Source organism: Amphiura filiformis, chromosome 2 (assembly GCF_039555335.1).
Source record: "Amphiura filiformis chromosome 2, Afil_fr2py, whole genome shotgun sequence".
NCBI classification, from domain to species: domain Eukaryota; kingdom Metazoa; phylum Echinodermata; class Ophiuroidea; order Amphilepidida; family Amphiuridae; genus Amphiura; species Amphiura filiformis.
The window spans coordinates 45,060,239-45,287,874 of NC_092629.1; the positions used below are offsets into that span (position 1 = coordinate 45,060,239).

The 227,636-nt window shown below is 37.3% G+C and overlaps 4 protein-coding genes and 1 long non-coding RNA gene across 9 annotated transcripts; 3 read left to right on the forward strand and 2 right to left on the reverse strand.

Annotated features, from left to right (window-relative positions):
- Nucleotides 1–13,029: 13,029 nt before the first annotated feature.
- On the forward strand, nt 13,030–63,097 carry LOC140136065 (beta/gamma-crystallin-like). Its single transcript, XM_072157773.1, has 6 exons — nt 13,030–13,113; nt 23,921–23,984; nt 30,176–30,219; nt 31,831–31,955; nt 58,226–58,373; nt 62,695–63,097. The coding sequence occupies exons 1-5, from the start codon at nt 13,045–13,047 to the stop codon at nt 58,350–58,352; spliced, it is 429 nt and encodes a 142-aa protein (XP_072013874.1). The 5' UTR covers nt 13,030–13,044; the 3' UTR covers nt 58,353–58,373; nt 62,695–63,097.
- Nucleotides 52,519–52,845, forward strand: LOC140136058 (uncharacterized). Its single transcript, XR_011856608.1, has 2 exons — nt 52,519–52,565; nt 52,599–52,845. It is a non-coding gene; the product is annotated as an uncharacterized lncRNA (long non-coding RNA).
- A 22,724-nt stretch (nt 63,098–85,821) lies between the features above and the next one.
- Nucleotides 85,822–93,234, reverse strand: LOC140146275 (actin, cytoplasmic-like). Its single transcript, XM_072168063.1, has 4 exons — nt 93,077–93,234; nt 89,916–90,308; nt 87,869–88,115; nt 85,822–87,309 (listed from the first exon to the last, which is right to left on the reverse strand). Exons 2-4 carry the CDS (start codon nt 90,279–90,281, stop codon nt 86,792–86,794), a joined length of 1,131 nt encoding a protein of 376 aa, XP_072024164.1. The 5' UTR covers nt 90,282–90,308; nt 93,077–93,234; the 3' UTR covers nt 85,822–86,791.
- A 12,883-nt stretch (nt 93,235–106,117) lies between these two features.
- On the forward strand, nt 106,118–133,618 carry LOC140146276 (zinc finger protein 341-like). Its single transcript, XM_072168064.1, is given in 12 exon segments — nt 106,118–106,173; nt 111,657–111,707; nt 113,053–113,133; nt 114,641–114,876; nt 117,786–117,995; nt 118,588–118,891; nt 120,179–120,378; nt 123,389–123,721; nt 124,062–124,261; nt 125,623–126,207; nt 126,209–126,437; nt 126,440–133,618. Coding segments are annotated over 12 exon segments (2,814 nt in total). The 5' UTR covers nt 106,118–106,139; the 3' UTR covers nt 126,791–133,618.
- Nucleotides 133,619–142,959: 9,341 nt separating this feature from the next.
- On the reverse strand, nt 142,960–218,387 carry LOC140146281 (uncharacterized). 5 transcript variants are annotated; one of them, XM_072168068.1, is made up of 3 exons: nt 218,249–218,387; nt 158,046–159,217; nt 142,960–150,701 (listed from the first exon to the last, which is right to left on the reverse strand). In XM_072168068.1, the coding sequence occupies exons 1-3, from the start codon at nt 218,286–218,288 to the stop codon at nt 145,551–145,553; spliced, it is 6,363 nt and encodes a 2,120-aa protein (XP_072024169.1). In that variant the 5' UTR covers nt 218,289–218,387; the 3' UTR covers nt 142,960–145,550. The 5 variants fall into 5 exon arrangements, with proteins under 5 accessions (XP_072024169.1, XP_072024170.1, XP_072024172.1 ...); XM_072168069.1 differs by lacking the exon at nt 218,249–218,387 and adding an exon at nt 186,975–187,905; XM_072168071.1 differs by lacking the exon at nt 218,249–218,387 and adding an exon at nt 181,755–181,871.
- Nucleotides 218,388–227,636: the final 9,249 nt, after the last annotated feature.

The following is a 227,636-nucleotide window of genomic DNA, read 5'->3' on the forward strand; positions in this document are numbered from 1 at the left end:
CAGTACTTAAAGAGCTAAGGAACGTTCATAAATACTTGGGGCTGGAAAATTTTGATTTCGGTATGTCAAAACTTTTTGACCCCCCTACATATGTTAAACTTTTAGAACCACTTTTTTTTTTTTTTTTTTTTTGTATACACCAAAATATTTTGTACCCCACACCAAAATCACTAAAAACACCCGTTTTATGCCTACTTATGAATTCCAAGGGGTCATAGGTCAAAAACCATAGGTCGCAGAAAAATGTTATGGTTGACGTTTTTGATCCAAACATCCATCTTAGTGAACTGATACTCTTTGCTAGATGTATATGTCAATTTTCAAAAGATTTCCCATATAAAAATTTGTTCTTTTGGTCAAAACTGAAAAAAATCACCAAAAAATGCCATTTTTACCCATAAATTTAATGTATTGAATTAAGCGATGGTCTTTTTTTTCTTTTTTTTTTTTCCTTATTCCAGGGTCCTAAAATAATGGAGACAATTTGAACATCATTAAATGAAGAGTTTGGTTCCAAAAGGCATTAAGTCCAAAGACTGTTTTGTGGGATTTGTTATTTGAAAATATTGAGTAGCAGTAACCTTGCCACTCTAATAACATTGGCGTAGTAGAATATACAGTTATAAAAATTTTGGCAAATAATTGCAAATCCCTTTAACTTCCCACGTGCGAAGAAGAAAAAAGGCATCAAGTACAATGGCAGCCATTTTAAAACCTTGGATTTGACAATTTTAGGGGACAAATCTATTGTTGAAAGAGAATAAGCCAGATGTGCAAACATATCCATTCCAATCGTTAAATGTCATTTAAACATGTAAAAATATTCCAGCAAAATGTTACACAAGGCAGCTATTGAACTAATGCTTTTGGAAACAAACTCTTGAAATACCGTAAAACCCCGTCTACAAGCATATATAGTGTTTTTTATGAAAGCTAAATTAATTCGCAGTAAGCGTAAATATGCCAATACAATAGATTGGTCTTAAAATAATACTTGTTTGTATATGCTTGGATCCGCAATTTATTTGCTCAAATTCCAGAATGGCGCCTGGATTAATGTAGTGTTCATCAGAAGCACCCTATATGCTTGTAGACGGGGTTTTACGGTATTGTGTTAGTAAAGAAAGTGAATAGGCCTACTTCACTTTAATAGGAATTGGACTAAACTACAAATCAAGTAAATGACTACACAGTCAGCCACCTGGACAACCGATTCTTTAGAAATGCTTAGTCGCGCTAAAAGTCGATCGATACATGTTAAAATCAGCACAAATTCAGACATACACCTTTTTGCTATGAAATTAATTTTCTCGGTCAAATATAAAGCAATATTTTTTTTTCTTCAGTAATGTCAGTTAAAAACTTTGTGCTTGGATATACATTTTTTTTTAAATCCTGGTGTTAAAATTAAGCATCAAATTGTGTCTTTTAGTGTGATATTTTTGATTTTTATAGGCCTTGAATTCGCCCGTGAGCTTTTTACGGAATTCATGTTTTAGCGTCTCAAACTAATATAGTTTGCTAAAGAAAGATATTTCCCACCCCTGTAAGGCACATCGTATGGGTCTATATGTTATAGTTTTGTCAGAATTTCCGTTTTTGTTTTACCCTTTTTCCCTTCATGCTCCGAAAATGTCTAACTCAGTACTTTTATCTCTAGAGCAACCAGCAGAAATAGTCGATATTTCCTTTGTTGTTTATCCAGGTCAATTTTCCATTGAAAGCAAATTGCCCGACCAGCGATTTGGTAGCCCAAATCCCCAATTGAGTGTTCTGGTTAAACATGATCAGTAGGAGCGCTATAGGCCTGGGAATTTCTTTGCTATATTGAAGCTCTAGCAACACTGTAGCCATGCCGGTATTCCTATTAAACCCAGGGATATCGATCCACAATGCTAGTATTAGCCTTAGATTTCACGCGTTGATTTTGAAAAATGGTCAGCCGGCAGTAAAAATGGTGAAATGAAAACGCAAATTCTGACAAAACTATGATATATCGCTCACGGTGATGTGCGTTAGAAAGTTGGGAAAAATCCTTCATTAGCGAACTATCTTACTTTGAAAAGCTAAAAGGTTGATCAAAAAAAAGGCTCGCGGGCAGAGTTTAAGCCTATCAAAATCGAAAATCTTACACTAAATGACTAAATTTCACGCCTAAGTTTAACACTAGAATTTGAAAAAAAAATACAGTATCAAGCACTACAATTTTTCCTGACATTTACTGAAAAAAATGAAAAAGATTGCTTTTCATTTGGCCGAGAAAATTAATTTTACATCGAAAAGGTGTAACTAAAAATTTAGCTCATTTCAACACCAAATTCGATCGTTTGTGTTGACTCATTAAATGACTGAGTGAGCCTTGCATAACAAAAGAATCGGTTGTCCAGGATGCTAACTGTACATTTTATGGCGATGTCGACATTTTAAAGAAAATTAACACAAATTGGCGCTGACTGAAAAAAAAGCTCTTCCCATATCCTGTCGGAAAACCATGTCCATGTAAAAAAAATTGTAACTCCCTTCGTCTGTTGGCGGGTAACTTCTTGAATTCCTAGTTTATTCGAAGCATGCAAAAAAGCGTCGTCATCCATTTTTATATTATTGTAAAACAAATAATAATAACTGAGGCCTAATGATAAAATGAAATGATGGCCACCCACCCCCCAAAAAAATCCTGTATAATGTGCGCAACCTACAAAGTGAAGAACTTGAAAAAGAACATTTCAGCCCGAATCACGGGTCAAATAATCGCCAAGTATCTTTTTAACCATTGATTTATATGGGACAGGAATAGAGGTTATCCATGTTCTATAAGCTGCATGTCCTATCAACGACTGCTATACCTTGTTTAGGACATTCTAAAGAAGTACCTGCATGTGCAACCATGACTGTTTCAAATTAGCCCGCCAAAGTCATGCAGGTAACTCCGAGGTCGTGCATTGAATTAGTTTGAATGAGGAATACTACGGGAACCAGTGCCTTTTGTTAGAAGTCACACATGAGTGAAGTGGATAACCTCTATTATCAAAAGTCCCGGTGAAAATCTTCAATAGTTGCCCAATTGCCTACCACCTCGCGGGTTTAGTAACCCTGTGAAGAAGTAAAATCAGATCAATGCTCATTCACGTGGATGATGAACATCGCGATTGAAGAGGACATAGATAAATTGAATGAATGAATGAATGGACATGATTATCGATATTGTTACGCAATAGTGGTGTTAGATCCAAAGCTGGAAGCTAGTAGTTGGCAGTTGGAAGGCAAGTCTAATCTGATTGGCTAAATATCGTCAGTAGCTGTCAGTAGGCGTGGTTAGTCAGTTTGACACAGGGATATAAAGGGATAGGCATCGTAGCTATTACGTAACACACCGAATGATGTAGTTTAACTCTAGACAATAGGCGCCATATTGCAGGAGGGTTAGAGTTCATAGAGGAAACGTTAAAGGTTAGTAGATTAGGTCACCCAGGCACATCACTAATGTGTTTCACGAGTTGTAATACCGACAGGTAAAAACATTGATTTTGTAAAATTCTCCCGATTTTTTAAAATTACTAAATAAGGTTAGTACTTCAAACCATTCTTTGATGAATCTATGCAATATGACGGTATTTTTGAAACATCTAAGAATCAATCTTAAACATCTTCATGATATTCATTTTTTTGCGCATGGTCAAAGCATGCTCTTGCGCTATCCACAGACTATCCGGTGGAAACTTCAAAGCAACGATCATGCGTTAATATTTACAAAATGGCGAATGATGTAGTTTAAGTCGAACAATAGCGTGACCGGCGTGACGTAGTTTTTGGCATTGTTCCTATATGCACTTTCACCCTCCTGTTTGACATTTCCCTTGACTTTCCAAGGGAGGATATGTCGGATCTATAAGGACCAACGCCTGACGGCGTTGATTATAGTACTAAATATTGCGTTGGTCCTGTATGGACTACACATCTATGACAATGACGAAAGGTACAAAATCAGCCATAGGCCTTTAGATAGCAGAAGACACAAAAGTGGTGTTTTATGACCTTTGACCGTGTGGTCTTTCAATTCACGCCGAGTGTCCTTGACAGGTTTGACTATGCTTCAGTGGTCATGAAAGAATTCAAAAGATAACCTCTGCCCCAATAATCCCAAGCAATTGTCTGAAACTGCTCCTCGGATCATAAGAACTCAGTCCTCAAATGATAGTCATAATAATGTCCAAAATATAAAAATTACTGACTATCATTGAAGACTGAGTTCCGCAGTTTAGTATCCAAAATCTGAATTTTGATGATTTTTACGATCGTCGGGATGAAAAAAATCAAAAAATCACTGAATGGGCCTTTAGTTCCCTCCTCTCCTTACCCTGGCAATATAAATCAAAGAAAAATAAAGAAAAAAATAAAGAAAACAAGAAAATAAAATTAACCAAATTAAGGGATCTGTTTTGAGCGTTTCGATAGTATTTTTTGTGGGACATGAGAGCACATCAGACATATCGAACTGCATTCTGAATACGAAGAATGTCTTTCTGATATCAAATAAATTTCATTGTTTGAAATTCACGATATAATACAAATTTTATGACAAATTATTAAAATTTGATATTTTTCACATTTTTGATAAATAACAGTCCTCGAAGTAAATATCATAAATCTAATGTTATATTCTTAAACAGTCCCTGGCATACAGATACCATACATGTATAGGACTATGTATAGTAAATTTGTCTGCTTTATCTGTTTTGTGCTGTTTAAGCAAATAGTTAAACATAATTTCCATAAAATGTAAGCTTTTACTGTCCGATATGTCCCCTTTTAATTTTGAGCAGAACAAGTGAGGTAAAGCAAAGAAAATTGAAATTTACTACTACTAGCGCCAATGAATGTTATACGATTGTAAAACGGTACGATCCTCTGGGTGTGTGGGGTGTGCGTGGAGTGACTGGAATCACACTGACGGCGGAGGAGAATACTAGCTGGTCAAACAGTTTAATTCTATCAGAGAAGATGAGAATCTATCAAGCATCACACAGCATATAATACCTAAACAATCATCGTCATTTGATCTATTTACTCACAGAATATATTGTATACTCAAAATATAATTTTAAAATAGTAAACCTGTTAACTTATATATTTGTGTACTAAAATATAAGGACACGTGATGTCGAAGACAAAATGGCCGCTAATCCGCCTATTGTGAGACCTAGGATACATATTTCGAAAGAGGGCAGCAGACTAGGATGCCTATCCCTTTGTCTATTATTCCTGACATCATCCGAAGAGCAGTTTCAGACAATTGCTTGGGATTGTTGGGGCAGAGGTTATCTTTTGAATTCTTTCATGACCACCGAAGCAGAGTTAAACCTGTCAAGGACACTCGGCGTGAATTGAACTGACCATGTCACTCGCCACAAAAGAATGTCAAAGGTCATAAAACATCAACTTGGTGTCTTCTGCTAGTGGTTCAGCCCTAAGCCGTGTAGGCCTATTTAAGACAAAAATAATGCATTTACGTGAATCTGTAATTTATATACTGACAGTATATAAATTAGCTACATGTATTATAATGGGGCTTCAACTTCGTCAATACTGCCGTTTTCTTGGGTTTTGTGCCAATTTTGTTCATTAAAATTTTTTATAAAAGTAACAATTTGATTTTTTTTTCACTTTCGCTGGGATCACTGAATGGGGCTTTGCAACGCGATATATTCAAAACTTGTATTCACCTACTGTTATAGCATTAATCCGATTATTACACAACCTCGCCAGCGTATTCAAGACATCCAATGCAAATAATCACCTAGATTATGACGTATCATACCGTAAATATGGCGGAGTACTCAAATTCATTCAACAAAAGCATGATTACAAGCTATTGCAATCTACCGCGACAGCTCGTCTCACACACATAACAAATGCACAAATACGATCAAATAGGTTGACGACAACGTTTGATTGAATGCACTGCATTGTGCCATGATTACGGTGAAGGATGAAATCGTGTTTAACTACCGTATTTGCTTAAGAACGGCACAATACAGATAAAGCAGACAGATTGACTACATGTGGTACATGTATATACATATAGGGAATGTGTGTGAGTCGAGTATTACCTAATTATAATAGGGGCGTGTCCAAAAATGAATTCACGCCCCTTTCAAATGTCGAGCCAAAGTGCAGGCCCTATGGGGAAGGGAAGGGAAGAGGAGAGGAGAGGAGAGGAGAGGAGGGGAGGAGAGGAGGGGAAGGGAAGAGGAGAGGAGAGGAGAGGAGAGGAGGGAAGGGAAGGGAAGGGAAGGGAAGGGAAGAGGAGAGGAGAGGAGAGAGAGGAGGGAAGGGAAGGGAAGAGGAGAGGAGAGGAGGGAAGGGAAGGGAAGAGAAGTGAGGAGAGGGGAGTGAAGAGAAGAGAAAGGGGAAAGAGAGGGAAAAGAAAAGAAAAGAATAGAATAGAATAGAATAGAATAGAATAGAATAGAATAGAATAAAATAGAAAAGAAAAGAAAATTTGCACTTTTCGGGCTAAAATGGGCAAATATGAGGTTAATTTGGTCAGAAACCCATTATCAGGCGTCAACATTGGGGGATGATTGTATGGACCATCCCCCTGGCAAAATATTGGGGGACAAATCCCCATCCCCCGGGATCTACGCCTATGGTAAAAAATACCAATTAGTGCTTCGTCATTACCATGAGAAATCAACAAATGTCTTTTATCTAGTGTCCAGGGTCCGTATCAGACCAAACAATATAATCATATTTTGATCAACATATCGATCTTTTCGTGATAAAGTTCAGATGTCAGATGAGGGTCAGCCAATTTTCACCATTATGATTGATATGACTGAGGTCAGTCAACCACATATATCAAATAAATCACCTGATTTCTCCTTTAATATTTCAAATTTTTATCCAAAAATGACTTATTTAAACAAAATACAGGGTGTCTCAAAAATGAAACATTAAAATAAATGAAGAAGAAATTGATAATAATAATAATAATAATAATAATAATAATAATAATAATAATAATAATAATAATAATAATAATAATAATAATAATAATAATAATATTTCCAAACTGCTCTTCAATTTCTGTTCAAATCTGATATTGACAGTATACTCAGCTTCATACTACCATTTTTTTCATTTAGTGAGCTGCTCTTCATGAGCTATGGTCAATTTAAGAAAATGCTCAAAATTGAAAGTGGACCAGGAATCAGGCCCGGGAATCATTATTTCTAAATTCCCATGTCTTCACTCAGAACGCTTCTGATCACCCTCTATTGTTGTGCATAGTCGTGCTGGAAATCAATCGATACATGTTGAAATCACTAACATAATAATTCTGAGATACACCTTTTAGTACAGGATGCTATGGGTTTGGGATTTTCTTTTGCTATATTGGTTGAATCAATGTTAATGACATCTTTAAACCTGAAAAAAGAATCTACGCCACTGTTTTTTACATTGGAGAGAAGCCAACCAAAAGATAATACAATTGGATGTGTTTCAACGTTTGTTGGTGATAGAGTACAATAAGTTTTTAACAATCATTCAGTGTTTACATATGTTAAAGGCACATCTTTAATCTATCGTTAAATAGAGTCATTTGATAACAGTGCTATGGTAAAAATCATTGCAATATACTTAAAGTTGCACCATACTGGTTAATTACGCACGCTAATACCATTTTACAAGTTCTACCCATTGTAAAGATGCAAAAAAGATTTTAGATAAATAGCGCCATCATTGTTCAACTTCTCTTAAAAGTGACTCAGTTTTACATGCCATCAAACAACCGTGAGCGGAAGGGGAATCATTGTCTCAATAAAGCCTTTTTCATCCTGATAATGGGTAAAATTTGTGTAAAATACCAAATTTTGCGCGCTATCGTCCCAATACACCCCAGACTTGTTCTTCTAAAAACAACAAATTAATTTAAAGTTGCTATATATTAATTGTAAACTTTCTCCAGGTAAGGGGCGGCAAAAATATATCCACTCAAGAATTAAGTTCATCCGGTTTCTCTTTATTGGAATATTTTTCATAACATTTATACCACAAAAACAATGTTGTATAAAAAAGATTATAATGTGTATGAAACTTGTTATTGGTAATTTCTTTTACTTTCGCCAAAGAGTAAATGCCAATTGAATATCAAGCTAAACATTTCTCTCAATGTAAAAATGTCATGTTCTCAGGGCCGGTTTTACCATTGGGCCAGATGGGACCGGGCTCATGTTCCTTTTGTTTGTTTGTTTGTTTGTTTGTTTGTTTGTTTTATTTCTTCTTTAACCTGGGACACCCAATCAGTTGAAAAACACAATTATTCATCTGTTCTTACTTGAGGACCAAGGATCAATACAACATTTACATAACATAATTATTAAGGTTTAAAAATACTACATACATTCAAATTTAGATAAATACAATGCTTACAAAATAAATCAAATTACAGTGTAACTTAACAACATGTTTAAAATACTATTAATACTACATACATAGGCTAAAACATATAGAATAAAGGATCAAATATGGGGGACCCAATAAGCATTAAAACTATTTAAAAGATAAAACACAACAAAAATCAACCTATGAACCAGCATAGCTTTAAAACATTAATATTATTCTAAAGGATTGATTGTACCAAGTACAAACTAAATACTTTTATATAATATAAATAATTGAATATGGAAACTGATTGCACAAAATAGTAATAAGGCAAATAAAATAATTTCGCAAAATAAATGAATGAAGTCAAAACACGAAACAAATTAAAGACTGCAATTTAAGAATCATAAAATTGAGAGTTGTATAATGTCCACTCCGATCCGCCTTAAAGGGAAGCTGCACTGAAAAAAGTGATTTTCTAAAGTGTTTGACCTGTGCACTTGTAAATTGGTGGGAATGTGTACGTTGATCAATCTTTGGTATATTTTTTTCTGAAATGTGGTGTTTTTTTGTTGACATATTTAGTCTTATTAAAAAGTTTACAAAAGGAAGTTTTCACAAAAAAAAAAAGTTGTACGGTTACGCATTAAAATTGGTAAACTTGCTCGTTTTGGGGGAAAATTACGAAAACTGATCGTTTCCATGGTTACCAGATGTTTATAAAAATTCCCTTTTTAGATACAGGTATGTCCAACATACCTGCCAAACATAAGCTCAAACAGATACACCATTACCCAGAAAAGTGACGCGCAAGGTGGAAAATGACGCGAAACGACATCTGGCAGAAAATGACTTTTTAAGTCTAGAAACACTTAATACGTTAATTAGGCAGCAATTGTGCATATCAGTCATTATAAAATTATGTTTCTGTCAACAATAACATTTATATTAATTATATGCACTCTTTATATGCAATAAACATATTCCATTATTTAGAAATTAATTTTTATCCGAATTTCTTTAAATATCGGCCCTTGAAAACATTACAATACCTAAGAAATACATTACGCGTATTAGTATAGGACAAAATTCAATTCGCGTCACTTTGTTCCCTTCGATTTACTTGCAACTTCTGAACCAAATGTCCGATTTGATTCAAATAAAAAGCAAATGAAAGCCCAAACTCTATAGATTTTTAATTTAACAAAAAAAAACCTTAAATGACAAAAATACACTTCTTTCACAAAAATACCACTGCAGCTTCCCCTTAATAGATCAACAAAAGTGTGAATGGCCTGCTAAGTGAGCAGGGTTCTGGACATGCATATGAAGACCTGAGCGCAAGAAGACCGTAAGTCCACTTGGCCCCTCAACATGTATACACTACAGTTACGTATAGTTTCTTAGGGTTTCATAATGTTTAATACATGTTCCAGGGTGAAAACATCATGAAAGGTTGTGAAAGATTTGTTTTGGCCCCTGAACATGTGTAAAACATTACCAAACTATACGAAACTATACGCAACTTGAGTGTATACTTGTTGAGGGGCCAAGTGGTCTTACGGTCTTCTTGCGCTCAGGTCTTCATATGACAAGTGGCGTGGTGGACTATCGTCTATAACATGCAGCTGCCCATTCCCACACTTCCTTATCATTTATTATGATTAGGCCTATACAGTGCAACTTACATTGGCATTGACCTTTATTAAAAATGCGAAATTCTTTTTCGTGAATCATATTATTAACGAAATGCATTTTATTGAAATCAAAACTCGATCGGCGGTTGACCGCCTGTTCCGTCCGGTTTCTATTGTTCTAAACAATGGAAACTGGACGAAGCTGGGTGGAACCGGCGGTCAACCACCTGTCGAGTTTAAATTCCATCCCTTATAAGAATCAAACGGAAAGACTTTTGTCAAACCCTACTATTTCGTCGGAGAAATTTTGCATACTCGTTGAACAGGTAGGCATTATCAGCTATCAAAAGGATATGTAATGCAGTGCCAATCACAGTAAAGGTTTGATAACATTCTTTTAAAATCCCACAAGTGATATAAGGACAAAACTGAACATGTAGGTACTAGATTGTTTGGAATCTTATGGGTTAAAAAATCCCTATGTATAGGTCGGTTCATAGTGAATATTCGAAGGCGAATATTCGGGTTCGAATACTTTTTGTGACGTCAAAATATATACGGCAACGAATAAAATATGAGTTGGATCGGATTAAATATCGCTCAACTGATAGCGAGATACTATTGATTTATATGAAAGGCTCGAGGTCACCTGAATATCGTTCGACGAACAATGATTTCAAAAATCCCCAATGATTTTGACATGCTCTCAAGACTGCAAACCCGATTCTGTCATTTTTTTAATTCGCGGACCTATTTTCTCAATCATTATAAAAATGCGACTTTTTTTTTTGTAAAAATACGACGAATTTATGTATAGGCTTTCCACTTTTATTTAAGCTATAATTCGCCACTCTTTCTGATTAATAAGTCTAAAGACCAGCCCAAAATACCTCAAATAGTTTCTGTATTTTACCGGACCTCATTATGGTTACACAAATGGCGCATTGATTTAGTGGTGTGCCCCCTTATTAGTGCGGTACAAGCGTACCCATTTTTATATGATATGAAAGTAAGGGACTATTAAGACGTCCAGGAAAAGGAAAATGCCTGGCAGACAATAGCATTCCAATGCTGTAGTGATGGTATAAAGTAATGTTTTATGCAAAATTATGATATTTAGGCTTACAAACATAACCTAAATGTACAAGTGAATGTTTCCATATTAACGTAGCTCTATTTAAATCGACTGATGCAGGAAAAAAGTCTAACTCCAAATTCAGATGTATGCCTCCACCCCTTTCTCTTCCCTCTTTTTTCTTCCCTCGTTTTCTCTCTTTCCCCCTTTCCCCCTTCCCAATTTTTTACTCTCCTTCCAGGTTTTTTGTGTCCGGGGCAGCTTGCACCCCCGGCCCCCACTGGTTACGCCACTGCTCCTATTTAGACCCATTTATACAGACATTAAATCATGACAATATAGTTAAATGGAGTTTACCTATTATGATTTTATTAACTTCGTTAAAGAAATTCTCTAAATTTTGCTTACCTTGGTCAACGGGCAATACTTGTTAACAGTCGGGCAACGCTGTGAATTGTAGAAATATATCTTTCTCCGGTTCATAGTTTTATATTCGAAGCCGCATATATTTTGACGCCCAAAACGGATTCGAAGCCGAATATTCGCCTTCGAATATACTTTGAACCGGCCTTAATAGTATGTTCTGATGAGTGGTGCATGCTGCCCATATAATAATCAATCAAAATATTCTGCTTGAAATTAGCTTTAAAATGATGTATATCATGTCTATAGTACTTGACATTTAAGTAGTGAAAATCAATAAAACAGTCAATAAATCCTTTGTTTCCTATTGTTTATTGTTAAGTTCAATGGAGCATATCTCAATAGTGGCACTGGAGACACCCGGGCTCAGTTGTGGTGGTCCATGCTTTAATTGACATGTTCGGCACTTCTCGCATTAGCCGACTTTGCGGATATGTATTTAATAATGCTGTTTCAGTTATTTTTCATTGTATATTTTTGCTTAATTGTATTTTGTATCTGAAGTGGCACAATTTGTATTTTAGCCACCTTATGTATTTGTGCTAGTTGCAAGGTTCAAAGTCCAGAATTGATTGAATGATTGATTGATTGGTGGATATCTTTCAACCTTTAGGCGGTATTGATGTGCTGCTGTGCAAGCTGTATCAGTTTTCATTGATAATGGATGAGTCTGACACATCAAAAATCAACATAAGACTAATTGTATAATAAGTCATAAACTATGCATTCTGAACATTTCAAATGTATCCAAAATTGCATTTGGGAGGCAGGCTTTTCAATAAACAGCAAATTTGATGGGTACCAATCATTTTGACACCTTCTATCAATGAGATAGCATCCAAGAGTACCGTATTAAACTATACTTTTTTCAGAACCCTTACAAAAGGAATACATTAGTATGGTTTTTTTGACCAACTCTGAAATATCATCCCCTGCATAAGTGGCCATTCTGGATTTATGTAAATTATGCACTGTTCCACTGCTTGGATTTTCGGGGACATTTGATGTGTTTTTGTGTGAGCTTTTGGGAGATGGACCCATGTGAAAGGGATTTTGTTGCAATAAGTGGTGTGTAATTTCATAATTTGACTGGTCTAAACCTCATCCGTGGACAGAGTGAAAAATTGGTACGCTTCTTTAAAAGGGCATATCTTCAAGAGTTGTGAGCCGATTGAAATAACTGTTTCGGTTTATCAAAGCTAACGATTAAAACCACCTTTCCATCAAGTATATTTTAGTAAACTTTTGGTATGATATTCTTGGGACATCTCTGAAATGCATAACATTGAAAAAATAATTTGTTTGGATTGACTGGACTAATAGCCATCAGTGATATCGTCACCCGCCACCCGGGCTCGTCACGTGTGGTTCAAATTTGAGTTGGTAATAATTTGTATGGTACAATTATCTTTGGATGATCTTAATATCACGTGTCTCTCAAAGCTATATAACAGAGAACCATGGTGATGATCGTTACATTTTCATCGTCTTCGCAATCGTACCTGACAACCAGCAGATATCTTTATGAAGATGGCGTGGGTAACTCTAATTCTTGGATTGGTGATGGTTAGTGGATTTGCAAAAGCAGCCGAGGTGAGTGTCATTATTTTTGTATTATATTTTGCTGGTTATTATAGGTTTTCCTGGCCAATTTCAAAACTTGTGCGTTCGATTCAATAAAAGTGGCATTCGTTTTCGCGCAAGATTGAATGATCGCAACGAATCCCGATTTCCTTTTCGCATTATGAGCAATCGATTTCATTTTAGTTCAATCAAATTAATGTATGATCAGAACAATACATTATTGTGAATTCAATTTCGTTCTTGAATGTTTCAATTTCACCATTAGATGTCGAATTTAAAGACATAGGCAATCAATTTCGCCAAAGATGCATGAGGGACTGCGAAACGTTGTTAATCCGATTTTCAATTCCATGCATTGACAGTCTAATTAATTAGCGAAAAGGAATTCAATTCGAAATTATGCGCATTTTCAAGTATACTGACATATGCCTATAGGTCTACGTTGCAGCAGAAAAAAGTGAGTAGTCCTATGTAACACAGAATAAACACACAAATATTTTAATGGGTAATGCTTGTAATGAGAAGTATACTTTAGGTATAGTGTTCATTTATAAACACATTAATACTTGCAAATACGAATACGAAATATTTTTAAAGCATCGCTAAAACAGGTTCGGGTGTTAACAATATCAACACTTTAACATGTTACATGTAATCTTCACGTTCATTTATAAACACATAATGCTTGCAAATACGAATACGAATGTAACATGTCAATATTGTTTTATTAAACTATGTTAAAACATCGCTTAACACGTTCAGGTGTTAACAATAATTAACACTTTAACATGTTAATCTTCACGTTTCCAGCATGTTTCCAGGATTTTATTTGTTTATAATTGAACATTCACTTTCACTGCATAAATTATTAACATGTTCAAATGTTTTTGCATACACCAAAAAAATTACCGTACAGCTCAACTTACCGTACTTTGCCTAACCAGACAGTCCATGCCAAAATTGTTACTACACCTTTACATTTCATCGAATCTCTTTTTGATGTCTGTCATTTTGAACATCACACTTGAAAGATGTATGCTATGTAGAAACTTTATTTTGCAATTTCATAATTTGCATATTATTAGCATATTTGCAAGAAAAAACATGAAAATCAATAAATACCTATATTTTTCACAATTTCAATATTTTATTAGAAATTAAGCATGTAGGCCGTTTGTTATGACTTGATGAATGAGGCTGTTAAAACAGATTTTGATATTTTTGCTTATTTTTCCTTTTTTGCCCCAAAATGTGTAAAAATCAACATTTTTGGATGACCTATATTTTCTTTGAATATTTATCAAATTTCTTAATTTAGGTATAATACAGTGCAGAAAAAGATGTCAAAAAAATCTGTTAAAACAGATTTCCAATAAATTGTTCCATTTTCCATTTTGGGTTAAATACTCAATTTTCATGCGCGGGATATTTGAAACATAAAATGAAAACATGTCTATTGCACTTTTTCCTCGAGATGTACTATAATATCAAGGTTACGGATATATTATAATCCCTTCTTATCTTCACTGATCCATCAGATACCTATTGTTATGAATGATCAATGAAAAGGCTCAGAACTGGGCTACTAATGGTCCGTCAAGTATCTATAGTTATTTTCATGACTGTCCCTCATTTCAAATCATTAGTTTTGGTTTCTCTTTTGTTCAGAAACCAAAAATCAAGGGATTAAAAAAGTGGAGATGAACTGTTCTGCAATCATAACACTATTGTGCTGGGAGGACACAAGAGGGTATATATAATCAAAAGTATAATGGCCTATAACCATACATATATAATACCCTATTGTGCTAACATTTTCATTATCGATATCTATCAACGCGGGCGACAGTTGATGCTCTCTGCCGTAGGTGGCACACTTTCATGACACCTTATAATTATACCCGAGTTCTATATATATACGAGGCCTACATGTAGAAATCATGTGCATATATTAAGGGGGTGGGGGCCCGGTGGGGTGTTTTGTTTATTTGTCTGAAATATAAACGATGCATGATGATGTAGATGATTTGATTATGAATTAGATTATTCCCCGGAAAGCACAACCCATACCTCTTACCTATGTTCCCTCCGCCACCTATATATAACCTCCTCCCTCCCCCTCCCCACACTCGATATCGACTCTTCCCTATTATTCCACTCCACTCTTAAGCTCCCCTCTCCCCCTCCTTCCCTTCCCACTTCCAATGCTCTCTCCCCTCTGTTTCTCTTTCTCCCTTACCCTTACCCCCCCCCCTCCACACATACACACACCCTCTTTCCCTGACGATCTCTCTCTCTCTCTCTCTCTCTCTATCTCCCTCTCTCTCTCTCTCTCTCTCTTCTCCAATAAATAAATTGAATAAAAGTCAGTTTAAACCAGCTTTCTATGATATTGATCTTCCGTCATGCGACATGCACATAAATAGAGTTGTGTATAAGGCTAGCTTCAGACTCCGTATTGTACGTACAATATTGTATGTACAATACTTTTCGTGACGTCAAAAAGTATTACACGTGCAATAAATATACGTGCCACGACGAGTTGAATCAGATTAAATAACGCGCTATAACCCTGACGGTTCATTGTTTGCTAAATCCAAGCGAGGTCACCAGAAAATCTATGCAAGAGAAATTTCTACTGCTGCTGATGAAAAATCCTAGAGTGCGTTTGGAGGTTTTTTCTGCACTTTACCAGTAGCCCTAATAAATTCATAAAACAATGAAAATCAAATAAAGATTTAGGGCAAATGTTTTTACTCACTGCTCATCTGATCCACTTTCCCAGGAAACTAAATACCGATACTCCTTAGTTTTTCCCTGACTTTCCAGACATAATTATGAGTAAACATCAAATTTAATGTTTACAAAACAATCAAATATATATACATTCTTTTGCATTTTGTACATAAATATTGATATCAATAATGTAGGCCTACAAACATTAAAAAAGGGGGCCTAAGAGTATGTCTATTTTTAATCATATACTAATTCCGCCATGCCCAAACATATCTTATTATGAAATCGTGTAATGGAACCCAAATTCCAATCAAAAATAAAAACAAATTTGTTATCAAATACACTAGGCCTATACATTGTATTAAAGGAATTTAATAGATGGTTCATTGGAATAAATAAATAGATTAACACGGGTAATGGACAAGAAATATTTGGCAATACCGGATTTACCAGAGAGCCAGTGGATAAAGAAATTAATTAAAATTAAAACAAATTAAATGAGAAAATGAAAGCAAGGACATTTGGCGAAGTATTGTTTTTAGAATTCGAAGGAGTCCTAAATGTTATCCTGGCCCCAGGACACTGATTAATGTAAAATCGACCCATAGTTATTTTATCTACTTTTGCCAGCATTCAACCTGTTCAATGTGATTTATGCCTATTTTTAATAAAATTCCGAAATCTGACGTATCAACGTTGTATCGTGCACAAATTATTATTCGAGACTATTTCATTTGACACGGTTGTATGGATTTCAGAAGATCGGTCCTATAATAGATATCGATTAGAGAATTACAGCAAGAGGCTTTGAGGATGCCGTAATCCTCTTGACCATCAACCAATCAGAGAGACATATTTCAGAAATATATTCATAGGGTTGAAACTCTTTCAACTCTGAAATATATATTGTATGTTAATATACGATTTCAGTCAAGTATTGGTGCAAATATACGATTTCGGTCAACTATTTGGCTATCCTTTGCCCAAAATTATGAAATGTTTATTAGTAACAACAACTCTTAGGAGGGTTTTCGAGTAATTTTAGCGAATTAATGAGGTTAAATAAAAGAAAACCCACTTACAATTTTGGACGCTTAACTGTGGTGTTCTAGGGGAATTAAAATATCACAATTAACATGTTTAATTCAAAATCGTTGTCCTACAAGCACATGTTCAGATTGTGTGAACATTACAAATACAAACAATAAGGTTGAAAAATAAATAAAAAAATATTTAAAAATGATTTTAAAAGATCGTCTATTTTGTAACTTTATGACACTGAATAGGCCAAATATCTTCCTCTGACGAAAAAAAATGTTTTCCATGCTGATTTGTTTTTGTAACAAGTACCGTATGTCATTTCAAAAAGAAAGAAAAAAGGCGGATATTACTTTTTAAAAACTCAACGCATTACTATTAATACGCCTATAATTAATGAATGAAAAAGTATAGAAGGCGTTGCATCCGGTTCTGATGAGGGGGGAGGGGCACAAGCCGTTTTCGGCAGTTTTCCTATGGGATTTTCTAATATTTCAGATCAATGGGGGGGGGGGGGCTTCCGTACCCCTAACGCTACGGTTACTGCATTAACACGTTTAGGCCTATCATAACATGCCTCAACGATATCAATATGTGAAAAGGTGTTGCAAATTCATAACACAGCGTGTTATAATCTAACGAATGCTATGCCAAAACTTTAAAAATTAACAAAAATATCAGTATCAATAAAATCAGAACCAGAATAAATACAAAGGCCTACAAATAATACTTTTAAACTTTCTAAATCAATATAGGAATCTCTAAATCAATTAATCAATCAGTTATCAATCAATCAATAAATAAATCAATCAACTGACGAGTGTGGATGGGTCAAGCCATCCATACGAAACAAATTTGTAATTGCTATGTGCTAATTTCACTAGTATAATAATAATATAAATAAATAAATAAATAAATAAATAAATAAATAAATAAATAAATAAATAAATAAATAAATAAATAAATAAATAAATCTATAAATAAATAAATAAGATCTGAATGTGCCATTTATATTATTATTACAATTTTAATATTATTAATATTAGTATTAATACGACGTATTATTAACTTTAAAAAGGTGCCTATTGATTATATAATAATTCAAGTACAGTTGAATCATGGTAGGTATTATGATACCTACCATGGTTGAATACAAGAAGACATTAAAAGATGTTCATCATTCCGTGCACTCACTAATTTTAGAACTCTTAGAAATTTGGCAACTCCGTATCAATTGAGCAACCTATGATTGTAGCAAAATATATATTTCCCCGGTACATACTATTTATTGCACGTGTAATACTATTTGACGTCACGAAAAGTATTGTACATACAATATTGTACGTACAATACGGAGTCTGAAGCGCGCTTAATAGTGTCTATATCACTAAAATGTATAATCTGTCAAGTGTCTATTGTAATGTATGTGGAAATATTTCGATGGTCTATATATTTTCACAGTGAAATCAGCTTAGGCTATTTCGTAGTCTCAAGTCAATGCTTTCAAACTAAATCAATGCTTTCAAATGTAGACTGCTTTGTTCGACTTCTCTGCTCGTGAATATTGCACTGCGAAATTTAAACATTTCTTTTGTATACTTAGATCAGGTAACTTCAAACCCTGTAATTTTATTCGTCACACCACTTATAAGAAACTGAAACCAAAACCGAAACTACCTGTCACAAATGTTTAGTTTTAAACAAAAGGTAGAAACAATGAGTTCGATATCTTGTGATTCAAGTGGTTAGGCAGGACAATAGGAAACCACGTGACCAAAACCAAAACCAAAACTAAAACTAAATATTTGAATTGAGGCTGTGTCAACTCAAAAATCATGCAAGGTCGAATGTAGGAAAAGTATGATCAGTTGAGCTGTAATAAAATATTATACTATAGGCCTATAATTATAGTATCCAGATTTTCACACAATGAAATGGACACGAAATGGGTCTATTAATTAATTAAACAGGTTGTGATGTGAAGGATATGTTTATAAGTTGACTGCAAAACTATGCTTAGCTATTTAATTTCTGGATGTTGTTTTGACTGTGTTCGTTCAGTTTTTATTCTTATACGGTACATATACAATTAAAAATACGAAGATTTAAAAAGACCTATCGTAAGAAGAAGCAGATATATTTTTACATGATTAACTACACTGAGCTTGATTGAACTATGGAACATACATCACTTTATGGTTTCTGAAATAAAGCGGGGAAATTTGCTTTTAATGTATAATTAGTTATAATTCATTTCATTTTTACTAGTATTCCCTATGCATTAGGTAATTTTTAACACTACTTAAAACTATGTTTTCCCTTCACATTTAATATAACAACGTGCTTGTTTGAACAATATCGACGATACATGTATCTAATGCTTAATATTTGAACCATTGAAAAATATTTAAGAACTTCTGGATTTGATTCTGCACTTCGCGAATTCGATTGAACATTTTTCCATTTTGAATTCGCATATATAAATTTGTATTTCCAAATGGGCTCTGAATTCAAGGCTACGTGAATTTGACTGCACAATTTGCGAAATTTGCTGCGCAGTGTGCGAAATTGGGTGCATTATTTAGAATTTTGAATGCGTATTGAATTTAATAGATTGCACATTCGATAAATTGAAATCGAGAATGTAGCAATTTCGCGCGAAAAGGAATGACACTTACTGAACGACCAAAGTTTGAAATTGGACGGGAAAACCTATTTTATTATTATTATTATTATTATTATTATTATTATTATTATTATTATTATTATTATTATTATTATTATTACTATTATTATTATTATTATTATTATTATTATTATTATTTTATTTTTATTTTTTATTATAGGTTTTCCTGGTCAATTTCGCAACTTGTGCGTTCGATTTAATAAAAGTGTCATTCGTTTTCGCGCAAGATTGAATGATCGCAACGAATCCCGATTTCTTTTTCGTATTATGAGCAATCGATTTCATTTTAGTTCAATCAAATTAATGTATGATCAGAACAATTCATTATTGTGAATTCAATTTCGTTCTCGAATGTTTCAATTTCACCATTAGACGTCTAATTTAAAGAAATAGGCAATCAATTTCGCCAAAGATGCACGGGGACTGCGAAACGTTGTTAATCCTATTTTCAATTTCATGCATTGACAATCTAATTAGCGAAAAGAAATTCAATTTGAAATTATGCGCATTTTACTGACATAGGCCTATAGGCCCTACGTCTACGTTGCAGCAGAAAAAAGTGAGTAGCCCTATGTAACACAGAATAAACACACAAATGTTTTAATGGGTAATGTTTGTAATGAAGTATACTTTTTGTACAGTCTGACATTGTTTTGAACTCAATTTCGTTCTTGAATGTTTCAATTTCAACATTAGACGTCTAATTTAAAGAAATAGTTAATCAATTTATATAGCAATCTATCCAGCGAAAAGGAATTCAATTTGAAATTGTGGGCATTTTTAAAAATACTGACATAGTCATTACGTCTACGTTGCAGCAAGCAAAAAAGATTAGTCCTATGTAACACATAATAAACACGCACATGTTTTATTGGGTAATGCTTGTAATGAGAAGTATACTTTAGGTATAGTGTTCATTTATAAACACATTAATGCTTGCAAATACGAATACGAACGTAACATGTTAATATTGTTTTAAACACACGAACGTATTAAAATATGTTTAAAACATCACTTTACACATTCCGATGTTAACATATTAAATTAACATGTTAATCTTAACGTTTCCAGGTTTTCATGTGTTTATAATTGAACCCTCACTGTTTGCCTTCACTGCATAAGTTAATAACATGTTCAAATGTATTTGCAGACACCGAATAAAAATTAATAAAATGTTATACTATAATCCAGATTTTCACACAATGAATTGAACACGAAATGGGTCTATATTGATTAATTAAACAAGTTGTGATGTGAAGGATATGTTTACAAGTCGACTGCAAAATATGTGCTTAGCTATTTAATTTTTGGATGCTGTTTTGATTATGTTCATTCAGTTTTTATTATAGAATCAAAAGCGTTAACTTAAGAAAGAGTTTCATATATATTTATATGCTTAACTACACTGAGCTTGATTGAACTATGGGACATACATCACTCTAAGGTTTCTGAACTAAACCGGGAAAAATGCTTTTAAATATATAGTTAATTATAATTCATTTCATTTTTACTAGGCCTATGCATTAGGCAATTTTTAACATGATACTTCAACTATGTTTTCCCTTCACATTTAATATAGCAAAGTGCTTGTTTGAACAATGTTGACGATACATGTATCTAATGCTTACACGATAAATAGCATTTTCATATTTGAACCATTGTAAAATATTTAAGAACTTCAGGAATTGATTCTGCACTTCGCGAATTCGATTGAACATTTTTCGATTTTGTTTTTGCATAATTGAATTTGTATTTCCAAATAGGCTCTGAATTCAAGGCTACGTGAATTTGGCTGCACAATTTGCGAAATTTGCTGCACAATGTGCGAAATTAGATGCACTATTTAGAATTATGAATGCGTATTAAATGAAATAGATTGCACATTCGCTAAATTGAAATTGAGAATGTAAGCGTTCATTCAATTTTGCGCGAAAAGAATGACACTTATACTAAACTGAACGACCAAAGTTCGAAATTGGACGGGAAAACCTATAATTATTATTATCATTATTATTGTTATCATTATTATTATTATTATTAATATTATTATTATATAATAATAATAATAATAATAATAATAATAATAATAATAATAATAATAATAATAATAATAATAATACATTGTAAGTGTTTTTCAGCTGTAATGAATGCCAGTTGCTGACGAAGTTTAAGAAATATCACCTCAAACCCCAATAAATTTGATAATAACAGAACCATGTTGCATAAAGTCTGAAATTGTGTCCTCCACAAAGCTCAAATTCAGCCTCCCTAAATCCGCCATTTTAGGCAAATTCGCTACATTATGAGCACCATAATGTAAACATTTGGAAAGCACATTTTCCATCAAACAATTAATTTACACCATCCCCCAACACACCCCAATTAATATTTAGCCCGTGCGGTCTATGCATACTCCGTCCAAACAAGTCTGGGAATTTTGCGAATATATTCCATATTAAATGTCAAGTCTGTAATAATAATAATAATATTATTATTATTATTATTATTATTATTATTATTATTATTATTATTATTATTATTATTATTATTATTATTATCATTATTATTATTATAGGTTTTCCTGGTCAATTTCGCAACTTGTGCGTTTGATTTAATAAAAGTGTCATTCGTTTTCGCGCAATATTGAATGATCGCAACGAATCCCGATTTCTTTTTCGTATTATGAGCAATCGATTTCATTTTAGTTCAATCAAATTAATGTATGATCAGAACAATTCATTATTGTGAATTCAATTTCGTTCTCGAATGTTTCAATTTCACCATTAGACGTCTAATTTAAAGAAATAGGCAATCAATTGCGCCAAAGATGCACGGGGGACTGCGAAACGTTGTTAATCCTATTTTCAATTTCATGCATTGACAATCTAATTAGCGAAAAGAAATTCAATTTGAAATTATGCGCATTTTACTGACATAGGCCTATAGGCCCTACGTCTACGTTGCAGCAGAAAAAAAGTGAGTAGCCCTATGTAACACAGAATAAACACACAAATGTTTTAATGGGTAATGTTTGTAATGAAGTATACTTTTTGTACAGTCTGACATTGTTCATTTACAAACACATTAATTCTTGCAAATACGAATGTAACATGTTTTAAACATACGAACGCATTAAAATATGTTTAAAACATCGCTTAACACGTTCGGGTGTTAGCAATATTAACACTTTAACATGTCAGTTAATCCAGTGGCGTAGCGTCATAGGGGCACCGGGGGGTGGCACGTGCCCCCAATCGATCTGAAATTTTTTTAAATCCCACAGGAAAATGGCCAAAAAACGGCTTGTGCCCCCCAATCAGACCCGGTGCCCCCAATCATGGTCGGTGCCCCCCCCACCCCCAAATAAAAATTAATACAATGTTATACTATAGGCCTATATAAAGTACAGATTTTCACACAATGAAATGGACACGAAATGGGTCTAATTAAACAGGTTGTGATGTGAAGGACATGTTTATAAGTCGACTGCAAAATATGCTTAGCTATTTAATTTCTGGATGTTGTTTTGACTGTGTTCATTCAGTTTTAGTCTTATACGATACATATTATACAATTAAAAATACGAATATTTAAAAAAGACCTATCGTAAGAAGAGGTAGCATTAACGTAAAGGAAGAGTTTCATTATATTTTTATAATTATGATTAACTACACTGAGCTTGATTGAACTATGGGACATACATCACTTTATGGTTTCAGAACTAAACCGTGAAAAAAGCTTTTGAATATTATAATTAGTTATAATTCATTTTCTTTTTTACTAGGCCTATGCATACGGCAATTTTAAACATTACTTTAAAATATGTTTTCCCTTCACAATTAATATAGCAACGTGCTTGTTTGAACAATGTTGACGATACATGTAGGCCTATCTAATGTTCAATATAAACACGATAAATAGCATTTTTATATTTGAACCATTGTAAAATATTTAAGAACTTCTGGATTCGATTCTGCACTTTGCGAATTCGATTGAATATTTTTCCATTTTGTTTCCGCATATATGAATTTGTATTTCCAAATAGGCTCTGAATTCAAGGCCACGTGAATTTGGCTGCACAATTTGCGAAATTTGCTGCACAATGTGCGAAATTGGGTGCAGTATTTAGAACTTTGAATGCGTATTAATGAAATAGATTGCACATTTGTTAAATTGAAATCGAGAATGTAAGCGTTCAATCAATTTCGCGCGAAAAGGAATGAAACTTATACTAAACTGAACGCCCAAAGTTTGAAATTGGACGGGAAAACCTATATTATTATTATTATTATTATTATTATTATTATTATTATTATTATTGCTCTCATATCAGAAGATATTTTATTATTTGTTCAGATTCCATTCCAAGGTGAATCCAAAGCCGACATTCTAGCGAACCTCGATGGCCACCCTAACGAAGGTATGTTGAGCGCAAGATGAATTTACTCATGGCATTATGCATTTAGGGACCGCTCATTATTAATGCGGGAGGCGGGGCTGAGAAAATGTTGAGCTTTATGGGTGAAAAATACCTAACCCCCCTATTGCCATGAATCAATTTCACGTAACCCCCCTATTGAATCAAACAAAATCACATACCCCCCCAATAGATCCACTTTTGGTAAGAAAATTGATAGGTGTGTGCTTGCAGGCGGCGTGGTCATGTGGTGAGGAGTGAGTGGTTTGTGTGTGTGTAGCATGTGGCAGTGGCGTAGATTTCTTTTTTGACATGGGGGGGATGGGGTAGGGAAAAAAATTTCTTGAAGTATAATAAATCCAACACATTTTGGCCGTTGACAATGTCTATAGTACAAATGTGCGCGAAGCGCGCAAATTTTTTGCCCTATTTAATGGTGCAAAATGGGAACAATTTTTTGCGAATAAGTCATTAGACAATTATGTAGGGGAAAGTGGGGTAATGCCGGATTGTGGGGAATCCCGGACACATCGATTGCAGCTAAACGGAGAAGGGTGGCACTATTATACTACCTTAGGGTATTAGCTACCTCAAGGTGTACCTCACGTGAACTACTACCAGCGCGGTGGGTCTCGTCTTTCTTTGTGAAAATTACGAAAAAACAGAAATTGTAATTTTTGACTTTTTATCTGAAAAGTGCTTTATATCCTAAGACGTTGGCGATCATGTCATATCACAATTCTCTGTTATAAGCCATCTCCAGAAGCTCTGTCGCTTTATGTTCAGCTCCCCTTTCTTTTAGCCAGTCTCTCAGATTTGATAACCACATCACTCTCTTCCTGCCTCTGCTCCTTGTTCCTTCTATTCTTCCTGTCAATACTAGGTTCTCGAAACCATCCTTTCTGAAGATATGACCAAAGAATTTGAGCTGCTTAACTCTGATTTCACGTAACAGCTTCCTGTTCACATTTGCTCTACTTAGGACATCGTCATTAGACACTTTATCAGTCCACGGGATCTTCATCATTCTTCTAAGGAACCACGTCTCGCAGCTCTCAATCTTCTTTTAATGTCTGTTGTTATTGACCATGCTTCACTTCCATACATTAATACAGGGACGACATAGCAGTTGAGTACCCGAATTCTGGTCTCTATACTGAGGGCACTGTTTTTTAGGATCTTGTCTAATTTTGAGAACGCAGACTTAGCCAGTGCAATCCTTCTCTTAACCTCCTTAATACATCTGGCATCTTCTGTGATTAGACTGCCAAGGTAGTTGAAGCTTCCCACTCTGGTTAAGAGTTCGCACATTCCAGGTTCCAACTCTGATGATCTTACTGTTTCGCAAGATGACCTTACTATTTCGAACAGTAGCTAGCTGACGGTCTGGGCCCACCTGCTCTCCATGGGACACCCTACCGGGCGAGGAGCCGTCCACATTAGGTACCACAGCCCCCCTTCACGCCGTTAGTCTCTAACATCAAATTGTGACCTTCCATGATTATTCTTGGGAAACAATAAGTGAAACAATATCGAACTTAACCCACTTTTAATGCCTACATTTGCTGTTTTGTCCCCCCCTTCATAGTGTCTAGTCTGTATTTTACTTGTTTCCCCACATCAAGTTGGTGTACCTTGCTCGTTTTCTTTCCTGTTGTTCATATTCAAGGTATCCTCTTGTATTGATCCTTGATGTCTTTTGTGTCATCGTCCGTTGGATTCACCATTACCCACTTTTTCTAATAATTCCCCCTAAAAACACATTTTTTCATTACGTCAACAGATAACGCAATTCAATGTTAATACAGGGTGTCCCTAAAAACAGAACCCTCATTGTGCCCTGTTTTTCTCCGTTTTGTTTTTGGAAAGTTGATCAAATGTATTTTGGTATGTACAGAAACCTTAAATCGTTAGGTAAAATTATTGAGATTCTGGTAACAGATCCAAGAAAATGGAAAATGGAGATATATTTCAGTTCCAATCAGGAACATGTTCACTCTGCAATGATTGTAAAAAGTGTTTCAAGATGTCAGCAGACCCAAGTGGCTGTGATGACGTCGCGACTTTTGTTGGCTGCCGTTGTGAGATGATCTGGTCATAGATTCTGTCCAATTTGTATGCCCCCTCGTCCTTGTTCATAGTGTTTTGCCCCTGCTCCTGATCCAACTGGCTTCTTTATATCGAGCGAGTACTACATTTTCTTGGATCTGTTACCAGAATCTCAATAATTTTGACTTTGAACGATCCTGATGAATCTCACGGCCGCCCATACTCATCAATAATCTTAAATCGTTAGCTTTAATAAACCAAAAGAATAATTTCAATCGGCTCGCAATTTTTGAAGATATGCCATCTTTAAGCAATGTACCCGTTTTTCACTCTGTCTACGGATGATAGTTCCTGCACTACGTTTCAAACGATATTGATTTTCAGTAAAGTTTTGGTAGCAGCCTCGATTGTATCCAATTGTTTCTATATAATCTACACCAGCAAGACTCTCCGGAATGTGATTACATATACAGACATCACATACTGCAGTTACTATCCGTTTTCCTATACACAATACACAGTGCTCTTTCCCATTGACGCGTGACCTCTACAAATAGCCCTACGTTAAAAGTATGGGGATATGACTAGTTAACGTCGCTGTGTGAAAAATAACCGGCCAATATTAAAAGTACTCTTCTAAAGTTCTAGAAAATATAGTTTTTAACATGTCCTAAATTTTAGCTAATTTAGATGTTTGGAAATATTCGTACTTTGGTGTTTTAGTTAATGTTATAGGTAATAGTACATTGCCTAGTTAACGTCGCTGTGTGAAAATAACCGGCCAATATTAAAAGTACTCTTCTAAAATTCTGGACAATATAGTTTTGTAACATGTCCTAAATTTTTAGCTAATTTAGATGTTTGGAAATATTCGTACTTTGGTGTATTAGGAAGGATGTGTAAACGACAGATAACACCAAAAATATGAAGAAATTATTTCCAAACCGTGTTAAGTCAACAATCATTATGTTGCTCATTTTCAAGAATTCTGGTTTACAAAAAGCAGGCAATTGTCTCATTTCGTGAACAAAGCTACACATACCATTGTTTCCTTTCGTTTCCTTTATAATCGGTTACCCAACTGAAGCTATAATACCAGCTTTATTGCGATATCGCACATGAAAACAGACACTTGTGCATAACCAGAGAAGATCCGATTTAATCAGTTGAGCTGTTTCAATGAGTGTTATCTTGGTTTAATAGCTTTTAATGGGGTTAATTCCTGCAAAGGTCGAGATGAATTCTACTGTAGACATGACTGCATCATGATCCATGCGATAGGGTGAATCATGAGGTTCAATGTGTCTTTTGTCGCAAATGTCATGTAGCTGAGCCAGCTTGTCAGTGGCGGAGCCCCTTACTCTACTGAGCGGCGTATAATCTAGATGCTCAATACCACTCACATGTAAAATACAATTTACATGTGGACGTTTCTGCAGTGAGTCTGACTCGGTACCTTTATCACCCTTGCGTTTTGGCATGATTATCCACCACTTCACCATAACTATGCTACGATTTTTAGTACACTAACACCAGTTCTAACTAATAATAAGTTAAGTCATGCACCTAGAAGAGAAAGTAGTAAATAAATCAATAACATCAAAATATCCGTCTCAATGTACCAAAAAGAGCTCCTATTATATACAGACGAGTATGCCTTGAAGATACTATTTTGGTAACATTTTGCATTTTAATGTATCCAACATGTTTAAATCATGAAAATAACCCTTTTAATTGATTGCTCATGTCCACATTATCCCAAAAAATGGGGTCATTTGTCTTCCTATGATGTCTAGTTCAAAAGTTATGTCAATTTCATTGAATTTTGTCGGAATCCAAGATGGCCACCAAATGAACCCCATGGGACAATATTTAATTTTGGGAACATCAAAATTCATTCACTAGACACCTTCAGGATTACAAAAATTTAAGTTAGAAAAAAAAGCACTCGGTGCATGGGAACCCCCTCTGGTGACTATACTAAACCGTATTACTGCTGCATTCGCAAGTATACGACGCACAAGGAGGGTACGCAATGCAATTGTTGCAATGAGGACCAGGGCTGAAACCTGTATTCGTCATGGTATTCCCAGGTAGAGGGCAAAGCAGCGCAGTAAACTCACTTCAGAAGAACAAAGGATATACCAAATAGCCATTTTCAGGCTACCTTTTATCCGAAAAAGAGAAAATGACATGTTGTAAATAAAAAGAAACCAAGAAACAACAAAGTAAAGAAAGTAAGAAACATAATAAAACAAAAAGGCATAAAAAAATAAGAAAAAATAAGTTTAATTGTAAGTGTAGCAAGAGAAGTCAGACCCACGTCTATTTTTGCCGACAAGTTAATGACACTTAATACATTCATAGCTCATAGGCCCGCCGGTAAAACCCATTACCTAAATAAAGTTTTGTTATTTTATAAAGTTATTATTGATGAAATATGCTTGATATTCATGCATACGTGTGCTCCTTTTCAATCTTTGAAGTTGCCAAACCTCCTCTGTGGACAGAGTGTAAAACAGGTACATTTCTTTAAAAGAGCATATCTTCAAAAGTTGTGAGCCGATGGAAATATTTCTTTCTGTTTATTAAAGCTAACGAATAAAGGTTTCTTTACATATCAAATATACTTGACTAACTTTTAACTTTTTAGAAATAGGAGAAATAGAGGCGCAATGCGGGTTCTGGTTTTCTTTGGGGGGGCATCCTGTAGCAAGGCGAATTTGGTAAATCTGTTGAAAACGACCTATCCAAGCACAATTTTTGACCAAAATGTAGGTTTTAAAGTCAAAACCTCAAGTGATCCTTACAATATTTTTCATATTTTATGTCATTTAAATGAAAGGGCACACTTATATTGTCCATATACTAGCATCATTTCAATGAGCAATGACCAACTCTCTTGAAATCACAAATCTTGTGCGAAAATGTACTACTTTCGCCTGTTTGGTCACGCGGTTGTATTAAAAGCTATTAAAATTCAATGAACAATGACATTGCTTAAGAGCGCTTACAAATGCATATGACTGAATCCAGGTGATGATTCAAGTGTGTGGGGGGGTGCTAGGTCTAGACAATGGGCGCCATATTGCAGGAGGGTTAGAGTTCATAGAGGAAACGTTGAAGGTTTTAGATTAGGTCACCCAAGCACTCTCACTAATATAATTCCCTAGTTGTAATACCGGTAGGTAAAAACATTGATTTGTTCCCGATTCCCAATTACTAATATAGTACTTTACAAATTATTCCAGGGTTCGCAGCTTTTTTGCCGCAGGTGGAAAAAACCGCGGTTTTAACCACTTGGCAAAAACAGTTTTTCCCGGCAAAAATGGCAAAAACTAAAAAAGTGATGAATAGTTCCCTTTTTTCATCTCAAAACAAAATAACAAAATATTAAGTTACAAAAATACTTTCCTGAGTGTAACAAGACCAGATTTGGTAATTATAAGTAACAAATTAAGAAATTAAAGGCACGGGTTTTCATTGCTCATTAATTTTGTGCACTGACGGATTTAACTGCAATGTGGCATATCAAATTCAAAACGTTTTCATTTTAAGGACTTGACGAGACAAAAAATATGTTGAATGATTGATCAAAAGTTGTGTGTTATTGTTTATGAGCTTTCTGTGTTACTTTTTAATATTTGACCGACAACGTATGAGTTTTTGCCAGTTTTTGCCAGTTTATACCAGGCAAAAACAGGTTTTTGACCGTTTTTGCCGCTTTCCCGGCAAAAACAAATTTTTGCCGGCAAAAACCGAACCCTGAACTATTCTTTGGTAAATCTATCCAATGTGACGGTGATTTTTGAAATCACATTTAAACATCTTCCTGATCCAGCTAGAACGATATTTGTCAATCATTCATTGTCAAAGGTGTTCTTAGGCTATCCGGTCGAACAGTGGCGTGACATGAGGTCCCGACATTGCCCTGATGAACTTTCACTCTCCTGTTGAAAGAGGCGTGCTTCAGTGTATGATGGGCGATCTTAAAGGAGTTGCATTTTATTCACTGTATGATACATTGTTCTTAAACCTATTAAGAGGGTGTTCGGCAAGGTTGGCGTACCAAAGTTATCTATTTTTATGGCAAATAATTGCAAATACGGATTTCATGAAAATATATTGTGCAATAACTATTACAGATCTTATCAGGGAGTTGCTGACGAACCCCGCTGCAACACCAGAGGTAAGAGCAATATGAAAACAACAATAATGGGCTATTCCATTTAAAATCCACACTTACCTTGTGGAATATTTTAGAAATATCTTCCACAGGGGGAGTATGAATTGCAAATGGAATGGACACATTAGCAACAATTTGAAACACATCCTCCCCCAGTGGAAGATTCAGGTTGAATATTTCTCAGAGGATATATGAAATTCAAATGGAGCTGCCTAATGTGTCCATTCCATTTGAAATTCATACTCCACTTGTGAAAAATATTTCCAAAATTATCCACAGGGGTAGTGTGGATTTAAAATGGAATAGCCCAATGTATGCATTGTCCTGTTCTTCGTTACAGTGTTTTTTGTTCAGGAGGATTTAATCTTTTAGAGTAAGTGGTGGTGTAAGTCAATCAGTCTTTATTTGTTGGGTGGTTTTCATTGACGGAATTTGCCATAATCAAGACACCATCCATTGATTTCTTTTTTGTCTGAAATTGGGTCAACCTTGATATTTTACGGAAATTTGAGTACATATCACTACTGACTTTGCATAATCATAAGATCATAATTATGCAAATTATCCACCTCGATACACCTGACACAATTTCGTCCAAGAGCTTCCAAGCAAGCAGTGAATTATCTCTACACAGTCTTTGGTTATAATACATGGTTGAATGCATAGCATCATAAGAGCTGTGTGTGCTTCTAGCTGGAAAATAGTCATCTGTGATTGGTTGTTGTTAAAACCTCAAGTGTTACCTTCATCCAATCAGAATTTTTTATATCGAACGAAAGTTAACACTTCCTCCTAAAAACACCTTTTTTCATTAGGTCAACAGATAACGTAATTCAATGTTTATAGCAAGGTGAATGTGGTAAATCTGTTGAAAACGACCTATACACGCACGATTTTGGACCAAAATTTAGGTTTTAAAAGACAAAACCTCAAGTGATCCTTACAATATTTTTCAGATTTTATGTCATTAAATTATGTTGTCCATATACTAGCTTCATTTCAATGAGCAGTAACATTCTCTTTAAATTGTAAATTTTGGGCGAAAAGTTACTAGTTTCGCCTGTTTTGTTATACGGGTGTAATTTCAATGAACAATGACTTTGCTTAAGGGGTACTACACCCTGTGGTAAATTTGTGACAATTTTGCCTTTTCTCAAAAAAATAATAACAAACTGGCAACAAAAGTTATGTATATTATTGGGGCAAGGAATCCAATTACTACACTGGAATGTCTATGCGTGTCTTAACAATCACACCAGCGTTGCGTGCCTTCACGTATACGCGACAGAGCTTTGCGTGTCTTCGCGTTTACGCGAAAGACCATAAAAATACGCGGTACGTGCGTAGCAGTTTCGCCTGTCGCATTTCATGGAACAATCGGCCCTCCTTATCGGGTGATCAGGGGGTTGACAGTGATTGTTTGTCTGGGAAGACACGGCACGATCGAACGATCGGTCCTCGTGAATATGCGAGAATTCACAGCATACCATGCACGGGGACTTTGACTGTTGATACATGGTCTGTAGTAGTCTGTGGTTAAGACATCCGAATGTCATGAAAACGTTCATTTTCGATATTAAAATGTGTGTCTTTATACTCCTCTGATACTTGTAGATTGCTTTGTTTGAGCATGATGGATATCAAGGTGGATCTATAAGATTGACTCAATCAGATATGAATATACACCAAAGAAGTTTTGGCGATAAAACCTCATCCGTTATTGTGACCGGATCATCAGTGTAAGTGATATTGGACTGTTTCATTTAGGGATTCAATCATGTGTCACCGTTGTTCATCACTGAATTACAACGATGCGTCCGCGTCGTCTGCGAGTGAAGTACACCACGAAGCCGCGCCGGACGCCAGTTGTTAATAGAGACATTGCGATTTCCAAACGTAGCATCGAACGTACGTGGAATCTATTCAAAATCCCGTCACAGGAGAGTGGTTTTGAATAGATTCCACGTACGTTCGATGCTACGTTTGGAAATCGCAATGTTTCTAATCGGTGATGAATAACGGTGACACATGATTGAATCTTTAGCATGACACCGTAGAGTGAGGATAAGCATCCTAGGTTACATAACCAAACCGGAAGATGTATCCTAGGTTTGGACAATAGGAGGATTAGCGGCCATTTTGTCTTCTACATGATTTTATTCACGTGTCCTTATACTTTAGTACACAAATATATAAGTTAACAAGTTTACAATTTTAAAATTATATTATTAGTATACAATATATTCTGTAGTAAATCGATGAAATGACGGTGATTGTTCAGGTATTATATGCTTGATAGAATTAAACTGTCTGACCAGCTAGTATTCTCCTCCACCGTCCGTGTGATTTCAGTCACTCCACGTACCGTGTTGCGAAGGTGGAGGAGACTAAAGCTGTATTAACGTACACGCATGCGTTAAAAATGATGTAGCCCAGGTCGAACAATAGCGTGACGTAGTTCCCGGCATTGTTCCTATGCACTTTCACCCTCCTGGGTGAGCTCTCGCCTCGCGTGTTAACCAATGCATGCATCTCAATGGGGCCAAGGCGGAACACGAACAAAAAGCCTACCGGGCCAGCAGCGGCTCCGGCAGGCTCTTCAAATTCCCGTTCTAATGCGAGTTCTAGTGAGTCGGACGATGACAGTAACTTTGAACTTTTCGTGAGGAAAACACTTAAAGAAATTATAAAGGGACAAGCCAAATTGGAGGAGAACCTTGAAAAATCTATTAAGTAACTTCAACAGTGAGCGCATTTCTGTTTTGGAAATATCTTCTGATACGCAAACAAAACAGCTGAAAGAACTTGAAGATGAAGTCGAGAATCTGAAAGGCAACTATATAAGAAGACAGGCTAAGGATATTAACAAAAATGAGCGCTTCGCACGGAGAAACAACTTCCGAATTATTGGTGTCCCCAAAACACATGATGAAAAATGCGTGGTATTTGAACTACTTGTCGAGTGGAATTCTTTATTCATGGTTTTACAGTGAACGGTCAAGACATGAACCAGGGCTACGACACTCAGCTCATTTGCATGGCAAAATTACCCGTCTCCTCCGCAGCCAATTTGGTTTCGCTCCATCGAAATCAAGCTGGCCACGGAGGAGACTACCCTCCTTTGTGTTTGTTCATTTGTGTATGGAGAGCCATTATTGGAGTCTATAATGACTTAGGCTACGCTCTCAGCTAGAGTCCGACGCTGCATTGTACTAGAAATACCTTTTCTGTGAAATCGCTATAGAGCCAACCGGGAACACGTATTCGTTTTGAAAATATAGCATTAAAATTAGTATCACCCTTGTGGCCCCCGTGCAGTGGAAAACCTTAATTCTTTCATTAAAAAGAAATGAAAATTAAAAACAACACGGATCTACCTGTGCACCTATAAAATGGGCACAGCAATTTATCTCAAATATGAGTGAATTTTAAGAAATATACGGGTTATGATGAACATTGACCTGACGCCATGATAGCAGGATCTATTAGTCGTTTTATATACAATGTATATACCGTATTGTCACAATACCATTATTTGTCAGAATGTATAATGAGTAATATTTAGCAACGTAAACGTGCAGTTCATATGCACAAACGAATACTGATCTTTATGATATTCAGGTTTTTGTACATCACATATAACATGTCACATAGGAGGTCATACGTGTTGACCTTCATCTATTGTATTTGTTCATCTGTGTATGGAGAGGATTAGCGCCATTAAAACTCCATCAGTATGATAATCGATTATCGATAATCAATTATCGATTATCGATAATCAATTATCGATCATCAATCATTAGTTTATCAATATCCAATGTTTAAAATTGTATAGACCTACGCAACCGACAAAACGGGATATCTGCATTAATTTGAAAATATGATTTTCTCCAAAGTGCTAGAAAAGCACACTCTTTGACCATTTCTATGCACATCGTATCTCTTGCAACCTGAAGGAACGAAATTTGTTTCCGTTTTGGATTTCAACAGCTTAAAATTGACATTTTTCGTAAAATGCACATCAAATATTTTGTTCTGAATTGGAAAATCTCTCTTGGTATAAAATGAAAAATATTTCTGATTTTGGTTGTCAATTTCAAACTTTTTTATATCAATCATCATATCCGTGGGCACGTGGTACTCTATTTTGAAAGCCATCCGAGTCGCCATTTTGACAAACGGATAAAAAACAAAAATAGTTTTAACATTGTCATCTATGGAAGAAAAATCACAAAACTGCCTTTTTCTCAAGAAAAAAAATTGGGACTCGAAGATAAATTTTCTTCAAACTCGTTTTTTAAAATCTTTATATATACTTAATAACTTCCCCAAAGTAAAATACCGTAATTAAAATAGGGTACAACTAGTGAACAGTAAAGGTTATACAAAGTTTGTTCGGGTAAATAATGCTTCACCTTGTTCAAAACGCCAATGTTTCGAGAAGACACATTACAAATATTAACAATCTGTTTCTTCCAAGAAAGATTTTCATCAATAGTTAGACCCAGGAATTTGGCTTCTTTAACACGAGCCAGTTTACAACCATCTAAAGATATTACAATATTATTGTCATTGATTTCCTTGGTTTTGGACACAGTACCTAAAAACATGAGATTTGTCTTTTTTGCAAACACAACAAATTTGGCTGATTCCATTTAGGTGCAAGTTGTGACATGTGTAAACATTACAAATATGCCAAAAAATCAGGTTTGAAAAAAATTAACCAAATTCGATAAGATCGTACATTTTGACTTTAAAGGCAGGTCCTCGTCCTAAGAGCATGTGAAAATTACTGCGGGTCCGCCGATATGCAGGGCCCGTCACATTTTGCCACCGAAGTCAATATTGAGACGGACATCAAAATTTGTTGCGTTTTGGGCGGTAGCGTCTATAACTCCTCATTTTTTTTTTTTTTTTGCTCTTCACTTTTTCATACGATCCTAAAAAATTGTGGCAACCTTTTCGGGCTGTTGAGGAAGGGTCGGCAAAATGGGATTTTCTTCAGCCCCCCGGGGAAGGGGCGGTCACGGTACGCCACTGTGTTGCGCAAGCGCGACACGATGGCCATATTTTTCAATGTTCTTTTATTTTTCTAAAAATTGCTCCCCCCCGGTAGCGCCCATCCATACAGAGGTTGACACAGATTGCTCAACACACGACTTCTACTTATACCACGGTCATTTCACACGCGTATTGAATAGAAATTGTTATGCGTACTTTTTAAATATTTTTAGAGCACGTTTTTTCAATATTTTGACAAGTTGACGTCAAATTTTCTATTCTATATTGTTTGACAATAATGTATGTTGCCATGATAGTTTATCCAAAGTTGTAGTGTGTGTCAGTCCTGATGTGAAGAAGACTACGGTGATTCGCTAAAAAATAAGCGTCCTTAACAACCAGTCAACTTTAAGACAAATAGGTGAAAAATAACACTTTCACGACGTTTTTTCATATTTTTTTTTTTTTCACATGATCCGTGCATATATATCGCCTAGCTATAAATGAAAAAATATTTTTTTAGACCAATCAAACCAATATATGGGTGTAGTATGCCCTTAAGATTATGTACCCTGAGATATCCTTGGTAGCCCAACCCACATGTGGGTTAATAAGTCATGCGTGTTTTGTAGGTGTGTGGTTGACACGAACAATTGGGTCATTCACCTAAGGGATCTAAAATGAGCGTTTATTGCGTTTCGACAGTATTTTTTGTGGGACATGAGAGCACTTCGGACCTATCGAATTGCATTCTGAATACGAAGCATGTCTTTCTGATATCAAATAATTTTCATTTTTTGAAAATCACAATATAATACAAATTTTATGACAAATTATAAAAATTTGATATTTTTCAAATTTTTGATATATAACAGTCCTCGAAGTAAATTATATAAATCTAATGAAATATTCTTAAAGTGTATGTAGCAGGGAGGAAAAGCCGACGGTCAATTGAAAATTTTGACCTTTCATATTGAAGATATGGATTTTTTCCCCAAAAGACCTAATTTTTTTGGTGTTTTGGGGAAAAAATCCATATCTTCAATACGAAAGGTCAAAATTTTCAATTGATCGTCGGCTTTTCATCCCACCTACATACACTTTAAGTATAAATCATCAGATTTATAAAGTTTACTTCAAGTACTGTTAAATATCAAAATATCAATTTTTAATGATTTGCCATAAAATGTGTGCAAAAATCAAAATTATTTGATATCAGAATGACATTCTTCGTATTCAGAATGCAATTCGATATGTCTGATGTGCCCTGATGTCCCAAAATAAATACTGTCCAAACGTTCATACCCCAGCCCTTAAGTGTACATCATTTTATAATGAGATATTAGTCGTGTTCACACAGTCGGACTTAAATCACTTATTACCGGTCTTAAATTACGTCGGTAATAGTATCGGATATAAGTGGCAGTGTGAATTAGCGTCGGATATAACTATATCCGACGTAATGTGCTTTAAATCCGACAATTTGTTCACACAGTCGGACTTAAATTACGTCGGTAATAGTATCGGATATAAATGGCAGTGTGAATGAGCGTCGGATATTAAAAAAAATTACTATATCCGACGTAATGTGCTTTAAATCCGAAAATGTAAGGCTGAAGATGACCAGGGTTAAGAGCTGTTAAGACCGATCGAAACGTTACGTCCGGTAATAGTAATTACGTGTGGACATGCAGCACTATTGGGCTGTCGGATATAACTGTGAGTATATCACTCGCGTAAAATTTTAAGCAGAGTCATAGGCGTAGATCCGGGGATGGGGGGTTAAATCCCCCAATATTTTGCCAGGGGGGATAGTCCATACAATCACCCCCCCCATGTTGACGCCTGATAATGGGTTTCTGACCAAATTAACCTCATATTTGCCCATTTTTTGCTCCCAAAGTGCACATTTTCGCGCGCTTCGCGCGCATTTTATTCTACTTTTATACCGCAATTTCGTCAGTTTTAAAGGACCGTTCACAAACACTTGTAAGGGGGGGCCTGATGCAAAAAAATTTCGGTCAACCCCATAGAAAAGCATATAAACTCCATTTCTCATGGAAAATTGTGGTCATTTTTTTCAGGGCCCCCTTAGGAGGGTGAAAAAATTTACAAGTGTTTGTGAACGGTCCCTTAGCTTCAAAATAACCAAATTTTTCGCACGCTTCGCGCACAATTGAACCAAAATCTTATTTTGTCGCCAAAAGGTGCTGATTGACTATACTTGAAATCTTTTTCCAACTCCATCCCCCCCCCCCCCAATGTCACTGAGCAGAGTAATTTAGGCCTACTGCGTGATGTCATCATGGCTGCAGCTGCAAATATTAATATAAATAAACGCAATAGAGAGGTCAATTGGAATGACATGGGAACATTGGCTATCCTAAAAATTTGGAGAGACACGGAAATTATTTCTGGGATAAAAAGCTTTGGGAGGAGATAGCCACGCTATTACATGACAAGGGGGGATTCCCCATACGGTCGGGGGAGCAGATACATGCTAAGATAAAGGCACTGAAAATTCTCAATCGCACCCTACATGATCGGGTAAAAAGTCCAGGCGCAGGAGCAATTGACCATCCTTATTGGGGTGACCTACACGAGTTTCTAGGGGGGTAGCAAATGTATACCATCCAGAGTGCTCAGTGGGGGGGGGCAGTATGGCCCTGGAAGTAGATGGAGATGACATTTATTAAGCCATAAGCATGATAACAGAAAGGCATGTAATTGGATTTTAGAAGAAGAGTAGGGGGTCCCAAATATACGGAAAGAAAAATAGGGGGTGTCATAAAATATTTTTGATGACCAAAATGTAGGGAGTCACGACACAACATGACTACAGATAGTGTGTTTATTTTATTCCAAAAGACTGATGCCTGTTGGGGGGGTCATAAAATCTTTGCTGACGAAATAGGGGAGGTCGCAATTTTATTGAAGCCGACTTTTTGTAAATTTGGGACCCCCAAGAAAAAAATAGCATGATGATGGGAGTCATTGTTATTTTTTTTATTTTTGTCATTTTTTCAAAAATGTCCACCATGTAGGGCCTACATGTATAAAATGCGATATAGAGCTAAGTCTACTGTCAAATGGGACTACTTTGTCAAACTAATAACAATAACAATAATAATGATAATAATAATAGAACCTACCTAAATACGAAATTGGTCTGAATTTTGGAACTTTTGAATTTGCATTTTTCTTACATGACATACCTACCGCATTGCCTGTAATTTTTTCTAAAGAGGGGCGTTTATTGAAAGTGAAAAAATTTAAAACCGGGTTAAATTTTCTGATGATGCTCATGTAGAAAGGAGGGATTTATGACCGGTAATAGGCTTATCGGACATAACACGTCGGACATACGCTGGCGAAGTTACGCAATTTATCGGATTAATTACCATAGCAATAGGTGAAAACAATTTTGAACATAGATTGAATACAATACTGGTCTTTTCAAAGATACTTATCTTACAGGTGCAAGTAATCATCATGATTCACCTATTGCTATGGTAGTTAATCCGATTATTACGTAACTTCGACAGCGTATAGCGCTATTGCCATAAGCCTAGATAAAATATTACCGGTAATAAGTGCATGTGTGAACACAGCTATTCATGGTTTAAGCCAACGCTATGCAGGGTCTATTGTTCTATTGTTTCCGATTAGAGCGCTGACATATTAGAAAATGTTGCCAATCAATATTCATGAGAGTGTACATTCAACGTCCAGTTTGCGAAATTGGGTGAGTTGTGTTTGGTAGGTGTGAAATACATCTGACTGGGCGTTTTAATTACGTAACAAATAAAGGCATTGACATCATCAAATGGCTGCCCAGTGCTGTTATGTGTTTAGTTATTATATAGGCCTAATAATTATTATTAAATGTATTCGTCATCATTCCTTTCCTTTCCCTTCTCTGTACTTATTCTTTCCTAGGCCTACACTTTATCACTCCCTCGCTCTCATTGTCCCCTCTCACCCTCCCTCTCTCATTCCCATCATTTTCCTTATATTTCTATTTATCTGCTTATCTTTATTATATATTTTTATTTCTCCCTTCCTCCAGCCCTCTCTCATTCTCCATATCCCCTCCTCCCCTCCCAAGACTTCTCACAGAGGTAAATCTGCCCCTCCCCAACCCCCTCCCCTCTTTGGGTACGCCACTATTTCTATACCAATATCTTTCTTAAAATAAAATTAAATGGAAATTTCTTAAAAACAACCTTTATAGGCCTATGTATACGTATAGTGATTACCATTATAATGTAATATAAGCTGTGTTCACACATGCACTTACTACCGGTAATATTTGTGACGTGTCATGTCAAAAGGAGACACTTTTGGGCAGGGTCGTAAATGGAGAAATAACCAAAAATCTGACCTGGGGTGATTTTTTCACAATTTGGGTTTGTTGCGAATTTGTGATGTTATTAATGTTAAAAATATTGTCTGATAGTTTCAGACCGGAATATAACTGGCATCTTGTATTTTTTGAGACATTATTCCAGGTAATTCCTACTCTCAACATTGTCAATAATATTTTTAAAGACCGATATCTCAATTTCCAATTTTATAATACCATAACTTACGAACCCAATATCTTCGCTAATGAATGTCCGATTTCATTGGGGAAAACGGCGTTGTGGAGCTAAATATCTCTATATTTAAGATATGTAAAAACCTCAAAATTGATCACCTGCCCAAAAGTGTCTCCTTTTGACATGACACGTCACATTTTATCTAGGCTTATGTCCGATCGAATTAAATATTTCCGCTAATCCCTTAGCGCGTCCACATTTGTCGGCAATTCAGTATCGAAGTTACGTAATGTTACTATGTCAACGGGATCACGCGCTAGAGTAATGAACCACGATCGAAATGATCACCACACGTATATGGCACTCGAAGGCATACCAAAGTAGCGTGATCCGGTAACCAAGAGAATTACGTAACCACTTCGATGCTGAATAGCGCTATACGCTGTCGAAGTTACGTAATAATCGGATTAACTACCATAGCAATATGTGAATCATGATGATTGCTTGCACCTGTAAGATAAGTATCTTTGAAAAGACCAGTATTGTATTCAATCTATATGTTCAAAATTGTTTTCACCTATTGCTATGGTAATTAATCCGATAAATTGCGTAACTTCGTCAGCGTATGTCCGATGTGTTATGTCCGATAAGCCTATTACCGGTCATAACTCTCTCCTTTCTACATGAGCATCATCATCAGAAAATTGAACCAGATTTTAAATTTTTTCACTGAAAATTCACTTTCAATAAACGCCCCTCTTTAGAAATAATTACAGACAATGCGGTAGGTATGTCATGTAAGAAAAATGCAAATTCAAAAGTTCCCAAATTCAGACCAATTTTGTATTTATGTAGGTTCTATTATTATTATTATTATTACTATTATTATCATTATTATTATTATTATTATTATTATTATTATTATTATTATTATTATTGTTGTTGTTGTTGTTGTTGTTGTTGTTGTTGTTGTTGTTGTTGTTGTTGTTATTATTATTATTATTTTAGTTTTTTCTTTCCGTATACTGGTATATTTGGGACCCCCTAATCATCTTATAAAATCCAATTACATGCCTTTCTGTTACCATGCTTATGGCTTAATAAATGTCATCTCCATCTACTTCCAGGGCCATACTGCCCCCCCCCACTGAGCCCTCTGGAGGGTTTACATTTGCTACCCCCCCCCTAGAAACTCGTGTAGGTCATCCCAATAAGGATGGTCAATTGCTCCTGCGCCTGAACTTTTTACCCGATCATGGAGGGTGCGATGGAGAGTTTTCAGTGCCTTTATCTTAATAGCATGTATCTGCTCCCCCGACCGTATGGGGAATCACCCCTTGTCATGTAATAGCGTGGTTATCTCCTCCCAAAGCTTTTTTTTTATCCCAGAAATATTTTTCGTGTCTCTCCAAATTTTGAGGATAGCCAATGTTCCTTGTCATTACAATTTCCCTCTATTGCGTTTATTTATATTAATATTTGCAGCTGCAGCCATGATGACATCACGCAGTAAATTACTCTGCTCAGTGACATTGGGGGGGAGGGGGTAGTTGGGAAAAAATTTCTAGTCAATCCAGCACCTTTCGGCGACAAAATAAGTTTTTGGTTCAATTGTGCGCGAAGCGCGCGAAAAGTTTTGCTATTTTGAAGCTAAACTGATGAAATAATGGTGCAAAAGTAGAATAAATGCGCGCGAAGCGAGCGAAAATTTGAACTTTGGGGGCAAAAAATGGGCAAATATGAGGTTAATTTCGTCAGAAACCCATTACCAGGCGTTAACATGGGGGGGGGGGGTGATTGTATGGACCATCCCCCCTGACAAAATATTGGGGTGGATTTTTATCCCCCCCCCCCGGGATCTACGCCTATGACTCTGCTTAAAATTTTGCGCGAGTGATATACTCACAGTTATATCCGACAGCCCAATAGTGCTGCATGTCCACACGTAATTACTATTACCGGACGTAACGTTTCGATCGGTCTTAACAGCTCTTAACCCTGGTCATCTTCAGCCTTAAATTTTCGGATTTAAAGTACATTACGTCGGATATAGTAATTTTTTTTATATCCGACGCTCATTCACACTGCCACTTATATCCGATACTATTACCGACGTAATTTAAGTCCGACTGTGTGAACAAATTGTCGGATTTAGAGCACTTTACGTCGGATATAGTTATATCCGACGCTAATTCACACTGCCACTTATATCCGATACTATTACCGACGTAATTTAAGACCGGTAATAAGTGATTTAAGTCCGACTGTGTGAACACGACTATAGATATATGGACTGGACATGGCAGCCTTCATAAGCTGTGTTCACACATGCACTTATTACCGGTAATATTTTATCTAGGCTTATGTCCGATCGAATTAAATATTTCCGCATACAAATTCAAAAGTTCCAAAATTCAGACCAATTTTGTATTTATGTAGGTTCTATTATTATTATTATTATTATTATTATTATTATTATTATTATTGTTATTGTTATTGTTATTATTATTATTATTTTAGTTTGACAAAGTAGTCCCATTTTACAGTAGACTATATCGCATTTTATACATGTAGGCCCTACATGGTGGACATCTTTGAAAAAAATGACAAAAATAAAAAAATAACAATGACTCCCATCATCATGCTATTTTTTTCTTGGGGGTCCCAAATTTACAAAAAGTCGGCTTCAATAAAATTGCGACCGCTCCTATTTCGTCAGCAAAGATTTTATGACCCTGCCCCCACCGTTTGCACCCTCCCCAAACAGACATCAGTCTTTTCGAATAAAATAAACACACTATCTGTAGTTATGTTGTGTTGTGACTCCCTACATTTTGGTCATCAAAAATATTTTATGACACCCCTATTTTTCTTTCCGTATATTTGGGACCCCTAATCATCTTATAAAATCCAATTACATGCCTTTCTGTTTATGCTTATGGCTTAATAAATGTCATCTCCATCTAATTCCAGGGCCATACTGCCCCCCCCACTGAGCCCTCTGGAGGGTTTACATTTGCTACCCCCCTAGAAACTCGTGTAGGTCATCCCAATAAGGATGGTCAATTGCTCCTGCGCCTGAACTTTTTACCCGATCATGGAGGGTGCGATGGAGAGTTTTCAGTGCCTTTATCTTAATAGCATGTATCTGCTCCCCCGACCGTATGGGGAATCACCCCTTGTCATGTAATAGCGTGGTTATCTCCTCCCAAAGCTTTTTTTTTATCCCAGAAATATTTTTCGTGTCTCTCCAAATTTTGAGGATAGCCAATGTTCCCTTGTCATTACAATTTCCCCTCTATTGCGTTTATTTATATTAATATTTGCAGCTGCAGCCATGATGACATCACGCAGTAAATTACTCTGCTCAGTGACATTGGGGGGGAGGGGGTAGTTGGGAAAAAATTTCTAGTCAATCCAGCACCTTTCGGCGACAAAATAAGTTTTTGGTTCAATTGTGCGCGAAGCGCGCGAAAAGTTTTGCTATTTTGAAGCTAAACTGATGAAATAATGGTGCAAAAGTAGAATAAATGCGCGCGAAGCGAGCGAAAATTTGAACTTTGGGGGCAAAAAATGGGCAAATATGAGGTTAATTTCGTCAGAAACCCATTACCAGGCGTTAACATGGGGGGTGATTGTATGGACCATCCCCTGGCAAAATATTGGGATTTATCCCCCCATCCCCGGGATCTACGCCTATGACTCTGCTTAAAATTTTGCGCGAGTGATATACTCACAGTTATATCCGACAGCCCAATAGTGCTGCATGTCCACACGTAATTACTATTACCGGACGTAACGTTTCGATCGGTCTTAACAGCTCTTAACCCTGGTCATCTTCAGCCTTAAATTTTCGGATTTAAAGTACATTACGTCGGATATAGTAATTTTTTTTATATCCGACGCTCATTCACACTGCCACTTATATCCGATACTATTACCGACGTAATTTAAGTCCGACTGTGTGAACAAATTGTCGGATTTAGAGCACTTTACGTCGGATATAGTTATATCCGACGCTAATTCACACTGCCACTTATATCCGATACTATTACCGACGTAATTTAAGACCGGTAATAAGTGATTTAAGTCCGACTGTGTGAACACGACTATAGATATATGGACTGGACATGGCAGCCTTCATAAGCTGTGTTCACACATGCACTTATTACCGGTAATATTTTATCTAGGCTTATGTCCGATCGAATTAAATATTTCCGCATACAAATTCAAAAGTTCCAAAATTCAGACCAATTTTGTATTTATGTAGGTTCTATTATTATTATTATTATTATTATTATTATTATTATTATTATTATTATTATTGTTATTGTTATTATTATTATTATTTTAGTTTGACAAAGTAGTCCCATTTTACAGTAGACTTTATATCGCATTTTATACATGTAGGCCCTACATGGTGGACATCTTGAAAAAATGACAAAAATAAAAAATAACAATGACTCCCATCATCATGCTATTTTTTTCTTGGGGGGTCCCAAATTTACAAAAAGTCGGCTTCAATAAAATTGCGACCTCCCCTATTTCGTCAGCAAAGATTTTATGACCCTGCCCCCACCGTTTGCACCCCTCCCCAAACAGACATCAGTCTTTTCGAATAAAATAAACACACTATCTGTAGTTATGTTGTGTTGTGACTCCCTACATTTTGGTCATCAAAAATATTTTATGACACCCCTATTTTTCTTTCCGTATATTTGGGACCCCTAATCATCTTATAAAATCCAATTACATGCCTTTCTGTTTATGCTTATGGCTTAATAAATGTCATCTCCATCTAATTCCAGGGCCATACTGCCCCCCCCCCCACTGAGCCCTCTGGAGGGTTTACATTTGCTACCCCCCCCCCCCTAGAAACTCGTGTAGGTCATCCCAATAAGGATGGTCAATTGCTCCTGCGGCTGAACTTTTTACCCGATGCACTTTTGGGGCAAAAAATGGGCAAATATGAGGTTAATTTGGTCAGAAACCCATTATCAGGCTTCAATATTGGGAGGGGTGATTGTATGGACCATCCCCTGGCAAAATATTGGGGATTTATCCCCCCATCCCCCGGGATCTACGCCTATGACTCTGCTTAAAATTTTGCGCGAGTGATATACTCACAGTTATATCCGACAGCCCAATAGTGCTGCATGTCCACACGTAATTACTATTACCGGACGTTACGTTTCGATCGGTCTTAACAGCTCTTAACCCTGGTCATCTTCAGCCTTAAATTTTCGGATTAAAAGCACATTACGTCGGATATAGTAATTTTTTTTATATCCGACACTCATTCACATTGCCACTTATATCCGATACTATTACCGACGTAATTTAAGTCCGACTGTGTGAACAAATTGTCGGATTTAAAGCACATTACGTCGGATATAGTTATATCCGACGCTAATTCACACTGCCACTTATATCCGATACTATTACCGACGTAATTTAAAGGGGTACTTCGTGATCCACAGCCTCATCCCCCCACTTTTCTCAAAAAAAGTTGAGATTTTTATATCACTGGAAACCTCTGGCTAAATAATGTTTATGTACAAAATATTTCTTGCAGATTAATTTGTTTAGCAAAGATATCGTGAAATTTGTATTTCGTTCTGGTGCACCAGAACGAAATTACAACGTATTGTCTATGGAGCAGTGTAATACACATAATCATGCATAACTCGCAAACGCAATATCGGAATCAACTGAAATTTTGGGAATATGCTTTTTTCGTGGATATGTACTGAAAAATGTCATAAAAAGAGGATGCTAGGATCACGAAATACTCCTTTAAGACCGGTAATAAGTGATTTAAGTCCGACTGTGTGAACACGACTATACATTCTAATATGTAATCGATCAGAAGAGCATTCAATTTATTTAAATGAAACGCCTAACGTCAGGTGGGTGGTAAAGATGATTGCATCGACAGCTAAAGCCTCCTTATAGAATTCAGACCCACACAAGCACACATTTGGGATACGTGAGTACAATGGTACCACTTTACACATGATTTAAACAATGATGATTTACATTTTACTGCCAATCCTGTTCGTCTTTTGGGTGTAGTTTTTAGTTCTGATCTGAGCAATATTTTTGAATTAAATTTCGTTCCAAAACTTTAAAAACTCAAGGAAATCTTGCGAATTTGGTCGATGAGAGATTTAAGTCCAATTGGTATAATTACAATTGTTAAATCCTTGGGTCTTTCTCAATTAATTTTTCTTTTTCTGTTTTACCTAAACCACCTGATAATTTTTTGAAGGAGGTTGACTCGATAATATTTAAATTTATTTGGTCAGGAAAACCAGATAAGCTCAGCAGAAAGTCCATCATTGGTGACTATGAGAAAGGGGGCCTCAAGATGGTTCACATTCCCTCAGTTATTAATGGGCTTAAAGTGGCTTGGGTTAAACGTCTCTTGGATGTAAACAACAATGGTAAATGGAAATGTTTTTATATGTTTTATATGAAACAGATTGGTGGTAATCTTTTTTTGGAATGTAACACTAATCCTGAGGAGAAATGTATTAAGCTTATTAAGAATGTGTTTATTGGTGAAATTCTCAACGCTTGGTGTACAATTACTTATGATTCTTCTTCAAGTCATTTTAGACATCAAATATTATGGAATAAATTCATCTATTGTTATCGCCCAAAACACTGTTTACAAAAAAGTCTGGCATGAGAAAGGTATTAAATTTATTTCTGATATTTTAAATGAAGATGATAGTGTTCTTCCCCTTGATATCTTGAAGACCAAGTATTTTCTGATATTTTAAATGAAGATGATAGTTTTCTTCCCCTTGATATCTTGAAGACCAAGTATAATTTACAATGTAACTTTTTGGAATATTTTGCTCTAATCTATGCCATTCCAAATGTATGGATCAGAAGTGTCGAGAGGGGGGAAGACTTGGGAACTGTTCAGAATGATCATGATGATATGCTTGCTCTTATCTGTTCCTCTAAGAAGGTCTGCAAATTGGTTCACAAAATTTGCGTTGACAAGTTGTTTAAATCGCCCAAAGCCGAGGCCAAATGGGCTGTCTTTTTTGATGATATAAATTTAAATTGGAACGATATTTACAGGATTCCCTTGTCTTCCTCCCTATCAACCAAACTTAGGTATTTTCAATTCAAAATTCTGCATAGAATTATAGGTATAAATAAAAAATCTATTTAAATATGGTTATGTTGATTCAAATCTTTGTACTTTTTGTAATCAGGAGCTAGAAAATATCCCACATTTATTTTGGCAATGTGGTACTTCTGCTCACTTTTGGAAGAAGGTTCAAGATAATATCTTTAAAAAAGAGTTACTCTTACCATGAAGGATGTTCTGATGGGCATATTAGATGTTGATTATTGTCATTATAATTCAGGGGAAAAAGTTTATTTATAATGCAAGATGTAATAAAAAATAAGCTGGACATACAAGGTTTTAAAGGTATGCTTAATAATGTCGCCGAGACTGAAAAACACATTGCAAACAATAAAGGTAAAATGTATGAATGGAATAAAAGATGGAACTCTATAAATATGTAATAACAGTTCATTTCATCAATGTAATATTATTGTAATTATTTTGTATAATTGTGGCTTATATAACTATGTATAACTGAGATCATGTTTGATAAATAAATACACAGGGCACCTTGTGTGCTCTGTGGAAAGATTTTAAAAAATGATTGAATCCCTTTCGACAACGAAAACAAGCTGAAGATCGTCTAATTTACAGGAATATTTCACGAGGAATGTCCAGCATGATGCACTTATGGTCCACGGCAAACCCGATTCGACCTTTGTGGCATTGAACCCAGTTAACAGAAAATTAATCCAGTAAATCGATTCAGTAAAAATAATAAGCTCATGCATTCGATCACTAACGGCAACCAGCTTCAATCGATTACCCCAGCTGCAGCGTGTGTAAACTCTTAATTTGCATAGAGGCTGTGCGTGAAATATTATTATTGATTGGCTCCAAACAAAGGATTTGAACCGGTGTCGTGTACACACATCACTTATTACCGGTAATATTTTATCTAGGCTTATATCCGATCGAATTTAATATTTCCGCTAATCCCTTAGCGCGTCCACATTTGTCGGCAATAGCGCTATACGCTGTCGAAGTTACGTAATAATCGGATTAACTACCATAGCAATAGGTAATCATGATGATTACTTGCACCTGTAAGATTAGTATCTTTGAAAAGACCAGTATTGAATTCAATCTATATGTTCAAAATTGTTTTCACCTATTGCTATGGTAATTAATCCGATAAATTGCGTAACTTCGCCAGCGTATGTCCGACGTGTTATGTCCGATAAGCCTATTACCGGTCATAAATCCCTTTCTACATGAGCATCATCAGAAAATTTAACCCGATTTTAAATTTTTTCACTGAAAATTCACTTTCAATAAACGCCCCTCTTTAGAAAAAATTACAGACAATACGGTAGGTATGTCATGTAAGAAAAATGCAAATTCAAAAGTTCCAAAATTCAGACCAATTTTGTATTTATGTAGTTTCTATTATTATTATTATGATTATTATTATTATTATTGTTATTGTTATTATTATTATTATTATTATTTTAGTTTGACAAAGTAGTCCCATTTTACAGTAGACTTAGCGCTATATCGCATTTTATACATGTAGGCCCTACATAGTAGACATCTTTGAAAAAATGACAAAAATAAAAAAATAACAATGACTCCCATCATCATGCTATTTTTTTTCTTGGGGGTCCCAAAATTACAAAAGTCGGCTTCAACAAAATTGCGACCTCCCCTATTTCGTCAGCAAAGATTTTATGACCCCCACCGTTTGCACCCCCCCAAACAGGCATCAGTCATTTGGAATAAAATAAACACACTATCTGTAGTCATGTTGTGTTGTGACTCCCTACATTTTGGTCATCAAAAATATTTTATAACACCCCCTATTTTTCTTTCCGTATATTTGGGACCCCTAATCATCTTATAAAATCCAATTACATGCCTTTCTGTTATCATGCTTATGGCTTCTCCATCTACTTCAAGGGCCATACTGCCCCCCCACTGAGCCCTCTGGAGGGTTTACATTTGCTACCTCCCGCCCCCCCCCTAGAAATTCGTGTAGGTCATCCCAATAAGGATGGTCAATTGCTCCTGCGCCTGAACTTTTTACCCGATTATGGAGGGTGCGATGGAGAGTTTTCAGTGCCTTTATCTTAGCATGTATCTGCTCCCCGACCGTATGGGGAATCCCCTTGTCATGTAATAGCGTGGCTATCTCCTCCCAAAGCTTTTTTTAATCCCAGAAATACTTTCCGTGTCTCTCCAAATTTTGAGGATAGCCATTGTTCCCTTGTCATTCCAATTGACCCCTCTATTGCGTTTATTTATATTAATATTTGCAGCTGCAGCCATGATGACATCACGCAGTAAATTACTCTGCTCAGTGGCGTAGATTTCTTTTTGACATGGGGGGGGGGTGGAGTTGGAAAAAAATTTCAAGTATAGTCAATCCAGCACCTTTTGGCGACAGAATAAGTTTTTGGTTCAATTGTGCGCGAAGCGTGCGAAAAATTTGGCTATTTTGAAGCTAAACTGATGGAATAATGGTGTAAAAGTAGAATAAATCATTTTGGGGCAAAAAATGGGCAAATGTGAGGTTAATTTGGTCAGAAACCCATTATCAGGCGTCAACATTGAGGTGGGGGTGATTGTAGGGACCATCCCCCTGGCAAAATATTGGGGGAATTTATCCCCTCCCCATCCCCCCGGGATCTACGCCTATGAGTCTGCTTAAAATTTTGCGCGAGTGATATACTCACAGTTATATCCGACAGCCCAATAGTGCTGCATGTCCACACGTAATTACTACTACCGGACGTAACGTTTCGATCGGTCTTAACAGCTCTTAACCCTGGTCATCTTCAGGCCAAAATTCTCGGATTTAAAGCACATTACGTCGGATATAGTAATTTTTTTTATATCCGACGCTCATTCACACTGCCACTTATATCCGATACTATTACCGACGTAATTTAAGTCCGACTGTGTGAACAAATTGTCGGATTTAAAGCACATTACGTCGGATATAGTTATATCCGACGCTAATTCACACTGCCACTTATATCCGATACTATTACCGACGTAATTTAAGACCGGTAATAAGTTATTTAAGTCCGACTGTGTGAACACGACTAAATACAGATTAAAGCAGCCGGGTCGCTGGAATTAGTTGAACATGAACCATTCGTTATAATGGCTGTTGGTCGGACCTCATCTCTCCACATCGATTGAAAAATTGTGATCTATAATCCCCGACATTGCTCTTATGAACTGGCCTATGATGGCCAACTTAAAAGTTTGATATGTTTGTCAAAATGTCAGATCCTCATACAATCTTGTGCCGTAAGCGTTGTTAGCTCTGACTTTGCAATATCATGGTAGTACGCGCTCCTCAAAGGTTTACAGCACAAAATATTATAGGGTCTATTATGGAACCAGTGGTCACACTTTTCATTACCTTGGACAGCTATATGGGAATAATTGCAGTGATTATGATTTTACTTTTATTCCTTTTTGAGTACCTTTAGAATACCCTACCACATCGACGGCGCCGCGAAGCTGCACTTTTTTTTGTAAAACTACACCGACGTCGGCGCGAATTACTTATTAATGGGATAGATTTAAATTAAGTTAGAGATATATGAGTCAGGTTTTTAATAAAGTATGTCGGCGTTTGACTTAATGAAGTTTGCATTCATCAAGGTAATAAGTGTTAGTACGATTAAATTATTGTGGTTAGTAGTAATGTCATTTGAATTTAATTTAAGCATAATGAAATAACTATATTGCATTATATAATAGCTTAGAAGTATTAATTATGCGTAATAGATTTTAATGTACTCAAGTAATAATGATGACCGCATCAAAAGATGATGTTAATATTAAAGCATGATTTTATAATTAGTGTGACGTATAAGAGGCCGATTGTAATTGGTTATGAATGATTATATAATTCTAATTATTATGATGGATTAGAGGGCGATGGTAGTTAATTAATAATTATGACATAATAATAATGAGTGTGAGGTATAAGAGGGTTGTTGTAAGTAATTAACAATGATTGTTAATAGTGATTAAAGTTATATTGATAAGAGGAATGTTAATTGTTAATGAGTGGTTTAATTAAGAATGAGTAGCATTTATTTCATGGAGTAAATACGTTAAGTATCATATATTGAATAATGATGTGATGGTGAATGAAGGTAACGTTGTTGCTGTGCTACAGCGACGCCGCAAAGGTATCGCTGTTGCCGTGCTACAGCGACGGCGCGAAGCTAGACCTTTTATGAGGGGCCTACACCGACGGCGGTAAGGTAGACCTATTTCCGTTTACACCGACGGTGCAAAGGTGCACCTTATGTAGGCCTAATTGTTAAAGTTGTCATATTAGCAAATGAGTGTGGTGGAGGAAGGTATCGTTGTTGCCGTGCTACAGCGACGGCGCAAAGCTAGACCTTTTTACGGGACTACACCGACGGCGCGAAGGTATCGCTGTTGTCGTGCTACAGCGACGGCGCAAAGCTATACCTTTTCAATGGGCTACACCGACGGCGCGAAGGTGTCGTTGTTGCCGTGCTACAGCGACGGCGCAAAGCTAGACTTTTCGAGGCGCGAAGGTATACCTATTTCCGTATGCTAACACCGACGGCACTGAGGTATACCTTATTTGGTCATGTCACCAAATGAATGTAGGGGAGGTAGGTATCGCTGTTGCCGTGCTACAGCGACAGCGCGAAGCTATATCTTTTTACTGGGCTACACCAACGGCGCTAAGGTGTCGTTGTTGCCATGCTACAGCGACGGCGCGAAGCTATACCTTTTTACTGGGCTACACCGACGGCGGGAAGGTATCGCTGTTGCCGTGCTACAGCGACGGCGCGAAGCTATATCTTTTTACTGGGCTACACCGACGGCGCGAAGGTGTCGTTGTTGCCGTGCTACAGCGACGGCGCGAAGCTAGACATTTTTGAGGGGCTAAACCGACGGCGCGAAAGTATACCTATTTCCGTATGGTAACACTGACGGCACTGAGGTATACCTTATTTGGTCATGTCACCAAATTAATGTAGGGGAGGAAGGTGTCGCCGTTGCCGTGCTACAGCGACGGCGCGAAGCTATTGCATAATTATAATGTCTCACTTTAATACTGAACAATTCTGATTTTGGAATCTACCAGTTTATTGATAGCGAACCACGAAATCCCCTTGGGAAGCTAACAAACAGAGGGAGTGCGGTGACTGAAAAGATCAGATACAGATGTGAAAATCTATCAGTTGCACACAAATCAATATAAATCAGAGTTTTATGCTTAAATGTAATAGCCAGAGTATGCAAAATGGGCAAGTGGACTACGGAGAAGTCTACTAATACCCAAGTGTAGTACTTCAATACATCTTAATGTCCAGGCAGATTAATGAGGTTTCACAGGAGATGGAATAGATAATAATTGGTCACTGCTTTAACTTGGGGATTTGTGGTATAAACAAGATAGATTTGTGTTTAGATATAGTAATTCACACCAGAGTATAGATCTATCTATAGGTTATGCACAAACAAGTAATGGTAATAGTTTTCATCTGTCCAAGCCAGCCCTAGCTCGAGATACTCTAGCTAAATACAGGTTTACATTTGCTATCTTACATTATCTTGCTGTATTTCAGCAGGTGGATGTCAGTTCATAATTTGAGCAATGTCGGGGATTATAGATCACAATTTTTCAATCGATGGGGAGAGATGAGGTCCCGCCAGGTCCGACCGAGTCTCCTACATAGGTTACGCTCCCTGTGGAGGGGCGGAACCAAACTGGCTGATGTGGAGACTAAGCCAGTTTGCGTCGGTCTGATACTCGTCTATCCTCGTCTTTGACCATGCGCAGATCTGGCTGGTCATAAAGATATTTAATATCCCGAATTTATAATATGCCTACCAGTTCCACCGTATAACCGATTTGCTAGAGAATATTTGTTACCATGTTTAATAAATTCGTATTAATCGTATAATAAAATGTGGCCAAATGTATATTTGTGTACATAGTGTGTGGATCCACTCTTCTACGGACTTGGCTACTAAGCATGTCGGGAAGGATATGGCGGTATGCTGACCTGGGTCAATATGTTCTGGGCAGATGAGGTCCCACCAATTGCCTACGACCTTGTGTGCGATCATGTGTGACAGGCAATTCCCGATAATAAGGGTCGGTTCATAGTGAATATTCGAAGGCGAATATTCGGCTTCGAATACTTTTTGTGACGTCAAAATATATACGGCAACGAATAAAATATGAGTTGAATCGGATTAAATATCGCGCAACTGATAGCGAGATACTATTGATTTATATGAAAGGCTCGAGGTCACCTGAATATCGTTCGACGAACGATGATTTCAAAATCCCCAATGAAAATTAAGGGATCTGGAATGAGCGTTTTGAGCGTTTCGACAGTATTTTGTGGGACATGAGAGCACATCAGACATATCGAATTACATTATGAATACGAAGAATGTCTTTCTGATATCAAATAATTTTCATTTTTTGAAATTCGCGATATAATACAAATATTATGACAAATTATTAAAATTTGATATTTTTCACATATTGATATATAACAGTCCTCGAAGTAAATATTATAAATCTAATGATATTTTCTTAAAGTGGATGTAGTTGAGGAAAAGCCGACGATCAATTGAAAATTTTGTTTTTCATATTGAAGATATGGATTTTTTCATCCATATCTTCAATACAAAAGGTCAAAATTTTCAATTGATTGTCGGCTTTTCATCCCACCTACATACAGGGCCGTTCCTAGGGATTTTGCTGCCCTAGGCAATGCCTCTCCTGCCGCCCCACCAAAGCATACCAAAAAAAGTATTAAGGGGGTTACCCCCTTGAAAACTCCTCAGTTTTGACCTATTTGTATACTGCCCACGACCGTTTTCCTCAGTGGCGTAGATTTCTTTTTGACATTGGAGGGATGGAGTTGCCACGGAAAAATAAATCTTGAATTATAATGCGCGCGAAGGGCGCGAAAAAATATTCCCATTTTTAAGCTAAACTGTTGAAATGTGGTGCAAAAATGAAATAGATTCGCGCGAAGCGTGGAAAAACTTGCACTTTTGGGACTGAAATGGCCAAATAAGAGGTGAATTTGTCAGAAACCCACATACAAGCGTCAACATTGAGGGAGGGGGATGATTGTATGGACCATCCCCTGGCAAAATATTGGGGATTTACCCCCGGATCTACGCCTATCAGCCAATGAAAAAGTATTCACCGGAAATATATTTGTGGGAGTTGAAACTATGCAGAACTTAACCAAAACCACGAGCGTTGGTACCCTATCATTGCGTGTTCTTTTAAAATAAATTCTTGTTTATTTCTATAATTTGTGAATCAGGCATTAAAACACACCTTAGGCCCTAGCAATGTAGGCCTACACAAGTTCGGAACGAGACTTTTTATCTTTTGACGCGTATTTCGGTCGAATGCCAAAATTGATTGCTCAATGAATCATGAAATGAGAGCAATAATACTTTGATGATACCGATCTCAAGTGGATATCAGCCAATGAAAAAAGAATTCACCGGAAATATATTTGTGGGAGTTGAATTTTGTTGAACTCGACAGATATGGTGGGTCACCGTGAGTGGTCTCATGTATAATACTTGTGAGGGCTGTCACTTCAATCATCTTATGATATTTATTTATTTATTTATTTATTTATTTATTTATTTATTTATTTATTTATTTATTTATTTATTTACTTATTTATTTATTTATTTATTTATTTATTTATTTATTTATTTATTTATTTATTTATTTATTTATTTATTTATTTATTTATTTATTTATTTATTTATTGACTTATTTATTTATTTTTATTTATCTATTAACTCATTCATTTCTTGATTTACTTTGCAGTTGAAACATACAAGAAGGTATGGGTCAACCTCCGCGCCGGTTACAGGCAGGTCGTAAATGCCCCGAAAAGCAAATCTTTTTGACTCCTATTCAGGTCAGGGGCGTAACCAGACCTGACCTTCGGGGGAGCAAGATTGAAAAATTTCCCAATTTCTGATCAAAAGTTTTAGTATTTATGTTCGAGAGAAAGCTCGCTTGCCGCGAAGCGTTAAACGGGTGGAGTCGGTGGGGTCCAGGGGCAAAGCCCAGGCGGGGGTCAAGGGGGCTGAGCGTCATGAAGCTCCTGGTTTTTGGAATATTATAAAATATCAGTGTTTCAGAGTACAAATTTCACAATGAAAGTAGTAGGCCTATAGATCTTCTTCTCTCTTTCTTTCCCTTTTCTCTTCTCCCTTGAGTCCCTTCCCTTTTCTCTTCTCCCATCCCCTTTTCTTCCCTCTTTTTTCTTTTCTTTTTTCCCCTTTCTCTTCCCTCTTTCTTTCCCTTTTTTCTCTTCTCCCTTCCCCTTTTTTCTCTTCTTTCCCCTTTCTCTTCCCTCTTTTTCTTCCCTCTTTTTTCTCTTTACCCCTTCCCAATTTTTTACTCTTCTTCCAGGTTTTTGTGTCCGGGTGCAGCTTGCACCCCGCCCCCCACTGGTTACGCCACTGCTCCTATTAAGACCCATTTATACAGACATTAAATCATGACAACAGTTCAATGGAGTTTACCTATTATGATTTTATTAACTTCGTTAAAGAAATTCTCTAAATTTGGCTTACATTGGTCAACGGGCAATACTTGTTAACAGTCGGGCAACGCTGTGAATTGTAAAAATATATCTTTCTCCGGTTCATAGTTTTATATTCGAAGCCGCATATATTTTGACGCCCAAAACGTATTCGAAGCCGAATATTCGCCTTCGAATATTCACTTTGAACCGGCCTTTAGAGGTTCCCTGTTTTTTTTTGGAGAACAATACTGTTACGTAAGACGAAGAAGAAACCCGCCCCGGAGCCCACCCTACTCATTATTTCATTGTAGGGGAGAGCGGGGAGTGTTCGCCCTAGGGGCAGGTTCGCCCACCCCTTGTTTCTCAGCACTACGGCTATAGAGGAATTTGGTGATGGCAAAATTAGGTGACATAGGTCATTATAAACTTCTCATATTATCCACGCGACATATAGGGACGTGTTCATCGAACTGCAGCCAAAACAAAAAAATTACACCAAAACGTAATTTTTTCTTGCATTAATAATGTTGTATTATCATTGATACATAAATACAGATGGTTTTAATGGAAATCTGTATTTGGAACATATGGGATTTGTTAAAGATTTAATGCAGTTATAAACTCCTTATTCGATTTGTATTTTGCATACCCTAAAGAAAATAAAAAATGTGCACAAGGGGCACGTTCGCCCTTTTGAGGATGGGGCATGTTCGCCCTATATCTTCACCGGGCGGACTTACCCCAAAATATTGATAATTATACCATTAAACAAGGTAAAACTACTGAAAAGCATGTTTTTTAAAGTTATGTGGTATCAGTATTACTCATACCACCGTTTATGTCCTAATCCATAATCTCCCCGAAGTTGTAAACATGATACGTTTAAGCTCACTTTGGACCCCTACATTTTACCCTAACCCGACCACTGCAACAAATTTAGTGACTCCCCAGAAGAGAATGAATGCCCTGTATACTCTTGCTAAATGTTTGCATGGAATATGTTATTGTTACGCAATGTTTAAACCTTTTTTGTGATTAGGGTGAACTTACCCCACCATATGGGCGAACCTGCCCATATATGGGGCAAGTTCGCCAGTTTGCAAAACATTTTTGTTTGCTCTATCCTGTTGCTATTGTAAGGCCTATAGTTCTGGGATTGTGGTCGTATATAGCTAAGACATAGGGCTTTCACATGGGCTAATCAGGTCATCCCTAACCATAAAATTGACATCGCTAGGCTGGTCAGAAAAAAATAGGGCGAACACTCCCCGCTCTCCCCTACTTATTGCAATTTGCCTCCACACATTACGTAATCAACACAAAACTTTTGTGAGGACTAGTGAGTGGATAAGAAATTGACAGCGGAGGATACGCACGACACGCCGATTTTTAGTTGTCAATCATGAATTACCGCAGCGATTTATTAATTTTCTGCATGACATTCCGCAAGCACCATGACACATTTTGCCGTATTTTTCCAAAGATCATGAAGTAAGCTGAATGCGATCTACATCACATTTCGCCATAATGCATTCTAGAAACGCTTGCTGTTAGAATAAGAAAAATTTTAATGCTAAATTATTGCACATTCTAGGGAAGCGTGGTTACCGTTTTGAAATAACCGAGTGAGAGGGTTTTCAAGAAAATATTTTTCCTGTCAAAACTGAAGCATCCTCTGTATAAAAGAAAATATGAATATTAACTGCACATCATATATAACGATTCGTGATACCCAATTGTGGCACATTTGATGTCGTTTATGAGGCAGAGAATTTTATTTCAATTTTATATACGCCAAAATATATTTTTAATTGAGCAAAAATAAGGATAGAAAAAACGTTGAAAATTCTATGTATAAATAACATTAGACCCGGCAAAAGATTACTGTTTCGTTTTTATGGTAATCTAATCTTTTATTTCCTGAAAAACATTTGGGGTCTAAAATGGATTTTTTTATGTAATTGATAAACACATCGAACGTGTATACAAGAAAAATGGTAGGCTCCTCTATAGTATTTTACTGACCATGGAAATGTACTGACACCGTGCGAGCACATGTCAAAATCGATATAATGTATTGTCCATATAGATGCGCATTTATCATGTTTATTGTCGGATTAACAACAATTGAGCGCTATTAATACACGATTTGTTGCGATTATATCTTCAAATAAGTTTCAAATGGATTCCATCAAGACAAGTGGCCGAGTGGTCTAAGGCGCTAGAGCATATCCAAAGCGGCGTGGTGCGCCGTGAGTTCGAACCCCGGGTTCGAACCCCGCCTCTCCCAAACTTTAAAAGAAGTAAAATTAAAATTTAACTTCTTTTAAATTTCATATTGGGGAAATGTGACTGGGAGAATTTATGTATGGCGTGGAGTGGTGTGAATGCGATCTGTACTTTTGTAACATTCCGATCGCTTTTGATCACCTATTATCGGCGAATTTGCTTGAAAACACGTGAGTTCATGTTGTGTAAACATAATTAGCATGGACACAAATGAAATTACGATGCAATACAATGCAATTTGAATGCGCAGCAGATCTATAGAAATAACGTGGCCCGGTTTTAAATGCAGAATTAGACCACGTCTGGCCTGGCATGTTTTGTATATACCCAACTTGAGGCGAACCAATGTATAGATCACTCTGTAGATTGTCCAGAACAGGATCATGTCAGAAATTTAAATATTTTGTTTTGGGTCTGATTATTCGGACTAGATTGTCCTGTGTACTTGTATCAATAATTGAACCATGCTATGTGTTTTATTGCAGATGGGTGCTCTGGAACGATTCTAATTTTCAAGGAAGTCAATATAATGTAGTCGAGGGGGGATACCCCAAGGCTAGTTATTGGGGCGGAGGTAATGACAAGGTCTCATCTGTCCAAAAGCTGACATAGGCCTATTCGTGAGCAGAAATGGTATGTCTATACCCAATAGTCTTTCATGGAAATATTTAATTTTACAAAATTCGGGTTATTTTAAGCAAACAATATGACAATTTTAAGTATAGGTTATATTTATATTTTAGTATTGTGCTTAATTAATTATATTAGTACAAGGCATTGTAAAATGTACATCATATAATTATTGCAAAAAATTATCAAAAGGTTATATACTATATAACAGAAATATAAAACTTGATGTTTTATATTTCTAATTTTAGTGGAAGTCAATATAATATAGTCGAGGGGGGATACCCCAAGACAATAGAAGTGTTTGATTGGTTTTGCATTATTTAAGGTGGTACTACACCCTGATACATTTTGTGATAATTTTGCATTTTTCTCAAAAATAATTACACACTGTAAAGAAAAATTATGTAGGGGCTGGGAATTAATAATGTTATACATTCTAGCGGTACCTCTGTTCTTATCATAAATAATGTACCGCTTGTCTTGAGTCACTGAAATTCCAGTGTAGTAACTGGATTCCTTGCCCGTATAATATACATAACTTTTGTTACCAGTGTGTTATTATTTTTTGAGAAAAATGCAAAAAATTATAGTCAAGGGGTGTAGTACCACCTTAATAGGCATATATTTTAGGTTTAATATTATTTCTGGATCTAAAATGTTGGCATTTCGCTGGTTCTCTTTTTAGTAAAACAGTATTTGTATCAGGGTTTACATGCAATGGGCTATTCCAGTTGAAATCCACACTACTCCTGTAGCAGATTTTGGAAATATTTGCCACAGGGGGAGTATGTTTTTGAATGTAATTGGTCAGTGTTAATCACTTTGAAACCCATACTCCCTCTGTATTATGGCTTTACCTTTATCTTCCACAACTGGAGTGAGTATATCAGATGGAAGTTACCCATTGGCAATTGTCTATTCTGTTTAAAACTTATACTCCATCTGTGGAAGACTTCAGCTAAATCTTCCACAGGGGTAGTGTGGGCTTTAAATGGAATCGCCCAATTCTATACAGAAAAGTCGTCGGTGAAGCCGCGATTACCCCAGTTTTCATTTGGGTTTGTAGTAAAAACGGAGCGTTTTCTTTTTGTAACATTTGCACAATATGTACTTGAAACATTGGAGTATGTTGTGCAATACAGGGTGTCCCAGAATGATTTACACCGAGTTTGAACAAAATATATATAAAAAATATATAGTCAACAGTGTATCTAATTTCAATAAGTGCAATACAATGCTACACATGTCTCCTACTTATTCTGTGACTTTCATGGAAATAGCTTGATTCGTTTTGTCGTGACATTGCTATTACTGAAAATGGACGAAAACGGCATGTGTTTAATTTACAGTACAAAGTCATCATAACACATGGATCATTTATCACCATCGTCCAGCCGCACTGCAAATATATTGGAGAAATTCTACATTCTTTGATAGGAAATACACCACATTTGACACAGATGTAGAACTTACAATGCTAAATAATTCTTGCGATGGGATTAAGTGAAACATTTCAATATGACATCAGATATTTAGGTTGAAAAAGATACTTTTCATGTGATTTTTACCACAATTTTTAGCCATAAATTTCAATATTACAGAGGATATAACTTCCTCGAGGATCCTCCGCAGTAAATTTTAATCTTCTTCGTTACGTAGCTGTGGGTTTATCCATATACTGTGGACACAAATGCATGCTGTGGCACTAAGGACGAACCTTCTCTATACTTTTATGAAAAATCCATCTCTGCCGGCATTTCAAATGATGAAACTCACACACCTCAATAATTGTCTTCAAAACTGCCGCCAAAGAAAGAATAGTTTGAGGTCACTCAAGCGTAGCAAATCCTTTATTCCATACAATACAATGATTGCTTCGTAACATCATAAATAAACGAAAGATATCGACTATTTAGAATAAGTAAGAACAGGACACAGCAATATACTGCATAACATTGCTTTGTGCTGAACAGTTAGTAATTTTACAGATTTTCAAAATAGGTTGCTTTGTCAAAACTTGTAATTCACCATTTTTACGCAATCCTCTCTAACTTCTACTAGAAACGTCCAATTTTAAAATCTAAAAAATCTGAGAAAGCTAAACATATGTAGAAGTCAAAATGCAAAACAATATGACCAATAGAAATGCAGTTCACTAATAAGGGACCGCTCATTATTAATGTGGGAGGGGGGGGCCGGAGGAAATGTAGGGGGGGTTATGTGATTTTCACTTTGACAAACAGGGGGGGTTATGTAATTTTATTTTTCCTGATAGGGGGGGTCATGTGAAATTTAATAGTCAATCATACCATTAATTGTCTAATGACTTATTCAGTTATTCACACAAAATTGTTCCAATTTTGCACCATATTTCACCATTTTAGCTTCAATAGGGCGTAAAAATTGTGCGCTTCGCGCGCATTTGTTCCATATACATAGTCAACGGTCAAAATGTGCTGGATTCACTATACTTCAAGAATTTTTTTCTTTTTCCTACCCCATCCCCCCAATGTCAAAAAAGAAATCTACGCCACTGCCAGATGCTACACACACAAACAACTCACTCCTCACCACATGACCACCCCACCTGCAAGCACACACCTATACATTTTCTCACCAAAAGTAGGCCTAGCCCTAGATCTATAGGCGTAGATCCCAGGGATGGGTGGGGGCAGTAAATCCCCCAATATTTTGCCAGGGGGGATGGTCCATACAATTATTCCCTCCAATCAAGTGGCGTAACTAGGGGGCAGGGGGGCAACGTGCCCCAGGCGCCAGCCTTAGGGGGGTGCCAAATTGACCAATTCAGCATCGATTCTGTGCCCCTCCAAGCGATGAAAGTCAAAATTTATGCGCGCTTCACGCGCATTTTAGCACAAAATCAATTGAAAGAACATTTCAAGACCGATATTCAACTTCTAGTAACCATAATTAATTAGTGGTAGGCCTTTGTCCAAAATTTCGGGCGCTCCGCGCGCAATTGTTTCAAGATTTGGGGGATTATCCTTAGGTTAGGGCGCCACAACCCCTAGCTACGCCACTACCCGCGTCTAAGATATTCTCGGGGGGACCAATTTCTTGCAGTTTCTTGCCCCGGGCGCTACCAACCCCTAGTTACGCCACTGCCCCCAATGTTGAGGCCTGTATGCCTATGTAGGTTTCTGACCAAATTAACCTTACATATGGCCATTTTAGTCTAAAAATTGCAAATTTTTTTGCGCTTTGCATGAATTTATTCCACTTTTGCACCATATTTCATCAGTTTAGCTTCAAAACTTGCCACAATTTCCACGCGCTTTGCGCGCATTTGTACAATAGACTTGTCGCCAAAAAGACCTGGATTACTATGATTTTAAGAATTTTTTTCAAACCCCATCCCCCAATGTCAAAATCCCAATCTCTGTGACTGAATTAATAAAGTTTGCTTGAAAGGGGGAGGGAGGGGGGGGGGTTATGTGATTTTGTTTGATTCAATAGGGGGTTACGTGAAATTGATTCATCGCAATAGGGGGGTTAGGTATTTTTCACCCATAAAGCTCAACATTCCTCCGACCCCCCCTCCCGCGTTAATAATGAACGGTCCCTAAGACATTTTCTTTAAAAAATATTAATTTCATATACCACAATGCCAAAGAGCTATAGGTGGGGAAATGCCCTTATGTCCCTCTTTAACGGTGCCCGCTGTAATACCCCTAGCAAGTTGCCACCGCCAAAGGTTGCAGCCCTGAACCTAATACACCAGTTTCACTCTAAAGCGAGTACTTTCAGTAGACCCTACGCTAACACTGCGCCATCCCCACCCATGCCTGTGAGGCTATGCCAAACCAAAACTCACCAGCGTGCAGGGCCTATATACAGTGGCGATGCTACGGGGGGTAAGGGGGCATCCCCCCAATATTTTGCCCCCTCCCCTCCACTTTTGAGGCAAACCCCCCAAAAGTTAGTAAATATCCACTTTTGCGGCAATTTTGCGCAAAATTGGTCGATTTTGCTCTCCCTGAAATTCACTTCCCCACCCCCCCGAAAAAATTCCTGGTGCCGCCACTGCCTATATACTTCCCAGGAGAGAAAAAATCAACAGTTTTAAGGTTTCACCGCATGTATATCAATAGTCTCGTTCCCAGCCGGTTTGTGCTCCTTCGTCACTAAACAAACTGTCTGGCGACAAGAATCATTTCAATAAACCAAGCATTGGTGTTAATTTCTGACTTCTAAAATAGCTTCCGTAAATTCATGCTGATACAATGACTATGTTAAGCTTTTTATTCAAATTTAATTGCGGGTTTTCATACGAAAAATTATTGTTTTTGTTTTCCCAATGCAGGATGGCTCGATCATTATTTGAATATCAGGAACGATCAGCAATTGCAGCATCGCACAGAATATTAACTTTATTATCTCTCACAAATTTGAGTGTACATTTTGTCTTCAATTATCAATATACAATGGGCCTTTTCAAATTTACCATCCTCGTTCAATCTATCGTCCTTCTTGAACATTGTATTTGCATTTCGCATTGATTTTAGTTTGTGTGGGGATTACACCACAACTAATCAATCGAATATAAAAATGTACCACTCTATCACAAAATCTATAAGCCAAGGCGTTAGGTTGCTCAGGAACACAAAAGATGTTTTTCACACCTTTCCAGTCCAACCCATCTATTGAACATCAAAATGTGGCACTTCACAGTGAAACCAAAGTACCCATAGTTATTCGTAATGAAAAAATGCCCAATGACGGGGCTTATCATATAAACATCTCAAAAAAGTAACTGACCCCCCTTAAATAATGACCATTATTCAAAAACGGGCGATTGTATTACAAATCTGTAAAATGCATTGGAAGCAGAGTTTATTTTTGCACATTTTGACATCTCATTTGTAGCAATTGACTAAATATTTACGTCACAGCGTACATTTAAATCAATGTAACCGCAAGATTTGAAAGTTGCAGTAAATTGTATTGATTTTGTATTCAGTATAATGGAACGAAATCCGTAAGTGCAACTTTCAAATCTGGACCTCACTACATTAAATTGACCGAAGTTTTATTGTTTTCTGGGCTATCGTGTCAAATGAGGTGTCAAAATGCGCAGAAATAAATTCTGCTTCCACCGCATTTTACAGATTTGTAATACAATAGCCCCCTTTTGAATAATAGCCATTATTTAAGGGGGTTAGTAACTTTTTTGATGTGCTTAGTATTAATACATGTAACTTATCTGCAGTAGCTTCACGCAGTACCCTCAGTAATAGCATAAGTTAACTTCGTAAATTAATAGACAATGTTCTTTAAAGTTTGATCATACTTTCGCAGCCTGATTGCCATACACGACTTTCAGTTATTCTTAAATTGAGAGGATAAGATTTTCGACTGTGTATGCGACTATACGTGGCGTCATTTAAAGGGCAGGTCTATAGCAAAAACAAGTTTATCTCTTCGAAGAGAATAATTATTACATTACAAGTTGACACTTGTTGCAATTTTTTTCGTGCGTATTTCTCCTGAAAAAGGAGAAATTGTGTGGGTAAAGTTCAGCCTCGTACGTGTTCTTCCCCCGTTTGAAGTACGTGTTCTCCCCCGTTTGACTGATGACGTAGGTAAATGAAGCGGGCACATCATACAATCACTTTGACAAGTTTGACATTAGCAACAATGAGTTGTATTATCACTTACCATAACAATGCTGCATAACAATATGCACACTATTGTTCTCTTTCGGGAACAAAGCTCACTCAGTATTGTTACTATGCGTTTGCTTTGTAATATTTCATCCAACTGAAACTATAGCATTGCGATATACAGGGAAATCAGATACATGAGTTTGTGGACTTTGGGTTTATATGCTAGTCTCAGATGAAATTCTAAGCTCAAATTATGTATTTATTTTTTAGGCCTAATATTTCTCATGATATTGATATACATATGAATTGTAATATCACAATTGTCTAATATATAAAAAAAGAATCGGCTGATTTTATCCATATGTTTAAAAACCATGAAATTTGTAATACTTAATTTGGATTTTTTTTCTGTGAACAACAACAGAATATGTTCTGTGCATTGAGAGCGTTTATAGTCCCTTTACTCACAGCGGGAACATCTCATTTCATGACGTCACAGTTTTTATAGGCCAAATCTGTCTCGTTCGAAGGAACTCACCGCTTAAGTTGGTTTTTGCGGAATATCAATTTTAAACGTCTTATTTTCTCAAAAAAGGAGTCATTTTCATTGTCCTCACAATATTAGCTTGCCAATGATATGATGTTGTTTTTGCTATAGACCTGCCCTTTAACAGGATTAGAATTTTTCGTACGTGGATGAGGTACTAAGATGAACGCATGAGGTCATTTTAATGTCAAATGTTAGTCTTTTCTCGTTACCTAAAAGGCTAGAGCAAATATTGTACCATCCGAAAAGGATCATGTCAAGACGAAAATCTTACAAAATTGCATTTCCTGAAAGACGTGTAATTTTGTAGACGTTGGCTTAAGTTGTGTTCTCCAGCTTGACGTAGACCAGGATAGGGTAGTACAGTACGACAGGAGGGTGAAAGTGCATTATAGGAACAATGCCAAAAACTACGTCACGCCGGTCACGCTATTGTTCGACTTAAACTACATCATTCGCCATTTTGTAAATATTAACGCATGATCGTTGCTTTGAAGTTTCCACCGGATAGTCTGTGGATAGCACAAGAGCATGCTTTGACCATGCGCCAAAAAAATGAATATCATGAAGATGTTTAAGATTGATTCTTAGATGTTTCAAAAATTACCGTCATATTGCATAGATTCATCAAAGAATGGTTTGAAGTACTAACCTTATTTAGTAATTTTAAAAAATCGGGAGAATTTTACAAAATCAATGTTTTTACCTGTCGGTATTACAACTCGTGAAACACATTAGTGATGTGCCTGGGTGACCTAATCTACTAACCTTTAACGTTTCCTCTATGAACTCTAACCCTCCTGCAATATGGCGCCTATTGTCTAGAGTTAAACTACATCTTTCGGTGTGTTACGTAATACTACGATGCCTATCCCATTATATCGATCCCTGAGTACGAGCTGTAAGTGTCTCACATTTTGAGTTGTTGTCGAGTTCTTACGAAAAAAAGATCATTTCAAACAAAATAAAACTCTGAAGAAAAGAAGGTCAGTAGGTTCTTGTTCTTGACGAATATATAATAATCAATTATTATGCATGTATAAACTTTAGGTTTCTCGACCGTTATAATATAATATTTATTGATTGTACTCATAATTCCTTGATGCGTTTAAAACGTGCATGTTGGCAATAAAATTTGACTAATATATAGCTAACCATCGTATATTTTGTGTGTTTGATGTCTTCAAAGTGCTTTAAAATTTTAGTTCCAGTTGACTGATGTTTTAAATTATCATTTATCATGTTTACTCGACCCACCAAAAGTGAGCGAATGATATAATTATAATAGGCTTCTAAGTTATTTTTATATCTTTTCTGTAGCATCAATCTTAAAGCCATGTTATAACATATCCATAAAAAATGTAGACGAGTTAATTTATGTATGAGCTAGACAAAAATGTTTTTGCTTGCCAGTGACTCTAAATACCCTCATGAACAACATATCCAAAAAGGGCCAAAAAGGACGCACGGGAAAAATGTTAATTTGCATATTTCCAAAATGGCCGCTAATGCAGGCCTCAAATTCCAAAATTGGGGGAATGTGGATAAAAATCATATAATTGTATTGATCTCATTATTACGATTCATAAATAGTATAGTTTGACCTATCTCCGATGTATAGTTCTTGAGTTATAGACATCAAGGTCAACTGTCAAATTTTGGCCTCCATCATTATGTACAGGGGTAAAAATATCAAAAATGCTCCGATTTCGCTCATGAACGCATGGTACCATGTAAACAGTGAAATTCTTGGTCAGTCAAATTACATCAGGTACATGTGTCGTTTTTTTTTTAATTTCTTTGCATGTATGGAGATATTATATTCAAATCAATATTAAAGCCATATCATAACATTTTCAAACAAAATAGATTAGCATTTCTTTGCCATAAAATGTTAACTTTTACTGTCAGATATATCCCCTTTTATTTTTGAGCCGAACAACTACGGCAAAGCAAAGAAAATTTGAATTTACTACCAGCGCACTTGTCGCCAATACGTACCACTCCTTCGGTCATGTTGTGGTACGATCCTCTGTTGTGTATATCACCGTCGCGCACGCCGTGTGTTTTATTTAAAATCTCGGATTTTGACAAAACTACAGCACCTAGAGTCTTGATTTTTGCAGGGTATATTGGTTTAATAAAGTACAATTTAAAGGAGTATTTCGTGATCCTAGCATCCTCTATTTATGTCATTTTTCATTAGATATCCACGAAAAAACCTATTCCCAAAATTTCAGTTGATTCCGATTTTGCGTTCGCGAGATATGCATGATTATGTGTATTACACTGCTCCATAGACAATGTGTTGTAATTTCGTTCTGGTGCACCAGAACGAAATTCAAATTTCACGATATTTTTGCTAAACGAATTAATCTGTAAGAAATATTTTGTACATAAACATTATGTAGCCAGAGGTTTCCAGTGATATAAAAAACTCAACTTTTTTGAGAAAATTGGGGGGATGAGGCTGTGGATCACGAAATGCCCCTTTAATCGTGTAAAAAAAGGAATTTTAAAAATTCAGTGAGGGCGTCTTCCTCAGCAAATGTTATAATATGGCTTTAATTGTGATATTTTGGTATAAATACATTTGTTTAGCAAGATACGTGCAGTTAGCCTATACCGACGAGTGTCTGATTATTACGTAGTCAATTCACCACACACGGTGAATGGGAGATGGCCTCGAACTTTTTCTAATGGCTTGTACACTTGATGATTTTGGGCGCCATCTTGGATTTAAGGGGAAAATCGAGGTGGCCCCTCACACCGACATCGCCTGGCTAATAATTACTTTGTCAGCAGAGATACTAAAATCAATACCCGGGATCGATACACGTGAATGTGCTATGCACGAGTTTGATATGAGACGAAAATCTTTGGATACCGGGGTAGAAAATGATGAATATCTCCCGTAAATGATTTCGTATAAAGAAACCAGATATGGTTCCTTGCACTTGAATATATATTTTGAACAGATATGATAGTCGTTAGCTTGCGTCTTGAGAAAGAAGCTTGCGTCTTGAGTCAAAAACTGACAATAATTCTGATTTATATGTGCCGAATTATATAGCGCAGTGTATCGGTAGTCTAAAAGCATATGACCTATGGCGTACCATGCTCGACTCACACACAGTGAGGTCAGTCACCGGCCTAATCGGGGCTATTGTCAGTAGCCTTAGTCAGATGTCCTTCGGCCCATTATGCGACTCAAAACTATTAAACAGGTCGATACAAAATGGGCATGCGTGGCGGTGGCCTACCATGGCGATTTCTGCCATGAAGATATCGGGGCGATGACACTGTGCCCCTGGGCTTATTTTGTTTGTATTATCCCAAGTAACATTCGCTCGTATGTGCTAAGTTTGGGTTCGTCTAGGAAATTCCAGTAGTTTTTTTTTCATGGGATGTACCTACCTATCATTCATGTGTGCTGCCAGTTCGAGACTCTTCTCTCGCATTGTGCATAATGGCGGAACCATGCAAGTAGTGAATAAGCTGTTTCAGTCCCTTCATTACACGGTCCCCGGTCTTACACCCAACCCTGCCATATAAATGTAATGAATATTGGTTGAAATCAATTGATAGGGCTTGTTTTTCTGTTCATATTCGTAAATATTTCAAACATTTATATGTAAGTGACACCACAAACTTTAAATACAGAAACTTTTAATTTTTGAAACCAAAAACTTACCGGTATGATCTCAAACCCGAAACCATTTTTACTGTGCTTCTTGAATAATTAGAAAGAGAAGGCACCTTTAATCACTTTAAAAGTACCGAAAACTTAATTCTATAGACGAATCCAAATACACGCATCCCTACACCTGACTATCAGCCTTTAGTTGGGTCCCCGTCGGCCACAATGCATCCAAAATGTGAAATGATTCGGCCTTGGCGGACATTTTAAACTGCATTCCATCACCCGTTTTACACCTTCCGCGAAAACACAGGTAGACAAAAGATTGATTTAAGTTTACAACACAATACACTTCCAACAGTTGTGCAAATAAAAGCCGCCTTACACCTAGATAAGGTCGAGGAGGGTTAATAGAATAATACAATAGAGATAATTCCGCAGGTAATCCCGTCGCATCTATTCACAGATGTACAAATGGATGAACAAAAGGACTATGTGTGAATAGATGCGACAGGATTACCTCTATTGTATATATTATTCTATTAACCCTCCTCGTCTTTGCATCTTCCCCAGGTGTTAGGCGGCTTTTATTTGCACAATCGGGCGCTCAAAACCCCCAGGTTGGTGCTAGCGGGAAACCAAAGATGGCCGACCAAATCCTGACCATGACTTGGCTCGTTGGATTCGTCTATAGACGAATCCAAATACACGCATTCCTACATCTGACTAGCAGCCTTTAGTTGGGTCCCCGTCGGGCAGTGGCGTAGATTTCTTTTTGACATTGGGGGGGATGAAGTTGGAAAAAAATCTTGAAGTATAGTCAATCCAGCACCCTTTGGCGACAGAATTAGTTTATGATATAAATGCGCGCGAAGCGCGCGAAATTTTTTGCTATTTTGAAGCTAAACTGATGAAATAGAGTGTAAAAGTAGATTAAATGCGCGCAAAGCGCGCGAAAATTTGCACTTTTGGGGCTAAAATGGGCAAATATGAGGTTAATTTGGTCAGAAACCCATTATTAGGCGTCAACATTGGGGGGATGATTGTATGGACCATCCCCCCTGGCAAAATATTGGGGGGATAAATCGCCCCCCCCCCCCATCCCCCGGGATCTACGCCTATGCCGTCGGCTAAAATGCACCCAAAATGTGAAATGATTCGGCCTTGGCGGAAATTTTAAACTGCATTCAATCACCCGTTTTACACCTTCCGCGAAAACACAGGTAGACAAAAGATGATTAAAGTTTACAACACAATACAGTTCCAACAGTTGTGCAAATAAAAGCCGCCTTACACCTAGAGAAGGTCGAGGAGGGTTAATAGAATAATACAATAGAGATAATTCCGCAGGTAATCCCGTCGCATCTATTCACAGATGTACAAATGGATGAACAAAAGGACTATGTGTGAATAGATGCGACAGGATTACCTCTATTATGTATATATTATTCTATTAACCCTCCTCGTCTTTGCATCTTCTCTAGGTGTTAGGCGACTTTTATTTGCACAATCGGGCGCTCAAAACACCAGGTTGGTGCTAGCGGGAAACCAAAGATGGCCGACCAAATCCTGACCATGACTTGGCTCGTTGGATTCGTCTATAGATGAGAAGAAATATTGATTATGAGGAAAAGCAGTCGAGTGTGAAGTTAACTTTACCATAGCTAAACTGTAGTGCAAGCACCCAAACAATATTCTTGTGTGCGCTCAGTGCAGTGGTATAATTCAGTATACATATAGGGGTCTCCCCGCGCCGTCAGTCCGAAACACTGTCAATCCGCCGAACCACCGTCAGTCCGAAAATCTAATTGAAGTTAGGGTTAGGATTAGGGTTAGGCTCGGGGTTAGGGTTAAGTCTAGGGTTAGGGTTGACGTCTTTTTCAATTAGATTTTCGGACGGACGGGGTTTTGGTTTGACGGGGTTTCGGACTGACGGGGTGTACTCCATGTCGGAATGTAATGAATAATAAATTTGAAATTACCGGATAACTGAGTTTGAAAATCTTCGTGCTTATTTATTTTTATTGTTTGTTATATATCATTATTTTCCATTACATTCCCTGAGTACACAGATGTGATACTTAGTCCGCACAATATACGTGGTAAATCTGTTGAAAACGACCTATCCAAGCACGATTTTTGACCAAAATGTATGTTTTAAAGGTCAAAACCTCAAGAGATCCTTACATCAATTTACAGATTTTATGTCATTAAATGCAAGAGCACACTTATTTTGTCCATATACTAGCTTCATTTCAATGAGCAATGGCCAATTCTCTTTAATTTGCAAATCTTGCACAAAAAGTTACTATTTTCGCCTATTTTGTCATACGGTTGTAAATTCAATGAACTATGACTTTGCTAAAAACGCTTATACAAAATTGATATGTTTGAGAGCCAACGCCTTTTATAGCGAATTAGTGATTTAGTGTTCATCTGCTTTCTCATGATGTAGCTTTTTTGGAGTCGTATGTACACCAGTCAGAGTGCTGTTGACATTTCGCATTGTACCAGTCGGCCATTAACTTATCAGTCTCATCGGAAAACGGTGATACTTTATTTTGCATTGTAGGGTACACTCTCCTTAAGTTTCCTCTAAAGGTATGCTCAAAATATGCCATCTTCAAAGTCTCCACCTGCTTAACGTCAAGACATCGCATACAAAGGCGGCACTTTTGTGATTGGCAAGAAGTACAAGTTGGTGTGTAGCATACTTGGTCCTGTATTTGGACATCAGCGCCTCGAATGATGTATGGACTCCTATTTTCAAGAGTCATTCCTACAATATGATATATATTATATAGTTGGTTGAAAAAATCATGTTTCAGCTTGGGTGGCCGCCGGTCAATGAAACTCGCGTCTGACTCTACCTCTATAAGAAACAAATTCAGTTGCTCATCAAGAACGAAATCCCATCTTATACTATAGATTTCTTTGCGCTGTTAAATTGATAAAGACTCCTGTTAATGACATCTTTAACTGCATCATGCAATTGGTAATTAACAAAATTAAAATATTCACCAGTTGATCTCGTATGCGTCTGCAATGCTTTCTTATTCGTATAACCAATTTTCAATGTCTTGTTTAACGTTGACACTTCAAATGTCAATTTGATATGTAAGCATGGTAAGTGATGGTCACGTTCTGTTACAGCGCCCTTCATCAAATAGATTGGTATCATACGTTTTCTGGTCGTCAAAGTTTTGTGGATAATATCTTTCAGCACAAATTTGTATATTGACTTCTGAATCCAGTATGTAATGGATGGAGTGAGGTAAATAGTACATGCACTGCTATGCCAACCTTCCTATCTTCTATTAGGAACGGATTGGAAATGTAACGCTGAACAATACTGTCAGATTCAAGGTCCATATCATATACTTTCCTCACTACATTCCCACCATTTATATGGACGTTCTTCTGAATACATACATACATACATACAATAAGGCTTTTGTAGCCCGCCATTTCATGAAGACCACAGCGGGTGTGATGATACATAATAAAATAAAACACTATAGAGCAAAGAATGAACAAAGACAAGTCAATATGGGAACATGTATGTTTTCAAATTCTTCTTAAATATATGAGGAGATGTTGCAGAACGAAGGGCTGCTGGAAGTTGGTTCCATAGCTTTGGAGCAGCGAAGTAAAAAGATCGGTCAGCAGCGGATTGAAGTTTCCTGGAGTGAATGGTATGTTCAACTAACCGGGTAGTATCTGCAGACGAGCGCAGTCCAGTGCGGGAAGGTGTGTAATTAAGTAAGTTGGAACCCAGATATGGAGGAGCAATGTTATTCACACACTTAAAAACAAGGAGCAATATCTTAAAAACAATACGTTCATGAATCGGAAGCCAATGTAACTGTTCCATATATGGTGTGGCATGGTCTTGCTTGCCAGCGCGATGAATAAGTTTGACAGCCCAATTTTGCAACCGTTGAAGTTTGGCAATATCTGTTTTGTTGGATCCTAACAGAAGAGCATTGCCGTAGTCTAAGCGAGAAAGTACCAGAGATCTAACAATATGATGACATGAGTCTGTGTCCAGGAACCGGCGAATACGAGATATGTTGCGGAGCTGAAAGGTAATAGATTTACAAAGTCCGGATATATGCGGTGACATAAGCATGTGCGTGTCAAATAAAATGCCCAAATTCCGTACAGTATCGGAAGGATGGATGATATCAGTTCCAAGATCAAGGTGAACTGGAGGCATCTTGAGCTTATTATTTCTCGACACGGCAACAAAAACTCAGTTTTGGTGTCATTTAACATGAGCATGTTCATTGTCATCCACAGTTTGATCTCGGAGATACAAGTAGCTAGCCGTGAAAGAGCAATTTGAATGGAAGATGTGTCCGCAGGATTAAAACTGGTATAAAGTTGAATGTCGTCAGCATACATGTGAAATGACATTTGATGTTTTCTGATGATACGGCCAATAGGTATGGTATAGATCTTAAATGAGCCCGGTCCAACAATGGAGCCCTGTGGTAGTCCATAATTCATGTCTTGTGAGTCTGAGAAGGTACCGTTAATGCACACTTTAGAAGATCTTTCAGCAAAATATGACTTGTACCACGTTAGTGCAGTCCCAGAGAGGCCGATCTCATTTGCCATTCTTCTGACGAGTACGCTATGCTCAACCGTATCAAAAGCGGAAGATAGGTCCAAAAGGACCAGGAACACACCTTGCTGATTATACAGACATGACATAATATCAGTTTTAACTTGTAGGAGTGCTGTTTCGGTACTGTGTGCTGATCGGTAAGCTGATTGAAGCTCCTCACCTAGATTGTGCTCTTCCATATGTTCATTAATGCACCTGAAAACATGTTTTTCAATTAGTTTTGACAAGAATGGGATGTTAGCAACAGGACGATAATTTTTTAGATCATTAGGATCAAGAGACTGTTTCTTTATGATGGGATTGATGATGGCATGTTTGAGAATATTTGGAAATATACCTGTAGACAAAGACATATTTATCACATTGTGTTAAGGCAGGTATAAAAACAGAAGTGTGTTGCTTAAGGTACCATGTTGGCAGAGGGTCAAGCAAAAAACTTTTGGCATTAGAGTTACTCACCAAATCAACAACATCTTCCTCACTCAGAGCTTTGAACCTTGAGAGTTTACATGAAACAGATTGGTCATATGAGTCATTCTTAGGTGTACTACTTACATTACTCTTAACTGTACTATCTACACTACTTTTACTTCTTGAATCTACTTTACATTGTTCTGTTTTAAGTTTTGAATGAATATTTGAAACTTTGTCTGTGAAAAATGAAGCAAAGTCACAAGCCAATTTCTTTTCAGAGTCATGGTTAGGCAAGATCTTTTTGTCATTGTCCAATAATGAATTAACAATGCGGAATGTAGATTTAATGTCAGCATTATCAAATTGTTCTCTGTAATATGTTTGTTTAGACTCATTGATCTTGGAATTAACCAGTTTATTCTGTTCAATATACTGTTGGTGGTAAACCTCAGACTTGGTTTTCCGCCATTTCTTCTCAAGCTTTCTTCTCCTACGACGAGCCACATGTATGTATGAATCCAGTGCGTACTGTTCTTTGGTAATTTCTCCACCTCCTTCAAAGGTTGAGATTTTTGAGGTAGCATGAGGAATCCTTTTGGGATAATATTTGCCACCATTGAGGATTTATGTACAAGTATCATAATAATTACTCCACAAAATTGATCTGATTATTTTATCTTCGTTAATGCTATCCACGATTATGGGATCAGGTCTTCTGATTTTGTTACAAATCTTGCACGAAATACAATCAGAAGACAGGGTCCCATATATGGAACGACATTGATATTTCTAATCGTAATTTAACATCAATCAAGCAGTTTAAGTCAGTTTATAAGATGCATTGGTTTATCAAATCAGTAATCTCTGGTTGTATAAAAGTTTATTGAAATAATTATTATACTATACTTTTCAATGTGTATTAGTTTTGATTCATATTTCATTTGTCTATGCCAACATACGTAGGTCGTCTGTCTCACTTGTCCTGTCTTCTCGTTTCACCATGTCTGTTTCTTTGTCTCGTGTGACTTGTCCTTCGTAGCTCATCGTCCCTTTGCACTCAGTACAATTTTTCATTGTTTGTGGCCAAATATTTTCGAGCTGTGCTCTCTTTTGACCATCCCTCCATTTTATGCCTACTATTATTATTTTGTATGACTTGATGGAAAAATAAATTACACTGAACTTGAACTTGATTATAAATGGTTTATTGTTCAAAGCAGTCTTGATACTTAGCTATATACTTCTGATTCCCGAGACTCTTCCAGTTTTAACAAATTGCGGTCTTTTGAGCAGCAATTTAGCGCCCTCAATAAGTTGTATCCAACATTTCAAGTTGGTTGTATTTGACATTTCCTATCATGGAAGGACGAGGGCGCTAGCACTAAACGATAAGTTCCAATCAGAGGGTGGCTTCTAACGTCATCAAACTATGGATAACGCCAAACTTGATGTGTGACTACAATAGTACCGCCGATATCCACTGAATATTTGAATAGTTTTTATTTGTAACTTTTAAACGTTGATACATTTTAATGAAAAAACAATAATAAAACAAAGGTCAAAATCTCCCTAAAGAAGGGGTCATTGGGTTACAGATTTGTAATATTTCGCTGTTAACTTCGTAATCGGATTTTCCTATTGCTGAATTAAAAAGATTGGCGTATGACGCCCTGTCAACGCAGTTTACCCAGCAAACACAAAACGTTTTCGACATCATTCGCAAAAGGTTATAAAAGGTTGTCAGAAAACGTTTAAATGTCGGGTTATATAAAGGGTATATTAAGAGTATGAAACGTTTTCATAACCTTAAAAAACATTTTTGATAATCTACTGCTCAGCAAACAAAAATGTTTTACAGAAAACGTTTAAATGTCGGGTTATATAAAGGGTATAAAAACGTTTTAATAACATTCCAAAAACATTCTTGAAAGCTTGATACAAAACATTCCAAACAAAATGTTATTTTGGGGTTGAAACAATATTTTGCGAAAAATGTTTGCCCAAAATATTTTCAATAACGTTTTAAAAACGTTTTCATGACCTTTATATAACCCGACATTTAAATGTTATTAAAAGGTTTTGAAAAAAACATTTTAAGAACATTTGTGTGTTTGCTGGGTTCAAACATTTTAACATAATGTTATCTAAGTATTAACACAATATTTGGCAAAAATTTTTGCAAAAATAGTTTACAATAACATTTTTGAAAACATTTAAAAATATTGTTGTAGTGTGTTTTCATACAAAACGTTTTAAAACGTTATCATGACCTTTATATAACCCGACATTTTAATGTTATTAAAACGTTTTTACCTAAGCCAAAATATAACTTATTTAAAACGTTCTTAAAACGTTTTTGTGTTTGCTGGGTAGTGACCAATTACGCTGCCTTTGATCTGACGTCAGATGCAAACTAGTCTTTTCAATTTTGTCTATCATGTCACTATACCATTTTTTCACCCTGATGTGGCAATGACGTTAACGCGTTTTGTAGCTGTTTCGCTCGCCGCTAGCGCATCTATGCGGCGTATTTAAGCGCGTGCGTATGTATACGCCAGCGCTTGAGCGATCGCTAGCGATTTGCGACTGCTTGCAATGAAATGCGCATTCATAGACATACCACCTAGACCTATTACTGCCCATCCCTTACCACAGCGGGAGGTGAAGCCCCAGACAAACGAGAACCTAGACCTATGACTTTGACTCGCGTAGTGAAGCCGACACTGCTTAGCAACGAATTTGACAAGGACGCATACCCGGACGCAAACAAGCAGACATGTTCGCGTTTATGGAACATGTTGCATTTGACGCGGTGATAACGGCGCAGTAATCACGCAAACGAGCGCGTCGAACATGTATGCGATATTTCTCCGCGCCTAGTAACCCCGTCAATCCGTCAATATCACCTTGGATACGGGGCTTCACCTCCCGCTGTGGTAAAGGATGGGCAGTAATAGGTCTAGGTGGTATGTCTATGGGTGAAGCCACGTATCCAAGGTGATTTTGGTCGGGTGGTCGGACGCGGAGAAATAAGCGTTCATGTCTGGAGAGAAAACGCGCTCGTTTGCGTGATTGTTGCGCCATTATCGCTCGCGTTAAATGCAATAATGTTCCGTAGACGCGAACATGTCTACTTGCTTGCGTCCGGGTATGCGTCCCGTCAAAGTCGTTGCTAAGCAGTATCGGCTTCACTACGCGAACCAAAGTCATAGGTCTAGGTAATTGTTTGTCTGAGTGCGCATTGACGTCACTGCCACAAAAAGGGATAGGCAACCAGATATACCCGGAGTCGTGGTACCTGGGAGTTCTTTAATTGCCATTTTTGATTGTGCCTGCTTTCTGAACGAGCTTGACCATGTTGACAAGTGCATGGTTTCGATATAACAAGTTTTTAATTATTTTAAATTATTTGTTCCTTTGTTTATTTCCGTGCTTATTTATTGTTTGTTATTTTTATAAATTATTATTGTTATGTAGGTATGTACACCAATCAGAGTGCTGCTGACATTTCGCATTGTACCAGTCGGCCATTAACATATCAGTCTCATCGGAAAACGGTGATACTTTATTTTGCATTGTAGGATACACTCTCCTTAAGCTTCCTCTGAAAATATGCTCAAAATATGCCATCTTCAAAGTCTCCACCTGCTTAACGTCCAGGCATTGCATACAAAGGCGGCACTTTTGTGATTGGCAAGAAGTACAAGTTGGTGTGTAGCATACTTGGTCCTGTATTTGGACATCAGCGCCTCGAATGATGTATGGACTCCTATTTTCAAGAGTCATTCCAACAATATGATATATATTATAGAGTTGGTAGAAAAATCATGTTTCAGCTTGGGTGGCCGTCGGTCAATGAAACTCGCGTCTGACTCTACCTCTATAAGAAATAAATTCAGTTGCTCATCAAGAACGAAATCCCATCTTGTAAGTTCCATAGACGTTATTTTGTCTTTTTTGCTAGAATGAAATGGTGTAGATACTATAGATTTCTTTGCGCTGTTAAATTGATAAAGACTCCTGTCAATGACATCTGTAATTGCGTCATGCAATTGGTAATTAACAAAATTAAAATCGTCACCTGTTGATTTTATATGCGTCTCCAATGCTTTCTTATTCGAATAGCAAATTTTCAATGTCTTGTTTAATGCTGACACTTCAAAAGGCAATTTGATATGTAAGTGATGATCACGACCTGTTGTAGCGCCCATCGTCACCGAGAAATCGGTATCATACGTTTTGCGGTTGTCAAAGTTTTGTGGATAATATGTTTCAGCACAAATTTGTATATTGACTTCTGAATCAAGTATGTAACCTCTTAATGGGTGAATTGAGGTAAATAGTACATGCACTGCTATACCAACCTTCCTATCTTCTATTAGGAACGGATTGGATATGTAACGCTGAACAATACTGTCAGATTCAAGGTCCATATCATGAATTTGCCTTACTACATTCCCACCATTACAGACGTTCTTCTGAATCCAGTGCGTACTGTTCTTTGGCAATTTCTCCACCTCCTTCAAAAATTGAGATTTTTGTGCTGGCATAATGAATCCTTTTGGGATATATTTTCCACCGTTGAGGATTATAAATGGTTTGTTCTTCAAAGCAGTCTTAATACTTTCGATTCCGGAGACTCTTCCAGTTTTAACAATCTTAAGCAGTCGATCACGAGATGCTGCTTGCCTCCATGAATTCAAATTTGAGAAGTATTTACTCAGTCCAAACATATCGCGAACTTCATCCACTGCTGGACCATAAGCTTCTATATCGGGCACAATCAATCCTGAATACCCGTGACGTCTAAGGTTATTTTTTGGACCATGATTATTTCCATAAGGTAACAGTATCCTTCGATATTGATGAAAATGTTCACTTATGATCACGAATAGTGCAGTCATAATCAAACCAGTCTGTAATGTGATAATTATTTTCGCCAAGTTAAGAGAAAGACCTCTGTACTGCTTCATCTTGATCCAAATTAGCAAATCACAGTTACATGTACACTCCACTAAAAACCGAAAGAGCTTCTCATATCATTAGGATCCATAACATGCTCATCTATAAGGGCACAGTTCTTTAACCCGGTACATTTGCACATTTATTGAATGACCTTTGAAAATTTGGGTACTAAAACTCATACTCTGCAACTTGAGGTCAAATTTGCACTATGATTATTTAATTGAGGTTATTGAACTATGCCATTGGGATGAGGCCATTGTGGGCCATAGTGTTTGCTGCGAAATTACCGTGTGGAATAGCTGAATGGTGCTCACAGATTTCTACTGTACATAAATTATATACATATGCACACGTACATACTATTTTCTATTGTGTACCTTATTGATGTCTGAAAACTTAGCCATAACCGTGTCGATGGTTATTATTATTCTGGATAACCATAAACCTATTATGCCACGACCCTTTTTAAGTTAGGTTATCATGCATGCATACAAATGTCATTGGATTTTTCATATCAAGTACAAAATGATAAAAAAGATCCTACAACGAAAGTCGGATATTGAGTCAGAAAACTTGACAAACACGTAAAATAATAGATAAATTTCAATGTTGCAATCAGGAGTACATAAGTCGGTTATATCCATCTTTCTCATTAGTCTACTGGCTTGGGGCACTCACTAAAAATGGGTGAGATATGCGGCCACATTGACCCTCATTTTCAACTACCTCTCACCCAATTACCCCCTTTTTTGTTTTACTGAACTCCCTCTCACCCAATGACCCCTTTTTCAAAAATTTCTGATAATCTCTCAATAAATGATTTGATAAATATTTGAAAATTTCGTATCAACTTTTTATCTTGACCCAAAATTTTCCCAGTCTCACTGAATGACCCCCTTTTTTGGTCAGATTTTCCCCAGTCTCACGGAAAGACCCCCTCTTTGCGTTGCTATATGTCCAAAATGACATTCTTTGTGCACTAGACAAAGGACACGAAGCGCTGCTTGTATACTACTCGGTTTCTCATCGGCCTTCGATACTATTGACCACCAGCTCTTGTTTCGGAGGTTGGTTAGCAGATATGGCATAGCCGGTACCACATTGTCGTGGATAACATCTTACTTAGAAAATAGGTCGCAATCTGTTGTTATCAAAGATGCAACTTCAGACAAATCTTCTCTCATCAGGGGTGTAGGTGAAGGTTCTGTCGCCGGACCATTATTGTTCACATTGTATAGCGCACCTCTTCAAGACCTCATCATTTCTCATGGTGTGCGCACGATGGTCTATGCTGATGATACGCAGTTGTATCTTTGTTTTAACCCTGCCGATCGAGCAAGCTGTCAAGGTAATGGAAGGTTGTATCCCCGGGGGGGGGGGGGGTTCTCAGTACAAATGACCATACGGGGACGTGCCGCAAATATGGGTAGCATTTTCAGCCTCTTGGTATATCAATGACCCCTTTTTCAAAGCCTTTTTTGGTATATGAATGGGTCCTTTTTTAAAAATTTTCTCAATTTTTTCGGAAAATAGCCCAATTTTTCGTTAATTTAGCCAAAATTTTCAAAATTTTCCCAAAATTTTGGGAAAATTTGTAAAAACTAGGACAATTTGGGTTAAATTCGGCCGAAAATTTTGGCTTTTGGTATATCAATGGGTCCAAATTTCTTGAAAAATTGGTATATTTATGGGTCCACTTTCAAATTCTCAGCGGCACGTCCCTACCAAAACCAAACTTGAGTACCCCCCGGGGTTGTATCGCTGATGTGAAGTCCTGGGCTGTTGAAAACAAGCTTGTTCTAAATGATTCCAAGACTGAGCTTGTCCACCTAACATCACGGTTCTCGAGAGTAGCCTGTTCATCACCTTCTTTGACTGTCGGTGAATCTGTTATCAATCCTTCTAAGTGTGCGCGAAATCTTGGTGACTACAGAATTACAGAAATATGGAATATTTCTTCACGAAGTGCCAAGACTAATCTGAAAAGGATTTACATGAACTGCACGGGTGAAATATTTATTGGGTGTGGCAGGAGATGTTCTCAAGTAATTTGTGATAGAAAATGTGCTTTCCATGAGTTTACATTATGGTGCTCATAATGTAGTGAATAAGCCTAAAATTGCGGATTTAAGGGATGTGTAATGGGCAGGAACCTGGTTTGGATTCCAGAGGGAGTGTGCCTGCAAGAGACATAGCCATCACAAAAGGAATAGCTCAGATCGCGCGCCAAATAAGTTAGCAGTTCGGAAATTGATATTTTTCCCAGCCTTGAAAAAAAGTCGGCAGAGGTAGGAATCGAACCCAGGACCTCGCGATTCTGAAACTCAATGCATTACCACTAAGCCAACTACCTATTTGCTGTGAGAAGTTTGATAGTAGTCCTTGATGTTGCTGAATAGAATAAATCTATACTGATATTTATCTAATGTATGATGTTATTCAAATCTGGATGTTCCACATACACTTGGAATATGTGAAATGGCTATCAATCGACCAATCAATCAAGTTTTCAGTTTTCAAGTTATCAACAATTAATAATAAGCCGATGAATCATGGAATATTACTAATTACTTACTAATCTACCAAATAAATAAAGTCAGTAAATGAATAAATAAATAAATAAATAAATAAATAAATAAATAAATAAATAAATAAATAAATAAATAAATAAATAAATAAATAGGCATAGGACCCGTAAATAAATAAATAAATAAATAAATACGTAATGCAGAATGCAGTTAGTATTTTATTTACTAAATTTCAAACATTCTGTTATTTATATTTTTCAACAAGGAGCTGTGCTTTTAATATCCGCGCCTAATCAATAATGGGCATTCCACTACATAGTCAAACTGCTGTGTGCCCTGACGGATTATGTACTGACCAGCTGCTAAACCAATCAGTCTTTTATATGTATGCTTTATAACCATGATAACAGATTAAGAGTTTGTAAAAAGGTCAGTCATAGAGGTTCTGGAATTATACAAATAGATATCTCAAGCAGCGCCAATCACAGCTCATGTTTGATAATGGGAAACCAACGTATCCATATTAGTAGAGTATGCGCTGACGCAAGCTTTCATGCCGATAATATGAAGACACTCTCGCCAGTTGTGCCCTTTTTTGAGATATTGATACGGCGCTAAAGGCTATACAGCTTTTCCAGACACAGAGACGAACCCTGTATACATAGGTAAGTTATCATCTTGTTACAAGGAATTCAAAGTAATTTTATTATCAATAGGCCCACATAGGGGAATACGACATCTATCGTGAGCCAATCTGCATTCTGTTACCTGCAAAAGCCGACGATCAGGTAAAAATTCTGACAGGAGCGTGACTAGATATTCGCGTTAATTTCATGATCAGCTTAAAACGCATTGAAAACGCCAAATTGCAGTCACAAAATATATAAAATTAATAAATCACCAAAGCGAATGGTAACGTAGGTATGTGGAAAAGAACTGCAATAAAAATAACAAACTATGTGCCCAAGGAGTTGTCTTTGGCATGTCGCCTTTTTGAAATATCACCAAAAATTGGCACTCGGCAGCCCAGTCGCTGTGATTTGGGGTAACTCGTTGCTTCCCCTCTCCAGATACTTGTACCCATACCCCACGCCTTAAGGGGACTGAATTTGAGTTGTGTGTGTGTGTGTGTAGGGGATTATTGAAGTTTGAGGGGATATAATATACTGAACCTAAATAAATACCAATAAGTGTTCGTCAGAACTGAAAGGCACTTGTAATGTTCCAGTTATGAATGTGGGAGGAGCTTTTGAATATATGGCTCTTAAGGGTGGTAGGTACTCAAAAAGTTTGAATGCCTACTTGGGCCAAAATAAACTTACACACTGTACACAAAGGAACAGCGTGAGTTCATTGGACAACTAGGAATCAGTAGTTGTTTTGACCCCGGGGGCACTCCCACTTTGGAGGTGATGTAGGGCTGTTAAGACCTTCTTTTTCAGCGTCGCTGTCACCCAAAGACATATGGAAAGGTTTCTATACAAAAACAATTCTCTTCAACCATCTATGCACAGTTTCCACCTCGATACACCTGAGCACGCATTTTCGTCCAAGAGCTTCCATGCAAAGCAGTGAATTGTCTCCACACAGTCTTTGATTACACTACACGGTTGAGTGTATAGCATCGTAAAAGCTGTGGAGCTTCTAACTAGAAAATGGGCCTCTGTGATTGTTTTTTGTCGAAACCTTAAGTTTTCCCTTCATCCAATCAGAATTTTTTTATATATCAAACGTAAGCTAACACTTCCCCCTAAAAACACTTTTCGTCATTAGGTCAACAGATAGCGCAATTCAATGTTATGCAAGGCGAATGTGGTAAATCTGTTGAAAACTACCTATCCAAGCACAAAAGTGTTCCTTATAATATTTCTCAAATTTTATGTCATTAAATGAAAGGGCACACTTATATTGTCCATATACTAGCGTCATTAGAATGAGCAATGGCCAATTCTCTTTAAATTGCAAATCTTGTGCAAAAAGTTACTATTTTCGCCTATTTTGTCATACGGTTGTAAATACAATGAACTATGTATGACTTTGCTAAAGAACGCTTACAAATTGATATGCCCCTTATTTATTTACGAACACATGCATGCTCTCTCACCTATTTGCATTTGATTTGTCACCCAAAGACCCTTATTTTTCAATATGAACAGCAACTTTCATTAATCACTGATTTGTTACTTATTTTGAAAAAAACAAAGAAATTTGAAGCCATTTAGAACTAGAAATTCAATGTTCGAGGTTTTGTGGCGCTGTTTCGGCTCTTACCCAAAGGTTCCATTAAAAAAAGGTCATGTTCTCACCCGATATTTTTTACATTTTGCTCTCATCATACTCTCACCCAATGACCCCCATATTTTTTACATTTGGCTCTCATCGAATGCCCCTTACTGTGAAAGTGTGAGCCCTACATCTATATCTATTTCATTTTGAAGTTCCCCCCCCCCCCCGAGATTCAAACTTTCCGAGTACGTACTATTTTGAAGAGCCATATTTTAAACTCCTCTCATTAAAAACAATGGTACATTGCATGTGCATTTCAGCTCTAACGAATGCCAATTGCTAACGAAGTTTAGGAAATATCACCTCAAACTCCAATAAATTTGATAATAACAGAACAATGTTGATAAAGTCAGAAATTGTGTCACCCCACGAAGCTCACATTTAGCCTCTTTAAATCCGCCAACTTTAGGCAAATGCACTACATTATGAGCACCATAATGTAAACTCATGGAAAGCACATTTACTGTCAAACAATTATTTTACACTATCTCCAGACATATTATTAATGTTTAGCCCGTGCGGTTTATGGACCCCTTCCAGACCAGTCTTGGAATTTTGCGAAAAAGACAAATTTAAGGTTAAAATTTGGGTTACCCAAAATCTTCCATGTGGGAGGGAGGGTAAAGATTTTTTGGCACGTCAAAAAATGTGAAGGGCAAGGTTTTTTGGCAGGTCAAAACGTGGGGATTTTTTGACACGGCCAAGGGGGCTAGGCGATTTTTGGCAGACCATTTTGAGAATTCACAACCCCGGGGTACACATAAATATTGCACATGCCCTAATATAGGAGTAACTTTTCAATGAAAGAGGGTTGTTTGGATTTCAACTGGAATAGCTCTATTAATAAATCTTGTACTATTTTGTAGAGTAAGGGCTGTGCAATAATCATGAGCACACGGAGGGATAAAATTTCAAAATGGTGTGCCAAAAATGCTTCCCCCCCCCCCCCCCCCTTTGGCCTGCCCAAAAATCTTTACCGCCCCCGCCCCCGTGCCAAATGTATGGTCTATTATAGATAATACAGTACGCAAAAGAATTACGCTACCAGTTATTTTCATCCTGTATATCATAAACAAAGACTGATATGTCATAATCATGATAATTGGAACCAGCAGCTAATAGCCACATCTTTAGCTCGGATTTTTAAAGACTCATTTGTTGAAATCGTTCAAGAAATAAAGGATACAAAATCCCAAGAAAGATGCCAATGCAAAAGTTGCAGTTTGCTCCATTATTTGCATGAGCTTGATTGCCTACACAACAATGCGTTCTCGAACATTGATTAATGATTACATGAAAGTGTAACTTTTGATTTCGTTCCTTTCTTTAGGCTTTGCTTTAGGTTATAGATCACCGTAAACTTTAGTTCTCAACCAATTTCAACAGATGAGGTCTAAAATCAGAGCTATAAGAGTAGGGTTGCTTGTTTTAATTTTGACATTATTTGTCTTTGTTTGGGATAATAGTTCTCCTTTGTGGTAAAAGTTATAAAGAAACAGCTACCCAGCAAACACAAAACGTTTTCGACATCATTCGCAAAAGGTTATAAAAGGTTGTCAAAAACGTTTAAATGTCGGGTTATATAAGGGTATATTAAGAGTATAAAACGTTTTCATAACCTTAAAAAACATTTTTTGATAATCTACTGTTCAGCAAACAAAAATGTTTTACAGAAAACGTTTAAATGTCGGGTTATATAAAGGGTATAAAAACGTTTTAATAACATTCCAAAAACATTCTTGAAAACTTGATACAAAACATTCTAAACAGAATGTTATTTTGGGATTGAAAAAATATTTTGCGAAAAATGTTTGCCCAAAATATTTTCAATAACGTTTTAAAAACGTTTTCATGACCTTTATATAACCCGACATTTAAATGTTATTAAGAGGTTTTGAAAAAGACATTTTAAGAACATTTCTGTGTTTGCTGGGTTCAAACATTTTAACATTATGTTATTTAAGTATTGACACAATATTTGGCAAAAATGTTTGCAAAAATAGTTTACAATAACATTTTTTGAAAACATTTAAAAATATTGTTGTAGTGTGTTTTCATACAAAACGTTTTAAAACGTTATCATGACCTTTATATAACCCGACATTTTAATGTTATTAAAACGTTTTTACCTAAACCAAAAGCCAAAATATAACTTATATAAAACGTTTTTAAAACGTTTTTGTGTTTGCTGGGTATGCAACTGAATGGGTGGTTTTTTAATAGAATTAAGTTTCCAGTTAATTTAGGTTACATTTCTTGCCCACACCCCCTTCGGCTGGCCAAACTTCTTGCCCCCACCCCCAGTTTACCCTCCCACAAGGCTCTTAACTATTGCCAGGGCCGGATTTTACTGGGGGCCCTGGGCCAGGCCAAAATTTGGAGGGCCCCAAGCTCATAGTGTATACACTACACGGGGTATATTATAAGGTCGACAGAAGCGGCAGAAGCTTTACAATTAAGAGGTGGAGGAGCATATTTTGTTCCGATTTTACAATAACATTTCCGCGCGAAGCGCGAAAAATTGTCCATTTCAGACAAATGTATCATCCCAAATGAATGTGAATTTGGTATGTAAAGGGTCAGTGCGCGCGATGCCCGCGAAATTTTATAACTTTACCATATTTTGGTCCAAAACTTGGTGTTTACGGGCTAAAAAGGAACATGCACAGAGCAATTTTGGGGGCCCCAGATTTTGGGGGAATTTTGGGGGCCCTGGGCGCGGATCCATCTGGCCCAATGGTAAATCCGGCCCTGACTATTGCACAGCCTCTAAAAAAGACACAGGATTTAAATCGACACGTGTGACAGAAATATCTTATAACATATAAAAAATATTTTATTTTTCAAATAATGTCTTTACAATTTTTAGTTCAGTGAAATGTTCGACAAAACAATAACTGTGCTATTCCACTTGGAATCGCCCACCATGACCTTAGTCATTAGTCTCCCACACAGTGGGTGTAGATCTCAAATGGTCGCCACCCATTAGGTAACCAACTCCATTTGAAATTCACACTCACTGTGTGGAAGATTAAGACCGTGTCTTACATTGCTTGGGTAAACCAACTGGAATAGCCAAATTTACAACACACATAATGATTCATTACCACTGATTACCCATGATAATACCGATTTTTATAAGGCTAATTCAGCGATTTGCTGAATCAGAACAATGCACATGTACAATAATCAAAATATTCAGATTTGTCACGCCAGTGCATTTTTGTAACAAGCATAGATATGTATACTACTGAAAAGTTTCACAAAAATGTTTTTGAATGTTTATATGAAATCGTTTTATAAACTTTATATAACCCAACATTTAAAGGGACATTCACAGATTTCAACAAATCTAAACATTGTGTCATCGCGATATAACATTCATGGATGGCAACATTTTCTAACCTCTTTGCGAATAATGTCGAAAACGTTTTGTGTTTGCTGGGTATAATTATAGGTTATAACCTTTAAACAAAAAAATAAGCAAATCATAAAAATAGTTCTTCACGTTTTAGCTTGAGACAAATTTCATTGTAAATTATATGGATATTTCGCCTTGGGTTTAAACGTCGGCATACGTAATATTTGTCAAATTAATGTGTAATGTTTTTTAATGGAATTTAATGAAGTTTGGTTGTCTTACGACGTCATTTTAAAATCCTTGCTACAATGACATGTCGTCGGTAGAATGCACGAACGTCGGAATTGACTTTGCATTTCATTGCCGACGACATTCCTGCAAGGATTTTTGCAAATTGTAGTCTTTAAGGAAAGTCCCTTTTTAGAAGCACTTGCGATGGACAATGCTTGGGCCAGACTCATCATACTCTTGCTTGCTGATCCACATCTGTTGGAAGGTAGAAAGAGAAGCTAAGATAGATCCACCGATCCATACAGAGTATTTACGCTCTGGTGGTGCAACGATCTTGATCTTCATTGTTGGTGGAGCTAGAGCGGTCATTTCTTTCTGCATTCTGTCGGCGATACCGGGGAACATAGTTGAGCCACCAGACAAGACGGTGTTAGCATACAAGTCTTTACGGATATCAACATCGCATTTCATGATGCTGTTGTAGCAGGTTTCGTGGATACCGGCTGCTTCCATACCTAAGAAAGCTGGCTGGAAAAGGGCCTCTGGACAACGGAATCTTTCGTTGCCAATGGTGATGACCTGACCATCAGGAAGCTCGTAGCTCTTCTCTAATGATGAGCTAGATGCGGCTGTTTCCATCTCCTGTTCGAAGTCGAGGGCAACATAGCAGAGCTTCTCCTTGATGTCACGGACAATTTCCCTCTCAGCTGAAAAAGTAAAATGAAGAACAAGTTGGCAAGTTGTTAGATATGTTAGAAATTGCTCAAACTGGTTTGTTTGACATTTACATCTAGTTTGGTAGGAACTGGAACGCATTATTACTGTCCCACACCAGCCCTCCTCGGCTGAATATTGACAAAAGGCATACATTCCAAGTTTCTATGTTGATAATGTTTTCACGAAAGAAATATTTAAAACATGAAATTAATGAAATAGGCTAATTCTGTTTGGTTGTTGTTGTTTGTTTGTTTTTTGTTCCTGAGATTCAAGCCTGGGAATTCAGTAAGAATGGTGCTTGGAAAATTTAAATTTGACGAAATTGTTCCGATGAAAGTGATCATTTCGATAGGGCTAAAATCCACACACCCCATAATAGACGACATGACCTTAATCTTCCAGACAGGGTATATAGATTTCAAATGGAGTCACCCATTCAGGTAACCCCATTTGGAATTCACACTCCCTGTGTGGAAGATTAATGTCATGTCTTCCATAGAGGGTTGTAGATTTTAACTGGACTAGCCTATTTCAGTAGGTATATCTCACCTGTTGTTGTGAATGAGTATCCTCTCTCTGTCAAGATCTTCATGAGGTAATCTGTGAGATCACGACCTGCAAGATCTAGACGAAGGATAGCATGAGGAAGAGCGTAGCCTTCATAGATGGGTACAGTGTGGGAGACACCATCACCGGAGTCAAAGACAATACCAGTGGTACGACCAGAGGCGTAGAGAGACAGCACAGCCTGGATGGCTACATACATAGCTGGTGTGTTGAAGGTCTCGAACATAATCTGTTTCAGAAGAACGAAGTATAATAATTAATAACATGAATTAGGCATATATATTCAAAATTTCCATTTGAATCTTTTTTTCAATGAATATTGATTCCTATCATTAACTGTTAATTTTTTGCATGAATGCGTACAAAATACAAAATATTGTATGCACAAATCGCTGAATAGGCCTTTAACTAAGTTTTAATCAATATTTGTTTGTTTGATTTTATACATGGTGCGATGTTCAATCTATCTCTTTTTTTTCTTCTTCTTTTTTGTGTTTTTTTTGGTGATCTTTCCTTTCTGATAATTTTTTCTTTAATTTTTCTTAATTATGTTTCTATATAAAAAAAAAGGAAAAAGGTTGTCTATTTTAAATGTACTTGTATTGTTGTAATAAAGATGGCAACCTGACAGCCTTGAAAAGATTTTAAAAAAAAGTTTTAATCATCCATGTACCGGTATATAATGAAATTCTTAACTACAGAATTCATACACGGATCATTTACAAAATACAAAGGAAATTGTTCGTGTTATTCCTGATGAACCCACTCAACCCAGTATCCATGGAAACCTTTGAAAAAATACTGTTTTACATAAAAATAATTCCTTGTCAACAATTGACATATCTTTTGTTAATGAATTGCGGTGAAATTCAGAAAAATTCTGTTATCAGGGTCATTCATGTATATCCATAGAGTCCATTTAATTTCTATAGACTAGAAATTGTGTGACATTAAAAAAAAGTTGCAATAATCATAGTCGCAACGTAACACAGCTTCCCAGCACAATACAATCATAGGTTTCCTTCAGGGCCTGGTTTCCTTAGAGTCACGCCCCGGAGGGGGTTCTCCCTGATTGAAGGTATACGGGGATGTGCCACGGTTTTGGGGTACATTTTCAGCAATTTTGGTATATCAATGGGTGGGTTTTCAGTGGAGACCAATGCGCACAATTAGGCGCATTTGGGCAAGTTGTGAAAAATTAGTATACTGATGGGTGGCAAAAACAGCACAAAGTAGGTACCGGTATAGAGAAAGTCAGCATCCGAAATTCTCTGTGGAACATCCCCGTAATATGTTTCGAAGAACCCCCCGGCAGTCACGCAGGTCGCATAAAATTCGCCTGGATTGGGGGGACTCACCCAGTAGCGTAGCCAGTGGGGGCAGCGTGCCCCCCTGACAAAAAATGAAAGAAAAAAGTGCCCCTCTGACAAAAATGAAAGAAAATCTGGAGGGCAAAGGAAAAGAAAAGGGATAGGAGCGCCTTTTCCACCAAAATTCACCCCGATCATGGGCCAAAATAGTGTAGAATATAAAGTTTTTGCGCGCTGCGAGTGCACATTGTCACAATAAAGCCCCTTTCACCCTGATCTTGGGCGAAAATAATGTAAAATACACACATTTTGCGTGCTACAGAAGCATATCGTCCCAATAAAGCCACTCTAAAAACAAAACCGTATGATGCAACTGCATTTTTTTCGCCTGTGCCCCAAAAATTTCATTTTGCCCCTCCTGACCAAGAAAGCTGGCTACGCCCCTGGGGGCCATTATTGTTTGCTTCTCATAAAACCAGGAGGAAGGGTCAGTCGCTCGATTACACCCAAAATATACAGCTTTTGCAAAATAACACTTTTAAAAATATGAGAGACGTTTGGGATAATTATATATTACGACCATAACATTTCATAAAAACAAAATTTTAAAAATGTGAAGAAAGGGGTTTATTAGAAATGCATATTATTATGTTTTAATTCAGATTGTCAAATTCTAAAAGAAAAAACACCTTGTTTTGAATTTTCCAAGTACAACTCACCTGTGTCATCTTTTCTCTGTTGGCTTTGGGGTTAAGCGGGGCTTCAGTGAGCAGTACGGGATGTTCTTCTGGGGCTACACGCAACTCGTTGTAGAAAGTGTGATGCCAGATCTTCTCCATATCGTCCCAGTTAGTGACGATACCGTGTTCGATGGGGTATTTCAGGGTGAGGATACCTCTCTTGCTCTGAGCCTCATCACCGACGTAGCTGTCTTTCTGGCCCATACCAACCATCACACCTTGATGACGTGGTCTTCCGACGATGGATGGGAACACAGCTCTTGGAGCGTCGTCTCCAGCGAAACCGGCTTTGCACATACCGGATCCATTATCTACTACCAAAGCTGAAACCTCGTCCTCACACATTTTGTTTGATTATGTGTTGTTCTTGAACTGTGAAAATAATGAAATGAAATTTTATAATTAAGGTTAGCAACTATTTTAAAACTGTTGCCATTTGGTACCGGTAGTTTACAACATCTTGCGAATGGTAGTGAGCTTTGACAAAAATTTCATTGATCATTCCATAGCGAGCGTGTAGAAGAATTCAAATATCACAGATATATAATTATACTTTTGTAGGTCCTGTGGTTCTTGAGTTATGTTGCAAAGAACTTGAAAGAAGGCTGAAACAACAACACTTTTGTAAAACGTACATAACCATGATAACTCATTAACAACAATAAATCAAGCAAGTTTTCAAAGTATATGATTTGTAGAATGAACTTTTGCAAAACATCAAAGTGTTATTTTTCAATAATATATTTATTTAGATAATGAAAATCTATTTTTTTTTGGTTGCTTCGACCTACAATACCTATAGTCTACCCTAAGTTAAACGCCTCCGTCTTCAAGTGGAATTTTGAATGCATATATTACGGTACTTCCTCATTGGCGGTATTCAAAACTGAAACCCTCACTCCCCCCATAAGACATAACCTTAAACTTCCACACAGGGAGTGTTATTTCAAAATGGAGTCGCCCATTCAGGTATAGTCCCATTTGAAATTAACACTCCCTGTGTGGGAGATTAAGGGCATGTCTTCCATAGGGGGTGTATGGATTTTCAACTGGAATTGCCCATTATGATTAACTTCCGGATCCAAATTTAAGGGACTTTCAGAGAGCCGACCAGGATAAAAAACACAAAACAAAACTGAAGTCGTTTGAAAATGGCTGATAAATAGGGGAAATACCAGTCCTTTAAAACATTTTCTTTTCATGATTGAACAAATTCATCAGGATCGGTAGAGTAAACTCGGTAACAAAGTTCTTTGTATCTGATCAATTATACACTTACTTGTGAACGTTTCAACAACCACTGTTGCCTTTGTCAACACTTGATGAGGAATGACTGCAGTTACTGACAACCGACGCTAGAGGGATTTCCAGCGTGATTTTTTGGGTTGCCAGTTGGTTTTCCTCAACTCTAGGCGTCGGTTGTCAGTAACTGCAGTCATTCCTCATCAAGTGTTGACAAAGGCAACAGTGGTTGTTGAAACGTTCACAAGTAAGTGTATAATTGGATCAGATACAAAGAACTTTGTTACCGAATTTTCTTTTCAGAAATGTCATTTAATTAATATGAAAAAACAACTGAGGGCTGCATTCGTTTTTGAGATCTCGTTTCCTAAAAGGGGATTTGCATGTGATTTCCCGGGGCTTCAGATTGACCAGTCTCTCTTGACATGAACACGCAGTATCAAACGTATTTATATTATTCTAAATGTGCAAAATCGACATAGTGTGGGGAATATTGTAGGCTTCAGGTCCTTCGTCATTAGTGAGAACCCCAAAACCATGTTCTTTAGGCCTACCCTATACCTAAATTTCAACCTAAGCCCTACAAACACAACCCTCTGACCCTAATCCTTGCCTAACCCTATAACCTTAAAGCTAACTCTAACTCTAATTTTATCCCTAACCCTTATCCTAACCTAAATTGCCCTAGACTTTAACCCTTTTCTGACCAAGGACCCTTCGGATTAATGTGATGTCCCTATAGGCCTATATACGTCTATATATAGTTATGGATTGGCCTTAATTGTTTAACTTATTTTATTGGACATGTTGAACAAATGATTCATGTTTGATATTCAGAAATAGAAAGTAGAAATAGAAACTGATAAAATAAAATCGAACTTATAATAAATATGTAGCCTATACTGGATATTTGTGTCATTTAGGCCTATCCATGTGTCACAGATATCAGTCAATACAACGATGTGCCACGCCCCTGCCATATAAGGTCAAGCCTATCTTTCTCAAATAAATCGAGTCTGTATAACCTGTTGCATTTTGGCGTGTATATCAATTTAGGCTATACAATATTTGCCGTAAATAATGGATAATAATTATAATGCTTAATGATAATTACTTTCAAAAAATAGGCCTATATGTGTTTAGACATGTGAATTCTGAATCATGTGTTTCTAATTCTATGACCCGTGCACCATAACGCAGAACTTACGACAAAATGATTGAGTCAATTGACATTTTACCGGTATATTATACGTACTATATGCATATTGCATGTTCCCTGTATATTATTACTTAAGTCCCAGTGAAAACGTAACAAAATGTTAAGGAATAGCTTAAAAATGCAGGATATTAATTAAAAAGTGTCAAAAAGGAAGAAGAAGGCAGTGTTGATAAGTATTATGAAGCTACGTTAAAATCCATGTACGTGTAGCTAAAGTGTTCGTACGATCAAACTCCCCAAACATTGACCAAACATGAGAATATTAATACGCTTATAAAATTGTTTTCGTTCTTAATATCACTTTATGTGTCATTCTCTTTTTGATTATCTGATTTTTTTATTTTTGTTTTAGATTTTCTGATTGAATCACTGATCATAGTGTATTTAAAGCATACGAATTACAGCCAAATGGAGGGATACTTGAACCCGGGACTTGAACAACTATCAAATTACTATGATTAATATTATACATATTATAGTGCAGTATTTTAATTAAATATGCCATGGAAGTTCAATTCGTATATGTACCATGTTACTTCCGCATAATATGTGTACACGTATAAGTTTGAAAGACATCATGACGAAAATATAATTTCAGAACACAGGAAATTGTTGACACAACTATATTAAATGCATAGTGAAGTATAGATTCTGAATAAAATATAAATTCAAGACTTACCAAGTAGAAATTATCTGCCAGATAGGTTGTAGATTATTCTCAGAGCTAGAGGTGTAGGTCCGCTTCTTCCTTAATTTAGGACTCGAATGGAATGTGTATACTGAATTTATTCATGGGTTTGGGTATTAGCGGAGGAGTTCCTAGGTCAGGATATATTTTTATCAATAACAATCAATTGTTATTACAATTAGTTTAAAATGATGAAGACTTATAGCCCTGGATCGCGTCCACGAGAATTTTGTTGCCTTTTATGGTCACAAAATGCCATGAGAGTTATGAAACCGTGACAAACTTATGAATATTCATTGCACCCAATGCACCGTAATGACTTATATAGTTTGTTTGTTCGGTTCATGGGTGATTATTTAACTCAATGGACCTAAACAATATTGTGTAGAAATCAAAACTCCCTTATTATTACAGTTTAATGCTGTATTAGGGCCGATTCACACTCCAGGTCTTTATAAATAATAGAAATCACCCAATTAAGGGGTGGGGTATGAACGTTTGGACAGTATTTATTGTGGGACATTAGAGCACATCAGACATATCGAATTGCATTCTGAATACGAAGAATGTCCTTCTGATATCAAATAATTTTGATTTTTTTTAAATTCGCTATAATAGGCCTACACATTTTATGGCAAATCATTAAAAATTGATATTTTTGATATTTAACAGTACTCGAAGTATAATTTATAAATCTGATGATTTATACTTAAAGTGTATGTAGGTGGGATGAAAAGCCGACGATCAATTGAAAATTTTGACCTTTCGTATTGAATTTTCCCAAAACACCAACAAAAAATTTTTTTGGGAAAAAAATCCATATCTTCAATATGAAAGGTCAAAATTTTCAATTGATCGTCGGTTTTTCCTCCCAGCTACATACACTTTAAGAATATATCATTAGATTTATAAAATTTACTTCGAGGACTGTTATATATCAAAATGTGAAAAATATCAAATTTTAATAGTTTGTCATAAAATTTGTATTATATCGTGAATTTCACAAAATGAAAATTATTTGATATCAGAAAGACATTCAGAATGCAATTCGATATGTCTGATGTGCTCTCATGTCCCACAAAAAATACTGTCGAAACGCTCATTCCAGATCCCTTAAACTAGTGGTGAGAAAATTTCATTGGGGGATTCCCGGATTATAAGCTTTGTTTTCTGTATAATCCCACAATTAATTTACCGTAATATAACCATCGAGCTACTAATAGTAGCTCGATGGCAGTGGCATGTCATGGTTTTGTAGGTCTTAGTTTTTGGGTCTTAGGTCTTAGTTATGTAGACACCCGAAGGAACCCCCCAAGTATTACACTCTAAAAATTAACTCCTCATGAATAGACAAGTGTGACTATCGATCGGAGGCGGCATAGATTTCTCTTCCAAAAATAACAGATTTCTCTTCAAAATGAATCGGATTTTTTCATCAAAATAACATAAAACCCATCAAATTTGATAAGATTGCCTTGTCATTTAAAAAAATGAATAGTTTCTTGTCAGAAATGAATAGGTTCTTATCAAAAATGACAAAAAAAGAAGAAGTCTGAATAGTTTGTCTTGAACGTGGATATAACAGATCTTGTCAAAATGAAATGAGTATGTCAAATAATGAGTTGGAGATCTTGTCAATTTGAAAATAAAACGGAAACTATTCATTTTGATATTGTCAGTTCAAATCGATAATATAATCAAAATGAACAGTATATCTCGTCAATACGAATAGTACCGGTATATACGGGATCAAAAATAAATTAGTAGGGATTCTATTCAGAAAAATGAATAGTAGACTGGTTCTATTTTGGAAAAATCGCGTTCCTATATTGGCAAGTTTGCGTTAAAGTTGGAAACCAGCTGATTTTGGTTAATTCGTGTAAATGCTGAACTCGAATCTGTTGTCTGCCAAGTGATATTTTTGATATTTAACAGTACTCGAAGTATAATTTATAAATCTGATGATTTGTACTTAAAGTGTATGTAGGTGGGATGAAAAGCCGACGATCAATTGAAAATTTTGACCTTTCGTATTGAATTTTCCCAAAACACCAAAAAAATTAGGTCTTTTTGGGAAAAAATCCATATCTTCAATATGAAAGGTCAAAATATTCAATTGATCGTCGGTTTTTCCTCCCAGCTATACATACACTTTAAGAATATATCATTAGATTTATAAAATTTACTTCGAGGACTGTTATATATCAAAAATGTGAAAAATATCAAATTTTAATAATTTGTCATAAAATTTGTATTATATCGTGAATTTCACAAAATGAAAATTATTTGATATCAGAAAGACATTCTTCGTATTCAGAATGCAATTCGATAGGCCTATGTCTGATGTGCTCTCATGTCCCACAAAAAATACTGTCGAAACGCTCATTCCAGATCCCTTAAACTAGTGGTGAGAAAATTTCATTGGGGGATTCCCGGATTATAAGCTTTGTTTTCTGTATAATCCCTCAATTAATTTACCGTAATATAACCATCGAGCTACTAATAGTAGCTCGATGGCAGTGGCATGTCATAGTTTTGTAGGTCTTAGTTTTTGGGTCTTAGGTCTTAGTTATGTAGACACCCGAAGGAACCCTCCAAGTATTACACTCTAAAATACTGTCGAAACGCTCATTCCAGATCCCTTAAACTAGTGGTGAGAAAATTTCATTGGGGGATTCCCGGATTATAAGCTTTGTTTTCTGTATAATCCCTCAATTAATTTACCGTAATATAACCATCGAGCTACTAATAGTAGCTCGATGGCAGTGGCATGTCATAGTTTTGTAGGTCTTAGTTTTTGGGTCTTAGGTCTTAGTTATGTAGACACCCGAAGGAACCCCCCAAGTATTACACTCTAAAAATTAACTCCTCATGAATAGACAAGTATGACTATCGATCGGAGGCGGCATAGATTTCTCTTCCAAAAATAACAGATTTCTCTTCAAAATGAATCGGATTTTTTCATCAACATAACATAAAACCCATCAAATTTGATAAGATTGCCTTGTCATTTAAAAAAATGAATAGTTTCTTGTCAGAAATGAATAGGTTCTTATCAAAAATGACAACAACAAAAAAAGAAGTTTGAATAGTTTGTCTTGAACGTGGATATAACAGATCTTGTCAAAATTAAATGGGTATGTCAAATAATGAGTTAAGTGGAGATCTTGTCAATTTGAAAATAAAACGGAAACTATTCATTTTGATATTGTCGGTTCAAATCGATAATATAATCAAAATGAACAGTATATCTCGTCAATACGAATAAGTACCGGTATATACGGGATCAAAAATAAATTAGTAGGGATTCTATTCAGAAAAATGAATAGTAGACTGGTTCTATTTTGGAAAAATCGCGTTCCTATATACCGGCAAGTTTGCGTTAAAGTTGGAAACCAGCTGATTTTGGTTAATTCGTGTAAATGCTGAACTCGAATCTGTTGTCTGCCAAGCAGTATTTTAAGACCGTGGCCCTCAAAAAGGGGGCACAACTTGTACCGACGGAAATATATTTTGCCGACGGAAGTTGTGATTTGTTGACCCAAATTTTTTTGCCATGGTTTGAAAAGTGAAGAGGAAAAAAAAGGATAATAGGCGGTACCAACATAAAACCACAAAAATGTTTCTTCATTTTCAGCATTTTTTTACAATTCTCCCTTTTTTTCTGTCACCCTGGGTAAAAAATAATCTATTGTTAACCCAATTTTTTTTCAACAACGCCTTCCGTGTACCGACGGCCTTACATGAACCGACGCGGCCATGACGAGCGGGCGGGGGGCACCGGCCCCCACTGGCTACGCCACTGCCCCCACCCAAAAAAAGACCCCATAGGATCGTATGGGTCATTTTTTTAGCATAGCCCCCACAGGCTCTCCGGTTCATAAGCCTATGGATATATAGAAGCCGATAGAAGAACGAATAATGCTCGTTGCAGCGAATATTCGTAGTCAACTAAAAAGTATGAATTGGGCTTAAGTTGAAAAGGTAAACAACATTAAGGGATCTAAAATGAGCGTTTATTGCGTTTCGACAGTATTTTTTGTGGGACATGAGAGCACCTCAGACCTATCGAATTGCATTCTGAATACGAAGCATGTCTTTCTGATATCAAATAATTTTCATTTTTGAAAATCACAATATAATACAAATTTTACGACAAATTATAAAAATTTGATATTTTTCAAATTTTTGATATATATCAGTCCTCGAAGTAAATTATATAAATCTAATGACATATTCTTAAAGTGTATGTAGCAGGGAGGAAAAGCCGACGGTCAATTGAAAATTTTGACCTTTCATATTGAAGATATGGATTTTTTTCCCAAAAAGACCTAATTTTTTTGGTGTTTTGGGAAAAAAATCCATATCTTCAATACGAAAGGTCAAAATTTTCAATTGATCGTCGGCTTTTCATCCCACCTACATACACTTTAAGTATAAATCATCAGATTTAAAAGTTTACTTCAAGTACTGTTAAATATCAAAAATATCAATTTTTAATGATTTGCCATAAAATGTGTATTAAATTGCGAATTTCAAAAAATCAAAATTATTTGATATCAGAATGACATTCTTCGTATTCAGAATGCAATTCGATATGTCTGATGTGCTCTAATGTCCCAAAATAAATACTGTCCAAACGTTCATACCCCAGCCCTTAACATGCTAGACTGTTGTGTGCTTCATTTATAGAAACTCAAGTTACAAGCCTTACTATAGTTTTGCATGGTATTCAATTTCTGATGAGGCAAGTGACTATCGTTACACTTATAAAACCTATAAAAACTAAGGGAAGTAAATGATGATTTATATAGGGCGAGAAATTAATTATAAATTTCGACAATCTCACTGTAAACTCTTAACAAATTTCAAATTTAATCAAAGATTTGTCAGCTGTCATGGCTGTATAGGCCCGGGGCTAAAATAACAACAACATCAACAACAACAACAACAACAACGTTATGGATTTGATTCATGTTAATATATTTTGGGTCTAGACTATGAAACAGCTGATATCTGTCAAAATGACTGTAATAGCTGCCTTATGACGGGGTGTCAGTTTATCACATAGCAGCTGTATGTTATTCAGTTATGAACAGAATCGGACGCAATCTGCACTGATCATGTTGATAGCGGAAAAAAGATTGTGCTCTACATGTTTTCTACATATTGCATTTTTATTTATTTATTTATTTATTTATTTATTATTAGGTCAAATAAAAAAATAATTCGTTTCGCGTCCGCCTCCCTCCTATCCTCACTTTCTGGGATAGTTCAATTTTCATATTAGGTTTTAATACTTTAGCAAAGTATTAATGCTGATAAACAAGATTATTAGTCAGCATGAATCATTTGTAAGTGTTTTTGTAGAACTCTAAGGGGTATTCCTGGCAGATGATGAAAACGGCTAGCAATGTCATGTCAATTTATTACGTGACAACTGCTGTACCGTGTTTGGTCAATTTTATACAGGGTGTCCCTGAAAGAACTGATTAAAAAATGGGGGTATTTTAACGCATAAACCAAACATAACTAAATAACTGATGTGGTTAAGCAATATATCAGCTAATTATAATTTTAAAATTTTGACAATTGACCCCTCCGTTTTGAAATAAAAGAATTTTACGAAACTACCTCATTTTCAGCCCGACAACCATAGAGTTACCAAATTGCACGGAAAAGGGGTTATTTTTTTACCAGTAGCAAGGACCTCGAAATTGGCAAAATAGGGGGTATTTAATTTGCACTGTCCGTGACATTTGGATAAAAGGGGTACTTGAGAAAATCCAGAAATTTTATGTCAATATTTAGTGTCATTGATAAGGGGTGTTTGAAATTCTAGTCATTGAAAACCACAAAAAAGGGGTTGTTTTTGGCCAAATTTTGTCCTCGATTTTGCATGAAAAAGGGGGGTAAATTTGATGAAAAATGAAGGGGGCTTTTGAAAGATTTTGTAACTCTTATGGTTGTCAACTTTTGTGTTGAGTTGGGGGCCGGGATTTTCAGCCCGCACGGAGTCAATTATCTGTCAATGACAATAGACGCCTGTCTCTTACTCTTGCGCTGATGATGCCCAGTGATAAGCACTCCGAACACAGATCATATCGATTGATATTTGAATCCTTGGAAAGTTTTGAAAATGAGGGAGTTTCGTAAAAATCTTATATTTCACGAACGGTGTGGTCAATTTTCAAAATTCAAAAAGTATGTAGGCCTAATAGCTGGTTTATTCCTCAACCATACCAGTTATTTATAGTTATTTTTAGTTGTGGCGTTAAAACATCCAAACAGCATACTGCAGTTACTGTCCGTTTTCCTATACACAATACACAGTGCTCTTTCCCATTGACGCGTGACCTCTACAAATAGCCCTACGTTAAAAGTATGGGGATATGACTAGTTAACGTCGCTGTGTGAAAAATAACCGGCCAATATTAAAAGTACTCTTCTAAAGTTCTAGAAAATATAGTTTTTAACATGTCCTAAATTTTAGCTAATTTAGATGTTTGGAAATATTCGTACTTTGGTGTTTTAGTTAATGTTATATAGGTAATAGTACATTGCCTAGTTAACGTCGCTGTGTGAAAAATAACCGGCCAATATTAAAAGTACTCTTCTAAAATTCTAGACAATATAGTTTTGTAACATGTCCTAAATTTTTAGCTAATTTAGGTGTTTGGAGAGGGTCGTACTTTTGTGTTTTAGGAAGGATATGTAAACGACAGATAACACCAAAAATATGAAGAAATTATTTCCAAACCGTGTTAAGTCAACAATCATTATGTTGCTCATTTTCAAGAATGCTGGTTTACAAAAAGCACGCCATTGTCTCATTTCGTGAACAAAAGCACACATACCATTGTTTCCTTTCGTTTCCTTTATAATCGGTTACCCAACTGAAGCTATAATACAAACTTTATTGCGATATCGCACATGAAAACAGTCACATGTGCACAGCCAGAGAAGATCCGATTTAATCAGTTGAGCTGTTTCAATTAGTGTTATCTTGGTTTACTAGCTTTTAATGGGGTTAAGTCCTGCAAAGGTCGAGATGAATTCTACTGTAGACATGACTGCATTATGGTTCAGTTTCAGACGATACAGTTCATTATGCAGTCGTGTCTACAGCAGAATTCACCACGACCTTTGCAGGACTTAAACCCCATTACACCAAGATAAACCTCATTCAAAACAGCTCAACTATGTTAAATCAGGGATCCATAAACATATGTGTCTGATTTACCTGTGCGATATCGCAATGTGCTGTGATGAAATAGGTATTATAATTTCAGTTGGATGCACCATTACAAAGCAAACACACATTTACAATACTGAGCGTGGCCTTTGTTTCCGAAATGAGAACAAAAGTCTGCATATTGTTATCCAGCCATGTTGATGGTACAACTCATGTCAAACTTGTCACATTTATTGTGATTGTATCACACAAGTAAACGAGAAACATGTCGTTTTAGACTTAACACGGTTTGGAAAAAGTTTTTCCATTTTTTAGCTCCCTATCGGGCAGTCAGAACTCCATATTTGGGAGGGCTCGACAACAATCTTCCCAAAATCGCATTTTAATCATTTTTAGATGACCATAGAGGGAAAGAATTGAAGTTTTTTTACAGCTTCTATGGCGAAAATTGATCAAACCGATCACACGATGGTGCTCGCTCGAAGTTGGAGCTATCTCGAGTCAGCTGTTGAGCACAATTTGCCAATTAAATTACACGTCCGACTGTTATGAAATTTTGGAAGACTCTCTTTGGAAAAACAGTTCGACAACAGCTTTCCCGTGACATTTTTTACTTCAAATTGTACATTATAATTCACATGTGAGCCTCTATGGCTATTATTAGGCATGTTGGGTGAAGGGTTTTCCCTCCAGCCCACTAACTAGTCTATTGCTTATACATACAGTACAGTGAGTGAGCTAAAGGTCAATCATCGCTGTGTGTGCACTGAATAGGAAAAACGGACAGTAAATGCATAATGTCTTTCAGGGAAGGCTCAGGGACACCCTGTAGCAACAACAACAAAAATACCCCACTCCCTCCTCACCTTTCCAAGAAGGTGGGAGACGTGAAACGATTTTTTTAATTTAATATGGCCAAGTTATGACAAAATTAAATAATCGTTTATTGGCACGTGACAATAACAAACACCAATTTTTTGATAATATTGATTTTAAAGCTGTTTCACCCGATTGACAGTCCATGCCACATCCCCATCAAAATTAGCTATTCCAAATCCACACTACCCCTGTAGAAGATTTTGGAAATATTCAATTTTGAAACCCATATAGGCCTACTCCCCCTGTATTGTGGTTTTCCTATATCTTCCACAACTGGAGTAGGCCTAAGTATTTCAAACGGAACGCACAGTTTCCACCTCGATACACCCGGACCCGGAACCTGAGTACACAGATATTTCCAGCACAGCGAGTCTAGTCTCCACGCAGTCTGTGTTATACTACACGGTTGAGTGGCAGTGCATAGCATCATAGGAGCTGTGTGAGATCTAGTGGAAAATAGACATCTGTAATTGATTTTTGCCAAAACCGAAAACCTCAAGTGTTCCCTTCATCCAATCTGTAACTGTCCTGAAATTTGCGTCATTTACCGTCACTAAGTCATATATTTGACACGGAGAAAACGAGCCGCTATAATAGAGTCAATTCATTTAGACATATATATTTTGCCCTTGTGTTGACGAAATAAATTCATCAAAACTAAACATTTCTTCACTCATAGGCCAGGTGGGAACCTTTTTTAATCGTCAGCTCAGAACGCTCCTGATCACTCAAATAATCACATTATAAGGGCCTATTTATTTTGATTTTTTCAACAGTTATAAGTTTATTTCTACTCACCTCCTATATTAGACCATGTGTACGTTATAGTTTTACTGCTAAGTGTCGTAGGTTCGTTTATTTCGTAATATACCATCACATTATTGTGACAATTCTGTGACGGATATGACGTGCGAAGATGATTTTAGTAATGACATAATGATTTCCGTCACGTGACGGAGATGATACAGCAGCAGCTCCATTCAATTACAACATCAACAGATAATGCCTTGTTTTGACCTTAAAAATGGTCAAATGGAATTGTAATGATATGTTGCATAATACTCCCGCTTCCTCTATAGGTAAAAAACAACATATCAATTTGTAAGCGCTCTTTAGCAAAGTCATAGTTCATTGAATTTACAACCGTATGACAAAACAGGCGAAAATATTAAGTTTTTGCACAAGATTTGCAATTTAAAGAGAATTGGCCATTGCTAATTGCTAAACCTAGTGACGAAAAGTGTATTCAGGGAGACGTGTTAGCTTTCGTTTGATAAAAAAAAAATTCTGATTGGATGAAGGGAACACTTGCGGTTTCGTCAAAAACCAATCAAAGAGGCCCATTTAGAAGCTCCACAGCTCTTCGATGCTATACTCAACCGTGTAGTGTATCAAAGACTGTAGTGGAGACAATCACTGCTTGCTTGAGAGCTCTTGGACGAAACTGTGTGCTCAGGTGTATCGAGGTGGAATCTGTGCGCATGATGGTTTATAAGAGAATCGTTTTTGTATATAAACCTTTCCATATGATGATTAATGTGCGGCACATTTCATATGGAAAGGTTTGGCTACAAAAACGATTCTCTTATAAACCATCTATGCACAGTTTCCACCTCGATACACTTGAGCACACAAGTTCGTCCAAGCTAGCAGTAAATTATCTCAACATAGTCTTTCATTACACTACACGGTTGAGTGCATAGCATAATAAGAATTGTGTGAGATTCTAGCTTGAAAATAGGCCTCTGTGATTGGTTTTTCTCAAAACCCCAAGTGTTCCCTTCATGCAATCAGAAATTTTTGATATCGAATGGAAGGTAACACTTCCCCTAAAACATTTTTTTTCATTAGGTCAACAGATAACGCAATTCAATGTTTATAGCAAGGTGAATGTGGTAAATCTGTTGAAAACGACCTTTCCAAGGCCGAATTTTGACCAAAATGTAGGTTTTAAAAGTCAAAACCTCAAGAGTGTTCCTTATAATATTTTTCAAATTTTATGTCATTAAATGAAAGAGCACACTTATATTGTTCATATACTAGCGTGTCATTAGAATGAGCAATTATTGTCAATTCTCTCCTATCTACGTTAAATTGCAAATCTTGTGCAAAAAGTTACATTTTCGCCTGTTTTGTCATACGGTTGAAAATTTAATGAACTATGAATTTTTAAAGAGCGCTTACAAATTGATATGTTGCTATAGTTGATCTTTGGTGCAATTGTGACGGAGATGACGACCGTGTTGGAGATGGCATCAGCTGCAGAAAAAGCCGACAAGCCTATCTCATTCTTAATCTGTAAAAAATAAATCCAACTAGACATTGTGCTCACAGAGCACGGCCCTTAGCCAGTGAAGTTGATATCTTTATGACCTTTGACCTAGAGTTGTTCATGTGACATTTGTACCAGTAACCACCAGCATATGGTTCATGGTGATAACGACATTGTACTATGTAATTTGCGGGAGCAGCAGCATTTTGAAGGTAAGGTAGAAAGGGCATTATGGTTAGGCCCTGTGATGGCTCATTGAAGAAAGAAAGAAGAAGAACCTGACAGAAAGAGGACCTTAGCCAAACGCTATTTGGCTAAGGTAAAAATCATTTTGAAATGTCTATTTTCCAAACCTTCAAATAAGCACCGAAGAATGACCCTTTACCGCTTGGATGATGTTACGGTGAGAATTGGATTGAAAAGCGTTTCCCACGAATGTGCCAATACCCAGACCTAACCATTTATGAAGAAAATTTACCCGATGGCCACTCAGTGTAAAGTTTTTCCCGCCATTTCTACAGATTTTTTCAAACATTTTGCATTGACAAGTAATTGGAATGCTAGTAATTTTTTGTGTGTGGCACAACTAACCGAGTTGGAAATATCGGTATTTATCGGTAAATACCGTCAATGACATACTATAGAATTGTCACGGTTGAAAGCTGCCTAGTTTTGAAAAATGTGTGCTAAATAGGTCTACAATAGGCTATTTTAATTCATAACAAAGGGCTCAATGGAAATTACATCCACCGAGTTTCATCAGGACAATTATCCAAAAATCAACCCTTTTACGGGATCACTTTAATTTAATCTCATTCGTGGTTCAACTCAACCACGGCCGGTCGGGGTCATTTTCAGTTGTTTGTCATCATATTAAATTGACCCCGAAAAGGGTCATATTTAAATGACCCCAAATATAATCATTTTTCAACACACGTTCCGGGTCATTTTCTCATCGGGACCCCTGAATATAGTCATTTCAACCAAGTTAGGGGTCATTTTCTAATCGTGACCCCTGAATATAGTCATTTTGACACTGGTTATTTTTCAACTGACTGTATCTTTGGTGGTCAAATCATTTTTTTGACTCTAAATATATTCATTTTAACCACAATTTTGGTCAAATTTTTCACCAGATCACCGGGGTCAAATATTGGACCCTTCTTTTAGTCGGTGCATAATTGACAGTCGCCTGCGGGTCAAAAATGGCCCGTTTAGGGTTATTTTTGACCCCGTATTTTCAAGTGATAGGCCTAATTATTCAGACTACCTTAAGAATGTTTGCTGCTCAAGGGTGATCATATCAACCAACAATCCAACTATCTAGGCCGTACTGTTAACCTTGATATGACCTTGATGGTTTTGATACTTAACCATGTTTTATGGGCCCGGGTTTTATGGCAATCCGACAATCAATACTCAGTTGACAAATGACTTTGACACGACTTTGAACATTTTGGCAATCCATCACTGAGTAGGCCTATTATGACCTTTCAGAATTTTAGCGGCGAATAAGTTGGTATATAGGCCCGGTAGGGCCTATATAGTCCTAAAGGTATAGCTTTAATTAAATAAATGCAATTTGCGAAAGCACGACCACCTTTCGGGTTTTCGCGAAAACTTTTCCAGCTGAACTAATAATGTGCTTTTGTATAGGCTAACTATAGGCCTAATGACTTGCAATATTTTGCCAGGGCCGGGGGATGGTCCATACAATCATCCCCCCCAATGTTGACGCCTGATAATGGGTTTCTGACCAAATTAACCTCATATTTGCCCAAAGTGCAAATTTTCGCGCGGTTCTCGCGCATATTTTATAGTCTACTTTTACACCATATTTCATCAGTTTTATAGCTTCAAAATAATAAAAAAATTCGCAATAGTACATAAATTTATTTTGTCGCCAAAAGGTGTTGGATTGACTATAGGCCTACTTGAAGAATTTTTTTCCAACTCCCCCCCCCCATGTCAAAAAGAAATCTACGCCACTGCTAATGAGTATAGTTTTGTACTTCATGTTTTTACTTGTAGGGCCTAAATGGCCACATTCATTGGATACACAGATTTAGGCGTAGATCCCCCCAATATTTTGCCAGGGCCGGCGGATGGTCCATACAATCATCCCCCCAATGTTGACGCCTGATAATGGGTTTCTGACCAAATTAACCTCATATTTGCCCAAAGTGCAAATTTTCGCGTGCTTCTCGCGCATTTAGTCTAGGCCTACTATTACACCATATTTCATCAGTTTTATAGCTTCAAAATAATAACAATTTTCGCAATAGTACATAAACTTATTTTGTCACCAAAAGGTGTTGGATTGACTATAGGCCTACTTGAAGAATTTCTTTCCAACTCCACCACCCCCCCACCCCACCCCCATGTCAAAAAGAAATCTACGCCACTGCTAGTAGTTTTGTACTTCATGTTTTTACTTGTAGGGCCTAAATGGCCACATTGGATACACAGATTTAGGCCTACATTAAGAAGCTTTTTTTGTTTTTGTTTGTTAGTTTTTTGTTTTTTATTTTTGTGCGTGTGTGTGTGTGTGTGAAAGAAAATCCGGGAGAAAATCTCATTAAAAATTCTGTTATATCGCCCTCTGTAAATCAAGAAAGAAAGAGAGCAAGCGTCTGTCACTGTGTGGTTGAAGAAAATCTCATTAAAAATTTCGTTACAGCGCCCTCTCTACATCATTATCGTCCATCATGGCGCACCAAGCCTTGTTTGACGCTTTGGCAGGTGAGTTCAAAATTTAATCATTTTATCACTAATTACACGATTTCATTCCAAATTATGTTCACAAAATAAAAGAAAAGACTTTTCTTGATGATATGTTTAAGTTTCGTTACATTTGATGCGTGTATAAACCCACACATAGATGTTAACTTCGGCATTCATTTTGCATTTTTACTGTACACCATGTATGCTGGCTTACCGCCGCTTCTGAAAATTCTTGCAGAGAACAACAGCGATTTTGCACGTACATTGAGAAATGTAACATGATATTTCGAATACCACATCCATGACATATGGACATGAATATCTGTACTATCACACTTAAAAATAAACTCGTAATTTACACGAAATAACATACTAAATTAAGGTTTAAAATGTAGCGAAATTCGTGTTTAGAAAGGGGATGATTTTGTCGACAATTTGATGGAACAGCGATAGCCGGCGTGCGTATTTGAGGGGGTGTCATGGCGGCTAGTGGAATTGCAATCAACAAAGGCCATTGGGGTTTGGCAGGTCGGCCGTGGCCAGTGGTGGGTGGATGACGCATGGGATTGACTGTGCGTTCAGTTTAGTGATCAGTTAAAAGTTTACTTATTTGCTGGTTGACTAAACTGCTATTTTTATTCCTGTTGGGAGGACTCAAATTCTCATGAGTGAAAGATTCATCAGTACTCAGACAGTAGGGATACTAGCTCTTTATCTGGATGTCATGAATGTACGTTATACCAGTAGTTCATGAGTTTCCAAAAGTTTGAAATTTTTTTTTCAGGAGATATCCACGATAAAATCTTATTCCAAAAATTAGTTGATTCCGATTTTGCGTAATATGCATGATTTATTTATGTAATAAATTAATGTAATAATAATGATTTATTGTAATGTAATAATAATGATTTATTTATGCAATAATTTTTGAATGGCCCGCCAAAAATCCCTTGCCGTCTCGGCCCGTCAAAAAATCTTTGCCCCCCCCTTCCAAATTTTTTTGATCCCAATTTGCATATTATAAATTTAATGGTCTATATGTTGCGAGCGTAGCGAGTAGGAAAATTTGCATTTAAAGAGTTTCCGTAGACGTAGTGTTTTCCTAAGCCTTTTTAGGCCAATTACAATTGATCCTTAGTTTCCTGTTTCCCTCGCGCGTCCAAAATCAAGAATGGAAAAATATTTAATTATTTTATTTTTATTTAGGTATTTTCATCTTTTAATTGACTTTTTAATTACTTTTATTTGCTAATATCTGTTTTTGATCATCTCAACTTTGATTATCTATACTATTAAAGAGGAACTTGCCGATAATCGATACTTTGAAGAGGAACTGATCGATTCATCGGTATCATCTCGGAGATTATAGATAAATTATAAATTAATAATCTATACTAGGCATGTTCACAAAATTTTCAAGTAGGATATTTCACATGGAAATTATTTTGTTTAAAAAGGTGATTATTTAACTTAAAAATGAGGGGTCAACCATGTCTGTAGGTCAAAAATTAGCGAAGTTATGGGCAAATGTCTGTTTTAAAAAAAACATGTAATGCATCATTTTTCACCACGGCGATCCATTTTACACAAAGGCGATTTTATTTTATGAAATCTAACTTTCACTGCATGCTGACTTCTGTATCAAGGATAAAGTACCGGCACATTTTAGACTACGTCGTCAAGTTTCTGGTGTCCAAATTTCAAATTTTTGTATTTCCCTTTTTGGATTGAATGTCGCCCTCTATAATAAGGAATGTGGACATGTCTATCTATACTATTAAAGAGGAACTTGCCGATAATCGATACTTTGAAGAGGAACTGATCGATTCATCGGTATCATCTCGGAGATTATAGATAAATTATAAATTAATAAATAGATAAATAAATAAGTTCTAGCATTTCCAGATGAATGGTAAATGCATAGATAGATAGATAAATTAATAAATACAAATAATTATTTGGATTTATTCGGTAGATCAACCAATGGTGGCCCGCTTATTTACGGTCCGTTGCTGCGTTGCTATGCGCGGATTACGCACAGGTCGTGGCAACTTCCCGACGCGCTAATGGTAACAAAACTTCCAGTTTCATCTAAGACGGAAAATATCACATCTCTTAGACGGAACTAACAAATTAATGGCTGAGACAAAGGTGGTTTTAAGTTACGTATTTTGAAAATAAATGGTCCAAGTGATCTAATAATTTTGAAAGTGATATTAGTTTATCCGTTCGTGGTGACTTTCGACGGAGAGTGGGCATTATGCGGCATGGTAACCGTAACGGCTATAATAATAAATCAACTGCATTCGTTTATGCAAATTATGACTTTCGGAAACTTCTTTTGTGATGACTTTCCGAAGATTTTAAATTCAAGGTAGGCCTAGGCATATATACGGTATTGGAAAGTAATTTGAGTTTATTCGTTTGTCATGTTGTGATGAATTTCGATGTGGAGTGTGGGACATTATTAGCAGATTATAGCATGGTATAAAACCGCAACCGCTAAATATCCGTGGCGTAGATTTCTTTTTGACATTAGGGGAGGGATGAAAACATTTCTTGAAGTAGGCATATTAATAGTGAATCCGCATCTTTTGGCAACATTAACAATGCCATGGCGTAGATTTCTCTTGACATGGCATGGGGGATGGGTCCGTTTAAATCAATTTCTTGCAATAGGCCTACAGTGAAGCCAGCATCTTGGCGACAGAATAATTTATGGCAAGCTAATTAGGCCTACTGGTGAATTATATTGTGCAAAAGTGGAACAAATTCGCACGAAGGCCATAAAAATTGGCACTTTTAGTTTGGCCAAAAATGAGGTTAATTTTGTCAGAAACCCACATCTATTATACATGTGTGAACTTGGGGTGATTATACGGACCATTGACCTTATCAAAACATTGGGGGGGTTATACCCACCCCAACACCGGAATTTACGCTATGTAACTCAACCTTCTTGAAACCCAATGTTGCTATAGGCCTACTTGATGAAACAGAAACACATATAAAAAAAGAACGAACGAAAGAAATAAAGGAACCCACATACATGCGTCAACATGGAGGTGATTCAGTAGATCATGCCCCTTATCAAAATATTGAGGAATTTATTACTCATCCCGGGATATATGCCTATGTAAAGAAAGAAGAAGGAAGGAAGGAAAAAAGGAAGGAAAGAGGGAAGGAAAGAGGGAAAGAAAGAGGGAAAGAACGAAAGAAAGAAAAAAAGAAAGAAAGAAAGAAAGAAAGAAAGAAAGAAAGAAAGAAAGAAAAAGAAACAACGGGAAAGCAAGAAAGAGAAAGGGAGAGAGAAACGAAAACAAAGAAGAAATAGACAGACAGAAAGAAAGAAAGAAAGAAGAGAGAGAGAGAGAGAAAGTGAACAAGCAAGAAACAGAAAGAGAAATGGAACGCAGGAAAGAGAGAAACTGAAAGAAAAAGGGAAAGACAAAGAAAAAATAAGTAAAAAGGGGAAGGAAAGAGGGAAAGAAAGAAAGAAAGAGGGAAAGAAAGATAGAAAGAAAGGGAAAGAAAGAAAGAAAGAAAGAAAGAAAGAAAGAAAGAAAGAAAGAAAGGGAAAGCAAGAAAGAAAGTGAGGGAAGGCAAGAAAGGGAGGGAAAGCAAGAAAGAAAGGGAGGGAAAGCAAGAAAGAAAGGGAGGGAAAGCAAGAGAGAAAGGGAGGAAAGCAAGCAAGAAAGAACGGGAAAGCAAGAAAGAAAGAACGGAAAGCAAGAAAGAAAGAACGGGAAAGCAAGAAAGAAAGAACGGGAAAGCAAGAAAGAAAGAACGGGAAAGTAAGAAAGAAAGAACGTCGTTTGCAAAGTAGAGGCAACAAATGGTAGGCCTACCACATCACTCACCTCGTAATATTTGAGCTGTTAAAAGCGATACCAATTGACATGATTACCATTTCCATCGTTTATACTAACCGATCCCGTTTACTAACCGCTCCCATTTACTCATCTAGCGGGGGCCCGCGCGAAGCGCGGGTACCCGCTAGTGAATATAAAACAAGAACATTGTAGGGTCCCCTACTAATATTAATGTAAAAATCAATTATAAAGGTAAAATAATTAAATCCGTTGTCTTAGTCAAAATGACCAAATGGACTGTTGATAATAGTCACGACCACATTTTCAAAATAAAGAAAGTAATAGATAATTAATAATTAATAGATAATTAATAATTAATAATTAAAAGTCACCTCGTCCTTTATTTTCAAACTTGAAACAGGAAACTAAGAATTAATTGTGAAGGGCCTTAGAGTGTTTTATTTAAAAGGCCCCCATGAATGTGTGTTAAAATCCTTGCCCGCCCCCTCGGCTGGCCAAAATTGCTTCCCCCTTTCGCTTGCAAAAATGTGTTGCCTTCCCCCATTTTACCCTCAGGGCTCATAAAAATTCCACAGCCCCTGATTGCTCCATAGTCGAGTCATAGACAATGTCATGATGTGTTGGAATTGGAATGGGGGGGGGGGGCAAAATCAACCAATTTTGTGCACCAAAATGGGGAAATTTTAATAATTTGGGTTTTTTCTCGGGGGGGGGGACAAGATTAAATAATGCCTGATTACGGTATGTGTATTGCTCCATAGACAATGTCATGATGTGTTGTAATTTTTTTTGGGTACAATTACTGAATAGGGTACAGACTTGAGTCCAGTCCTCGTTTAAGGAGTTTAGGGTTATGGGTTATGGTTGGGGTAGGGCAGTCTTGTAATAAGACTAGTACTAGTAGAGGAGAGTTGCATCTTATTCGGCAATCGCTCCGTAATTCAAAATTGATGATATTTTTGTTAAACAAATTAATCTGCAAGAATTTTTTTATACCTAAACATTATATGCAGCCAGATGTTTCCAGTGGTATAAAAATCACAACTTTTTTGGAGAAAGGTGGGGGGATGATGCTGTGGATCACAAAATGCCCTTTTAGTCTCTAGTGCTCAAGTTTCGTTTGATCTACAAATGCAACTATCTTTTACTTTAGCTTTGTTTTGGACAAGTTTTGTGTTGGACTTGGTTTGATTGGATAGCTTTGGATGTAACTGGTTCAGTTGTTTGCTCAGTTTTGCAAAGAAGTTGTTAATTTTAGACAGTGGCTGTGCCAGGAATTTTTTTTTGGGGGGGGGGGGGTGGGGAGCAAAATCAACATTCAACAAATTGCAGCAAAATGTGGACATTTTCATAATTTGGGTTTTTTTACTTGGGGAAATGGGTGGGGGGGAAGAGTTCTAACTGGGGGAATTTGTCCATCTGAGTTTTTATCTGACTAATCCCAGCAATTGAAGATGAGAACCAAAACATTAATTTTATAATATGACCTAAGAAAAGAATAATGAGGGGTATATAATAAACTTGGAAATTCTGTTACATGTAATTTATAAAGTCTTGGAAATATGATTTAAAAATCTCTAGTCTTAAGAATGGTGTGAAAAAATCACCCCTTTCGTAAAAATACATACCCCTGTGAATAATGAAAAGCGACCTTGTCCCTTTTTTTAGGTGTCCAATTGGAAACTAATGGAAGAGGGAGAGGAAGGTGGGATGGACAAGGTAGGTAGCCTGGCAATCAGAGAAGATATCGTACTCTTCCCATAATGCATTTCTCACATTTCAATTTTCTATACTGATTTGCTATCTGTGTCTCCTCTCAAGAACGAGAGTAACTCTATGTTGGATTTCACAGTGGCAGATTTGAGTCGCGCGTGATAACCGGATCCTGTGAGTCTTATACACACACGTAGAGGGGCGATTTGTCCGTACGCTGGCAACGCAACCAAGTAAACGCACTGATTAGAATCTGCTGCAAAAGCCTGCAAAATCCAACATGGTGTTACTCTCAACTTTAGACGAGACAAACTATAGTGACAAAATGCACCTCAATGGATAGAGCACGTCCAGATCTTTCAAAATGTGTTTATTTCTTGACTATTAACTAGGGCTCAACCGAAGTGGCATTTGACCAGCAATCCAATATCGATTTCATAATATTGGCCGATGTACGATCTGATATCGGTAAAAAAAAATTGTTTTTTTTGTTCTATAAATTTCCAAAGTTTTTGGCAGCTTTGAAGAATCATTGGACCTATGTAGTGCTAGGATCATTCACAGTTAATATGAAGCAAACAAATTGAAAAATATTACGAAAAAATCGGAAACTCAAAATAGGTTTCAGGGGTTCTCCAAATCCGCCCGAAAAAAAATCTGTTTTTGTTTTTATACCGATATCCGATCCGATATTGATATCAAGAATATCTGGCCGATATGATATCCAATCCGATTATCTGTTGAGCCCATCTATCAACCCATGTTTAGCCAGTCTATTCTCAAAATGAAAATGAAGGGAACCTGTACAAAATAATACGAGTGTCATTTTGATGAAATGAGGTGATATATTGCAAAGGATTCTGGGAAGGGTAAGACATCTTCTCTGCCTGGCAATTTTATAGGTGGTGGTGGTGAACTTTTAAATTTCTTATTCTTTTAAATTGATGTTCAACAACAAGATATATTTTCCATACAAAATATTGTCACAGTCTATATTTCTTCAGAATATTTTTTAATGGGAGTAAAATTGGTCCCAAAAAAACAAATTGTGTGTGTGCCCCACAGGAAACAAACCTGCCTGTTTGTTTATTTGTTTTCATCCTTAGGCCTGTAAGTTTGTAACATGGCTATTCCAGTTGAAATCCATACACCAGGAAGGCTTGATTTTAATCTCCCACACAGGGAGTGTGAATTTCAAATGGGTTTACATGAATTCCATTTGAAATCTACACCCCCCTGTGTGAAAGATTAAGATCATCTTTTCCTGGGGGTGTATGGAGTTCAACTGGAATGGTCCAATTGATGTGGGTGGTATGTGGGTTATTGATTGTGTTGTTTTTCTGTTATTCAGCTGGCATGGACAGCCAGGCCACGGCAATGGCTGTTCAATCATTACTTGAAGCTCAACCAGTACAGGATAATACAAGCCCAGGTAAGGCAATACTACACATGTAAGACCAGGGTAAGGCAATCTAAGTTAGATAAGATAAAAATCCCTTTAAAAGGGATGTACCGGTTTTTGAAACTGTGGTTAGCGCATGTTTTCTTTATTTGGCCAGTTCTATATCTCTGATTGATAAAAGTAGATATATGAACTAATTACCCGGTACTTTGTAATTAAAATACTTTTGATTGGATTGTTTCCATTTAATTTAATGTTACCAAATCATCATTAATATACCCGGTGTGACAGGTATGATTTTAAACACAAAATGGTTCAATTGTTTAATCTCTGATTGACCTTTGGAGGATAAACAGCGCTCAAAATGAAAGGGGACTCAGGGCGATTTTCCCCCAAGTATAGCAAAATAGCCCTCAAAATTGATCTGTTACGGAGGCCATTTTAAATATAAACGAGGCGCTGAAAAGAATTATTTTAGGGCTTCAAAGTAAATGGGAATTCAGCCCCCGAAATCCTGCAAGTACATGTAGGCTCAAAAGTTAAATTATGGGGGAAATGTAGCCCCCAAAATTTAAAAAAGTATTTTGAAGTATTGGTGAAAATACAATATTATTATTAAATTCTAAACAAAGCTACCTGCTTGTAAATCAAAGACCACACTTGGGAAGATATTTCAGTTGCATAAACCACACTGTCTAGATCAGGGCAATAGGCGGCCTGCAGGCCAGCCCGGGTGGGGGGGGGGCACTCAACTTTGGAAGTGACAGGATGTGCAGTCATCTTTTGATGAGAAGGCCCCAAAAAGGGGGTCTTTTCATGAGACTGGGGAAAATCTTACCAAAAAAGGGGGTCTGGGGAAATCTTAACAAAGAAGGGGGTCTTTCAGTGAGACTGGGAAAATTTTAAGAAATATAATGAAAAAAAAAGGGTAATTCGGTGAGAGAGTTCAGTAAAACAAAAAGTGGGTCATTGGGTGAGAAGGAGTTGAAAAATGGGGCTCAATGTGGCCGCATATATCCCTGTCACCCATTTTTGCTTTTTAGTGAGTGCCCCCGGCAGGCCAGATCGCCCTGCCAACCAACTGTAGTTGGCCATTGAACAACTCTGATACAGCAAACATAGCAAGCCTTCAAACACAGATCTTTGAAATGAAGTTGGCCCACTGTGACCCATGCCTGAGCAAATATAATGAGAACCCCTGGTCTATAGCTTATCATGTCACTGATCTGCTTAGAAAGGTGATAGTGCTACATCTAGTTGAAATCCATACATCCCCTATGGAAGAAATGTCCTTAATCGCCCACACAGGGGGTGTAGATTTCAAATGGAGTCACCAATTCAGGTAACCCCATTTGAAATTCACACTCCCTGTGTGGGAGATTAAGGTCATGTGTATGGATTGGATTTCAACTGGATGGCCCATTTATGTTTTTAGCCTAGTAACAGGGTTGTGTTAAAATTTTTTTTGTGTGTTTGTACCAGAACATAATGATGTTAATTTTTGTGGAATCTATTTCTTACTTACTCTCCGATACAGCAGCGGAGGATGATGACGTATTTCAGTGCGGAAAATGCAAAAAGCAATTCACATCTCTGTCCATGTTCATGTCGCACAAACGAGAAAACTGCACAGCACAGAATTCAGTCCCCACACGCCCTCATCCAGTCTCTGCGGTGCCGAGTAACAATAGTGCGTTCACCTCTGCATTAACTCATCATACTCAGTCAGGCATTGGTAGGAATTATGGAACATCACCACTATCACATTCACAGGTAATTGATTGGTTGATTGATTGATTGATTGATCGATCGGAATTAGGTACATTTGCCATACTGCTTTGCAGGAATGACATTAAGGAATCGGATAGCAACGTTTGCACCATATTTTTTGTGGGACGTGAGAGCACATCAGAGACATACCAAATTGCATTCTGAATGGCATGAGAATTTTCAGTCAAAACACTGTAACCGGACAATGCGACATTTGTGATGTCAAAATTCCTGCATTTTTTGTCAAAGGTGTTTTTGTCAAATTGTACATGCTTTTCCAGCTTGTGAAAACGGAATGTATTCTCAATTTCTCATTCCTGCTTACATGTAGGCCTATGCTGCAGCCAGATGAACACATATTCTTAACCAGTGTTCTTAGTCGGTTAATTAACCTCAATCTTACCGGTTAATTAACCGGTTAAGTTAATTTACCGCATCATATTTAACCGGTGGTAAAATAGGTTAATTATGAATTTTGAATAATTCTGATGCTTTTTTAAGTTTTAACATTTTAACACTTCATCTCAAACCCACCCATAGATAAGCATAGGGAAAATGTGCGATTTGTTGAGAGCAAAATACGTGTGGTAGTTTTCGAAAATGCGTAATATGCGCTTTTTTTCCAAAATGCATGAATTCTCTCCCCAGAAAGTTTGGATTTGCAATATTATTTTTTTTTTTTAATTTTCTTTTTTCTCCCATTAGGTCAACAGATAATGCAATTCAATGTTATAGCAAGACGAATGTTGTAAATCTGTTGAAAACTACCTATCCAAGCACATTTTTTGACCAAAATGTAGGTTTTAAAAGTCAAAACTTCCAAGTGTTCCTTACAATATTTTTCAAATTTTATGTCATACAATGGCCAATTCTCTAAATCTCTCTTTATCTCTCTTGCTGGGAAATAAACATTTTTTCCAGGCCTGGCCACACTCATCACTACAGAGTATTGTCACTGATGGGCAGTAACATACAGTATGTGGCTTTGGGTGATACAGGCTTGGATCAAGACTGTTGTAACATTTGAGGAACTGTTATTTACAGTAAATTTGATTCACTAAAAAAACAGCAAACGTTGCAATAATAAGTTGAATTAAATTTTCTGTCTTATTTTGACCTTTAAGACATTGTGCTATTCCAGTTGAAATCCATACACTACATGGAAGACATGACCTTTAAATATATCTCCCACACAGGGAGTGTGAATTTCATAGAATGAGGTGATACCATTTACCATTTAAAATCTACACCCCCTGTGTAATAGATAAGGGTAATGTCTTGCATATGTATGAAGTGTATGGATTTCAACTAGAATAGCCCATTAAGGGATGGGGTATGAATGTTTGGACAGTATTTATTGTGGGACATTAGAGCACATCAGACATATCGAATTGCATTCTGAATACGAAGAATGTCCTTCTGATATCAAATAATTTTGATTTTTTGAAATTTGCAATGTAATACACATTTTATGGCAAATGATTAAAAATTGATATTTTTGATATTTAACAGTACTCGAAGTAAACTTTATAAATCTGATGATTTATACTTTTAAAGTGTATGTAGGTGGGATGAAAAACCGACGATCAATTGAAAATTTTGACCTTTCGTATTGAAGATATGGATTTTTTTCCCAAAAACACAAAAATAAATTAGGTCTTTTTGGGAAAAAAATCCATATCTTCAATATGTAAGGTCAAAATTTTCAATTGATTGTCGGCTTTTCCTCCCAGCTACATACATGTACACTTTAAGAATATATCATTAGATTTATAAAATTTACTTCGAGGACTGTTATATATCAAAAATGTGATAAATATCAAATTCTAATAATTTGTCATAAAATTTGTATTATATCGTGAATTTCAAAAAAATGAAAATTATTTGATATCAGAAAGACATTCTTCGTATTTAGAATGCAATTCGATATGTCTGATGTGCTCTCATGTCCTGCAAAAATACTGTCAAAATGCTCATTCCAGATCCCTTAACCCAACTACTGCTGATTTTTTTTTAATTTAATTTTTTTTAATCAGATTTTTTTTATTTAAATCAATTTTTTATGCATGCATGCTAAACTTCAGAAAAATAAAGATGCTTTCACACAAAAATGATTGTAATTCATCTCAGAAACCTACAATTTTTCTATCATCATTAAATTGAAAGTGTAAGGAAGACAATTTTGCATCTTTTAAGTTGATTTACAGGGTACCACAAAATTCATAGGGTGGGAAAAGTAAAATTTGGTTCAAAATAATAAAATGTTGTTCCTCTCTTACATACAAGTGTATTTATTGTAACAACGTTCAGTTAAAACCTTTTCAGATGTGCTAAGTAAGAATATTGGCATATTGAATGCATCATCCAAAAAGGCAGTAGTGCCCATGGGTATAACCCTGTCCACACGGGACAGGTATTGACTGTAGACGACAAGTTCCAAATGTTTTCTAAAAATTAAAATATTTCAGAATTGTACATTTTTATGACCATATTTGGAATCAGCATGAAAAATGCATTAACATGAGTACTAACAAGCCCAGTATAGAGGCCTTGCATGTGACGTATCATCCCGTAAATATGGCGGACTACTCAAATGCATTCAACAAAAGCATGATTGCAATCTACCGTGACAGTTCGTCTCGCTCCATATAACCCTGCACTACGATCGAATAGGTTGATGACAACATTTGATTGAATGGACTGCACTCCGCCATAACTACGGTGAAGGACACCGGTTCAAATCCTTTGTTTGGAGCCAATCGATAAAAAGAATGCAAGGCCTCTATTGGTCCAGTGGTATTAAGATAGCTCTTGATATCTTGAGAAAATATCTGTAAATTTGAACTCTTTATAGATACAATGTAATGCAAAAATGATTTCACTCTCTAGTCTATACATGATTTCTCCTCCAGGTATCCAATGTTGTTTTGGGTGAAGAAGTCTTGATATCCCCATATTCCAGCGTAGAGCAGAATCTGCTGCAGAGCAGTGTTCTCCAAGCATCAGGACCATTCCTTACATCTCAACCAAGTACATCCCGCATTGGCACATCCACCACTCAGCATCAGCACCAGCATCAACAACATCATCAGCATCAGCAGCATCATCAACATCAACAGCAGGTAATTAATGCCGTCACAGTGGTGGTGGTGGTGATTTTGTTAAAAAATTTATACCAGTTCTTAGTTACTTATGTACGGAAACTCTTCTGCACTTGCTGAAAGATCATTTTGCCAGTATTTTAGATTTTTAGATTCCAATTTTGACATACTTATGAAAACAGAACTTCAAAAAAGCTGACAGAAAATTATACATTAGCAAAAAAATATTCTCATGTATTTTGTGTCACCCTGCCATAATTTGGACAACTTGTCCAGATTTTGTTCTGGTCTTTTTTTCAGAAAAAGTATAATTTAACCTATCTGTGACGTACGGTTCTTGAGTTATTAACAAAGAAGGTCAAAGGGCAAATTTTGACCTCCACAGGAGTCAACATCGTAAAAATGCTCCGATTTAAACCAAAGATGTCTCAAATTGTTCCTCATTAAAACAAAATAAAGAAAAGTTTGCCATCTTAAATGTTTTGTTTCTTTACTTCAAAGGGCATGGCTCCCTAAGTATGTCATGACATTTTTTAATTTGAAATTGTCGTCTGTAGTCGACACCTGTGTGAAAAGTGTTTTACATCAATTTTGACATTACAATGTTTTCCAGCATCACCAACCATATTGCACATCAGGAAATTTCACACCGGGCACAATTACGCTCCACAATGCGTCTGCTCCCCAACCGCCAGTCTCGCATCCCGCAAAATCTCGTCCTTCACCAGTCTGTGCGGCAACCATCAATATAACAGAGAGCGCGCTATCACAAGTAACCCAAGAGATCCTAGGTGCTGGTAGGCACAGTCCAACAAGGCAGATAGGCCAGGTGCGGGGAGTCAACTTCATCCATAGTCCTCCTCCTAGAGGAGTTCCAGGACGTAAGAGAAAGGAGCCTGCTCGTCCCAAAAAGGAAGGTAAGTTCAAGTTTATATATTTTTTTAAAAATTTATGTCAAGGCTTGTCAAGGCATTAACAGTGTTAACATTACACTGGTTTGAAATTTCCATCGGTTGGCACTTAAGGTCTGTTCGTACTACGCCGCAATTGTGGTGCGTTGTCGCACTGCATCGTACTGCAAAATACTACATTACCGTACCGCAATGAAGTTTTTGCGGCATAGCATGAACGGACCTGACAAATGACAAGTGGAGTGGAACAACAGGGACTATCTTTTGGAATTTGCAGGAGAGCATTAAATAGCTCTCCTGAAGCCTTCAATGAGAGCTGTTTAGAGCATTTACAATAGAATGGAAGAAGAGAATGGTCAACTAAGGAGAGCTAAAAATCACTCTCCTATATCAGATTTAAGGAGAGCAGTCGAGAGCGATTGCTCTCGCTCTCCTCAAAAGGCAGTCCGTGGAACAATACATCTTTCATCGAGGGAATATATTTCTATCATTACACAAATTAAACACTTTGTCCAAAATGATTGAATTTCTATGAAGAAGTTTGTTATGTTATTGTGCAGTTCACATCTCAGGAATATTAACATCTCAGGAATATTTCACTCAATTTATCCAAAATTGTCTGTAATTTAATCAGCGAGTCCATGAATCGTACTAAGGAGCATTCAACTAATAGAGGTTGCTGCTTTTGAAAGCATGTATAAATGTTTCATGTTGTACATTTGTGACACGATCTGGTCCATGGGGGCCAAAGGAGGCATTTTTGAAAATTGAGTTACTGTAATTATTACATTATACATGCAATAGGCTATCATTTACTGAAAACACCAAAGGTGTAGCATACTTGGTTCGAAAGATATGAAGTTTTTTGATGTCCATTTTCTTATGTATTTTATTGTTTTTTACTCCATATTGTTACCTTTATCTCAGTTTCAAATTTGCCACCTTTGGCCCCCATGGACCAGATCGTGTCACATTTTTTTTCTTACACCCCCTATAGAAGACATGACCTTAATTTCCCACACAGAGGGTGTAGATTTCAAATGGAGTCCCCCATTCAGGTAACGCCATTTGAAATTCACACTCCCTGTTTAGAAGATTAAGGTCATGTTTTCCATTGGGTGTATGGATTTCAACTGGAATAGCTCATTTCTTGGCCAGACAAGATTCAACTTGATTGTGTTATAAAATGGGTCACACTAATACTCAGTGCTTTTTATATGAGTCTTTATTTGTATTTTCTTTATTTAAGTGATGCCGACAAGTACTAAAATTTATTTTGTTTTGATTGCGCAGGCAAACTGAAGTGCAACTACTGTGAGAGGACGTTCAACAAGAACTTTGACCTGCAGCAGCATGTGCGCTCACATACTGGCGAGAAACCATTTCAGTGTATCGTATGCGGGAGGGCGTTTGCCCAGAAATCCAACGTGAAGAAACACATGCAGACGCATAAAGTCTGGCCGGCTGGCAGAGCACCAACACTACCCGATATGGTTAGTTGAATCTTGAGTAAATTTTAGAAACTGTTTTAGTGCATGGTTTGTGGGAGGCAGTGTTCCTTTTAAAGGATCTTGTTGTTTGACTAATTTGACCATTAAGGGCCCATATCTATTTACCAGTGCACATCCTTCCCCAGCCAAGCAGCAGCAAGCTGCAGCTTACTGCAGTCACCATGCTTGAGCTCCCATTGAATGGGCTATTCCAGTTGAAATCCACACTACCCCTGTGGAAGATGTTGAAAAGATCTTCCACAGGGGGAGCATGTGTTTCAAATGTAATCAAACGTCGGTGTATCTTCATCTATGTAAACATTAAAATACCAAAGGGAAGAAAATTTGCGTAACATCTTGAAAAGCGCCCTCACGCTCAATTTTGACCCAAAATGGCAATTTTTACGAAAACGTAATGTCCGATTTTCATGAAACTTTCAAAATTAGGTATCTTTAGCTCATTTACATATATTTAGACACCAAAATCATAGCAATATGCCAGAAAAGGAGTACTATGAAGGATTTTGTACTCAAACCCACTCCTCCACAAAGATAAGGTATGGTGACACAAGAGGGCGCTGCACACTTTTTTCTCGGACCCTTGCCAAAAATTTTGTCATTTCATGCTGAGATAGGGCAAATGGAATAAAAAAACTGTTTAGAAAATCAAACTAAATATCACCCATGTATAGCCCACTGCTAATCCCAATGAGGGATTCCCCAGATATGCTGGGGAAAGATGTGCATTAGAAATTAGGTATGGGCCCTCATTGAGATTTTTGGCCAGAGGCTTAGGCCAAAAATATGGTCAAATTGGACTGGAAATTTCTTTTTGCCTTTTTCTTCTTGGTAGACTGCTCAACAATTGAAGACCTAAAAACTTAACCCCATAAGAACTACCTGCCTATTGGTCAAAAAGAAGTTTTCATTATCAATTGGACCAATCAGCAACATTTTTAGAATAATTTTGCCACGCAAAAACTTGGGGTGAATTATTTGCAAAGCTCCAATCTGATTAGTGATTAAAATGAAGATATCAAGTTATTGGCCAATCAGAGGCAATCTTAGATCGGCAGGTAGTGCTCAGGGGTTAAAAGAGGTTAAGTCACATTGAGAGCATTTGTGACCTGCTACAACGAAATGAGCGTAAAGTTTCAAGTTGGTAGTTTCAAGACGCTCTGGCATTGGCGTTCTTTGTTTCACACGCACCTGCTGCCCTGCTCAAGCCAGAAGTATACATGTCTCTATGTCCTTTGTGAATGGGGGCGCAATGGGACCATTCACGAATGACATACTACTGGCTTGTACATGTGCGCTGCAAACCAAGAACATCAGTCAGCCAGGATGTCTTGAAACTACCAACTTGCGACTTAACACTCATTTCGTGGTAGCAGATCCCATTTCTAGATAAATGGCAACGAAGGTTGACACATTAAATTTCACATGCGCATGTTGTTAAGTATTCGGAGAATATTTATTGAAAAAAAAAATCATGCAGTAGTTGGCAGTGACGTACAGCACTGCAAGTACTCTCTCTTGCACTGGTCAATGCGCACATGTCCTGTTTATGAGGGACATAGGCAGGGGTTTGTGTTCCCTTTGTTATAGCAAAACAAAGCTTTGATGCGTAATCGGCCAATCAGATTATCAGTCTGTTGTCATTATTGTGGGACAATTTAATTAGGACCCCCTTCTGTGTTTGCGCATTGTACACGCACCAGGTGTAATTGGCCAATCAGATTACCGGTGCATGGTTATGATTTTGAGACTATTGAATGAGCCAATCGCAGGGCCGTAGCAAGGTTGAAAAATGTGGGGCGGCCATCATAAATGTGGAGCGGCCAAAATATAAATATATGCCCAAATTGAAATAAAGATATAAAGAAAAACATAACAAATTTCTCAAAAAGTGGGGCGGCCATGGCATCCCCGGTCGCCCCGCTTGCTACGGCCCTGGCCAATCGGGACACCTTTCTTTGTTTACGCATTCTACACGCACCATGTGTAATTGGCCAATCAGATTACCGGTGTATTGTTATGATTTTGAGACAATTGAATTTGCCAATCGGGACCCCTCTGTGTTTACGCATTGTACACGCACCATGTGTAATTGGCCAATCAGATTATCTGTGTATTGTTATGATTTTGAGACGATTGAATTAGGCTCCGTCTGTTGTTATTGTTGCGGGACGATTGAATTAGCCAATCGGGGCTCCCACTTTTGGGCTTATGCATTATATGTGCACCATGGGCAAGAAATAGCTGTACTTCTCTGCTAGCTCATGTAGGAAGTCAGGGTTGCTTGATCACATTGATTTAAACAGTGATTTAAATCACATGATCTTTTTTTTAATCACTGATTTAAATAAATCTGCATTAATTAGCCTATTTCTTATGTTCTTTATCATTTTTTAAATAACTTTAAGAACCTTTGTAAGTCTTTTACAAGTTAAGATTTTTTTTCAATGGAAATCACCTTGATTTATCTCAAATTTTCACATGATTTATTCAAGATTTCATATCAACAATATTTTGCATTGGAGTGACAAGTTGTTTGATTTTTATTCCATAATTACATGTAGATTGGCAATTCTTTGGCATTGTGTTCAGCTGCTTTGGTTGACTTTAGCGTACATGTTATGTGGTTGGGGATAAAAAAAAACCAATTTGGTTTTTTAAAGCCTGATCAATAATTATTTTTTAATCAGATTTTGTTAATTTAAAGTTTAAAAAAATCAGCAACCATGTACAGGAAGTGTTTACTCAAAATGATGGTGTTCACCTTTAACCCCCTGAGCACTACCTGCCGATCTAACATTTCCTCTAATTGGTCAATTACAGGATATATCTTGTAATTCAATCAGAATGGAGCTTTGCAAATAATTCACCCCATTTGTTTTGTGTGGTGAAATTATTCCAACAATGTTGCTGATTGGTCCAATTGATAATGAAAACTTCTTTTTGGCCAATAGGCAGGTAGTTAAATATATTAGTTATCCCTTGTTTCTCCTAGCCAATCATCAAGAGCCCACCAGCACCAGATCCTGGAGGTATTCCAAACACAGTGAATACAGAAAAACAAGATGTACCAGCAGGTCCAGCAACAGAAGGACCAGCACCAGCACCAGCACTAGCACCAGCTGCAGATGCAGATGCACCAGCAACGGAAGCACCAGCGACAGAGACTAGCAACACTGGAATGGAAGATGGAATGGCAGGTGTTGGTGGTGGTGATGAGAAAGAGCATATTGTGATTGACAGCTCCTATTGTTGCCAATACTGTGGTATAAGATACAAGAATTTCTTCCTACTCAAAACCCATATGACGACACATAAGAATGAACAGGTAGGAATGATTGAATACATGTACTCCCCCATTCCAGGAAAATACAGAACTAATTTTTTTGGATTAAAAAAATATTATCCAGTTTTGCCAAATGAAACATGGCTTAATCCTAATCCTTGACTTTTAACTGATAACTAGACTGCTTAGTGCCAGAAGTCGGGTAAGTGCAATAGCTGCCCTGCGAACATTTGGCAATTTACACACAGTGTACTCATCTACACATGGCAGCTATTGCACTTACACACTTCTGGCACTGAGCAGTCTAATTGCCATGTTTTGATGTGATGGGTCACCTATTTCTTCTTCATATCTCACCCTCATTTTGTTTCCCCCATTGCAGGTGTACAAGTGCATCTTGAAATCTTGCTCTCATACCTTCAAGGACCTGGATAGTTACTTGGAGCATACTAAGTCACACGAGGCTGAGATGATGTACCGGTGCCATCTGTGTTCCAAGCAGTTTCCTTCTCTCTACGAACTCGGTGTTCACCAATATTCCCATAGCCTGTACCCAAGCCAAGGAGCTCACCAAAAACAAAAGTAAGTTTAATATGTGACCCAATCTGATCCACTCGGGCCAATGTCGGACATTTTGAAAATTAAATTACTACTATTACTAACTTGCTCAGTACATACAATTACTGATGCTGAATCCCCAGATCTCTTGAATACTTGTGTTTTTTATTGTTTTTTCTGCTCACATTTTGCATATATCTCAGTTTCATTATTGCCAACTTTAGCCTGGTTGGACCAGACCTGGTCACATACAGGGTTGTCACCAGGACCAAAAAAGTACTGGTTAAAATATTGAAGGAGAAGCGTAGCGAGCGAAGATCTCGTGCCGCGCACTATCTTTTTAGTGAATGCTAGGGATTGGGGAATAGGCTTTGAGGGTACCACCCCCCTAAAAAAAACTTTCTTGCTCTTTTTATAATGAAATATCATCATCCACTTCCGGAAATGTTAAAAAAAACCAAAAAACCTGGTCACATATGTGTACATCCATATCAAAATGATGCACTTGTCGGCTGCTACATGTGTCTCATTTCACATAACAAGCTAGGAATAAATACCAGACTCATCTCAAGTGGAGGTCACTTCAAATGATCCCCAAGTCACATGGTTAAGGAATGTTCTCAGTATTAATAAACCATGTGACTTGGGGATGATTTGAAGTGACCTCCACTTGAGATGAGTCTGGTTTTTATTCCCAACTATTATGTGAAATGAGACATGTAGCAGCCGACAAGTGCATCGTTTTGATTAGGATGTACACATATGAAAAGGAGACTTGGAATATAGTGCACTAATCAGTGATGCCAGTGTGCATTAGGATATTCCATTTAAAATCCACTCTGCCCATGTGGAAGATGTTAGAAATATTGTCTACAGGGGGAGTATGAATTTCAAATGGAATGAATACATTTGGCAGCTCCATTTGAATTTCATACACCCTCTGAGAAAGGTCCAACCTGAATATTCCTCAGAGGGAGTGTGAGTTTCAAATAGAGTTGGATAATGTGCTAATTCCATTTGAAATTCATATTACCCCTCTAGTGTACATGCATGTTTAAAGACATTGTATAGATGGGGCACACATGCATGTCTTCTCAACTACATACATTTATAATAGTAAGAGGCAACTTCAAAACTTGACCGCCAGATGAATCCGGCTACAAACTGGCAGAACGGACTGACAACCGCCAGTTGAGTTTTGAAGCCGTCCCCAAGATATATGACAATGCTTCATAAGGAATGAAATAGAGTTCATGTTTGAGCATTTGGTGCTGTTTATCCCAAACTAAGTTTTAGGCATTTCAAATTTTAGCAAAGTCAGTGTGATGTGTCATTACAAAAAGAAAATGCTAATTTTGTTTGTTTGTTTGTTTGTCTGTTTGCAGATTACACCGGTGTACAGAGTGCAAGAGTAAGTACGCCACAGAGGAAGCATTGGAGCATCATCTAGCCACAACAAACCATCACTTTGCATGCACCCAATGCAAAAAGGTATTTCCATGCGAGCGCTATTTACGGCGCCACCTACCTACACACAGCAGCGTGGGCGAATACGAATGTACCATATGCCATAAGCGATTCAAAACCGATACTTATCTCAAGTCGCATCATTTGATACACACTGGGGATAAACCTTTTAAATGTGCAACATGTGGCACGGCCTTTAATCGCAAGGACAAATTAAAACGTCATGCTATGATTCACGACCCTTTTAAAAGGCACAAATGCCCCTTTAAGATGCTGACAGGGTGTACCAAAGAGTTTAACCGTCCTGATAAACTAGAAGCCCACATTGTGTCGCATTCCGGGATCAAACCGTTCAGGTGTACGGAATGCAACAAGTGTTTCTCCCGAAGACCAAATTTAAACGAACACCTTCGGGCGCACCGGGATGATTACACGTTGCGCTGCGAGATTTGCAACAAGGGATTTGGGCGTAAGAAGCATCTCGAAGCGCACAAAACTCGCGCTCACAACGCCGATTTTGAAAAACGTTGAGATAAGTCTGTTAGAAAGCGTGCCACAGGTGGGGAAGAAAAGGCGTACCAAATCCAAAGCCATCAAGTACGAAGAAGAGGAAGGTGAGGGTGATGACGCGATGCCCATCGTGAAAACAAAAACGAGAGAAGTCAAAATGAGGCACTCTGTCGGAAAAAGCAAGAAACTAAAGAAGAAGAAAAAGTCTAAATCAGTCACAGACCGGATTTATCAGAGATACAGAAAGATCTGGAGATCATCCGATCTGGATTACAGAAGCAGAAAGAAGATCAGGAAAAACTTGACCGAGAGAGGGCTAGCGGGTCATCGGAACCGGGAAGGGAGAAGATCACAGGATCAATGGATCCAATGCCAATTCAAGGTACAGATGCGACCGATGGACAGTTTGGGAATTTAGGGTCGGAAGATGGTGTGTCGGGAAATGATGACACAACGGCTATGGTGTTGCTTAATATGGGCCATGTAGAGTCCGGTCAATCCATGGATACGTCAGGCCAATCCATGGATACGTCAGGCCAATCCATGGATACGTCTGGTTTGAAATCTGATATGTGATCAAAAATTCTTCAGGACAAAAACCTCTTTTTGAATATTGTGGTGTATTTATATATATCATACCATGTCTTATTCTGTGCATGTCATCACAAATGACAAGTTGCCAAATCCATCATAAGTTGCAATGTGAAGTTAATTCTGTCACGTCTCGATTTATTGCAATCGCCTCAATGGCGTAACTTGAAAAAGTACCTGGATCTCCTACAGAAATTTCATAACAAAATGTTTGATTTACCGACAACACAAGTAGTCTCAACCCCTCTCCGGTTTGATCGCGTAACATTCAAAACTCGGCTCTATTTTTACAAGTCCCTTAATGGACTGTCCCCAGTACATGAATGACTGTCTGGTTGTGAAAAGTTTCGCCTTGGCTCAGTAACCACCCGATTTTAACAGTGTTACCGTGTGGTTTCTAAGACACATAATTGTGCTAGGGACAGCTTTTTCCCCATCCATATTTGCAATGCTTACAATGTAGAAAGTCTCTCCTGAAAACATTTCTTTCAATAAGTTGTTTGTTCTTTTTGCTTATGTTTTCCTGATCTTTTCTTTTCCCCCTCTCTCAGTCTCTCTCATAGCTCTTTGTAACTGTTGGCAAAGGCGCAACTGTATAAGTGGTTGCGTTAATGTTTTAAATGCGCAATACACAAAGAAATCAGTTTCACAAAGGCTTTTTGTACAATGTATGATTAATCAGTGAACATTATTAATTGGAATTGATAACTGATAACCGGGACCATAGCTATGTGTAACACATTCTTGTAACTTTATTTTTCTTATGATATGATGGTCCAAAGCTATGTAAACACTCCTTCTGTAATCTGTGATGCAAGTCAAATTTTATGCCCATTTTGTTGTTTAATTAGTACAGTGGAACCTTGTTAACACAACTGTCAGGGCCTCCGATTTTAGTTTGTGTTAACAGTGTTTTGTGTAAATCAGGTTTGAATAATTTATGCTTGGGACTTGAAAAGCATTTTTTAAGTTATCAGGAATTTTGTGTTAACTGATTTTGTGTCAACAAGTTTCCACTGTATTACTACATCAATGTAGTACCGTCATTGAAAAATAATGCTCGTGAAAAACTGTGTATTGCATGAATTTTGGGTAGTTCGAGTAATTAGTCCCAGAACCAAATATTCATTTACTGACATGATCGTGTGTTCTGGGTCTGAACTGTTTCCATTCGAAATCTTGATGGAAAACTGGACAATAGAAGCACATGGTCCTACTTCACAGTTTTTTAATCCCCTCTTCATGTTGCATGAATCATTGTGGCCCATCCTGATGATACTTGAGTGTTTGGACAACCGGAACAGTTTTGACAGGTCTTTTGTCTACCTCTCTGTTTGTAAACAGAAAAGGATGTCAAAATTGTCATCCTCACCGAATAGGAAAGTAACAGGTAACAGGAGTTGTACACCCACGAGTATATGTGACCATCCACCACAAAGTGGTAGTAAAGTCAGCTCTAGATCATTTTCTGTTTATTGCAGATAGTAAAAGAATGCACTTTCAGCTTTAAAATGACACCTCAACCAGCTTCATCGGACATCTGGAAGTCAAGTTATGGTTCATCAAAGGTCACATTCCTAATATACTTTACATAGAAATCCATATACTGTTTTTGATTGTATCTCAAAATGGAAAATGCCGACTTTACGACCAGTCTGTGGTGGATGGGCACATATTATGTATGACATGTGCATTAGGGGTCCATTGATAGAGGGCATGATCAATTGTTTATGCCCAGGGCTTTCAGTGATTATATTTCACCAAATAATAACTAAAAATTAGATGTAAAATTCTTTAAAACTGCATTTTTTTTCAATACCAAAATCAGCAGCCAGCATAAACATTGTTTATGCCTAGCTCTCGACCAAATCATGAGTACCGTTTGATAAGTCAAATATTTGAAATTTGTTTTTGTTCAAGGCACTTGCCGTTACCATGGATACTGTAACCATTCCAAACTAGAGGCAGAATGGTTGTGTGATCATGTTATATGTATTTTCTAGTATTTCTCCCAATAGACCTTTTCAAATCAAGATTGGAAAACCGCAGTATTTATTCAGTAAGCTAGGGGGCCAAATTGGTGCACAATGAGTCAAGCAGAATCACGTATCCTTTTGAGTGAAAATACAAAGTATTTGGCCAAAATTATCACAGAGAAATATTCTCTAAAGGTATTGAACTAACACTATTTGGCACTTTACTATGTGACAGTAAAAGAAAGAAAAATGCAATATCGCAATATGAATATCAATCTCTTGCACAAGCCATACCCAACGCTTGACCGTGTCTTTCACACAGATTTGTGTTCAGACGTAATAGTTGCGTTTGCGTTAGCGTTGATGACCCGGAATTGCAAACAGGGTCATCCATAAACTTCAGAAAACTTCGATGTGAAAAGGTCTATTGCTATGTAGTCCAATCGGCTTCTTTGAAACTGTAGCGACCATGTGTGATACCCGCACGTTCAAAGGGGTGTATCTGTAGGGCGTGGTCACTCCGTGCCACATTGTGCGCTACTGTCTCAAAAAAGCCAAATGGCCACTATATGTGACACGATCAAGGGAAATGAGTCGCATGTCGCTAATATTGATTTTGAGATATTGGCAAAGAAAGTGTTCAAATTCTTTTGTTTTACATTGTTTTCAGCGACGGATAATTTGATGTAACTTCGCAAAGAAAAGTCGTATCAACATGGGGTTTTCAGTTTCTGAAAGCTCTAAATGTCCTCTTTAGGAATGTAAAATGTAAAACTCATTTTCGACCAGGGTCGACATGTGAGTCATTCCCCTTGATCATGTCACATATGTGATGCGATCAAGCAAAATGAGTCTGATGTCGATACAAATTCAAATTCAGTTTTCAGTTTCCTTACATGAGCCATTCTCGGAGCTTTATTTTGCTGAAAATCCCATCAAAATTAGACTTACGGCTCCAGAGATATGACCATTTTAGTGTTGCTCAGAGCAATGAAATGCAAAGGAAGTTGAATACTTTTATTGGCTATATCTCCAAATCAATATTTCCAACATCCGACTCATTTTGCTTGATCACATCACATAATAATTTGATTCAAAAATGTCTCCTTCATATGATTGTAATTATGTGATACTTTCTGTGAAGTATTTCAATCTTAGTCTGCTTTTGTAGTAGCCAATGTGATGTGATTGCTGTAAATATCATGCAAGATAGTAAGGCACTTTTATATTAACTTCAAAAATAATACAGTGGAACCTCGTTAACACAAAATTGTCAGGGCCTAAGATTTTAATTTGTGTTAACAGTATTTTGTGTTATCAGTTCTTTTTAATGTATAAGATATTTTATGTTAACAGATTTTGTGTTAATGAGATTCCACTGTAGATATCTTTGTTAAAATCTTATAAATCATCATTACAGAAGAAATTTCATGTTAAAATCTGTAAAAAGCTTTGAGTAAAACTTTTAAGGAGATAATGTGTGACATGCAAAGGAACATTAACAAGTTGTTGTTCGAGCCGTGTAATTTTAATCTGTAATATATAGCATATTAGAACTCTCCATGATAATAACAACTCCTGAGCCCAGTTGGGTTCACTGATAAACTCTTTCATCCACTTGCCCATGGAGAAAGTACACACATTTTGTTTTTATATTGATGTGATCGGTGATCTCAGCATATTGCCCAATAGTAATATGTATTTGTTTCAGGCATATAGAAAGTTGGTCTCCTCAACAGCCAGTTTGGTTCTGTTCCCTTCACATTAAGTCTGCCAATGATAACGAACAAGATCTTTTTGATAGGCTAACACTTTCCTCATGACCAGCGTTCGAAATTTTGGTTGTCCGTTCGCCCGGGACAACTAAAAAAGTCGCCGGACAACCAAAAATACTGATTCGGTTGTCCGCCGGACAACCATAAATCTGTAGCCAAAAGTCACCTTTGTAGGCCTATGGACAACCAAAAACTTAGACGGACAACCAGAAATTGTAATCCGGTTGTCCGTGGGACAACCATTTATTTTTCCTTAATTCGAACACTGCTCATGACGTCATCCAGCACAACTTTAAACAAGGCTTTTTAATTGGTTAATTAATTCAGCTGCTACATCTATTCAAGAGTATTATTAACTCGGTTGTAAGCTTACCTTTATTTGATACATGCATCATCCAAATTTGACCAGAACCAGTTTCTTATAAATACTGCTTGTGCATGGTAAAAATATTCACATTGTGACAATTGTCATGCATGGCGTGCATGCTGTACAACAATGCTAAAGCGCTATACCGGTGGGTTTTGGCCATTGATCATGCTGATCGCACAGCTGATTAAGACGGGACGTTCAACCCCGAGGTCAATCAAGTTCCTGGACACAACTTTTCAAGTTGTCTTTTCATAGAATGTAAAAAGAGATTTCTTAGCCAATCAGAAATGGTGTTATAAGTCGCCATTGGCAGACTGTTTGTGTAGAGGAAGCGGAACCAAACCGGTTGCTGATACAACTAATAGAAAGATGGCAAGAATCGCATAGATTCTCCTAAACTGATTTGCATGAATCTAATGAAATTCTCATAGACTTTTTGAGCATACGCACAAAGTAATGTATAAATATTTTTAATATTTTTGCTGTGATCGCTACTCGCGGTCAGTGAATCACCTAAAGCATCACTCTTCAATTTAAGGGTGATGTCAGTCAGGGTGCAAAGTTATTATTGTCATTTATATATGTTTACAGAAGCAGGTTATGGGGTAACTGCCAATTGGCATGCTGTAAAAATCGCAATGTTATGTTGTGATAAGAGTGCAATAAAAATAGTAGAACTATGTATTATAGTTACTCAAAACATCTGAAATAATGCTTGATTCTATTCAATAGTAGAGCATGTAAAAGTTATATTTAATCTCCGGTCTCGCACAACTGCTGGTGATAGCATTTTCAGTTTCTGGACCTCTCATTTGAAACAGCCTTCTTCTCTATGTCAGATCACCACCATCAGTCAGCGCACGTTTAAGCAATGTTAGCAATAGGCTTCAACATAAAAAGTCTTAAGTTTTGAGATATTTTCTAAAAATATTAAACCAATACTAGGCTTGTTTATATATACTTATCTTAAAGCATTTTTCATGCTGATTCCACATATGGACATGACAACTTAGAATTCTGAAATTTTTAGGATTTAAATTTTTTTTTGAAACTTGACGTCTGCAGTCGACAGCCGCATGGAGAGAGTTAATAGTTAATCTCTTGTTCTCTTATCATATTATGCATTGTGTTATTTATTGTTTGCTTTGTATTTTGTAAAGCGCCACCTTTGTCTCTAAGTGCGCTTTATAAATATTAATTACTATAGTATAGTAGTAGCTGTAGTAAAAACACAAAAACGTGTTGTAATGTGGTTTATTACTTAGTCGCACCCCCAGTGGCGATCACCAGATAACTTGCTGCTGAAATCTAAACTGCAACAAGAATCTCCTAAACTGATTTGCATGGATCTAATGAGTTTCTCATAGACTTTTTGAGCCTTCGCAATAAGTAATAAATTAATATTTAGATGTGATCGCTACTCACGGTCAGCGAATCGCCTAAATTCTAAACTGCAACAAGAACTCCAAAATAAAGAGACACACTCGTGCCATTCACAACTTAACCATGACAACTTGCCCATAGGGAGGTTTATGAGTGGGTGTATAATGCAGCAGACGCATGTTATGTTGTGCGCATCTAAAAACCTTTACTACTTTGTGCAGCTTGATTGTGTCCAGCTGTAGCAGCATTTTGAGATAAGTTAAATTTTATTATTCAGAGTGTCAGGACTTTTCACACATTAATATCTAATATTTCTTGGAAGTATAAGTTGCATTGTCCAGAATCCTCGACCTGCCACCCTACCGAAGTCAGAAAGAGGGACATTAAGACCAAAACCTTGTACATGTACACAAACCAGGTACTGACAAATTTAAAGACTTGAGGTGTGTAATACTTTCAGAATTCAGAAGATTTGCAGGTCTGAATTTATCACAATATTAATAGAATGCTATATAGCAAAATTTTAAACTGAAATTTGCATAATTTTCTGCTGTTCTTACATTTAAATTTGCCATCACTGAAATTTTCAGAAAACAGGACTGTCCCTCTTTTTCACTTTGGTGAACCCAAAATGGGGGACATATGGCAGGTCTGAATCCTGTTTGATGGTGTTGGATTCTTTCAAGATCTCTTAATGGATGGAGTTGTTGTTCTGCATCCTTTTCAGTTGCCTTATGTGACCTGCAACCACCAAATGAGCGCAAAGTCGCAAGTTGGTAGGTTCAAGACGTCCTTTCTTTCTGTTTGCCGTACATGCTTACAATCCAGAAGTATGTCCTTTGAGAATAGCCTATTGTGCCCCATTGGCAAATGACATACAGACATACTACTGGCTTGAACAGGTGTGTTGGAAACAAAGAACACCAACACAGTAACCAGGGTATCTAGAGACTAGAAACTACCCACTTGTGACTTTATACTCATTTTGTGGTAGCAGGTCACATAAAAAAACAGTAGAAAAACAAAAGGATTTCTCTACTCTTACTGATCTTTTACATACAAGCAACAGGGAAATGTACTGGATCACTGTAAAACTTGTTTTAAGGAGAATTTGCCTATCCAATGTCTCAAAAAAGAGAAAATCATTACAGCCCAGAGGTGGACAATCACATTATGTAGTTTGACAGCTCTGTTTCTGTGTTGTATTCTCATGTTTAATGACTGGGTGGTTATTAAACCTCTGTTCATATTGTAGAACTATGTATACATGTATTTCATCATTAAACTAATGCATGTACTAATACTAAAACTTGTATGCAGTCTTTTTGAATATAATCAGTACCTAAATGTATCTGTTTTCAAAATGATGAGTTTAGTGGGACCAATGAAGTGGAACAAAAGAGTACCAACTCTGCCATGTTTGTGTGTAGCTATGCGCCCGGCAAACTTTGATTCAAAGTGCAGTTGTTTGCATTCAGGGTTGCCAAACCCGCGATTTGGTAGCCCAATTGGGCGACTTTTGAAGATTTTTCCTGCGACTTTGGACAATTTCCTGTCCCATAGAAACCAATGGTTAAGAAAAAATTTGGGCGACTTTTTCAACATTGGCTCCCATGACTTCGATAGTTTCCTGCCCCATAGAAACCAATGGTAAAGAGAAAAATTGGGCGACTTTTCGATTATTTGACCCGCGATTCGGGCTGAAATCTTTTGGCAACTCTGTTTGCATTCTGCATTCAATTAGGTATGCGGACAGTTCACAAACCCTACGCCCACGAGCGTCTTATTCAACTTGTCCAGCTCATTATGTAAATTAGCCAATACATTGATGAACTCACACTTTAGTTCAACAACAATTCCTAGAAAATGACCCGACTGCATAGCTATAAATAGCATAATTTAGGAACAAGCAAGCCTTCCTTTTGTATTATTTACAGGATGTGCCATGGTTTGGGTACCTTTTTAGCAATTTTGGTATATCGACGCGCGTGGGTTTTCTGTGGAGACTTAATGTGCCCAATTGAGAGCATTTGAGCAAAAGTGCCCCTTAACCCAGTATGGGCAAATTTGGATGATTTTTGTGAAAAATTGGTATACTGGTATATTGGTAAGTTGCTATATTGCAAAAACAAGTAGGTATAGAAAGTACACACCCGAAAGTTTGTGTGGCACATCCCTGTACAAGACCTCCCAGGTTAAATTTTATTGTTAAGGCAGTATAAAATTAATGTTTTGGTTCTTGTCTGGAGAATTTTCATGAATTGATGAGGGAGGGAGTCCCCCCATGTAAAATTAGCATTGTTAGTACAGGTAGTTTTCGGTCTTTTCCAACAGTGCTTGAGGAAAGGAGGAGGCCCTTTTTTTAATGTGAGATTCGGAGGGGTAAACCCCCTAGAGTACCACAAAAAATCTTGGAAGTGATCCATGTTCTCTAATAAACTTATGTATAAAATTTTCCTAAAATATTCCAAAGTCTAAACATTTTTGAAAAAGCTATATAAAAATAAAATAAAAGAATCCCAGAAATTGAGGTGGGAGGGGACGAGAACCAAAACATTAATTTTATACAGCCAAATTTGGCTTAGCTCACAATGCATGTTTCTTCATTTATCTTAGTTATTATGACAGTCAATAAAATACCAGAATACTTGTATTTCATAGACCTGTGACTAGCTGTATAGTGTGATCTCTGTTTTGGCTCAGTCTTATGTGAACTTGGCTACCATACAATGCCCAACCAATTGTGCAGTGTTGCATGCAATTGTGTGACATTGTCTTCAATACAGAAGATATTTAAAGTATGATCAATTTCATCATGTGCTATAGTCACCATTGTTGAATGACTGTGACCCTCACTTCCTACCTATGGGGTGTCATGTAGATAAAAAAATCCCTTTTGATAGGAGGCGCTCCAAGCAGCTACTGGGAAAATAATAATGCATTTATATATTCCTTTTATGTATAATTCAATTTATGGAAGCTCGAAATCTGGAATTTAAAATTGAAGTTCAAATTGGCAAAGCACAAAAAAATACTGCCACAAAAATTACCATTTTATACCCAGGGAAAATATATGCTTGCAGACGAAATCAGATGCAAAAACCCGATGTATATAATCCATTTTTCTCAATTTGAGGTATCAGCAAATATAACTGGTCAAAGAAAAAGAAAATTATAAGAAAATATGCTATAGCATTATAGTGCAGATGTTGGTGGTGGTCGTGACTTAAGTTTGAAAATGAGACTGTATTGGTTTCGCATCTAAACTCTTCTGATGCAGATTAGCATAAACAATGCCAGGGTTGCAATGTCGTCTTAAAGCCTTAATGTACGATTTCCGTCAAATTTTAATTTTGTTATTCTTTATTCAAAATGTTGAAATAATATTAGTAATAACTGCCGGGAAGGGTTGCTGTCCATTTTAAGCTGAAATAACAAGGTAAAGGGGAAGAAATCCCACTGGTTATTTTGGCCATTATAACATGCAGTTCTATGGGAGGATATATTATCATAATTTTTAAATTATGATAATGTCTTACTTTGCTCTGTTGACCTACAAAGACAACAAATTTGACTAATTCCATTTAGGTGCAAGTTGGGACATGTGTAAACATTACAAATATGCAAAGAAATCAGGTTTGAAAAAAATAAACCAATTTCCTATTATAAGATCGTACATTATGGCTTGTTAACGTTTGTGTGCATTTTGCTGGCTACACCAATGTATCTCCTTTAGCTCCCCCTCCCCCAATAGTTGTCTCAAAGCTTGGAAGAAATTAACATCCAATGTAGAATGCATTTCTTCCCCCTGCCGCGGGCTGTCAAACTTGCTCAAAATAGCTTGAAATGCTCTGAACCTTCATTCGTGTACACTTCTTGAAACATAATCAAAATTTCCTGGAAAAATCCTGAAAATGCACTTTTCCTTATTCTTTTGCACAGGAAGGGTAAATTGGCTCAATTTTCTTCAAAATTTACTGAAAAGGGACATCTCCGAGTGTTAATCACACAATTCTCACACACACAAAAAATGCTTTAGGGAACAAACTGAAAGCTCAATGACATCTTACAAACAGAAGCCATTCGTTAGGAAGCTCACCCCTTCCTTCCTGAAATGTAATATGTGAAGTGTTAAAAATTCCAACCAAAAGGTCCACTTTGACCAGTATTTTAGCTAGTTTGTACAAAGGTAATCAGACTTTTTTACCCTCAACTAATGAAAGGACTTTTATTCGCTCCCTTAAATAATTACAGCTTTAAATTATGACCAGGGACAGGCGATTTGCGCGGAACTTTTTTTCCGCGCAATTGGCTATTTTTTTCCTATGTGCAGGGATACATGATTTGCACTGAAATAAAGTTCTGCGCAATCTCCGCGCAATTTGCTATTTTTTTTTTCGCGCAAATCGCCTGTCCCTGCTTATGACATACTTTTTGGGGACTTATTCTTCTGTGAAATTGTGCATCAACTGGGATAAGATAAATCAAAGTAACTTTAAATTGACATCTCTTCTTGAGTTCAGACATGAGGTAGAATCAAAGAGTACCAACTCCCCCATGTTTGCTAAACATTCAACAAACTGATTTAAAGTATGCAACTCTTTGCATACGTGTGTAACAGGACACATTTAAACTTTTTTAAGCCTTAAAGCTGCAAATTATCATTTGAATTTGGGCTCTTGAAAACAAATTCCGTAGGTACATTAATTGGCCTCCATGAGTGACAAATCAAGACGTCATGTTTACCACAGCCTTACGTATGGTGCAATTTTGAGTCGGTAATCTTCAAGTAAATATCTTTGGACATTACACATAATCAATCAACAGAAACCCAGCTTCATTTTTTTCTTCAAAAAGTAGTTTATTTTTTCCTACCATTTATTATCATCACATTTAAAAATACAAAATACATAATAATATTAACAAGATTTGTATGCATAACATGGTCATGATCATAGTTTTGTGCATAGAATGACTGGTTGATACCCAGTTATCATGCATCATACAAACACTAGATATGAAAGAGTTGCAAAATGACACTTGGAATTTCTGGAAGAACACAAATGGAAGACAAATTAATTTGATAAAATTGGGCTAATCCAGTTGAAATCCATACCCCCTATGGAAGACATGACCTTAAACTTCCACACAGGGAGTGTGCATTTCAAATGGGGTGACCTGAATGGGTGATTCCATTTGAAATCTACACCCCCTGTGTAGGTCGCCATGTCTTCCATAGTGTGTTGGATTTTAACTGGAACAGCCTATTGTTCATATTCTAACCGATATAGAAATATTTTCAGTCTATTTCAATTTTTAGTAAACAAGCTTCTCGTTCTAAAATGACAAAAATATCCATACAAATGGTTAATTCTGGAATTCATGAACTGGAATATTGTAAGTTTTGGAATTCATATATTCTGGAATTTCATAGAGTTGCAAGGTTCTAATTTATTTTTGATGCTTTTTGTTTATTGCTTTTTTGTTCCTTACGTTTGCCAATATCTCAATTTCATCATTGCCAACTTTGGTCTGATTGAATAAGATCGTGTTATGGATAACAAATATCAAAATGATTTCTTTTCTTGAAAATGTGTTTAATAGGAATGTTACATATTTCTTGCTAACCCTGAAAAGCATCATAAGTAAGCCAAATTACTAAGGAATGGCAAATTCATACAAAATTTCACAAACTATTCACATAATATGGCAATAATATCCCAACTTGTGAATTGGACAACAGGAGTGTACCCAGAAACATACCATGGGGTGCACCACGGCAAGAATGACCCCCCAAAACAGGCAGAATTTGCATGTTTTAAGCATAGACCCTTGGGTGCACCCTCTGCACCCCTGAATAAATTAATATACCTGTACTTCAAGGGTAAATATTTAAATGTCGGAACATTTTTTTTTCTCTTATCGATATTAATTTGGCAAATTTCCTAATCCGATCATGATTTATGATCTTGAGCTGAAGTTGACAACATTTATGCATATTTCATTATTGGTAAAACGAGTCATCTAAACTGGAGTTGATTATACAAATTGTTTTTAACATAAGGCAAAATTATTGTATGAAGGCAATTTTGGCATTATTTTTACCCTACCACCAAGTTCACCAACCCACATACCAGCTAATCCAACCATTCATTTCAATATATAAAAGTTCAATTTAAAGAATACAAGTAAAATAATAATACACTCTCTTATTATACACTTTGGTCCAATTTCTTGAAGCTTGGATATTGATCAGGCTTCCTAAGCAAGCAGGTTAGCCCTACCAATGTGGATCCATTTTATTGATTTATCTATCTAGGTGATGTACAATGTGAAATTGTAAGCACTGGTATACAGGACTCTTGGAGCCTGACCACTAGCCAAGCTTTGAGAAATCGGCCCTTTGACACCTAACATGAACCACACACCAGAGTAAATTTAACTATATATTGCATTTAACATACATATAAGAGACATATGACTTCAGTACATAATTTATATGCATGAATAAAATAATATCGAGGGGTCAGAGCCAAAATTTCCAAAACGACAGGTAATGATACAGGCATTTTTGTACTTACGGCCTTCTGGCTCTCACACATTTCATGCACGGTGTTACACTTAGGGCTTTACATTTTCGCTGGTAACAGTTCCGATGGCTATACAATAATAAGGTGCCCAGTATTATTTCGGTACCAAAATCTCATTTTGGCCAAAAATGTACTTCGGGCCTTTTGGCTCTGACCCCTCGAAGTGACCGATTTGAAAAACAGTTAAACCTTTAATGCTCCAAGCATGTGTACAAATAACATGCACATATCAATTCAGAGTTCCTACACTCTCACTACCATCCATGCTCAGCTATTGTTCAAATTCAAATATTATTTATCCAGTATAAAACTTGGTTGAACTACCAACAAATCTATGCTAAAAATGACCTAAATAAATCTCTCTACAGTAGAATTGTACACTACTAATTATTGCATTGCATAATTGGAATATAGAACTATATACTAACAATATTCTATCACTAAAAACAAGTTGTTTAAAATTCTCATTCCCACCTCCACATCATACTACATTATCTAGTAAACAAACATTGTTTTTAAATGTTAAATTGAGTTGTCTTGCAGAACACATAGCTGTTTGGTTAAAAACAGTTACCCGCACAGTTGTTCATATACTTAAGCAAATTGCTGGAATATTGAATTAATGTAATAATAAACTATACATTATATTTACTGTATAAAATTGATTCAAAAGCTACAAAATTTTTCTACATGGAGGTCAATGTGTGACTTGCTCCAATGAAACTTGGACAAAGTTTAAGATTCTTTCGGATTGAAAATTCTTCAATCGATTGTTAGTATTTCATGTTATAATGTCTTTGTTCTTTGGCAATAACTTTGTCCACGTATGGGCTATTTTCCCATTTGAAATCCATGTATACACCTACGGAAGATTTGACCTTAAACTTTCACACAGGGAGTATGACAGATTAAGGCCATGTCTTTTATGGGGTGTATGGATTTCAATTGGAATAGCCCATTTTGAAGCAAGCCACATTTTGTTCCTACCCAGAGAAGATATATTCCCCTTCCCAGAATCCTTTGCAACATGATGCATTACATCAAATAAGACGTATGTTACGTTGTACATGTTCCCTTTGTTTTCATGTTGAGTCGATTGTCAAGAAAAAAAAACATTGCAAAATCTGGATGTGCTCTGTTCATTGGAGTACATTTCGTCACATAATAGACCCATGTTGCACTAGATATCAAATCAGTACAGAAAATTGAAATGGAAGAAATGCATTGTGGGAAGTGCAAGATACCTTCTCTGCTATGCTATGGGATTAAAAGATCCACTAATTATAACAATTTGGCAAGTTACACAAACACAAAAAGTACACAAAAATAAGAGCAAAAATTCTACTTTACAAAGTTTAACAAAATTTGCACATCGCCCATCCCTAATCTCTACTACTATTTTAGTAAATTCAACTCTCAAGGAGTCCGTTTGCATGTCATTCGGTGCAGCTTCGTAGAATGTATGTGCTTTGAACATACACCTTTATAAGATGCACAATAGATGCATGTGCTAAATGCTGCCTCAACATGTTGAACTTGACGGACTCAATGAGAGTGAAAAATACCATACATGTAAAAAACTACTGTTGCCCATCCCTAATACCCACTAGTAATCAACAGACTACGAACAGGTAAAATAATTATTAAATCCCTTACATGATCAAACCATACTATGACATACTGTAATTGTATTTCAAAAAATTCAATCATTTGAATTACCCAAGACTAGCTTGAAATCGAGGGTTTACATGTAGGGGCAGAAAGACCTATCTGCAATAGCTGCCAGATGTCATATTATGAGATGTATACAATATAGAATGCAGAATTGTCAAATGGCTATTATGGCAGCTATTGCAGATAGGACTTTCTGGCACTAATTACCTCAAAATGATCTTGTGACATCATTATAATGAGTTATATAATATATTGATAAGCACAGCAGTGATATGTCACTTACACCATAGAGATTACACCCAAAGAGTCCCAACTCCGCCATGTTTTGCACATTTTGTTTATGGAGTGCTATTCTGAGTTAGTACTCTTTAGGTATAACCTCTTTGGTTTGCACCGATTCCTATATCCCTGTATCACAGAACGTTTCCCCTGTATATTATCATCTTACATACATCTAAATGTCTAATCTATTCCATGTACACATACTTTTACAAGAATCAAACAAATTTCACAGAATCACTTTTTTAAAAACATAATTATACAAAATCAATCAATTTTCACATTCAAATTAAACACTACAATTTTCAACAAAAATAGAAAAAAAAATTGCATAGATTGTTTATCATCATTACAAAATAAAATCATATTCAACTATAATAATTCATAAAAGCTTATTATTGCTATCAGCATCTGATATATGTAAAATTTGAATCATAACAAAAACAGACTATATGGAAGAACTACAACATCTATACTAGACATCTATGCATACGGGAGATAGAGTTTACTAGGACTCAAGTTTGACACTTGCCATTGGACAGTTACAGTGATTTCTAAAAATGTATATAGTTGGACTTCAGAGTTCTAAACATATTGGGCAACTTTTGAGATCTTCAAATTAAAATCTCATTAAATTTGGATGATTATGGATTTGGCAAAACATCATCTGGACTAGCAGACCAAAAGAATGCTGTTCAAGCCTTTTCTTTAATTTGATCGGAAAACTGTTTACAGTTGATATGTTATCAAACCGTAGAAACTGGTCGCAATAGCAAGTTGATTGAAAAATTGAGCCCTAATTTGCTAAATTCTACCCATTTTGGTTCATATGTAGTATATGAAGCCACTAAACTTATGTAGTTGCTATAATCAATATTATAGGGATGACTGGAAAAACATCTAATAATTAATTGCGTACAAATGGTATCTATTAAAAAAAAGTTCAACTTCTTGTGCTTCTGCTACAAGTTTTATAATTACATACATTATGTACTTGTCACATTTAAGTAGAAAAGGCACTAAACAACATGAAGATACATGTAGAAGAATTTTGCAAGTTTAAGGCACAGAAATGCATAAAATGACACCAACATAATGTTCCATATGTCAGTGTCAATGAAGAACGTCCACAGAGTACAGATCATACAAATTGTGTATTTAAAATATTTCACTGGCAATAAGCCAAATCGCTATTGTAACTTCCGGGTTTTTTTAGGACACTTTGCCCTTTGACCTATCTGGAAAATTCAGAAAAATTCGGGTTTTGTGCGTACAAAATATAATTTAAAATGTGTTACTAGAATAAAAACAAACTTAAAAAACATTATTATTAAATGAATTAATTATTTAAATATTTTTAATGATAACATTATGACAATAATAAATATATTATTAATAATTACAGCAATTTTCCCGATAGGTCAAAGGACAAAGTGTCCTAAAACTGCAAAAACTGTCCCACAATGCATTGCAAACTTCCAATGCCGATTGGGCTTATTACGCCATTTATATATTGAGTCTTATGTACAACAATATGGCATTCAGACAAGACTACATTATTATGCAGAGGTTATCAAAAAACAATTTTTGTGAAAAATAGTTACAAAAGTGGCACAAATGAAAACTGGCAAATTGATGATGGCACGAGTTGTGAAATTTACAAAGATAATTTGGTCTACAAACAGGCAATTATTGCTTAGCTTTTAGAAGGTTTTGTTCCTTGAGAAGACAATACATGTACCTTAAGGGCTGGGGTATGAGCGTTTGGACAGTATTTATTGTGGGACATTAGAGCACATCAGACATATCAATTGCATTCTGAATACTGAAGAATGTCATTCTGATATCAAATAATTTTGATTTTTGAAATTCGCAATTTAATACACATTTTATGGCAAATCATTAAAATTGATATTTTTGATATTTAACAGTACTTGAAGTAAACTTTATAAATCTGATGATTTATACTTAAAGTGTATGTAGGTGGGATGAAAAGCCGACGATCAATTGAAAATTTTGACCTTTCAGTATTGAAGATATGGATTTTTTTCCCAAAACACCAAAAAAAATAAGGTCTTTTTGGGAAAAAATCCATATCATCAACATGAAAGGTCAAAATTTTCAATTGACCGTCGGCTTTTCCTCCCTGCTACATACACTTTAAGAATATGTCATTAGATTTATATACTAGTAATTTACTTCGAGGACTTTTATATATCAAAAATTGGAAAAATATCAAATTTTTATAATTTGTCATAAAATTTGTATTATATTGTGATTTTCAAAAAATGAAAATTATTTGATATCAGAAAGACATGCTTCATATTCATAATGCAATTCGATAGGTCTGAGGTGCTCTCATGTCCCACAAAAAATACTGTCGAAACGCAATAAACGCTCATTTTAGATCCCTTAAGTATTTTCATCTCAGTTTGTTCCAGTGGCACATATAATTATAGATTGAGAACAAATTTGATCAAAATAATACTATTCACGTAATAAATCTGTAAAAATGGAAATTTTTCTGTGTGAGTAATTTTTTTGCACTTTACCAATATAGAGCAGTCCCACTTGTTTCAAATGTCATGCTTCAAAGCTTCAGTTTCACTTGTTTTTAATTTCATGCTTCAAAGCGTCCATATATACCTTGAACTAAAAATATACATAAAAGGAATATATTTTGTGAGTTGTTATTTTTGTTGGGGCTGCTTGGCATGTGAAAGTGCAAAAATAAATGTACTTTGAAAATTTCCACTTTTACAGTGCAATGAACAAGGCAAAATGACAAAATGTATCAAGAATGTTTGACACTTTGATTTCTACCCTTGTACGGATTTTGTTAAAACGAAGTATATTAACATTAGGGACCGTTCACAATCACTTGTTAAGGGGCCTGATGCAAAAAAGGGGGGGCCCTGAAAATTTTTGACCCTCCTAGGGGGGCCTGAAAAAAATGACCACAAATTTTCCTGGAAAAATTAAGTTTATATGCTTTTCTATGGCCCATAATTTTCATGTCAAAAAGGGGGACCCTGAAATTTCTGAGGTCTGTAAAGGGGGGCCCTGAAAAATATTTGCAATGAAATTTTTTTGCATCAGGCCCCCCTTACAAGTGTTTGTGAACGGTCCCTTATTCATTATGTTTATCAATAGCTTTCACAATCATAATTTACCTTAAATTGTGGCCAATTCAATTTGTAAGATAGCAAATGGTTTACTTCTTTTCAAACTGTTCAAACATTTCCCAGTAATGTTTTACACCAAACTGCTATATAAGTAACTAATGTTTTCAATTTTACACCTTCATCAAAATGTCTTGTAGATTCTTTTCTTTCAATTGGGCAATTCCAGTTGAAACGCAAACACCCCCTATGAAAGACACAACCCTTATCTCCCACACAGGGGGTGTAGACTTCAGATGATGGAGTCACTCATTCATGTCTTCCACAGGTGGTGTTTGGATTTCAACTGAAATAGCCCATTCAGGTTCACATCCGACTTCTATGATTAAGATGAGAGCATCATCCTATCAGAAGCCAGCAAAATGATACACTATAATACATTCACTATAACTTGTGACCCACATATCCGGAAGGGGCACTCACATGTAAAGTTGGTACGGGTATGTGCAGCGGTCAATGGTGCCATTTTCAGGCTCTCCTGCAGTTCTTCAGTGGAGGACCATGCTCCAGTTCTTTAGCTTCACATTGAGTAAAACACCCAAAATTGTAGATCTTAAGCTAAAGTTGTTTCTTATCTCCATAACCTTGGTTCAATTATAGTTATCTAGACCCAAATAATATGTTGAAAGCCCCTTGCATGAAAACCAGTTTCAGTTCACCAGTTTGGCATCGGTGCCACACACCCCTACCAAAATCCAAGTTGTGTGCCCCCTTAGCCCTTTAAACATACTATAATAGTTACATATCTGACACAATTGAAATGTTGCCAAATCCTAAGCAAACATCAATACATGAGTTGTTTTGATTATTGGGTAGTTGAAGTACAATTATTTTTTGTTTCTTTGTGTCATTATTTGGCAACTTTAAGGCACAGCTTATTGGAATTGCATATACATGTAGTATCAATGCCAATAATTTAGTTTTTTTTTCTTTGAGCCCATCACCTCATAATTTATACAATAAGATGACTTTTTTCAGTTTTTGTAATGAAATATGATACACATCAGAGGTAGATTCTGTAGGATTTGTGATAATTATTATTTCAATTTAGAATTCACAATCTTGAAAATTGAAATTCTTGTTTAAACTTTTTGTTTGTTTGTTTGTCTTATTTTTCACTGTTATGACAACTAAATCACATGCTTCCCTGAGGAATACCCACAATTCTTTTCAAATCCTATTTGCAAAACCAAAATATCTGAACACAAAATCTGAACCCTGGTTGCAAAATTAAGCTATTCCATTCAAAATCCACACTACCCCTGTTGAAGATGTTAAAAATATTTTCCACACGGGGAGTACAAGTTTCAAATGGAATTAACACATTAGGTAGCTCCATTTGAATTTCATATACCCTCTGAGAAAGAATCAAGCTGAATCTTCCACAGAGGGATGGTGAGTATCAAATTGAGTTGTTTGATGTGTTGATTTCATTTGAATTTCATATTATATTTCTAAAATATTCAGAAGGGGTGTGGACTTTAGAGGAATAAGCTCATTGTACTGTCAAACCACTTTACACTCCGAGTAGCTTAGCTGCCGTCTGAGAGTCCGGAGTATCCAGCATCTGATCAATGACGGACGAGTCTTGAATGCCCAGTAGATTCTGAATGATATCCGAGTTGCCCATACCAGACGGCATTATCTCATCGTCTCCAGGTGTGGAGAAGGCCTCGTTGGTGTTCTCTGCTGCACTCTGCCTCATCATCATCTGTTGGGAGTCTTCCACATAGCTGCTTCCTTCCGGAGATGCAGTCACGTTGGAATCAAGTGTCCAGGTCATGTTTTTAGCATCATCCCCTTCTTCAGAAGGTGTTTTGGGGTTGACAATAGTGATGTCTGGATCAAGTTCTTTAAATTTTTTAATGTCTTCATTGTCATCCTCGTCATCATTATCAGGAGAAATACAAGTGTCTTTCCTGGCTGATGAACTAGGACTGTTGGGTTGTCTGTTGGTATTAGCAGCGACTTGGGCAGCAGCGATGCGAAGCTGGTCCTCTTCTTCTTGACTTGTTTTTTTAAGTACAGATAGCTCAGAATTACTAGAGCTGTCAGGTTCTGAAATCATTAAGGCACTTTCTCTAGGAACTAGAGTAGGGTAACTCTCAGATAAATTGCTACTCAAATTTGAATCTTCATTCAGTTCAGTTCCAATACCGCCCATGCCTGTTTCGTTAGTTTTCTCAACATCTCCACTATCACAGCTTGACGTTGGGTTCGCTGCTGTTACATCGCGGCTTGGATTTACATCTGTATTTACGTTACCAGGAGTATCAATGCTGGACACCGCAGGTTTACCCAGTTCCGGAAGAGCGACCATCGTCGGAAGATCGTGACTTCGGTTGGGGAACTCAACTTCTTTGATCAGGGCGACATCTTCTTTACTCATTCCGTGAAGCTTTTGCATGTGGCGTTGGCAGTTGAATTTTGTTGTAAAACAAGCTTGACATTTGACGCACTGGAACGGGTGTTCAAGAGTGTGCACTCGGTGATGGCGCTTCAGAGCTGTGCTGCTTTTGAATCGTTTTGAGCACATGTGGCAGGAATGCTGGGAAGGCTTCATCGAAAACTTCATAACAAGGTTGTTGTAAGTACTCGCTGACGACGCTGCATACTCTCTGTTTGGATCAGCTGAATAGACGTCGTCTTCATGGATCTGTCCGTATTCGTGACTTCGCTTCTTCATCTTAACAGCAGCTGCTTTCTTCAAGAGTCTTTTGCCTTCTTTGATGACAGACGACTGCTGATGATGATGATGATGATGATGTTGATGATGATGTTGATGATGATGATAGCTTGGAAGACTTACTCTACCACCAATTGGACTGGAGAAAGAAGTTGGACTTTTAACAGATAAATCCAAGGCTGATGATGATGCTTTCTTTGAGGAAGTAGATAAATCAACTACTTGCTGTGGCTCAGAAGTTGATAAATCCATTACTTGTTGCGGCTCAATGTAGCACTCCGGAAATGGATATGTTGGATGGTGGGTTTCGTAGTGCTTCTCAAGTTTACGCCTACTTGAAAAAGCCACTTCTTTGCATTCAAGACATATGAAGAGTTCCTCTAAGAGAGGGACATCACTGGGTGTACCTGTTGGGCTGTTATCATGACTGGACTCACGACTTCCACCACAATGGCGTCGTACGATGTGACGTTCACAGTTGGATTTCGTCGAGAAGCTGGATCCACACTGCGGACACTGGTACGGCTTCAAACCTGTGTGAGTCAGGATATGGCGTTTTAACGAGCTGATCCATGGGAACTTTCGGAAACAGTACGGGCATGTTTGCTTGCGTAGCAGCTCTTTTCCAGCGGGTGTTTTCTCCAGTGGAATTGGTTCATCCACCTGATCCATATCATTGGATAAATCTTGCCCAACATCATTCCTGAATGCTTGGGAGTGAGTATCAGGATTCAAGATCGGGTATGGCATTTGAACCGACTGCGATGGATGAAATGTCTCTGATAGTTGAGGTGGCTGCAACTGTTGAGCCAATTGAATTGGTTGCGGGAAAGGTGATGCTATATCACTTGAACTCTGAGGTTCTTGCTTGATAAAAACCACATCGGGGTCATCCGTTTCCTGGTCACGATTTTTCATTATGACTGGAACATTACGCACCTCCCTTGGGGCTGCCTGCGAGTTAACAGAAACAGGATTGGTCGACAACGCTGTCATGAGGAGCGGAGAACCGTTAGCCGTCATCAGAGGTGGCGTCAAAAAATTCTGGAAGTTGCTGGAGCTAGTATTGGCAAGAATTCTGGAGATGCTAGAAAGTTCTACGCTAGAATCGGTACTGTTGTAGTTGTTGTTGACAATCACTGGGGCTTGGAGTGCGTTTTGAGGCAGTGATGAGGTCACAAGGTCAGTAACTACAGACAGTTCACCTTGTGGGGGCGGTGTTGGTGTACCGGGTCCCTCATCCGACTGCTCAAATGGCGATTTCTGATGTGCGGCTTGGCTCGTACGAGCCACATTCAGCTTGAATTGCATTGGAGTTGCTATCTTGGGAATGAAAGCCTGTGCGGGTCGATCGGTAGTTGTACTCACAGAGTGGCGCTTTTCAATATGCTTATCCAGATTCTCTTTCATTGTGAAGGCAGCGGCACAAAAGTAGCATCGATATGGACGTTCCATGGTGTGGGACCTGATGTGTTGTTTGAATAAACTTCCATGTGCGAAGGCTTGCGAGCAGTGAGGACACACAAGGCCGTCGATTAATCTACTGTAGAACTTATGGTAAACCCTTTTGAAGCGTAGCTTGCCAACTGTGCTGCCTGGCTTTGGGATACTGAGATCTATAGGTCCATCTGTGTTGAAAAGAACTAACGGTGAAATAGATGGTAACGGACTGGTACAATTGGACCCTATTCTGCTGCTTGATCCTTTCATGCTGAAGTCTAATGGCTCTGACTGAGGGCTATCTAAGTTGATGAGATCATCCAAATATGTAGAATCATCAGTATTGATACTTTGCGTGTCTGAGAAAGTCACCTCATGAACAATGATACTCTTTTCAATGTTATTCTCGCCGACCTCCGGGTGGCTCTTGATAATATGACGCGCACAATTTCCACGTGACGTGAATCCCATCTGACATCTCTGACACACAAACGGTTTTGTAGGAGTACGTTCGTGAACACGTAGATGATTTTGCAGATCGCGGAAGAACTTGAAATCGCGATTGCATATCTTGCAGACGGTGTCCGGTGAACAGAATTTCCCATCTAAGCTTGTATTCGACAGCTGATTGGTTTCGATACATAATTCTATATCGGCTTTTTGGAACTTGTTGTGGCGCTTCTTGATGTGTCTCTCGCAGTTAGCTTTTGTCGTAAACGGAAATTTGCATAATTTACACGAATAAGGCCTCTCTCCGCTGTGTGTCCTCATGTGTCTTACCAAGGTGCTTTTATCTGCGCTAGAATAGCTACATAGCATACATTTGTATGGAGTCAGTCCAAGATGGCTCCGCATGTGAACTTTAAGAGTACTTGCAAAGGGGAATGTTTTTTCACAGTATCTGCATGTGTGATGCTTGCCGTTAAATTTCTTTAACCCATTCAAGGATTCGCTATCAGACTCGCTACCAGGTTGGGATGAGGAATCATCTTCTAGACCATTGGTAATGTCAGATTGACCCGGTGATGACATCAATTGACCCGGTGACGACATCGACATCATTAGCCGATGACGACTTGCATCCTCCATCGGAACATGCATCTCTCCTGTGGCAACGTCGCCTGAGAGTGGCTCACTTCTGGTGTCTTGTCTTGGTGCTGGAAGTAATATCGGTGGTAGTTTAGCAGCTTGAAGATCACCTGGCATTTCTCCAGATGGTACAGCTTCAGACGGCATATCCATCGCATCGGGTGTTGCGCCTTTCAACGGTGATCTCTTGGACTGCCCTGGTTGATGGAGTAGCGATAAAGGATTACCGGAAGCCGACGTCATCTTCAGTATCTGCTGCACATCGGCAAAATCCATAACTCGCGCTTTTGTTGCTAGCAATGGATTTGCCATATTGTCCATTTTCATTGTGTGATTATAGTCAAACTGTCGAACCACAAGACCTCGATCAAGCGGGCCTGATGGCACCATCAACAAGCCTGGGGTAGCGGGAACAACTGCTGGGGTGACTTTCTTCGCTTGAGGAACAGGTTTCAACTGCAGCGCCGCCATGAACTCCTTCTGACATTCTTCTTTTGCGGCATCATCTAACTTATCAATAACTGCAAAGTGTTCCATGGCACTGTTGACCTGGTTTTCCTTATCGCTACTTGGTGATCCAGAGAAGTTCTTTTCAGTCCGATCAGAGTGGGCATTACTAACATGAAGATCAAGTGCACTACTGCATGGGAATGCCTTATTACAATCGCGGCATATAAACCTATGCTCTACACTGTTGCATCGGCGTACATTTTGTTCGCACCAGACTTGCGCCACCAGAGGGAATTTATTGGTGGAAAATTCCATGAAACTAAGATCTTGGAAACCAAGCGGTATCTGCTCATCCTCTTTACCGGTATCTTTTCTCCTTTCATGTGCCATATGGATATGCATGCGCAATCCTCTGTGGTTACGGAATAGGGAGTCGCACATGGAGCAGCGCAGGGCTAGATTTGGATGTAAGTCCATGTGGCTTTGTAAGCCGTATTTGCATATGAAAGACTTGCCGCACACCGGACAATCCAATACCTCTCCTTCGTTTACTTTCATATCTTCCACCGGTGAATATACCACTCTACTCTCGTCCAATGTCAACTTCTTAGGCGGTGACATACTGTAATCTTCGGCGGAGTCTAACAGTCGTTTTGAAGGCACCCGCTTGCGAGGTCTGGTGTAGTCTCCTCGCAGGACATACTCATCCAGGTCAACACCTTCTTTTTCGTGTGTGCGCATGTGTCGATGCATGTTACCATTAGTAGTGAAAGCCATTGGACATAGCGTACATTTAAACGGTCGCTCCCCAGAATGAATCAGCATGTGTCGGTCCAACGAGCTCGCCGAGCTTAACGTTTTAGCGCAGACTTTGCAGTTGTGCGAGTTGACAGAGTTGTGCTTGCGGATGTGTTGCGTGAGCTCGCGGGCGGTCGGGAACGTCTCCATACAGATATCGCAGGTGCGTTTGTCGCTGCCTTCCATGGGTCGTCTTCTTCGTTCCTGAAGAAATGACAAAAATACAAGAAAAGAATATTTTAATAATATTTTAATAATGATGTACATGTACATGTACATACTTTCAATCGTCTTCATTAGTTTGTTTGTTAATTTGTTTGTTTGTGGTGATGACAAGGCAGTGCCAGGGTGAAATCTTGAACTTCATACACAGGTAGACTGGCCTGTGTAAACTACCATCTTTTGCATCAGGTGCAGGGATCTTTTAACATGGCACTCACCATGTTTAAACGTCTGTGACCTGATCGACTGCCTCATCCCCAATTTTTATTCATCAAAACTGAGATTTTAGTATCAGAAGAAAGCTGATAGTTTTCTTATTACCTTAATCAACTTTCTCCACACGAGTGTTGACTGCAGACAATAAGTTTCAAATTTTTAGATATATGTAAATTTTCATGACCATATAAGACGCCAGCATGAAAAATGCATTAAAATAAGTACAAACTAGCCTAGTATTAGTTCAGTGGTTCCTAAGATAGCTTTTGATATTTTGAGAAAATATCTCAAAACTAGGTTTTGACAAATCAAAAACTTTTTATGTTGACTTGAAGCCTATATAATTATGTATATACCCTGGTACATACATGTAATAACTATCTTCAATTAATATTATTCCACTCTCTGAGTATACTTCTTCTTCTTCTTCTTCCTTATAAGTGCCTCCCTCATATGTATGAGTATTATCGCACTGCGTACAGACAAGCTGTACTTATTTTTTACTCTGGAACCTAGAGTAGATGAGTGTATTTTGAAGTACAGTCAACATGACCGGGATGATCCCCTGCTCTTTTCGAATAGCCTGTGGACGTTCTTTAACGTGCACACTACATTAATGTGAGAAAATATGCATGTACACGGGACCGACAGCTTAAAGTGCCCTCCGAAGCACTAAGCAAGTAGAGTGAAGTGTCTTGCTCAAGGACACAAAGAGCCGGACCTGGGATTCGAACCCTTGACCCTTGGTTTCACAGTCCTATGCCTTAACCGCTAGGCCATTCAAAGAATCCAGCAGATGACTCACTTGGGATAGAAAATAACTGGGTACTTAGAACACAACAACTGAATCATGTAATGCATCAGCCCGGGGTACTCAGTACAAATGACCATACTGGGGACGTGCCGCAAACATGGGTAGCATTTTCAGCCTTCTGGTATATCAATGACCCCTTTTTCAAAGCCTATTTTGGTATGAATGGGTCCTTTTTTCAAAATTTTCTCAATTTTTTCGGAAAACAGCCCAATTTTTCCTTAAGGGCTGGGGTATGAACGTTTGGACAGTATTTATTTTGGGACATTATAGCACATCAGACATATCGAATTGCATTCTGAATACGAAGAATGTCATTCTGATATGAAATAATTTTGAATTTTTGAAATTCGCAATTTAATACACATTTTATGGCAAATCATTAAAAATTGATATTTTTGATATTTAACAGTACTTGAAGTAAATTTTATAAATCTGATGATTTACACTTAAAGTGTATGTAGGTTGGTTGAAAAGCCGACGATCAATTGAAAATTTTGACCTTTTCATTATTGAAGATATGGATTTTTTTCCCAAAACACCAAAAAAAATTAGGTCTTTTGGGAAAAAATCCATATCTTCAATATGAAAGGTCAAAATTTTCAATTGACCGCCTGCTTTTCCTCCTGCTACATACACTTTAAGAATATATCATTAGATTTATATAATTTACCGAGGACTGTTATATATCAAAATTGAAAAAATATCAAATTTTATAATTTGTCATAAAATTTGTATTATATTGTGATTTTCAAAAATGAAAAATTATTTGATATCAGAAAGACATGCTTCAGTATTCAGAATACAATTCGATAGGTCTGAGGTGCTCTCATGTGCCACAAAAAATACTATCGAAACGCAATAAACGCTCATTTTAGATCCCTTAATCTAGCCAAAATTTTCCCAACATTTTGGGAAAATTTGTAAAAATAAGACAATTTTGGGTAAATTCGCCGAAAATTTTGACTTTTGGTATATCAATGGGTCCAAATTTCTTGAAAAATTGGTATATTTATGGGTCTACTTCCAAAATCTCAGCGCCCCCCCCCTACCAAAACCAAACTTGAATACCCCCCCCCCCCCGGGAATGCATCAACATCAATAGTCACTGAATTGTAGTCAACAAATACAATTACAGTATAATATGTCAACCAAATTAACCATCCAAACTGATCATGCATGTTTCAAACATTTTAAAATTGGAAATGATATAGAAGTTCTGCCAAACATGGATTGTGTCGGCTGGGCAAATGTGCAGACACTTTAATAACACCTCTCAGGCTGTGATACTTTCATCTTTTCCAATCTTCCTTCCTTCATGACTCAGTCATCAGAATCCACCCACTGATGTAGGCAACCATTTTATTGAGTGGTACACATGTCAATGGCCTACATCATGGCTTCCCAATCGGCAGCCCGCTGGCCAGTTCCAGCCTGCGGACAAATGGTGGTTGGCAGCTATACAGTAAACATAGCAAGACAAGGTATATTTGGCCCTCAAACACCGATTTTTAAAATGGGTTTGGCCCTCAGTGTCCCACAAGCAAATATAATTAAGAACCTCTGGCCTATATATCATTGGGAACATCCTATTAGTATGAAAAGGGTTACAGTTAGGGTTTAAGGCATTATAGGTTCGGATTAGGGTTAGGGTTAAGGTTAGTTTTAGGGTTTACATGTAATGTTAGAGATATGGTTATGCTAGGATTAGGGTGATGAGAGTTAGGTGAAAATCATGTTTATTACTGGGATTTGGGCTTAGGTTATAGGTTAGGGTGAAGTTTAGGGCTAGGATTAGAGTTTTTAGCTAAGTTATTGGTTTACATAATGACCCTTTGGACTTATTATTGATCTGGGTTAGGGTGAAGTTTAGGGTTAAGATTAGAGTTTACAACTAAGTTACTGGGTTATCAGACTAATGACCTGGGTTTAAGATGAAGTTTAGGGTTAGGATTAGGGTTTATAACTAAGTTATTGGGTTATTAAGCTAATGACCCTTTGGACTATTTACCTGGGTTAGGGTGAATTTTAGTTTAGGCGGGTTAGAATTAGGGTTTATAACTAAGTTATTGGGTTATCAGACTAACAACCCTTTGGACTATAGACCTGTAACCACATCACCATCTATCCATATAATACAGAATTTGTATCCAACTTTCACAGTTCTCATCACACAGGCAGGCATGCAGGCAGCCCAGGCTGGCACACAGTGCTAATCCTTCTGGCTGTGATGGTCGGCTTCATCATCATGTTTCATCACTGATCTCATTTCCTTTCCGCGCCAAGGCAAGCATCCTGATGCCATAATGTGAGAACAAGGAAATTAGACATGATCACATCGTCATTACGAGCAGGAGTAGCTAGTCGGTAGAACAGTAAACCTGGTGGCATACCTCACAGGAAATAGCCAATGATAAAATACCCACAAGTTGTGAGGCCCACACCGGTGTTAACAACACTGCCAGACATTGACTGACTGAGAAGGAGGAATCGGAGAATTAGTGACAGTGTAAAAGAGACATCACACAGGTAGAGAAAAAGAAAGAGGGATCAGAGTGAAAACAAAATAGATGCAGTTTGAAGACATACAATGTATAATGGGCAAAATATGCAGCTAAACATGTTTAACAGGGTCAGGCAGCAGAGAGAATAAAAATTCCTTTAAAAAGAGAGAGGGGTATAACATGTCTAGTATGCACGTAGTGCAGGGAGAAAGAGAGAACCAGAGAAAGGGAGTGAACTAATATACATCAGTAGTATCCACTATCCAGGGATGTTTTAGGGATGCTATCCCCATATTTTTCAACAAAATCATTCAAAATCAGCTCATGTTTGATTATTTTTGGGACCTAAACACCCGGCCCCCGCACTCTGTGCATCCGCGGGTATTCATGCTTGTCGGTGAACTTTAAAAACACCCCCTTTTGCATCTCATTTCGCGAAGTTTTAAGGGGAAAAACACCCCTTTTTTTTAGCGATTTCGCTAATTATTTGCCCTTCGACAATACCCTTATTTTCGCTAAAACGCGAACGATATTTCTAATATACCCTTTTCTGGCTGAAACGTGTAAGCTGCTCGATGAAAATACCCTTTTTTTTTCAATGTCACGAACACATGGTTTTAAAAACACCCCTTTTTTGTGTGTTTCAAATCGCGTTTCTTCATCTGAAAACACCCCTTATTTCGCGAAATTTTCGACGAGCATGAATACCCGCGGATGCACGGAGTGCGGGCCTAAACAGCTCATCCGCCCCAAAATTTTAGTCATCCTGGATTTGCAGCTGTACATAGAAAGATGATTAGATGTCACTAATGATGAAATATACATGTAGGGACAAAGGAGGGAACCCAGGGCACATCATCAATGTTTGGTGGGTGTGCTCCCCCAGAATTTTGAGGTGGTGAGCCTTTTGGAGTTGATGGAGCCGTCCAAAAACAGGGGTCTTTCCAGGGGAGCATACCATATGATCATTTGTATTAAGTGCACCCCCCGGGAGTCTCTTCAGGCAGATATATGGAATACTAGGAACTAACCATGCTAACATGACTAATTGATGAGAAAGGGGTAGAGGTACACAGGGGCAGAAACAGTCAGTTAAAGATGTCGTAGAGACAGAGAGAGAGAATCCGTCCACGCAAGTCTGTCACTGACTGCATAGTCTGAGTCTTTTCATGCCTTTGCTCTGGCTGTCATCATCCAAATAAATTTCAACTGTTGAATTCTTCTTGAGTTTATCAACTTTAAGTAGATGCTGTCTAGGCTAATTTGTTTGCAAGCTGAAACTTGGACAGTCTTGTGAATTCTTGCTTCAATCACAATGACACATAATATTACATGTTTATGAATTTATAAGAGGGGGACTAGTACTACTGTTAAGCTCTACAGTATTACTAATTTTTATTTTTTTCAGGACAAATGATGTGCAAATATTGTAATGTTGAGTAGTTTTTATGTAGCAGCGGGGAGAGAGTGTGGTAACAGTGGTGTGCGCAGCACATTGAAAGTGGGGGGCCAGGTTGTTCAGTTCCCCCGAATGGAGTCTGATTTAGGTGTGTAAGGTGCAGTTTTAGCGTTTTCCCCCCGAATTTCCCCCCGAATTACCAACAAAAGTGAGGGGGCATGTGCCCCCCCCCTTTGCGCACGCCACTGTGTGGTAAGTAGTGGAAAGGGTATGAGTATGTGCAGCAGCTTTGGGTGAATTTTCATGCTTTATTGGTGTAACTTTGAGGGTCATTTCCATATTTGGGGTAAATTTTCCATTTTTTTTAATCATGAAAAATGAAGAATCTTCATTGCTTTTTTTTTAACCAAAATTTGCTCATTTTGTTTCAGAATTAGGCAAATTTACTGTTATTTTGAAGAAAAAATAAAAAATTACTATATGTTGGGGTATCTTTTTCAGTAAATAATGTATATTTTTGGGGCATAGACCCTTCTACAGTCTATGTTTGGGGTATGTTTTCGGAATCCCAAATGTACATCCCTAACCAATACAAAATGAATCCCAATACCGGTCTCTTTCAAAGACAAATTAGCATTCCCCGAGTACATTTCTCATGGAAAGGGAAGATATATGCATGGGTCATAAACAACCATTTTCTTTCACCACAAACAATCATCAATTATGAACAGGGATGTTTGTGTGTCTACCTTGTGTCCAATATTAATAAGAGACTAGATGCATGCCATGAGTCTGATAAAAGTTGTACAATGGAAAATAGATAATTGATTAATAGACGCATCCTCTCTCTCTAGCTAGCCCATCAAAATTAGGAGCGAGATAATAAAAGTTGCTTCAAGCTGCCCAAGGGACGATGAACTTTACTCTGCGTGCTAGCCATATGCTTCAATATCAAAAGTCCCAAGAACCACTTAACCAATACTAGGCTTGTTTGTACTCAATTTAATGCATTTTTCGTGCTGATTCAAACTATGGGCATGCAAATTTACAATTCTGATATTTTGTCGTCTGCAGTCGTGGAGAGAGTTAAGAAAGACAAAACACATTGCTCTAGATCTACTAAACCCCATAACTAAACTGAAACGAAATGAGACCTGAGGTGAGGAATCATGTTGCAAAGGATTCTGGGAGGCACTCAAATAGAACTCTCGTAACCCCATCCTTGAATTAATGCCTCGCCCCAGTGGCGTACCATCATAGGGGCACAGGGGGTGGGGGGCACATGCCCATATCAATTTGAAAATGTAGAAAATACTATAGGAAAATTACCTAAAAATGGCTTGAGCCCCCCCCCATCAGGCCCGGTGCCCGACACCCTATATCATGGTCAGTGCCCCCAACTCACGCTATGCCACTGCCTCTCCTTCCCTTTATTTACACAGAAAAATCTGCGCTTCAATGTAATGTCCCTCTATAGTGCAGCCGACCCATCCTGCATTGATGTCCTTGTACAAATTGGCTTGACTAAATCATCCTAATTGAAAGAGTTGGGTTCTCTCTCAAGCCCCTAACTCTATTTTTATGTCTCTTAACAACTGTGCCTTGTTTCTCTTTATCCAATGAGTCATCTACTGCTCTTTCTACTCCACGTCACTTTTATGCAGTTGTAATATTCTCTTTGAAATAACCCAATATTTTTAACTTTAGAATTATTTATTGTACTTCAATTTAAACTCAGTTTGCTTGATACAGAAGACGACTGACTGGTATTGGGGCGCGGGCCACTCCCATATATTGGTACACATCATGTGCCTGTCAATAGACCCCCTTTTTATAGGCAAACACTACACCCAAATGTCCTCCTTTTTTCATCAGCTTACATCCAATGACCTTTTTTCATCAGCTTACACCCAATGACCCTCTTTTTTAAAGAAATTTACACCAAATCTGCACATTTTTAAGCACGCATTTTGAACAAATTTAACATTTTTGTCGGCATCTTAGCTTCAAAAGTTTCGCACATTTTTGCCCATAAAGTTACTTTTTCACACCTAATTTTTAGCATTCCCACACTAAATGACCCCTTTTTTCGACAAAAATCCCCATCGATAGACTCCTATACTAGTGTCGTACTCCAGTAGAGCACAGGAACATCACTTTTCTATTCAATCAGTACCCCCCCATGGTATTGGGCTATTTCAATTGAAATCCATACACCCCCTATGAAAGACATGACCATATAATCTTCCACACAGGAGTGTGAATTTCAAATGGAATAACCTATTCAGGTAATTCCATTTTAAATTCACACTCCCTGTGTGGGAGATTACGGTCACATCTTCCATAGGGGGTGTATGGATTTCAACTGAAATGGCAAATTATAACATTCATCTCACCTTTACTTTTCCATCACCGCTGCCTGTTTCCTGCATATTTTTCATCATCATGTCACTTCCCAAGCTGCCGTCATCGCTGAGGCTGTCAAACTTTCCGCCTCTCTGCTGCGCCTCCCATCTGTCACTTGCATCTGAGTCAGAATTCCCTTCCCCATATGTTCCCTGGCTCTCCATGAAGGCTGCTAAACCATCCATGCTGCTCCCTTCCCTGTGAGTACTAACTGAATCCCCCAGGTCAATGGCAAGAGCAGCAGCCGGGTGTCCTTGAATAGCTGCCTCCATTGTGGGGGTGATATCATCCTCTACGTCCTCCATTGGCGTCACACTGGGGGCACCTGCTGGGTCTTGCCGACTCTCGTTGGCATTATCATGGAGTACTGGATGTGAGTCATCCATACTGGATGCCTCATCGAGGCCATTTTCAACGGGCTGAGCTGCCTGAGCTTCATCACCGCTGTTAGCATCAGTGCTTGTCCCACCGCTGCCACCAGCTATATGAGCACTGGCCTCCCTGATGTCTCGTGGGGGCTTGTGCTCTGTAATTTCCTTCCTGTTGATGTCCCTAGGTGCCAGCATATCTGCTGTATCACTGCCTGTTGTTTCTCTTTCCACAGCTACCTCTGTCCCATCACCACTCCCTGCCATTGCCTCTGTACTACTCATCTGTTCTGCGCTATCAAAAACGTCATCGGCAGTTGATGAATTTTCTGTTGCGTTGCTATGATCCTGGATTGGTTCAATCTGTCTATGAATCATCTTTGGAGGTCGACCTCGTGTCAAACCTTTCTTTTTTACCGGTGAATCAATAGTCCTCAATACACCCAACCTTCTCATTCTGACCACCTCTTTAGGCTTCTCCGTCTCCTGCACGTCATCTGTCGTCATTGTAATGTCCTTTGCTACGGATGGCACCGAATTCGTTGATGAAGCTTTTCTTTGTCGTTTAGTATGCAACACACCAGCGTCCATGAGCCTGATTGGTTTCTTTCCTGCCGTGCTGCGTCTGCTTCTCGTCTCTCTTACGCCCTCATTCTCCATAACCTGCTGCTCGAGCTTCTTGCGCCTTTCTGGCGTGACCCGTAAGTCTCTCTGACCGTACCCTGCCGTTGACTGTTCCTTGGATGTGCTGGAGCCCCTTCTCATTTTCTGTGATGTCTCGCCATCGTGTTCATCTGTATGAAATAAAACAAAAAGATAACACCTCAATTAGTATTGAGTTCATCAATAAATTGTAGCATACAGAAAAATAATTATGATTTATTAAATTATTAGTAGTATGACCCATTGACTTACTGTCCATGTCATTGCATCCTGTGAGGCATTAACTGTGAGGATCATTTTTATTCAAACATAAAATTTGTACAGAGGAAAAATATCAGCTATTTTTAAAACACATTCAACAGGCTAAACCATATGCATCGGTTATGACTTACATTTTATAAATGTAATTTACGCAACTGGATAAAGATTCCATCAATAAATGTATCACAGACAATAAATATTATTGCTATATAAATTTATGGTGATGTTAAAAACAAGCTCTTAAAGATGAGACCAATGCAGTGAGAGTATTCAACAGGTATGCATTATCATTCCATGCATTGCTCTACCAACAGAGCACCATCCCCAACATCACCACTTGGCTATTCCAGTTGAAATCCTTACACCCCCTATGGAAGACATGTCCTTAATCTTCCACACAGGGAGTGTGGATTTCAAATGGGGCTACCTGAATGGGTGACTCCATTTGAAATCTACAACCCCCTGTGTGGGAGATTGAGGTATGTCTTCTATAGAGGGTGTAAGAATTTCAAATAGAACAGCCCATTGTTTAAAAACGAGAGCACATCAATATTGTCATGGTAATCGAAGAGCATCACTTATATCTCACAGGTGATGCATTGGGCACCATACCATGGTATCTAAAGATGCTGGTAACCATGGTAACAAGTACCTGGATACCACCACCCTTAAGATAATTGCTGAACACTGCACCATTCAAGAAGTCAATGCAAAGTGGTATCATTGGCTATACTCATTTATTAGAAATATTGATAAAATTAATGAAATAGCCTGAATATGCCAAGATGACAAGATGAATATCATTTGTTATCAAAGAGCAACTGAGATGAGTTCTACATAGAAATCAATATATTAAATGTAATGACATGTTTCCATCTATTAAAGTTGAATTACTATTAGGCAAAAAAAAGGTTTGTCTCAAAGCTTGCGCGCGCGTTTGTAAAATCGCACGATTTGACAAAAAAGAAATGCGGAAATTTTTTTATTAAAAAAAAAAAATTTTTATTTTTTTCCAGAAATTTGGGCGAAAATCAGACTTTTTTTCTCAAAATACCATAAAAAAAGTCGGGAATAAAAAAATCGCATTTCGCATTTGTTTTTAAATTTCTCGTCAGCTTTGAGACGAACCTTTTTTTTTTTTGGCCTTACTAATATTGAATTAAAAGTGTTTTTACAGTGAAAGGGAGAATTCAAAGAACTGCTAGGTAAAATATTGATACTTTCAAACAAAATTATATCAAAATTAATCTCTTTCTAAATTGTTAACATATATCTGAGACAAGAATAAAATATTGGATAAGAATAACCCTATATACATAGTTTAAAATAATCACAAGGACAAATCCTAGTCATTCTTTGGCACAAATCTGACATAAAATTTAACATCCAGTAGGGGTACATCTAGTGCTACATGTACTCCATCTCCGGCTGATGATACTGCTTTGATGTCAAAGTTTAGCTCCTTATCAGCACAAATCTGACATAAAATTTAACATCCAGTAGGCATGGTAGGGGTACATCTAGTGCTACATGTACTCCATCTCCGGCTGATGATACTACTTTGATGTCAAAGTCTAGCTCCTTATCAGCATATTCAAATAAAAGATATCAACTTAGCTAGGCCTATATAGCTTCTGTATGATTTCAGTGCACTGCTCCTGAACTAATGTAAATACATCATGAATAGCAAATCAACAGGTTGCACAATTAACAAAAAACTTCATTGGTGATTGAAAGATGTTTGCTGCCACTAAAATGACTTTAAAATTCTTCAGATCACCTATGGATGTTGTCACTTGAGAACTGATCATATAATTGTTCAAATAAACAAGCAGAAATTTTAGACACTTGGCATGTTTGTATTAATTTGAATGTATTTGTACCATAGGTGACACCATTAACCCAATGTGTTCTCTGACTCTAGATGTCCAACTTTGATATAAAATTGGATCGGTTGAGCCCATATTTATTGGTCGAGCTATGAGTTTTAAAATATTGGACGAGACGTAGTCGAGTCCAATATTTTACAACTCATATCGAGACCAATAAATATTGGCGTAAATCATCCAATTTTATCATTATTATGTTTTGGATCCAATATTATCACAACTTGGATCCATCAAAACATAATAATGTCCTTTAATGGGCAATTCTATTTAAAATCCACACAACACCTTTTTTGAATATTCGACAGAGGGAGTATGAATTTCATGAACACAGTAGGCAGCTCCATTTGAATTTCATATACCCTCTGACCAAGATTCATCCTGAATCTTTCCACAGAGGGAGGGCATGTTTGAAATCGAGTTGTTTATTATGCTAATTCCATTTGAAATTCATACTCCCCCCGTTGAAGATATTTCCCAATACAATTTTAAATGCAATAGCCCAATGTCAGCACAAAAACATCTCAACCTACAAATATGTATCCTATTAAAACTCAATCCTAAACTCAAAGCTAACCCTCAAGACTGCGACAGCAAACTTCATTATTTCAGTCTTGTCATTTTATTTCTTCGTTTCATACATCATCACTTGGAAATCAAATGTTTGTCACATACATAAAAATTGTTAACTCTTTCATTGCCTCAACTGAAATTGGTGAGACCAGAAAGGGTTAATAATTGTATTTATTTCACATTGCTTTTAATATGCCTGATACAATACAATGCATATCCTCCTCCTCCCAGCCAGCCTATCAATGAATTCTACCCCCGGATTCTATGTTTTTGTTCATACATGTACATTGCAACTGCTTCCTGATGATGGTGTTTACAACAACCAAACATGGTATACTTGGTAAAAATATGCATTTCACATACTATTTTGAGTATCCAGATGATTACATTTCAGCACATCATATCAAAGCTCCCATTGGGTGCCCATTCCTTTTTAAAGGAATTTTTATTAAACAATTATACCAAAGTTAAAGGGATAATTTTTAATCATACTGTAATCCTCTTTCTACCAAGGAAAACAAATAACTTTCATCTCTATATATATATAAGACCAAAGTTAACATGCCAATAGATGTGGCAACCTTGTCCTCAAATGCTCCTGAAAAAGAACAAAATGTGACCTCCTCTGCCCTGAGTGCAACAATAGCTATACATGGCAGTTAAATAGGATTTATCATAATCATCTCTGCTTATCTATTTACACATTACTTCTTTTGGCACCCATATAAGTTGAGCATACAAAGGAGTTACTGACCATGTAGACTAGTACTGTGATTTGTCATCAAATATAGGATTTTGCATGTCACTGTTGAGCGACTATAGCGTTGTATTGAGGATGCGGCCAAATTCACAACTATCTAGACTTTTTTTTTTAATTAGGCTCATAGGCCTACATGTTTTGACTTTGAACCTAAAAAAAAATTATTTTAAAAAATAACCAAAAAAAGTATGACCGGTGCATGCTTATGTGAAATTTATACACGAGCATAAGTTAGAACTTAGAAAACCCAAATAATTATCACCAATTTTTAAGCCAAACAAACTTCTAGGTACATCTCTCATTGTACAGGTTAATGTATCCTTGGTTTAATGGGCTATTCCAGTTAAAATTCATACTCCCTAAGACTGAATTCTTCCACACAGGGAGTACCAGTGAATTTCAAGTGGGGTTACCCAAATGGTTGACTTCATTTGAAATCAACACTCCCTGTGTTGGAGATTTATAAGGTCATGTCTTCCATAGGGGGGTGTATGGATTTCAACCGGAATAGCCAGGATGAAGATCAGTTGTTCAGTGAGATAACGCTTAAGGTTAATCTAAGGTGATGGTGTTGTTACCTGCTCATGTACCCAATTAAATGAATGGCCATGTGGCATTGTGATAAATGACAATGCATACCTGCCACATCATTGTAGTATTTGTACATCTACACATTTCATGACCATCTCAGCGAAACAATAGGAGATAACAGACAGCATAAGAGTAAATCAGAATGCAGCATCAAGTGGTGTTTGTAATATTTCAGGATTTACATTGATTTATTTTTTATTTAAATTTAAAAGGTACAATAAGGGAAGAGGCTTATGCATCATCATTTCCTCTTCAAACTTGAACTTATATAGTTTATAAAGACAAAACAAATAAATTATTACTAAGCTATACAAAAAGCATTTGGCATATTCCAATGGTTGGCTATACTTTGAAAAATCAAACCCAATCAAAAAAGGCAAACAAACAAATAAACAGACCTGTATGCTTCTTTACAAGCCAAAAAGTAAATAAATAAATAAATAAATAAATAAATAAATAAATAAATAAATAAATAAATAAATAAATAAATAAATAAATAAATAAATAAATAAATAAATAAATAAATAAATAAATAAATAAATAAATAGGCCCTAAATAAGTAGGAATTTTAAATTTAAAAAAAATTAAAAAATGATCAATCAATAAATAAGTAAAATAATATTTCACAAGCAACCAAATTTAACTACGCACCTTTATCATGCAACTATTTTCCAATTCAAATACACTCCTCAGCAAAATATTTTAAGTCCTTGAGAGTATTAGAAACAAGCAACGCTATCTGCTATTGATGATTCAATCAAGAAGTTTTCAGACACAAATCCTTTAGCAATGTTTATATTATAATCCTTTAGCAGCGATATCCACCATACATGCACCTCGGATGATAACTTCAGTACTGATGAAAACAAAAAGTTTTCAGACACTAAAAGAAGTTTATAAATCCTTAAGCAGTTAAACATCCACCATCCAGCACCGGTGATAACTTAGAGTAAAGTGACCCTCAAACTTCCTCTTTGCATAGCATCATAATGAAGTCCTATAAAATGCAGGCATCCTCTTTGCTTATCACCAACCACATAAGTGCCATCCATCCAAAACAGGAAACTAATCATTTGGATCATTAACACAGTCTCAATATATGAACAACAATAGCAAAGATCAACAAGTGGGTTCCCTACTTCCTTTATGCTCCTTTACACATCACTGCTCTCAATTAGTAATCCCTATGACTAAGTGAAAGAAATCAGTTATCAGCCAGAGTGACCCTGTGATGTGTAGATACCTTTAAGGTCGTCCCTTAGTCTAAGCTACCCTTGACTGTTTCACCACTGTTAACAAGCGCATATGTATGCAAGCGCATATTATGTATGCAAACGCATGTAAGAGGATGCGGCTAAATGAATGGGCTAATCATCCGCCAGCGCTTGGCTCGTTAAGATGGGAAGTTTCTAACTGCAAAATTTGTGACTTCCTCCAACCATTGTTCTATTGTATCACTCTATAAAAACTTTGAGATGATTGTTCACTTTTTATTGCAACTTTGATCTTTATCTCATTTGCCAACCTTTTAAGTTAATTTTGAAAGTCACATGTTGGAATAAAGATAGGAAGATCAAACTTATACTTTTTCTTTCAGTGTTTTTAGTAATTTTGAAAGTGATAAGTTGGAATAAATATAGAAAGGCCAAACTTATACTTGGTACATATTTTTTCTTTCAAGAGATTTTAGTAATATGTTGGAATAAATATAGAAAGGTCAAACTTATACATATTCCCTTGCAAAGTTTTAAGTAATTTTAAAAGTCATAATTATGTTGGAATCAAGATGGGAAGGTCAAACTTATTTTTCAGTGGTTTTTTTTTTGTGTTTTTTGTAATTTTAAAAGTGATATGCTGGAATAAAATTAATACATAAAGGTCAAACTTAAATACATATTTTCTTGCAGTGTTTTTTATAACTTTGAAAATTACTTAAAAGTCATTAAAAAGTTATAATTATGTTGGAATAAAGATTATAGAAGGTCAAACTTATACATATTTCTCTTTCACTGATTTTAGTGCAAAAATCAATAAGGATTATAAAATAGTTAGTTTGTTCTTATTTGTACTTAATTATCTTCCCTTCTCAAGTTCTCATGTGAAGACAAGTGTAGGCTGGAATTAAAAATAATATCAATAGAAAGGTCAAGTTGTAGGAATTGTATTTTTTGTCAATTTTTATGTCTTCAGAAAGGGGATAGAATAAATATGATTATTATATTTTAGCATGATTGAATGGCCACCAAACCAACTGACATTGGCATGTAGTGCAGATGACTTTTGAGCACTGTAAAAGTACACAGCAAAACTACGCTATTCCAATTGAAATCCATACACCCCCTGTGGAAGACATGACACAGGGAGTGTAGATTTAAAATGGAGTCACCCATTCAGGTAACTCCATTTTAAATTCACACTCCCTGACGGTTATTAAAGGATATATGTCTTCCATATGGGGTGTATGTCTTTTAACTGGAATAGCACATTAACTGGGTGAAAACTATCATTGTTTTCGAGAAAAAATACATAACTAAAAATAAACAGAGAAAATGTGATTTAATTACTGATTGCATGTAGGCCTAGTATAATGTACTACATTTTTGTAAAGTGCACTGACTCTGGACATGCAATGTATAAAAGTTTGGCAAGACAATTAATTGACAAGAAATTGAAAATTTTAGATATAATTTTTAAAATATTTAATCAAATCAGTACTATTAATCATCTTCTATGAAAAGAAGTTTAGTAAGGAATTATTGTTGCTGAATTTGAAATACCAACACATTTGAAGTAATGCATATTACGATTTCTTGTAATTGTTCAGGTACATACAGATTACAGATTATAATAACTTTCTAGGTCTATCTTAATATCAAATTTCCAGATTAAATTATCTAATCATTTGGTCTAGCTATCAGAAAGTACTAAACATCAGAACGTGTTCATCCCAATCACCCTACTGTACCTATTACCCAGCAACCCCCAGTTCCTTTCAACTTCCTGTCAGCACTGATTTAAGTTAAGTTACAAAAGAGCCTAAACTGATCACACCAATTTGTTGAATTTGATCCAATGTTGTCTGTGCATGCCACCATCCCATGGTCACTGTGCATTGAGTAGCTAGTGTGTAATTTCTCACTTCCTTTAAAATCCCAGTAATTGTCTCTAGATCCCTCTCTTCTTCACTTCCTCTTGCAACCTGCTAAGTGGTCATTCAGTGTAAATTAACTTGTCTTTAGTTTTTACGCAGTGTTGCTAATCCTGCACTTTTGTAGCCCAATTGGATGATTCAGGAAGATTTGCTTCACACATAATAATTATAGAAACCAATGGAATATAAAAATATTGGATGGTTTTGTTGACATTTTTTGTGACTTTCTTTCCCATGTAGAAACCAATGGTTGATGGAAAATTTTGCATTTTATGGTGAATCTCAACAACAATATCCAGTTGAAAATGTTGCCAGCCCTTGCAGGGTAGGTGAGCTAGTGGTTTCATGAATTTGCAAAGATAGAGTAAATGATGAACTTCCAGGACTGGGCCTGATTATATAGTCCACTTAATTTAGTGGTCAAAAAGTAATTACTAACTAGCACAGCTTTTGTTTTAAAAAGAAAATATTAAGATATTACAAAATATTGACTCTCACAAAATATTTTCCTCCTCTAATATGTTTAAGTCATCAACATAGAATTATCAAATCAGTTCTAAATTTAGCATAAAATAGGCTAAAGCTTATACCAGTCTTTGGTTCCTCAACATTGCAGAAGGAAAGCACTCTTTACTCTGAATTCACCTTTTCGGTAAATCCCATAAGCCTTTTGAGTACACCTGAGAATTTGTCATTTGACGTCACACCGACTTGCAATGCGTCAAATGACGAGGTCTCAGGTGTACTCGCAAAGGGTTATGGGATTTACCGAAAAGGTGAATTGTAAGAATTTCTTTTCAGGGCTAAAATGGCCACATGAGGTTGTTTTCACTTTCATATCCTTGATATGTGGTTGCATTAACTTCTGTAGTGGTTTGATCATGTCAAGTAAAATAAACCAATGCAGAGGCCTATAAGCTTCTTAAATGAAGACATTTATTTAGACAAATATAGGCCTACCAATAATAACAACAAAACAATAAATAAGAGTCATAGTATTGATGGATTTTTTAAACTTTTTTTAAACTTGCAAAGTTAAATAATTATGGACCTTTCTGAAAACATTACACAACATAACATAACAACAAGTATTTGTGCCTTTGCCTAGGATTCAAGGCGCAAGAGAAAAGAAAACCAAAAAAATCAAAAATACAGAAACCAATGCCAGCAAAATATTAGGAAATAAGTGAGTTTTGAATATAAGATTGGATTTCAGCAAATGTTACTTTTTCCATCCCATAAACTCTTGAGAAAAAAATAATTTGCATCGCTTTTTAGGTATTTCAAACATTAAAAAAACTACATTAATTTTAAATTGATTTTAAAATGTGGAAATTGCTCCGAAAGACAAAAATGCCCATGTGCATGGGCTAATGGAAAAAAACCTGTTGTTGTTGTTGCTGTTGGTGTTGCTTTTTATGCCTTATCATTAGAAATGGTGTGACTCAGGCCCGTACGCAGGAATTTTTTTTGGGGGTGGGTGCTGATTTTGAAAAAGTGGACCTTTTTTCTAGGGGGGGAGGCAATTTTGTAAAAAGTGAACTTTTCTTCAAAAATGGTTTTGCTCGCTACGCTCACAAATTGTCATATTTTGGGACTTTTTGTATACTTTTGCACATTTGGGGGTTCACCCCCCTGCATCGGGCCTGGTGTGACTACTATTAGCTTGATTCCTACAGCTAACAAAATAGAAACGCACCCAACCAAGTAGACACATTAATCATTATCATCTGAACTGGTAAAGACCCTAGGATCTCCAACTGCCAACACAACTGAATCTAGACATCCACTCGTGTTTCCTCTCATTTGTTGGCAAATGCCATCAGCGCAAAAATCATCCAATAATATATCCAAGCATCTGCATGCAGAAGGCACTATCTTGAATTTTCATTTTCCGTCTATCTTAAGCAAAATATTTTGCTTTGCAGCCTACAAATTAGGGGTATGGGGGGGAGCAAGTTCCCCCGTCAGAACTCTTCCCCCCAGTAAAACCCAAAATTGTGAAAATCTCCACTTTTGCTGCAATTTTGCACAAAATGGCTGATTCCCCCCCCCCCTGAAAATTCATGTTGCCCCTCCCCCACCCCCCCCCTCCAAAAACAAAAAAATCCTGGTGCTGCCACTGAACCTACAAAACTAATAAAGCATGCTCATCAATGACATGAACCTCTGGCACCCAAGCTTCAGTCAACCTATTATATGATGTGTGTTATATTAAATGCTATAGCCATTTACTGGAGGATGATTGCAATTTGGGGGCTCTTGAATCCAAATTAAACATTTTTCAGTATGCCTAAAACAATCTTTCAATTTTTTTCTCATAGAGTGTGCAAGAGTGGCTGAAAACCAATCTATATTTTCATAAAAGTCAGAATGACTATGACACCATTGAGTATGTTATTTTCTCCGAATAGATGCCTCTGTTATGATAGTCATCACCCTGAAATAGCAGAAGTTAAGGGTTGTTAATTCTGATTAAAATTGGTATACACAATTACTCTAAATGAAATATGCTTTAATTTCAGCAAGACAAAAAGTCACACAACCATCCTAACTTTAACAAGTCCTGATAGTAAAAAAAAAGAGAGAGAGAGAAATAAAAGAGTGCACTTATTCTTTACTTGTCTGATTCTTAACTCCCTCTAACCGCTTAACACCACAATCTGCTCTTCCAGTTGCAATCCATACACCCCCTAAGGAAGACATGACCTTAATCTTTCACAGGGGTGTAGATCTCGGATGGCGCCGCATCATTGGTCACCCACATTTGAAATTCTCACTCCGTTTGGAAGATTAAGGTCATGTCTTCCAATAATAGGGGTGTATGGATTGTAACTTGAATAGCCCCATTTCTCCTGGTTTCATTTCTATTCATATTACAATAGGGTTAATATCTGGGTCTGGGCTGGTAGCAGGGTTGCCAAACCCTCAATTTGGTAGCCCAATTAGGTGACTTATGAAGATGTTCCCTGTGAATGTTGACACTGTCCCATAGAAACCAGTAGTTAAGAACAAAATTGGGTGACTTATCAACATTGGCTCCCTTTCTGGGAGATTCCTATGCCATAGAAACCAATGGTTGGTTATTAGAGAAAAACTGGATGACTTCGATTTTTTGATCCATGATTTGGGTTGAATTTTTTTGGCAACACTGGCTGGTATGGTAGACACACCGTGAGCACACAATACACTGTGATGCTTAGATGCACCTGAATACATCTGTGATTTCTGGGCTGATCAAACATTTCTACCCGTTCACTATTTTGATACCACAATCATTATTTTCTTAATTGCAAAAGTTGAGATACTTTTAATTTTTAAAGGCAATTACAGGTGTACAAATCATGCATGCTACAATCATACTCAATACAATTTTATCATTGTTTCTATATCTTACCTATTTCTACAGTACAAGATCATACATTCATGATAAAAGAGTTTGGTGAAATTTGTTGATACAGTGAAAATAAAACAAGATTTTCTGTTAAACGACTCCACCCTTGACTTTCACCACTCACAGATGACATGTAGGTATCTAACAGGTAAACCTAAGGGATTTGTTTAGCTTTTCAAAATGTATTTATGCAGTTGCCTTTCAGTAGTAATGAATATCTATGCTGTCAACAATGGCGTAGCGTCATAGGAGTATGGGGGCATGTGCCCCCCAATCAATCTGTAAATTTAGAAAATCACATAAGAAAATTGCAGAAAAATGGCTTGTGCCCCCCCCCCATCGTCAGATCTGGTGCCCCCCCCCCATCATTGTTAGTGCCCCCTCCCAATATGATGACCCACGCTACCCCACTGGTTGTTAATGTTCCCAATAATGCAATAAAGATGACAGTGATGTAAATTCAGGCAATGGGATAGTCCAGTTGAAATCCATACACCCCCTATGGAAAACATGACCTTCATGAATCTCTCACACAGGGGGTGTAGATTTCAAATGGAGTCACTCATTCATGTGTAGAAAATTAAGGTCATGTGTCTTCCATAGGGGGTGTGTGGATTTCAACTGGTATAGCCCAATTAAAGCATTAGGGACGCACCATTAGACATCAAGGGGGGTTAGGAAGTTTGTTTTATTTTCACGGCGGCAAGTTTTTTTTTTAATTTCATGCATTTATACACAGTTAGGTGGGGAAGGTTTTTTTTTTTAGTGTTGGTGGGGAAAGGGTTTTTTTGCTCAGGTGGTGGGGAAAGTTTTTTTTTTTCAAAACTTCCTAGCCCCCCCCTTGAAGTCTAATGGTACGTCCCTTATACTCTCTGCACTATAGTCCTGTGACCATATCATCCCACATACCATGGATACAGACCTGAGAAATGTCTAGGGTCTGTGTGATCTTTCTCCCCCTTTACCCCAAGATGCACACCACATTCAGCAAGAGAAATTTTAGGCATTGTATGTCTACATCCATATCAAAACAATGTACTTGTTGAATGGAAAAAAAAAGTTGTCCGATGATACATGTGTCTCATTTTTACATAATATTAATAGCTAGGCATAAATACCAGACTCATCTCAAGTGGATATCATATGGTTTAGGAATGTTCTCTGTATTCCTAAAGCATATGACTTGGGGATGATTTGAAATTTTGAAGTGACCTCCACTTGAGATGAGTCTGGTATTTTATTCCTAGCTATTATGTGAAATAAGACTCATGTAGCAGACAAGTACATCGTTTTGATATGGATGATGTACACATATTTGTTGTGGTATGAACCAAAACATGCTGATATCTTCATTTGATGCAGAGTTGTGCTAGGTGCAGTACTCAAATGTAGCCCTACTACAGGCCTTTTGACCGCGCAATCCCACAAAATCTGTGTTATATCCTGAGAATTGCTAAACCCAGTGACCGCTCCCCTCTTTGCCAGGGTGGAGTGGTCACTGGGTTTTACCAGTTGAATCACTCACTTCTGGGAGTATAGCGTGCCGCGGAGTATAACATGTTTAAAGAGCCCTGTGGTAAGGCTAACTTTTTCATCCAATTTGGTACATAAATCCTAGCCGCATATACTAAACAATCAAATATCATCATGCACATCATCTCAGTTCTAAAGCATCACATTTACTTCTTACCAATCACCTTCTGCCCTAAAATAATCCCAAATTTCTTTCTGATCACTTTTGAACAAACTGATTTCAACCACACCATACTACCCAAAAATATGTCCAACTATTGCATAGGTAACAATAAAAAAACTGTATCCTTTTCAGCTTTTTACAACCCAAATCCTTTCATGAATAAAGTCATGTTAGCCTTAAGGTATTTGGAAACAGGAAGTAGAAACCAAACTGATCACCACGGCGACAGTTCAAGATGAAGTTATGATCACGCATTATGTTCAGTTTGGTGGTTCATAATGCAACGTTTGGAATTATTTAATTTAATTTTTCATGAATTCCATGAATATAAGTCTAGGATAAAAACTGTATAAAACTGATTAAAAATGTACTTTTGATGATCAATCGTAAAAAGTGCCACAAAGAGCCCCAACCATAATACAGCACATTACACAAATATAACAATCCACAAAAATTTCAAGTTTGTTGATTCTTATTATGATATGCAGTGATTGTGAAATTGATGAATATCAAAGTTATGTGGGAATTTTCTTTTCCATGTATGCTCGCTGACTCATGGCCAACCATGTGATGAGGATTGATAATTTAAGATCAAGTTCAATATCATGTATCTGCACATATACTCCATCTTGCACACATAAAATAATTATAAGAAAATAGATAATACTACTTGTTGAGAATGAAATTGTACAAAATAATGCATGTGTACTGAGATGTTAATGTGTCTAATGAACAAGCCCTATGGCATGTATGGGGGCAACATCTCAATACAAATGCATCATTTTGTACAACAAGTACGTAATATGCATAGCCTTTTCATATACTGACATGTACAAGAAAAAAATCCTGAAAAAGTTTTTACTGCACAAAAGAATACCGACCTAATTTTGAAATTCCAGAAAAACTTTTTTCTATCAAAATTGTTGGCATCTAAAAAAGTCTCTGGACAGTCAAATAATTATTTATTTATTGGCCTAAGTACTATCATAATTCACAGAAATTTGAAAGTTATCTTTAAATTTGATCTAGGTTTGATAACAATTTGCATTTCTATAGGTCTACAACAATTTCAAAATTGTATCCTTTTGTATTTCTAGATGATGATATCCTGTTAGTGTTATAGGCCTATATAAAATCAATGCATAATTTAGGCAAATCATTACCCACACTTAATGATGGTCCTAAATTAGATTAATTTTGAGGAGGATGACATAATTTGGGTCCTAATTAGCACTGTGGATATAACTAGACTTATACAGGAAATATATAGGAACCAGTCTAGATATGTGCAATATGTGATAATCTACCACCAAGAATATGAGGTCTTTAATGCTCTGCGTGCTAGCCATAGGCTTCAACATAAAAGTCCTAAGTTTTGAGATATTTTCTCAAAATATCAAGAGCTATCTTAAGGGACCGTTCATTATTTCTACCGGAGGGGGGGCCGGGAGCAGACAGAAAGTCACTGCCGAAAAACTATATGACCCCCCTTCTCAGATAATAAAACCATATGACCCCCCCTCCGAGCTACATGAAAATCATATGACCCCCCCACACACACCAACCAAAATAGAAAGTATTGCTGCGGAGGAGTGGGGTCTTTGTAATTTTGGTTACAGGGATGTGCCGCACAGACCTTTGAATGCTGACTTTCTCGCATCTGTACCATTTTTCATCACCATGTAGCAGTGATGTCAGTGTGCATTTCATTTATAGGCACAGCTTCAAGTAGCTAGTGGACACTTAAAGCGCTGACGTATGCACACGCCAAGCAATGACGCCGCAATAGATGTGCGCCTGGATCAGCTGCCTCAACGCATCATGTCACTGCCACATATCAGGCTGAAAAATTTTGCCTTTACTGTTTTTGCCACCCTGCTATCAGTATACCAATTTTTCACAAAAAGCACCTAAATTTACCCTAATTGCAGTAATTGGGCACTTTTCTGATTTTCTCCAAATATTGGTCTTTACTGAATAGCCACCCATCAATATACCAAAATCGCTGAAAATCTCATATACCTTCAACTAGGTAGAACCCCACAGGGTATTTTAACTTGTTTTATTTATTTTCTAAAATATTATTTATTTCACATGCATGTACACAGTTTTTGGTTCAAATTGCCACCCTCTGCTCCAGCTAGTACATGTACTTCAATACCACAGGTCCCTGAACAAACCACAGTGACATTATCCATAGGACTACAGTTTGTTTTGTACCAAGAACAATCTTTCAAGTGGCAGGTTTGGAAACTTAGGGTCAAAATTTTGATATTTTGAAGCTAAACTGATGAAATATGGTGCAAAAAGTGGAATAAATGCGCGCAAAGCGCACGAAATTTGCATTTGGGCGAAAATGGGCAAATAGGTGGTCAGAAACCTATATTCAGGCGCCAACATTTGGGGGATGATTGTATGGAGCATCCTCCTGGCAAATATTGGGGGGATCTACGCCTATGGTGATGTATCGATCGGACTCAAGTCCACTTTTTGCCGGACTCGGACACAAACAGACTCGGTTCGGCTCAAACTTGGACACAGAAGATCCAATTAGATCCATGTAATTATGTGAAATGATTATCAAAAAAATGTCAAAATGGATCTTAAATTTGATTCAAAATTTGTTGTCATAATATCCAACATATCCACAAAATTATTTAGATTTATCTGTCACTTCCCAGAATCATTACTGTTATCGTTAATGAAGTAATTGATAATTATACATATTTTAATTAATATTTTGACTATATAAAAATATCTAAAATTTCTTTCATGGAACTCTCTAATTCATTAAACTCTTGAAAGAGAGAAAACATGCACACAGACATAATACACCCCATCCATAGGGCTAGGGTGGCTGTGGTTTGTGTGTGTTCACTACTCAGTGGCAGTCACTGCACATTTGTCCTGAACATTTGTCCATCAAACAACCATAATATAATTTCTGAAAGGGTGAATTTCTATTAGTATTATGATTATGATGATGCCGATGATGATGATGATGATGATGACGATGATGACGATGACGATGACGATGACGATGACGATGACGATGACGATGATGATGATGATGATGATGATGATGATGATGATGATATTTTCTATAATGTATTTGAATACATTGCCCAAGTTTACTGTCATGGTGGCTTGGGCGAGTCTTTGTAGTTTAACTAGGGTATGGAAATGACACCTGTGTGGGGTGGGGTTTGATAGTGGATGTGTATTGGGGCGTGGTTTGGGGTGGTGTAGTTGTCTCCTTAATTGTAAAAAAAGAACAAAGAAGAGTCTGACCACAGCATTACTGTGCAGCAGCTTGATTATTCTTAATTTTCTATTACGAAAATGGCAGTGTACATGTATATTTATGAAATATGGTTCAAAATTCTCTTATTTCAGCAAATTTGTATTGTACATTTGGCAAATTAGAAGCAAAACCTAGAATTTTTCTCCATTTTTTTGGAATGTTTTACCCAATGACCCATTTTTTCAAAATGTTATAATAAATTACTTACTTTTGGTGCAAATTTATGTCAATTCACACCGTGGCAGGTGAAAAACAGGTGAGGTCCGACTTAAGTCCGGACTAGGACCAAAGTGTTGGCCGACATGCAAAGCGCAAATCTAATGGTCAGGGGTCCAGGGGCAATGTTCCAGATGGGGTCCAGGGGCGAAAGCCCCGAAGCTCCAGGATTTTTGAGATGCAAAACCATCTGACCCCCCCCTTTCAATAACTAAAAACCATCTGACCCCCTTTTTGCCTGACAAAACCATCTGACCCCCCATGTATTCTCCCCCCCCCTCCGGTGGAAATAATGAACGGTCCCTAAGAAGCACTGAACCAATACAAGGCTTGTTTGTACTCATTTTAATGCATTTTTCATGCTGATTCCAAATATGTTCCAAATATGGTCATGACAATGTACATTTCTAAAATTTTTGAATTTGTACACAAAATTTGAAACTTGTCGTCTGCAGTCGACGACACCCGAGTGGAGAGAGTTAATATGCAGATACTGCCAGGTGGGCACTGAAAATCAAGCTGCTAAGATTCATTCACTTGTAATTCATGTTTAGGTAGGGAGGTGTAGAATTTGAATGTGGACCCATTACTCTAACAGTTTTGCCACCGATACACCAAAAGGCACAATTTTCGCTAAATTTAACAAACACTGTCTTAGTTTTTACAACTTTCCCTCAAATTTTTGTTAAATTTTTAAAAAAATTGGTTACAGTGAGGCAAAATTAGGCTATTCCCCCCCCCCCCAAAAATGAGAACATTTTGAAAATATGACCCATACATACAAAAAAAATAGGCCTACACTAGTACACACTAAAATTAGCCTACAAAAAGGGGGTCACTGATAAGGCCGAAAATGTGACCTCTTGTTTGCAGCACTTCCCTATATGTGACACGATCTGGTCCATGGGGGCCAAAGGAGGCATTTTTGGAAATTGAGTTACTGTAATTTTTACATTATACATTCAATAGGCTATCCTTTACTCAAAACACCAAAGGTCTAGCATACTTGGTTCTAAAGCTATGAAGTTTTTGATGTCTATTTTCTTATGTATTTTATTGTTTTTTACTCCATATTTTTGCCTATATCTCAGTTTCAAATTTGCCGCCTTTGGCCCCCATGGACCAGATCATGTCACATATAGTCATTTGTACTGAGTCCTCACCACCCCCTACTCGGTAAAATTATGGTTATAATTGACACACAAATAGACTTTGAAATTTAAACAATCAAACAATTAAACCCTGACATGTACTTTTTCCACCAAATTGATTTGTTGAGACAAATTACAACATTGCATCAATTTGGTATGGTACGTACCTCCTACATGCCTTAATCTTGGCATCTGATACGGAACAATTATTACTCATGTTCTGTTTTTGAAGTGGAACGGCGCCTATTATATGGGTCCATTCCTCATCAAAAAATAAACTTGGATAACACAAATGAACATGTGGTATGATTGAAGCTAAAAAATCAAAAGAACTTCACACATAGCCTAAGTTATAGCCCCATGCATGAGACAAACACATCTCCAGCTTTATTCAAACCCAGCAAAGATATCTTACCCTTCCCAGAATCCTTTGCAACATGATGTATCACCTCACTCGGGTGGGTCAGTACAAATGACCATACAGGGACGATCATCCATGAAAAAATTTGAAAAGTTTGAAAAAGCCTGAAAAGGCGTATGAAATTAGGCTAGAAAGGCCAAAAACGGTACGGAAATTTGGGCCCCGCAAAGCCTGAATTCAGGCTTAAACCTGAAAATTCTCATGCCTAGACGTGCCGCAAACATGGGTAGCATTTGCAGCCTTTTGGTATATCAATGACCCATTTTCACTACCAATATTTCTGAGGACCTGAAAAATGACTAAATTTGTAGTCCAAATGTCCATGGTGTGCTGCCATGGCAAGTCCTCAAAAAGTCAATAATAGTTATTACGGAACAAGTGTTAAACAGTCAACGTTCCAAGGACGTGACCTATAGAGGCATAGTAGGGTAAAAGACATAATATTTTGCCGTTTAATAAGGACACACATAGCGAGGACACATGGTTAGGTCCTCGCTAAGCAGAAAGTCCTCTGTGTGTTGCTAATGTGTGATGTAATGCAAGACATACATGTACACACCCACCTGACGAGCTGGATGCATAGGAGCATTAGGCCTAGATGCTTCTTCAATTGAGACATGGTCTGTTTGAGATAAGTTTATTTCCAAGAATATGATCATCTGAAATTCTATTAAATAAGATGAGTGACTTGTTTATGACCCTTGCTGAAGGTGCTGTCTCATTACTTGGTAAGTAATTCATCAAAGAGATGTATATAGGTGAGGAGATAAATCCATGCACCCTTATAAACTGGTTTGGTAGGACCAATTTCCTCTATAGGTCATCTTCACTTATCAGCTACATCCAGACACAAATGATATCAATTACTGGCTTTATTATCACAGCCACTGCTCAGGACTCGCGACCCCACCTCCACTATTTTAACTCCCTCCAAGCTTGCTGAAGGTACACAGCTTCATTGCCCCGGTACAAATGATCATACAGGGACATGCCGAGGATGCCGCAAACATGGACCATTTTCGGCCTTTTGGTTTATCAATGACTCCTTTTTCTAGGCCAGTTTTGGTATATAGGTGGGTCCTTTTTTCAAAATTTTCCCTTTTTTCCGTAAAATGGCAAAATTGTTGAAATTTCGCCAAAATTTGCGGAGACAATTTGGTTAAAATTCAGCCAAAGTTTTTGACTTTTGGTATATCAATGGGTCCAGATTTCTTGGAAAATTGGTATACTGATGGGTCCACCCAGGTGGTGGTCGCCGTGCATCCTCTAAATTCAGTAAATTTTCATCGTCAACCGTGTAATTGAACAGGATTATTTTTTAAATTTTAAAACGCTTGAAATATCACAAACAAATAGGCCTATGTTGATAAATAATATAAATACAAGCTAAAACCGTTGGGGTTCGATAATGAACCTCACAAAACTAACCGAGTATATGGAAAATGCCATACGACCGGGCGTTTTCACAAGTTGCCGGCTCGATCATGCCACTCGCCGCCTGGGTCCACCTTCTCAGTTCTCAAATTCTCAGTGGCACACCCCTACCAATACCAAACTTGAGTAACCCACCCCCAGGTTCATTGCTCAGTAATTCATCTACAGGGAGGATAAGGGAAAAGGTTTATCCAACCTTTACAGTGGTTTGGTAGGACCAACTTCCTCCATAGGTCACCTTCAGTTATCAGCTACATCCAGACACAAATCCAGACAATAATTAAATCAGATGTATCAATTACTGAGAGTAAGAAGCCCTTTCTCTATAATTATCATAACTGTAAAAACATTATGTATATGCTCCATTTTTATGTGTGGAATAACACAATGTATGCTCCAGTTTTTTGTTTTGATTTTTTTTAGTAATTTATTTATTTATAAGGCTATTAACATACTTGGAGTTGATAATAATAATGCTGATGTGATACTCATAGTGTGGAAAATTTGATAATTTCTTGTTGGCAAATTTCAAGAATCTGTTTTCTTTATCATGCTTCAAAATGTTGATTTTGACTTACACTGCAGCACTGACTGCAATGGTCATTGTTTGGCTTATTCAACAAAATGAGAAAATTTGACAATTAATACCAGCCATTCATATATCAAATTGATCTAGAAAAAAATGGTCATTTGTGGACCTATATGGTCGTATGTGTCTAAAAATGTGCAAATATGGTCAAAACCAAAGTGGATTTTGGTCCAAAATAGGCCTAGAAGTGATGCACACTGCAATTTTTGGTTGTAATTGTCCCTATATTTTGAGCCAAAAGAACAAGTTCCCCCCACCCCACTCCCAACTTTGATGGTAAGCTACTAAAATGGAGATATTTCTCTGAAAATTCCTGCCAAACTTCAGAATCAAAGTAAAGTTATAGTATGCAATCATGGCAGCTCTTGACTAATCACAAGTGACTTGTCTGTGTGTATTACCATGATAACTGACAACTTGTTGTAGTGATTCACACTCCGAGATGTCTTACATGTCACTAGGCTCTGTGTGCTAGCCATAGGCTTCAACATAAAAAGCCCAAGTTTCGAGATTATTTCCTTAAAATATCCAGAGCCATCTCAAGAATCACTGAACCAATACTAGGCTTGTTTGTACTCATTTTAATGCATTTTTCATGCCGATTTCAAATATGGTCATGAAAATATACAATTATGAAATTTTTGAATTTTTAAAGAAAAATTGAAACTTGTCGTTTGCAGTCGATACCCGCGTGAAGAGGGTTAACACAAGTCAACCAACTTGTAATAAGATTTGACATAATAACTGTGAACTCACTCACTCTATCACTCCAATCTTGGCGTTTTCTACTTATGTTTTTCCTTTTTTTAACTCTCGCCACATGGGTGTTGACAACAGACGACAAGTTATAAAAAAATTTAGATTTGTAAATTGTCATGACCGTATTTGGAATCGGCATGCATTAAAATGAGTACAAACAAGCCTAATATTGGTTCATTGGTTCTTACGAAAGTTCTTGATATTTTGAGATAAAAACTTTTTATGCTGAAGCCTATATGCAGAGCATTTAGACAGCAACTGGCTTTGTGTAGAACATTTTTGTGTGTAATAACGTATTCTCTCTAATTAACACCCGTTCCAAAAGGGGTGTTAATTATAAAGGTCTATTTTGGGAATGATAATTTCCATTAAAACATCGCTAGTACCATCTGGCAATGACAGAGAGCACACACTACAATCACTTTTTAAACTTATACTATTAAATAATTAGAATATCATTAGTGAAATAGATGAAAGAAACTAAAGTACAGAAACTTGATGAAGAGTTGCACATCTATAGAGCTCTAATGTAATATGCGTGCAGTTGTGTGGTTTCTATATGCTATTTCCTCATCATGCCCTCCTCTCTGCTCTGATAATAGTGAATAGACTATTCTGTTTACAGTCCACACTCCCCTTGTGCAAGATTTGGTAATATCTTCTACAGGGGGAGTATGAATTTCAAATAGAATGAACACATATTATACAGTTCTATTTGAATTTCATACATCCTATGAGAATCTGAATCTTCCAGAGGGAGGGTAAGTTTCAAATAGAATTGGTTAACATGGTTAACACTAATTCCATTTGAAATTCATGCTCCCCCTGTGAAAGACATATCCAAAATCTTCTACAGGGGGATTGTGGTCTCTAAATGGAATAGCCCAATAGTGTTGTTGGTTTGTGTACAGCATCCTATGCAACCTTGGTCATCTGATGCAGCTAGCCGGAAAGAGGATGCTGCACCGTTTACGTTATCACACAAACACAGTAACTGTTTCTCCATATGTTTCCTCTTCACTGAAAACTGACTATAGATACAATCTCACTTTACAACTGTGAAATTAATGATGAAATCTGCAAACAAATTTGTTGAGTAGCTTAGTAAATTATCACCCCATTTGTGAAATGTAGAATAGTGATAAAAATGCAGCGGAGGAGCGCCGAGGAGATACCTGCCCCCTTTCATATCTTTCAAGTCCTCCTCCTAATTTTCAGCCGATTGTAGCCAATTCTCTAAAAATCCTGCATTCGCGTATAGGAGACTTATCTTTTGATTGCTTCTGAATTCTCCTTTCAGAATTTTTAAGGATGCCTCAAATTTCATTTTGCAATTTTTTATCAAAGCAAAAGTGAAACTGTCAAACTACAAAGTTCAGATAAAAGCACATCACACTATCTGTACATCTAAATGATGAAATACATTGTACATGTTGTATGAAACAAATGAAATGGGATTTTAGTTTTTTAAATAATTGAGAACAGCAATTAAACTCAGAAGCCAATGTCTGCACATTCACATTAATTTATGTAAAATGATATAATTGAAGAAATTCATGGAACATCTCATTGATCGAACGCAAACAATTTTTAATTTACTTTAATCTGGAAATATGGTGGTTCATAATTTAGAAAATATAGGTTTATGTTATGGCAAGCTAAAATTAGTGGCCTTTATTGATAAATGGGAGATGAGGAAAAGTAATTCAAAATCAGCTCACATATTCCACCTCTCCCCCCCCAACACCCCCCTACACATTCAACTTAAAAGTTTTCACATCAGACATATTTGCCCACACCCTCGACCATAACTAAAATTAACTACCTCTAAACACACAAGTATCTGTGCTCTAAAACTATACGCACAATCAACAGACTTTATATCATAGGTTGTGTGGTGAGGGAGCGAGCTGTTAGAGAGAGAGGGAGAGAGAGAGTTAGCACATACATAGTCACCATTTCCTGTCTCTGCCTAGCTGCCATTCCCCACCACGGACGACGACAACATCACTATCAACCAGACTTATTGAAATACACTACACAGACCCATGAATACATCTAGACCTGTTGAGCATATTGTACGGCTTGTGCTGACCGCTCCGATCTATATCATGAAGTCATCATGGCATAGATGAATCACTCTATATGCAACTTAATTTTGCAAAACTATTATGAACATCATGGCTTGACTTCCAAAGTTCCAATACTTTGAACACTACTACCATACTACGTACTCAATAGTAACTCCTATCATTATTCATACCCATCATTAACATAATTACTTGTACCTGGTTAATAGCCCGACGTAACCACAAGTTGTTGAGAAGTTTCAGCGAATTATTATTTCAATGATGAGTCAATGCAGGCTGCTCATTTGCCAGACTGAAAAACTTTTATCTCATACAGAAATACATTTAATATAACCCAACTTCTCCCCATCCACACCCACTTTACAAACACAAGAAGATGTGAATTATCCTACCTGGAAAGTAAACTATGTACACGCCTCCACCTCCGTGCCGCTAGCTTTTCAATTCACCCCGAGCGAGCGAGGACTGAGAGTATACTAAAAAGAGAAGCTACTTGTTGTTCTCATAAAACTTATGAATAGAGAGATCACCTAGCTCCACTATAAGTGTGCACTGAACTCTAAAGAGAACGGTCGGTCGGCCGGCACGGAGAGAGGCTGACTCGTTTGGAGAGACTGAAAGCAGGAAACGACTCTTTTGGGGTCACCATGCTAGTCAACATCCTTAGTGAATACATAGAGAGTGAATATTGAAAATCAGGAGGAAGACAAGCGTGTAAAAATGTACATGGTTAATACTAAGGGTATAGATTAAAAGTCTCTATTAGTGGTGGTACGGGCATATCAGACCTCTCCATTAGTCAGTGTTCCAGATGTGGCCCATTTTAACATGATTGCTTAATTTGATGACATAATAATGTAATTTATTTATTTTGTACATGATCGCATACTATGATTTATTCCCAGCAGGGTAGTCAGTTGTTTAGTGTCAGGGGGCAAAGTCATATTTTCGTCCCCATTTGTCAATTTGTTGTCCCATTTTTAGTCATTTTAATGACACTACTCCTTGCCATTCCCTATTTTCATCCCAAAAATTGTGTAGGGCAGCCCCCGACACCCTGGCTCCCTGGCTAAGTCAGTGGTGGTTTTGCCATATCAGACTTTTCAATTTGTCAGTATTCCCACATCTGGCTCATTTTGACATAATTGTTCATCACTTTATGACATTACAGTAACAAATCTATTTCATCAACAAGTTCCTATTTTAATGAGAATAGAATTAAATCAGTGTTGATTTCACTAGGATCCACCACATGCTCATCTATCAGGGCACAGTTCTTTAACCCCAATACATTTGTACATTCATTGAATGACCTTTGAAAATTTGGGTACAAAAACTCATACTCTGTAACTTGAGGTCAAATTTTGCACTATGATTGTTTAATTGAGGTTGGGGCAGACTATGTCATTGTGATGAGGCCATTGTGATCCATAGTGTTTGGCCAAATCAGATCTCCCCATTCGTCCCCAGATATGGCCCATCTTGACGTGAATGCTCACTGATATTATAATATTGTAACAAATAATAGTAGATTTCATCAACAATAGAATAATTTCATCATCAACCAGTTCCTGTCACCCTCTAACATTATCATTATCATATCCTACCATATCTAGGAAACTCTAAAAACACTCAATTTTTATTCAACCACATAAATTTCTTACTACAAATCAATTACAAGTTGTAACACCCACAATGAACTAAATTATATTCCATATCCTGCTCATAAAATCCCCATAATTTCACCTGTCGGAGCATGCAAGAGGACTTGGCATGCCTTGCTAATTTGAGGCAGGTAGGTATAGTTAGAGAAGAGCTGGCTCTGTATTGTGCCATGCCGCAACTAACACGCCTAGTTCTCACCTGACTGCACAAACTGTAAAGACTCTCTAGATGTTTCAATGCTCACAACCCTGATAATTTGCTTGTTAACTGTACAAGTGAGCAAGCCACGTATCTCTACCTGCCTAAATCGTCAGCATTGACCTTGGTGCTTAACTGATGTTTTTCCTTTTACATCGGTACATGCATGCATACCAAACTTTTCTTTTCCTCGTTTTCATTTAAGCATAGCATTATGCCATCTCCAACCCACGTACCCAAGTTCATGGTTAATAGAGGTTGGAAAACTGTGTATCTTGGATTAAGGGTTATAATGGACATTCCAGTTGAAATCCATACACCCCTTAATGCCCTTATGGAAGACATGGCTTTAATCCCGGGGGTGTAGATTTCAAATTGTGTCACTTATTCGGCTAAGAATAATGTCATGTCTTCCACAGGGGTGTCTGGATTTCAATTGTAACAGCCCAATTTGTGAAGTTGATGATGATAAAAAGGATGTCTTGTATTGATGAGCTATTCCATTTGAAATCTTTACACCCCTATGGACGATATAACCCTAATTCTAAATCCAAGCATAGCCTAATTCATACCTAACCCTAATTCTAAACTCAATGGCAATTGGCGGTTACTCCATTATGTAATTTTACACAAAATTAGGGTTAGGGTTAGGATTAGGCTTAAAGTTAGGGTTATGATTAGCTTACACAAAATAATTACATGAAGGATCGATCCAATTGGCATCACTTCTGTCATACCTACATATAGTTTATGTTCAAATCTATAGCTTTTTAAAGTTTTTTTCTTGGCTTGATGATTATGGTTACAGCATAACTTAATCGGACACCTTTACCTGAACATTACGTATCAACCATTTTGTCTTTCCTTGTTTTGTTTTTGTCATAACAACAAGCCATTCTTCTCTAGTGATGGTCCAGAAAAGATATTTATACTTCCCACAATGCATTTCTTCCATTTCAGTTTTCTGTACTGATTTGCTATCTAGTACAACATGGGTCGATAGTGACAAAAGGTACCTCAATGAACAGAGCACTTCCAGATCTTGGAAAATATGTGTATTTTCTTAACTAAATCAACCCATGTTTAGCCAATCTATTCTCAACATGAAAACGAAGGTAACCTGTGTACAAAGTAATAGGAGGAGTGTCATTTGATGAAATGTGGTGATGCTTCATGTTGAAAAGGATTCTGGGAAGGGTATGATACCTTCTCTCTAGTGATGGGCTCTGCTGTCCACCCACATACATGATGTACCTTACAATTAGTTCATACATGTACGTAGGAAAGCATCACATCCTGGATGCTAATTTTCTAAATACCACATGTTCTGACACTATAACAAACTTTGAATACTATTTAAATGGTGAGCACTCTTTGAGCAAAGTAGCAGGCCCATACACAGGGGGTGTGGACCACCCCCTCCCCCCCAAAAAATCCACTTTTTGCTATTTTTACAATAAAAAGCTCTAATAGAGGGAGAAAATTGCCAAAATATCCAGTTTTGGTGGTAATGTATTCAAAATGCCCAACAGGCAAGTTTTTGAGGGGGAGGGGGGAGGAATGGTGGGTGTGGCGGGCTAGGTCCACTTTTACACAAGTTTGTTTAATTGTCAGTCTGAAGGAACTCACTTAAAGCCTACACATATAATGATAATGATATGCATTTATAATAACAATTAAACAAACATTGTTCTCAATCAGGCCCATAATTTATGCATATTATGCAGATTTTGTTCTGCTCTTTTGGTCAAAAAAAAATCCAAATTTTGGGGAAGTTCACTTTTCACAAAATTATGAAAATTGTGAAAATTAACCCAGCTAAACTATCCCACTACACAGTATAATCACAAGACCCATACCCATGACCACTCTTGCATGAAAAAAAATCATCTATATTAAATACACCCACCGCTTGTTGACGACATGCACATATCATATTGTGTAGGACAACGATGAAATCAAACGCGTTCCACCCTGCATACTTTACATCATTTTATATGCTTGTTTCGTAAGACTGTGATGTAGTTGGTTCATATGAAACGATGCCAAAATTGTAATATAATAGTGACCTGGTAACTGTCCACTCAAATCTAGTAACATCAGTGCTTGACTCATGATGATCATGATGATCCCCCTGCAGAATCAGGGGCCTATAAGTATAACACTACTCCATCATGCCTGTAACAAGGTGTCTTTTATTATATTATCATGTAGGCTGAAGGCTATTCCATTTAAAGTCCACCCCCCCCCTTGTGGAAGATTTTTGAAATACCATCAACAGTGGGTATCTGAATTTCAAATAGAATCACAGTGGCATAGCACCATAGGGGCATGTGCCCCCCAATCGATTGCAAAAATTAGAAAATCCCATAGGAAAATTGCCAAAAATGGCTTGTGTCCCCCTCCCAATCAGGTTCCCCCAATCATGGTCGGTGCCCCCCCATGTGATGACCCACGCTACGCCACTTTGGAATGACCATATTAGGCAGCTCCATTTGAATTTCATACACCCTCTAAGAATTTTCCACAGAGAGAGGGTGGGTTTCATTAGAGTTGCTTAAAATATGGTTAATTTGCTCATTCCATTTGAAATTCATACTCCCCTGTAGAAGATATTTCCAAAACCTTCCACAGGGGGAGTGAGAACTTTAAATGGATCAGCTCATTTCATATTTCATTGCAGCAATGCACCCATCTGCACATGTACTCGGCTCTGTGTGCTTCAAACTTGCGTTTATTTTTTGATGTTGTTTATTATTACCGATAAGTGACATAGAGCAAAAACTGTAAAGCCATCAAAATCCTTGTGATCCTCTAAAAGGAAATGCCTCATACAAGCTCATGCATTGTTAAATGTTAAGGGGTTTCTTTTTATTTACGATGATGAGTGTGTTGTATATCTACACTGTTATGATATCATATTTCAATGTTAAGAAAACGATGAAACTATTTCATAAATACTATTTTTAATTTTGCAACTTGATCGTACTCTTTTCACTAGAATGTGTCATCATTTCTATGAGTTGGTGATGAGGTAATGAAAACATCTGCATCGAATGTGTAAATGTATGGGGTCTCCCGTCAGTCGAAACACTGTCAATCCGAAACCCAGTCAGTCCATAAACCCATTAGCGTTAGGGTTATTGTTAGGGTTAACCTTACCGGGTTTTCGGACTGTCAGGGTGTCCCCAAATGTATATCTGTTTTATAGACATGCAGCCTCACCCTCATGCTAACCCGAACCCATATCTTTACCCTAAAACCCTAACCAAGTGCAGCCTATGTTGTATAATGAAGCTCCAACATATCCCAACTTTATGGTAGCTGATAAAAAGCGAAATATTTGGTGTTTTGGGGTAAAAATATGTACACAAATTTGCAAAAACTTTATGTGTGCATGGACACTTATTGTCACTGATCAGTCTCACGAACTAGGCCTCTTCAAACCAAGTCCACACTATTTCAAACAGGTTCTCCCCGCCCCCCCCCCTTCTCTCTTTCTCTCTCTCTCTCACTCTCAAAAATGTTTGCTATGTATGCCCAAGTTTGGCAGCATGCACATTTATATCATTACTATAAAGTTAACATTAACTTAGTCATTGAAAAATCCCAGAACAATATTGCACCTCTAACAGTTGGAAAGATGATATACTGAAAGTATAACTGCACCAGTACCTACCGAGGGGGTCTACACATGACAACATTAAACAGAAAAAACGCACAAAGAAAAAACACAATTTGAAACATACCCTCTGCTCCTACAGGTCCTCATCAACCAAACACACAGGATGACAATCCAACCGAAACAACCTCCGCAAACAGACTAAAACCACTTTGTAATATTAAAGTTATCTCCACTGCACGTGACTCCTCTATCGGGCCCCTAGATCACAATGATGAATCGTTGCTAAATCTCTAACATCCTATATTACACGCGATGCAATCACACACACACAGAGCATCCAGTTGTCGTCGTCGTCGTGTGAGGATAAATAAGTTTTCCAGTAACCCACAGCTGGGCTTGGTCTGTGTATAGTTAGCTAAGCCACAACTTCTACCAAGTCATGTATTAATTAGTGTGCATCCTTTCGTACATCATTTGCATGTGATCCAAGAGCACGCATACAGTTGTATCTGCCTGTAATTTGTAATAGGCTACAAGTGTGTATTGTAACCAAGTAGACTACCTATCTCTGCAAGTACGATATCGGTGGGCAAAATCCCGTCTGCACCCTCTTGTAATATTTTTCACATTGAATGCAAAATCAAGATTGATGCTATAACTACACTAGCTTCCAGAGAAGTACGGCAGTCTTTTGATCTGATTGACATGAGCGCCCTGTTATTGAGCGACATATGCAAAACTTTGTGCTCCCTCCAAGAGGGTCGCTCTGGGCCGACCAACGTTTTGACGCATAATCGGCCAATCAGATTACCGGTTTATTGTCAGACGATTGAATCAGCCAATCAGAACCCCCACTTCTGTGTTTACGCTGTGTATGCTCTCGAAATGTAAACTGCTGTTCTTTTCTGCCAGAAACTGTAAATCCTTGATTCTCTGGCCTGAGTGGAATGAGCCATCAATCAAGTTCTAACTCAGGTCTCTATGTATGTGGGTATATGTATCCGTGTGTGTTAGCGCATGCATATGATGAGTGATGGGGCAAGAGCTGCATGGCTATCCAGGAAATGGACAACTACACTTGGTAATTTACTAACCTCTTCTCATTTCCTCTGTGTGAAAACAAAAGGTACTGCAAGCTGTTTGAGAATAACATCATCCTTATGACTCAGTTCTTTGACCTTCTTTGACACGAATAAAGTTGTTAATTGATCGACTGCATCCTGTGTCCACTATGAATGATAACTCATCCACCTCAACACCATATATGTCAAAGGTTGTATGTTGTGCCTGTGTAATAATGAACTGAGGATTTGGGGAATGGAATACGTGGGGAACACTAATCTAATCCTTGAAGAGAAAGAAGGATGACTCCACATTAAAATTAGACTACAACATTCAATTATCACTCTCCATGCTCTTATCTGTACCAAAACCTTATTATAAAGATCATGATGAGTGTCCGAGATTGAGATGCAATTATTCAAATCACAGTAAGTTCAACGTCCCAAAGTTGCATTTTGAGGGCCCTATATCTTTGAAAGTAAAGGAGTTACAAGTTTTCTGATGCCAGATTTGAATTCTACACTAACAAGTACCCCATGATACATACTTTTCAAAGTTGTAAAGGGTTCCCTTTATACATTTATGGACCTCGAAGCGTCAGTCTTTCGCGTTGCGACACATTTTTATGCTGACCCCCTAAATTTCAAATTGATGCCACGGGAAAACGAAATGGAGTATGAAGCTCAAATTTTCGGGATTTTACTTTCTCATCAATATCTACCACCACACAGAAAAAGAAAAAAATTGAAGAGGTGCTGCGGTGCACATCCCTGGAGTTGACATGGAATGGGTCTAGTGTCTGTGATACAAGCTTCAAGAGGCTAAACTCCTCTAACATACAAAAACTAGAAAAAACTAGAAACATCAGTTTTCGACGCCCAGGCTTGAACCAGTAACCAATGGATACTAACGTGCACTAAAGTCAGCAAATTAGTACATGTCAGTCCATGATGAGGAATCCAAAAACAAAAAACTCCCTTGATGTGTTAACACAAGAGAAGGAAGGGATACCAAAAGAGTAACAAAAGTCACTTTCAAAGTCGCTAAACATAAAAGCTGTCCAAAAACAATCACAAGAATCAACAGTAATTAAGTTGACAATTAAATTAAATAGGAACCACAAAATGTTGCAGAATGAGACTAATATAGGCCCTATGCGGATAACAACCTGATAATTAGACATAGTCACACATACATCATGACTACCTCCTCTCTCGACTTAACAAGGAAATTAATTAATTAACATCCATGCACAAATAAAATTATCAACTACAGGGAAATTGCAACCATCAATTGGTTTAATTAATGAAGAAGTTTTTTTTTCATTGTCCAATGTGATCATAATCTGTGTTGGGTATGGGCCTATTTGGAACAAATGCAGAATACTGCCACTGATCTTGGTCGATCCCTTTTGGGGGGGATGTACATCTTCAATACAAAGGTCAAAATTTTCAAATGATAGTCTGCTTTTCCTCCCAGCTACATACACTAGTTTAAGATTTATAAAGTTAACTCAAACATATAAATGTTTGATAATTTGACATAAAATTTGTATTATATCGCAAATTTCAAAAAAATTATTTGATATCAGGACATTCCTCTTATTCAGAATGCAATTTGGTGTGTCTGATGTGCTCTCAGGTCTGAGGTCTCACAAAAATACTGTGCAAATGTTGCTAGCTGATCCCGTAACATGCAAATCATTTTTCTTTCAAAATAGGTCTACAGTTTGGACAGTTGTTCCATCCCTGGTTCAATCCCAGATTCTTGGTTGCAACGTCAGCAGTGATCGCTTCTTATGAAACATCATAATTAGAACCTCCCACATGATTGCGAGTATGGTTATAACATAAATGGAACTGTTGCAAAAGGGAAGTGAGTTAGGTAATACAGCTTTCCAACAAGAGCTCCCTTACCTTCTGGCATTTCTATGCATCACCTGCCATCTTGTCTCAGTATCAGCAGATTATGCATAGGTCATCATGGCTTCCTACCTCCATCCATATTGGCAATGTCCTGCCTGCATGGCTAAACCCATGTTGCCAATACTTCCCAGCAGGGGCGTAGTGTGGGTCATCATATTGGGGGCAACGACCATGATGGGGGGCACCGGGTCTGATTGGGGGGGGACAAGCCATTTTTCTGAAATTTCCAATAGTTTTTTTGTAAATTTCAGATCGATGGGGAGGGGGCATGTGGCCCCTGTGTCCCTATGATGCTACGCCACTGCTTCCCAGCAACTGTCAACATGATCAAGGCAGATGAATCGGCTCTTACCCTAGCTCTACAAAATCTACCAAAATCTTAGAAAGCAAAACCTCTGTGCATGTATGCATATCCCACATGATGTGATGACACAATCACCCCAACTCATATACGCACGGTTCCATTGGGCAGGCTAGCGAAACACCTGTGGCCACCTGTCACCGAGGGTCCTGGGTCGAAACCTGAGTGAAAACTCCAACTTCTTTGTTCATCTTCCCTCCTTTTTTGTTCCATCTTTCCTTTCCGATAAACCCAAAAACTACTTTGAGTGTTAAGATAATTGACGTGGGAAGGTAAATGAGCTAAGATTATTCTACAAGTCCAAAAATCGCCCCCCACCCCAAAAAAAGAAATTTGAAAAACCAAATTGGAAGTGGATCAGAGGCAGATGAATGATTGGAAAGGACAACTTCATTGAACACAAAATACTGCTGCACCTGCAGGGGCCCAGTGCACACTTGCAAAATAGCCCAATTTAAAGTATTATTATGTCTTCAGAATCTTGGCTCCTATACTTTGTACATAACCTGGCTGTCTGATAAATTTGTGTATCGGTCACTTGGAGCTACAGGGTTTTTTCATATCTGTAGCCTCTTCATAGAGTGCATAGTTCATATACTTTATATGTAAAAGTCTCTGTTGATGTAGTTTTGTTGTTGTTTATGTGACAAGCCATGACCAAAAATCACATTTTGACCAAAAAAACACATTTTTGACCAAAAATCACTTTTTTGTCCAAAAATCAATTTTTTGACCAAAAATCACTTTTTGACCAAAAATCACATTTTGACCAAAAATCACATTTTGACCAAAAATACATTTTTGACCGAAAAACACATTTTTAACCAAAAATCGCGTCAAAAATCATTTTTGACCAATAATCGCATTTTTGACCAAAAATCATGTTTTTGACCAAAAAAGATTCTGAAGACATAATAATGATAAAATTGGACGGATAATTTCGCATGATACCTGAATTTATCAGTCTCGCTAGAGTTTTCAAATATCACGCTCGACTTTGTCTCGCATGATATTTGAAAACTCTAGCTCGACCATTAAATTCAGGTATCACACTCAATCCGTCCAATTTTATATCATGATGTGCGGAGCAAGAGCTCTTCATGAGCCATGAAAATTGATTTGCATATACATGTAGCGTAATTGCGCGGCTGCAACAACAGAACTGGCATCACTGCCAATGTAATTTTGTCAATTAATTTTGCATACTAGGACTAGCTCATTAGCCTACTTCCTTAAGGTTTTACATTATGAAGTATACTGAAGTAATGGAGTAGGTCTTGGAATGGTCTTAGAATGGTCAAATCATGCCAACAAGAAACATCCTCTAAGCTAGTCCAACCATGCAGAAACTTTTAATTACCCATTTTCCTAATATGAGGGGGTATCCAAAAGTTTTTGAAATCACCCAGAAGTGAAAGAGCTCACGATATCGATGGAATTTTGTCAGTGTAATTACTGGTCCTTATGTACATTATGGTCCAAAAATGGTCTCATAAGTATGTTTACTTTCTTTACAGGTAGCGCTAGATGGGCAGTAGGCTCATAACCTGCAAGATGGTGAAAATTGAGGCACGCAGCATGATTAAGTTCCTGCATTTGAAGGGTTAGGCCTATAATGCTCAGAAAATCTCCCGGAAAATCTATGATGAAATGAAAGCTATCTAGGGTGATGATTGCCCATCATATGGCACTGTTGCTTAAATTTGAAAAAGGAATTTCCAAACTGGCCACATGTCCCTCACAGATGAGCCAAGAAGTGGACATCCATCACTTACGGATGATGCGGCCACAGTGAAGAAACTCAAGAAAGTGGAAGATCTTATCATGAAAAGGTTATGCGCCTACTGCCCATCCAGCGCCACCTGTAAAGAAAGTAAACATACTTAGGGCTCTTTTTGAAATTCCCTTACACAGGAAGGTGTGCGCCATCCTGCAGCTTTCCTGTGCTAGCCTTCTTTTGTTAAAATCCTGTGTGATTATAACACTGCAATTAGCCACTTCACCGACTTAAATTAGGAGCGCGCTTTCCTGACCGAGCTTTCCTAAAAGGCGCGCTTAGCGAGGGAATCCTGCCTTCTTTCTGTGTGAAAGCGTGGTAGGGTATTTCAATATGAGCCCTTACTCTCTAAATGTGAAAGAGTGAAAAATCACTCAAAAAGAGTGAAATCTCACTCTTTCAAAGAGCCATCTGAGTGACAACTCTTTTAGAGTGAAGCTCACTCTCAAGAAAGAGTGAAAAAATTCACTCCGGAAAAGAGTGAATCAGAAAAGAGCATTTATTTATTTATTTATTCATTTAGGCCTATTTTATATACAAGAATATCACAGCAGTTCATAACAGCTACTATGTGCTTTAAATTGTTGTGAGGCTAGGCCCCAGGTTAGGGTAGGGCCCAGTCTAGGAATATTGAACTGGTCTAAAGCTTAAGCACATACACAATGTGTCGAACTTCAGTGTGGGATGAATGATGAAAAACTATGGATTTAGTGAAGCTAATAGTCAAACTGTTCAATGGTGAGTACACTTAGGTGTAGGACATAACACTTGGCAAATACCATGTTTACGGTCACAGTCTGGAGAAGTGTGATGCTTGGCGTAACCTACATAAGCTTACATATGCGTACATGTAAACCGGCACTGGGCCGGTAACAAACTGCTCACATAATGACTTAAGCTTACTGCCGCCGTTGTCTCCAGACCAAGTGTATACTTGCTACGAGTTATGACCTACACATAAATGTAATCACTATTGAGTATGCTGTCTATTTCTTCATCAAATCCGCTTTCTTTTGCCATTCATTCACACACTGTTCGCCATTTTGTTACACAAGTTCAACAAACATTGGCCGATTTTGGCGCTTCTGATTGGCTGACAGTTCACTCCAAGAAAGAGTGAGATTTTGCGCCACTTTTGAGCTTAGTGAGGCTCACTCGAAATCATGAGTGAAATTATGTGTACTGTTTTCACTCTTTTAGAGCTAAAACCCACTCTTTTAGAGCTAACTTAAATTCACTCTGAAATTCAGAGTGGTTTTTCACTCTTTTACATTTAGAGAGTATGAGACCATTTTTGGACTATAATTTCATCGCTATTGCTCTTTCACTTCTAGGTGATTTCAAAAACTTTTGGATACCCCCTCGTACATGGATGTACTTCCATGGGTTATTTATGTATACCCGCAGACCAAGGCTCTTGCCAAAGGCACATCTGTGCATCCAGGACATGATTTTCTATTGTTGGACACACGTATGTTCACCAAGCTGCAGTGTCCTGGTACACTGTCCGTCCAATACCCTAATTAGAGATAGCCCAATAGAGCAGCCGTAAGGAAGCTGATGCTCGCTGGCCTTTTCGCTCCTACTATTCAAGGGGCGTCATTTATGACTGCCACCTATCATGCCTATAATAGCAATGGGTCTAACCGTATACCAGCATGCAGTTCTCATCTGTCATCTCTATTTGCCATGCTCTGCATTTTATTTTGTATGCAGTAGTGTTACTTGTCAGCCTGCCTATTGGTCAAAAAGGAGTTTCCATTATCAATTAGGTCAATAAGCAACATTGTTAGAATAATTTCACATGCAAAAAATTGGGGTGAATTATTTACAAAACTCCATTCTGATTGGTGATTAAAATGAAGATATCATGTAATTGACCAATCAGAGGCAATGTTAGATCGGCAGATAGTGCTCAAGGGGTTAAGTGTTACTGATTATGGGAAATTCACAAACTGTCAGATATTTTGGTTCAAAATGACAAACCATAGCAACACTGAAATCATTGCTGTGATGATGACCTAATTCATCCCACCATCTAAAATATTGCCAACTTAAACTTCTTCTGCAATTTTGCCATAAAAGACACCTAATTCTACTCAGATTCACTAGGATCCACAACATGCCCATCTATCAGGGGCTCAGTTCTAAAACCCCAATACATTTTGTACATGTATTCATTTAAATGACCTTTGACAATTTGGGTACAAAAACTAATACACTGCAACTTGAGGTCAAATGTTGCACTTTTATTGTTTAATTGAGATTATAGAACTATGTCATTGGGATGAGGTCATTGTGGTCCATAGTAATTATTAATGTATCCCATATAGCTTTGGCCCTGCAATGCATTATGGGTAACTCATGGAGAGATGAACTGTCTTGTGACAACAGGAAGTACTCTCTGACTCACTGGTTACTAGCAGATCAACATTACCTATACAACTTATCAACTAAACTGTATGAGAGGGATGCCAGAGCCTCTTTACTGTTTTGCACCATACACTTTGAAACTTGTATCGCGACAAGCTAACATTTTTAGTGCACGTTGTGATGCAATACACAGCTCTAAAGCCTGGGTAGGCAGGACTTGTTTTGTTTTTAGCAAGGCTATGAACCTATTCTTTTCGCATTTACTGCACAATGGCGTAGCGACATGTACCCTGGGTGTCACCTTGAGGGGTGCGAATTGACTAATTCAGCATCGATTCTGCGCCCCCCCTCAAAGAGAGATGAAAGTGAAAAAAATTCAAAAATTGAGGGGTGCCATTATGTATCCTTAGCCCTGGGTGCCACAACCCTTAGCTATGCAATGCCACTGTTACTGCAACTGATGTTCCCCAATGTGAGAATATATAAAGTTTATTGATGCACTCTGAAATGTTGACTGTTGCATGCATATTGCCAAGATGGCCAGTTAGGTTAACAATTTACCTGTCTTTTTTAAGCAAAAAAAAAATTTCAAGCAAAATGGGTGTTTTGTTTCAAGAGCAAAATCAGTTCAAGTCATGTTCCATTTAACATTCCAGCCCATTTGATGAGAACTCCCCCCGCACCCCTTAAGTTAAAAAGGGTTATTTAGAGGTTCACAGGGGGGTCAGGGGCTACTGTTAAGTAAGATTACAAGCTTATAACATATGGTCGTGTGTCTTGAGCTCGCCACCAAAAAAAGGTGGCGACGTTACATTTTGCCAAAGTTGACTCAAAACAAATGATGATATCTCTGTCAAGCAAGAAGGTATTGTCATGCTTGTGGTCTCATTTTATTTATTTAAATAAAATGCACTTTCAACCCTGTAAAAAGAAATACTTGAACTTTTTTAATACTGACACTGTGCTTCATAGAATTCAGAATGGGCAGGGTGGCGGTGGTGGGGGATGTGGTGGTGGGGGATGTGGTACACACAAACTCTATGGGATTGGTATTTTTAGTGCGTAATCTGCTTCTGTAAAGGCTGTAAATTGGATTTGGACTCTATTTAGCATCTAAAACACTCATAGCCTTACAGCTAAACAATTCTACTAATTGTTTTTAATAATTTATGATTGGTTTAGTCTAGAAAATACAAACTTTTCCATACAAAACTACCCGTTGTCATATTAAACACTGTAGTAAGTAATGCAGATGTCTTCAAAATCTAAAGGTTACTGTAAAATTTTAATCACTTATCCTATCATAGTCAAAGTATAGATTTTCTGAAGGGAAATTTGACGAGGAATCTAAATATGGACATATTTTTTCTGTATGGGTTAGGGGAAAATGTTTAGGTTCAAAATATGTTGAATTGTAAAAAAATCTAACATACTTTGGGACACCCTATATTCCTAGATTACCAAACAGCTGTGATTTTGGTTTCTTCCAAAGTCAGTTGGCTCTCCAAATCTCCATATCCTCTAACCAAATGAATGTTGTTTACTTCCAGTTTATTACTGTAAGTTGGTAATAAGCAATGCATTGAGTGACCCTGTATAACTTGCAGGTCACCCTGTATAATGAGTTGAAATGTATATATTTGAATTGCTTATGCCTTCAGCTTTCCAAAAATGTATACTTTTGCTAGTTTAGGGTTGATGATTGTCGAGATAATCTAATTAGAAACCCGGTTGGTGTAAAAATTCATAATATTTGTCATGTAACGCTTAGCGAGTTCAGGACACACGGCCATATATTTACATGTAACTGTCTGATTTGATAATACTGATAGCATAAATGATGAAAACAGAAGGAAAAATGATTAATTCAAATCAGTGAACATAAAGTGAAAAGTTGGTCATATCTAGTGAAATGATGCAGTTATGATGAACATTATGTTCTCAATTGTAATTAGATAATAATACATCCAAGCAGTAATTTATCTGCAGCATTGACTTCTGTGTATCAATCTCAAAGTCCACTGATAATGTTGTAGCAACTTTACCCGGCAACTTTACCATTAGGCCAACATACCATTAAGTTTTCTACTAGTCCGTATGATTTTCTCAAGGCAGTAAAGTAAAATAAAATTTTGTGATTTTTCAAAAACTGCATATTTTTGCAGGAATCTTTCCTAATGCCAAAAGTAGAGATTCAAGAAAACGTATACTTTAGTTTTATATCCTTATCGTCATTACTTTTAGTTTTAGAAATACAATAAGATACAATGTCTAAATTACTGCCTAGCTCAAGGAAGGCATAAACTAGGATCCACAAAATGCTCATCTAATCTATCAGTGTTCACAGCACATTTCTTTAACCCCAATACATTTGTACATTCATTGAATGACCTTTGACAATTTTAAGGTACAAAAGCTTGTACCCTGCAACTTGAGGTCAAATTTTACACTATGATGATTGTTTAATTGCTGTAATTGAACTATGCCATTGGGATGAGGCCATTGTGGTCCATAGTGATGCAGACTTTTCACTATGGTTCCCCTCACCAGGGTTCCTGACTCCTGAGACTACCCTTTTGATTTTTGTCACAATTATTGTGATGATATGATCATGATGATGGACCATATATTTTTAAATCGGGCTTGATCATCTATTCTCCTTCAAACATCTTTACATTTTTCTTTATAAAGACAGTGATTTATTGTACACTACACACAAGCATCGTAGAATAAACACATACGCTTCAGTGCACTTTGCAATTATTTGCCGGCCACTGTGGCCCAAGATACACCTTAACCATATTATAAGCCATTTAGCAAGATTCAGGGACTTGCAGCTAAGAAGTGCACACCCTATGTCCATACATACCACAATAAACCATCGCAGCCATATCAGCTCATCCAGTTCTCGTACAGGTAACCAAGACAATAAGCAGTAAGTTCCTTGTCCAAGTTAGCTCATAATTTGATGAGTGCAAACATAAAACTATGCCAGGGTTCGAACTAGCTCGTATCACTGTATAGTACACACCGATTGAGCTAAATTGACTCAAAATTCATAACTCCAGTAAGATCGGAATTACAAGACTGCCAGTTACATGTAGACCAGGTTTCTTCATCAAACTCTACCTGGTTCATCATCCTCATCAATTATTGCATGCAAGAGATAAGAGTTCAACAAGATGAGTTTTATACAATGGACATTGATCACTAGTTATCAGAAAGTCCAATAGATAAGGATGAGCACCCTCATGATTACATTGCATGCTACTGCCAACCAGTTTTGCCAAGCATGTCATTACAAACAAAAGCACCCAAAATGGAACTTAAACTAAAGGTTTTCATGGCTATTTCATGCTTTTTAGGCCCGGAAGGGTGGGGGTGGGGGGTACTCAGTACAAATGACAATACAGGGATATGACGCAAACATGGGTAGCATTTGCAGCCTTTTGGTATCAATGACCCCTTTTTCTAGGCCAATTTTGGTATGGATTATGGATGGGTCAATTTTTTCAAAAGTTTCTAAATTTTTTCAAAAATTAGCCAAATTTTACCTAACTTAAGCCAAAACCTTTGAAATTTTTTTTTTTTTTTGGGGGGGTAAATTAAGATAATTTGTGTTGCCAGAAAATGTTTAATCAATGGGCCCAAATTTCTTGAAAAATGGTATATTGATGTGTCCACTTTCAAATTCTCAGCAGCACACCCCTAAACCAAACTTGAGTACCCCCAGTCAAGGTACATCAGAAACTATGTAGCCCAAATTGGTGGCTAACCTGCAACTCTGGCAACCCAGCCCGCACTTGCAGGTCTAGACTTCAATATACAGGTACAGTGATGTATGTAGGCTATGCAGAGTAATGAGCAAACTTGCCAAACTCACTGGCTGAGCCTGGTGGGAGGAAACATAACCTTTGGACTAGATGAGATGTCTATTTCTGCATCTCAATCTGATAACTCCAAATCAAACACCCATGAGGATGAGGATGTAGGCCATGTTACAATCCCATCACATTTTACAGGAAGAAGAACACATATCTTTTTGGTAACCAATTCTAGCAAGTTTCAGTTCTTGGTTTTACACTGATTTTACACTGATCATGTGTTTTAGATGTGTTTAAGTCAAGCCTTGAAATAAGCAGGCGCTGGGAACAAATTTGCCCTCGAAAAGCTACCAATTGGTTCTGGTCCTTGTAAAATTTGCATGAACCAGGAGCAATTTTTTCAAAAACAAGTTGCTCCTCGTTCCAAGTTTTGCACTTGATGCAGTAGTGCTGGTATGCTGTATGCAGAAAAAGATTTACTGTTTAAAAATTGCTCCTGTTTCTTCAGAAATTGCTCCAGATTCTTGTAAAATACCAGTGAACCAGGAACAATGTTCCAAAGCAAATTGCTCCTGGTTCCAGTATGCTTATTTTAAGGCTTGGTTTTAGTTTTATGCCCCTCCCTCCTAGCCTGTAACCAAACTGGAAGTGAAAATAACATCAATGATTTTTAAGAACATAGGAAAAAAGTAGCCTACATTTTTAACCCCCTCTCTAGGAGTCCCTCAACTAGTTTCATTAAAGGGGCATTTCGTGATCCACAGCCTCATCCCCCCACTTTTCTCAAAAAAAGTTGAGATTTTTATATCACTGGAAACCTCTGGTTACATAATGTTTGTGTACAAAATATTTCTTGCAGATTAATTCGTTTAGCAAAGATATCGTGAAATTTGAATTTCGTTCTGGTGCACCAGAACGAAATTACAACGCATTGTCTATGGAGCAGTGTAATACACATAATCATGCATAACTCGTGAAGCATAAAATCGGAAGCAACTGAAATTTTGGGAATAGGTTTTTTTCGTGGATATCTAATGAAAAATGACATAAATAGAGGATGCTAGGATCACGAAATACTCCTTTAATAAGACACCATCAGTGTTTTGGGTATGGGCTAAGGTGTGATAAAAAAAACAATCTTTGTCAATCTTTTCCAAAATCTGACACTTTTGCTGTATAAATTACCGTGCACAGAATCAGCCGTGCAGCATCACAGACACAGGGGCATGGGGAAGAGGGTGCACATGCTCCCCCAATTGAGGTGAAAAATTTGAAAAAGCCCATTGTATTATTGCAGAAAAAAGCCTGTGCTACCTCAATCAGGCTCAGCTATTCCTCCCTCATCCCCCCCTTTGATTTATGACTCACACCAGGGGTAGTGTTAGGAACAAATTCTAGGGGTCCACTGGACCCCCAAAACCACCCTTGCTTCTCAAATTTGGGGGTATGGAATCGAGAGAATCCTTTGGGGTCTAGCATCTGAGGTTAGGTGGGTTAGGTGCCCTCAAATAAAATGATCCATGTGGAGACAACATAATCAACCAAATTTTTAATATCATGGGGTCTATCAAGCAATTTTTTTTTGGGGGGGTGCTCATAATGCTAACCCTGACTCATGATACACTTCTGTACAAAATTGTGTTGAATATTTTTCTCTAATGAGGAATAAAATGTTTTCAAAATAACCTGAATGATATCGTGCACTGAGTAAAAAGTAATATTGCTCAGAATAATTATACCAGGATATCCAATACACCCACTAACTTGAAAATCATATCCCTGGTAAATCATCAATAAATATTTAACAAATATTTCATACATGTACTTTCATATTCAACACTGTCAAATCTTCCAAAGGGAAAAACCCTCACTAAAAAAGCAGAGCGGTAACATTGCTGTGCAAATTATACCAAGCTTCATTGAACCTGCAACCAAATTTTAAACATCCTCTATTTAGACAAGGTCATGGTGAGATGCAAACAATCACAATAGATTCTATTCTGACTGACTGACGACAACGACGACACACCGCTAGAATACAATAGCCATACCAGGGCATCGCTATGTATGCAGTATCACCATTACGGAGTTAGCCAGGCCAGGCGTACCAGTTTTTGAGATGGATAAGTAAACGCAATAATAATCAATGACAATAGGCTGTGGTGTAGAGCATGACTACAGGTGGAATAGAGTTGTAACGATGCGAGTTTCATTGTTGATTTTTAAAAGCAATAAGGGACCGTTCACAAACACTTGTTGGGGGGGCGGATGCAAAAAAGGGGGCCCTTAAAAGTTTTGACCCTCCTAAGGGGCTGAAAATATTGACCACAAATTTACCCGGAATAATTGAGTTTATATGCTTTTCTATAGTGTTGACCCATAATTTTCATGTCAAAAAAAGGGGGGGGTGAAATTTTTGAGATCTGAAAAGGGGGGCCCCAAAAAATTTTTGCGATGATTTTTTTGCATCAGGCCCCCCTAACAAGTGTTTGTGAACGGTCCCTAATTGTAATATTTCTATAACAAATAAATTTGAATCCCTTTTCTGCAAAATGTTTAGTTTTCAATGTCAGACATGTCCTCTTTTTAATTTTGAGCCGAACAAATGAGATAAAACAAAGAAAATCTTTAATTCCAGAGCCGATGTCGTGACTGACAGAGTTACTCACATTGGCAATATCAGTGCAGCAATTAATGATTTTCTTTGTTTTACCTTATTTGTTTGGCTCAAACTTAGCAAGAATCCAAGTAGGTTTTCATGAAATTATGCATGATACAATTACACACATGATTATAAACTTAAAATTTAAATGGAGAACAATGAAATGGGTTCTTGCAGTATGTAACAAACTTTAAGTTTGTCAGATCACAGATATTGGTCAGATACATGCATTGCTAATCAATCCTGAGGTACAACCTCCTCCCATGACCGGCACACCAACATGGCAGGGTCAAAGGTCAAATGGCAGGCTACAGCTGAATCATTCACAATCCCAAACTCATTACATCTTCAAATCACCAAACTTTATACTCAATGATAAATCTATGATGGGTATTAAAGTGCAATAGCTGTCCTGTGAACATTTGGCAATTTACAGTATATTGTACTTATCTACAGCTACACATGGCAGCTATTGAACTTACCCACTTCTTGCACTGAGCAGTTGCAATTTAATCTTACACCTGTATGGCATTGTGAATACTAGCCTGGACACTATTTGTAGATTGTTGTTCAGAGCTCCATAATAATAATTTGTCCATAGAAAATACAACTCCAATGCTAAACTCCTATAAATTTCCAACTCACCATAAAAAACTCAGCCCTAAGTTTACCAGGGTCCTGTGATACCCACGTCTCCCAAAAAAATTATTAGTTGTATCATGTCAAAAGATCACTAAAGACCTGCATAATTTATCCAATCCATAACCACAGAAAATACAACTCCAACACTAAAACTCCTATAAATGTCCAACTCACCATATTTAAACTTGGCCCTAATTTTACCAGGGTCCTGTGATAATACCTTGTCTACCCAAATATCAGTTGTATCAGACAAGTATCAGGTCAAAAGATCACTGAAGACCTGCATAATTCATCCAATCAGGATGCCTTGCAATACACCACAGGTTTCCGCCTCGTTTGTCAAGATAGAATGCCATCACTGGTAGTGATAACAAACTCATGTGATACACTGGTATAGTATCTACCAATTGGTATCTACCATATCCTCCATTCTCAAAGCTTAACCCCATGAGAACTACCTGCCGATTGGCCAAAAAGAAGTTTTCATAATCAATTGGCCGAATCAGCATCAGCAACATTGTTAGAATAATTTCACCATGCAAAAAAAATTGGGGTGAATTATTATAATATTAGCAAAGCTCCATTCTGATTGGTGATTATTATGAAGATATCATGTAATTGACCAATCAGAGGCAATGTTAGAGCGGCAGGTAGTGCTCAGGGGGTTTAGAACATTAGTTGTAGAAATAATCATGTGCAACAACATAGATTTGACACCATCCATCCCAGGGACCATGCACAATCTGGTGTTGACTGTTGACAGTACCATAGTAGGCCTACTATATGAGTATCCCTGCAAATATGTACCAACATAATATCCTAGAAAATATCCAAGTTCACTCTTTCTTTTGTTTTTAAATTATAGAGCAACTCAATCCTGGGTTATAGATATGAAATTTTAACGCTCTAGGTCCCATTTGCCATGTACGCCAAACCCTCTACCAAATTAAAAATATATGCGGTTACAGTATAACCGCATATTTTTGACAACATAACTCTAACCTTAAACTTAACCTAGCCTAGCAAACATTATTTCATATTCAGTGGTAGCTCCGGGATTTTTTTGCGGGGGGGGGGGCAAAGTGAATTTCAGGGGGGTCAAAATCAACAAATTTTATGTAAAATTGCTGCAAAAGAGTGACAAATTTCAGTAATTTTGGGTTTTACTGGGGGATACAGTTGGGACTGTGGGGCATGTGTCTCCCCATGCCCCCCCGGTGCTGCCACTGTTCATATTGCACAAAGTGAATCTATTTTCAACAGTCTACAGAACCTTCAACATATTAAAATGAACCATAGACACATTAGGGTAGACAACATTTAAAGTACAAGAGTTAAGACTAACTTAAGTTCAAGTTTTTATTCTCCTCCTGCCCCAGGGTAAATGTAGAGTTCAAAATGCTCACCAATAATCAGCTTCCCAAAACTTATTATGGATTCAATTTAGCTGAACAAATTACAAATTTACTGTGAAAAAGTACAATTTATAAATCTTTTATTGTAATATTATAGCCATCAGCCCAGTCAAGTATATGCCGTATCCCATTCGTTCATGGGCTGAGCGTTTTCACTTAACTTATCCATGCATGTCTCAATGAGCCAACAACACATCCGTGCATGCGGGCATGGGTGGGTGTGGCACATATTACATGCATTGCCTGCCCTGCACTGAGCACTATTGAGTGCTTTACTTGCTTGCCAAGTTGCCTCATTCAGTTAACAGGTAAATATGAACTTTACATATTCAGGTCAACATTTGTAATACTACAGAGGGAGAAGAAATGTTTGAACACTGCATTTGGAGGTTGGGAAGATGCTGTTCTCATGCACGGATGCACCCCTACAGATCAAACATTCCACTGTGCAGACCTAAAATGTGTACCCCCTTGTATTCTCTGAAGGTAAGGGAGACGTACATGTAGTGGGGGCTACGCTGCCCCATTCTCCCTACAGAGGAAGGAGAAATGTTTGAACACCGGACTGATGGTCCCTACACATCTGGGGGGATGCTGTCCTCTCCCTTCCCCCAGTTGATTTGGTACATTCACAAGTTTGAGCCCCCCCACACACACACACAAAGTTCAGAAAACATGGCTATACACTGTTCAGAGGGAAATCAGCCATATTTTCAGTGATTTCGCGAATTAATTTTTTGCCCTCCAACATAAATACCCGATAATTCAAAGATACCCAATTTTGACAGAAATGTGTATTGTTCGAAAACTGAGTCAAGATTTGCATACTCTTGGTTCCCCCCAAAAAAAAAAAAAAAAGAAACAAAATCTTTCAGCCTTTTATAATTTGATTTATTTTAAGTTTTGGGAGAAGGCAACAAATGTTTTCATAATGAGCTATTCCAGTTGAAATCCATACACCCCTATGGAAGACATAATGCTAATCTTCCACACAGGGCATGTGAATTTCAAATGAGGTTATCTGAATGTGTCATTTGAAGTACCCCCTGTGTAGGAGATTAAGGACATGTCTTCCATAGGGGATGTATGTATTTTAAATGGAATAGTCCAATAAAAGCAACCAAAACAGCTACACTACAGACAGTAGTTTCTGGCATCAAAAAAGACATGTATTTATTCAAAATAATGGAAAATCAAAATGTTTATCTTTAAATTGAGCAAATTTTTATCAAAATTGTGGCTACCTAATAACAAAACTGATGATGCACTGGTTGACGGTTCACATCATCATGAAACATAATCATCATCATTTTGCCTAGAGATATCTAGAGAAATGTCATCCAGTGACCACCTGTAAATATGATCATATGAATACAAATAATCATCAAATTGTTTTCTACATCAAAATACCCCCCATCTCAGCACCCCTGGATGCACTGCATACCAGACATCACCACTTCAATCAACTTTCTTGAAAAATATCATAATATAGCATACAAAAACTGCCAAATCTTACCAGTTATATCATAATCCAATGTCTGGGCCAACTCCCAGTCTAGAAGAAAATATTGGCATAGCATGTAATCAGCATAATGCTGGGGCTATAAGGTCCTTTTACCAACATCATCATCACAATTGCCATATTTCATCCTCCCCTCTGCTCCTGCCTAAACTGTCTACAGTCATATGATGAATTTATACTTTCCCATCTGTTCCTAATATGCAAATCCCTCATCACTCGGCCTAATATGTGCAACTATTTATTAAATTCACATACACAAATGGTATGCATGGGTCTATCCCACCTCTGCCACCAAAACTTTGGCATCCCTGCTGTGGACTTCACCATCTATAGTTCTCCTGGAGATTACAGGAGGAGGAATGTCCTTTGGATGACCTTAACTGACCTTGGGGGAGGCTTCACCTCTGGGCTCACCTGATAAGCTTACCAATTAGATTTATTCCACCATTTCACCCAAAAGAGAGAGGTACAACATCACTATCAGCATATGGTCATGATGGTGGAGATGCCGCTCTTTATATAACATATTATACCAATTAATCTTTGTTAATTGCAAATCACTGGTTGTGGGTCATTAGCACAGTTGTAGAAACTAAACATAAATGAATTGTGCACACATGTTTGCCTGAGCAGAGCAATCAATTTTTCCTCTCCACTGTGTCGATTAATTGCGTATTAGTTCACAGGTGGTTGGATAGCATAGGATACATGCACATCAGTTTTTCGTTTTATGATGCTACACTTCCTTACAGATGTTCAATGGAAAATACCTTTCATGATCCACTGTTTCATTATCATCAACATCACTACTACCACTACTACTAGGCCTGATGATATGATGATGATGACAACAGATGATAAGGAAAATGATGATGATGATGATGATGATGATGATGATGATGATGATGATGATGATGATGATGATGATGATGATGATGATGATAAGGGCTATGATGAAGATGAAGATGAAGATGGTGGTGATGATGGTGGTGATGATAATGATGACAATGATGATGATGATGATGATGATGATGATGATGATGATGATGATGATGATGATGATGATGATGGTGTTGATGATGATGATGATGATGAAATGTTTGCACATTTTCTTTCATTGATCCTTTGAAATATTGGGGCTGCAAGATATTTTGTGTATGGATTTTGAAAGTCAAACTGTGTCTACAGTCAGTCCACTCTGAAGTACAAAGTACCGACGCGGACGCACACAATGTGCCGACTTTGAAGGCACGCATACCTGCAGCAGAGACGCAGCACTGCGCACTGTTTACGCACCATATACGTGCGCGTTGTAACTTTGTACTTCAGAGTGGACAAACTGTATAAAGACAAAGATAGAGAAGATGAACCCCTTTTATAATTGCCCACATAGTATGCTACGATACTTTTTCAAATTGCAAATTTTAAATTAATTATAATATTTTATTTGCATGAAACCTCATAGATGGGGAGCAGGGGCAAAGGCAAAACCATACCATTCAACCAACTAGAGAACTTTATAATGCATGAAATCGAATCATTGAGTCCATAAGGTTTGTAATTATGTCAAACTTTTTTTTTCAATAGATCATCATTGCGCTTTATATTTCGGACCAAAATGATAATTTATCAGTGATGGAAGCAAACTAGTATATTACTTTTTAGGAAAAGAAACATCCTTTCAAGTTCAGATGCCAACCACAATGCCCTTGTCATCCTAGCCTAGCCATTTCCTTTTGCTTGAGATCACTTCCTGGTTGAGATATCAAGCATCACAGATGATATTTTACCCTTCCCAGAATCCTTTGCAACATGATACGTCCCCTCATTTCATCAATGACACTCCATTTTCTTTGTACAGGTTCCAATTTGTTTTCATTTTCAGAATAGACTGGCTAAAAATGGGTTGATACTGATAGTCAAGAAATAAACACATTTTGCAAGATCTGGATGTGCTCTGTTCATTGAGGTACATTTTGTCACTATCGAGTCAACCCATGTTGCACTAGATAGCAAATTAGTACAGGGAAATTGAAATGGGAGAAATGCATTATGGGAAGTGTAAGATATATCTTCTCTACCATCACTATAAAAGATCCAAAGCATGCTCATCTCATCCGTCAGGACATGGTCCTACCACAATATTATATGCTCACAGATGATGGCCTTGAAATATGTTGGATATTAAAACTCATACCCAGCAACTTGAGGTCAACTGTATTGCTATGGTTGCTGTACTGAGGTCACTGAACTATGCCACTGGAACTGAGTCCATTTTGACTCAATATACCATGTGATGGTGAGGATTCACTGAAAACAAAACTAGCATCCTCTCTGTTAAACCATCCAGTTTGTTTCACTTTCCTCTTGTGATGAATGGTCTGCTTAATTAATGAATCCAGTTAAGGGCTGTGCAATAATTATTAAAACTTCTAAAATTTCCAAACAGCATACCAAAAATAAGCAACTTCTCCATCAACTATTGTATACATTGTACTACTACTTATCATCCTGGCCTTCAGTATAGGTCATCTTTTTTTTCATCTTCTGTTTTTTCACCTTTCTGTTTTCTTCTGTTTTTTCACCTTGAAAATATTTTTCACTTTTTCCAACTTTGGCAAGTGAGATGATGGACTGCTATTTAATAACAAGCTTATTCCGCCCTATAGTTTGAATTGTATTTTAAAAATATTTCATATCAAATTTCAATTTTAACTATAGAATACTTATAATGTATATACTGAAATCTTTTTAATTATCAGATTTTAGACTTATTCAGCGATTTGCTCATGAAATCAACAAAATCATAAAAATCATCCAAATTCAATTTTTTACCAAAACGGTGTAAAAAGACAAAATAAGACATTCTTCATGAAATTGTAGTATCTCTACTTTTAAGTACCCGGATAGCTGCTTTTTGCTACTAGTAATTAGCAAAATGTATTTGAATTTAAGACTTCAACTTTGTCAATACTGCCGTTTTCCTCATTTTTTGTCAAACTGCCATTGCCAAAAATACCTAATGACAATTTTAATGACTTATCCTTCACTTTTAAGCAATTTATACCTACACAATTTCATTTTCTGCACACTTTCTCTGGGATCACTGAATGGGCCTTTAACTTTCCATTTTCCCATCCTCCATGTAAGGTCATCTTTTCTCTTCCACTACATCCCCTCTTCCATGATAATACCAACTTTTGTCCAATATAAAGGCAGGAAGCGAAAGAGAAAAGGCTCAGTTTCAATATCAGAATAGGCTTACTCTATCATTAATAAGGTAAAACCTCTCAATGACCCCAACCTCATGGACACCTATTGTTTCTATCTTTACAAACCAAACTCTCTGCATCCTTGCTCCAAAAAAGTTGTTGAGAGGAGCTACACTAGGAATTGAAAAGAATGGGAACAATAGAGAAACCTCAGTGTTATGTTGAGAAATAATTGTCTTAATAATACTAGTCCTATTTTAGGTGCAGGTTTAAAAAAAAAAATTTCCTCAATGAATATGTATGAATCAGGAGTACTCATGTTTGGTTTGGTAGGGGTGTGCTGCTGAGAATTTGAAAAGGGACCCTTCCAAATTTGAACCCATCTCTACACCAAAGATCAACATTTTCATCCAAAGTTAATGCAAATTGCTAGTTTTTACAACTTTTCCAAACATTTTTGGCACATTTAAAAAAATTGAGTGGGGACTAGAACCAAATTATTAATGCTATATGGCCAAGAATCCATAACTTGTGTGCCATCTTTCCTATACATGTAGGACTACATCACACTTCCTGATTTTGTTCATATATCTAGCATTAATTCTCATTCAACTGATTCCACAAAGCATGGATGGGTGACTTCCTTGAATAAAGGCAAACCTTTACCTGGCTGGCATCACTGTAGCTTATTTACCAGAGTTAGCACACTGAATACTTTCACTATATGAAATGAGACAGATTTTTATAGAAAAATTGGACCCTGAGGTCACATCTATAGTTCTTTTCAAGAGAGAAGCTCTTTTCATCTGATTGAAAACGCCCTTGTACTATAGAGTACAGGTAAAGTAATAATTACAGAGAGGACAACTATGGATGTATTGATGTGTATAGGGTGTTTTTTTCTGGAGCAAACAATTATCATCAAGTTAGGGCCCTATATTCATTTTCTGAACATGCTAAAGAAAAATTTCACACAGACCAGTCCCATACTTGAATGTTTAAAGATCTGTGACCCAATCGACAGCCTCATCCCCCATTTTTCTTCATGAAAACTGAGATTTTGGTATCAGAAGAAAGCTCATTTCTTATTACCCCAGTAAAATTTGACGCCCAAGATATGTTTTGTTTAAATGGTGTGAGTAAACATCATGGTGAATTGTGGTAACCATGCGGAGTATATGTAATATCCTATGGGGTAGGTATCTATTCTTGCTTCTCATAACCCCTCAAAACTGCTATTGCAACTCAAAATTTGGAAACATTTTTTTTAAATGGTAGCCTGAGCAATGAAAGACAGAAAACAGAACATAAAAAGATTGTACCACACCCCTTTATACACCTCAATTTAAGTCATTCATGTAATTTTGCTCCAACATTTTTCTATTCACATATTTCATTCAAGTTCTCGCTGTTTCAAGTTCAACACACAGAATAACATCTCTACATGTACACACACAACATGGGATATTTCTGGCAGGCACTTCATCCTTGTGGTTTCAGTCCAACTATTTCATCCCACGCTATTCCTCCCAAGTCTGTGTGCAAACCAAAACCACTATAATACAATATGCATCATGATTCCTACGGAAATGATAACCCAAAAATGTACATGCACCTATTGAACTAGTAAATGGTGGTTGTGCATGTGTAATTGATGTTGGTGTGGGTGATGCCTGTATTGATGCATTCATAAAAGGCAAAAGTTATGTTACTGTTATTACTTTGAACTTGAAACTGAAACATATATCTCAATTTATCATTTTTAATGGCATGTAACAAAAGCATTGATGATGATCAAGATTTTTATAAACAAAATTATCAGAGGAAACGACATTCATCGTAGTTTGTGCTACATGTACACTTGGTTGTTGTACAAAGCTCAGAAAGCTGCATCTTGATTATGCATTATACACAGAGCAGTTTTGAAATTCCCATTTTGCAGTTTGGTAACTAAAACATATGTTTAGAAAGATATGTGTTACTATTTGTATTTTGAAAGTGGATCTTCATCTATGTCGGTATGTTCCATCAAACTTTGAAGAATATGTCTGTTTAATGCCTAGGCCTAAAGGATGTGCGAAGATCGAGGAATCTGCCATGGAGATGTAAGAAGAATAACCTGCCCTGGGGATGTGAGAAGATACACCTATGACCTACCCTGGGGATGTGAGAAAAAGAATCTGCCCTAGAGATGTGAGAAGAGGAATCTTCCCTGGGGATGTGAAAAGTGGAACCTGCCCTGGGAATGTGAGAAGAAGAAACTAACCTGTGGAAGTGAGAAAAGGAAACTGGCCTAAGATGTGAGAAGAGGGCCCTGCCCTAGGGAGGTGAGAAGAGGGACCTGCCCTGGGAATGTGAGAAGAGAAACCTGCCCTGGGGATGTGAGAAGTGGAACCTGCCCTGGGAATGTGAGAAGAAGAACCTATTCTGGGAATGTGAGAAGAGGAACCTACCCTGTGGATGTGAGAAGAGGAACAGGCTACTCTGGGGATGCGAGTAGAGGAACCTGCCCTGTGGATATGAGAAGAGGAACAGGCTGCTCTGGGGATGTAAGAAGAGGAACCTGTCTCGGGGATGCGTGAAAAGGAATCTGCCTTAAGGATGAGGAACCTTCCCTGGGAATGTGAGAAAAGGAACCTGCCTTAGGAGTGTGAGAAAAGGAACCTGCCCTGGAGAAACGAGAAGAGGAACTTGCTTAGTGGAATGAGAAGAGGAACCTGCCCTGTGGATGTGATAAGGGGAACCTGCCCTGTGGATGTGAAAAGAGGAAGCTGCTGTGCACTGGGGATGTAAGAAAAGGAAACTGCCCTGGGGATTTAAGAAGAGGAAACTAACCTGTGGATGTGAGAAGAGGAACCTGCCCTGGGGATGTGAGAAGAGAAACCTGCCATGGGGATGTGAGAAGACGTCTGTCCCAGGGATGTTAAACGAGGAACCTGCCCTGGGGATGTAAGAAGAGGAGCCAGACCTGGGGATGTAAGAAGAGGAGCCAGACCTGGGAATGAGAAGAGGAATCTGCCCTAGGGATGTGAGAAGAGGAACCTTCCCTGGGGATGTGAGAAGAGGAACCTGATCCGGGGGATGTGAGAAGAGGAACACGCCCAGGGGATGTTAAAAGAAGAACTTGCCCTGGGGATGTGAGAAGAGGAGCCAGACCTGGGGATGAGAAGAGGAATTTGCCCAAGGGATGTAAGAAGAGGAACCTTCCCTGGGGATGTGAGAAGAGGAACCTTCCCTGGGGATGTGAGAAGAGGAACCGCCCTGGGGATATGAGAAGATGTCTGTCCTGGGGATGTTAAAAGAGGAACCTGCCCTGGGGATGAGAGAAGAGAAACCTGCCCTTGGGATGTGAGTAGAGACCCCTGCCCTGGGGATGTGAGAAGAGGAAACTGAGAAGTCTGTCTCAGGGATGTTAAAAGAGGAACCTGCCCTGCGGATGTGAGAAGAGGAACCTGCCCTGGGAATGTGAGTAGAGACTCCTGCCCTGGGGATGTGAAAAGAGGAGACTGCCCTTGGGATGTAAGAATAACCTGTCCCATAGATGTGAGAAAAGACACCTGCTCTGGGGATGTGAGAAGAGGAACCTTCCCTAGGGATGTGAAAAAAGGAATCTGCCCTGGGAATGTGAGAAGAGGAATCTGCCTGGGGATGAAGCCAAATATCAATAGCTATCAATCTTGGTTTTAAACTAGTTATATATAATAAAACCTATCAAATCTACCAAATTTTATCCTCATAGTATCCTTGTGAAATAAAAGCAAAGCTTTTTAATTCAATTGATTGATTATGAAGTTCATATGTTAATTATTAGTCATTATATCTGAAGTTTTCAAGTATGACTAATCCTTGTTCAAAGCAAGCTATTGAAATTAAAACAATTCAAAGTAGGCTTAAAAGAGAAAGGTTTTTCTTACTTAGGTCAAGGTGTGCAAAATGTGCTGTTTGAATAAATTTTATAAAGTTCCCATAATGTTAAAAGTACAAAAAATACATGCTCTGCTAACTTTTCAAAACATTACACTAAAATAGATCTCATACACACTGATAATCTGCAAAATAGAATTTATTTAGCTGTGGTTAGGCCCTTCACAATTAATTCTTAGTTTCCTGTTTCATGGTTGAAAACCAGGGATGAGGCGACTTTTAATTATTAATTATTAATTATCTTTTATTTTCTTTATTTTAAAATAAGTGGTCGCAACCTACATCAAGCCATTTTGACAAGGAGCATGCATTTAATTATTTTACTTCTATATTTGATTTTATACATAAGTAATGGTACAGTTATGTTCTATGTTTATTCATCATTATAGATGATATCATCCAAGTCAGAAAGTAGCAAATGGTAGTCATTAAAAGTTATTTTTAAAGAGAAAATCCAAAATATAAATAAAATAATTAAATATTTTGCAATTTCTCTACTTTGGACGCTTGAGGCGGAAACAGGAAACTAAGAATCAATTGTAATTGGCCTTACAGTATCTATGGCCAGCCACACCAACATTATTTAGGCCACCAAAATCATCAACACCCACTTGCTTTCATACCACCGCAAATGTAAGCAAGCAAACCATTCCACTCCATATCATCTTGGCGCCTCCAGCATCCTGCATCTTAGCTAGTACCATCACCCGAAATGATGCTTGGTAGGAGGGACTGGTATTATCTCTATGGTAATATGATGCGGGCCAAGCATTCCATCATATTTGTAGTGTGGAAATTGCCAAATTCAAGTTTGGTGATGTGCGGCAAACACACACATCATGGGCTGATGATTCTTAATAATGATCAGCCCAAAGCCACAAATTTAAAGCCATTGGAGATTCTGCAATGACTTATTTTGAGAGCTCGGATGATGTAAATGTATATCATCAAAAAACCTCGCTAAACAGAGCATCTGCAAGCGCGGGTATCCCACATGATGCGATTGCGTCATCATACGAATAATCATAGGGGCACGGAAAGCTTAGTGGCTGGCCAAGGTAGACCCCTGTGGCAAGGTATGGCCGTGTGCGTGTCTGCGACCCGAAGGAACCCTGTTCAAATCCGCACCTGAGAAAAAAGTTTTCACTTCTTGACTTGAGTTCTTCTTCTTCTTTCTTTCTTTCTTCCTTCCTTCTTCACTTCCCCCTTGCCAAAATAGGCCTGGGCATTTAGGGTTATTAACTTGTACCTTAACTTTCCTCCTATATGAAACCTGTAATTTAGATGCAATTTAAGGGGACAAAAGGCTTCATTGCCATTGATAGGGCCTTACGATTTACGAAAGCATGGGATGATAACAAAATTAGCAAGTTTTTTAATAGGCTGACGTGTCATGTTTTGGGCAGGGGGGCTGGGGGGCTTGAGTCCCAAAATCTACCCCTGGGCAATGCCTTGTTTTTAGAGTAAGATGATAAAACCCATTATATGCTTTAGAACCTACTTCACTGATCTATTTTATTTCAAAATACAACCTAAACTTTTATGCACGCTGAAAGAGCCCAATCATGCTGGAAAGGTAAGGTTGTGGCAACACTTTGTCAAATAGGGGTATGGCCTTTTACCCACAGCGGGATAAGCTGTAATAGTATCTCCTCCATAGAGTCAATGATGAGGCAAGCAGTGGTGATTTCAATACCAGGAGATGTATGAACTTGAACCTCATCTCATCTCACAGCCTTGAAAACAGGTGGTAGAAATATAGCAATGGGCTATTCCATTTAAAATCCCCACTACCCCTGTGGAAGATTTAGCTATTAAGTCTTCCACAGAGGGAGTATGAATTTTGAATAGAATAGACAATTGGATAACTTCTATTTGAAGTACTTCAGTTGTGGAAGATATCGCCATAATACAAGGGGAGTATAGGTTTCAAAATATTAAAACCCTGACCAATTACATTTGAAAAACATAATCCCTCTGTGAAAGAAATTTCCAAAATCTCCCACAGGGGTAGTGTGGATTTCAACTGGAATAGCCCAATACAAAATTACTGTACAAGTTTGACCAGCATGAGCAATGGTAGATACTTTCTTACATCAAGTACAAGTTTACTCCCCAATCACTATTTACAGATGTTTAGAAATCTGTGCCCATTTTGTGGACCTATTTGACACTACTCCCGGACATTACTCCACGCCGTCGGAGGCAAATAAAAAGTGGTACGGCCCACATTGGGGGTCTGGGGGTCAAACCCAACCCCTCATGGGGGTTAAAGGGGGTGAAGCCCCCTGGAAGCCCAAGCACTTTTGAAAGGGAAGTACAATTTCAACAGTAAGTTAATAGGACTAAACTTCAAAACTAGGACATTCAAAATAAAATGATCAGCCATAAAATGTTACCAATTCATGTTAAGACTCGATTGCAGTACATACGATACTAATTTTGTAAGTCACACCTCAAAAAATAAAATAAAATGTAAAATCAACCATTCAAAAATCAGTGTATCACAATACATGCATGCATGTTCATGTACTTCCATGTTAAAGTGTATGAGGAGGACTTGATGTGTCGCCCAAATGGGTCCTGTTTTCACAGAAAATCCCTAAACATTGGTTTTTACCAAACATCCTTAGACATGGGTCAGAGTCCATGTTTGGAAAAATTGCCTGAAAACCCCTAATTCTGCCTTGTTAAAGTAAAAATTTAAAATGGGATAGGGCCAGTTTTGAAGCTTGGAAGGCACTGTGCACACCATGTCAAAACATACCCCCCACCTGATTGATAAAACTTACACAAGTTCATCCATGTGTAAAAGCCAATCATCCTCCACCACACCCTGAATGATACCCCCACTGAAGCCAAAATGGATAAAAAATTACAAAAAGTTCAAATTTTGTGACTAGGTGCGATTCCCAGCGGGTCATAGATGTGAACTAGCTCTAGTTCCTCGGCAGGGATCGAGGCGCGTAAGGCCGATACTCGCAGCGCCGGCTGGGATCGAGGCGCGTAGCGCCGCGACGCGTAGCGCCGAGGTCAGAGAGGGGTTGTCATGGTCCCATACAGGCACTGAACAAGTGCTAAGATGTGTTTGATGTGTTGTGGTCTCGCATGCCATGTACATACTGTATGTACAGTGCACGAGTAAATGAACCCGATTATGAACATAGTGTGTACTGTATGTGTTCCATTAATATTTCAATCGTAATAATTAAACGATGAAGTCAGTCGTTTTATTCAAAACCTCGGATTTTGTCACATAAATAAAGGCATGATTTTCACATTCCTGTGTACAATACAATCAGGTAAAAATCACAATGTTTACAAAACGTGAGAGCGTCCTCAGCAAATGCTTTTAAGTGATATCTACATTTACCACACCCCATTCTGAAAACCACAATTACTTCCCATCACCATCAGATCCCAGGGATACAATTTCAAGTCGATCCAATTCAATTTGCATTTTATCCCGATTTCCATCTGTGCAGGCAGGTTGCTTCAGCAGCAGACGTTGACCTTTGACCCTCAACATCTTCTGGTCTCATCTGTATCGTTATCAGTGCTGTTATGCCTGCCCTTTGAGCCTCACTGAACCATTGTGAAAGATGATGCTTATCTTTTAGAATACAGAGAACTGTTGGTTCCAGGATCTGTGCATGGGCCAGGTTTACATCATGGCCGATCCTCATGTTGCAATTTTCAACCTGATTAGTTTTGATGCATAAAATGTAGGGATGATAACTATACTGTGCTGTTTGGTGTTCCAAACAAATTTTCAATATCTTTAGAAATCAAATAATGGTATAGCAGCCTGCTAGAAAAGATTAATGTTCAAAAGCAAACACAATTTAAGAAATTAAATAAAAATCTGAAACATGTTTGCAAAAAAGACCAACCATTCCTGAAAAGAAGTTTGGAATTTCAGGTTTCAGGCATTTTCAAAATGTCCAAAAATGTGTAGTTGCACAGATAAAAGCTGCCATACCAATTACTATCTAGACTGAGAGAGGGAGAAATGTGATGATGTGTTCTACATGTAACTTTGGTTCACAATATTTCAAATTTTTCATCTATTTATCTATAAATTATAGAGATAAAACATTGAAAACCAAAGCATTGACTGAATTGAAGAATACAATGTAGCACATGCAATACAAAGCATACAGCATAGGCCTACAATTGTACATGGAGTTGTAATTTTAAGTATTTTGGATGTAAAATGATGTGAATTGACAAGATCGCATATCAACTTATTCACTGAAATTGTAGTTTTAAACAGTTGGCAAAATTTGACTAGCCATCATTGACTCAATTCCATTCATGTCAACTCAAAAGAGCTGATTTCAACATGAATCTTGTTTTATGATATCCCTGAAGATACCTTCAAGATTCTGAGAGTGCAGGATCTATGGACTGTGGAGATTGCGCTGAGAAATTTATGGCAATAAATTACAACATTCACAACACAACACCCAAAGTGGGAGGCATATGATGGAGTGACCAAACTTAAATCTATAAAACAAGGGAAACTTTGAAGTGGGAAACTGCTATAGTCATCCATGAATTGAGGTAGATGTAGTTTCATGAATGATGCTGTCATGACTAACCATGCAGACACATAGGGTTGCCATTTTTATAAACCCAAAGGCAGACACATATGACAGCAGTCCATTTGACCAGTTGCAATAGACTGGGAAGACTAGGGACATGCAAGAGGTATCCCCCTCACATAATATGTACCATACCGTACTTGAGCTGTTGTGTATATAATAGTGGCATTGCTAGGATTTTTGTGGGGTGGGTGGGGGTGCAAGACTGCAAGTCCATGTTCTATTGCAGGGCCCTTTAACTCAGAATTCAAAACTGATAAGCAAAACAAAACATACTTGATAATGATTTTTACTACTTTCTCCTTCTGCAATTCAAACAGTTCTGCAACTTAATCAATAATTTTGTCAGGAGGTGCCCCCCGGGCTATATGCCACTTTTGTGCTATGTGAAAGTGTGAGGTGTAAGTCTCCTGTCAAATGACCTGCCCATTGATTATTCAGGCAAATTTTGTTAATGACCTGTTCTGGGGTAGCCTGAGGTTCCCCTGACTGGCCCTCTGTGTCAAAAATTTGGCAAAAAATAGGTCAAAAACCTTTTTCCGGTATCTGATCACAGTTTTTTTTACTTCACCTTTATTGGGGGGATTGAAGGGTACTTAAGTTCCGCACCCAAATTATTGTCAAGGTTGGTCCCCCCCCCACACACACCCCTCTGGTTCCGAGGGTTAGGGGAGGCTGTTAATTGTTGTGGGGCAATAGACAAACAACTTTTTGTATAAGTACATGTACGATCTGTGCATGCATATTATCCAGGATTGGGTGGATTAGAGACTGTTTGGCAACACTAGCCTCAACACATGCTATGACTATATGACAGGAAACTTAGGAGGCAAAAACAAGAGCAGGAAGTAGAGGAAATTTAAGTTTCAGGAGGCAGCAGCAGCAGCAGGCCCGTGTATTATAGTGTATCATTGTGCAGTGCTTGTATAGTAGTGTTGTGCCCACAGAACATATGACTAGCATCTCATTAGATGATGTAGGGCAGGCCTAATAATCGCTTGTCTACATCAAGTAAAATATTGGCAAGAACACTACTTCGCGAACTTTGTCTTTTTTAAAGACAATTCTTGTTTGCTTGACCACATGCACACTCAAACATGTGATGTATAAATGTAGAAGTTAAGGAAATAATGGTATATTATTTAGTTATTGCTTCACATAGCCAGGATTTAGTTGCAGGAGTTGCAGAATTTCCAAAATCGTAACATTTCCTGAAATTCACTTTGATGTAAAATAATGGACATTTAGGACCCCCAAGAGTGAACCCTAGTATAAAATGTCATTGTCACATCAAAAAGGTGCACACTTTGTGACAAACTGCTTTTCAAGATATGGATGGAAGTTAAATTCTGAATGCCTTCATCTATATTCAATTAAAAAATTGTGATGTCTCAAAATATTGAACGCTGATAAAATTCAATTTGACATAGTGATGGAAGTATTACAAAAGTCATTTGAAAAAAAATGTGATTTTGATAATGATATTGTGAATGTTGCCACTCCTGAGACCCCACTCTCAATAATAATTGTACTGTACATTTTAACTTTATAATTTATATTTTTTTTAAAGGAAAGCAAAAACAAAACAATGATCAACTTTTCATCAAGATGGCAAGAATCCCCTTTCTATTTAGTAGCATTTTGCCATTGGGATTTCCACTAGTTGCATGATCACTGAGGCATGGAAACACAGGTCAAAATTTATTTCAGTCATCTTGCACAAATTCTGCCCACTCCAAATTCTGGAAGTTTGCATCACACACGTACATTTTTTATCACATTTTGATATTCATCTGCATAATTATATAAAGCTCTTTTACACTATCAATCTCTTACATCCAAATATAAACTAAAACACATCACACGCATTCCAATACGCAACAGGTATCATGTATACACGTATTCGGGTATCAAAGTACTGAATACATGAACTTCACGGAAAAGTGAGCAACGACCCGAGATGTTCAACATATCATCAACGCAACCACTATAGCTCAAGTTTACTGTACAGCATAAATTACATGTAGAAGGAATGGCATGGGGTTAGTACACAATTTTACATAGAGAATCAAAGACGGATGTGATGACTTACCAAGCTTCTTTTCCGGCGCAGTTTGCTTCCTGCGAGACATATTGTGATGCGGGGAAAGACAGCGAACATCCAAATTGTGAGACAGATTCGGCCCGGAGAAACTTCGCTGCAACTTCTGCTACAGGTTGTTGCTGCTGATAACACGGCTCATAGTCCTCATGAATAATTGATGAGTAGTGAACTCAAAGTACGGATGTACATCCAACTTGCGTGCAGTGATTTTCTGATTGGTTTAGTAAAGTTGTCCAAGCATCTGCGGACGAGAATTTAGTAGTGAGGAAGTTGCCAAATTATCAGCAGCAGTTCCAAGGTCTTGTGTTTTTTTATCAGCAAACATTGAGAGCAAATAAAAGAGCAGATTTTAGGGTCGCGCTTGAATAGATGTCCTCAGACGAACTCGGTCAGACAATTGATGTGGTGATGTGCAGTGCACTCACTTATATTATTGCTTTACCTTTGCTTTGCCGCACTATTAATAAATCCCGGAAGCCAAAATACAACTTGATACATAGGCCTACAATTGATGATGATGTGGGAATTTTTTTCTGGATGGATGATGAATATGATAATGATATAAAATTAAGTCTTTATTTTCCACATCAACGACAACATCATTCAACGAGCAAAATATAAGTTTATATATAAAAATTATACGAAAGAAACAAAAAGACAACATAGACAAGTAAAATGGCATGGATGACGATGATGATGATGCAGATGATGATGATGATGATGATAATGATGATGTAGACGATAATGGTGATGATGATGATATTAAATTATATAAATGACGATGATGATGATAAATGATGATGATAATAATGATGATGACGATAATGGTGATGATGATATTAAATTATAATGATGATGATGATGATAATGATGATGATTATGATTATGATGATGATGATATATAATGAACGATGATATTACTGATGATGATGATGATGATGATGATGGATGTTGATGGATGATGATGATGGGTGAGGATGATGGACGGTGATGATGGATGATGATGATGGGTGATGCTGGATGATGATGATGATGATGGACGGTGATGATGGATGATGATAATGATAAGATAATTATTTATCTTATTTTCCATATTATCAACGACAACATACAACAAGCAAAAATGTAAAGTTTATTCTGGATGGATGATGAATATGATAATGATATAAAGATAAGTCTTTATTTTCCACATCAACGACAACATTATTCAACGAGCAAAATATAAGTTTATATATAAAAATTATACGAAAGAAACAAAAAGACAACATAGACAAACTAGTAAAATGGCATGGATGACGATGATGATGATGATGATGATGATGATGATGATAATGATGATGTAGACGATAATGGTGATGATGATGATATTAAATTATAATGACGATGATGATGATAAATGATGATGATAATAATGATGATAATGATGATGACGATAATGGTGATGATGATATTAAATTATAATGATGATGATGATAATGATGATGATTATGATTATGATGATGATGATATATAATGAACGATGATATTAATGATGATGATGATGGATGTTGATGGATGATGATGATGGGTGAGGATGATGGACGGTGATGATGGATGATGATGATGGGTGATGCTGGATGATGATGATGATGATGGACGGTGATGATGGATGATGATAATGATAAGATAATTATTTATCTTATTTTCCATATTATCAACGACAACATACAACAAGCAAAAATGTAAAGTTTATATTTAAAAAAGAAAGAAACAAAAAAGACAAGTAAAATGGCATGGATGATGATGATGATGATGATGATGATGATGATGATGATGATGATGATGATGGTGACGATGATGATGATGATGGATGATGATGATGATGGTGATGATGATGATGATGATGATGATGGTGACGATGATGATGATGATGATGATGATGATGATGATGATGATGATGATGATGACGACGATGATGACGACGACGATGATGATGATGAATGAAGATGATGATGATGATAATGATGCGGACGAGAATTTAGTAGTGAGGAAGTTGCCAAATTATCAGCAGCAGTTCCAAGGTCTTGGTTTTTTTATCAGCAAACATTGAGAGCAAATAAAAGAGCAGATTTTAGGGTCGCGCTTGAATAGATGTCCTCGACGAACTCGGTCACACTTATTGATGTGGTGATGTGCAGTGCACTCACTTATATTATTGCTTTACTTTTGCTTTGCCGCACTGTGAATAAATCCCGGAATAAATCTGTAGCCTAGACAAAATACAACTTGATACATAGGCCTAAAATTGATGATGATGTGGTGATGTGGGGAAAAAAATTTTCTGGATGGATGATGAATATGATAACGACAACATTATACAACAAGCAAAAATGTAAATGTTTAAAAAAGAAAGAAACAAACAAAAAAAGGCAAGTAAAATGGCATGGATGATGAAGATGATGATGATGATGATGATGATGATGATGATGATGATGATGATGATGATGATGATGATGATGATGGTGACGATGATGATGATGGTGACGATGATGATGATGATGATGATGATGATGATGATGATGATGATGATGATGATGATGATGATGATGATGATGATGAATAAATAGGCCTAGGCCTACAGCAGGTTTCACGTAAAGTTCAAGAATTGTCCGATAGAAAAAACAAGTACAAATAATTATATATATATAAAAATTCAAACTCAGAGTAACGACTACCTATTCTGGAAGGTCTGTTCTTTGAATTTTTATACGCTCTCCCTTTTGGGATTGAGCACTTTATTCAAAAGATAGTCTAACTTGAGTAAAATGTTGTTAATTATATATATATATATAGTATAGGCCCCTAACTTTCATGTTAAAAGAACCAGTTGTATATATTATCCTTAATCAAACAAATATCACTATCATATTCAATTAGGCCAAGTAAGTAAATAACATGTAGGGGGCATATCGTCCCCACCCTGACCGATTTTGGTAGATTTTTAAATATTTTTGTTTTTCTTCTTGCTCCTTTATACTTTGTTTCTAAAACTGTTGCGTTGAAAAGGCATGAAAGAAGTTATTGGTTATCATTTATAAACACATTGCAACACTCTCATGCTAGGGTTATTATAGGCTACTTTGGGGAAATAACAAAAATATTAGGACCTCCCCGTTTTTCATGATGTTGCAGTTGCAAATTGCAATATTACACAGAAATGAATAGTATAAATTTGTAACAAATTAACAAAATAATAAGAGCCTCCCTCATCAAATTTTGAAAAAGTCCGGACGTTTATACTTGGCCTTATTCAGATAAGGCCTTGGTAAGATGCTTACTCATAATATTATCACTATACCCAAATATTGTTTAGTTTTAAAATTAGTATTTTTCTTCCAAGTGTAAGGATACTTTTTTGGCACAGTATAGTAAACTATATACATTGCGAGTTGGACAATTTGGAGTAATGAATTAAAGAGTTGACAGGAGTTATAGGAATTAATGTTTTTGCTGTTTCAGCGGGCATGTTCTCATCATTGATGGTGGACTGTCATTTAACATGGATGTAAGCGTGATCCAAAAATGCCTTTCACGGTGACCCAAACTAGACAAGACCTCTTCTATATACATTGAGGCTGGCTTTCCCTTTTAAAGGGAATTTTTATTTACAAAGTGCTTCGGTTTGTACCAAAGAGCTTTTAATAGAAATAGAGTCGCAATAGATTATATAATGCTTTGTTCGTTTGATGCCGATTAGAAGTTGCGACATGCTATTCATAAAAGTGGTATACCATTGTTTCAAACAAAGGGGGGCCGCCATTAAATTGGTCACTGATCCGGCATCATATTAACGCTCTACACAACAGGCGAGTATCAATAAGTGACCACAATACAGTCATGTGTAAGGGCAGTCATGTGTAAAGTGGTACCAGTTCCCATGTATCCCAAATGTGTGCTTGAGTTGGTCTGAAGTCTATAAAGGAGGCTTTAGCTGTCGATGCAATCATCTTTACCACCCACCTGAATTTAGGCGCTTCATTTAAATAAATTGAATGCTCTTGCTGATCGATTTCACATTAGAATGTATGAAGGCTGCCATTTCCATATATCTATATTACACTATAATGGTAATCGCTATACGTATATACATGTAAGTATAAGTATAGGCCTATAAAGGTTGTTTTTAAGAAATTTCCATTCAATTTTATTTTAAGAAGGAGATTGGTATAGAAAAAGTGGCGTACACAAAGAGGGGAGGGGGTTGGGAAGGGGCAGATTCACCCCTGTGAGAAGTCTTGTAGGGGAGGAGGGAGGAAGAGGGAAGGAGGGGATATGGATAATGAGAGAGGGCTGGAGGAAGGGAGAAATGAAAAGATATAATAAAGACAAGTAGATAAATAGAAATATAAGGAAAATGATGGGAATGAGACAGAGAAGGGAAAAGAAAGGAATGATGAATACATTTAATAATAATTATTAGGCCTATATAATAACTAAACACATATCAACACTGGGCAGCCATTCGATGATGTCAATGCCTTTATTCGCGTATACGTAATTAAAACGCCCAGTCAGATGTATTTCACACCTGCCAAACACAAGTCACCCAATTTCGAAAACCGGACGTCGTTGAATGTACACTCTCATGATTGGCAACATTTTCCAATATGTCAGCGCTCTAATCGGAAACAATAGAACAATAGACCCTGCAGAGCGTTGGTTTGTACTGCCATAAGGGCGTAGACTAAATCCTCCAGTCTCGAATATACGCACGGCCGTTACACTGTGCTTTCGAAGTTTGAGTTTACTAAATTTTATTTGGAAGATAACTATTAGCATGTTTTAGTAGTAGGCCTATAGGGCATAAAAATAAATGACTTCAAAAGTGGCGACACGTGCCCTATCTGTCTATGGCAATTTCTCTCGGGCAATTTCTGAATATCTCGCCGTCTTCTTTCAACTTGACGACATGTTTGTTTACACAATTTTTGGTAATTACTTCAAAACAGAAATCAAGTTTCATACATTATGGAACTTTCCTTAGAGTCCGGGGCGTAGCCAGGGGACCCGCACCCAGCACCCCAGAAATTGACGACATTTGGACGGAGTAGGCCTAAAGCAAAGAGTACCGGTAGCTATTTAGCGTCCATAAAATAAATGGATGGGGACGAACATTTGGCTTTACCCGGCCCCCTCAGATATACACTGCTGCTTAGAGTAGGCATATTCATTGTGTAAAGTCAGATTTTATAAATAATGATGTACTTTGTTTGTTTGTTTGTTTGTTTGTTTAAACGGTCGCTTGGGATCAAAGTGCGGACCTTTGGTATTGAAGATACATTCCCGCCCCCAAGACCTAAAGATGTTATAAAGTTTACTTCAAGGAGCTGTTAAATTTTAAAACTATTAATTTTTACATATGGAAATTAAGGTTTCGCGACAAAAATGATTCTCTTGAACCATATAATGCATGCAGTTTCCACCTGAGCACACAATTTCGTCCAAGAGCTTCCAAGCAAGTAGTGGATTGTCTCTACACACTGTAGTACACGGTCTTTGATTACACTACACGGTTGAGCCAGTCTAGCTGGAAAATAGGCGTCTGTGATTGGTTTAAATTATGAAAACCTCAAGTGTTCCCTTCCAATCAGAATTTTTTTATACCGGTAGGCCTACCGAACGAAAGCTAAAACAGTGGCATAGCGTGGGTCATTCTATTGGGGGGGCACTGACCATGATGGGGTGGGGGCAGCAGGTTTGATTGGGGCACAAGCCGTTTTTTAGCAATTTTCCTATGGGATTTTCTAAATTTTGCAATCGATTGGGGGCACGTGCCCCCTCCCCCGTTCCCCTATAACGCTACGCCACTGCTCTAAATCACTTTTTTTTCATCAGGCCTAGGTCAACATATAACACAATTTAATGTTTATAGCAAGGCGAATGTGGTAAATCTGTTGAAACGACCTATCCAATTGCACGATTTTTGACCAAATTGTAGGTTTTAAAAGTCAAAACCTCAAGCGATCCTTATACAATATTTTCCAGATTTTATGTCATTAAATGAAAAAAACAACACTTACATTGTCCATATACCAGCTTAATTCATTTCAATGAGCAATGACCAATTCTCTTTAAATTACAAATAATTGTGCAAAAAGTTTTGTCAGATGGTTCTAAATTCAATGAACTATGACTTTGCTATAAAGAGCGCTTACAAATTGATAAGAGGGTTTGGGGTAAGACACCTTAGAGTGATAGGGCCCATGAAAATTGAAAAGTACAAAAAATATGGACTGATCTCAAAAAGTGTAACAAATTAATACCGTACTTTATTTTATTTGGTAAGTTTTCTTTAAAATTTGCTAATCTTGTACAAAAAGTTACTACTTTCGCCTGTTTTATCATACGACTGTAAATTCAATGAACTATGACTTTGCTAAAGAGCGCTTACAAACTGATATGATAATTGCCATAAAATTTGTATTATATCGCGGATTTCAAAAAATCAAAATTATTTGATATGAGAAGGACATTCCTCGTATTCAGAATACAATTTGGTGTGCATGTCTGATGTGCTCTCATGTTCCACAAAGAAAAAAAACGTTGCTATCCGATTCTTTAATAATTATTTCGTCTTCAGTAGATAGCAAACAGTATACGCCGAAGGTTCACTGTCGAAAATTCATCTGACTTCCCATAAAATTATGGGCAGTGGAAGGGAACTGGCCAGAGAACTGTCTACAGATCCCGGGGGGGGGGGCACTTCCATGTCAGATATGCATCATGTGCCTCGGGATAGACCCCCTTTTTCAAACCGGCTTGTACCCAATGACCCCCTTTTTTGTGTTATGGTCCTTCCTATTACCCAATGACCCCCTTTAAAAAAAAATCATATACTCAATGACCCCCTTTTTCTATTTCCTGCTACCCAATGACCCCCCTTTTTAATTCCCAAATTTAGGTGGTATTTGTGTTCTCCTTCAGAAATAATGAGATTTCTCAAATATCCAAGGTGGCCAAGTTGTTTTTTCGCAGTTTGGCACTTATTTATGTGTACTTAATGATACTCTTTTGGCAATCCTGTACCCAATGACTCCCATTTTACAATTTCTTACCCCAATGACCATCCTTTTTTCAAAGTTTCATACCGAATGACCCCATTTTTTTCAGGTTGTGTACTAAATGACCCCATATTTTTGTAATTGTACATTTGACCTGAATGCCCCCTACTTTTAACATGGCCGAGGCACATCCCTGCCATTTCAGATAGGGAGTGCCCCCCCGGGCTACAGATATTACGGAGGGTCCGTGTTTTGGGTTGGTTAAAGCCATAATGTACGATCTTATAATATGAAATTCGTTATTTTTTTTTTCAAACCTGAAACACATGTCCCGAACCAATTACTTGCCGAAATGGATCGAATCGGCCAAATTTGATGTGCGTGCATAGGTCAAACAGAGCAAAGTTCGACATAAAGTCATAATTCTGAATTATGGCTTTATGTCCTCCTATAGAACTCCATGTTCAACGGCCAAAATAAAACCAGTGCATGGGGTTTCTTTCATTTTACCTTGTTATTCATCTCAAAATGGACAGAAACCCTTCCCGATAATTATTACAAGTATTATTTCAGCAACATAACATTAGGGCTTTAATAATGGTACTGTCTATACATTACCAGTCGTTATCCACGGACACAAGGGGCTATAGCCTAGCTTTGTACTATAATAAATAAAATCCAACAAAGCCATGGGGGGGGGGGGGGGGGGTAAAATCAGGGGGATCTGGAGCTGGAGGTGATTATAAAATCATAGGAGAGGGTGCCCGGAAGAGGTTGTAAAATCAAGGGGTCGGGACATGTTTGTAACATCATAGGGGAGGCAGTAGGCCTAAAATCTTGGGAACTGTTGTCATAAAGTCGGAGGTTTCATACAAGTCAAGTTAGCTCAAGAATCAATACGAAGCTGTATCAGGATTAGGCCTATACACCAATGAGCCAGAAAGCCTCGACTCGCTAAAGAACTTTTTTTGGTTCTAAAGAACCATGGAAAACCAATTGAGTTCTTTATATATAGAAAGCAACGTTCTTTATCCAAGAAAACGATTCTTTGTAGAACATTAAGCTTGACCCTTAAAAGGATTCTAAGTAGAACAGAAAAAAGGTTCTTTAGCCAAGAATGCAATTTAAGAACCAAAGAAGGTTCACACTCCTTTTAACTTTGTTATGAGTCCCTGAATTAATGGATTAGTTTTCAATGTTCTTTATAGAACTTAAACAGTGTTGTACACGGAACAAAAAAAAGTTCAAAGTTGCACTTTTTTTCTAAGAGTGTGTAGGCCTATAATTGATGATTACAGGGATACATGAAGTTTCCCAACATTTTTAGGTCTTTTGGGAAACTTCATGTATATCTTCAATACTAAAAGGTCAAAACTTTCATAGACTACATACAAAAAATTGGTCATTTGTATAAAAGTTTGGGATGAGCTAGGCCCGACGACAGTGGCGTAGCCAAGGGGGGGGGAGCTGCCCCCCTGTGAAGTCTTGCCCCCTGTGGGATGGTGACCGCCCCGACATAAGACTTTTTGTGTTTCTGACCAAATTTACATTATATTTTGCCATTTTAACCTAAAAAGTGCCAATTTTTGCGCGCTTCGCGCGAATTTATTCAGTTTCTGTACCATATTTCACCAGTTTAGCTTCAATATGGCAAAATTTGTCGTGCCCCCCTTTGCCCCCCCCCCCCTGAAAAAGTGCTGGTTACGCCACTGCCCGACGGTAGGCCTACCCCATGGTGCAGGCTGCAGACATTATTTAGGCCTATTTCAGGGGCGGCGGAACGATTTTGAAAGGGGGGGGGGGGCAGTCTGGGTGATGTAAGAAATTGATATATTATGGCTATACGAAGCGGCCCCCTCAGAAGTGAGAAACTTTTGCAAAATGAAGGCCCAGTTGAAACCATTTGATGGACTAATTTTGGTACTATTATTGTGTACAATTTAAGTTTGAAAAAGCCGAAAATTGGGGAAATTATTGCTATTAAATAAAGCCATTTGTGGACAAGTTCTCACTATTATTAACTGTATAAATTATTATTGTAAACATAAAGTGTCGGGTGTCTAAAGCGGGTGTCTGAGGGGAGTGAGAAACTTTTGCAAGCTGAAGGCCCAATTGAAGCCATTTGGTGGACCATTCTGGCACTATTATTGTGTACAATTTTAGTTTGAAAAATCCGAAAATGGGTACAAATGAAGGCCTAAATTGAAGCCATTCGTGGGTAAGTTTTCAGTATTATTGTATAAATTATTGCTTTTAGTGTTGGGTGTCCAAAGCAGAAGCGAAAAGGGGAATTTGTTTATCCATAGGCCTACATAGGCTACTGTGTATTATTACAC

Bases quoted from the DNA above. Each gene is read 5' to 3' on its own strand.
- LOC140146275 (XM_072168063.1), bottom strand. From the start codon at position 90,281: ATGTGTGAGGACGAGGTTTCAGCTTTGGTAGTAGATAATGGATCCGGT. The intron at 88,116-89,915 runs GTGAGTTGTACT...CTTCTGAAACAG, and splicing joins ACAGAGAAAAGATGACACAG to ATTATGTTCGAGACCTTCAA. The intron at 87,310-87,868 runs GTGAGATATACC...TTACTTTTTCAG, and splicing joins ATACTCATTCACAACAACAG to CTGAGAGGGAAATTGTCCGT.
- LOC140146281 (XM_072168068.1), bottom strand. From the start codon at position 218,288: ATGTCTCGCAGGAAGCAAACTGCGCCGGAAAAGAAGCTTG. The intron at 159,218-218,248 runs GTAAGTCATCAC...TATTTCATACAG, and splicing joins TGCGCCGGAAAAGAAGCTTG to ATGAACACGATGGCGAGACA. The intron at 150,702-158,045 runs GTGAGATGAATG...TCATTTCTTCAG, and splicing joins GCGGTGATGGAAAAGTAAAG to GAACGAAGAAGACGACCCAT.
- LOC140136065 (XM_072157773.1), top strand. From the start codon at position 13,045: ATGAAGATGGCGTGGGTAACTCTAATTCTTGGATTGGTGATGGTTAGT. The intron at 23,985-30,175 runs GTATGTTGAGCG...TAACTATTACAG, and splicing joins CGATGGCCACCCTAACGAAG to ATCTTATCAGGGAGTTGCTG. The intron at 31,956-58,225 runs GTAAGTGATATT...GTTTTATTGCAG, and splicing joins ATTGTGACCGGATCATCAGT to ATGGGTGCTCTGGAACGATT.